At 46.4% G+C, this 287,674-nt stretch overlaps 5 protein-coding genes across 7 annotated transcripts; 3 read left to right on the top strand and 2 right to left on the bottom strand.

Annotated features, from left to right (window-relative positions):
- The first annotated feature begins 114,444 nt into the window (after window positions 1-114,444).
- On the top strand, window positions 114,445-149,945 carry XIRP1 (xin actin binding repeat containing 1). 2 transcript variants are annotated; one of them, XM_066556682.1, is made up of 7 exons: window positions 114,445-114,578; window positions 115,827-115,881; window positions 117,213-117,626; window positions 118,377-118,458; window positions 138,763-138,917; window positions 140,618-140,671; window positions 142,257-149,945. In XM_066556682.1, exons 1-7 carry the CDS (start codon window positions 114,451-114,453, stop codon window positions 149,943-149,945), a joined length of 8,577 nt encoding a protein of 2,858 aa, XP_066412779.1. In that variant the 5' UTR covers window positions 114,445-114,450. The 2 variants fall into 2 exon arrangements, with proteins under 2 accessions (XP_066412779.1, XP_066412863.1); XM_066556766.1 differs by lacking the exons at window positions 114,445-114,578; window positions 115,827-115,881; window positions 117,213-117,626; window positions 118,377-118,458; window positions 138,763-138,917 and adding an exon at window positions 138,964-138,993.
- Window positions 149,946-164,075: 14,130 nt separating this feature from the next.
- On the top strand, window positions 164,076-175,098 carry LOC136556325 (solute carrier family 22 member 13-like). Its single transcript, XM_066549471.1, has 10 exons — window positions 164,076-164,447; window positions 166,195-166,298; window positions 166,736-166,890; window positions 166,994-167,162; window positions 167,594-167,714; window positions 168,291-168,385; window positions 168,885-169,099; window positions 173,119-173,227; window positions 173,343-173,553; window positions 175,087-175,098. Exons 1-10 carry the CDS (start codon window positions 164,076-164,078, stop codon window positions 175,096-175,098), a joined length of 1,563 nt encoding a protein of 520 aa, XP_066405568.1.
- A 645-nt stretch (window positions 175,099-175,743) lies between these two features.
- Window positions 175,744-183,975, top strand: LOC136556318 (solute carrier family 22 member 13-like). Its single transcript, XM_066549459.1, has 10 exons — window positions 175,744-176,115; window positions 177,862-177,965; window positions 178,402-178,556; window positions 178,660-178,828; window positions 179,882-180,002; window positions 180,577-180,671; window positions 181,174-181,388; window positions 182,161-182,269; window positions 182,998-183,208; window positions 183,952-183,975. The coding sequence occupies exons 1-10, from the start codon at window positions 175,744-175,746 to the stop codon at window positions 183,973-183,975; spliced, it is 1,575 nt and encodes a 524-aa protein (XP_066405556.1).
- Window positions 183,976-191,737: 7,762 nt separating this feature from the next.
- Window positions 191,738-197,665, bottom strand: LOC136560594 (solute carrier family 22 member 13-like). Its single transcript, XM_066556562.1, has 10 exons — window positions 197,294-197,665; window positions 196,196-196,299; window positions 195,704-195,858; window positions 195,201-195,369; window positions 194,660-194,780; window positions 193,991-194,085; window positions 193,470-193,684; window positions 192,908-193,016; window positions 192,571-192,781; window positions 191,738-191,833 (listed from the first exon to the last, which is right to left on the bottom strand). The coding sequence occupies exons 1-10, from the start codon at window positions 197,663-197,665 to the stop codon at window positions 191,738-191,740; spliced, it is 1,647 nt and encodes a 548-aa protein (XP_066412659.1).
- A 1,334-nt stretch (window positions 197,666-198,999) lies between these two features.
- Window positions 199,000-287,098, bottom strand: OXSR1 (oxidative stress responsive kinase 1). Of its 2 annotated transcripts, XM_066550735.1 has the most exons (18): window positions 286,888-287,098; window positions 267,835-267,947; window positions 258,305-258,413; window positions 247,519-247,660; window positions 232,880-232,935; window positions 223,707-223,816; window positions 220,227-220,328; window positions 217,538-217,671; window positions 215,663-215,711; window positions 213,037-213,102; window positions 212,680-212,802; window positions 208,091-208,126; window positions 206,295-206,471; window positions 204,742-204,818; window positions 203,836-203,888; window positions 203,446-203,514; window positions 202,506-202,570; window positions 199,000-201,662 (listed from the first exon to the last, which is right to left on the bottom strand). In XM_066550735.1, the coding sequence occupies exons 1-18, from the start codon at window positions 286,955-286,957 to the stop codon at window positions 201,588-201,590; spliced, it is 1,626 nt and encodes a 541-aa protein (XP_066406832.1). In that variant the 5' UTR covers window positions 286,958-287,098; the 3' UTR covers window positions 199,000-201,587. The 2 variants fall into 2 exon arrangements, with proteins under 2 accessions (XP_066406832.1, XP_066406840.1); XM_066550743.1 differs by lacking the exon at window positions 267,835-267,947.
- Between the last annotated feature and the right edge of the window lie 576 nt (window positions 287,099-287,674).

Here is a 287,674-nt window from a genome sequence, read left to right as displayed (position 1 = left end):
AAAGTCAACAGTGGGGAGCTTTGGGGCTGACCCCACTGGGAGCTACGTGCACAAAAAGCACTGAGCTGGAAAAGGGCAAATTTTGAGCTCAAATTGTCAAAACTGGGCACCGCAACTGAGCTCAGCTTCACACAGAAAGCATCAAGATGTTTATTACCATTTCAACCCAAACTTGTTGGGTTTTGCCCTGTATCTTTATTCTTTTTTTTTTTTTTTCAGGACAAATTCTTTTCTTCCTCACAGTTTGTGAGCACGAGGAGGCTCCAGATGTGTTTTGTCCAGTCTGTCTCATCCTTCTTATCAAGTCTCACACAGAAATAAGTGCATTTTTTCCAGTGGTGTGTAATTCCATCATCATCCCCAGTAGAAGATGTGAAATGCCAGGGGTTGAAAACGTCTCTCACATCTTTATGTCCCACTAAGGGCTGGACCATACCTGTGAAACCTCTGCTGAGAAGTGCCTTAAATTTTGCTTTCTGTAGAAGTAATGGAGGAGGACAGCAAGGATGTGCAGTATTAAGCTGAGGTTATGGAAGGCTCCCACATGGGAATAGACTGAATGGCTTTGAATTCTTCCCCTGAAAGGAAAGAATTCTCTGAGGATATGATATTAGAGGTTGTAAAACCATGAATAAAAAGGGAAATATTAATATTAAACAGTTGTTCATTATTTCCCATTCCAGAGGATCCAGGAGCACGCCGAAAATTTGCAGTTAAGCACATTTTAGGTACAAAAGTTAAGCACATTTTCCCAGTTCACATAGTCCATCCACAGAACTCATCACTGCAGGATGGTGGCTAGGCCAAAAGGCTGTTTGGAAATTAACAAAAAATGCTGGATATATTGACCAGTAGGTACCAAAAAAACCTCAGTCTGGCAGCAGCCCTCAATTTCAGGAATCCTCCACTGCAGATGACAACAGAGGGTGGCTTTTGAGGGAGCCTGGAGGGGGGACAGGGTGGGCTCTGAGGGCATCCCCACCCTGCAGGTCCCATTCCCCTGCTCAGCCCGTGCTGACTGCAGCTCAGAGTGCACTTTTGCGAGGATCCCTGGAGCAGCAGAAGTTGGTACTAAAGTTCAGCTGTAACAGGAGCTTTGTTTAGCAGTGCTGGGACCAGAAGGTCAGCAGCAGCTGCTCTGCCAGGCTTTAACCCTTTGCTCACCTCCACGCGCTCGCCGTGCGGTTTCCTGTTCCCCAGGCAGAGGGAAGAGCCTTCTTTTGTTTTGTTAGCCCCATTACCCATCAATTTTAGCTCTGTGACAACACCGTGAGGCCAGCCTGCCTGCAGCTCTGTCAGGCTGGAATACAGTAGCCAGCAGCAGTTTTTTCCCTGCTTTTTCTCAAGCAACCCCAGTGGCACCAGGAAATTTTGCAGCTCGGATGTTTGCAAAGCGCTGTTCAAACGGTGGAGCTTCTCCAGAGCCACGGGGCAGCACCACTGCCAGGATGTTTAAATCAGAATAAATCAAAAGTGCTCAAATGAGGTCCCACTTTGCAGGAGATCTGTGATGCAGAGGGTTCAGCTGCTGTTTCCCAGTGCAGATCCCACCTAGTTTGGATTTTCCTCAGCATCTGCAGGGCTGGGGAGTGCATGTGTTAACCTGACAGAAGCAGAGAGGGTTCAGAGGTGACCATAAGCAAGCAGAGGAATCTCCAGGAGGCCATGATGTGGAGTGCACAGTGGACATCCAGGAGTCCTGTGGCTGCCAGACCCCATTCTGCACCGGGGCACTATCCTGGTTGCACCAGACAACACGGTGGGCACGAGACCCTTCTTCAGCTCACCTATCCTTTTAAGCTGTTCTTGTCCTTCTTGAAGGACAGCCACATCTCTGATGCCTGTTGGGGATGGCTACAGCTTGGAAAAACCCCCAAACTGTGCCTGGGAAATCCCAGTAGGGCCATCTAGCAGCAGGGACACTCTTGCGCCCGTGCTCAGGACCTGCATCATTCACCAGCCAAGAAGCAGCTGATGCACCCACATACCCTGGCTGCTCTCAGCCCTAAAGATCAACCCCCAGACCACCAGCATTTGCATTTTCTGCAGCTCCTGAGCAACCATGAGCTGCCCCAGCCCAGCCAAAGCCTCAGCTCAGCCCCCGCAGCCCTGCTCCCTGCAGGGCAGCGCCGTCTCCAGCCCTGGCAGCACGCCACGTCCTGTACACACAGCCAAGGCATCTCAGAGGAGATAAAACCTCAGCTTCCCAAGCACTCACCCACCCTGCCAGGCCCAGAGCCACGTGCCTCCCCGCTGAGCTGCTCTCTGGGTCAGCTCCTCTCATATCACAGCTCTTCAGCAGCCCCTGCCTGGCCATTCAGCTACAGCCCCTGGAGTTGTGGCTTTAAATTGTACCCCTGTGTAATGCTGATAGCCCTTGCTTCCCCAGGCTCCTGGCTGAACAGTCATGGCACTTTGAGCAGAAACCTCAAAGAATTCCAGTTTACTTAGAAATTCAGCCCCCCCTCACACACACCCCCTTTCATCAGTGTTTGCTGGTGTGAAGCTTCTCTGTAGCTTTGCCATTTCGTGCAAGGCTGAATCAGTGCATCATAATGCTGGCCATGTCACACACAGGGTGTCTCATGTCACAACCTGGCAGTACTCACTGTCATCTCGTGATGCAGCTCTGGGACAACTGTGCTTTTTCATAAAATGCTGCAGGACTCTTTGTGCCCACTCAGAACTGGCTTGAGGGACTTGGGCAGTTCTGAATCACCAGCAGATGCTGCTTGGCATCATTCCCCAGGGGCTGGTGGAGAACATGCCATGCTCAGCTGGTCACTGTGTGGAGGCTGCTTCCCAAGGTCACCAGCAACCACATGAGGAAAAGGCTTTTTTGTACCAGGATGCTTCAGCACTTTCCTTTCTGCCTAGATTTCTACCATGAGCATTTATCAGGCCAGACTTCCATGCCATCAGTGAATTAGAAGAAAGAGGTACAGGAGAGCCTGTTCAAGGGAACAGCCCCAAATAAGCATTGCTGCCAGTCTGGAGGAGCTCAAGCAGCGTGGTACAGCCACAGATGTGAGGTCCATGTGCACCTGTGTCACTATAGGACACAAAATAATACCCAGCTCTCTCAAGGTAAAAAGAGAATTTTTAATTTCTGACTCCAACATTTATAGATTTCCAAAAGTGACAGTGGATTGGAGGGTGACAGTGCCACCTCTCCAATGACACTGGACAAACCAAGAGTCCATCAAATTTCTCCTCCTCCATAAAAGAATGCAAAACAATAATTATTTACATAAAGTGTGTGAGAAAGTTCGTTACAAGAATGTAAACAGCAGAAGGCTTAGAAAAACTAAAAAAATCAGGGTGACACACCTACATCCCAGAAAATCTCCATCTGCCCACAGATGAATGTAAGGAAAAAGCTTTTTATGAAGGCATGGAGGGGAAGTGGGATCATGTGAAGTGTGATGTCCTCCACCAGCTCCACCACGAGTCGCTGTGGGAGTGGGAATTCAAGCTCTGACACTTCACAACACACCAGACCAAACTCTCCACAGAGGTGAACAGCATTCAGCTGCACCAGAGTTATGTTTGGGGCCAGTTTTGATGTGCCATCCATGGAGGGCAGCAGGAGAAGACAGATGTTCTCACCTGGTTTGAACCAGAGCGAGCAGTGCTGGCAATCCCTGGCGCGTCATCGACGGCCAAGCCAAGAAACCTGATCAGTGCTGGGGCTCCAGCTGCTGCTGCTCCATAAAACCTGCTCCATTCACCTGCTCATATAACCCAGTTCCATGGGGGAACAGCCTCCCTGCCATCCCCAGGGATCAGCTCTGGCCTGATGGATGAGGCTGGGCAGCCCTGGCATTGTAGGTAATACAGTCAGCAGTGGTTTCCCTCTGCTCAGGGTTGGTAGCACGCTTCTGGCTCTTACAGGAGGAGTTTGGAGCCTTGGAACTGTCTTCTCCTTCACTGCTCAGTGGTCAGTAAATCCACTGGGAGGTGCAAGCCACGAGAAGGTGCAGCCACAACTTTCTGCATGGGCACTCAAGACTGGCTCTTGTAACAATGTGAGTTGGGATGGGAATGCAGCCAGGGCTGAATGCAAGGATCTTTCTCTCACTGTCCTCTAGAAACAGACAAGGAGACACAAACACCATTTGCAAAAGCAAGAGTGACTTTTCAAGAAAATTTCAAGGACAATATTTATCAAGACCCAAGCAAAAATCCCCTACATTACTAAATAGCTCTTATTAATGACAGTCCCTATCAGGACAAAGCTTGATCCCTTTGGATGCTTGGGGTAAGCAGCAAAAGACTCAGGATCAAATGGAGGTAGATTTCTATCCCACTCTCACCTTTTCTTTCTTCCTTTTCCCCGAAATTCACAGGAATGTTTCCACAAGCAGCAACATAAAAGGGAATATGATACAGCAATATCCTGTGGAGAGGCAGCTGTAAGTCAATTATGAGCTACCTTTAAGCCAAGAAAAAGTCTCTGAATTTAAGAGGAGAGACACCAATGAAGTCCTACTGGGACAGACTCTACAAATAAAAGAAAGAACATTTTTGCACCGTTTCTTTTGAAAAGCACAGGAGAGCAGCTCTGGGCAGCAATAAAGTTTTCCCTGTGATCCACCAGGGGACTCAAAGACTCCAGAGGAAATGTACCCTCCTCTAATAAATGACAAAGGAACAGCATTCCCCCTTTCCTCGCTGGTTGCAGTGAAGTCAAAGCAGATGCAGTGACCCACAGCAAGCCAGGGTTTGGCCACTCCATGACCCAGACTCTTCCAGGAGCTCCAGGAAGCTGTTCCCCAGCAGAACCTTCAGCTGGTCCATTTGGTACAGGTTCTTCTCCTGCCCCCACAGCAGCCTGGATTAAACAATATCAAGGACATCTGCTGTCTGCTGTTCTTTTTCTTTCATCCCTCCCCCAGGCAGGGAGCAGGCTGGCAGCAGCTCCAGCTCCCTTGCATTGTTTTGGATCTCCCTCAGGCTAAGAGGTGGAGAGGAGCCCTGCAGGTCACATCCAACAGTTCCTTTTAGCAGAGTAATTGTAAATATTTGGGACCAAAGCCTTCTGGATCTACTCAAACCTGGCTTTTGCCAGTGCAGAAAAAAGACACGCATGCCAGGGAGTGTTTTGTTTAACTCTGTGTCCTGGCTCTTTCCTGGCTTTCCAGGTACCCAGAGGGATGGGAGGTGACCTCAGGCCAAGCAAAGTCAGTCTGTGGCCTTTCCCACTGGAGGCAGTGGGTAGGATCAAGCCTGGAGCCCCACAGTGTCCAAGCATGTGACAAGTACCATAAATGCATTTGCCTTCTTATGAGCAGTTTCAATGGACATTTCACTTTCCTGCCTCTGGTGCAGAGTCCAAGCCTCATTCCAGAACTCTGAAAGAGTTCTCCAGCCCAACCCCCAAAATTCCTAAAGGGTTGGCACCAAGAAAGAGACCCCACATCCCCCTGCCCCCAAACTAAACTGTGACTCTTGGATTCCTGCACACCACTTGCAAATAGCAAAAAAATTGAAAAAATAAATAAAAATCCTCCCTTCTAAGAAGAAGATGTGGTTGCAGCTCTTCTCCATGACAGGTGAGCTGTCAAGGTACTGGTTTGGGTAATAAAATTGGCTTTCCTTAGCCTGGATCCAGCCTTGCACCCTCAGCAGATGCCACTCCTTCCAACCAGGTAAGTTAAGGCAGCAGAGAGAGGGAGTAGATCCCTGTGCATGTGCCATATCCCTTTGACAACAGCTTTAACACTCCCAATAACTTCTTGCTTTGCCTTTTTCTCTGTAAGATGTGCCTTGTGCCTTGTCTGGCCCCTGTCTCCCTTGTTTCCCTGTCCCTGCAGCATCAAAAGGCATCCCCATAAGTGCTGGCAGTGCAGCAAGAGTGCTGCTTGTTGCAGGGCAATTGATTCCACTGTCACTGAGGCAGACAGCATCACTGGGGACTGAAATAACTTCAAACCAGCTTAATTGATTAAGCAAAGCAGCTGAAATGGATATCAGGACCGTGTATGGGGCACAAGTATGAAAGGCAAAGAGCATGGCAAAGCACATGACTGCCAGCCCCCAGCTGTGCTGAAGGGAGAGGAATGACAGGAAAACAGGGAACTTTTTTTCCTCATTTCATTCAATCTCAGCTTCAGAGAGCTGGAGAATAATTTGGGTTGTCAGGGACCTCTGGAGGTCTGCAGAGCAGAGCCCTGATCAAAGCAGGTCTGGGTTCAAGGTCATCTCCAGTTGTTCAGGGCCTTGCTCCACTGAGTTTTGATTCTCTCTGAAGATGCAGACTGCTCACTCTCCCTGGGCTTCTCTTCTAGTGCTTCAGTGCTCTCATGACAAAGATGCCCTTTCTTATGCCCAAAATGAATTTCCCCTGATGCAGCTGGTGTCCATTTCATCACCCTTTGTTAAAGGTGTCTTCTCAATACCCCTCCTTTAAACACAGCAAAAAGCTTTGCCCCTTTTGCCTTCTCCTGAGCTAAACATTCCCTTTGACCCAGAGTTAAACACTTTAAGTGAGAAAAGCAGCAGCAATGAGTGCTGGATTTTGGTGGGAGGGGTTGATGTCACCTCCCCTTCCAGCCTCTCTTCACACTTTGCTTTCCAGCTGAAATTGTTCAGCAATTTGCAGTTTGAACGTGTAACTGTGCTTCTGATGACCAAAAGTCACATTTCTCATCGAACTGAATACTTACTAGAAAAAATGTACCCAAGGAAAATCACCAGAAATTGGGTTCCTTTGAAAAATTTTGCCCCTTCTCAGCATCCTCCCCCTCAGCTCTCTTGGGTGTTAAATATTAAAGTAAGGAGTTGCTGGCTTTGATACAGAAGTAGTAATTCTCTGCCTGAGGTATTTCCTTTCCTGGCTCTCCTCCCTTTCAACTTGGAGTGATTTTTTTTATTTTTTTTTTTTTTTAATTCTGTAGTATTTGCCTATTTCCAACACCTCCCCCACGTGGCATGATGTCAAACCAGCAGCGAGCAGGCCAGCAGGGATGTGTGTTGCCATTATCCCCAGGGCCAGAGTGGAAGTTTTTAAGGCACAGTTGATAAAATCGTCCTTCTGCAGGCCAATTGCTCAGCACAAGTCCCTCCTGCAGGAATGTCACCGTGTGCTTCCCTCAGCAAGGCAACCAGGAGGCTCCTGCTGGTACCAGCAGGTGGTTGGAGGGGCAGCCACCACAGTGGCTCTCTGGCTGGCTTCCCTGGTGTGCAGGTGAGCACAACTGTTGCTGTGTGTCTGGCAAGGAAATGCAAGACCACGGCCAAAAGTGGGGAGCCCCTCCAAGTGTGTTTGGAAGGGTCACCTCTGTCAGAGCCAGCACAGTTTCCAGTTGTCCCACACCCTGCCCAGCTCTTGGCCTCTCTGCAGTCCTGTGAGGGAGTAAGGTCTGCAGGCCAGTTTGAAATTTCCCCCTTGGAATTTGTTTTTCGTATACAAACTCCCTCTTCTTATTACTTTTGTCCCATATCAAAGGCTAAGAGAACAGCAGTGCCTTGTCTGCCTGAGAAATGAGACAGAGGCACATGTGAAACAAATGATCCCAGAATCATTTCCTTAACCCACTAACACATAAATGAAAGCACTTCAGTTTCCTCTTTTTTTCAAAGAAACCAAATCCTTTCCTGCCCCAGCTCAACCCAAGTGTTATTAAATCAGCCATCAGAAGATGACCAGACTCAAGGAACCAGATTAGAGGGATACCCACAGAGGAGGTGTGGGTCCCCACATTTGTTACAGTCCTAAGCTTCAACTGGCTCCAAGGAGATAAAAATGTGCATTTCTGGGCTCTGCTCCCAGACCTGGGACCTGATCTCTTCCTGTCCCCAGCCACCCAAAACTTTGTGTGCAGCTCTCACCACATCAGAACAGCCCTTACACCCAGTAAGGCAGAATGTACACACTCCTGCTTGAAAAACTTCCAGTAACATGCATCAAAAACTGCTTTAGGGAGGGAACTGAGCTCCCTAAGACTCTGAACATGGTCATGGGAGGCAGGCTTCAGGAAGATGCATGAGCTATGAGGTGCCCTACACCACTTTCCCTTAATGCTGGGGACAATGGTGATCTATTTATTTCATTATAGACCTTTGCTGTGTTTTAAGCTGCTGCTAATTAGAAATGTCTGCTTCAATTGCCACTGTAACACTGATTTAGTTTCATGTAATTTTAAGTGGACTGAAATGTTTCCATCTGTAATATTTCTCTCCTGCTTGCCTGCAAACAAGAAAGATAAATGCTGATCAACCTGACAGATAAGCCAGACACAACTAAAGTGAATTATTTAGATCAACTAACATTTATCAGGCAGTCATTGCATATTCCCCTATTCCTGGAGTGTAGCTTTCCTGGACTACAAAAAAAGAGTGTATGTCTTGATTGCAGAAACCTGAAATACATTTCTTGCCATAGGGATTATTACATGCCTTTGCAAAACAAAGATTTATATCTTTAAAAAAGCCCTGTTGCCACATATTTTCTAGCCAAATCTCACCGTGCAATGGAAAATCATCTGTATTTTCAGCCAGCTTCATCAGCTTCTTCTTGATCTGAGACCCTGACCCACAAGTCACAGTCTGGCTGAGTGGACATGCAGTGCCCTCAGCAAAAATGCATTTCCACACCCAGCTGGACATCTTTCTTTCTTTTATGGCATAAACAACCCTGGGCAGAGTTTATCTTGCAAAGAAGACCCTTAATGTAGGCAGCTATGTGCCCCTGCCTGCACATGAGCTAAATGTCCAAGTTCCCAGAGCTGTGAGCAGAGCCTTGGTTTGGTTGCTCAGTGGACACCTGACACATCTCAAGATTGTCACCTACCTGTGCACAGATGGCAAGTGCAAGCAAGGGCCTTTGGGGACCCTTCTGGGGCAGAGTTGGAATCCATACCAGGCTCCTGAGACCATCTCAAAGACACAAAGGCAGTGGGAGGGGAGTGGTGACCCTCCCCAGTCCAGCCCCGTGAACAGAGGGAGCGATTCACGTGCTCAGCAGGTGCCTGTCCACTCTGAAAAAAGCTGATTTTCCATTCTGATTTTCCCTCCCAGCTCCCCTGGCTCTATTGAATGACTCCTCACCAGCCACACCGGTGGAGAGCCTAGACCTGATTGGAGGCCCAGCATTAGATGCCAAATTCTTCTCATCTTAATTTCACCCAGAATTGCCTCTTGTGTGCACTGGGCCAGGTCACATCGCCCTCAAGTGGAGAATGATCACAACAAGCAGCCCCACTCAGAGATCACCCAGAGGTTGTTTTCTTTTCAGGACACTGAAAAAAAGCAAGGATCTACCCAGTCCTGCAGGACAATGTGTGCTGTGAAAAGGCTGAGTTGCAAGAAGACAAAGATTTCAAAAGACAGACCAAAAAAGCTACAATGGAAGAGGCCATAATTCATCCTGTCGAGCCCCCACAATAACTCAGCCACCTTGTACAGTTCCATTATGATAGCATCTCACCCAACTCAACATCAAACAAAAGGTGGTAGCAAAGCCAAGACTATAATTCAGCTCTCCTGGATACCCACAGTGTGCATTAATCACCAGGGAAAAGTGTTTGCTTTATGGCCTGACTCAGTGTCCAGCCAGCATGCTGAGGGAGGTTGGGCCCCTCTGCTGAAATATGCAGGGTCTTGTAAAAAGAAATCAAAATAGGAGATCAAACTGAACTGATGTGAGCAGCCTGACTTCTGGCAGCTTCTAGCACCAGGGTGCTTGGCTTTGAAACCTTACTATTGTTCTTGGTTGGATTTTCTCCAAGTTATGACAAAAACAAAAACAAACAAAATCAAAGCAGTGATGTAAGAACAAGAGCTCTTTTATATGGAAATGTACTGACTGTGCCCACTTAGGTCTAGAGAGAAAAATGTGAACCTACAGCTGAAGGTACAGTTCTTGGCAGCCTGAAGGAATGGCTGGTGGTAGTGACAGGTGATTATCTCCAGTTTGGAGGCTTTGCCAGTACTCTGTGTGCTCTGTGTACTTGCTGGGAGGGAGAAGAATGCTGGAAACAAAATGTTATGAATCCTTCACCTGGCTCTGGAAGGAGCATTCCAGCAGCAGCAGCAGCAGCTGACCTCACAGGAAATGCAAAGCTGGGATCGCTCCCAGGAATGGGACCTTCCTTGCTTACATACTGTCCTCTTTCAACTCGTGTTTTTAACCCCTTCTTATCTCCTGTGTGGGTGGACCTGTTGCTTGAGATTCTCCTTCTCCTTATCTCTATTCTCTTCCTCAAAGTCTGCTCCTTCAGTCACTCTCCCAATTAATCCTGTAAACTTGATCTTCAGCCTGTAGGAATGGTTGAGCTCTCCAATCACACTGAGGGGCACAGATCTGTCCCAGGTTATTACAAACTGTTCTGCTCGCCTTGGATGTACCAAGAAAATGGTTGGGGTCAAAATAAAGTGGCTTCTGAAACAAATCTTATCCTCTCAGACTTACAACAAGCATGTTCCCACTGCAGCATAGCCTGTGCCTAACCTTTTCCCAGACTCCCCTCCTAATCTCAGCCTGGAGCAGCATGTGTGCAGCCCATTTTACAGCACAAGGACCTAATTACATTTTCCAGCTGTGCAGCAGACTCCTGCAAAGCAAAATAAAGCCTGACAGTGTACATTTCTTAGCTACCACTCTTGGCCCTCTTGGAGCAGTCCATGACTCTCAGACTTACAAGTGGGCTGAAGGATGCCTGCACCCTTACACTTTTACCAGGAGAACTCATCCTCTTTCATCCCTGCTGTTTTTATGCATCAGGCCATCCCTTTCCACCCAGCTCCACTTAACATCTCCTCAGTTTGCTAATTGCCCTCTGGAAAGCACAAAAATGAACCCATGCTCTGCTGAACCACATCAGCTTTGGCAGCAGATGATGGGGTTTGTCCTCCCTTCCCTGCTCCTCCATCTCCAGCAAGCCATTCCTCTGGGAAGGCACCAGCTCCTGCCAGTGTGGAGAGGAGCATGGGCACAAAAAGGGAATCCAGCAAGGTATGGTTGGTCCAGGAACCAAAGCAGCTGCTCTGAGGGTGCTGGATAGCAAGAGGGTCACCACAACAGTGTCACCACAACAGCCAAGGCACAGCACGGTGGAGAAGTGAAGAAGGAGTTTAAATGCAAGGGAGAAGAGAAGCAATGCTCTCCAAGAATCCCTTGCTCATCAAAACCAAAAGCAATCTCAATGAGAAATGCATTCCCCAGGCAGCCACAGTGAGTCTGTTTAAGGGAGGTTCATATTCTATCCCCTGCAAACTTTCATGGAGCATTTCATGGCGTGTAAGGCATCATCTAACTTTATCTCCCCTCTACAACAGGCTGTGAGCCAACCCCTTTTGGAGCTTGACAATGTAGATTTGGAAATAGTTCTCCACTGAAAAGGAGGGGACACTGCTGCAGGCTGTGGCCAAGAGCTGCAGGTACCAAGGCAGCACAGCCAGAGGTACCTCATGGTCCCTCCCTGCAGGATGCTGGGGGTTAAGGGTGTGCCCCCAGATAATGCTGAATCTTCAGATCACTCTGCAAACCAACCTCTTTGGCAGCAGAGAAGCCTGGATGAAGGTAGAGCTGAGCTGCAGGGCTCTCTGAATGGGAGCCAGCCCAAGCATGCTGGGCATCACAGCTCTGGCCCAGCTTTGCTCAGCAAACAGAGTGGAGTCAGGACAATATGGATCTGTCGTGACCAGACCAATCTACAAATGATTACCTGGAAGGGCTTTAGACACCCTGTTTGAACCTAACCCTTTTATGGACATCTTAGGGAAATGTAGCATGAGTTAGCCTGGCCAGTAGGTAGAGCCTGAGAGTGTCAAAGGTGTGAAGTGTTTGGGGCTTTTCCTGGGGAAAAGGCTACGAGGAACAGCTTGAGTGTCATGCAGCCAGGAAACAATTTTTTCTTTATTCAGATTAAGACAAAATGGTGTGATTGTAGCCATCTGTTTCAGCTAGATGAGGATATTTTTAATTATTTCTTAAGAAGTAAAAGAGGGATCTGATGGCCCAATTGCATTCCTGTCCCCAAGCTGGCATTCATACAATGTCCTCCACCAGCAGATGCCACAGCCTTGCATGAAATTTAGTCACAACACTTATGCCAAATTTCTAGTAGTCAATTTCCCTATTATCCTTTAAGAAAAAACAAACCAAAACCAGACAAAACAACACTATAATTCCCTTTTGATTGTAAGCTTATATATTTCCTTGTTTTACATTGGGTTTATTTCCATTTATGTTAACATTTGCCTACAGCTCCTATCAGTTCCACAAGTAACTTTCCCATGCCATATCTGCCTTGCTTTATCCTTTGTTTGCCCATTGTAGTAACTGATTACATTGTTGAGCAAAATTTCCTTTAATCTGTCACCATGAAAGCCTAATCATTTTGGGGTAGGCTGCTTGAATTATTGTGAATGATGATCTCATGTGTGTGAACCAATGGAAAAGAGGTAAATAGAGGAGAATTCTGAGCACCCTGAGGATGCTGAGACTGTACAGACTCATGTTGCTATGGGACACGAAAGAACACAAGCTCACACTGAAGAAAAAAGGGAAGTTTATTTTCTGACTCCAACATTTTCCAAAAGTGACAGTGGATTGGAGGTGACAGTGCCACCTCTCCAATGACACTGGACAAACCAACAGTCCATCAAATTTCTCCCTCTCCATAAAAGAATGCAAAACAATAAGTTATTTACAGAAAGTGTGAGAAAGTTCACTACAAGAATGGAAACATCAGAAAGCTTAAAAAATCTTAAAAAACCAAAGTAACAGACTCAGGATACTTTTGAGTTTGGATGTGCTAGTGACATAACTTTGAGAAAACTCGTGGTTTATGGATTCTATATGAAACTTGCTTTTTGCCCTAAAAGAGGGAAGCCAACAGGGTGGCTTTCCTCTGCCACCTGCAGCCTGCAGTGCCTGCCCTCCTTCAGGTGCCAGAATTTTCTTTTCCAGTGTCAGAGGGTTGAGCTCCCACCCTGGGTGGGCTCAGGCTTGGATCCCACACGGATCACAGTGACAACCCCCTCACTGCACAAACCCTCTCCCCCTGCCAGCCACTACAGCCAAACCAACTGCAACTTTTCCTCCCCCAATTTCCAGTCCCCTCCTGAGAGAGCCATCAGGGCCACCCAGGCAGGATTCCCTGGCTTTCCACAGAAGTCCCTGGGATGCTGTAGGTGTGAGCTCAGCAGCAGAGCAGCCTTGCTGACTCACAGGCCCCGGGATGGCTCCAGATGAGTCACCAGGCTGAGTCACACACTGCTGCATCTGCACTGCGTATTTATGGCAGCTTTGCATCAGCCCTGGTAGCAGGGAGGGGAAATTGTTTGTGTGGAGTAACCATGGAGAGGGAGGAAATGCTGAGGAGGACCCAGAGGTAGGGATGAGGAAAAACCAACAGGGGAAAGCATATTCCACCTCCACAGCCCTGGGGGACAAAAGGAAATGTTTGTACCCTCTCTTTCCCATGATGTCCCTAACTGGGAGAAGTGGAAGTGCTGTAAGAAGTATCCTTGCAGGGTCTGGAGCCCCTGCAAATCCCACAGGGAATGTGTTGGCACAGTGGATTTGGCTCGGATGAGCTTCTCCCAAGGGAACAGCTTTAAGCACATGCATCCAAGGTGCCAGGCAGGGTCCCCTCACCAGGCCTTTCCTCTCACCCTGCACACTCTGTGATCATTTGGCTCAAAAATCAAAATGAAGTGATGGCTGAGGGCAGACCCCACAACCCCACTGCCCTGCTCTTGCTGATGGTTTGTGAGATCAAGGGTCAAGAAAGCAGGAAAAGCAATGGCTGTGCCACTTAGGTCCTACCAGCTGCGGTCACCTCACATCACTTAGGTCCTACTGCAGATACCTCACACTGTCTTCTTCCCTCTCTCAGCATGGCTTCTACCATCCAGAGAACATTCACAAGGAAATTAAAAAATAAAAAATTAAAAAAAATAATTCCATCAGCTTATTCTTTAAAGAAAGGTGAGATGCCTTTTTCCAGGAATACTTCACACCACAGGACTTTTAATAGGCAGTAAAGGATTATGATTTTATTATTGTGTTTTCATAAATGGTTAATCAGCCAATAGATACAGCCACCAATAAATGTTCCCACAGATGTGGGTTTAACATCTGTTAGAGATAGCATTTGTATCTGCACTATCACTTTGCTCTGTATCAAACCGGTGGATTAGTCATAGGCATGGTCAGTTTTTCACTTTTGTTATTGGTCTTCAGACCAGAAACCACTTTAAGCACTGGGTTTTACAAGGTTGCACATTCTGGTTAAACCTGAACATTATTTATTTGTCTACCTGCATTGTAGAAACAACATCTATCCCTTCAAACAAGGGGAGGGGGCTGATTGTGACACAAATCCCATGAGATGGGGCAGAAAATATTCCTGCTAAATATTCCTGCTTCTGCACGGGTTGTACCATGAATGTTCACAAGAAATAGAAATAAAGTCTTTTTCACTGCAATACAGAGCTCAGCTTCTCCTTTCATTCACAGCAAAAGTCAGCTTAAAGTGTTTTTTTGGCAACGATAGGGTGGATTTTGTGGTTTTCTTTTTTTTTTGTTTGTTTTTTTAAAATCACTTAAACTCAAGAAAGCAGCAAAAGCAAGTGAACATGTTTATAGACTGATTTGTAAGGCAGAAAAAGTTGTACTTTGCACTGCTGAGAACCAATGTGCACACAATGGGTAAACACACAATGAGAACAAGCAAGTTCAATTTTCTTTCCAAACAAACTAGACAAGAGAAAGATTATTCCCTCCTTGGCACTGCCTCTATGAAGTTTACTGCTGAAACTGCTCCACCTTCCCTCTGTGGTGTGTTTACCTTAGATTGCACATAAAAATTTGATATGCCAAGGTAAAAATAGCTGCACATTCTATCAGACAGGAGATAAAGCTTCTTTTCACGTCATTTTATTTAAATGTGCTGGTACTTTTCAAACTCCCTTGTGCTGGAACCAGTTTCCAGCCAGTCCATACAGCAGCAGCTCAGTCCCTCCAGGCAAGGAGTGAGATGTGCTGGTGGTTACCAGCTGCAGAGGTAAAAAATGCACCCACAGTGCAGAGAGTGAGTGCTGAAAGCAATTAAAGACATTTAGCAGCTCCCTGAATAGTGAGACCTCTTTCCAACCAAGCTCTGTCTCAATTCCCATGTGGGAGGTTCCTTGCTGCTGCTGGCTAAAACTGTTTCTTCTAACACAAAACCACCTATGTAAGTGTTTCACAGCCTCACCAGGCACTCAAAATCCACAAGCTAGTAAAAACTGCCCAAGGTTACTCTCCACAGCCTAGATCCTGGCAGGAGAAGTATTTTTTTTTTAGTTGCTTTCCCAGAAAAAGTACCCTGACATGACTGGCTCTCAGGTTCCTCAGGGTACAGAAAACCTGTTGGAGGCTCCTTCTGAGAGCCAGAAAGCCAGGAGCAAACTCTGTCTGATGAGCACTAAGAAAGGCAGGGATTAACTTGATTTTTTGGCAGAAGTGAATTTACAGCTTGTCTACATGATGATGCTATTTCAAACAAGAGGAGAACGTGAATTAAAGGCACGGTGGTTGTGCCAGAATGGCTCTGTTCATGCACTCAATTTTCCTTTAAAAATCCATCCTTTCTGGGAGGGCCTGGGACAGAACAGCTGTGCCAGGCAGGTCTGTCGTGACATCAAAGCCTCAGGGACACACGTGTGGAGCACAGGCAATGACTTGTCCTGAGCCTGGGAACTCTGCTGGCAGCATGGCAACGTTGAGGGTCCAAGGTTGAGTGGGAGAGCCAAAATTCCTGCATGTCCTGAGCTGTGCCTGCCAAGGGAGACCGCCCTGGGCAGGGAGAAGCTGGGGTGGTGTTCTGCCAGCCTGACATCAGAGGAGGGAGATGAACTGATTAAACCACTTGGGAACTGAAGCAGTAGTGCTTTTACATTGGACCAATGTCACAGACACATTTTATGAAAAATCCTTTCCTTAGGATTTTTTCTCCTGAGAAGCTGAGAGGCCTCAGGAACACAATGTAAACAATGGTTATCTGCTGCTGTGGAATGCAACAGGTGCATCTGTGATTGGTCTCATGGGGTTGTTTCTAATTAATTAATGGCCAATCACAGGTCCAGCTGTCTCAGACTGCCTGGTCAGTCACAAGATTTTATTATCACTCCATTCTTTCCTTTCCTTGCAAGCCTTCTGAGGAAATCCTTTCTTCTATTCTTTTAGTATAGTGTAAATATAATATATATCATAAAAAAATAAATCAAGCATCTAAACATGGAGTCAGATCCTCATCTCTTCCCTCTTCCTGGGACCCCTGTGAACACCACCACAGACCAATACAAGTACATTTTTCATTTCTCGGTCTCTAAACCTCTCTGGAGCAAGAGAACACATCTGGAATGCTGGGCAAAACTTTTGGGTTCTTCACATGGGGCACCCCAAGCCCTCCTTGCCCATGGTGAGCTCCTGCTGCCCCAGTCTCAGGTGTGCCTGTCAGATGGAGCTGTGAGGTGCTTTTCCAGGCCACATGTGAATATCTTCATGAAAACAAGTTACCATCTCATCCCCTTAAAGTTTTTTTGAGGTTCTGCTGTGGTTCTTCTCACCCAAAGCAGACGTTCAGAACAGATCAGGGGAACCCTTCCTGCAAGGAGAGATTTCTCTCTGCCATCCTGCTGCTCAGCCTGAAAGAGCATGATCCCCCCTCACCAACAGACAACCAAGGGCAGAGAAAATGTATCTCAGCTAGAGGGATGTTGGGGGCTCAGCAGATATCTGAAAAACAGCCTCTAAAGCAGACCTTCAGGCCCTATATCTGTGATAAAGAAATCTGTGTGGTGTGTTTCAAGTCCAGCTCCAGCTATCAGCTTCTGAAAATTAAGTGTATTTGGATTCAGGTTGGGATGAAAAACAGATTTAGGTCAGAACCTGAATTCCTTAATGTGTATCTCACTCTGGACTTCATTTCCCATTTCTTAAAAAGTGTGCTTTGCTTGTGACTGGAGATTGAGAAAAACACACAAAATAAAGTGAAAATTTTCCTCAAACACTAATGTTTGTTGAGATCTGGCAGAAAAATAGAAGACAGGTTTTATTTTGTCAACTGTACATAAACACAGGCATTTCATAAACAGGGAATTGATTCAATTGTTTCCAGAGGTATGAGAGTGAGGGAGAGAGCTGAGATTTAGCTATTAAAGACAATCTCAGGAGAGGGAGGGAATTAGTCTCCAGTTGAGCCAGATATTTCCCTCTCAAAAAATAAATGAATCAAAGTCATGCTCAGTCAGCCAAATTATCCAAGCAGCTGCCAGCATCCCTGCTTTCTGGGGTTTATGTGATTTTGAGAGAGGAGTGCTGCATTCTCTCTAAACAGAGCATCCTGAAGGGAGTCAGCATTGCACAGTCCCAGTTTGGGGATTTTTAAATAAGACAAAGCTGGTGAGTCTTAGAGCCACTCCATGCTCCAGATTTGATTTGCAGCTTGCTGTCCAGCCCCCTTTGGACTCAGTTGTGCCTGTGTGGGTCACTCCCAAAGCCACTGTGATCCCTGGGAGCAGCTCTGCAGTGCCTCCCACTTTGCCATAGGGGGGTCCCACCCCTTGGCTCCCCACTTTGCTTTTGTCTGCTCTGCTCTGGTTCACACAAAGTGGGCCAAGATGCCCCTCACAGGCTCACAGGGCCACAGAATGGTTTGTGTTGGAAGGGACATTTAAAGGCCACCTAGTCCAACCCCCTGCCATCAGCAGGGTCACCTTCAGCTAGGGCAGGTTGCTCAGCCCCATCAAAATCTTGAATTTTTTCAGGGATGGAGCATCCACCACCTCTCACAGCCAAGCAGTTCCTGTGCCTCACCACCTTCACTGTAACATTTTTCTACTTTATATTTAATCTGAATCTCCTTTTGTTTAAGACTATTACCCCTTGTCCTACTGCTAGAGGCCCTACTAAAAAATCTGTCCCCATCAAAATTAAGTCACTTAACTAGCTCTGGGAAGGGTGCTGCCCCACACAGCTCCTTAATCCCCTCCCATTATGTAGCAGCCACAGCAGCAAGGGCACAGATCAGCATCTGCTACACGACCTCAGCTCCCAGCTTCCCTCAGAATCTCCAGCTGGTCCCAGGCAGAGCAGCCAAGAGCTGGTTTTTCACAGCCTGGTCCCTGGAAATGTGTAACTGGCTCGAAACACTTCCCTCTCCTTCCCAAAGCTGTCACACACACTGTGGCTGCTGAGGTGAGCCAAGGGCTTGGCAGCTGCAGAGGTTCTGTGTGTCCCCTTGGCAGGAGCAGATCCTGCTGAACAGCTGATGTAAGGGGATGTGAGCTGTGTTTAGCATTCCAGAGAGAGCAGAGATGGGATGGGATGGGATGGGATGGGATGGGATGGGATGGGATGGGATGGGATGGGATGGGATGGGATGGGATGGGATGGGATGGGATGGGGTGGGAGCTGAGCTCAGTGTTGGAGGCCTTTTCCTGAAGCCCCCACTTTGCAGTGACTCCCAGGAGTACAGCAGGGCACAGAAGTGTCACTCACTGGGGACATTCCCACCTACAAAAGCCACCTCCAAGCACCACCCACACCTCACAAAGGCTGTGGAGCCCAAATTTCCCCTCGCAGCATGACAGCATCCCCTGGCTGCCTTCCCCTGCTCCCTGACTCACAGCCTGAGCTCAGCGCCGGGCAGGGGGCCAGGGAGGAGTCACATTTAACTCTCAGCTCCCCAGAAACCTCCCTCAGGAGGGATCTCTGCTCAAGGACGGCGTGGAGCAGCTCCAGGAGCCAACCCTGCAGGAAAAGGCAGCTGGGAGAGGGGAGAAGCCTGGCTGGGAGCCCTCTCCTGCTCCCTGGGCTCTCACTGATCCTGTGAGTGATCCTGGGGATGTCACAGGGACCGCCACCCCTGGGATGTCACAGGGACAGCCACGGCCACCCCTGGTGTTGGAACCCAGGACATCCCTCTGGCTGTCCTGGATGGCTCCAGCCCCTGCCAGGGGGCTCAGAGACCTTGGCACAGAGCCCAAGACCCCTGTGCCTTTGATTTGGACCCATGGAAAAAATTACCAACCTTATGTGAGGATGTGCAAGCCACAAAAGTTTAAGTAGAATGATAGTTAGTTTGTTACAAGATAGAAAAGTAGAATTTTGAGTTTTTAGAATGGGGGCTCAGGGTCCCAAGATGGAGGAATTTGGGCATGCCTTGTCCTTCTTTCTCCTTCTTCCTAGCCTCCATCTTCTGGGTGATGGTGGCACTTTTGGATTGGTTTAGAGTAAGTATTGGATTGGTTTAGAGACACACTGTCTAACATAGGTGATAGGGATTGGAAAATTATTGTAAATAAAGCACATGTACTTTTTCGTATAAAAAGATAACACAGCCTCTGAAGGTGGGCAGTGTGCATCTGTCTGACCTGCTGAATGGACCTCAGCAGGCCAGGGAAAGAATGTTATAGAAAACAGCAAATAAACAACCTTGAGAACCAGAAGAGAAGAATCCTGACTCCTTCTTCGACTGCTGGGCTGGGAAAAGAGACTCTCTGACACATCTCAGGGTCATCCTGACCACAGAGACCCCCGAGACTCCAGGGATATCACAGGAACTGCCACAGCCACCCCTGGGGATGTCACAGGGCTGTCACAGCCAGCCCTGGCTCCAGGTGAGCCCGGGGAGGGGCTCAGCCAGCAGAGCCCCTACAGAGGGGGAACCAGCCGGAATCCATCACTGGCAGCAGCCCTGGACGGCTCAGGCAGAGCAGCCTCTCCTCTCCTGGCAGTGCCAGGGCTGTGGGCAGAAGGGCACTGGGGTTTGCCTGGCACAGCTCAGGCCCTGCCCTCCATCACCAGAGGTGGATGGGAGCAATTCCCCTCTGGAATGAGTGCAGGAGGATGGAGCTCTCCCAGCATCCCTTTCCTTATTCTGGTGCTTCCCCGCAGCTTTTACAAAAAGCAGAACTGGGCAGTGAGAGCTGACAAACATCTGGCTGAAAAAGATTGTTGGTGAATACCTCTTTTTGGGTGAATATTTTATTTTTGGGTGACTATTTTATTTTTTCATAACTGGCATTTCTGCACAGGTGCATGGACTTTTTTAAAAATACACCTGCAACAGGAGGGGCTCTTCTTTGTAGCAGCCTGAGCCCTTGGAGGAAAACTTTCCCTGTGAGAAAAACTCCCACTTCTGGAGAATCTGCTCAGAGCATTTGGTCCTAGGATTTGTGCTTTGAGAATATTTCTGTGAGCCCTGGACTTAGTGTTCACCTGCTGATGGTCAGATCCCAGTGCAAACATCTGGATCCACGTTGATGTCTGAGTCAGCATGGGGAAGGTTTAGACCTGTTCAAATTAAAATTTAAAAAAAAAAAAGAGTGAGAGAGGGAGATCAAGAAAAAAAAAGGGTTTTTATTAAAAGTTGGCTAAAAATGGATTGCCATCAAAACCAGAATGGAAAATATGATCCAAACTGAGGGAGACACTTTTGGTCAAGAAGGATCCTGACCTTCCTGGGCAACCAAAGAGACCCAGACTCGAAACCTGGCATGAGACTCACACATGGAGTGAGAAATGCAGAAGCTTACAAGTCATGCCATATAAATAGGGAGGTCTCAGAGCATCTCAGCACAGGTCCTGATGAGATGTGAACAGGCTCACAGGTTGTGGAAGACAGCATATGGCCTAGCCACTTGCAGTAGCAGGGCTGCACTGAGCCAAGAAGGTGGCTTCTGGTCTGGTGGCTCTTTAGTGTGACAAATGGTGTCACTGAGTCCTTCAGCTGGATGCCATCTGCCCACCCCGCCTGCAAAGCTGGTCCAGAGCTTTTCAGCAGAGATGCTAAAAAGGTTGGATTTAGGAAAAGGTTCTTCACTCAGAGGGAGGTGGGGCACTGAACAGGCTGCCCAGGGAATGGGCACAGCCCCAAGGCTGCCAGAGCTCCAGGAGTGTTTGGACAATGCTCCCAGGCACAGGGTGGGATTTTTGGGATGTCCTGTGCAGCGCCAGGAGCTGGATTCAATGATCCCCGTGGGTCCCTTCCAAATCATATTCTGTGATTCTGTGCTGAAAAACTGTAATTCTAGCATTGACCCCTGGAGGTATATCCATGGACAACTGGGCAGGATTTATCTCTCTCTCTGCTCTCAAATGAAACAAGTGCAGGGACACTCTGGGCTTCTGCCTGCCCCTCTGCTCCTGGCACTGCACAGCCTGCTGCTGGTTTTGAGCCAGACACAAAGAAATCACTACATTGGAGCAGTTCCAGGGTCAAGAACTCCCCTCACAGCTGTGACCACAAGCAGGTGCTCCAGAGGAGAGCGAGAGGCTCTCTCACAGCTTTTGCTTTGCCCTCATCCTCACATCTGCTGGCTGCATTCACTGCTGTCTCTCAAAACACACATGATTACACAAGACAAACTTTGAGTTTGGTTCCTGTGGCTGAACGTGGCCACAGTCCCTAACAGGGCCTGTGGGATCAGCCACAGCACTGATGTCTGTAATGTTTAATTAGGGAATAACTTGCCCTTGGCAAGCCAGCTCCTGTCTGCAGGAGAGGGGCCATGAAGAATCACCGCCCAGCCATTTCCTCCCGCTCTCAGGTTCCTTCAGAAGTCCAGCTGTGCAAAGTACAATTTCCCAAGCTGGGAGTAGCCAGGGGCACTCACCATCAACAGCCTTGACCTAGAGAGGTTTCTCCAGAGCCACCTGGGATGCTCAAAAACCTCCTTCTACTGCTTTGCATCTGACAGCAGCTCATAAATCAGCCGGCAGTGGCTGCAGCCCCTTTGAGGATCCAGTCCCGTTTGTGTTTGTGATGAAGGCTCAGGTGAGGAGGGCCCGGGGGAGGCAGCTCAGGATGCAGCTGCTGCCTCCAGGGGCATCCAGGGCTCCCAGCCTCACACGTGGGACTCACCTGGCAGTCAGGGCAGTGATTTCACCAGGGCTGAACCAGCCGTGGGTTGTGCACTTGGCTGTAGTCACATTTCCCTTCCCAGAGAAAAGCAAGGCACAATTCTTCCCAAGGATTTCTGAGATTCACATTCTCTGAACCTCAGAGAAAGGAAAATCACAATTCTTATCTCATTTGCTGTGCCTGTGTTGTGCAAAAGTGGAATGCAATATGGAGATTGTTTACCCACAGTGTTGGTGTTTTGTTCCTTGGCCTATCAGGGCCAGGTGTGTGTTGGTGACAGTCACGAGATTCTGTGCAGTGTGTGCAGAGTTGAGTGCTTGGCAGACTCAGTTTAGATGTAATATAATATAGTATAGACTATTATAGTATAATAAAGTGATTAATTAGCCCTCTGACATGGATGGAGTCCTCCTCATCATTCCTCCTTCCTCGGGGCCCTCACAGCGCAGCCACCCCTGGCTGCTCACTCAGCCCCTTCCAGCGTCCCCCGCAGCTGCAGCCGCGCCAGGCAGTGCTGCCACTGCCTCCTCCCTGCCAGCACAGCTTCACCTGCTCATCTCACATGGCTTTTTCTGCTCCTTCCCCAGCCACCCAACCTCTCTGTTTCATCTGCAACATTGGGAGGCCATTTTTTTAATGGTTTTTAACTTTTTTCGATGTTTGAAATTGGGATCAGCGCTGCAAAGTAGAGCTGAGTTCACCACCATCCCTCTTTTCCCAAATCTCTCTTCAGGAATATAGTTTTATCCAAATCTCTTGATTTTCATACTATGGAGAGAATCACAGACTAAACTGTGCTGGACCAGTTATTTCTTTCTTTGAGTAAATTGAAGAATTTATTTGTAGAGCTAAAAGTAAAATAAAATTAAATAAAATAAAATGGAACAAAAAGGAATAAAATAAAATAAAATAAAATAAAATAAAATAAAATAAAATAAAATATAAAATAAAATAAAATATAAAATGAAATGGAAAAAACAAAATAAAATATAAAATAAAATATAAAATAAAATATAAAATAAAATATAAAATAAAATTGAATAAAATAAAATAAAATAAAATAAAATAAAATAAAATAAAATAAAATAAAATAAAATAAAATAAAATAAAAATATGCAGTAGCTAAAAGAATAAAATTCTGAATCTCACCAGTATCAGATCCCAGTGGAGGTGTTTTCACCTAGAAGAAATGCATTGCATATAGACTCAGAGCTGTATTGTCCCTGTGAAGATCATGGGAATTTTGCCATTTATTTCTGTATAAAAAATAAAATGCTGAATACTGAGCAAGAATCTGGTTGGCTCCTGAATGAAACACTCTGCAAAGGGAAACCATCCCAGGTTTTCTGTCCAATGACTGCAGCCTCCACTGAGTCTCACTCAGGCTATGTGGGTTTGGAAAAGTCCATTGTGTTGGGAATTCATGGTTTGGATGTGGGCTGGCAGCGTCATTGCATCCACTCATCTGCTGCTGGTGACAGGACATGGCACCATGGGATGCCAAAAAGATTGTTGGGGGACTTTCTTCTCCGTGTCCATGCTCCATGGGGAAGTGCCTTTGGAATCTTTTCATTGCATATGGGAACACTGGAGAGAGGGAGGAGAAATGGAAATCCAAAGAGCCCATGGAAGACACCAGAACAGTGTCTGGCCCTGCTCACTTTCCAGGCTGAAATTGTTCTGCTCTGTATAGAACTGATAGTTCTACCCCTTTGCTCACCTGACAGCCCAGGGGAAGATGACCTTGAGGCATTAATGCTCAGAGTGTGCAACCAGAACTGCAGAAATCAGTGAGAAACCAAGACTCTACAACCTCTGGGCCACCAGATCCTTGATCCCCACCCAGTCGATAGAAAAAAGCATTTGTTGAATAGTTGAATAGTTAAACAGTGATCCCTTCTGACACAGGGGTGCTTGCACTAGCAGTCAGTCTGAATTGCTCTTTTCTGAACATCAGTGACATTGAAAACATCTCAAATACAGTTTTAAACCTCAATTTGTGGGTCCCTTCCAGCTGAGCACACCCTGTGATTCTGTGATCTCCTGTTATCTCTTCACTGATCGACAGTTTCAACACATAAAAGTTCTGCTAAAACCTGAACTTCTACTTCCCCTCCATCCACCTCCAGCTCATGATTTATGTGCTGGGAGAGCAAGTAGAAGCTGATCTTCAAGGAGCAAAGAGTTTGTTGCACAACACACCTCCAGACCTGCCAGGAGCTCTGTTTGACAATTGCAACAACTTCATAATCCTTATTCTCTGCAAGCACTGAGTTCTTGTGCAAGGGACCATGGGGTCCAGGTGAAACTTTCTCCCATGTTCAGAAATGATCAGTTCTTGAAGTGAAAGTCTGAGCCCAGATTGTGCCACTTACTCATATATGTTGATATATAGCAGCAGTGGAACAGTAAATAACAGATTTCCATTCCTGCTTTTCCTCCTCTTGGAATTTAAGCTGAAACACAAAATCTTTCAACTTTTGTTGTCCTTCTCCAAAAGGAGAAGGGAAACCCTCTTTTTTAAGCAGCTCATTTGCAGAGGAGTGCTAAACAAGATGAAACAGAGTCTCTGCCAAAGGAGTGGAACAAAGATTTCACATTTGCTCTGCAAAAAGCTCCCTGTTCCTTGCTCAGCCCCCTTTTGTTATGGGATCAGTGGGAGACATAGTTCAATTCCAGCCACGAGTGACCTGACTAATGTTGATATCTCACAGCATCCTTCAGAGCAGCAAATACATTTGCACCCTCAGGGATTAGCTCCACTGCACAACCTTTCTATAAACACCCTTATCTTATGCAAGTAAGCACTGGGGATTACCCTTGGCAACCCCACCCTGCTTTGTGTCCCATTTTCAGCTTTCCTCAGGCTTAAAATGACCCTTCCCTTCAAACATTTTCCTGTGGATGAAGTGCTATGGAAGCCACAGTAGTGGCTGCCTGGATAACTCTCTTTTCCCAATAGGCACTGCAGGACCCTTTCACCAATAATGTGATGTTCTTCATATCAGGTCAACTGTCCCAAGAGACCAGGAGCTCATATGCTCTTGTTGAAAACAGACTAGGGGTGAAAAGACAGGAGGAAATTCAGTCTGAGCAAAGTTTAGGGGAGCAAAAAAAATTCAGTGAAAAAGAAGAACCAGGGAAAGAAACAGTCCTAGAAGGCAGCACAATTCAGCTGCTTGTTTGACAAGAGTGACAAGAGTCAGAGAAAATGAAGTGGTTTTGCAGTGATTAAATACTAAAAATAATAATAAAAAACTGATGGCTTGAGGCAAAAGGGGATGAGGAGATGAATGGAACTGAATAGATGAAAAGGATGGCTGAAGCAGAAGTTTCTGGGAAGGAAGCTATCTTATGAACAGGCTAGAACTTAGAAAGGAAAACCCCATTGCAGGAGAAACACACCAAGAGCAAGATTTTTTCCTTGGCCCTTGTTCCCAGTAAGGGAGTTCTGAGACATTGTGCCATTTCTACATAGGCAGCTGGGATTGCTGAGATTTCACATCACTTGCATACTTGGAATTCCTGGTGAAGGAAGAAAGTGAGGCTGAGGTCCCTTGGTAGTTCCCTGTCACCTTCCAAGTTGCTGGCAGATCCTGCATTGCCACCAGACCTTTCTCCCAGCTCTAGGAGTATTTATTTTCTTTATTTTTTAATTTATTTATTTGTCTTTATTTTCTTATATAGGTAGATAAGCAACCCATTCCCAATAAATGATGGAGCTCATGCAATTGAGGACCATGACACCTACTGGCATCAGTGGCTGCCTGTGGCCCCTGGGATATTGCATGGAAAAGGGGAAAATGCATGAAATCTGAGAGGGAACTGGAGACTGCTGTGATCTGTACCCCAAATCCTAAGGCATGACAGATCTGGGGCATTAATAGCTCTGACAACTTCCTCACCAACACTTCTACTAATTTGTGTGTGATTTTGGTAACAAGAAGAAGCAGAGGGGGAGCCCTTGATGAAATAATCAATGGAAACCACAGTGGGGACATCTTTATAGGCTGTAAGATCCATGGAAGCCACAAGCAATTAATTTACAACAAAAAACACCTTTAAGAAACCATTTTTAAGTCATTCTAGAAAAGCATAACCCAGCAGGAGCTGCACTTTTCGTGAAATTTTGTAACCCAGTCCAAGGGAGCCCATTTTATACTTTATAGCCCTTATGTTCAATTTTTAATTATTAGCTTTTCCCCCTTGTAAATTTAAATCCACTTCCATTACACTGAGGGGACAATAGTGAAACCCTCCTGCAGCTAATTTAACACCTTTAAATTCCCATGGAAGGTAGCCAAAGATTTTCTATCCTGATGGACAGTAAAGTGCCTACCTTAGTTTAGGGAAGGCAAGTTCAAATCCTGCTATGGCCATAGTTATTAAAAGAGACTGTTGGTTAACTTTTTGTTGTTTTTTAATCAAGATGGCTAAAGAATAATCCTTGTTCCTTAAGATAAAATGAAATAAGTAGCAGCTTGTCCAAAGTACTTCATCTTCCCCAAAGATCATCAGGGAAAACAATAGCTTGATGCCATGGAAATGCACACACCTTCAGATAAAATGGGATGTTTATCTGTTCCTTCTTATGAACCAAACTGTGACCTATAAAGCAGCCTGATGCACTGACAGCAAACATCCTTCCACACCAGAAGATACCTTTTCAACACAAACTTCTACTATCTTGGTTGAGAAGGCCTCAATGCTTAATGCACACTATCCTGTACATTTAATAAACGTGAATAAGTCAAATCTCAGCTATATCTGGAAGGAGACATACTACCAATTTAACAGGTCACAAGTTGGTTCATAAAAATTAAAACAATTTTATTTTCTTTTGATATTCCCATGCATCCTCAGGTTGTGTCTGGGTTCATGTGGGTGCCTTGAGTGTGCTGAGGGCACATGCATTTCCCAGAATCAGGGATTGTCTAAAAATAAGTTATCAGCAGCTATTTTTTTCCCTTTCTCAGTTTCCTTCTCAGTTTCTGATTACATTCTGAGAATTTAGCACACACAGATTCTGGAAAAAAATACCAAAACCTTTTTACCAAATAATTTTGATGAGTAATTCCTAGATAAAGTTCCCCAACGCCACTTCACTGTTGGGTCAGTTACCAGGATTATTCAGTCTGAATATTGGCTTTATTAAGATCTTGTAATTTGTCATTACTTGGGTGGTCATGTAGAAATCTACTTGCACAATTTCCTCTGCAAGTGGCATCTCAGTCTGGGAGGGAAGAGAAGTCTATATCTATTTATATGTACATAAAAAGACAGATTGAAACCCCTGAATCTGTTGCATCCAAGCAGAGACACACCAGTTGTCCTTTATTGCAGGCACATCCAAGAAAGATGCACAAATGAGAAAGTGACCAGATCTGTGTGCAAAATCCTTCATTAGGCCAATGAAAAATGCTGAAATGAGCAAATGAGCTGCCTCAATAAATCATCTCAGAGCCTGGGGAAGGGTTTCCTAATTTTGTGGATTTTTCTAACAGTTTTGGTCTAATAAAACAATTTTGGTCTTATAGAAATTAACATCTCACCCTACAAGAGTTCCTTCTCTTGTTTCTCTAGACCACCAGTGGTCCAAAACCACCAGATGAGATGCACCAGCTCTCCAGAAACAAGGTGTGACTCAGACTGCTGGAAACACTCCACTTCCTGAATTCAGACCACTTGTAACAGGAGGTTTTACCCACTACAGAGGCCACTTCTCATCCTTGGTTCAAATCACCTTTAATTCTGATTATTGGTCAGGCTTTTTACATTTATGCATACATAAAGCTTAGTGAAAAACTCTTGTCCAAAAGTGGTCCAAAATGCACGTTTATGATACAAAGGTGGCTCGTGATGGTTTTTACTTGATCTTAAGTACAGTAGGTGGCTTTATTTCCTGACTTTGTGCACACTGTTATAATGCACAGCTACTCCACCACCAGCTCATTAGCCCGTTGTAAAAAATCTCAGAGATAATTTAAGGATGAATATAGTGAGGGGGAAAAAAAAAAAAGCTTTGCATGTGAAAGGGAAAATAGTGGGAGGAGGGTAAAATCACCAGGGTGAAGTACAACATGTTCAGCAGACTCCTGTCCCTTGGCTGCCTGCCCGATGACTTTCCCGAGCGGAGCTCTCCTAGCAACCGCTCCCCAGCCGCTTGAATTTTTATGCATCGCTATGTCGGCGGTGATGTCACAGTTTCCATAGCTACTATCAGTTGGAGGAACGATGACACTTGTGCTGCTCAGTAACTGAGAGGGGGAGAAAAAAAAAAATATAAAGGAAAAAAAAGAAAAATTGTCCTGGCTGAAATATTCCACGGAACTCTGGGAGCGCGCGGCCGAGCGTTTTGCTGATGGAGCCTCTCGCTCCTCGCGCTTTGGGCAGGCACACCACAGCTGCTGCAATATTCATCCTCCCCTAAGTGCTTCATTGTAGAAATTAAATATTGTTATTAATTAAACTCCCCCATCCCACAGGCTGCCCAGCCCTGTCTGGTCGGAGCACGCTTGTGAGAAGAGAGCAGGCAATCCATTTGTCATGCGGTGACAACTTCTGGCATCGGGAATGGAGTGTTTCAATAAGAGAAGGCTTTGATCCTATTCATAACAGAGTATTTAAATAATTGCTAACCAGCAGAGACTTCAGGCATTATCCCAGGGAGTGTTGCATTATTGCAAAAGGTTAAACTGAGCCATTGGTGCTCAGGAAGAAAAAAAAAAATAAAATAGGAGGGCTCAAGAAATTTGGTCAAGGGATTAAGTTTGAAGGCATGGTTTTGCTGATGTGAAATAGAGCAGAGACCAGGAGATGGTCTGGACACAATGTTCCCTGAGAATGAGCCTGGAACATGGCACAGAGGAAAAAACACAGCGCTTGCAATCTCACAGCCAATTGTTTGGATTGCAGCAAACCCCATGCTCAAGTCAGGGAGATTTTGACAGTACTTTGAATTTTATTCAAGTACAAAATACTGAATATTCCCCACAATGACAATGTTGTTCTCCTCCACATTACCAAACCTTGCTCATTGTTTTGGGGGGCTTCACACATATTAAGTAATTAAATGCTAATAATAAACCTCTCAGGCACTGACAGCAAAACTTTGAAAGAGAGGGGGCTCCCTTTTTACTCAGTCAAACCACATCTTTCCCACTAGGGTTATTCTTAGCATGGTCTATCAAAAAATCCTCCAGAAACAATCCTGGGAAAAATAATCCTAAGAATAAATAATCATGAGAAATAACGTTTTGGCCAGTTTTGGACAATGTGTGGTTCTCATGTGGGATGTTGAAGGCATGAAATAAACTGGGGATCTTCCCTGTGGTTTGTGTTTGTAACTCTTTGGGATATGCCTGTGAAGGGAGTGAGCTGATCAGCACATGCTCTTCCCCAGCTTCACAATGCAAATCACTTCCCCCAGGGATCATGACCTCCCTGGTGCTGTGACCACCTCTGCAGGTCTGTCTCACAGTTCTTCATGCACCTGGGACCACCAGCAATTCCCAGAGATTAAGATAACCACAGATTCAATTTAGGCACTTACAGGTAAGTGTCTGGCATCTAAATGCTCCTTGCAGTGGAAAAAGAGCCAGTTAATACAGCTGAGAGTCCTGGGTGAGGTTCCCAGGGTAGACACCTGCCTTTGGTCAAACCATCTCTAAGGTCATCTGATGTAAGCTGAGATTCAGCTTCCAGCCACAAGAACCCCATGTAACTTCTTCACATTCAGGTGGGATGCCATCATCAGGTATTTCAAATTTCTCCAGAATCTTTTTTCCTAGTTCTCCACATGCTTGTAGACATCTTCATGCAGATTTCATGGCCTCTGAGCTGCTTTCCAATTGTGTTTTCTATGATAACTGTGACCAGATTTAGTTCTCGTGTGTTGTTATGCATTGTCCCTTCAGGTGCCCTACACATCCTCTCTGGTCTCCAGCTGCTGCTCCAAAACATCACAGGTCTCCTGTAAAGCCTTTTTTCTCATCCCCCATCCCTTGTGGCTTTCCCTATGCTGTTCCCACGCTCAAGAGCTTTCCACAGAGATTTCCAGAACAGAGGCCATGCCCTTGGTCCCTAATTCACTGCTCACCATCCAGGCTTTGCTGCAGTGCCTGAGCAGCCTCAGTGATGCTGCTCCACCTGTGTAAGATACCCCCATGTGTCCTTTAGCCCTGTGTCCACCCTCCAACCAGCTGTGCACAGCACCAGCCTCCCTCTGCCAGCCTGGGGACAGACAGACACCTTCCAGACAGCTCAGAGGAGAAGGAAGATGTAAATTGCACCCACCAGTATCAGAGGTGCTGAAACAACCACGTTCAGCCAGATGAGTCGTTTCACCCTTGTAACACCGTCCCTCTGAGCAGTGAGCTGGGAAATCAGGACATGAATTCTCACCGTGTCACCCTTGCTTGCTTTATTTGAGATCCCTCACAGGCCAAGGCAGCGCTAGGTGGGTGATCTCAGACAACTGCACACTTGGCAAGGGCACTGTGATTCCACAACCTACAGGAGTCACAGATCCACATATCATTCCCCTGAATGGTGGGACAATGCCTACACTCACCTCTGAGCCTTTCACACAGGCACTGGTGCTTTATTTCCCAGGAGAAAATTAGATTTGCTAGCAACAGTGTGCCTGCTTCCAAGTAATGCTGGATATGCTATTTTCAGGCATGATTCAGAGTAACCTACAGCAGCAGCTCAGGGGTTTTTTTGGCACGTGTTTTGCAACAGCACAGTAAAGTTTTTAATGTGCCATCATTTCATTTCAGTTGCTAACACAGATGTCTGTTGAAAGATAATGTTGCACATTACAATCTTTCAGGCACCAGCACAAGGCCACTTTCTCCGAAAGGCAAGTCCTTGGCAGGATTAATCCCTGAAACTCCCTCTGAAAATGTGTGGGAGCATTTCTCACAGTCCTGATGCCTGCCTAGATAAGAGCAGGCTTGTTAAAAGTGTGAATGTACACATCTGTACTGTACACAGGCAATTTTTTTGAGGAATCTCTGTAATTGCACTCTCCATGCTACAATCTGCACGTGGGAATGACTCCCTGCATATTCACTTTGGTCATTTGCAGAGGTCCTTATGAGGAACATATGTAGAACTGTGATTGCTTTTGTGATCCAGAGACGTGACCAGCAAATGCAATCACCAGAGAGTCCAAGGCTCATTCAGGAGGAATTAACCATTGATGGAGGATGTGAATGAAGGAAAAAACCCAACAAAGTGAGCATGTGCACCTTCAGGCTTTAATGCCCAGCCCAGCCTGGCTTAGGGATGGGGAAGAAAGTCTTCCTCTGGCTTGGTGCCCCATAGAGGGCCATCAAATGGCCCCTGCACGTTACTCTGAAGCCTGACATTGTGATTTCTCTTGCCACCAGCCATCTCCTCTGTCCTCATGCATAGAAACAACAACAGAGAGCTGTGGGCAGCAGAAGCAGCTGGAGAAAATTCATCCTGGAGCTGATGACTGCAGAAGGGAAGCCACAGGAGATAGCTAGTGAGGTTCAAGCGCCCCTCTTAGGGTCTGTGTGCAGATGCCTCCCCCTCAAAGGCACAGTGTGTCTGGCAAGTGTTCATGCCCATCTCCCTACCCTGATTCTCCATCACCTTTCACCACAGCTGTAATGTGCTCCCAGCTCTTGGTCTCCTCCATCAATGCACAGAGGAGGACTCTACCCGGATCCCTCAGGCATCTTTTCTCCCCTGGGGTGTCATTTTCTCTGGGTCTGGATTGAAGGCACTTGAGCCAGTAATTAGTGTTCACACTCAGGTGTTTATTATTTCTTATCAGTGAAACAGTCTCACTACTGTTCTGCAGCTTTTTATTAGAAGGCACAAAATGGCCAACAATCTCTTGTTCCAAGGTCTTTTAAGACTAAACTATCCAATTAAGAACTGACACCTGGATTATTTTCCCTTTTAACCCAATCACTGATCCCCTAGAGCTGCAATGGGGACTTTTCTGTCCAATTACAAAATGCCACCCAAACCCATGGAGAAGGAGGAAGAAGAAGCATGAAGCAGAAACCCAGGGTGACACCCTGTGCCCTCCATCTTGCTTCCATCCACAACATACTAAAAATCCCAAAACCTCAATTTCTCACCAAGTGACACACCTGCACTGCTCTCTATAATCTATTTCACACTTTTGTGGATTCCAATCTAGGAAACTTTCTCCATGAATGAGGGTCAAGGTCAGTGCTCCCATGGGGGCCAGGGCACCCCAGAGCAGACAGAGAAATATTCCCAGTGCCCTGGGTTTCCATAATGGGGCAGGCCCTTGTCCGAGCCCAGAGTGAGAACAGCAGTGAGACACTCCTGGGTGAGAAACCACCCTGGACCTCCCCATCATTCTCACTCCGTGCCCTCCCCGGGTGCCTCCAGCTATCCCACCCTGCAGCCCAGCCTCTCCACGGGCTGTGAGACAGCATTTCCCAGTGGAACGGCATTTCCCAGTGGAACGGCATTTCCCCGCGGTGCTGGGCATCCCGAGCCTGCGGGCGGATTCGCGGCGGGAGCGCTCCCGGCGCTGCGCGGGGCTGGCACCGAGCGCTCCGGAGCCGCCCTGGTGGAAGCGCTGCTCGCTCACGGGCCTGGCTCCCATTGTCCCCTGGTGATGAATGGGGCATCAGCCGCCGCAATACTCTATTTGTTTTAGAGGTCAGTGTCACACTGAAGGGTATTCTTCACACACCCAAGCGGGGCTTGGTGCTGACGTGACCGGAGTGGTAAGTGCACGCCGAGCCCCCGGCAGCTCCCATTGTCCCGAGTGGAAACAGAGCTCTTTTGAAGACCTTGCCCATAAATTATCTGGCACCCCCCGTCCCCCGTGCTCCCCCCACTCTCTGCCAGCTCCCCACTCACGCTCTGATTCAAACACTGACTCAGGGGTGATGGGTTTGTGCCATTGCTGCTGTCTGGGGCCACAGCTTTTTTCCTGAGGCAGCACCTGACGTGAGCCCCCAGCCCTAGAGCGAGGATATCATCAGCTGGGCAGTGAAACTCTTCCTTTGTGTCTCTTTTCTCCCCCTCCTACATCCAAGCATCATCTAGTCTGATCTGACAGCCCACAGAGGAATGAATACACAGTGCAGGGGCAGGGAGCAGTTGCTGGGAAGTCAGCATCAAACAGGACAGGAGATCATCATTTTGCCTGGCTTTTGAAAAAAAGGCTGTTCAGATGTTTCTTTCTTTTCCTTTTGCTTGTGTTTTTGAGATTCCCACAGGAGCTGCAGTCTGGTATTTCCAGACAGGACACACAAGGGACTGGCTTGTACAGGTATGTTTAAATCCCCACCTCTCTCCCTTCACAGGCACAGGGAGGACCTACATGCTGAGCTTCACCTGTCTAGCCAAATTTTAAAGAGGTTCTTCTTTCCCCAATCTTTGTCTGTCCTGGCTTCAAGGGAATCACTGACCAGGAGCCATGTAAAGCAGAGAAGGGGAGGTTGCAGAAATAAACTCAGTTTTCCTCCTCATTTGGCCTGAATGTGACAAAGCAGGCACACAAAATGGAGGCAGAGGTCAATATTTTTGAGGACAAAGTTAAGACATAAAGCTTTCCAGTTGCCAGACCCACATTTCTTTGTTTAATTTTAAGGTGATGCAATGCCAGATCCAGATGCCCATGATGCCTGGGCAGGAATGCCTCCAGATGGAGAAGACTCCAGTAGGCTTAAACCTGATTGCAGTACATATTTATTAATGTTGACCATGTCAATCAATTGTCATGGCTCTGGTGTGCAGAAAGTCATGAGCCTTTGCAGTCAGACAGGTTAGAGCCAATGAATTTCCCTGGATCTATCTGTATATCCCATCCTTGGAGAAGAAATGACCTTGATTGCCAGCAGGACATCCATGGTTCCAGAACATCTTCCCCATTTGGCACAGCACACCAGAGTTGCTGGAGCTTTCTGCTCCTTTGCACAGAAACATTTGCTGCCATGTTTCTTATTGAGAGTCAGGAATTTGTGACCTTTTGCAGTGCAAAGATCTGGAGATTACTTACCAAAACTAAGATAGTCTATAAACTCCCAAACTGCTGCATGTGCATTGCTGATAGAGAAGAGCAGAGAGGCACCTCTCAGTCCAGCCTGATAGGATCTGTGGTTGGGGAGGGAGTGTGTGTCTTGCACAGCAGATACCCAGTGTGGGGACCATGAAAAGCCTTTTTTCTTTTCTCTCTGAGTGGCTTTTGTTGCTTCATATGAGTCTTTCTGTCAAAACAACCTGGCCTGGTGGAAGTGTGATTAGATATGGCACCTACCCCAGTGAAGATATCTGCACGAGGGGTACAGGCTGTGGTGGGAAGGGGAGGGTATGTGCTAATCCTTCCATTGCTGGTCTCCTTTCTGAGGCCTCAAGGCTGGCAGACAGCATGGAGTAATCAAATCCATTTCACAATCCAGTCCTTTCTCCGTGCCTGGCTTTTCCAGAAGCAGTAAAATGTCAATGAAAGTACAATCACGGCTTTTCTCTACTACAAGAATTGGGGGCATCAGAGTGGAAGGAACAGAAGATTTGTTCAAAACAAGCAGCAAAAAGTTCTTCAACCTGTGCAGAGCTGGGCTGCAGGTCAGCCAAACCCATGCAGTCAGCATAACCCTGTTCAACTAAGGAAGTAGTTCATGATACATCACAGCAATTTATTTAAATTGGGGAATTCTCATCCCCCAGGACTAATTCCAGGAGATGGGACATGTCCTTGGGTCCATGCTCTTGGTGGCTTTAGCTAGAATGCACCAAAAAATGAAAATTAAATCACTCCAGATAGTCTGTGTTGACAACATCAAAGAAACACATGAAACAGGGAGAGAGGAGCAGGTAATTAAACAGATAAATAAAGAGCTCATGGCCCACTGAGGCTCACGGGAACAATTCCATCCAGAGTCAGTAAAGGGATGTAGGTGATCACAACTTCCCCAGATGATGTGGAGACAGAATGAATTTCCAGTGCTGTGCACTGCTCAGAAGGCAAATATTGGGTGTGTAAAAAGGGGGAAGACATGACAAGTTGTACAACAGTGGGCATTGCCTTACCTGCACATGAGCAGGACAGGTCTGGGAACCCAGGAGATCAGGGAAAAGCTCCAGTGATAAGGAATCTGGAAAACACTCAGAAATCTCAACCCCTTTCATTTATCCAGGACAGTAAAAAGTCACTTGAGTGTCCCTTCTGTTTCTGTGTGGGGCTGCAGGTGAGCACCAGAGAAAGAGTTGGCAGTAGCCAGAGGTTAGAGAGATGTGTCAGGCAGCATTTGCCTAAGTGTAGCAAACACATCTCAGTTTAGCTAGCCCTGGTATTGCCAACAGATCCCCAGCCAAGAGTGAGATTCCTCCCAGCCTAAAGCAAACAGGTGAAACAAGGAAGATGAAAACCACAACAAAGTGGTTTTTTTCCCCCCTTTGAATCAGAAGGGACTCTCAGGCAATCAGTTCAGCTGTGGACATCTACACTGTAAAGACCCAGATTTAGGTAAGATGGAGCCCACCAATTCAGGCTAGAAAGGATGTACACACCTTCTGATGGCAAAGGTAATGAACCATTGCAACAACCTATCTGTGGATACATGAATTCTCCATCATCCAGGGGTTTTAAATGAAGACTGAGCATGTTCTTATAGAAAATGCTGTAGTTCAATCAGATGATGAAAACCAGACACAGAGTGGCCCTGGACTATAAACCTTTTCCCTGTGTTGTGTGGAGGTCTGCAAAGAGCCATCTTTTCCAGTCTTAAAAAGATTTTGAATCAATGTCACAAAGAACTACTAAATATTTCATCAGTTCAAGATCTACAGATCATGTTTGGTATTCAAATACACCTTGCACAAGGCCACTTGGAAAATTAGTATTTTCAGCCTCTCACACACTCCTTTTCCTTTTCTAAATAAGAAAGCAAAGCAAGCAAACAAGAGGACTACACTGCATAACTATGGCTTGGGTCTTTGCTAGAGTTGAAATTATTTGTGTCTTGTCAAAGATGCAGCAAAAAAAAAGTAGCAGTGATCTTGTAATAGCTGACATGAAAAAAGCATTTGGTTCTGTCGGGTTTTTCCTGTGGTGCTTTGTTTTCAAAAGTTGCCTTGTTTGAAAGAGGGAAGCAGTTTGGCCACAAAATGCAACTGTCACCTCTTGCAGCCCCAAGACTTAGAGCTAAAAACATCATGGGAAGAGGGGGAAGGGAAAGGATAGCATAGCCTGATCTTGAAAAGTGGTCTATTTAAATTCTCCTCCAAAACCACAGGGGAAGGGGGCAGCCATCTCCATCCCAACAGCCAGAATTGTGCAGAAATGCTCTTTGCACAAAGGACTCTTCTCATTTCTGCAGTGTCCTCTCGTGGGAATCACATCCACACTGTGCCTTGATGCAGATTGTCTGCTAAATTTTTTACTTAGAAAGTGCCAGTTAATTGCACTTTTGGCTTTCTTCTCATTTCTGCAGTGTCCTCTCATGGGAATCACATCCACACTGTGCCTGGATGCGGATTATCTGCTAATTTTTTTTACTTAACAAGTGCCAGTTAATTGCACCTCTGGCTTTCAAGGAAGTATCTCAATAAGCATTTCCTCTCTGCCAGCATGGCTCGTCCCACAGGTGTCCCTTCAGCCTCTCCTCTTGGAACTGCTCCACTGTGCTGGTGGCTCAAAGCCCACTGGAGACGGGACTGGGACCTGCCACATGCTGTGCAGGGAGGAAAGAGGAGCTGACACACACTCCAGCTTTAACAACAAAACTGTCCTCTCCTCCCAAGTTTATTTGTATTTTTCTGAGGTCAAAACCCTAACATCTTCAGATAAAGCAAGCTCAGAGGGCTCTGTAGTGTAGCATCAACTCCTGGCTTACAGATGATGTGATTGCATGTAAGAATCGTGCTTGGCTCACCACATTTTTCTTGCAAACATAACAACAACATGATGGTGAGGAGTGACCACAGTTGGATCCAGAGCAGCAATGCTGTGGTGAACAGTCCTGGGTGCAGTTATCTTTTGAGTCACCCTTCCTGTCAATATTTATAGAGAAATAAAAGGCTCTGGCTGGAAATGAAGAAGGTTATTTTACTGGAACAACAGGCACATTTTGGCTGCTAAAATCATCCACAAAGCCTTTAAAAAGTGATCACAGGCTGTGAATTTATCACTGGACATGGTGACTTAGAAACAACCTCCACAGCTTGAAACACTGAAATGTGGATAGAAGGCTTTTTTTCCCCACATTAGTGGGGAAACCTCACTCAAGAGGAGCAGTCAGTCCTGCACCACATTTGTTCTCAGTTGCTGGTCCATCACTTGCTTTCCAAGGTATGACTTTCCATGCAGGTTTCAGACAAGACTAGCAGACCTGAAAGCTGGCTCAAAACTTGAACACCATGGAATCATAGAACCCAATGATCTGGGTCAAGGGACCTTCAATATCGCCCTGTTCCAACCCCTCTGCCATGGGCAGGGACACCTTCCACTAGACCAGGTTGCTCAGAGCCCCATCCAACCTGGCCTGGAACACTTCCAGGGATCATGTATAATCTATCTCTTTTCCTCATGTCAAGGGGTTCAGGTAGCCCTGAACAGGGAAGAGGGAGCTGTGAAGAGGCCTGGCTGTGACCTTGCATCTTTTCTGCACTGATTTCACACCTTGCCTGGCAGGTTCTTCTAAGGTGGTTTCTCAGAGACTTCTTTCAGGACAGTTTCACTTTGTCTGACTGTACAAACCTTTTGCACTCAGGAGTTCCACGCAGAAACAAGGGTATAAGATAATAAAAGATGAATATTCTACCATGCCATTGTGAGAGACCAAAGTGAACAGAAGAATACAAATAACTCCTCCAAAGTTATTAAGTGGAGAACACGCCTCTCTAACCAAGTAATCAGGAGAAGAGCAAAATATGGGGTTCTTGCTATTTCTGGCTTGATCTGTGGCAGTAAATTAGGCAGAGCCAGGAAATGTTCCCTGCCAGTGGAACTTGATGAGCCATACTTTTAGATCATCAGCACAATCCCTGGCTGGTTTATGCTCATGCAAACAAGCACTGTCCCAAACAATTCCTGGAAAGACCCATTTCCAACAGTCAGCTGTGAACTCCCTTTTCTTCGAATGCTAACTGGGATTACTAAAATAAAAATGGGATGTTCCAGGCTGGTAAACTTTGCTATCTGGGTTTGACTCAATAGTACAGGCCAGCTGCTAAGATCTTTTGGTTTCTTGCCCAGATCCATCCCCTCATGCCAGGAGTGAAGAAAGCACAAGACCCAGGTGATTCTGGAGCCTCTCACACCAAGGGAATTCCCTCCAGAAGATGGGTATGGGTTGTGCCCTCAGCATCATTTTAGGGTCAGGAAAAAACAGAGCAGGACAGAACATCTTCCCCCAAGGTCTAGTAAATAGTGTGAGCAAGGCCTGGGAGCTGTTCAGCTCATCAAATATGGGCAGCTGTGGGCTCAGTGGAATTGCTCACATACAATGGTAGATGTCCAGGGGCACAAACACCACGTTGGTTCCAGAGGAACCACCCCAAGTGATGGAGAAGCTGCTCAGTGTTGGATCCCAAGCAGAGCCAATGCACTGGAAATCTCTTAGCACTCATCTGTTTGTGCAGTTGTAGCTCTAAAAAACACAGGAATTTAAACCCTTCCAGTTACCAGCTTGATTCCTTTTGTGCATAAATATCCTCATTTATGGAAAAAAAAAATTTAAAAAAAATTGATGGTTTGTTTATTCCTGGAATAAATCTGTACTGGTATAACCAGTATTGCATAAGGGGGTGTTACTGGCAAAACAAGAGCATTATAATTAAACCAGCATATCAGAAAAACTATAGAAACAAAACAAAACAAAAGAAAACAAAACAAAAACCCAAAAAACAAATAAAACAAACAAAAAAACCCAAAACAAAACAAAAAAAGCCCACACCATGCTCATCAGCTGTGGAAGCAAGAAAGAGCAGCTGCTCTCTGTTCTCATAACCAGAGTGGAATGAATCATGGCACTCAACCTGGATTTGCATCTAATTCAACTCTCCTTCTCTTCTCTCCCGTGGCTGGGTTGAAGCTCACCCTGCTCCTACACAGTGAGAACGTTTTAGCTTCACCCTGCAATTCCTCAGTCTAGCAGTAAACTTCCCACTACTACAGAGGGCTTTAATATGTTTTTTAAATGACAAGCAAAGCTCTGCAGAGCAGCAGCAGCAGCAGCATGGCATCTGCAAGCAGCCAGTCTTATCCCTCCAGCTCATTTTTCAGCTCTAGTATGTTTCTTGGCAAAATCAACTCAGCAAATGTCCAGATTTATAGAGTTCAGCCACACAGCAACCTTTTCTAGGGCTGCATGAACAGCTATTATTTAAAGCCTTTTACTGTGTTCGTAGAAAGGAACAAAGTGCACTTTCCCATTAAAGATTTAGAGCATTTTTGTGGCAAAGCACATGTCACCCTGAAGGACATCTTGGCTCTTGCATATAGATGCATCCTGTGCAACTTCTACTGCAGGATCAGTGGTTTGATTCCTGGCAGTGGGAATTGTTGGGAATTCTTCTGATCTTACCATTAGGTTGTAGGACAAGATCTTTCTCAGGGGATTAGGAAATGTCTCCCAAACTGGCATAAAAGGGTGTTTTATTCTGCACTGTGCAGAGCAAAGCAAAAGCACAAGAAATACCTTGGGGACACGAAACAATTCCCCATGTTAATGCAGTGCTCTTCCCAAGGACCTAGAGATCAACAGCAAAGCACAGACAGACATTTTTGGGCACATATAGTTAGGAGGCATGAATGTGCTGTCACTTCTTCAGCAGTGTACACCCTCAGCTGAAGGGCACTGCTTCCCACCCCTGAGACCTGTGTGCATCTTTAACAACATCTCCTGGATTCTCCTGGCTGAACAACCCTTCACCAAGGTCAGCCCGAGGCAAATGGGAAGAAATGCAGCTGAGCTGACCTTGCCTAGGAAGAGAGGAAAATGGAACAATTCTGCTTTTTTGGGACTTTAACCAGAGCTTGAGCCTGCAAACTTCAGCTCACCTGGCCTTGAAGAGCCTGTCAAGGTGGGCTCAGGGGGAGGATCCAGGGGTGGACTCTGTACTTGGCAGAGCCAGCATCCCCCTTTAGGAGCACAGCTGACTTAACCTGGGAAAGAGAAAGGAGATGAGAATGGTTTTGGGCAAGAATAGGTCCTGCTCATCCCTGTGTTTTACTCCTCTCTGTGTACAAGCATCGCTGTGGTCTCTCCATTCCAGAGGAAGTTGCTGGCAAAGGGAAAACCTTCCCTGCAGTCTGCTTCCTCCCAAGGCACAGATAGAAGCAAACCACACCCCCCCACCCCGCTCTTTATGCCTTCCACCTCTCATTGCACAGCATTTCCTATGACAGCTTGATGGGAAGGAGGGGGGGATGTTTTTGTAGGGCTTTTTCCTTGAAGGCAGCTCAATCCCTGTTTATCTGCATCCCCTGGGCTTTGCTGCACACAGTGCTAATGGAATGCTTCCACCAGGAGCTCATTCCCAGCTCTGCACAGCGGGGCAGCAGGAGCAGGCACTGGGACAGCACCTTGACTCCTCTGACCTTTAATCCATGCCTGGGTGGGAGGATGGAGGGGAGAGCTCTGCTCTGCTATGAACAGACTCCCTGCCATGCCAGCAGTGATGCCAGCAGGAGAGCTTTAGTGATTTAAATGATGTAGGTGATGGAGAACAGCTTGATTAATTCGTGTGAATTGTAACTCCTTAGGGCTCCATTCATCTGGAATGATCTGTGGTCCTGTCTGCTGGCAGAAGTCACAAAAAGTGCCCAGCTCTGGCTGCAGGTGATGCACCAGTCACCCCTCTCCAGGACACAGAGCACAGAGAGCTGTTTTGTGGCTACACTGGAGTGGTGAGCTCCACCAGACTCCTCTCCAGGGAAGGGGCTGCACTCTAGGGATGTCTAAGGCCAGCTGGATCCTTCCAGGGTGAATGGTTTTACAGAAACGCTGCTGATTCTATCTGAAAAATCAGCTGGCAGCATGTTCATCCTGTGTGAGGACATCTGGCTGAGGCTGAGCCCTGGGCCAGACACAGCTTTGACACAGTGGCTGATGGGATCATCGAGTTTGGTCTCATTGCTCCCGCACTGGATGGAAGAGTTTGGCCACAGACCCCAAGTGAAACACGTGGATGAAGGATGGGGCTGTTTGGTGGCAGCTGCTCTGGGTGAAGAAGCCAAGGTGTCACACACAGACCGTCACCTCTATCTACCCTACCCTCACCTCTATGAATGGAGCCCTAAGTAGTTACAATTCACATCAATTAATCAAGCTGTTCTCCATCAAAAGCTCTATCCAAAAGCTGCTCGGCCTTTTGGTTATATGGAGCAGCAGGGTCTTCATCCTCCTTAACTTAAATATCTCAGCAGCAGCAAAAGGAGCACTGGGCACGTCCTGGTCTGAGTCCAGCTGCTGAATCCAGCATGTCCCTTGTGTCACCTGCAGCATGAGGAAGATGTGGCTCTTGCTGGCAGCACTGCTGAAGACAAAGCCAAGCCCTGGAGAAGGCCGGTGCCTTGGTGGCAGGTGGAACTAGGACTCCTGCTCCCTGGCGCACACAGACAGGGTGAAGCTGTCCCACAGCAGCCCCGCTGCCGGGTCTGTACCTGCCGGGGCTGTGGGCCCCACCTGTCCCCGCAGGGAGCAGTGGTGGCAGTGCGGGACGCTGGGTCGCAGTGCCACCGTGTGGGCTCTGCCAGCTCCCAGAGCACCGAGACAGCGACCTGGGCTGCTCCGACCTGGATCTGGGTGCCTCCAGCTGCTGACTGATGGACCAGGAAAACAAAGATCCCAAGCTGCCATCCCAGCCTCCCTGAGGACGCGGTGCCCGTTGGCTGGGATCGCTTTTTCATCCAAGTCCTGCATGTCAAGGTCAAACATTTGCTTTTCTTGCAGGTTTCTTTAGGCAGTCCTTGAGGCAGGACCCTCATCAAGCTCTCCCAAAATGTTACCACCCTTCTGCACTCGCTGGGCTTGTTGTCTGAGGGGCAAAGGCCCTTCAGCACCTTCCTGCAGCTGTAGGTCAGCTGTAGGAAGCTGTACTGCTGTAGAGCTGGGCTAAAAAGCAGCTCAAACCCCCTCATTCCCATCAGTGTTTGGGACTCTTCTGTCACCACCCCATCTGCATAAACCCCATGCATGCTCTCGGGCAAAAACACCCTTCCCTTGTGTATTTTAATAGTAGCCAAGTAAAACCATGTGGCAATGCCTTCGAGCTGCTGTGCTGCAACTTAAGGGACCTTCATGAGAGACTGGGAGCAGTTTTGCTCCCAAACCTCCCAACCCTGTGCACATGCCTGGTGCAATCCTGCTGCAAAGCTCAGCGCCTCTGGATGGGCCCCAAACACTCCTCAGAGCTGACACCCATCTTTAAAGCCACCACAAGACCTGGGTGTGCAGCAGCTGGGGATCAAAGCAGCAAAATTTAACAAAACAGAACTGAGCAAAAGAGATTAATTTTTTTAGGGTTTTTTTGGTGGTAAAGAATTACTCTACACTGATCTTTGCCTTTGTAATGGATGGCTCTTCCCTTCTTCTTAGCCCCCACTGTCAGACCAGGGTAGGGTACAGGTTGCAGACAGGCTGCAGGGTACCCTGGTCTGCAGCTTATCAAGGAGCTGTGTTCCCTCTCTGGAGCCACAGCAATGTCAAATTGTCCAGCTGCTCCCTAAGATAGCAGGAAGCCTTCAGCCTTGGTGACAGTGCCCTTGGTGGAGGGAAATGAGAGAAGGTTCCTGCTCCTGGGCAGGAGGGTCTGCTCTTGGATCTCCTGCCACTCCACTCAGCAGCTCTCTCTGAGCCTGTCATCAGCAGGATTTTGCTGGAGGGAGTCTCTGGAGACAGGAGCAGCACTCCCCATGCCACAGAGCTGAGTCACCAGCAGGATTCCCAGCCAGGGCCTTCCAGGGGACACGGAGCTTTCCTTCCCCAGGGCTTCCAAGTGTGTCAGCTTCTTGGAGACTCTCAGGCCTGGAGCTTCCCCAGGAATTTCCCAAGGAGCCTGGCTGGGCTGGGACTCAGCACCTCCAGGTGATACTGACAGCAGAAGAGGCTCTGCAGCCCCCCCAAACACCACCTGCCCTCATTGCCACTGGCACCTGAACAGCCCCAGTGCCACCATCAGTGAGGAAGGAGACAGCAGAGGCAGCTTTTACCTCCAACCCATCCCACTCCTGCAAGAATCAAATGAAAGTTGTGTGCTCCATGGCTGGCACAGCTTCTGTCTGAGCTGCACCACTGGGAGATGGCCCCTGGAAGTTCTGCAGGGCACAGCTCCAGCTGTGGGGTGTCTCTGGCCAGGGGCCACAGGAAAGTTGTTCTGGCCTTTCAGAGCTGCCTGGTGCTGACCCTCCCTTGTCATGGACAAGCTGGGCAGCCCCCAGGGACCCTGTGGAGGAGTGGAGAAGTGGAATAGGGGATGTGTCAGCAGTTACTTCACTTTCTCACTGCAGAACAGGCCGGTGAGTGACAAGAATGAGCACTTCTTGGAAGTTTTGACCCAGTGTGAGGTGGGGCAGAAAGTGGAGGGCAGGAGGACACTGAACTGGGAAATTGAGGGCTTATGCTAATATTGGTGGAGTGTCCAGACCGGTGACCCCATGAAACTCAGGGTTAAGGGGTTTCTCTTGTGGCTGGCTGTCCAACATGCCTGGGGCTACCAGCATCAAACACAGCACTCAGAACAGCTCCCCTGTGCCCATTTTCTCATGTTTTGGCATCCATCAGAAAATTCCCCACTAGGGAACGTAGTAGGGTGTTTTTTAAATCATGAAAAAGTATATTGTGGTTACAATAACCATGACTTAAGACCTCAGCTCTCCCCCCCTGGGGCCCTGTGGTGAGCAGCCCCCCCAGCTGCCTTGCAAAGTTGTGTCATATAAAGTGAGCTCTCATGAGCAAAGAGGTGGCCTTGAGGTTCTTGTGGCCAAGTTAAACTCAGCAGCTGCCAAAGCCCTTGGCATGCACAGCTACAGGTGAGTCTGCCCTGCAGCAAGCCCAGAGAGCTCTCCTGGAGAGCAAGCTGGCCAAGCGTGGGATGTGGCAGAAGGCAGAGCACAGACACAAACTGCACCAGTCCAGCAGGAATGAGAGCAGACTTCACTTGACATTTGCATCCATTCAGTTCTTTCCCAGTAACTGCTCCTGGAGAGCTCCACTCACAGACCAGAGCTCTGTGGCTTTTTCCCCTTGTTCTCTCTGCCCTGGAGCTCTGTCCTTCTCTCACCCGCTCGCAACATGCAGCATCAGGACTTCTTCCTTGTTGGAAAGGGTCACAGCCTGAAAATGGATCCAAAATCACTTTCCCCACACCTTCTGGCAGCAGCTCTAACAAGTCATCATTTAAACCTGCCCATCCTTATAGTCCTTGCTACCTAGCCCTTAATCAGGCTGAACAGCAGCTCCCATCTGTTGCAATATGACACAAAATGAGCAGCATTCACACATTGAGAGGTTTAAGGTAAAAAAGGTGTGTTTATTTTTGGATTTTTATATTTATAGAATTTTAAAAGTGACTATGGATTGGAGGATGAAATTGCCACTTTTCTAACCACGCTGGTCAAACTAACAGTCTATCAATTCTCTCTTCTTCTAGAAAGGAATGCAAAACAATTATTTACATGAAAAGTGCGTGAGAAAGTCCATTACAAAAATGTAAACATCAGAAGGCTGAGAAGAACTTTAGAAGAACAGGACAACACCCATCTTCACCCCAAGACTACCTCTCCAACTTTTCCTGCCCATTTCCCTACCTTGTGTCCACCTTATCTGCTCAAGCTGGGAGTGTTGCAAGGGTTACTGACAGCTGTAGCTGGGTAGAACTCACCAGCACTGAGTTCAGCTGCTTCTTCTGCAAAAAAATATGGGTGAATAATCATTTTCAAGTTACTGTCTTGTTATCACATTTACAGCAGGCCAATAAACTTCAGAGTGAAGCACAAATAGGCTTGAAAGTTTTTACAGGCTTCTCCAGGCATCCCCCACTCTGGCTCCTGTATGTCACCTCCTACTGCTGGGGACAGGGCTGTAGGGAGGTTTTCCACCAGTTTGGATGGCATTTCCCTAAGGAACAGAGCAGTTGCACTGAATTAGAGCTGTGCAAGAAAGTACTGCTGCAATAACACCTTTAAAATCCCCTCTCTCTGGGACCTCCTGAGAGATTATTCCATGTTTTGTGGTGACTTGCAGGCCAGGACTAAGGAGGCATCACACATGGTTGGATCCACTGGCCCTGCAACCATCCAGGACTCCTGACATCCCTGTCTCCCTCTAGCAGCACAGACAACAGCCCTGATGCAGTATTTTATTAGTAGAAAGGAAATACACCTCCAGAAAGCTTCAAAAAGCCTAAGGATTTAAGATGCTAAAGAAACCATAATTCATAGGCAACAAATGCTGGCAGACTGAGTGCCAGAAGTGCCATCTAACAAGAGAGTGATGGAGCAACTGCTCCCATCCCTCATCTCCAGCACCCAGGGGCTGCTGTGTGCTCTAATTGAAAATATGAGTGTAGAGGAGTCTTCTCTGTACAACCTTCTCAAGAAAAGGCCTATTAAGTTTAATAGATCTCAAGTGCTCCCAAAATCTATAAACAATGAGTCCTCAGGGAGCAGGGGGAGAAAAGGTCCTTTAAAGCATTGATCACTGGAACTGTAAACCACAAAACACAAATCGTGAGTGCATTATTTAATTTCATTCAACTATTTGGTAGAAGGAGACGAAGGAGACTTCACGGAAGACTTGTGCCCACAAACGTGGTTTTCCCAACAGTATCAGACAGTGTGAGAAAAATTTATCTATCACTTCTGTCTCTGTTGTGTGCTGTATCAGGAACAGCACAAACCAGTTGTCCTGGTTTGGAAAGACAGAAGTCTGCTAAGGAAGGCAGGAGCCTCCCCTGAAATGGAAAATGTAAACCCCCTTCCTCAGAATTGCCATAAATTTTAAATTAAGGGGTTCTCAGGAGAAAATATGGGAGCAGGGATAACAGTTCTTTAATAGGGAAGAAAATAAAAGGATAAAATAAACAATGCAGTAAGCTAGAACACTGACAGAGTCAGAACTCAACCTGACACCCTGTGGGTCAGGGTGTGGGCAGCAGTCCCATTGGAATTGTGGCTCAGCCCTCCTGCAGTGTCAGGGGTGGCTCTGCTGGAGCAGGGATCCTGTAGAAAGGTGCAGTCTCTTCCTCTGAAGATCCAATGGAAGAGGCAACTGTTCCTCTGGGGAATCCAGTGGAAAAGCTGTGCTGGTGTTCCAGAATCTCAGATTGTATCCGGGTAGGAATTCTTCGCTCCTCCCTCTGTGTGGAGCATCTCCCAATGGGATGCTGGAGTTCTTATCAGTCATGCAGTGACAATCAATATATGTTATCAGCAGATGCCCCCCTGGAGGGAGCATTGGGTGTGGAAGAGATAAGGAAAACTGCCCACTTAACAGAAGACAACTGCCATACAGATGGCAAATGAAATGCAATTTGCTTGGTAATCCAGTGCTGAATTTTCCCTAACTGCATCCCCACATCCTCGTGTCATGGCCTGAGAGTTGAATCCTCCAGGGGATGGACTTTTGCACTCCCTGTGGATACTGCAAACCTGAGAGTGTCCCAGGAGCTCTGCAGCCCTTGCTTAAAGCTCCCACAAAGTGCTAATTTTAGGGATGTGCCAAGGTTAGGGATGATGCTGTGAGTAGCAGTCATGGTTTGATGCTGGCGCAATGCCAATGCCCCCATGAGGATACCTTCTCCCTGGCGTCTGCTGTGAGATGTGACCAGGAATAAGCAAAGCAGGCCCCCACTTAGAAATAAAGAAAACTTTATTAACTACACTAGAACTATATATAAAAAGAGACACACAGGAAAAATGAAAACCTTCCAAATACATTTCCCCCTCCCCCCACCAAATTTCCAATACATCCATCCCCCAAATCACCAACTCTCGGTCCATCACCACCCTTTATATAATCAATCCTCAGTTCATCAAGAGGAGAGGAGTCCTTCTTGTGCCATAGGCCTCCCCTGGAAACACAGTCGAAGCCTTGTGTGTTTCCATGTCACTCGTGGCACCGCCCGGAGTACATCTGCCGTCGTGACCTCTTCCTTTTCATGTCCAGCGCTCTCACCACTGAACATGGACCAGAGCTGCTTCTAGGGTCATCTTTTAAGGATGCTTTGTCCTGCTCCAAAAAAAGCGCAGTCTCACCTTTGGGACACCTGTCGCCACAGTGTCTCCTTTGGGACACCTGTCCCTCCCAAATTTCACCCCCTGGGGCCGAGGAGTACCAACACTGAACCCTTTTGGCTCTGAGCCATTGCCTCCCCCTGGATGCAGTCTCTGTCACAGGAAACATGGTTTTGTCCATGGCTATAACAAGAAGAGTCCAGTGAAGGCCACTCCATCATCTCTTCCCACCTAAGATTCTTCTCTACTCTTCCGACATCTCTCACTTCCCCAAACCTTCACACTTGCCCATTTCCTTCTTCCATTTCATCTCTATCTCTCTTCTAGGAAAGGTTAATGTTCTGCAAAGTTTTTATTGTCCAAAAACGGGTTAAAAGCTCAGGCTCTGCCTGTCCAAAACTCCCACAAGCGGCCGGACACCTTCTCGCTGCACCCTCCCCCCCTCCTCTTCCAGACGGGCTCTGCTGCCAGAACATGATATCAAATTTCAAGGTGGCACAGGCTACAGGCTCGTTCTCTCTCTCTCTCTCTCTCTCTCACTCACTCTCTCTCTCTCTCTCTCTCTCTCTCTCTCTCTCTCTCTCTCTCTCTCTCTCTCTCTCTTTCTCTCTCTTTCTCTGTCTCCTGGAGGGGGCTGCCCAATGCCTCCTGGTGCTTCTCTCTCTTCCACCCTCAGGCTCAGGCCTACCTCTCCCGGCCGCATGGCTTCCCTGAGGTCTGACCTGCTTCCCTCACGGAAACCCAAGAGGGCTTCCCACGCGAGTGCTCTGCTTTTAACCCCTGTGTTCTCAGAGGCGTATCCATTGTCCCCAGTGGCCACACCAGGTGCCAATATTCAAATCTGAGCACCCATTGGTGCGACCACAGCATCCCAAAAAACTCACTTCCTCTGAAACCACGACAGTAGCAGTGGTCAGAGATGAGCAGGTTGAAAATGCTGAGCTACCCATAGTGTGGAATCCAGACCAGCACATGACATATGCAACCCTCATGCATCCAGGGGTTTTGCTTTCCTCCAGAGGTTGCATCATAAATGAGGTTGTTCCAGGATGTGAGTTTTGCTCGAGCTGTAGCTCCCTTCAAGGACAACTGAGGGGTGCTCTGGGTTGCATGATGGAAGAGTTAATGGAGCTGCTCTGTAGAGGTGGTTCAAAAGAATCCTTTTCCTTGCCTCATTTGGGAAAATGAGCATTTGTTCTACTTTAAATTTCCCATTAGTTAAAACAAAATCTTATTTAATTCACAGGACAGTGTTCACAACTCTTCAGTGGGAGGGCAGAAAGTGCACCGATAAAATTGATAACAAATGGGCTGTGTTGCAAGTGTTACCACATGGATTGTGATCCTGTGATTCTGTGATTCCTGCTCTCCATAGCTCTGCCAGCACATGGATACCCACAGATCAACCTCAGGGGCTCACACCTTGGGCAAAGGTGCTTTTCACTTTGCCTGACACAGGTGAGAGGGAGTTTTCACAGCTGGAACCAGGAGTGGGTGAGCAAGCAGAATGGCAGGAACACCATGACTTGGGAGAAGACAGCTCTCCTCAGCCTTTTATACTGGGACATTTTCACTAGCATGGGCAGCCATTCCTTTTATTGACTGGGAAGCCAAAGCTAAATCAGTCCTTGGGAGTCCCCCTGCATTATTAAAACACTGCAGGCTGCTGTTTGAAGCAGGAGATTGATGCAAAGGCTAAAATCAAAGGGTGGGAAAATGAAGAATAGTGGGAAATTGCCATATTAAAAGACTTTTAAAATAAATAGGTGCTGAAACATGAAGTGTAACACTGTAAGGGAGGTGCCAGTGTCACCTTGGCAGAGCAGGCTGGGCAGGGAGAGCTCTGCCTGGGGCAAGTCAGGTACCAGCTGCAGACTCTCCTCACTCCTCCCAGCAGCAGGAACCACACAGGGCTGCTGCCTCCAGCCCTGGTGCCATAGTGCTGGGCACAGCATGGATGGAAAACAAATGGCAAGATCATTTATTCTGAAAAGACCTCCCAGTCTAAACGCCCGGAGACACAACAGGGAAGAAATTCCTTGGCTGAGCTGTAATCCTGTGCACAGGATCTGGCCACACAAATGCACTCCATGTGGCAGTGCTGCTTCTGAAAATGATGGATGTCACATCCTCTCCTTTGCAACACACCAGAAACAAAGCTCAGGTGGGTTTCTGAGCTGGGCAATCTGTGCCTGCTGCCCAGGCAGGAGCTGTACCTGAGCAGATGTGCTCCTGCCATCCCTCACTGTCAGACCACAGGGAGCAGAGCTGTGGCTGAAGTGCATTTCAAGAAGACTTTGCAGCTTGTCCCCAAGGCCCTCCCTCATGATTTTGTGGCTTTTTGGGGTGGGACATCATTGTTCCTCCCAGAAAGGCGTTTCACATCTCTGAGCTCACAGATGTACCATATATTTGTTCGGTGAGCAAAGGCTTCAGCTTCCCAAGGCCACAACTGTGTTGGACACAGGCAGCTGGCAGGGAGGGGCAGAGGGCTGTGTGAAATATGGCCATGGTGGGAAACAGTCTTCACCAGAGCAAACCCAGAAAGGCTTCTCAGGCACCCAGGCAGGGCTGAGCATTTTTAGAGCCTGGGGACCTCACACCAAGACCCTGCTCTGAGGCCACAGCTCCAACATCTTCCACAGGAGGAAAAACCTCTTGGGTTTTCACCATCTTGCCCTCAGTTCCTTTAAAAGTCTATGGAAAGGGGATTTCCAAAGAACTGATCATGTTCCTGTGTTATCACATATTGTAGCCAGTGTGCAGCACTACTTTTTTTTTTGACCTGTGCTGGAACTTGTAGTTATTTCCCTTGTATTTCTTCCAAATTTTCATTCTAAAATCCCTTCACTGAAAAGACTGGAATCTGTTAGTCTGGCAAGGTTATGAAGGAGAGCAATCCTCTCCTTCATAAGCATCCTTGCCCTGGTGCAGCTGCTTGGACCATCACCAGGAATATGTCCCTGTCTATTTGGACCATGAGGGAACGTGATCTTTCATGTTGTAGGAGATTTACATGTGGCATTTTCTCTACAGCAACATAACAAAACCCCACCCAAAGTCTCAAAGCCTCCAGGAAGCTCAGATACAAATTTTACAGCTTGGGACCTATTTTTGTTTGGCTTTGTTTTTAAAAACCCTTTATTTTTCTCCCTTTGATGATTTTCCCTGCTGTTGAGGGCAGATGAAAAGCCATCAGAGACAGCACTTTGTGGCCTGGAATTGCTCTCCAGTGCCCTGGTCCAGCTCTGCACCCCATCCAGACCCCAGCTGTGTGCTGGGAGGAGGCAGGGAGTGCCATGTCCCCTTCCCCAGGCCACAGTGCTGAGGTGAAATGTGTCCTCACACCTGGATGATCAGGGGATCACAACTGCACTTAACCTGCACTCTGGATGCCACCACTCCAAATGGGAAAGCAGGAGGGAAATTATGGCATTTGCAGGAGGAAAGTATCCTTTACCCTGGCAGAGTAGCACAGGTCTGAGCTCATTTTCAAAATATGCAAGACACAGAGAAAACCTTCAGGCCCAACCTGTGTCAACAGAGCTCTCCAGAGAGGAAAAGCCTCAGTGTGAGGGTGTTGTGACAGCACTTCACAGGAGTTAGGCCAGCAGTGTGTCCTAAAGCCATCCCACCTGCAGTTAGCCCTGGTTCAGCACCCCCTGGGGCTGTGCAGGCTGGGGTGTAGGGGTGTGGGCAGCCAGCAGGACATGCACACCTGCCTCAAGCTGCTTCCTCCCCATTTTGCACCTCCTGGCACAGGAACATTGTCATAGGGAGAGCAGCTAATTTGTCACAGATGAAAGACAACAGAGAGGTATCCTCTTCTATCTCCTCCTCCCTGAGGATCCTCAGAGACTGGGACTGTCTGCTGAGAAAAGGAGCTGCTCCCTCGCTGTCTGAATGAGAGCATCCCCAGGAGAAAAAGAGTTGGGGAGCCCAGATATCTGACACTTAGTATGACCTGGCCATTCCCCTGTGGCCTAGACACCAAGAAGGCTCTTTGAGCCATGGAGCTGGTGTCCACAGGTGTCTATTCTCAAGTGACAGGGTCATAAAAATTATTCACAGGGATTTGTCAACGGTCTGTGAAATCTCAAACAAGCCCAAACCTTGGAGACCTGACGGCTTCATGCAATTTCCCTCCTTTCACAGAACCACTAGGATTAGCTCAGCAGTCAGGCTGAACCAAATCAGAGCTCTGCCTGGGCTCTATGCAAGCACAACTGTAGAGCAAGTGTCACAAAGTGCCATAAATGCACCCATAAAGTAGAACCATCTATCTAAACCCATGCACACACACCCAGAAAAGATTTTTTTCCCCTGACATTGTATCTGCACATCATCAGCATTTGGCTTATGACATTATTTCTGTTATCAGAATCTCACTTGTAAAGTAATTTGTCTGATCATTGGGTTTCTGTGCAGAATAAAAATGCAACCTGGGGAAATGAGAGGAAGGAGGCAAAATGTTTTCCAAGTGATCTCAGTGGCTGGTTTTTTTTTTTTTTTTTTTTCCCAAACTCAGTAATGTGTACTGCTAGGGAGAAACCTTCAAGAGCACATGAAAACATTACTGAAGGCTGGAATGATGTCTAGTATCCAACCCAATAATTCTCCTCCCAGTAATTTCTTTAAGCCTCATACTTGGAGTTCAGTAGGTCATAAATTTTGCCTGCTCTGAAGTTAACTGGATCCACAAGATGCAAATGTATTACTCATACACTGGTTAATTTGTATGCTCATTGCTTTCCAACCTCTCCACAAATTGATTTTTAGATTCCTTATTTAAGCCAGGAAAATATTTCCTGCCTCGTCCCTCGGAAGGTCACAGCACAAAGTGGTGCTGTGCTGGCTGCCACAGGGAAGCACAAAGTCAAGCAGAGGGCTGGAGAACAAGTTTCCCCATCTCAGGCTCTGGCAGAAGTCAGTCAAGATGCAAACTGCACCTGGCAGATGCCTGTTTGGAGTGGTGCTGGGGCAGGGAAGCAGAACTGCAGGGGTGGCTGGGCAGGAGGGAGGCAAGGCAGTGAAACAGCTGAGCAGCACAGGCCTGGCTGAGAGGGTGCAAGCTGGCAGCTCCAGGTGCCTCCTTCCCTCTCACTTCCATCTCTCTGGGTTCATCTGCCACCTTGAACCCCACTGGTGCCTTCTGTCCTCTCTCTTAGGGGGACAGAATTGGTATATCTTAGGGATATACCGATTTTTTAACCCATCTGAAGGGTGTTGTGCAGGCTGTCAATGTCCTTGCAGGCATCCCGCTGCCTCCATAAGTTGTCCAAAGTCCCCCTCTGCACATTTAGGAGGTGGCTTGAGATGCTGCCAGGCACTGGGGTGAGATGTCAGTGCTTCTCTTAGGCAGGGACTGGCACCCAGGACCACGGTGTGACCATGGGGTCAGCTCCAGGGCCGCCAGCTTCCAGTGCCTCTCCATGAAAAGCTGTCAGCACCTGGAAACGGGCAAGTCCAGCAACTTGGAAGCCAGGCTGGAACATGGCTCCATTCCAGGCCTAACCTCCCTGGCTCCTACTGGTGCTTTGGGATGAATAACCTTCCCCTGGAAGCAGGAGATTGTAACAAAAGGGCACAAAGGTGCAGAGTATTGTGGTGTTTGTGAGGGTCCCCAGGACGAGGTGGGAGATGAGAATCTGACTCCATGTTCTCAGAAGGCTGATATATTATATATTATATTATATTATATTATATTATATTATATTATATTATATTATATTATATTATATTATATTGTATTATATTATATCATATCATATATCATATCATATCATATCATGCTATACTAAAACTATACTAAAGAAAGAGAAAGGATACATCAGAAGGCTAGAAAAGAATGATAATGAAAGCTCATGACTGACTCCTCAGAGTCCAACACAGCTGATGGTGATTGGTCATTAATTAAAAGCAATTCAAATGGAACCAATCAAACATTCACCTGTTGGTAAACAATGTCCAAGCCACATTCCAAAGCAGCAAACAGAGGAGCAGCAATCAGATAATTCTTGTTTTCATTCCTCTCTGAGGCTTCTCAGCTTCCCAGGAGAAAATCCTGGGCAAAGAGTATCTTCAGACTTAATAGAGTGAGTCCTTAGCAGAGATTCACCTCTGATTTGCATCAGAAAGCTCTTCTGCCTGTCCCTGTGTGTTCCCATTAAAGAAGTTCCTCAAATACTTTAAGGAGTGAATTTCACCTTCTCACAGGCTCTCATTACATTCCTCCCTCACCCTCTCCAGGCTGTCACATCCATGTCTTGGTCTCTGCTTTTGCTTTCTTTTTTTCATCTGATTACATTTTGACAGTGATTCTGCAGCCTTTATGTACTGGCTCCTGCTCTGTTTGTATTCCAGGAAACATTTACTGCCTGTCTGGCTTGCCAGCACTGGGATTGCTCACCCTCCCTTGGGAACAATGAGAAATGATGTGTCAGAACTCACCCGCTTCCCAGCACTCCCTGCTTACTACGAGGACCCCATGGGCAAGAGAACAAATAGATTACTACAATTTATATCTCTCTGGATAATGTCTTGCAGCTTATCTTCCCAACTGGGATATTGTTCACTCTGTTGGGCCCCTTTCAGCTAAGGAATTGTGTGGCAGTGGCATCCACAGTGGTGAAAAATTGCTGGCCCGACAGCAGCAGCATTATGGGAAAACCAAGATTTCCCCCATTTTTTTATCCTCAGAGATGCTTGTTATAATGTGGTGGAAATTAGGGCTTGGCAGGAAAAGGTTTCTGGGTCCCATTAAAACTTTTTATTATTTCCAAAGGTTCCCCATTCTTCAGTGAGACAAAGCCCAGAACTTCCACTCTTTAAGATGGAAATGAAATTATCCCAGCACAGTGACAGGTTGCTTCTGCCCCACTCTGGGATGCTGGGGCTCAAGTCCCTGTTGCTGATATGTCCAGGGCAAATGGTGAATGGACCAGGGTGGCTTTTGGTTGTCCTGAAGTGGCTCTGCCTCTTAAACTGCCTGCTGGAGGTGCTTCATTTTGCATTCAAATGTCCTTTTGAAACCATGACTTGATGCTGGGATTTCCACATCCCTTGGCACTGAAGTTTTGGAAAAAATATAACCTGCTCAGTGATATGCAGATCTAGCAAGGTCCTGCCTGTCCCTAAAATAATTTCCAAGATTGCATAAATTTGTAGTTGGACTCAATGTTCTTAAAAGTCTTTCCCAGCCTAAATGATTCTATGGATAAATGTTTCTAAATCTCATGAAAAGTGATTTATGACCATCATAATTTTCTGCAGAAAATAGATTTGCCTGGAAAATTCTCAACCCACTCTAGCAACAGTATAGCACAGAAGCACAGCATGTATTGAGTGATTAGCAAAGTCCTCCTCCCCTTCATCTTTTACCTGCTGTCTTTATTTTCCAAAATCTTCCTAAAAACTAAATCAACAATCACTGTCAGGGTCCCCTTCACCTCTCAAAATACCTTCAAGGTCACCAAGCAACCATATCATCATGTTCTGCCCTAGGCCACCATCATGGTGGCCTCAGGTGATGGCACAAGCCAGGTGGCCTCAGCTCTTTTCATCTCAGACCCCAGCTGGGTCTTTGGCTTTTGCTGCCTCCATGGTAAGTGGATTTGGGAGTTCTTTGACTGAGGACTTTTTAATTAAACCCTTTGTGCTCTGCCCTGCCAAGATGGGTAGTTTGAAGGAAATGGTGAGGAAGGAGGTGGCTCTTCATGCCCGCAGAAACCTCTGTTCCTTGTTTAGCCTGCCAATTCCATCAAGAAATTCCACTGGGAGAGCTCAGACTCCCATTGTTACTCAGCCTGCCCTCAGTGAACACCAACACCCTCTGCACCTCCCAGCCAGCACAGCACAACCCATCCCTCCCCACACTCACCTGGAAAGGCCTGAGCATCCTTGTCTGAAGGCTCCTGATGCAGTCAGTTGGCTGGAAATCCTCATTTGGTATTCCCCTCCCTGCTCCCTTGGGCAGCCTGCCAGGCCCACAGCCCTGTGTGGTATTTTCAGGGTCCCCTGTGGCAGGAAGGAAATGATTAACCTGACTTTATGTTCTTAGAAAGTTAATTTATTATTATATTATATTATATTATATTATATTATATTATATTATATTATATTATATTATATTTATTATAGAATGCTATATTAAAACTATTCTAAAGAATAGAGAAAGTATACTTACATAAAGTTTAACAAAATACTAATGAAAAACTTGTGGCTTCTTCCAGAGTCCCGACACAGCTTGACCATGATTGGTCATTAAGTAAAAACAATTCACATGTTGGATAAACTATCTCTAAACTACATTCCAGAGCAGCAAAACACAGGAGAAGCAAATCAGATAATTATTGTTTTCATTTTTCTCTGGGGCTTCTCAGTCTCCCAGGAGAAGAAATCCTGGCAAAGGGATTTTTCAGAAGATATGACAGTGACAGCCCTGTGTGTCCCTGAAGGGCAGGACTGACATGAGGAACCCTCTCTCCCACAAAAGCCATCTCCTCTGGCAATCTCATTCACTCTGCCCAATCAATCCCAACCCCATTCCCATCAAGGAGGCCTCATTAATCCTGGCAGGATGTAGAGGGAGGTTTGTGGTCCTGATGATTTTCCCGTTGGAACAGGAGCGAGACCACCAAGCCTTGCCCAGTGACCACCCAGATGGAAATAACTGGAAATAACCTTTGGCCAGTGTTGGCCCGGGTGTTGGACATGGTGCTGCTGAATAGAGGGGTTGAAGCTGTCTGGAAGTGAGGATGCAAGGAGACTGTGGGGAATTGTTTAGGAGAGCTCTGAGAAATATTGGTTGAGTGCTTCCATTTAATTATTCACTTTGCTTAATTTGCTCTTGGACAAGATGAATCGTTCATTGACTGTGCAGTCTGGAAGCAAGTCCTTCCTGACTAAACAGGCTCAGCATTAAATGGTAAAATAAATGAAGGCCAAGCAAAGAAAACTCCTCTTCTCTGATTGATCACGTAAGGGCAAGATTCTTTTAGGGAAGCCAGAGCTGATAGAAATATAAACACAAATTCTACCACTTGGCAGAAAAGCTTTCTCCAGTTTTTCCTTTAATAGATTTTTTCCAGGTAATTTTGTTTTTTCAGAAAACACTGCACTGACAGTGTTGTCAATGTCACTGCAGATGATGTTACCTGGAGGTCTGGGTGGCTGAGTAGAACCAGCAGAGCCAATCTAAAAATGCTGGGATTTATTTTGGCTGGGGTGTCAGGAGGCATGGTGGGAACCACCTTTACCTGCTTCAAAAACCTGGAAAGCAGAATTTTCAGACTGTCTTCAGAAACTCTTTCAGAATTTTCCTCCTGTCTTCATAGTCTTCATAAGCTCTGCTTACAGAGAAGCAGCACTACTGTGGGGCACCTCACTGGCACTTCCACCTCAGGGGCCTGTCTGAGGACAGGAGGAATCACTTTCTGCTTCATCTCAATGACCTTGGCTGCAACCACACAGCTGCAAATTTCTGGTCCTGTCAGCCCTGTTTTGGGACTCCCCTCCCAGATCAGGCACTGGCCACCCACTGGCAGGACATGGGCAAGTTGGTTCCCCTTTCTGCTGTGTTCTATGGAGTTATGAAATATTTCAGGGCATTTGTTAAATAGCTGCAGGTATTTATGGGCTCTCCAGCCCAGCAGGATCCCCCTCTACATTTGGCTTCAAAGCAGTAATTCTATAAATAATGGACGGGTGGATTTACACAGGAGCAAAGCAGCAACATCTTCAGCCCTTGATTTTTAACCACTGACTACCAACAAAGACTTCTGGCAAACTGGAATTATTCATTTACTAACCTCAACCCTTGAACTAAATGACTGGCAATCATAACTCCAGTGTGAAATCATTCAACCCTCATTTTCAGGTTTTTAAAATAAACAGGACCAAGCTTCACACAATACAGATGTGAAAATTCTTCCAACACAAATGTCTGAGCCCAGCACATGCTACATTAATTTTATTTTCCTTCTTTCATCCTGATTAAACTGTCCACTAGTAATTCTTTGCCTCTGGCCAAATGCAAACACAACTCTGCCACTAATAGGAATTGAGTATGTCTGCATAAAAATACAATTAAAGTAACAGTACACTTCACATTTCATGCCACTCAAATTCTCAAGTAGGTCTGTTATTACAGGATTTCTCATGCATTGTTAGAATTTTTTTGCATTACACTCTAAGCAACCAATTTTCTTCTCGGGTCAATCAGCATTAAATATAATGTCATGCCTTATCTTGGCTTGAAATAATAACAATAAAAAAATCCCATCCCAGATGTTTAAGATGTTTTTTCCTCTTCTGAGAAGGGTTAAGAGATTTGAAAGATTTTCCCACCCAGCATTTCAAGAGACCTATGGATTTTTACATTTTCTGACAAAACCCAGAATGACCCAGACAGTTACACACTAAGGGAGCTCTGATGAGGGGAGTGAAGGCTGATTTTCAAATCACTGCTCTGAGCAAGACAGAGAGGAGGTTTGATCCCAGCATCTGTGACTGGAGAGGAGACTGCTTTCAGCACTGACCCAGTTATCACACCACAAGAAGGGAAAGGGATGAGCCTTTTCCTCCAGCTTTAATTCCAACTCTGTTCCCAAAGCCAGTTGGACTTGGGAGCCAAAGCTTTGGCTTTGAAAATGATCATTTCCTAATGAAAAAAAGGGCTGTTCAGAAAACTCCTAGCCAGCAGTACTGGCATCTGAACTGGGCCTGGTAACACCAGCACAGCCAACCAAGGGTCAGGCCTGTCCTTCAAAGAAAACTTCTCCATCCACCAGGGAGGAGAGTTCAGCCTTCAGAGCTATTCTTCCTGAGCCAGTCACTCTTACTCAGCATTCCCTGGTGCCTTTCCATCACAAAACCATTTGCACCCTACTAAAGTGCTGCCACTTGGGCTGGGGACAGCCCTGCACTCACACTTTGCAGCAGGGACAGGTTGATGTATTGTGGACAGAGCAGAAAAAGCTGCATTTATTAGGGTTTGGGAAGGTCTTTCTTGTAAGAGCCTTTCAGACATGACATTGAACAGCTGTGAAGGAAGAGAAAGAGCTGGAAAACCAAGAAAAGGCTGGTTCAATGAGCTGAGTTGTAAGAAATCTTTGGCTCATGTGCATGAGGTTAAAGGCCACAACCTCTGCAATGTTTATGTCAGCCCGGTGTTGTTGAAACACTTGTGGAAAATTGTAGGTTTATCTGTACTGGGTGCATTGAAAAAAAAGCCTTAATGTAGCAACTCATCTCACAACTCCCTCTAAACAACCTCTGAACCTCATTCTATAGCCAATTAATTCAATTGCTTCTTTTATATCTGCTGGAACCAAACTTGAGCAAAAAAAGCTCAGCCACCCTTTTTATCGCCTGCCAGCGCACAGCAGTCATCAGAGAAGGTTCCAGTAGGTCATAATTCAGTCAATATTTTACTTTACAAAACACATGAAAACCCTTTGACATCAAAAGCAGTAGATTTACAGATGCTGGGCATTTACAGATATGGCTGTTCTGCCAAACTATGAGCATGATCACTAGTTCAGATTAAACGTCTGGTTTTGCCTCAGAGTGGAAATTGGCACTCGCCCATCGGTTCCCCAAATTCAATTCAACAGCTCCTACAGATTGCAACCACATTTCCTCTCTGGCTGGCCTGTACCAGGGTTAGGGGTACAGATACAGGGGTCAGATTCCTGCCAGCCCTCAGCATCACCCAGAGCTGTGTCTGGTCCTGAGCTGCTTCACAAATGCATTTGTCTGTAAGTTCACATGTCATGGAGTAATCCAGCAGGATGCCTTAACTGGAAGCAGATATACAATTGTCTGTCCTCATGTCCCCAAGGACAGACCCCCTGTCCCAGACTGCAAGACAATGTGTATTCTATTCCCATCTGTCAGAGGTGGGGCAGTTATCCTCTGTTCATTGGGCAGGTTTTTTTCTTTATCTCTGCCACAGCCAATCCTCCCTCCAGGAGATCTCTGCTGTCCATGGCCACTGAGTGTCCCTGCAGGGCTGATCCAATCCCATCATCCCATGGGAGATGCTCCGCCCAGGGGAGGAGCCAAGCATTCCTACCCGGATACAACCTGAGATTTTGGGACAGCAGAGCAACTTTTCCACTGGATTTCCCAGAGGAACAGCAGCTGCCTCTCCCACTGGATCTTCAGAGGAAGAGACTGCACCTTTCTACAGGATCCCTGCTCCAGCAGAACCACCCCTGACACTGCAGGAGGGCTGAGCCGCAGTTCCAATGGGACTGCTGCCAGCACCCTGACCCACGGGGTGTCAGGTTGGGTTCTGACTCTGTCAGTGTTGTTTTAGTTTACTGTGTTCTTTATTTTATCTTTTTATTTTCTTCCCTAATAACAAACTGTTATTCCTGCTCCCATATTTTTGCCTGAGAGCCCCTTAATTTCAAATTTATAACAATTTGGACGGAGGGGGTTTGCAGTTTCCATTTCAGGGGAGGCTCCTGCCTTCCTTAGCAGACTCCTGTCTTTCCAAACTGAGACACCCCTGCCGGTGTCTGGTGGTGGTGGGGAAGGCTCAAGGGATCAGGACAATTGAGAAATATTTCTCAGCACATCAGGAGCTTTTTCTCAGTGCATTTTTCAGAATGACAGTGAATAGGGTGGGGAGGGATATGGATGGCCCGTCTAGCACAGCCCTTTACTTATTGCATTTCCATTAAGGCATGCAATCAAAGAGTTTTAATTTTATGGTGTCTGCATTGGGGACAAAAAAGCTTTTCATTTCCCCTTCTCCATTGATATTTTGTCTGTGAACCAAGCATTAACAAGTAGGTTTTGCTGAAGATGCATCCACCAGTAAATTGCTCTGCTACAATGTGGGACTAGAGAGGATGGATTTCAATTTGCAGGACTCCTGGCTTCTGTTTCAAAATCTGCATTAACTCCTGAGTTGACCCTTGGCCTATCATGAGCTGAAATCTTATCTTATTGAAGTAGCAAGGAAGAGAGTGCCAGTCTCATTAGACCCTTTCTGAAGTCATTTACTTTGGGTTCTGCCTGCAATATTTCTCTTAAATCTCTATTTTCATTACATTAAATTTGTCTTGAGAGGGAAGAGCTCCTTTAATTCCTCACTTGGCCCAGTGCCACTGGGCTTCCTTCCCTCAAGAAGGACAGGGGATATTCCAGGTCTTTGTCCTGCTCTTCAGCAGTCTCACCTGCCAGCTTTGTGTGGGGAATGATCTCAGAAGATGCAGCTCTGTCAGTGGCAGCCCAGCATCACTCTTTGCCCACCCAGGTTTTTAATGATGCTTCTTTGAGCCTGACTTCTTTTCTGCATGGAAGCAGGATCCACCTTTTAGTGGTGGATTGGTACCACTACACCCCAAAATACCCTTTTGGATGCCTGCCCCTGGCACCAATGAAGAAAGGCAGGATGCTTCTCCTCCAAACACTCAAAAGGAACAGAAAATCTTGCTCCACCAACCCCTGCAAAGCTAAAAGTCTCATGTTTCACCTGCAGGTGCTACCCCAACCAAATCCTCTCTGCCACCACTTTTATGAGAGCTGAGATGCTGTTCTCCAGAGATGCTGCTGGTGAGTGTTGGGAAGGATGAAAGTTTGACAAGAAAGTCTCACAGATATGTGTGCTTGGCAGAAAGATTTTTGAATGTACAACATGAAGAAGGGATAGAGATGGAAGCAAGTTTTGATATAGAAGAATAATAGATATGTAAATTGAGCTGAGCCAGTCTTAGTGGATAATTAAGAAGGCAAAGGGTGTTTTAGTTAGAAGGGGTTTTTATGGCTTAGAGCAAAGGATAAACCCACCTCAAACAAGAAGATGTTTTTACCAAGCACAAAGATAGCACAGGCAAACAAGCCTGCCAATGTTGCAAAGTAGAAAAAAGGTCTCAGAATTTTCCACTGTAAGAAAACTGAAAAACAGCTTCTAGCTTAAACTGTAATGTACTAACTTTTAGTGATTGGAGACTAGTAACATGAATATAGTAATTATAGTAGTTATGATTGTTGCCCTGTTTTTTCAAGTTTTTCTAAGCCTTCTGATGTTTACATTCTTATAACGAACTTTCTCACGCACTTTATGTAAATAACTTATTGTTTCACATTCTTTTATAGAAGAGAAAAAATTTGGTGGACTGTTAATTTGTCCACTGTCATTGCAGAGGTGGCACTGTCACCCTCCAACCCACTGCCACTTTTAGAAATCTATAAATGTTAAAGTCAGAAATGAAACGCCCTCTTTTTTACTTTAGAGAGTTGTGTGTCCGTGTTGTTTTATGTCCTATAGCGACATATGATAGGCTATAGATAATAGTTAAGGTAGGGATTGGTTCTTCTGCATTAAGATGCTCAGCAAAGGAAAGTATAGAATGCATTGTAACCAAAACCAAAGGGTCTCCAGGCTTGTCTGCAGCTGGAGCTGACAGCTGTGGGCACAGGCTCTGTTGCCCACGCCCCTGGGCTGCTGTCACATCTGGGATGCAATAAACTGCATTTGGAAGAGCTGCCTGGAGTCCTGCATCTCTCATTACAGCTCTTACAGGTGAGGTGCAGATCTGCTCTGCCTGGTGTTCAGTGGCTCACAAGGGCTTGTGCAATGCTGCTACAGGATTTATCCCACACCAGGTTTGTTCTCAAAGTCCTTCAGCCTCACCAAGCAGGTGACTTCATGCCTTCATGCCTCTCCTAAACTTCATGCATGCATTTCCTAGGATGTTATTCCTAGACACCCTCTGTCTTTATTGTTGCCCAGGACCCAGCCAACCCACCAGAAGAGCCCCTACACCCCTTGAGAACCTAGGAACAGGGGAAGGAGCCAATGGGATCTGACAGCTTTTTGAGGGAAGCTTCTTGTGTCTCCCTAGACCAGGGAATGCCCCCCCAGGGTCTCCACAATTCCCCATTTTTTATATTATTAAGAAAGCTTCTCTGAAGGATCAACTGAATCAACACAAAATTACAAAAACAATCAAAAGCACTCATAAGACAATTTTTCAAAATGCAAACAATTCTGAGTTCCCAATGTCCCAACAGATTTCTTGGAGTGTCTTAGAGCTGGCAGGAGGGATGCAGGGTGTTCTTAGCACAGTTTATCAGGAAACTGAGTCAGGAGAAGGTTCCTTCAGCTGGGATTGGTTCTCTGCCACCTGAGGCAGTGTTGCTGGCTGTTAATTGGCTCTGTACGAGGTAGTGTAGGTAGTGGTGTGTCTGCTGGAACCTCCAAATAGAAATCATTAACTTCAAGAAAAAGATGGTTACTTTAGGGAAACTTTCCTTTCATTCCCAACCCACCAGAAGAGCCCCTCCACCCCTTGAGAACCTCCCAGTCCTTTAACAATCAGCTCAAAGCAGGAGGCACCGCTGAAAGCCCAGCAATGGCAGCACGGTGCCGGCGTGTTGGGACCCGGACATTCCTCTGGCTGCCCTGGGTGATTCAAGCCCCTGGCAGGGGGCTCAGAGACCTTGGCACTGAGTCAAAAACACCTTTGATTTTAGCCCATGGAAACAATTACCAACTTTGTGTAAAGATTTACAAGCCACAAGAGTTTGAGTAGAATGATAGTTAATTTGTCACAGGGTGAAAAAATAGAATCTTGGGGTTTTAGAATGGGGGTTCAAGAGGCAAGATGGAGGAATCTTGGGCATGTCCTGTCCTCCTTCTTCTTGTCCTCCATCTTCTGCTGTGATGGTGGCACTTCTGGATTGGTTTAGGATAGAGACAGACTGTCTAACATAGGTGATAGGTATTGGAAAATTATTGTAAATAAAGTACACAATTGTACTTTATTGTATTTATTGTAGATAAAGTATAAAAAGCTAACACCAGCCCAAGGGCGGGCAGTGTGCCTCAACCCGACCTGCCGGACAGATCTCAGCAGGTCAGAGAAAGAATGTAATAGATAAGAGAAAATAAACAACCTTGAAAAGCAGAACTGAGGAATCTCGACTTCTTCTTCGGTCTCAGGGCTGGGAAAGAAAAAGACTTTCTAACACCTCAGGGATCATCTCAACCACAGAAAACTGAGACTGGCGGAGCAGATGTGCCGGGAGGCAGCGGGGCAGGGGGCCCTGGCAGAGGAGGGGATGGCAGCTGGAACACAGACGGCCTCTCCACAGCCTCTGCCGGGGACGGGGCAGCCCCTTCCAGGCTGTCGGTGCTGCCGCTGCACGCTCGCATCCTCGTTAATAACACCCAGTGCAGGTGATGGATGGGCAGCACTCAGGGATGAACCACAGCCAGCTGCCTGCAGCTGCCCTGAAAAAACAATATTTAGCCAAAAGCCCAGTGGGTTTTTTCCCCATCCTGCCAGGTTTGGAAGTACAAGGGACATCTTCGATTCCCTCACTTAGATGAAGTTATTTGTGCTTCCCGTGGGGTGATGTTGTGCTCTGGATGGCAGAGAGGGATGCAGCTGGATCTCTTTGTGCCAGAAAACAAGGAATAGCTTCTCCTGAGTGGATGTGCTTCTGTTACCTGTCAGAACCCAGGACATTGCTCTGGCTGCCCTGGATGGCTCAAGACCCTGGCAAGGGGCTCAGAGACCTTGGCACGGAGTCAAAAACACCTGTGCCTTTGATTTTAACCCTTGGAAACAATTACCAACTCTGTGTGAGGATTTACAAGCCACAAGGGTTTGAGTAGAATGATAGTTAATTTGTCACAGGGTGAAAAGGTAGAATTTTGGGGGTTTTAGAATGGGGGTTCAAGAGGCAAGATGGAGGAATCTGGGCATGTCCTGTCCTTCTCCTTCTTCTTGTCCTCCATCTTCTGCTGTGATGGTGGCACTTCTGGATTGGTTTAGAGTAGAGACAAACTGTCTAACATAGGTGATAGGTATTGGAAAATTATTATAAATAAAGTACATGTAGGTTTTAGTATAAAAAGCCGACACCACCCCAAGGGTGGTCAGAGGGCCTCAACCTGATCTGCCAGACAGATCTCAGCAGGTTGGAGAAAAGAATGTCATAGATAAGAGAAAATAAACAACCTTGAAAACCAGAGCTGAGGAATCTCGACTTCTTCGAGCGCAGGGCTGAGAAAAAAGACTCTTTAATACCTGGGGAGCCATTCCAGCCGCACAAAACCCAAGAGTTACCAAGGTGTTTTGCCTCTCAGCACACAAAAACATTGCTTAACTGGGAAAATAACCCCAATTTAAATATTGCCATTTCAAGATGTTTGCACCTCTGACCAGAAAATAAAAGCAAACCAAGCAACTAAACCCATACAGACACACAAACTGGAAGATGCAGGCATGAAAATGATAGAAAATGAAATCTATAAAGGCCTCCTTGGTCTCAACCAAGTGTGCTGTACCATGGGTGAGCATCATCCTCCAATGTGTCTTCTAAACAGGGATGTTTTTAAAGTTCACAGTTTCACACAGGAACTGGATGTGATGCCAATATCATGTCAAATTGAAAAGATTCATTGAAACAGCTTTAAAAGTTTATTTGCTTCTCTGAAACAACTCTGAGGATATGCAGAGTTATTTCTGATGTGAGAGTATCATGGATTCAAGTAAATATAGTCCTGCTATCAATAAATAAAGAAATAAATAAAAAATAAACACCACAAGTGCATCAAAGCTCCCCTAAAATAAGATATTTTAGAGGAAATGGGCTAGATCTTCCAGTGGTGTAAATGAGTGTCTGCCCACTGAAGCAAACCAGCCTGTGCTGATTCACCTTAGCCAAGCACCTGGCTTCAATTTCAATATATTTTATATATGAGAGTGGCAGACACTGAAAATAGCTGCCTGTCTTTAACAAGGGGTTGTCATTGACCTGAGCAGGTGGGAATTAGCCAAACAGTGCTGCAGAGCTCCTACCAGAGACAGGCACAGTCACACACAGTTCCTGGCATCAGCTGGGGTGTTTTGTCATGCTGGGGCTTGGGTGGGAGCCCTGGAAGGTTTATAAAAGCAAATGGATGTGAGTGGCATTGGGAATGCCATGATATAAATCACCTTCCTAGCTGATTTAATTGCTGCTGAGTGTCTACTTTCTCTCTATATGCCCACAGCCCCTTACCAAGGGGCTATGACAACCTTAGCACCTCCTCTGTGGGGTAAGAAATGATGGAGATAAGGACATGAATTATGAATTCCAGAGCTGGAAACAACTCCCTCATGTCAGGGTAATTGTAGGACCCTTTGGGGAAGGAGACAGTCTGTCCACTCTGAAGTTTGGGAAACTGAGGCAGTGATGTTATATCTTGCAGGTTCATCCACCAGAAACTATTCCTTTCAATTCCCTTTTCTGCCAAGAAAAGTTATTCCTTTTCATGTCATCCCTGCCAGACCTTGAGGGAGAGGCCAAGGGGTCATGATCACATGGGGTTTGATTTCAGGGGAACATAGGATAAAAACCCAAGATTTGTATTTGATTCCTTCATTTGTGACTGATTTTCAAACCTTTGGAGTTGTATTTTCAGGCTTCTCCCACAGAGAGCAAAGCTGTGAGTTTTCTTAAAATATATATTGCACAAAGTAATGAAACAGATAGTCCTCGAAAATCTCAAGGCTCCAGGAGGTGGGGATTGAAAAAAGAGAGGAACACTCCTTTCTTACTGCTCTCTGAAAGCTCACAATGTAACCTCACATCCACCAAAACAAGCAGCCCTGCAGCACACACTCCACCACTCCATCTGAGGGATGGGGATGATGCTGGAGGCTCAGTGCTCTCCCTAAACCCAGCTGGCAGCTTTGGGACACTCACTTTGTCCAGGCAGATCCTCCCAAGGGTGACAGCTTTAGTGACAGCCTGCACTGGGTCAATCCCTTTCTTCTTTCCTCTTGCACCTGTGTGGGATCACACACCCACACCCACCTCTCCAGTGCAGCATTGTGCAGAGAGTGAGCTAAAATCAGCTAAAATTAGCTGGGTGGATTTCATGGCACACAGCTTCCCTCTGCTTTCGAGTGCTCGGCTCCCTGCTAAATTTAAATCAAAGGCAAGTGGTAAACAAAGGTTTGGTGTGCTCTGCTCTGACAGAAATAGGCACTGCAGCTATTTTTATCCTGCAGACTACACACAATGTGTGTCCAAGTTACAAGCAGCAGCAATAAAAATATCCCAAAGACAGACGAGATGCCACTGTGAGCAGAGAAACCACTCTGCTCTCTGAATACCAGCAAGGCAGCCTTATCTAGACCCTAATTTCCCCCTTTGAGGCTCATCACACAAAAGCCTCACAGGAAGGAGATGAGGTTGCATGTCACGCTTTGCGTGTTTGGGGTGGTTTTTCCCCCCCTCAGGTTTTGTATTTTAGCTTAAACTGAATGGTGCACTGGAAATATCAGAGCATCTTGATCACAGGCTGGATGCACAAGGACTATTTCAGCTCTGTCCAGTGCTGACACACATGAGATGCTCATGAAGAAAGAAGTTTTACCTTTCAGGTGACTTTCAGGAGAGGCTCTGAGGCTCTGCTGCTCCAAGGCAAAGGCAGGAAGTGGTGTTTATAGCACTCTTAGGGTTGATAATATTTATTCTGCTAACCCTGGAGTGGCTGCCTGTAGGAGCCAAAATGAGGGATGAAGGACTCCAGGCAGCTCTTCCAAATGCAGTTTATTGCATCCCAGGTGTTACAGCAGCCCAGGGTGGTGGGTGACAGAGCTGTGCCCACAGCTGTCAGCTCCAGCTGCAGGCAGCCCTGCAGACACTTTGGTTTTGGTTACAATGCATTCTATACTTTCCTTTGCTGAGCATCTTAATACAGAAGAACCAATCTATACCTTAACTATTACCTATAGCCTGTCATAACTACTATAATTACCATATTCATGTTACTATTCTCCAATCACTAAAAGTTAGTACATTACAGTTTAAGCTAGAAGTTGTTTTTCAGTTTTCTTGCAGTGGAAAATTCTGAGACCTTTTTTCCACTTGCCACATCGGCAGGCTTGTTTGCCTGTGCTATCTTTGTGCTTGGTAAAAACATCTTCTTGTTTGGGGTGGGTTTATCCTTTGCTCTAAGCCATAAAAACCCCTTCTAACTCACACACCCTTTGCCTCCTTGGTTATCCAGTGAGACTGGCTCTGCAATTCTTTTCTTCTGTATCAAAACCTGCTTCCATCTCTTTTCCTTCATCACACTCTACATCCAAGAATCTTTCTGCCAAGCACACAAATCTGTGAGACTTTCTTGTCAAACTGTCATCCTTCCCAACAGCTGCCCTTGCGGGACATCGCAGGCAGTGCTGAGCAGGACAGAGTGCACTTACCTGGCGAGTCATACACAGTCACCAGGGCACCTGTGACAGGAATGGACACTGGATTCAGACCCTCTGGAAGAGGGTACAGAGCATTGATCAACTGGCCAGGACTTCCCATCCTCAGTCTGCCCTCCTGCCTCAGTCCCCACAAGGTTTTAATGTCATGTCTAGGTCAGGCACATCCCTGGCCTTCAGCAGGGCTCTGTGGAGCATTGCAAAGGGCCCAGACCAGACAGTGCTGCGTACAGATTCTTAATTTTCTTCCTAGTAGCTGGTATAGGGCTGTGGTTTTGATTTAGGATGAGAATGACTTTGATAACACAATGATGTTTTGGTTGTTGCTAAGCTGTGCTCACCCTAAATCACAGACTGCCCAGTGGCTCATCCTCTGCCAGTGAGGAGGTGCACAAGAAGCTGGGGAGGAGCATGGCCAGAACACTGACCTGAATTCTTGAATGGACCAGAGGGACATTCCATGCCACAGAACATCCTGCTCAGTGCATAAACTGGGGGCAGCTGGCTGGGGGACCCTGATTGCTGCTCAGGGTCAGGCTGGCACCAGGCACTGGGTGGTGGGAAATTGTGTTGTGCACGATTTGTCTTTCTTGGGTTTTATTTCTCTCTCTCTTTTTGTTGTCTGCCTTCTCACTATGATTATAATTATTATATTTTATTGTTGTCACGTTTTATTTTGTTTCAATTATTAACCAGTCTTATACCAACACATGGATTTCACCTGGTTTTGCTCCAATTCTTCTCCCCCCACCAGCAGTGGGGAATGTGAGCAAGCAGCTGTGGGGTATTAAGCTGCCAGCTGGAACCAAATCTCAGCACCACCTTGATTTGGACCTGCCTCAGGAGCCAGTGCTCAGGCAGCTGTGCCCAGGCAGCAAGCCCACAACAGAGCAGAGATGGCTTCTCCCTTTCTCAGCCCTTTCTTCCCACTCTGGAGACCAGCCCTGTGCCTGCCAGGGGGGAGAGCAGGCAGTGATGGAGTGGTTGCCACATCTGGCAGCAGCTGGGAGGGCAGTGCCCCACAGCTGGCACACTGGGCACAGCTCAGAGCTTGGGAAAGGAGAGACCTGGGCCACCCACCAGCCCTGGCTTCTCCCTTGGCTCTCATTTATCACCAGTACAGGCACACCAGGGCCCTTTTATTTTATGCAGCAAATCATTAAGAAGAAAGGAGGGAGAAAAAAAAAAAAACCTTTTAGTAACAACTGTAAAAAAAAAAAAAAAGGGAGCAGGGGGGAGGCAAGCATGCAACCACAGACAGATAAATGGAGTCTGGCTACAGAAGGCTGGAAGTTCAGCTGGGAAAGGGGACCATAAGGCGGGTGAGGCTTAACAAAAACCCCCTGGTGCAGGGCTGGTCTGGAGCCAGCAAAGAGACCCAGTCTCTTCCTGGGGCCCAGCATCAGTGATCACAGACACAGGTGAGCCTTTCAATCAAGTTTGTGTGACCCTTCAAAGGAGACCTGAGCTCATCAAGACCTGCAGAAGGCACACAGGGAGGAGACAGAGTGACCCTCTGAGGATGGCTGGGCCAGCATCACTGTGAGGCATTTGGAGGGGCTTGGCTTGCTGCACCAGGCTTAAGGTAGGGCTGTGGGAACTTGTGTGAGTTTGTGGGGTACCAAAGAAATATATCCAGCACCAGAAGATTCTCAGCCATCTGCAGCTCAGAGCTACTTATCTTGTTCACCCTCCCCAAGATTTAGCAAAGTCAATGCCCTGAGAAGGGTTTGCTGGGTTGGCTTTTACAACATCCACCTCCTTGGGACTGAAGGTTGGGGTAGGCAACTGCCAGAATCTGTCATTACCCTCTTCCCTGCTCCTTGCCAGCTTTATTTAATACAATTTTTTATTCCTCAGTGTAAAAGCTTGCCTAACTAGTCATTAACCTCAGTCACAGGACACAACCATTAAACATTATTGTGGCTGTAACATGGTACATTACTTGCAAGCATTTCCTCCAGCAAGGGAGAAAAAAGAGACCTGCAGTAAGGTCAGGATTCTCCTGCACATGTATTAAATCAGCATCTGGCACCACAGACCTGTTGCAAGGAGTGTGTTTGAATGGAAAGGACATTTTATGGGAAGAGTACATCTTTCTTAATTAAACACACAAGTGAGGAAACCCATCTTCAGTTTCATCTCAGAGAACAGCCCAGGCATCCAGAACCCATACTCAGCTCTCCCCCTGACACCACAGCCCACTGCCATGTGGGTGATAGGTCCTTGTGGAGACACTGTCCCTAACCTGCTCAAAACCTTCTCTGTACCCACAGCCTTTCCTGGGCTCTGGAAATAGCAGCTTCTACAGGAATCAGTTTTGTCAATGGGACCTAGAGGGGTCCTCTGTGCCACACACTGATGGACAAAAAACTGCTTTGAAGCTTACAGTAGACACAGCTTTTGCTGCCCAGCAGCCCTGCAAAGCCTCTGGGCTGGATCTCAGTCCTGAAACACAAAGAGAGGGAGGAGTGGTCACCACAACCATTCCTTCATGCCTTGTGCCAGCTGATGCAGCAATCAGCTGTCTGGGAACGTCCTACATTATCCAGGGAGCCTTCCTGAGAGGAAGACAAACCTCCTGTGGCTCTGTGCAGGAGGGAGCACAGCACGTGACCTCCTGAAGTGAAACCTCTGTGGATGCAGCCCCGGGCTGACGGGGAGCGCTTGCGATGGGTCCTGCCCGTTCCCATCCGTCAGAGCACCCAGCGAGACATGACTGATGTGAGTGGAGCTGACAGAGGCTGAAGACCACTTCCCCATCTGGGGATGTGCCACCAGGCTAGGGGGGAAAGGCTGCCTTTTCCCACGTGGGGGCTGTTCCATCCAGCAGCTCCCTCTTGGCAGCGCAGGGATCCTACAGCTGCAGCACCTGCCTCACAGGCTTGGTACGAGCTCATCCAAGAGCACATCCTAAATTGGAAGTGGCATGACATGAATGGTCCCCTCCTCCAAAGCAGGCTGGGGATCCCCTGGTGCTCCTTGTCACACATGGATGCCCACCAGGGAACACAGCCTGTGACTGACAGGGTTTAATGAAGACCTTTGATGTTCGAGGGAAGCGATGGCTGCTCGGCAAGGTTGGCTGAGCCAGAAGAAAGGGGCAGGCCAAGGCTGGCCAAGCTGAGCCTGCTGTGCTGGCAGGGCCCCATCTGGAGCACTTAAGGGCTGTCTGGTCAGAGCCAGGCAGGTTGGAGGTGGGCAGTTTTGGGGGGTGGTTTCACATTGAACACTGGCTGCCTCCCTGAGTCACCGTCCCCGTCACTCACCACTGCCTGCAGGTCAAAGCCTGGAGTCCTCTCTCCTTCTTGCACCCCAAGGCTGAACTCAAACCTGCTTTACAGACAGAAAAATGGAAATGTCAGTGTGTAACCAGGGAAGCTGTTAACAAATAAGAAATCTCATCAAGAAAGACCTGTGTTGGGAAGGATGAAAGTTTGACAAGAAAGTCTCACAGATATGTATGCTTAGCAGAAAGATTTTTAAATGTAGAGTCTGATGAAGGAATAGAGATGGAAGCAAGTTTTGAGATAGAAGAAAATAATTGCTGAGCCAGTCTTACTGGCTAACCAAGAAGGCAAAGGGTGTGTTGGTTAGAAGGGGTTTTTATGGCTTAGAGCAAAGGATAAACCCACCTCAAACAAGAAGATGTTTTTACCAAGCACAAAGATAGCACAGGCAAACAAGCCTGCCGATGTGGCAAGTGGAAAAAAGGTCTCAGAATTTTCCACTGCAAGAAAACTGAAAAACAACTTCTAGCTTAAACTGTAATGTACTGACTTTTAGTGACTGGAGAATGGTAACATGAATATGGTAATTATAGTAGTTATGATAGGCTATAGATAATAGTTAAGGTATAGATTGGTTCTACTGTATTAAGATGCTCAGCAAAGGAAAGTATAGAATGCATTGTAACCAAAACCAAAGGGTCTGCAGGGCTGCCTGCAGCTGGAGCTGACAGCTGTGGGCACAGCTCTGTCACCCACACCTTGGGCTGCTGTAACACCTGGGATGCAATAAACTGCATTTGGAAGAGCTGCCTGGGGTCCTGCATCCCTCATTTCAACTCTTACAGACCTGGGAATTCCAGTTAATGACCCCATAGTTTCAGCCTCTCACTGGGGTCATTGGCATGGTGAGGGAAGCACTCATCTTTCTGCAGTCCCAAAATATGACTCTGTCCAGTGAAATGAAACAGCATCACCCATCCCGGTGGCTGAGCACCCTCCATGCAGGTGTCCAGGACAGTGTCAATGCTCCCACACACATGACCCATCCCTGGAAATGTTTAAGGCTGGGTTTGTTGTGGCCTTGGGCAAACTGATTTAATGGTTGTCATCCTTGCCCATGCTGGAAGGGTTGGAACTAGTCTTTAAGGTACCTTCCAACCCAAGTCACTCTAGGATTCTATGATATTATTCCATGATTCTATGAGTTGAGGCTCTTACACAACTGGAGCAGCCTCGGTGGAAAAATGAAGAAAAACCCTTGTTTTGCCCAGGGAGTTTTCCTGGAGATGAGAGGGTAATGAAAAATTCCTTTAAACAACAGGGAATTTTGCTTCCTTAGAGCGTGAAGACCAAGTCCATTCAGAAGTTTGAATTAGTAGCTGTAGAAACAGCCATCTGGATGTTTCAGAAGTATGTCATTTTTCTCTACCATAAATATTTTTTTGACAAGAACAAAGGAAAATTAACAAAAGACACAACAGCAATTTTTTGTCCAACTCTGGTGGTGACATATTTCAAATTTTTCCCCTGACAGAGTGTGTTTTAGCTACTAATTGCATTCCCATGTCCTTCCTAAGTGCCTTTTTTTTTGTTCACCCGTGATACAAAGGCAGAAGATTAAGGTAGAAGACCAGCCCAGTTTTACCATGATGGCCAACTCTACAGGCACTGCACATCAGCAGAACAGGATCTTCTCAGAAACAGCATTATTTGCAAACAGATAAATATTTTCAGCAAGAGGAGCTGAGACAAGTTTGACCAGGATTCCAGGTGTGACCTGGAATCAAGGCCTGTGGTCAAGCCAGTGATTGTGGGTTTGCATGTCCAGGAAAGGAAGGAGAGGACAGATGGAGATTTGTGACGTAGTGAGCTTTGTTGTTTCCTAAAAGGTTTTCCCAAGGTTTTCTGCCCACGTCCACCACATGGACAGAATACAAGCAAGACCCAGCCCCACCAAACTGCAAAGGACCTTGACTTTCCCTGTAAAACCCTGCACTACTCCAGTGAAGAGTTCATTTCTCACTCAGAAGGAGGTTAAAATATCCTGGTGTGGTTCAGGCAGTGTCTGAGCACCCTTTTCTGTACAGGTTGTGGAGGAAAGTGGTCACTGCTCACACCAGTCCTGTGGAGGAGGAAGGTTGGGGTTTTCCTGAGTCAAACTTATGGTCCAGAGACTGCCTGTGTTTAGGAGAATGACATGGACATCAGCCTGCTCCACGGGAAAGGGCTGAATGCTGCAGAGTCAGGGAATTCCTCTGTTCCTGTCACCAACCTCATGGGGTGGAAGAAGGCTCTGATGAAATTTGTCTTGTAATTTCTGCTTTGGGAAGTCATTTCAGGGTAGCACTGCATTAAAAACACCTCTGAGACCTTTCTGGAGTCTTTATTGCAATTTAGGAAGAGTTTTGGTCCAGTTCCCTGGGGGAGTGAGGTTTCTGTGACTCTAGTACCTGTCTGTGCACATCTCAGACACGGCTTTTCCAAAAACTTCCAAAACCCTTGAGCAATTTTGGCCATTTGACCAGCAGACCACAAAGACGTGAGGTTGCCACCAGCTCATGAATGCAGGTGGGCAGGGAGGGGAGGGAGGCACAAGAAGCAACACAAGCCCAGAGGCACCAGCAAAGAGCAGAGAAGCCTCGTGGGTGAGAGACAAATGCTCTGGGGATGTTCCATGGTGCCCCATGAAAGGTGGGATACTCTCTCCACAAGGCAAAAAACCCACACGAGACCTGAATAAACATCTTCTTTGCTAAGGAAGAGAGAACCTGGCTGGCTGCTCATGATGGTTTGGTTCTGAGTCCTTCAGGCTGGCCCCACAGGCTGATGCAGGAGCTCTGCCCTCCTCCCTGCACAGGACAAGTGATTCATGTCAGGAGAGGGGAAATGCAAGAGCAGAGCAGAAATGAATCACCCTCCGCCGCAGGTCACTGAATTCATCCTCCCTCCAGGAGGCAAGTGCTTTTGCACACTAATTAGATAGTTCATCCTAATGGCAGCTGCATGATCTTTTTCCTTCCTTCTTTACAACTTTCAGCAAAATGGCATAAAACCCGATGGGTGTTTAAAAGGAAAAGAAGCAGTGTTACCCTGGAACAGGCCCCATATGGCTGAGACAGGGCAGTTGCAAAATCCCACAGCGTGCTTGCTACAGGGGTTGTCTACACTGTAGTGCTCTTCTCTGCTCACTGCCTCCTCTGCCCTAGTTCCCAGACTTTGGGGTATAATTATAGAAAAACAGCCACTGAAGCTGGTTTAAAAAAGATGGTCTTTTTCCATGGGAAAAAAAAAATCCACTCTGAACAAAATAACAAAAAAAAATCTTGGCAATGTGTTAATTTCTCTTTTTTTTTCTTTTCTTTTTTTTTTTTTGAGATAAAGAGAACAGAAAATGTTCTATCTTCCTCCCCCTCCCTGCCCACCTGTTTCTGGGAGAAAGTGAGGAAGAGAGAGAAGGGAAAAACCCTATGTTTTTAAGCTTGTTGTTTTCAAAAGTATTAAAACATTTCTACCAAAGCTGACATTTTCTAAGAAAATTCTCATTTTACCTGAAAACCCCCTTTGAATTCAGGAAAGCACAACTGCTTGTCAGAACAAAAAGAAGAAGAAGATTAAAAAGGCTGGTTTTTAACTTTCCTCCCTAAAGCTATTGCAAGGTGGCACTGAAAACACAGACACTTCTGGGTGAGGAGCCTTAGAATGCAGATTGTGCAGCCTGGGAGGTGAGGAGTATTTTCCCTATGGACAAGATCTGCTGAAACTTTACTATCATGGTGAGATTTCTGTATAGGGGCTGGCAAGGCTTGGTCTTCATGATTTCAACCACATTTTGTTAAATTAAGCACAGGATTTGGGGCAGAGTCAAGGTTCTCATGACTGAGCCTCAGTCTAGGAGGTTGCAGAGCCAGCAGGGTCCATCCAGAAGCTCTCAGGGGATGCAGAGGCTGCAGGACCTCACTCCTGCTGAAAGACAGCAAGAAATGCCCAGGTGTAAATGTGGCGGAAGGAAGGCAGATATGGCCCCACAGGGATGAAGAACACCTTTATTTCCCTGAATAAAGGATGTGTGAACAGCACTGTATGACCCAAACAAAGCTTTGAGACCCCTTCAAGGAGGGTTCAATGCTGCAGAAGGGATCAGTCACCTCAGATTGGGGTCAGTTCACTGCTGGGTGCCAATCCATCCCCTACCAAGAAGAGCCATGGGCTGCAGTGCCTGGCTCTTTCTGTGCCATCTCCACCCTTCCCTTCCCAGCAGAAGACTGAGGATTCTTGCTGGTACCACCCCTCATGGAGGAGATCTCAGACCACCCCTGGGCTGCATTTGCATTTCCAAGTGATGAATTTATTGTGGGATAAATAGAGCAGTGCAGGGAGCTGGAGGCCAAATCTCTCATGCAGGAGCCAGAAGAGGCTCATGAGGCCAGAAGGGCATCTCTCATGCCCTTGCAGAAGAGGACACAGCCTTTCCCCACACCTTCAGCTGGACACAGGTGAGTGTCCAACCCTAAACCCACCACCACCAAACCCTCCTGCTTGGAGGTCCTGTCCCCTCCATCCAGGTGTGAGCTAGGAGGACAAGAGCCTTGCAGTGAAAACAAGGCTTCCCCCAGCAGCTCCCACACTTGGAAGCACTGTCTCACCCCCAGAGCTTGAGTCCTGCCCTGCCTTGATAGATGATTTTCATTAACATTGCCCTGCCGACCTGCTGTGCCGGTGACACAGCGTGAGAACTCGCAGAGGGGTAGATGACAAGTGATGAAATGCTGCTGGTCAGGCCAGAGAAAAGCTTTTTTGGGGCTGCCCAGTGCTGTCCTGTGCGTGCTTGGGTGGGATTAATACCAGACAGTCCACAGAGCAGTCTCTGATGGGACAGGGAGGGGTGACCCTGCTCCAGCTCCGGCTGTGTCCTGCCTCCACCCTTCCCTGGCTGATCTGATGCCTCTTCTTCACCGTGGGGATTGTCTGTAAATCCCCTGGGGACAATTAACGCCCTGCTGCCTGTGCATGCCCTGCATTTCTAATGTCCTTCTGCCCTCCACAGACAGAGGATGTGCTGCTGCCTCTGGGTCACTTGGAGGGATTGTTGTTCCCTGAGGAATGAAGTGGTTTACAGCATTTGATTTGGTTTATTCTCGGGTTTGTATCACCAATTCATCCCATTCCAATGAGAACAATCAGCCATTGGAATAATCTCCCCAGGGAAGAGTTGGATTCCCCAGTGCTGGACACATTTAAGATTCAGCTGGGCTTTTACTAAGAAAGGTTGAACCATCTCAACATTTAACTCCCTTCCAACCTGGTATTCTGTGATTCTATTAAATCATCCTCTTAGGAATAAAGCAGTAGGTAAAACACTGCATCAAAATTTACTTTTTTCTTTTTTCTTTTTCTTTTTTTTTTTTACTTTTTTTTTTCACAAGGGAGTGCCAAGGAAAGCTTACGTTCATGTACAAAAAATTTTTGGCCGATACATTTGGAAGTCAAAAGAACCTTACCAAGAAGGTGCAGAGAATGTCAGAGGAATGTCATTTTAAGAAATGTCAGAGCCTGTGAGGTCACAAAAGGCCCCTGAGCCACACCAAGGCACACAGGAGGCATAAAGGAAATGCAGCAGCAAAACCCCAGCGTGTTTTACAACACCCTCTTCAATTGCTTAGCACCCATGTCTGACTTTTCACACCTGAGCCCTCCAGCTGCACGGGAGGAAAAAGCCTTTCAGTGGGATTACAGCTCCCAAAAAGGCTGATTATCACACATCCCCAGGCTTTGATCCAGACCTTCCCCAGCCTCTCAGGGGACAGGCTCCCTCAAGAGCCATCTCTCCCCTGATGGGCACTTGCACGTGTCAGTGTCTGGTGTCACCAACACGACTGTGCACGCCCTGCTGGCTCCCTAAGCATGAGCTCCAGCAATCCCAGCACAAAGGCAGGAAACAAATCCATTTGGGAATGTGCACCTGGATTGAACAGGAGCTGTGCTGATCACAGGAGTGACCCCTGCTCCATCCATGGTGACAACTCCCACTTCCCCCCACAGAGAGCCATCCCAAAACTTAAAAGGATAAAGCTCCTCATTCCCTGGGAAGTTTTGTTTCTGAAACTTCCAAAAGTGGCATCAGTTCATGTAACACCCAGATTTTTTTTCCATTTCTCTGCTACAGCAGTATCTTGGCAGCATAGCAAAGAGCCCCGCTGGAAAAGCAAAAGGAGAGAAACGGGAGTAAAAAAAGGGCTGGTGGTCGGGCAGGAGGGTCTGACATTTTTCCCTGATCCAGAAAACTCAGATTCCCTATGCCCTTGTTAGGAGGCTGGAGGCTGCTGTTTAGCCAGAGCTGTCAGGCAGCAGGGCTGGCAGGAGATGGATGAGCTGTGCTGTGGCTCTGCAGAAGGTGCTGTGGAGCCAGGCTGCCCTGAGGAGCAGCTTGGGGAAAAGGCAGCAGGAGAAGGCTGAGGCAGGGCTGAAATGCCAGGGAAGGGACTGTCTGACACAGCATGGGGCTCCTCAAACAGCCAGGGACAGCAGAGCTCTGGGATATCTTCAGGCTGAGCTGACAGCTTGGCTCTGGGGGGTGATGGACCAGCCCTTGGTGCCTCAGGACCTTGATCCTGTCTCCTGCAAGGTGCTGATGGGCCCTTGGTTGCAGTCCCCAGCCACCCATTTGGGCTGTTTGAAGAGAAGGGAGATGTGTCCTCCAGCCTGTCCCAGCAGGACCCCACCATGCTGCCTGCTGCCAAACCTTCATCCCAACCTCCAGCATCTCAAACCCCACCATGCTGCCTGCTGCCAAACCTTCATCCCAACCTCCAGCATCTCAAACCCCACCACTGCCTGCTGCCAAACCTTCATCCCAACCTCCAGCATCTCAAACCCCACCACTGCCTGCTGCCAAACCTTCATCCCAACCTCCAGCATCTCAAACCCCACCACTGCCTGCTGCCAAACCTTCATCCCAACCTCCAGCATCTCAAACCCCACCACTGCCTGCTGCCAAACCTTCATCCCAACCTCCAGCATCTCAAACCCCACCACTGCCTGCTGCCAAACCTTCATCCCAACCTCCAGCATCTCAAACCCCACCATGCTGCCTGCTGCCAAACCTTCATCCCAAACTCCAGCATCTCAAACCCCACCACTGCCTGCTGCCAAACCTTCATCCCAAACTCCAGCATCTCTAGGCAAACCCACAAGACAAAGATGCTGAAAGTTCTGCTTTATTTTTTAGAGTGTAACATTAATTACAAATTTACTTTGACATTCACTGCACTCCTAGTGTCGAGGATGTGATTTCCCCCTGCCCTGGATTTGGGTACAATTCTGCCACTGCTCTGATGCAAATCTGGAGGTTTTCTTTATTGCTTCCCTGTGATCACTCTCAAGACATCTGACCCTGCCTTTCTCAGCTCTGCAATGATGCTCTTGTCACACTGCTGCTCTTTGCAGGACATCTGCAGCTGCCCTGATGCACGCCCCAAGGAGTCAGTGATCCGTGTCAGTGTAATTGTGCTCCATGAATTGTCACTGAAGTGCCTGGGCTCTTTTGTGTGGCTGTTTCTGAAGCAGGCTTGACTTTGTTTACACCAGATGTTCAGAGGCTTTGCCCTGTCAGTGTCCCCAGTCTGCTCTGGCCAGGAGAAGACCTCCTGCATGGACACTTCCTAGGTGGGAGAGCCAGTGCTAACAGAAGTGGGCTTTGGGAAATAAGAAAAATATTTGCCTCTTTTGTATTCAGAGCACACACACAGCCCCTTCCCACCCCCCAGGACCTCCTGCTGCAGAGAGAGCCCTCAGTCCACATCTGAGGCAGCCTAAAAAGCTGCAGCTGTGCTCCTGCACCAGGTCCTCTGCTGGAACATTGGTGGGGTAGTCATTCCAGCTGAGAAGTGAGAGAAATCTCTGGCTGACACCTGCCCTGGGATTTGGGAGATTTTTTTTTCTCTGATGTGCCAAAGATTCCCTGTCATTTAACCCCTCAGCTCCTGGTCTGTAACAGAAGTATTGGTGAGCCCATCCCTGTCTGCCTGGAGAGCTGTGTGAGATGCTGAGGCAGCAGCAGAAGGAGACAGCCCATGCCCAAGACTTTGGTCCTGCAATGGTTTCTGGTGGTAAAATTCAGCCCCAAACTGCTCAGAGGTGGTCCAGCCTTGGCTTGATCTCATCTGATCCCTGCAGCATGGTTTGATGGCATTTTCTGTTTGGCCTCTCACAAACACAGGGCTCCTACCAGATGTTTTTAGCTGGGAAGCTGCATTTCCATGGGGGTGGGATATGCGGTCCCTCAGTTTCACAGTCAGGATTTTGCTGAACAAGGAGACCATGTAAATAAAAGGGGCTAAGAGCAGTTGTGCAGCCAGATGGCACAACACAGGCCTACAAACCAAGCCCTCTTCTCCTCTCCAAACCCTCACCAGGGTGGCCTCAGCCATGCTGACAGCTGGGGCTGGTCCCTGCCCCATGCCAGCCCTTGAAGAGTCCCCAGGCCCTCTCTGGGAGAGGAGGACGCTGTGCCAAGGAGCTTGATGACAATTTGACAGTATGGCCCATTGTGGAGGCCTGGTGCCTGCCTTAGTGCAGAATTATGAATGTTTTCTCCGAGATTTGGGGCTCCCCATTGGTGCCTGTCCTCTCATGACACAGAGCTCTTCAGGTGGGCACACCCAAGCATGAACCAAGTTTTGGGGTCCACCTTTGAACCCCCTTTGTGGGCCTGCATAGAATTCCTGCATCATGGAGCAGCAGGATGCAAACCTTTTACCCTGACCCTGTGCAATGCAAAGGGGTGGTGAATCCCCACTGATTTGGTATCCCACTCCCAGCAGGTTAAGACTGCAGGACCAGAGGCTGTCACACACAGTCCAGGAGCTTTTTTTTATCCATAAAACCCTGACTCCCACCTCAGCTCTGCTCCGCAGCTCCAGTTCTCTGCTGCTTTGCATCTTCTCTCCTTTCTGCTTGAGAGGTGTTATTTTTCCCTGCTCAGGGTATCCAGGATGGGGTCTGCAGGGGTTATTCAAGATACCCAGGATGTACAGTCAGTGTACAAATTGCCTGACTCGCAGAATCACAGAATGCTTTGGGTTTAAAAAAGGCATCTTAAAGATCATCTCGTTCTCAGCCCCTGCCATGGGCAGGGACACCTTCTACCAGGCCAGGCTGCTCAAATGTGTGCAAACTTCCCCAAAATGCACCTCCTCTCTCAGGGTCATGGCATGTGCACTTTGCTGTTCATTCCACTCATCCAGACACTGTTTTTTCCAGCAGAATCCTGGATGAACGTGGCCAGGAAAATCCAACTGCAGCAAAACCTAAACAGAGACAGGCACCTCTTGGAGTGCTTTACAACCCATTTGCTCAGCTCAGAGGGGCACGAGCTGCAGCACAGCAAAGAACAGGGATCTTGATGTCTCTCTTGGATCAGATACAGACAGTAGCCTGTCTGCTTACAGAGAGCACTTTCTTTGATTAAAAGCTTATAAATATTCATCCCTTTCCTCCCCTGCCATCCCTCCCAAATCCCCAGAGACAAAGCTTAGACAAGCAAAACTGGTTCATTTGTGATGTACTCCAGTGCATTGCTCCAAAACACTTGGAATGCTTCCAGATAACAGTGTGTGGCTACAGGGGCTATGGATCACCAAGGAAAGGGCCAACACTTTGCATTCACTTAAAACAGGGCTCAGGTCATAAAGGACATGCTCATTATTGGTGGTGGGTGTTGGGAAGCAAAGTATAAAGTGTACACAGATCCTTATCCCCAGCTAATTCCTCAGTAAATTGGCAGAGACACATCACTGCCTGCAGAGCAGGAGACAGAGAGGAATTGGATGTTGAGGACAGCTCAGTTTCCCAGGAATACAGATGTGCCATCAGCTGATGAAAACTACAGTGAGGAGCAAGGGGAGAAGATGTATCAGTGGTGAAGGCTGTCTCCTTTTAAGGCAAGGAAAATTAAACTCTCACCAGGAAAGAGCAGATCCAAACAGATGCAGTGATCCTGGTGAAACACAGACTGCCAAACCCAGCCACTGTCACCCAAGAGCAGATCACAGCAGCCAAGGGCTTATTCAGCACAGAGATATTGCTGGACAAAACCAGTCCTGGTGTGGAAATATGGAATAGATACAAGACTCTGCTGTCTCAACACAGATTTAAGCCACATCCTGCAGGGAAAGTCCCTTGAGGGCACTAGACTGTGGATGGAGAGGAGCTTCCCATCTCTGCATGGAAGCCTGTCCAGTAGTTATCTCTGAAGCTGCTATAAACCTGCTATAAAGTGTTTTTCCACTTCTTGACTTCCAGAGTACAGAGCAATTATTTCCTGGGCAAGGGCTGCCTTCAGCCTGTATTGGTCAGGGGGTCCAGAAGTCAAATAATCAAATAATTAGTGAAAGATCAAATAATTATTAGTAAAATAATTATTAGGATAATACTTGATATATAAATAGTACTAGTATATATCAGTTATAATAATTTATAAGTATAATTATTATTTCTTACAATTATTACATCCAAGTATCAGGATCTTCCTGCATTGTGGGAATGTGGTGCTGGGACTCCAGGCTTGGTCTGTGCTCAGAGTGAGCAGCAGCCTGTTATCCATGTGCTTCTGCAACCCAGCAGCCCCCAGCTCTGCCCAGCACTGAGCTGGATGCAGCCCCACCAGAATCACAGGGCTCAGCAGCCCAGAGACAAACCTCCATCCCATGATCTCAGTGCTGCTTAGGTTCAATTAAACCTGTGTCGCTGCCTGGCCCTGCAGAAAACAATCCCTTGTGCCTTTCCTTGAGTGCTCAGTCTAGAGACTGACAGCAGAAGTGGGTGGAAGATGAAGTATTGCAAATTTCCAGCAATTTTCCAGCTTTGTGGGGGCTGTTGGGCAAACAAGAAGGCAGCAGCTTCGTGGCTGGGTTTCGGCTGGCACAAGCTCTGTAAAGCCCATACCATGGGCCATTTCTCTGCTGAGCTCAGATTTGCTTGGCAAGTCCCTGTGGTGGGTCCTGAGGGAGCCCAGGGTTGCTCTCTGATCCTCAGCTGGGTCCCAGCCAGGCCCTGCCAAGACATCCCTGGTGTGGGGTCAAGCCTTGTCTCAAAAACAGCTCAGCTGATCAAAGCAGTGGAGCAGGAAAAAAAAAAAAAACAATGGAAAACCGAGGATCCTCCTCATTGGATGGAAAATCCCTCCCCAAGGACAGTATCCAAACACACAGGTGATACTGGAGAGCACAAAGGCACCACACACATGGCAAAGGGACTCTGGTCCTCAGTTTGCAGAGATCCAGGCTCTGGGGTAAGAGCAGGAAGGTTTTCTTAAAAAAAAATAAAATAAAAAAAGAAAAAAGAAAAAAGAAAAAAAAAAAAAGAAAAAAGAAAAAAGAAACCCTACCCTTTTAGAGAGCTTCCCAAGGAAATGGGATGCTTGCAGTGATACCACATAAATAATCCCTTTTTCCAGAGCCCTTTGCCCACATGAGCTGAAAGAGTTCTCAAGGACAGCAACAGCCCCATGAAATACATGGCCATGCCATCATTTTGGGATTTAAAATGATAAGGGGGAAAAACATGAACTTTTTTTTTTTTTATTTTGCTACTGCCACTGTTCACTGTTCCAAACCTTTTTTTTCACATTTACTTCTCCTTCCTGTGTGGGGTTAGTCAGATTTCAGCACTTTTAGACCTCTGGTAGCTTCTCTCCATAGGGGTGTCCTGCAGCACAGACCTCAGGACTCCTGGAGATGCTCTTGCATGTTTCAGGGACTCAAGGGTGGCACAGATTTTCTGTAACAGGGAGAGAGTCAGGTACAGTGGGAAATTTGTGCTTTTTATTTCCTCTGTGTACCCCAGGTTAACAGGCTGGCAAACTCCTTTACTCCTTTGCAGGACTCTCCTTGATGTCACAGGATAAAATCTTGGAGCAACTCAAAGAGAAGCACTCAAGGCCCCTCTAGGGCTGCCAAACTGGCTACAGTTAAACCTCATGCTTAACTTCATCTTCAAGGTCCTCAGTTCAGCAGGAGATAACAACGAAAATCCTTCAGTAAATCTGGCAGGGAAAAAGCAGATTTGGGGGGGTGGGAAATGCTGTATCATCTCCTAGCTAACATATTTTTTTCTTTTTTGTGTAGTCTATGTGTGCACATATATAGGTGTGCATGTATATGTGTGTATATATATATATACACATTATATATATATATATACACATTATATATATATATAATGTCATATTCAAGGCTATATATATAACATATATATATATATGTTATATATATAACATATATATAACATAACATATATATATAACATATATATATAACATAACATATATATATAACATAACATATATATATAACATATTATATATGAATATAACATATATATATATATGTTACATTCAAGGCTGTTAGGCAGGTCACATTAGTTCATATGAGTAATTTGCACAGCTTTGCTTAACAGAAAATATTGTGTCCATGCACAAGCTTTAAAAAAAAAAACCAACATAGCTTTAGACAGGCAAAAATTAATCTTGAATGGGGACAATTTGCTGAAATATTCTATAAAAGGTCCCAGATGTATTTTTGCACTTGTTTGCTGTTTTGCAAGACCCTGGCTATGGTCCTTTTGTGTTCAAAAGGTTCAGACTTCACAAATAGTGTGGTTTAATGCATGATTGTTAATGAACTTATTCAGGATTTAAACCAGCACCAGAATCTGACCCACTGCATCTATATGCAAATACACTCTCAAAAGTACTGTGCAGAAAGTGACCTGCTTCCACTAATGCCCAGATAATGAGGAAATGAGGATTTATGCCACCAGATACACTCCCCCCTTGGAGCACATCTTCTGAGACACTCAGTCAAGGAATTGCTGCAGCCCAGCCTCCAGAGGGAAGCCTGATCATTAAAAAATGACATTTCTGCACCGTGTGATGAATGACAATTGGGCTGGCAGCTCAGCTTTCATCCAGGCTGAGGATTCATCCCACCAGAGCACTGATGTCAAGAGAAACAATCCCTTCCATTTAGAGTTTGGGCCAGGCTTCAAATACAGGGACTGAGGACAAGAGCGTGGTTTCCTGGGAGTCCCAGGCTCTGTTGCAGCACATCCTCAAAAGCCTTCCACAAACACATCCCACAGCTTAACTCCTTTTAACTCCAAATTCCAAACCACACACCACTGTCCCTTTGCACCCAAACCAAGACTCTTGAAGGAGGACACTGGGGGTCAGGGTGTCTTGCTCAAAATCTGTGTGTCCCTCACACCAGGTGTGACATATCCAGAAGGGCAGTGGTTTGATGTCACTGACATATTTTATGAAAATCCTCTCACTAGGATTTTTCTCCTGAGAAGCCGAGAAGCCTCAGAAAAGAAATGTAAACAATAATTATCTGATGGCTGTGGAATGTGGTCTGGAGATGGTTTACCAACAGGTGCATCTTTGATTGGTCTCATGTGGATTGTTTCTACTTGATGACCAATCACAGGTCCAGCTGTGTCAGGACTCTGGTCAGTCACAAGATGTTATTATTCATTCTTTGCTAGCCTTCTGATGAAATCCTTTCTTCTATTCTTTCAGTATAGTTTTAGTATATAATTTTCTTTTAATATAATATATATCATAAAATAATCAGCCTTCTGAAACATGGAGTCAAGATTCTCATCTCTTCCTTCATCCTGGGGACCCACAAACACCACCACAGTTTGATGTAGATCCCAGCTATGAAACACAGCCATTCCCCAAACCCAGATTGCTTAGGAGATGAAGACAAGTTTATCCTTCACAGGGGAAAAAGTTGGGGCACTGTTGTGTTGGTGTTTCCCTTCAGTGGCAGGGCTCCTACAGCTGATGAGTTGGGAACCAGGGTGGGACAGGTGTCACCCAGTCAAAGACATCTGGGCTGATTTTGTCTTTCTGAGCACCCCACACAGGACTCCCACTGGAGACAATGGGGAAAAAGAGATCCCTGCAAAGATCCCCCCACTTTCTACTGCTTTGGTGCCCATTTTATATGAGAAGAGTCACACTCTGGGATGGACTTTCACATCAAAAGGGCTGAGGGCACCAAATGCAATGCTGACCTTGTACCTACCCCAGAGGTGACCTGCACATCCCACCTCAGGCTCTGAGCTCTGGAGGTCCTTGTCCCATTTTGGAGGCCAGTCTAAACTCCCCACCAAAACCAACAACCAGCTCATTCTCCTCTTGTGTTTCACCACAGCTGGGGCCCACCAAACTTGATTTTCATCCCAGCAATTCCTCCTCATTATCCTGCACATAGAACAGAGCTGCCCCCAGACACTCCAAATGCTGAGACGTCATGACCAGCCTGGTGCCACATCCTAGGCAGGACCATTCCATCCCTCTAAAGAAGAAGACACATGAAAGTGTGAGGAAAGGGGAAAATCCAGCTGTGGTAATTCTGGAATGCCTGCAAAAAAACCCTGACAGCAATGTAATTGGATTATTTGAGACATTCTTAACCAGTTTTTTCTGCTTTCCTGCAGAAAAAGGTGCCAGATCCCATCACATTTGACAGTGTGCAGAGCAAGTTCTGCATGGTCCCAGGAAATTTCTTTATTGTCAGTGCATTGCAGACCCCTTTGGAGATTTCTGGCATGCTTAATTCAGCCAAAGAGTGATATATTGAAGAGTTCTACAGTTTTTAATTGCTGGTCACCTGGAAAAAAAAAACAAACACCTGTAGCCACCAAAGCTCTCAGTCACTTTGAAATGGAGAGTTTTCCCTTTGCACAATCTTCCAAGTGTGGCATGTGGCCTAATTCTATAATTACAAAATAGATCTGAGTTGCTTCAAAGGAGCTGTTGTGTTCCAGCAGGTACATAACAAGTTTGCAGTGTCAGCTAACTGCACTGTTGTATAAGGGTTCAGAATGACTTCTGAAACCAGCAGACAGATTTTCTAAGTATCAAACATATCTTATGTTGTTTGGGGAATTTTTTATTTATACCTCATTATGAAGGTAACTTGTGCTTTCTCCATCCATTCCAGAGAGGATCTAAATGTTAATGCTGTGCAGAAAGTGCTGGTCTTGATACTGAGCTGGTGCACATCATCTCTATTGACCTCAGTGGTTAATTTTAGACACCAGCAAAATCCAAATAAAGCTTGTAGTCAATGGCTCAGAGCCCAGGTTCACCAGAGCTGTGGTGGCACCATCAAATGGGAATTACAGTGGTTTAAGCAGCTACTGCCAGCTGTTGTCCATCTTGAGTCAGGCTGGTTTGAGCTCATGTCTTCAGCCTCTCTGGTGGGAATGATGTGGGAGCACCCAGCTGAAGGGAACATCTGGTCTGTCACAGCAGCTCAGCCATACCCAGCTGTGACCTTACACCTCTCACCCAACATGGGGACATGGGAATAAAGGTGGGGTTTTGTTGGGGAAGATGAAACAGGAAAGCCTTATAGATATGATTGCCTGGCAAAAGATTTTGAGAATATGGAAACTATAAGCGAGATTGAAAGGAAATCAAGCTTTGAGATCCCTCAGTTACTGAACAACTGGAAAACAATGGTGTGGCCAGCTGAAGGTAATCCCCTTTTGATGAAACAACACCCTCTGCTTGCAGACAGGCCCAAGGGTCAGAGCAGACCCTGCCAGCTTGGCAGAAGGGGCCCAAAGAGGAGTTTTCAGGGTTTAAAATGTAACACAGGATGGTAATGTAATGATTCTTATAGGCTGTATGTAAATGCTATAGGATTTGTATATTGTACTAGATTGGTTAGTGAGAATTAGAATATTCAACACAGAAGAAGATTTATTGTCTTGTAACGGGAACCTCGCACTCTTACCCCTTTTTACTCTCTTACCCTCTCATCCTCTCTCCCCCTCTCTTCTCTCAGCCCTGCTCTGAGCTGTGTCTGGCAGCTCCCAGCAGGGCCCTGCACCCAGGCCCTTGGCAATAAATCCCAAGTTCCACGGCCTGGCCTCAGAGATCTCTCATCTCCGTCCGTCCTGACTGTCCTACCCCCGTCAGTCCTACAAGGTTTCACAAAGAACCTCTTGCTGTTCACCTCTCTCATGGGTGAGACTCTTGGGAGCTCTGGGTCTCACAGTTATGAAAAAACCGGTTTTTTATAAAGACTGCCAGGCCCAGGGTCACTCAGAACATGGGCACCACTCCATCATGCAGCCTCAAGGATAAATGGCCAGAGTGGATCAAAGTCATGCAGAAGGCCCTGGGAGGAGTCACAGTACTTACAAGATGGGATGAGGGACAGCCTCCCCATTTTCTGTCTGGCTGTCCACACACAGGAAGTTCCCTATCCAGCAGGTGCCAGGGCATTACATTCAAAGGAACTCAAATTCCTTCTTAAACCTGAATTCCTTTTCTCCCCTGTGATCTGGCCCACTCAATGCACATCCAACCCCATTAGCCCCCATCTCTTAATGCCCCACAGGCATTTTGTTGAGAGAGAATTCCCTGCTACAGCTGCTGCCTGTCCTGGCAGTAAAGGAAGGTGAAATCAGGAATCACCCCATCCACCTCCTCAAAGCTGCTGTGATGTGAAGCCAGCACATGGGGGAGGACCCTCTGACCCAGGGCACACTTTTGCACTTTGTTATCAGCTATTCACCCTCCAGAGAGCTGCAACTTTGTAAACTCAGCTCAGCCTTTCAGGAAGAGATTTCTAATTTTATCCAGGCCATTCATACATCCTTAATTTGCAAAAAAAAAAAAAAAAAAAAAAAAAAAGAGAGAGAGAGGAAGAAAAAAGAAGCTGTTGCAGGGTTATTATGTTATTATTAACTATTGTATTGGCCAAAGGGCCAAGGCAGAATGAACTCCAGGCTTCCAGGCTTGGCTGACTCCCTCTTTGGTAGAGAGCAATTGCACAGACAGCAGACACATTGCTGGTTTGCTTCCCAAGCATTTCTGCTCCTGAGTGAGGATGTCTGAAAGCCAAAGCAGGAGAACCTTCACTGCACAGGTGTAGCTGTGTTGTCCAGGCTCTACTTCAGCCAACTGGATTTGGAAACCTCGGCCAGCCTGGAAACTTTGGCTCAGCCTTGCTCCCCTTCCACACGTTTATAACACCCTTGCCCTGCAAAAATGAGTGGGAAAAGTCCCCACTGACCTCACTCAGGCTCTGAGATCAGATCTCAGACGCAGGGAGGAGTGGATTTTTACCATCAGCTTGTGAGGATCTTGTGTCCCCACTCCCCTCTGAGCACTCTCTGAGAGCTCAGTTCCTTGCACTACAGAAGGACAAATTCAAACTACTCCATCAAGCACACAGGATAATCCTGGCCCTTGGTATGAGGCCAAGGAAGCAATGTTTTAGTCTTCCCCAGCACTGCTTGCCAGGGCAGAGATGTAGAATTCCCAAACCTGGATACCTAGAGCCAGCCAGGAGAGGATCTCCAGCCATACCCTCAAATCCAGCTATGCCATTAGTCAGCGTGCCTGTGACAGGCTAGCAAGAGGTGATTAATGACAAGTGTTCAGCTGTGAGAAGTCTTTTTAATAAAACAGCCAGAGTAACAAATAATAGCAGAAAGAAAAGTCAAGGAAGCCACATCCTTATTAGCTGATTCAAGAGAACCTGAATAATCTTAACCAGAAATATTGCAAGGGTTGTTACCTTTTTTCTGAAGTCTCCCAAAAAAACCCTAGCTATTCTTATGCCCATTTTTGTGGGATTTGCCACTTGCTGCATACTTTTGACTTTGATGAGATGGAGGTTTCATCTAGATTGAGCTTTTAAAATATAATAAATGCTCTGAGAGAGCCTACAATGTAATATTTAAAATGCACTGATACATGGGCACAACAATTTAAAATTAAGATATTAAAGATATCTTTATTTCTTCATAATAAAGAAAATTTATAAATTATCTTTATTATGAAGAAATTCATGTAGACCTCCCTTGATTTTATGTATTTTTGTAATTCAGGTTGCTCTCAGCTGATTATCACACTTTAGGTAATTTGTGTCTATTTATTGTAAACATAAAACCCAATATAATTATAAGTTATTCTCTCCATGCAGCTGCAAGAGTTTTTGATGATTTTTTTTTTTTTGATAGTGCTGCTTTTCCCCAAATTCACCCTAGAAAAATGTTCATGGTAATCCCATTGCTCCACCTGCTCTTGCTTGCATCAAGAGAAGTATAATATTTAAAATGCACTGATACATGGGCACAACAATTTATCTTGAAGAAATTCATGTAGACCTCCCTTGATTTTAAGTATTTTTGTAATTCAGGTTGCTCTCAGCTGATTATCACACTTTAGGTAATTTTTGTCTATTTATTGTAAACATAAAACCCAATACAATTGTAAATTATTCTTTCCATACAGCTACATGAGTTTGTGATGAAATTTTTTTTGATAGTGCTGCTTTTCCCCAAATTCACCCTAGAAAAATGTTCTTGGTAATCCCATTGCTCCACCTGCTCTTGCTTGCATCAAGAGAAGACCTACACAGCACCCAGATTTATGTCTGTGGGAATCCTTCACCACAGACATAAATCAGTTTGCATCCCACATCCCATCCCAGAACTTCCTACCAAACCCTGGCCAAGGGAGAGGGGACACAAATCAGGTCCTGGAAAAACACACCCTGGAGATGTGAGTGTGCAAAGCTGTGGGGCCTGGGGACTTCCATGGTAACTCTGTGTATAAACAGCACCAAACAGCTTGAAGTAGCTGCTTTCCTTGCAAGGCTGATGAACAAAGTATCTCTGTAGCTTGGCCAAGACAGCAAGCTCCAGCCAAATGTAAATAGCCCGCGGGGCTTTTTGGCACTTTGCACTCTATTTTGCATACAGCTGGTAATGTTTTAAAGGCCAGGCCCAGCCAAGGGTAATGCTTCCAAGAACAGAGCAGGAAACACTTTGTGTACAGAAAAGAGTCCCAGGAGAAATCAGTGCAATCTTAAGGCCTTTTGTGTTTCTTTCTCCCTCCCCAAATCAATCAAATCATTTTTTTTATGTTCAAAATTTCCAGAGCTCCAGGTAGATGCAGCCGCCTGGCTCCGCGCTCTGGATGCTCGGTGGGAAAGGGAATATTTTGGCTCCTGCAGGCACATAAACACTTGCTGTGTGTAGGCAAGTCCTCCTGGGCACATCCACGACTTCTTTCAGGGCAGAATTTCTGGATCTGACTGGCAGGAGTGCCCAGTATGAGAGACAGCATCAAGGGAGGAGCAAGGTTGTGATAAGCATCTGGTGACACTCCTTGAGTCTGCCACAGTAACAACACAAAGGAAATACCACAGGATTTCCAATTATCTGGATATATCACTCAGCATTTTGGTAAAAAGTAGCAGGACCCACGACTTAGGATGGGTTGGTGTGATAGAGTGAGGCAGTCACTGCTAAAATGCTACCAAATCCCTGCTGTCCAGGGGCTTATCCTTGCAGGTGGGATGGGATTTCCCTCTTGATAGAACTCTGAGGAACTGGGACTGCATTATTTTGTTTGTCTAGAACCACTATGTAGGGCACGGAAAGGACAAATCTGGCATGGAAAGCACAAATCTGCCTCTCCTGCAGCCTCTTCTGTATTCAGAGGGCTGGAGAGGGGATGCAGGTGAATTGGACAGAACAGAACCACACTGAGCATCAAGGCTGAAACAGGCAGTCATGAGGATTAATATTGCAGCAGAAATTTTGTTATAATGTGTTTGAAATCCCAGTGTACCAGCATATACATTTTGCCCACCTGGTCCTCTCTTTTCAGGCTTGTTGTGCATGAGCACATTTGAACATCAGGAGCATCATGTCCTAGAGGGAGACTGTCCTTCTGTTAGCTGTCCCAGTCACTTGATTATTCAGGGTTGAGAGATGAGTGCTGGCTGAATTAGCAGCAGCCATCAAAGCTGGCAGCAAAAGGAAATATATGTCAATAACTCAGAAAAGGGAAGCAGAGACAACTTGGAGAAGAGTCATTGCTACACCCACATGAAGTGAAATCCAAAGCCCTGTTTATCAGAATTTAGTGTCCTTAACTTTGCACCTTACAGATGTCTGTCCTTCCACAGGTAATCCATCTGTGCAAAGCCAACCCACTGCCCTGCAGACAGGGCTGGAGCACAATGGCAGGGTCACACTGCACAGGGACCCCAGGGGACAGATGGGGGCTGTGTGCTGCTGTCACATGGCACAAAGGGCTGAGCTTTCATGTCTTTGTGCTGCTGCTGCACATGGAGGGCCAGCCAGGGAACAGAGAAATGGGGGGAAACAGAGAGCTGGGATCTATAATGAAAAGCATGGATTTGACCCCTCTGGCTGGGGACATGGCCAAAATCTCATTGTTGGCTTTAGAGATGACAGAATTGTGCCCTCTCCCCTCTGTTATTTTCCCTCTGAGCAGATTTGACATATGGATGTTGGACCTTCCACAGGATGCAGAAACTCTGGTACTGCCAGATCTCAAGGAACCAAACTGTCCTTGGCCATGGGGACACAATGATGCACAAATATTCAATTAATCCTTTCCTTCCACAGCAGGGACCCATGGGATGCACCAATTATGGCTCCAGATCTCATCAGGTGCTGAGCAGGTCCTGTCCCAAACTGCTGAGAGAGGCTGGGCTCAGCCCCAGCAAGGGCCTGCAGAGCCACTTGGCTTTTTTCTAGCTCCCTTTCTCTCTCAACAATATCTGTCTTATTCCATAGCATTTCTAAACCAGCATTTCTTGTCTCAAAGTTTACATATGGATGCATACTGTGCAGGCCTTCTGTCAGACCCTAAGAACTCTCTAAAAATCCCTTTCCCACATTGCACCTATAGGGAGCCAGCATAAAGCTCAGTTCTCCCTTACTGATGCCAGAAGAATTTTTGCCTGGGAGCTCCAGTGCTGCCCAGCACAAGCTGCAATGTCAGAATTCATCCCTTTGCTGGTCTCAGGGAATGGAGGTGGGGTGGCCTTGCAAGACAAGCAAGCACAAACAGCTAAAAAAGCAAGATAAATATGGGACATAAATATGTGATGGTACAGGAGGCGGTGCCATAAACTTATTTTATTGCCACTTGTCTGCAAAGGCCAACATAACTCACTCCCTTTGCCTCACTCTGTCATTCCTGAATAATGAGATGGCCCAAACACAAGCCAAGAAATTCTTCTTCACACCCTGCACCTGGGTAAGGAAAGAAAGGAATGGGGATTTTTAACAATGATCAATGCCCTGCTCTCCATATCCTGCATACCTGATGTGGTTTGTGCTGATTATCACTACAACCTGGTCATTCCTGTTAGCTCCTCTCCAGCTGCCCCCTGACTTAGCCCCTCTCTCAGGAGTCCTTCAGGGGTGAGCCAAGTGCAGCAGAGCCCAGATTCTGCAGGCAGAGGGTCACAGAGTCTCATTCACAGCTCTCAGCCAGGTCTGTGCAAAGACAGCCAGCACAGTGGCAATACCTGTCCTGGGGCTGAATGAACCTGTCCTGCCTCTCTCTGGGGCTTTTGGCTCACCACAAGCTGTACAGGAGTGCTCACAGAGCCAGGCTGTGCCCAGAGGTGCTGACAAGGGCTTGACCTGTGCCTCCAGCAGGAGCAGAGAATCTGCCTCGTGGTTTTAGAGGGTTGCAAACACTGTGCTAGTCATACTGGCAGATGAGAAATTAATATTTACTATACTTTGGCCGAAAATCATCTCCTTCCTACCTGCCCCAGAGGACTGTGAATGCAGGTGGTGTTCTCCTCCCTGCCTGCCCTGGCCAGCCACATCCCCACAGCCTGCTCCAGCCCCTGCATAAACCAGGAAATGTCACAGGCATGTGTAGGATCAGCTGTGCCAGAGCCAGAGGGGACAGAGATGGATGAGGTTTGCCCATATGCAAAGGCACAGAGAGGCTCTTGGTGCCTGTGGTGGGGCTGCTCTCCCCAGCCCATTGCTGTCTGTGCACAGGGATGTGTGGGGATGCCAGAGCCCACATCCATCCCCAGGGAAAGCAGAGAGGGAACAGCTCTGCCCTGTGCTTGCAGCCTCAAGGCGGGAGGAGGAGTCAGAGCCAGAGCCACTCACCCTCTGCCAAAGGGCACAGCAGGAACAGGACAGGGAACGGGGTCAGCAAAGGGAGCAGGGCCTTTTTCCAGAGCCCACAGGGAAAATTGCTGTAATGCCATGCACGGGATTGATGTGCAGGAGTCTCAGGATCTCTGCTGCTCAGAGTGACTCTGAGATATGCACAAGCCTCTTTTCCCAGCCCAGCAGTTGAAGAAGGAGTCAGGATTCTTCTGTTCTGGTTCTCAAGGCTCTTTATTTGCTGTTATCTATAACATTCTTTCTCCTGACCCACCGAGGTCTGTCTGGCAGATTGGGTTGAGGCACACTGGTTGCCCTCAGGGCAGTGTTATCTTTTTATACTAAAAACTACATGTACAATATTTACAATTACTTCCCAATACCTATCACCTATGTTAGACAGTGAGTTTCTACCTTAAACCAATCCAAAAGTGCCAACATCACCCAGAAGATGGAGGCTAGGAAGAAGAAAGAAGAAAGACAAGGCACACCCAAATTCCTCCATCTTGGGACCCCAAACCCCCATTCTAAAACTCCAAAAATTTACTTTTCACCCCATGACAGACTAGCCATTATTCTACTTAAACTTTCATGGCTTGTAATTCCTCATATAAGGTTGGTAATTTTTTCCATGGGTCCAAATCAAAGGTACAGGGGTCTTGGGCTCTGTGCCAAGGTCTCTGAGCCCCCTGGCAGGGGCTGGAGCCATCCAGGACAGCCAGAGGAATTTCCTGGGTTCCAACACAGGAGGTGCCTGCTGGATGAGGCACAGGCAGAGAGCTCTAATCCTCTCTCCTCCTGTTACAGTCTTTGTGCAGGCAATCCTTGCTGCCTTCCCATGAGTGGGGGACAGCAGCATTTCCCCAGCTTGCTCAGGCTGCACCCCCTCCTCTATCTGGGCTGAGAGCTGGAAGCTGTAAATCAAGGTGTCCACTGGAGGTTGTAAGGGGATAAAACATCCTCAGTAAAATTTCTCTGACAAGTAGTCACAGCTGAGATATCACTTGATGAATGGCAGCAGAATTCCCTGTGCAAGGTGATGGATTCTCCGTGCCTGGGAGCAGACTCAGCTCTGGTGGGGCTGGCAGGGCTTTAGGACATCTGTCACTCCAGCAGGTGCATGTGAGGGTGTACCCAGACATACACACCCCTGGGATGTCCCCCCACACCCCTCAGCAGGAGCAGCACAGGCAGATTTTCTCTGCCAGTCACCCCCAGCTAGGGAGAGCTGACTTTGTCATTAAGCCATCAAACATAGAACCATTAGTTTTGCTCCTGTCTGGAGTACTTTTCTCTGCTCCACTTCATGGTCCATGTAGATTAAAAAAAAAAAAAAAAAAAAGAAATAGGTAATTGCCTCATCTATCAAGGGTGGTTTCTCCAGAGCAGAGCCAACAAGAATCAAAATCAAAATGGGCGCCTCAAAATGGTTTGGTCTTTTAGATTGTTTTATAACAGATTGAAAAAGTGTTAAAAAGTGGAGATACATGGACCATGACACCCACACCAGGTACCAGGACCTGGGGCTCACACTTTACCAGATTATGTGCCTAGAACTGGACCCAACACCACGGCTGAGCTCTGCTGTGCTGGGAAGGTTCCCAGGGGCGAGTTCAAGAGATACAGGAGAATGTTCATGTCCTGATTAAAACCAAGAACCCCAAGGGTTATTTTCAGGATGGTGGGAATGTCCTTGGTCTCATGGAACCAACTCCAGCCAAATCAGGATGTACAGCCACCCTGCAATAAATCCTCATCCCCATTTATGACATGATTATAAATATTATAGCAGGAACTGTAACAGAGAAAATATTCCCAGATATGGCTTGGAAAAAAAGAATCAGAACAGGGCTTTCCATTTCTTTTTTGCTTTCCTGGAGATAGCAGGGATTTCAATAGATCTAGTGCTACATCTCTGAGATACTCTGATACTCTGCCTGCTGAGCAAGAGTCCTAAGAATTATTTAGGCTGAAAAGAAGGGAGATTGTCATAAGCATCTTCTCAGAACTAAAGAATCACATTTTAACTTCAAAACCACTTACAGTAGCTCAAAAATAAAACACAGGTGCCTAAATTCACCCAGCTGGAGCACATATTGGGTGGGGTTTACTTTGTCTGTCTTCTACCTTCACATTTTTTTCTCTGACACCTTCATGTGCCTCAATGTCCTGACTTTTTATCTTCCCTCTGGGGACATGTTCCTGGCACTGCCTGCACAGAGAGGTCCCACTAAGAGCCAGCTCTCCCTAAAAAACAATATCATGGCCCTGATCCATTCATGACACCAATATGCCCACGTTGCTCTGATCAGACCCAACAAAGAATTGCTTCATACATTGGGGAAGAAGATTTCTGAGACCTGAATCCCATTTTTCAGCTCAAGACTTCAGTGCTCAGCAGATGTGCTTGATGGAACAGGAATTTAGACAAAAACACCTTCTTCTCACTAAAAAATAAGTATTTTATTCTTGGGAAAGGTCCAGTGTCATTTTGTGCCTGGCTGTGGGTGATGCATAACTCAAGCACACTGAGAAACCAGTCTGGTTTGCACCAAGGGACAAAAATGTGCATTACAGCTGAGGACTTTCCAGCCATAGTTCCTTGCTGCCAGGCCCAGCCACAGAAGCTTGTTCAACTGAGAAGGAGAATGATAGAGCAGCTTTGATGAGTGTCTGGCATCCAGTCAGGGTCAACACACTGCAACAGGGATGCTCCAGATACAACCTGCACTCAGCACAAGTCTGCAATAAACACCACTGCAAGGCAATGCCTCTGATTTCAGTGAGAGTCTTCTCAAAAACAGCAAAAAAACAATTAAAATCCAGAGATGCATTAAGATATCCTCAGACTAAGGTGAACTTGGATCAGGTCCTGTTTTAGGTTCTACTGGCTGGAGCAGAGACCCAGGCTGTGCTGTGGGATGTCCAGATGTCCCAGGTGAGGCACTTCTGAAAGTCACTGAGTGCCATGAGCTGCTAAGCAGCATCTGGGAGCTACAAAAAGTTACCAAGCCTCCTAAACTCTCTTCTTTCTTCCTTTTCTGGATGATGAGAAACTTTTTGGAGGACTGAACCGACCTTGTACTTCCCTCCCTGATCCTTCCACTCTCACTGTGCCCTTCCCTGGGTTTGGTACCAATCCACAGTGACAGCACATCAGTTAAGTGAGGGGAAAGGTGACATTTCCTAAGCACTGAGACTTTCTGAGGTTTGATAGAGATGACAAACTTCATCAGGATGAAGATCTGGGCTTTCTTGTGCATGACCCTAAAACAGGAAGCACAAGACACTCACATCTTTGGCAGAGGGGACACCAAGGGGAAATTGTTAGTCCCCAAGTCCCCAGATAGTCCCCACTGGTGTGACCACCACCTCCCTGGTGAGCACCAGGGTCTGCTGAGGGGGCTGGGATGTGTGAACATCTCAGACAGGGGCCAGCACTCAGGAGGATCTCAGCTGTGCTTCCCAGCAGATGATGCTCAAGAATTACCTTCTCCAGACAGACACTGAGTTGGAGCTGTAATCCAAAATCTGTCATGCTACAGAAACACACACAAGCCTCTCATGTGGCTCTTAACCTTTAGCACTTTGGCTTTATCTTCACAGTGACTTGCCTTGCTGCTAATACAGATTAGATTAACACTGAACATGATGGAGTCTAACCATGCCAGGCAGCTGGAGAGCTGCTCTGGTGATGTTTAAACCAACCAGCACATTTTGGGGGGGATGTTGGTTTTGGTTTAGTGTGGAGGACAGGGCCAACCCAATGCAATGGGAATAAGGGGGACCTGGCAGTTTCCAGGCATCTTTGCCTATATCTGTATTTTTTCCATGCATTTATATGCTCTTAAAACCTGCAGCCAAAGTGGGAAATTCCTAGAAATACCTCTTCCCTTTTAAAGTCCTCTCTGTCTCCAGGGTCACATCATCAGCTGGAGCACATGGAGCTACACTGAGGAGCTCTGCCATGAGGGTGGGGAGGCTTTGGGACAGGGTGCCCAGAGAAGCTGTGGCTGCCCCATTCCTGGAAGTGTCCAAGGCCGGGTTGGATGGGGCTGGAGCACCCTTGGGTAGTGCAAGGTGTCCCTTTCCATAGGCTGAGACTGGAATTAGATGATGTTTGAAGTCCCTTCCCACCCAAACTATTCCCTGATTCTGTGATTTCATTGCAGATGCAGCTTGGAGTCCTTGTGATGTCAGAGATTGGTGTGGGACGTTTAAATTGTGCAGACTGGACACCAAAGAGGGAGAGTAATTATTCCTGTGGGGCATTGGAAATGTCCTGGGCTCTCTGATGGGATCTGTCTATCCTACATTAGGTCAAACCACCTGATGAATTTGAGCAGTTGCTGCTTTCACAAGGGGTGACTGCAGTAATGAACCAGCCTTGCAGGCTCAGCTGCCACTTCCCAGCTGGTGGAAGGGCTTGGCAGAGATGGGCAGCTTTAAGAGTCTGGGGATTTGTCTGAAGCAACATCTGAAAATCCTTCAGTGCTTTCCTTGGGCTTTGGGCACTACAGGCAAGGTCCAGGCTGGCACTGCTGCACTGAATTTTGCATTGTTCTGATGTCTGGCTACATTCTGCTTTGAATAAGTGCCCATGAAAAATGCAGCCCTGATCATATGTTGGAGTCATTTAGGTGTTGGCCAGGGGACAGAGGATTAGGACTGGCCTTAGAAGTGCTACTTTTTTATCCTTCTTACTCTCCCTGTGCCAGGTGGCCTTGGTAAACTCACTCAACACTGCTTTTGCAGCATCTCACTCACAAGAGGAGCACTGCCCTACTCCATCTTTCCAAAATTTATCCTCTTTCAGTGTTAGGCTTTATTATTGATGATATTTTTCCTGTGTTCAGGTAAAATACTAAATACTAAAAGGTGTGAGGAGCCTCTTCTCTTTGGGTTTAGAACTTCTTGCATGCTCAGGGATTGGTGTAATTTAAATTAAAAAGGGGGTGGGAGGAGAATTCCAGCCTAATTACACATTACAATGGTGTTGTGCTGCTTCTGGGAGAGCAGCCAGGCATTTGGAAAGAGGTTCAGCTCCCAGCAGGAGTGAACTGACAGGACAAAGGAGAGAAGGCTGGAGAGTAATCAGACATAAAATACAACCAGAGGAGGGTGGCCCAGCTTCAGCCAGGAGCTGGCAATATTGCCCACACCAGGGCAGCATGGACACAGCAGGCACGTGGCCAGCCTCAGAGGTAAATCTGGGTCACAGGGGTTTGAATCCAGGTGCCCTGGGCTGAGCCTTCACCCCGCTGATATCCTGGCACCAGGAGCACCCTCGAGTCACAGCTGAGCCTCTCACCTGCCATGGGACACCTCAGAGGTTGTTTCAGTCATCCCAACAACGTTCCTGAGAGCTCTGCTCCCTTTGGAACATCTCAGAGGTTGTTTCAGTCATCCCAACACAGTTCCTCAGAGTTCTGCTCCCTTTGGAACACCCCAGAGGTTGTTTCAGTCATCCCAACACAGTTCCTGAGAGCTCTGCTCCCTTTGGAACATCTCAGAGGTTGTTTCAGTCATCCCAACACAGTTCCTCAGAGTTCTGCTCCCTTTGGAACATCTCAGAGGTTGTTTCAGTCATCCCAACACAGTTCCTCAGAGTTCTGCTCCCTTTGGAACACCTCAGAGGTTGTTTCAGTCATCCCAACACAGTTCCAAAGAGTTTTGCTCCCTCTGGAACACCTTGGAGTGCCTTTCCAAGTACCATCCTGACAGTGCCCAAGACCTCTGGTTCCTCTCTCATTGATGCAGCAGCTCTGCGTGTTCTGGCAGAACCTCACCCATTTCCAAGATGCTGTTAAAATTATCTCCAAGCTTATTCCTTGTGGTGGTGGTGTTTGCAGGGGTTTCAGGATGAGGGAAGAGATGAGAATCTTGACTCCATGTTTCAGAAGGTTGATTTATTATTTTATTATATATATTATATTAAAAGAAAATTATATATTAAAACTATACTAAAGAATAGAAGAAAATTATTCTATAAGAAGGCTTGAAAGGAGTAGAAAGGAAAGGAATGATAATAAAATTTTGTGACTGCTCACAGCTTTGACACAGGTGGCTGTCATTGGTCATCAAGTAAAAACAATTTCACATGTTGGGTAAATAATTCTCTAAATCACATTCTAAAGCAGCAAAACGTGGAGAAGCTGAAGCTCCTCAGCTTCTCAAGAGGAAAGATCTTAGCAAAAAGATTTTTCAGAAAGTATGTCTGTGACAGTCTCTCTTGCACAAATTCCCAGGGCAGAAATAGGACTACAGGAGCACCTTCCCCACATTTTCCCTACATCCACAAGGTTTCCCTGGCTGGGACCAGCTGCTGAGGATGGTTTATAGGCACTGAACTCGTGTCCCTTGCAGGTCTGGATTTTCTGGGCATACCAAGCACAGAAGAGGGGTGTCCTGGCAGCTGTGTCTGGAAGCTCTGCTTAAGTGCCGGTGAAGGGCCAGATGGATCCAGCCCTGAAGACTTGAGTGCCCTATTTAGTGGGGCTGCGGTGAGATCTTGTGTGCAAGCTGTCTCAGTATTCTCCAGCCCTGGTTTGGAGCACTCCATCCAGGCTGGATCTCCAGATCCATTCAGCCCAGCCAAAAGACTGCAGGAACAAGCCTGGAGAGCTGAGCAGTGAGGAGCCAACCCATTTCACCAGCCCTTCAGAGAGTAACAATCCTTTCCAGCCCACAAGCCTGTGAGCAGAAGAGGGGAAAGGCTCCAGATTTCATCCTTAATTCTCAAAGTTATTCACACTACCCCTGTTAGCCAGCATTAGGAGGGACGATGTTCCCTTATATGGTGAAGAAGTATTGGGGAATATCTGCAATACATTGTCACATCTGTGCTCAGCTGAGCCTGGCAGCACATCCTTGGGAGTTGTAAGAGGTTGGAAGAGCCAAGAGCTGAGGAGCAAAATGCCTCCACCCTGCTGTGAAATGAGGGTGAGCAGATATGGGTGGAAACACTGCAAAATGGGTCACGGTGAGCAACGCTGCTCCCTGGGTCTGTGCTCTCTGGTCTGGGAGGTTTTCCTGTGCAAGTCTGGAGCCCAGTGGGAAAAGGCAACTCACAAATGTGAAAAAAACAATAGGAAAACACTGCAGGGCCAACTCCTGGAGAAGTCACTAAAATGGGGCGCGTAGATCTTCAAAGAACCCAGAAGGAAACTGGTCCTTACCTAAACAAATAGATGCAGGTTCCCCTAATGAAATCCTTCAGCTTCCTCTTGTCTGATATGAAGGTCAAGGTTTGAAATTGTGGAGGCTAAGGAGGAAGAAGGAGGGTTCAGACAACTTCTCCAAGGAAAAATGGACAAGACCTTTGGGGAGATCCTCCCAAGAGGTAGCATTAGGGATATAAAGAGGGAGATGTTGCCACTTTTCTCTGCCGATGGAGAACTTTGGAGTTTTAAATACCAACACCTCATGCACGAGACACATCTGAAGGGTTGCCCAGGCAGTTTTTGCCTGATTATTGACAAAGCTCTTCACCACATTGATTTCCCACACCCAGATGTCCAACCCTCTTTCAGAAAGGATCAGCTACTCAGTGGAAGGCTTTAGGTTTTGCAGGACCCTTGCATGCACATTAAAGACACCCAAGCGTGGTTCTAAGTGCAGTCCATGAGTCTGAGAGTCCACTGGGACAGCAGAGAGGAATGTTCTGTTTGGGTCACTTGTAGCTGGCTGAAAGAGACACACACAGTCTCAGAGCCCAGCAATGCTGCTCAGAAGCCCCCTCACCACCTCTGGCCCCAAGGATCTATGGATGCTCTGGAAATCTGAGCCTGTGTCAAGCTCCATATTTGAAAAACCAGAGGCACTCTGATTTTCAAATGTGCCAAGCACTTTCAGTTCCTTTTTCTCCTAATGGCCTTTGTGTGCTTTTCTTAAAAGTAGAACACTTGAAAAAACCCTTTAACATGTAACTAGTGTTTGGGGAACATCCTGTTCCAGAGCACAGCTCTGCACATCAGAAAATGGTCTGATTTGCAGGAAAGACCTTTCCTCCCATAGAGCAGTTTTTGAAAGATAGGCATCTTAAAAGTATCTGGATTCAATAGTCTTTAAATAAAAACTAATACCAGGCAGTAAACCATCCAATGTCACCCAGCACAAAAGCCCACCACCTCCACATGCTGGAAATTATGCAGCCCCAGCAAATCCTAAAGCCCTGCTGTAGTGATGAAAATACCCCAGCACTCTGATTTTCTCCTGCAGGTTGTATGAGGAGATGTGTCTGGAGGCACACTCTGTGCCTTCTCCAGGTCACTTTGTCCCTTTCTGCCAGCTCTGTAGCAAAAACATCCCAGTCCAAACACCTGGAGGGAAAACTGCTTTCCCAGTGTTGGGACAAGGGTGCAGAAGGAAAGTTGGGTGCTGGCTAATTAGGCTTTATTTGTGAGCCAATAATTATGTGCAGCTGCAGCAGTCATGGCTGCAATGAGGGATGCATTCCTATTTCATGGACGTGCCTCAGCTCTGTGATTCTCTAGGAGCAGCCTTGAAGGATGATGGAGGAGGGAGAGCAGACCCCAAGCCCCAGGAGTGAGCTAGCACAGGAAGGGAATCCTGAGACTGCCTGTATACACCCCCTGTCCCACAGCCTGGGCTTTCAGGCTCTTGTTCAGACTCCAGCCATGGAGCTCTTGGGCACAGCAGCAAATAAAAAGTTCCTTTCCGTGCCAGTGCCATGGTGTGTGTGGGGCTCGGGGGTCCTGTGCTCTCCATCCCCTGAGCATGGTGACAACCTTCTCAGGAAAACAGCACTGGGGAGGAAATGGCCTGGGTTAAATGGATTCAGGCAGGTTCCCCAGCCTCTGGGGGGGATTTCTCACCTCTTCTGCCTCCTCCTTGGTGGGGGGATGTCAGATGTGTGATGTGCTCCCTGCTCACCCTTTGCTGCCACACCCAGTGGGGCTGTGAGCACAAAATCCATTCCCTCTCCTTTCAAAGGCTCCCAACTCTTGTTTTTAAACCAAATTTCCCCTGGATCTGTCAGTTCTGTTACAGTCAGAGAGGATGCCAGCAATGATGCCCTGACATGTCTGTGTTTCTCACAGTGAATAATCAAAACCAATGACACATCTCAGTGCTGAGATCCTCTGAGACATCCTCTGAAAATCCACCAGATCCTGAAGTGGAACAATCCCTGCTTCTCACACATAAATATGATTTAATTTGCTCTGTGTGAGGCTCTGAGCATGCTGCAAGGATGGAGCTCCCCTCAGCTGAGGGCCTTGCAAACACAATACAGGGACAAGTTCCCTGCTCCAAGGACCTTCATCCAACCTTCCACAGCTGATGGGGTGAAGGCAAGAGAAAATCCTGCTGGAGAAACGCTCCCAAAAAATGAGGTGGAAGCGCCCTCTTGTGCTCTTGGAGGAGGCTGCGTGGGATCGTTTTCAAAAAATAGGGGTGTGCAGGTTCTCTTCGGATCGTTTTGCAGAGGCAGGAAACACCTTGGCTACCTGAGGTTCAGAAGGTGGAGGACAGGGAGTGCTCCCAGTGCGACACCGTGTGATGGAAGCAAAGCTCCATCTCTTACTGGAAACGTAGTGGGGAAAAAACGTGCAGAGGTAGAATGGAAATGGGTTCTGTCACAACATCAAGACAGCCAGCGAGGAGCCCACCACACTCAGGCAGAGAATGTGGGCAGGAAAATGCCAGATGGGGGACAGCAGTGAGGGGATTTGTGAAAACAAACTGCACAGAATGTAAAAATAAACTACAATTATGTTTTCAGAGTATTTTTGCCTTCTAAATCCTTCCCAGAGTGGGATATGGTGGGAGGCTGGCTCAGGGCATCTGCCAAGGAGGATTTTATGCCCTGAACCAACTAAGCTGCTCTGGTACCTCCCACTCCCCACTCTCTGCTTGGTGTAATGCTCCTTCAAGTACAGGGAGAGCAGGGAGGTGTGGAACACTGATGGGCAGGGGAAAGGCCCTGAGCCAGGCTCTGCCTTGTCCCTGGACCCCTTTGCAAGCAGGATTCTTGAGCATCAGCGGAGGAGCCATGAGCTGGGCTCTGTCCCCTGTGCTCACTCAGTGAGATGCATCAGGTGGGTGCAGATCTCCATGCAAAGGCAGAGGCAAACCCTGGGCAGGTGGTCCAGGACAACCCCCACAGTGAAAAATCTATTTGGAAAAGACCTGCCTGGAAATAACACTTTGATACCCCCCAAAAACCTGCTATTTTCAATTGTCTGCCTTCTTGAACAGACAAACTTCCCAAATGCACTTTGGGGCACCCTTGGCTATTTAACAATGGGCCCTCTGAAGGGGGAGCAGAGAACAGCAGTCCCTTGAGGTGAAAAAACTGTAACAACCCAACACTGATTATGGAAAACATGTGCAAATCTCATGACAAACTCCCTGTTTAGAGTATTTGCCTCTGCAGGCATGAAGACAAGACAGGGAACAGGGCTGTAAAGAGAGAAACAAAGCTCAGAAATGCAAAGAGGTCACAAGCAAGGAGAAGGGAGAATGAATCAGGGCTTTGAGCCTCTGCAGTTGGGGGCTTATTCACAGCCTCTGTCCACAGGTAACTCTGAGTTTCCCGTGCTGACAGCAGAAATATGTGGTTGAGCAGAAAGAAAACCCAACCTGTAGGAGCCTCGGGGGGTAGGATGGTTGGGACAGATGGAGATGAGAGATCTCTGAAGCCAGGGCTTGGAATTTGGGGTTTATTGCAAAGGGCCTGGGTGCAGGGCCCTGCTGGGAGCTGCCAGACACAGCTCAGAGCAGGCTGAGAGAAGGGAGAGGGAGAGAGGATGAGAAGGTAAGAGAGGCAAGAGAGCAAAAGCATAAGAGAGTAAAAGAGTAAGAGAGTGAAATTCCCATTACAATACAATAAATCTTCTTCTGTGTTGAATATTCTAATTCTCACTAACCAATCTAGTACAAGATACAAATCCTATAGCATTTACATACAGCCTATAAGAATCATTACATTACCATACTGTGTTACATTTTAAACCCTAAAAACTCCTCTTTGGGCCCATTCTGCCAAGCTGGCAGGGTCTGCTCTGACCCTTGGTCCTGTCTGCAAGCAGAGGGTGTTGTTCCATCAAAAGGGGATCACCTTCAGCTGGCCACACCATTGTTTTCCAGTTGTTCAGTAACTGAGGTATCTCAAAGCTTGCTTTCATTTCAATCTCACTTATAGTTTCCATATTCTCAAAATCTTTTGCCAGGCAATCATATTGATAAGGCTTCCCTGTTTCATCTTCCCCAACACCAACCTTCCCCCTGCTGTGTGTGCTCTGGGCTCTCTGACCCCTCTCCATCAACAGCCCACATGGCCCAGGGGGTTTTTGCCTTGTCAGAAGCACAGCAAGCTCCAGGGCAGAGGCTGCACAGCCTGCCAGCACACTGCCCCATGTGTCCCCACTGGCTGCAGGCAGACACTCTCTCCTGGTGGGGACATGCCCAGGCTCTGTGTTTGGCAGCTGTGGGATGCACAAGGCAGCCCCCAAATCCCTCAGTGCACCATTTCCTGTAGCCAGAGAGCACTTTGTGTATTTTGAGTTAATGGGCTGGGTGGTTTCAAGCTTCACAAATCTATTTACAGAAAAAAAGAAGAGCTGGAAGCAATCTCTTATTTTTACCTTTTCTGCCTTCCAGAGACTCGCAGAAGCATGCCACTGTTAATAATAACAATAATAATAATAATAATAATAATGCTGAATAAATCTCACTTGAAGCCTACTTTGATATGCAAATGCTCCCTCCTTATTTGCATCTTTCCAAAGATTCATGTAGATATGAAACCAGATCTGTTCCTTAACAGTTGCATAAGGTTGGCATGTGAAGACCTTCAAGATAATTACATAGGATTCAGGAATACAGCTCCTCAGTGAGGACTTGCAGGCATTAAAGTGAAATAAAACTGATACCCACCCAGTTCATCTATAATCTGCAAGCCCTTGCAGCCCACTGCAAAAAACCCAAACATCTGCCCCTTTCAACCTTACAGTTCCATCTGATGCCTGATCTTGAAGATCAAATTAGCCTGGATGGAAAAAAAAAAAAATAAAAAGCTGATTTTTAGGCCAACATGAGCAGTTTGAAGTGCTGCCACATGGAGGACTGATGCAATTTTGCCCCATTCCCCATCCCCTGGCCCAAACCCCTTTCCTAACCAGGAGGGAGGGAACTGAGCCCGAGGAGTGAGGGAGGGAGGCAGTGGCAGCTGCCAGGTGTCCCGGCCAGCTGGAGGGAGGTGAGGATGGAGCAGGGCTGTGAGCTGGGCCCTGGGGAGGTGCCCCAGCATCCCTGGCTGCTGACACAGCCCCTGTGCTCCAGATGCACCAGGGCAGAGCCCAGCTGGCAGCAGTGGAGCAGCACAATTTTCCCTCCTCCTGAGACCAGGGGAGCCGCGTTTGCTGCCGGGGTTTCAGCAGCAGGGCAGTGATGCAGGGCTTGAGCTGCTCCTTCCTGGGCTCCCAGCCCACTCTGCTGAGCCTGGAGCGGGGAGCAGCTCCCTCTCTCCCAGATACACCATCACTCACATTCCCCAGGCAGATCTTCACAGATTTCTCACCTCCCTCCTGCAAGGCTCGTGGTCAGGGCTGGCAGGCAGCAGCCACTCAGCCAGATCTCCCAGAGCTGCTCCCTTTCCTCTGAGTCTGCATTTTCAGGTACAAGAGTTGAGGCTGCCAAGAGTTCCTAGTGCAAAAAATACACCAAACCTTTGCACTCTTTTCAAACAACCCAAAAATACACTGCAAACTGCGCGCAAGGGCGTGTTTACCAGGGATGCTGAGAGGCTGCTGTTGCCTTTCCCCTTCCTTTAGCATCAATCAGGGCAGTGTGTGTGCTCCAGGCCCTTAAACAAAACAGGGATAAGCTTCATATTGTGTGGTTTGTGCCCCATATTTGCCCAAAGAGTACAAAAGCACAGGGTATGCACACTGTGCAGTTTGCAGACACACACACACAGAGCCCCCATGGTGTCTTAGAGGCAGCCAGGAAATATTTCCTCCTCACAAGAAATGTATTTTTGCTGGTTTTAATTTCCAGAGCTTCCCAGGGGGGAAATAAAAAAAGATACTTTTCAATGAGAAGCTGAAGCCTGAACAATCTGTGGTTTCTCATTTTGCTGAGTGGAAAGAGGGTGGAAGGAACATCCACCTCCAACCACTTTCATAAAACCATCACAGGCAATCCCCCCCTTTTTCACAGGGAAAAGCCTGTGAAATAAAAACATGATCAGCCTGAAGGGACACTGAAGCCCCATGCAGTCAGAGCATGATGGTTTATACACTAAAGATTGAAAAAATGAGGTTTTCCCTTGAGAAAAAGCAGTGCCTGGGATGAGCAGAGCACCCAGCATAGGAGAGTCACCCAGCTTTTAGCTGTGTGGGCTTATTGTATACAAAATTAAAGGTAGCTCTAGTTCTGCCTTCCTTTCCTTCTTTCCTTCCTTACTTCCACATAAACAGGCAGTTTCTCTGCTGTGATAAGTGAGGGAGGACTTAGGGGATGTTATCTGTACCAATGGAAAGGTATGGGAGAAATTAAGGGGATTTTGGGGACAGCCATTTGAGTTTGAGAGCAGCTCAGGAAAGTGTGGGGAGTTGATCTGTTGCCCTGTTCTTTTAAAGTTCTTCTAAGTTTTCTGATGTTTATATTTTTGTAATGGAGTTTCTCATGCACTTTTCATATAAATAATGATTGTTTTGCATTCCTTTCTGCAGGAAGAGAGTATTGATGAACTGTTAGTTTGACCAGCGTGGTTAGAAAGGTAGCAATTTCATCCTCCAATCCGTGGTCACTTTTAAAATTCTATAAATATCGAGATCCAGAAATAAATGCACCTTTTTTTTGCCTTAGACATCTCAGCATGTGAGGTTTGTTCATTTTGTGTCGTGTTGGGACATTGATCCACAGACATGGATGCAGCAGTGGATCCTGCTGTGTGGGGATGCTCCCCTTCCCAACATCAGCATGGGACATCCATGGTCAGTCAGTGGATCCAGGAGCAGAGGATTCAGCTCAGGACTCCCCCAGATGGAGACAGCCATGGGGGTGGGCACAGAACCCACCTGGGAGGATGAGTTTTGGGCTTTAAAGGATGGTTAAAACCCAAAGCAGAGTTTAAGCAGCAGCATTTTGGGGAGATGAGTCATGTTCTAAGTTCCAAGTTCATGTTCTAAGAAGGGGAGCTCACACCCCTGGGGTTAAGTTGCACCACAAGAGGTGGTGAGCACTGAGAGGAGCCCATCAAGGTGCAGCCTCTGGCCATGGTGGAGATGACTGACCTGCATCTGCCTGGAAGGAGCACTAGAGAGGTGGGGATTGGCCTCTTCTCTCAGGTACAGGGAGAGGATGAGAGGAAATGGCCTCAGGCTGCACCTGGGGAGGTTGTGGTTGGAACAATTTCTTTACCTAAAGGATAATCAGGATTATCCCAGGCTGCCCTGGGAAGTGGTGGGGTCACCATCCCTGAAGTGATTTAAAAGGAGTGTAGATGTGACATTTGGAGACACATTTTAGTGATGGACTTGGCAGTTCTGGGTTGGTGGCTGGATTTGCTGCTCTCAAGGTCTTTTCCAACCTAAATGATTCTCTAATTCTCTTTCATTCAGAGGGGGAGGCTCTGCTGTGACAAAGAGAGACATCACCAGGTACTGCTCAAGGCCAGCTCTGCTCCTCAGGGAGGTGGAGGCTCTGTGAGTGCAGCCCCACACCATCAAAACCATCAAACACCAAAACCATCAGACACCAAAACCATCAAACACCAAAACCATCAAATATCAAAACCATCAAATACCAAAACCATCAAACACCAAAACCATCAAACACCAAAACCATCGAATACCAAAACCATCAGACACCAAAACCATCAGACACCAAAACCATCAAACACCAAAACCATCAAATATCAAAACCATCAAATACCAAAACCATCAAACACCAAAACCATCAAACACCAAAACCATCGAATACCAAAACCATCAGACACCAAAACCATCAAACACCAAAACCATCGAATACCAAAACCATCAGACACCAAACCATCGAATACCAAAACCATCAGACACCAAAACAATCAGACACCAAAACCAGCAGACACCAAAACCAGCAGACACCAAACAGACCTGCTGCTGTCCCACAGCTTGGTCCTGTGCACCACACAGGAGACAGTCAAATTTGGGCAGCATTTCAGGGTGTTATCTACTCACAAACCCTGTCAGGTCCTACAGGCTGTGCCAGGGCTGTTCTCAAAACCAGACACTAAAACTCTAAACTAGGGTCACCAGAAGCCTTCCCTTTCAGAGTTCCATTTCTTACAGAATGAACTTTATTTCACACACCCTGTGGTGGTGAGTGGATCTATCACTGATGTCCTGAGAGCCACATCTTGGCTCCACTGAAGTCCAAGATTTGCTGCTTTTCACCTACTGAGGCCAAAGTTGGAGCTGGAGTTGGCCTGGGATGTCCTCATACCCCGAGCCCTACATCCTTGGCCATCTCTGCAACTCAACCACCACCTGAACTTGAGAGCATGAAGTCCAAAAAAATTCAAACTTTGTATCTTTTCATTTCCTTGGGGAAGCCAGAGGCTTCTTGAAGGGGAAGTTGCCATCACAAAACCCAGCAGCTACAAAGTTACCCCCCAAAAAATCCATGCTTTCCACCTCGCATGAAAGAAAATCAGAAGAAAAACTTGGCAATCAGGGAATATTCAAAGGGAATGTGCATTCATGAAGGCTCTTGCAGCAGTTTTCCTGTGCTTCCCACAGACAGGAAATTTGTGTTCCTACAAATGTTGGGGTGGAAACTGGAGCCCCACAGTCCCGGGGGGCACAGGGTGAGCACACGTGGGGTCCCTCCCCAGCACGTGCCAGGGCTGTGGAAGCTCATTCAAATGGACCAAGAAATGTGCCAGCTGCAAATGCAAAGACAGGCCTTTTCAAATAAGCCCCATTAGTTCCACATGTGCATTTGATAGATAATTTTTTTTTTCTGGGTTACATAACATGAAACCAATAATTATGGAAATGAGTGTGAGGATCCAGATAGTCTCCAGAAGAGGAAGGCAGAGACAGGGAGAGTGAACAAGATCAGAGACTTTGCAGGAATTTTTTTCCTCCCTTAATGCAGCCATCCTTAGGAAACTGCTGGTGCAGAGCCCCACTCAGCAGAGCAAAGGAGAGGAATTGGCTCTGGGAGCTTCATCTCCCTGGAGCTGCACAGGGCCTTCAGCTGCAGGATTAAAATCTGGCTGTGCAGTCACATATCCAGCCCTGAGGCCACACAGGCAAATGGCTCTCCTCACCCCCAAAAAATGTGGAGAATGTTCTGGGAGGAGTGCAAAATCTGATTCTTCCCTCAACTGCTTGTCCTTAGTTTGCTGTGAATTCCTTGGTTGGGGATCAGATCTGGAGGAAACAAACATCACAATCAATATTTTTCAGAAAACCATTGATGCATCAATCTGTTTGTAACAAATAGAAGATCTCTATTCACACCCAAACTGATTTACTCTCTCATGCTTGCTCACTCCCCACCACCCCACTCACACTCCTCCGAAAAACAGAGTACAAATCTGTGTGCAGCAAAGCTGGGCACATGGGGAGGAAAGAAAGAGGAACACACAGGTTTTTAGTGGGAATACAGCTATCAAAACAACATTATACAATTAAGGGGGAAAAAAGTAAAAAAAAAAAAAAAAGAAAAGAAAAAATAGGGAAAAAAAGTAGAGGTGATTATGTAAACTGCTGTCTCTGTCTCGTCAGCACAAATCTCTTGTGGGCTTAGGTCAGTCTGTTTGACACAGCTAGAAATAGTTCTGTGTTAACCATTAGCAGCTCCCAGTTCAAAGTTCCCTGTGAGCTGCCTCTGTTCCCTGCCAGCATTCCCTGTGTCTGCTTCAGGTGAGATGCAGGCAGCCCTGCCCAGCCCTGTCCATGTCCATGCTGGAGAGCTCAGCATGAGGCACCAAACCTCCCCTTCCATCCTGGATGCTCCCCACAGAGAATCTGACTACAGCAAACAAAACTGTTGGGAAGGATGAAAGTTTGACAAGAAAGTCTCACAGATATGTATGATTGGCAGAAAGATTTTTGAATGCAGAGTCTGATGAAGTAATAGAGATGGAAGCAAGTTTTGATATTGAATTTTTGATATTGAAGTTTTTTGATATTGATATTTGATATTGAAGTTTTGAATTGCTGAGCCGGTCTTACTGGCTAACCAAGGAGGCAAAGGGTATGTGAGTTAGAAGGGGTTTTTATGACTTAGAGCAAAGGATAAACCCACCCCAAACAAGAAGATGTTTTTACCAAGCAGAAAGACAGCACAGGCAAACAAAGCCTGCCAATGTTGCAAGTAGAAAAAATGTCTCAGAATTTTCCACTGCAAGAAAATTGAAAAACAACTTCTAGCTTAAACTGTAATGTACTAACTTTTAGTGATTGGAGAATGGTAACATGAATATGGTAATTATAGTAGTTATGATAGGCTATAGATAATAGTTAAGGTATAGATTGGTTCTTCTGTATTAAGATGCTCAGCAAAGGAAAGTATAGAATGCATTGTAACCAAAACCAAAGGGTCTGCAGGGCTGCCTGCAGCTGGAGCTGACAGCTGTGGGCACAGCTCTGTCACCCACACCCTGGGCTGCTGTAACACCTGGGATGCAATAAACTGCATTTGGAAGAGCTGCCTGGAGTCCTGCATCCCTCATTTTGGCTTTTACACAAAACCAAAAAGCAGAGTTTGCTGTTCTTAGTGTAGGGGTCAGGAGATGTCCTGGGCAGGCAGTGAGGCCTCAGAGTGCCTGGAATAAAACTCCAGCCCCTACCCTGGAAGAGTCCTGGGATGCACTCACAGGACAAGGAAGGGTGGGTGGTTCTAACAGGCAAAGGTGTGATCCAAAGGAGGAGCATGGAAGTGGCATCACCTGCTGCCTGTGGGAGCACCTGGAGGACTTTTATCACCCTTCTCATATTCTGCAGGGAAATTCCCATTTTTTGAGGGAAAAGGGTGGGATTTGGCTGTTTGTCACTAGAGGAGTGAAAAGGAAGCTTGGATTCTTAAAACCTCTCAGCTGCCTTTTCTGTCCAGGTGTCATCAGGATAGAGACACAGAGGAGTAACATGGTTGTTCCCACCTTTCTGCTGGAAACAGAGGAGGTATTTGAGGCTGGCTGCTCTTTCTATCTCAGCCACCAGTTTTTAATTAGAGTTAAGGACATCTGGAAAGGCCCTTCCAATGCTGAACTGTTTGCTTGCCTTGGAGAACAGGAGCAGAGCAGCCAGAACACAATCTGTGTCCCAGATACGTCAATGGTTGCTGGAAAGAGAATTTGGGGACCACAGAGGTGCTGAATGATCTTCACAGCACCTCCTTACCCCTTGTCCTCCACCTGAGGGAACTGCTGAAGCTCAAAAATCACATCCCAGCAAAGCTTCCAGTTTCTTCAATGCATCTCTTCCAACTTCTCACAAAGCAAGACACAATCCCCAGAAGTCTTCAAGGGTGATTATTTCCCTTCCTTGGTGTTGGCAGAAAAGTTGTTTTGGGGACTGGTGCATCCATCCCTCCACCCTCTAACTATTCCCCCATGGCCTTGATTTGCTACCTGGAGGCAAATCAGTGTGATTCAGGCCCCTCTTCCTAGTAACATCTCAGCATCAGGAATTCCTTCCCATCTTCCCACAGATCCTTGCCAGCAGAGCAAACCCAGAGCGCTGCTGATGGCGAAGGCTGAAATCTCTGTGGGATCAGCAAAGCCCCCAGCAGAGAGAGTAGCTGAGGAATCAGCCTGAGGCTCTGTAATCCTGGCAAAAGCAGTTCCAAAGCACACTTTATCTAGTGAGGGAGCCTCAGAGCTGTGCAGGGAATTGTTTCATGCAGCCCTTTTATGGAGAGAGGGGCTGGAGAGCAGTAGTCCCCAAAATAATTCATGAGCCTTTTAGCAGCCTCTATTACTCACTATTGGAAGGACTGGAGTGCTCATTGTTTCATTCTGGCAGCCAAATCCTCATCCACTAAAATAAATAACTATCAAGGATGCATCCCAGCTCCAGAGCTTTGAATTGCCCACAAAAATTAAAATCCTTTCATCCTCCATCAGGTTTGTCTCTTGATAATCCAGCAGCTGCCACAGGCACTGGAATTTTCCCATTACCATGCAGGGCATCCTGCACAATCCTCCAAGAAAAATTGTCCATTAGTTCAGGGATACCCTGGGAGAATGCCTGGCACAAACCTGAGCTTGTACAAAGCCAGGGCTCAGCTCCAGGCTGGTCCCAGGAACTGCTGAAAGGAACACAACTGACACCATGACCAGAGTCCACCACGTGGAACCAAACTTGTGTCTACCCACAGGACACAGAATTAAAACCATTAATGCTTCTCAGCTGTCTTAGATGCTGAAATAAAAGCTCAGTAAGGAGGTTTGTTCCAGTAAGAGCTGAATCAGAGCAGATGGAGAAGTGCAAGCTATTATTTCATACAGCAGTGACAGGGACACTCCAGTTGTTTATCCAGATCTCTGCCTTGCCCTGACTCATTGGCTTCCCATCTCAAAGGTTTCTTGCTTAGCTTAGTCATTTCTGGGTAAATTATCTTCCAACTTTTGATGTCAAATGTAGCTTTTCTTGTTCATTATAAACCAACACAGTGATTTGCTCTTATTTGTGCATTGGCTTTGCTGCTTGGTCAACTTTCCAACGTGAGCAGAATAAATCCCAGGGAGAACTTTGCAGTAACCCAGTTATTGTTAGGTGAAAATCAGCTCTTTTTGTGCCACAGTACTTTTTGAGAGGAAGAGGAGGCTATTTTTGCCAGACTCTGACTTTAATCAAACTTAGATTTTGGCTAAATCAAATCTCCTCAGACAGCCCTGCCCTCTGTTTCCACTAATGGTGAATTATTTCAATTCATTTCATCTGGACCCTGGCCTGCCTTTCCTTTTTGCCAGGAGGAGCAATGTGTTCCCTGGAGCTATTAACACCCCAGAGAGAAACCCTCTCCTGCAGCTCCTGCAGAACCTCCCCAGCAAAGCCACGAGCCCAGGGGAGCACAAATTGAACTGAAAACATTCTCTGGTTTGGAGTGTGGGTGTGTGACCTGTGCCAGAAGCATCCATTTAAAAAATCCCCTTATTACTGTGGAGCTCACTCTGAGACAAGGTGGGGACACAGATTCCAGCAGCTTCCCACCTAAATCAGACTCCAGCTTTGGGCTGTGGGTGCCCAGCCAGGTCTGAACTTACCTGGTGATTTTATGGGGAGGAATGAGACCTCAATAATTGGCAAAAAGCTGACAGGAGGAGGGAGGAGGCTTCATCTCCTCCACTCCTCAGTGTCAGCTCTCCAATTCAACACCATCCCCATTGGCACATCAGCTTTTAATATTTAATTGCAGCTCTGCCAAGGGACTTTGCCTCCTCTCGTGCACACGGGGAGAGGAAGGAGGCAGCAGCGTGGTGCTGGAGTGCCCCAAGGAGAATATCAAATGGCAGATCTCAGGCAGAGGGAAGAGCTCTAGCATGTAAGTGATTTTACACAAAAACCCCTCCCAGATCACAGGAGATGGAATGAATTAATATCAGAAAAATCCTGTAAACCCTTAGCAATTGAGGGGGGTGCTGTGCTGGCTGTGGGAACTGTTCAGGGTGGGCTGAGAAGGGTATTTTCATCTGCTGCCTGTATTTAAGGGAAAGGAGGGATAGGGAATAATTCTCCCTAACAGGCTCATTTTGCCACAGAGTAAATCCCTGGTGGGCCCTTAACCTGGAATTGTTTAATGTTAGACACCACCACAAAAATGGGGAATAACCCCTTAACTGTGGGAGGTGGGAGCCTGTGATCTGACAGATCTGCCTCTTCTCACCATGGGAAATGACCTGGAAAACAAAAAAAAAAAAACAAAAAAAAAAAAAAAACAAAAACAAAAAAAAAAAAAATAGAAAATTTTAAAGCAACTAGTGAGAGGTGTATTTCCCTCCCTCTGGTCTTTATTTCAGATGTCTTAACAGGCATGAGAAAGGAAGCAGATATTCACAAGTTGCTGAATGACATTCTTATCCCCCTAAAAATCTGTCCCTTTTGAGTGCCTCTGGAAGTGGACACCCAAACATGGCTGGACAATGACTGGACACTGAATAAATAATATTCAGGCCAGATCCATGGAAATTGCTGATGAAACATTTTTTTTACAAGCAACGTGGCTTTTAGAACAAATACTTTCAAAATGTAAATACAAGTACTTAATAATCCTGTAGTTCAAATGTCTGTGTCAGTAATTAAAAAGCAATTACATATAACTTGTAGGTCCCCAGAGCTCTGTCTACATACAGAAAATGAACCCCAGATGACCTAATGTACTTCCAAGTGTCAGATCAGTCACTGCAAATACAATGCCTGAGACTTCTGCTGCACATTTTTGAAGTCTGGAAAACAAGAACATTGTTGGAAGAAGAGGCCAAAGGGTACTTAAATCTCCAGTAACTGTCTGAATCCAGAGCTAGTTCAGGTCTGTGTGACACTGGAAACATCAGAAAATTTTAACTGAAGATGCATATGCAAATTACATTAAACAACTTTTAAATTATTTAAAGTTAATTTTCTTCACGTCTTTTCTTCCTTCACATCTCTCACTGTCATAGAGATGCACTTGGGGCTCTAAGAGAATGAGATAAGTGGTAGACAGAGTAGAAAAGACCAATTCCCTGCATTAAGTGTGATTTGATTTAACTTGTGTCTGCTTTAACCCCATTTTGGTTTTCAAAACTGCGTTTCAGTGACGAGGTTTGAAGAGCAGATGAAGATGAAGACAGCATTTGTTCCACAGCCCTTTGCTGATGCCCTGAGTGGAGATGGACACACCAATTTTTGGCCTCTTTTCCCTGAGCCTTCCCATCCAGCACCACAACCTTTGCTCTCTTGTTTCAGTGCCAGCAGACAGAAAACATGGAAAAAGCTGAGAGGCTGAGGCCAGCTCAGTCCTTCCCCTCCCTGTGCCCTTCTCCAAGGAGCAATCCAGAGCTCAGGGCAGTTCTCCTGAGGAAAGCTGTGTCTGTCTCAGAGCTGGTGGCCAGGTGGGTGGTGTTTAACCTGTATTTGAAGTTCACCTCAGATCTGGGGGGTTCCAGGGAGGACCCTCCCTCTCCACCTCTGTAACAAACAAACCTCACTCAGATAAGATCTTTCCCAAGCACAGCACCCCAAATTGTCAGGTCTCAAGTGAGAGGTGTGTGTTTTCTGTCACGAGTGCTCCTCTCTGTTTTATATTTCCAGTGCATTATTGTGTCTTAGAAGACAAATCCTGATTTAAAACCCAGACACACTCAGCAATCTTCACTAAATAAAATGACACAGAGGAATTTGCCCTTGACCCCGAGGCCTGGAGCATTCCCTGGTGGACAATTAAAGTTTTTAATCTTGGTAGTTTGTAAGGTGCCACAAGGGAAAGGAGCAAATGCTGGAGAGATGAGCTGGTGGGGAGGAAAGAGGGGTATGGGCACTGCATCCCCTCCTGGTTTCTCTCAACTGTCTCTTAACAAAAGGCTCCAGGGAGAATCACATTTCAGCCCAAGCCTCTTGAGGGCTGATTTCTGTTCTTGTTACAGCCCATAAGTGAGATCAGACCCAAACTCTGCCAAGCATGAGACAAGATTAGGAACAGAACCCCAAGTACATCTCCCTCCATGTAAGAGTGACAGAGCAGCTGTCAAATCTGTCTCTTGAACTTCCTCATGGGACAGTTTAGTTCCAAATATCCCAAAATTGGTTCATTTCCACTGCAAATAGCCATCTCTCTGACAGGGTCTTTGGAGAAAGCTGAGAGTGCTTTCCCCAGAGCACAGAAGAGAAGGAAGGTGGTTTATTCTGCAAAGGTCTCACTCACCACTGGTGTTATAACAGGTCAGGTACTGACTTGATAAATCCCTTTACATGAGGTTAAAGCTGAATAAATCGACCTCCTGGAAAGCCTGACTTCAGCTCCAAGCTATAAATCAGCAAAGTGCAATAATACACCTCGTTCAGGCAATGTAAACCCCCTACACATCCCCCACCAGTGGGGACATGGATGCTCCAGGGACACCTCTGCATGGAGCTTGGGAGGAGAGGGCTCACAATCGCTCTGGCAGTACAGCCCTCAGCTAAAACCAGTCCTCTTTGGCAGATTTCTCACCTCTCTGTCACTCTTCAAGCTTCCCTTTGGAGTCTGTTGGCTTTGATATTTTCCAGAGGGTGAGGGAAGGCAGAACAAGCCTGTCCACAATATGCAAAAATATACTCAGGCTGAAAAGGGACTCAGGTGCCATCTCCTGTCTTCCCTGCAGGTACCAGCGCATCCTGAATGGTGAAAAAAACATGAGCAAGCAAGAACATCCCAAGGTGAGAGCCAAGGGCTCAGGGCTGTTGGTGTGGGTTGTCCTCACAGCATAAAGCTGCAGTTCTTGGCAATGAGAGACAAACAAAAACCCAACATTTTCTGCAATAACCAGTGTTGTTCTGAGAAACCCCAGGACAGGTCAGACCCAATTGCCTCTTAGTATGTACAGAGGGACTGACATACATAGGATGCTCCAGGATGGAAATTTCATGTATGATATTCAGGTTGCTTTGAAGTGAAAAAATTGTGGAGGTAGAGGTTAACAAAGACAATCAAGAAGTGAAGGACCTGGCAGAGGATTTAGTGGTGGCTTGGAAGTCATGAAGGCACCCAGAGAGCCACACTGGGCTGGCAGGGACGACTCTGGGGCATCTCTGCCCTCCTCCTCCACCAGCTGGAGGTTTATTGATGTTGCCCTCTGCATCTCAAATTAGGTGCTTGTGTCATTTCTGCCATTCTACTCCACCATTCTAGCACTTTCTTGGTGTTTTTTTACTGTAATGGGACTTTGACACCAAGTTCATGGGTAGATTTTGCATTTAGGGGTCTGCAGTTCAGGATCTTAAATGGAATTCCCCCCAGCCAGAAGCTGTGATTACTGTTCTCCCATCATGGCAAAGTGACAGCTCCCATCTGCCAGTGTTCCTCATATTTTGATTGCAAACTCACTGGCATAATCTGCAGTTCTCAGCTCTGTGTTTGCTCATTTGACCCTGATTTGTGATAAGGGGCCCCTTACAACCTGGAACAAAAAAGATAACACACCAGAAGCCAGATATTCTGGACTTTATCCAGCTTTTCTGCCAAAAATGGGGTTGATTCCTACTGACCACAGAAAGATGAATTCCATCTAATCAAACAAAAGGCAGAATCTGAAAATTTTTATTTTCGGTCCAGGTTTCTAAGAAGAAACTGGAGATTTCTTATTAAATGATAGAGAGGGGGGTTTTCTCCTGTTTGGAAACACATTTTCATAGAATAGGAGGATGGAGATGGGAATAAAGCAATGATCCAAGAGAGGAGACAACCACGGGCCATATTTTTTCGACTCCAAGGCTTTCTTGCATGTTCATGGACAAGTCAGGAGGGTTCACCAGAAACAGGCAAGCCAGAAACATCAGCACTTCAAAAACAAGCTATTGTGTCCTTAACATTTATTTCAGAGACCATAGAAAGTAGAGGGGATACTCTTTCATCCCACAAAGTTAGAAAATCAACAGATGTGATGCTTGAAGTAGAAGAGCAGGAAAGAAAAAATTCACATGGTTTATTATTGAAATTATATAAGAATCTGTTTTGATATTTTGGTTTTGTTGGGTTTGGGTTTTTTTAGTTCATGGAAGCAAGATATCCATCCCAGAACAATGCCACTCCAGTGGGGAAAAACTGTGCCTTACCTCGAAGTCATCCCTGTGATATGTGCTCAAGCAAGCCCATGGAGGGTGCTCCCATCCCTAAGATTGGTGCTCCAGCAAGGAATTTCAGAGGGCTCCTGACCAGCTGTGACACCCCTAAAACCACCCCACTCTGTAAGAGCTCACCCTGTGCTCCACTGGAGGCACCATCTCCCAAAGGCCCCGTGAGGAAGAGGGAGGCTGATCACACCAGCATCCTGACCACAATCCAGCCCCTGAGCCTGGAGACCAAACCCCACAGAGATCCAGCCTTCCTTTCCCCTCTCCAGAGCATCCAGAGGAAGGCACGATGGAGTCCTGCCACCACCACAGGGAAGGAGTCTGCTGCAAAGGTCAGTAGGTGCTCTTCTTCAAAAAGCTCTGGAAATACTTTTTATCCTTGTAATTCCTGGATTTTCTGGTGGTGTTTCATCACCCACTGATGTGAATCCCTATGCACAAGTTTCCATGTAGATGTTTATGTCTAGTGCCACCCAGCCCTGGGTGATTCGATGGCACCAGGGGCAGGGGTCAGATGTTCAACAAACTGTTCCTCATGGTGATCCTCTTCCTGGAGGGAAGGAGTTGGTAGGAATGGGCAGCCTGGAGAGAGACCTACATCCAGAAAACATGGGAAAGTCTATCAACCATGTTGATATCATCTGGAATATTAATTATGGATGAGACCTTATCAGAATTTATCTTGTTCATCTCTTTGCTGTATGGTATCAGCCCCCACGAGGGACTGGTCCTTCACTGGGAGAGCAGCAAAGGGCAGCTCCCATCACTACTGGGTTTGATGCACAAAAATCATTGTGGGAGCTGGTAAGGGAAATGGATGGATAATCCTGTCTCAGAAATCAAAAACAGGTAGAGAAAATACCACTTAGCTCTGGAAATGAGGTGGAGCATCAAAAAACTGTGAAGCACAGCCCTTGGAGAGAACAGAGCAAAGCCAAGGCTGGGTCCTGCAGGGAAAAAAAATCCACCTTTGGCTCTGGAAAGTCTCTGGTGCTGTCACTTTCCCCTCACTGGGTCTTTGTGCAGTTCTTCTCCTCTATTTATGGGAATTTACCTGTTTCCCTGCTGTTGCTCCCATACAGGAAGGGAAGCAGTCCCAGGACAGGCAGGGGATCATCTCCGCGGTGCCGGATACAGCTGATGACTCAGCCACGGGCAGAAGCTGTGAGTTGGATTTATTTTGGTTTCCAGGCATCATTGCTACCCTGTTTCCACCTCTATAGATGCAGCTGGGAAGGCTCTGCTTGGTCCTTACACGGAGCTGTGTTTCCCACAGAACCCCACAGCAGACACTGAGCAGGCGATGCTGCCTGGGGACATGGGGGTCTTGCCAGGGCTGGACACTCAGGAATGTGGCCAAGGATAGGGAGCACAGAGAGCAGACAAGCCCTTGACTGCAGCCCTGATCAGTCCCACCACACAGAGCTGGCAAATCCCAGCACAGCCGGGATCTGGGCCAGTGATGAGTCCACAGAGCCATGCTGGCTCTCCCTGTGCTGTTATCCCAGCAGTTAAAAATAGCTGCTATTAAATACCGAGGAAGAAATACATCCATGTTTAGTTTGGGATGAGTAATATCTCCCTGCACCTCAGCCTTGAGGAGAGGAAGAGGGAGAGGTTCCTTTGTACCTAACTAAGGAGCCTTGGCTGGGCTCCTTTTTGAATTTGGCAGCAGTGGTGTATCAGAGAGAGTCATCCTTGGCTTAAGATAGGGCATGTAAGTGATCCCTAATGTTATGATATCATCAGGACTAAAGCAGGTCAGGGATATTTCAAGGCAAGAGGCATTTGTCAAGAGTGAAAAATCCAAGCTTTGCATGGGAAAGAATAGAATTTTACCAAACTTTGCTGTTTGACTTGGTGCTGAAAAAAACCGTTCTCCAAAAAATCCCATAATGACTGGATTAGAGACCACTGGACCATCCCAGGATTTTTGGCCCTGGATCAGGAATCCAAGGTCCCCTTAAACCAAGTATTTAGGATTTGTTCTTTTTTTTTTTTTTCCCATTTATTTCTTGCCTTTCACACAAGAAGGGGGAAAAGGATCACACACTGCCTGGATTTGAGACCCTGTATTTAATTACCCAGCTGCATGGGAAAAGAAGTCTCTTAGAGGAGCACAAAAATGATGTTTTCCACAGCATTGCTGGGTTTCCACAGCATTGCTGGGATTTTTTTTTAGTATCAGAGCACATGATGTCACCAGTCTATCTAGCTCAACACTGTCACAGTTTTGTGTGCCTTTTCCAGCACCAGGAATGTCTTTTCCCTGGCTGGCCAGGGGTGAATCATGGCCTATCTTAGAGCCTTACACCACGCCCCAACCCCTGACTCAAAGGCCTTGTAATAGCCATGGCTTCATTGGAAGGGCTTTGTGTGAGGTCCTTCTGGGGAGGCAATTCCATCCAGGGAGCTGGGAATGCCACAGCTCCCACTGAGGTGGGTGCTGGATTTGCTTCGAGACAGGAGCTGTAATGCTTCCTAAAAAAGTCCAGGAGCCAGCTGTCCCAAATCTCTCAGGGACCAGACACATCCAAGGCTGTACCTGTGCTGTGCTCTGTCATTCCCATGGAGACAGAGAGATGTTGGTGCTCCATGAGCCCCAGCAGTGACCAGGGCAGATCTTCAATGGGATCCTTCTCATCCCCCACAGGGACAGCCCCACTGCCCTTCCTGAGGGGTGAGGAGGTGTCTTGGTTTGGAAAGACAGGTGTCTTCTAAGGAAGGCAGGAGCCTCCCCTGAAATGGAGAATGTAAACCCTCCCCACCCCTCCCAATTGCAATAACTTTTAAATTAAGGGGCTCTCAGGCAAAGATATGAGAGCAGGAATAATAGATCTTTAATAGGGAAGACAATAAAAGGATAAAATAAACAATGCAGTGCACTAGAACAACCCTGACAGAGTCAGAACCCAACCTGACACCCTGTGGGTCAGGGTGTTGGCAGCAGTCCCATTGGAATTGTGGCTCAGCCCTCCTGCAGTGTCAGGGGTGGCTCTGCTGGAGCAGGGATCCTGGAGAAAGGTGCAGTCTCTTCCTCTGAAGATCCAGTGGAAGAAGAGGCAGCTGCTGTTCCTCTGGGGAATCCAGTGGAGAAGCTGTGCTGGTGTTCCAGCATCTCCAGATTATATCCAGGTAGGAATGCTTGGCTCCTCCCTCTGGGCTCACATCTCCCAATGGGATGCTGTAGTTCTTATCAGCCATGCAGTGACATTCCCTAGCTGTTATCAGCAGATGTCCCCTCCTGAGGGAGAAGTGATTGTGGAAGAGATAAGGCAAACTGCCCACATGACAAAAGACAGCTGCCATACAGAAGGTGATAGAATACATCTTGCCTTGCAACATGGAACACGAGGGGACATCCCCAACTTGGGATGGGGAAAGCAGTGTCAAGTTTGAAGCCACACAATAGCACAAGCTAAGCAGAGACCACAGTTCTCAGGGGCTGGGGTGTCTGATATGGAGGGCAACAGCTTGGCAGTGTTCAAGACAGCTCTGCTGACTGGAGTTGGGTTTATCAGCAAACACACGTCAGTGTGGAGCTGAATAACTGCACAAAAAGTCAAAGCACCAGCGGCTGCATCTCTTTGCAGGCACAGCACAGTCACACCTGAGACACTGCTGCAGGGCTGAGCATTGCTCCAGGGGATGGCTTTTACACCCCTTAGAAAATACATTCCCAGGCAGCCAAACCAGCTGGGCTGTGGGCCCCTGGTCACACTGGTGATATCAGATGATCTGGAGGAAGCTGCCACCAAGGATGTCACCAAGTCACTGATTAAAGAAGTCCAAGTGGCTGTAGTCTGCAATAATGAGATTAAACTGAGCACTGGAAGACTTACACAGCAGAACAAAATTCTTCCTAGGAAGGAATACAGCAAATCAAGGAACCATTTTTCCCAAAGGGAAATAGTTGAAAGCTTGAGTCCTTTAACATTCAAAAGGAGAATGCACCAGCTAATTTATTGCAGGTGGAATCTTCTGAGTACTCTGGATTTAAAAATCAACAACTTCTAGATGGATTTTGGCAATTAGAGAGAGGCAATTGTGGCCAAGGAAGAGAGGAGAGGGACCTGCACACAGGTTTGTGTGTGTGTGTGTATTAACACTGCTCCATCATCCAGGGCTTCCAGCTGAAGGGCACACGGGGGTGTTCCCTCAGTGCAGAGCAAAGATGAAACAGGAGCCTGAGGTGACGACAAATTACAGAGCATCCAGGCAGCCTCAAACCCACCTGCAAGCCCCTCCTCCCCATTTCTTTTCTATTCTATTCTATTCTATTCTATTCTATTCTATTCTATTCTATTCTATTCTATTCATTTCAACCTCTACACGAGGGGAATTTTCAAAGCAAGGAGAGGAGGCGAAGGAGAGGGCAGGAAACAGTGGTGTCCCCCATCCTGCAGGCAGGAACACTCGGGTTTGGTTCAAGGGTTTGCTTGACAGAATCACAGAATTACAGAATCACAGAATCACAGAATCATAGGTTGGAAGAGACCTCTAAGATCACTGAGTCCAACCTATGCCCTAACCCCCCAACTAGACTATAGCACCAAGTGCCATGTCCAGTCTTTTTTTAAACACATCCAGACATGGTGACTCTACCACCTCCCTGAGAAGAGCATTCCAGTACTTTATTATTCTTTTGTGAATTTTTTTTCCTAATATCCAACCAATACCTTCCCTGATGTAGCTTGAGACTCTGTCCTCTTGTTCTGTCAGTGCTGCCTGGTGGAAGAGACCAACCCCACCTGTCTGCAACCTCCCTTCAGGAAGGTGTAGAGAGCAATAAGGTCACCCTCAGGACTTTAGCTGGTCAGAGTGACCCCAAGAAACGTTAGAAAGTCTCTTTTCTCAGCCCAGCAGTCAAAGAAGGAGTCAGAACTCTTCAGTTCTCGGTCTCAAGGTTGTTTATTGTTTTTTATCTATAAAATTCTTTCTCTGGACTGCCAAGGTCCACTCAGCAGGTCAGACACAGGTACTCTGATGCCCTCAGGGCAGTGTTATCTTTTTATACTAAAAATTATGTGTACATTATTTACAGTTACTTTCCAATACCTATCACCTGTGTTAGACAGTGAGCTTCTACTCTAAACTAATCTCAAAGTGCCAACATCACAGCAGAAGATGGAGGCCAAGAAGAAGTAGGAGAAAGGCTGGACACGCCCAAATCCCTCCATCTTGCCTCCTGAAGCCCCATTCTAAAAACCAAAAAAAATCTATTTTTTCACCCCGTGATAAACTAATTAGTATTCTACTTATACTTTTGTGGCTTGCAGATCTTCATATAAGGTTGGTAATTTGCTCCATGGGTCATAATCAAAACCACAGGCACCTTGGGCTCTGTACCAGCATCTTTGAGCCCCCTGGCAGGGGTCTTGGCAATCCAGGACAGCCAGAGGGATGCCCTGAATTCCGACAGGCCGCCTCTAAGCCTTCTCTTCTCCAGGCTAAACAACCCCAGCTCTCAAACGGGGAGGCTCCATCCCCTGCTGGCTGCAGCCCCGCTCGTTCTCTACGAGGGGGTGCGGTGCCATCTAGCGACAGCGGCACCGACTCCCCTCCATCCCAAACCCGGGCTCCGCAGGGATGCTCCAGGCTCCGCAGGGATGCTCAGGGCTCCACAAGGATGCTCGGGGCTCCACAAGGATGATCCGGGCCCTGTAAGGATGCTCAGGGCTCCACAAGGATGCTCCGGGCTCCACAGGGATGCTCGAGGCTCCACAAGGATGCTCGGGGCTCCACAAGGATGATCCGGGCCCTGTAAGGATGCTCAGGGCCCCGTAAGGATGCTCGGGGCTCCTCAAGGATGCTCGGGGCTCCGCGTCCCAGCCCCGGCGCTGGGGCAGTGCCGCCCTTCCTGTCGCGGTGACTGACCCGGGGCTCTGCAGCCTTCATTCCGCCCTCTGCACCGTGCTGCTCAGCAGATGGGCTCGGGAGAACATGGCCAGTGAACTGGAAAGGTCTGAAATGTTCCCTGAAAGGCGGGGGGGGGGAATGCTGATTTAAGATAAAAGGCTGTGCTCACGCCGGAGTTCAAGGAAGCTCCGGCACTTGCCATGGTAGAGGCTCGTACAGTCAAAATAATCCTTAAAAGCTCATTTCCCTTCCAGCAGTTGCTTTTCATGGGCATGAGAAGCAGGAGATGAATGTCAGGGCTCATGTAAGTGGCCAGTCTGTCCAGCCCTCCCTGCTTTGTGCCTCTGCAACTCGGGCAGGAGGGAAATTTGGGGTGTTTAAGCACGAGATCCATCTTGCACCCCGACTCAAGCACCTCACATCACAGAAAGAAGGAGCAGCAGGACGTGCCACCCATCCCCTGTCACCTCTCCCAGCCCCTGTGACCGATTAGGGGAGCTGGGATCACAGGCATTTTTTGGGGAGGCTGCCATGGGAGCACACAGGGATTCCTGGAGGGCAGGGGGGGGATCAGCGTCTGCTGCTCAGCCCGGCTGAGATCTGCCAGCAGTCAAAGCAGACAGGTTTGTGCCTCCTAATTGGCTTTTCCTGCAAGCCCCAGTCTCTGCTTTCACTCAATCTAACCTGAAGAGCCTTTCCCTTGCTGAGACCCTCCTGCCCTCTCCCTTGGGCTTCCAGCAAGAGCCACCCCATGGCAGCCAAGGGCTCAGGGCAGCCCTCTGCTCCAGACCCTGGGGCTGCTCATCTCTCCCCTCACACACTCTGTGCCTCTCAGAGCACCCCAGTGCCTCTGTGATTTATTTTTTTTTTCTCATTTCCTGCCTTCTAATTAGTTGCTGTCTTTCAGACAGGATGACAAAACCCTTTCCCCAGGAGCTGTGCAGAGCTGCCAGGTAGCTCAGATCTCTCAGGACTGCAGGGGCACTGAGGGGACACACATGGAGGTCACAGCCCACAGCAGAGCAGGTCCTTCACCCAGGGATGGAGAGGGACAGCAGGAGTGTGACAGCCAGCCTTGTGTGCAGACACAACCCACAGATGTGGCAGATGAGAACAGAACTCCACACAAATGCACACACACCCCCTCCCTGTGCGCTCCTGCCAGGCACAGGCAGCCCATGACACACAAATACCCACTGCCATCTGCTGACTGAGCTGATTTACTCTGCCCTTGGCCTCCTGCATTTGTGTCCCTCCATGCACATGGAATAAATAAGATATCTCAGCTCCCAGTGTACTGCTGTGTTTGCAGGCACCACTGCCACCCCCTTGGTGCTACCTGAGCAGGTGTGTGCTTGCTGACAGCCCCTGCCATGCCCAGCCCTCTGCCCCAACACCTGGCTGGCCATCCAGGACCTGCTATCACCCTCCTGGCAGCTGCTTTTCTGACCCTCATTTATGGAGGAAACCAACAAAGAGTGCAGAGACCACATCAGAAGGAGGGGTGATGATCTCCAGAGGCACTGGGTGTGACACAGACAGAGGAGAATAGCAGCTCATGGCCCTGCAGGATGGTTAAAGAAACTGGGCCGTGGCAGAGAGGAGCTGGGCCCTTCCAGGAGCCTCATGAAAACAGATGTTCATCTGCAGCTGGACAGGTTGTGATGGAGGTGATGCCACGTGATGTTGGCAAGGAAACCACACCTCATGCTGAGCTGAAGCCTGGGTGATGTGTGGTGTCCTCTCCTGATACCTGCAGACCCACAGGGAAAAGAGAGGGGCAGCAGCCCCTCCAAGCACCCCTGGCAAAGGAAAAAGTCCAGCAGAACTACTCAGGAGAAGTGCATGAAAAAACTTAAACCTCTCAGTGCTTAAAGTGGGCTTATAAATGAGGGAAAGGAACCTTTTATGTGGGGATATAGTGAGAGGACACGGGGGGATTATTTAAAACTAAAAGAGGAGAGATTAGATTAGATGTTAAGGGAAAAAAGCCTTTATTCAGAGGGTAGTGAGGCATTGAAATGGGCTGCCCAGAGAAGTTGTAGATGCCCCCATCCCTGGAAGTGCTCATGGCCAGATTGGGTGGGGCCTTGAGCAACGTGGTCTAGTGGAAGGTGTCTCTGTCCAGGCAGGGGGTTGGGAACTGGATGGTTTTAAATGTCCCTGCCAACCCAAACCACTCTGGGATTCTGAGAAACTACAAAATCAGCTTCAGTTGCTTGGCCCTTTGCAACAAAGAGCACGGAGTGTTTTATCTCAGGTGATGGGGACTTGTGCTAGTGGCACAGCCAACCCACATCTTCCATTGCCATGGGGTGGTGTTTTCAAACATAAACTCTCTAAAGGTGTCAGAAAAGCAAACCAAGGAGAGAACAGCAGGGCCTGGTTCAATATTACTGGGTACATCAGTCAGATTGTATCCCAGCCTGCCAAAGCTGGGCTCTGAAAACCACCCCCAGAGCCTTTGGTTATGTTTGTATTTGGGAATTGGCTTGGCCAGGCATCATCACCAGCTCTGGCACGCAGTTTTACTCACCATTAACATGAAAATAATAGCCTTTGCCCTGAACTTTGAGGGCACTGAGAGTCCTCCAGGTTTGGGTGCTTTTATTATTATTATCCCTCTCCAAACACTTCCCAGAGCAGCCACCTGTGACCCCACATTGCTGCAGTGACAGGAGCAATTCCCAGCTTGCCATAAAGCAGGTAGAGTAGCTGTCCTTCTTTAGTCACTTTCCCAAAGAATTTTTTTTTCTTGCTTGCTTCTAAAAGACTGGAACTGATGAGGAAATAGGGAACCAGAAATTGTAGGTAATACCTCTCAGCTTCCCAGCATTTCTCTTCCAACTTTGGCTGTGGCCAGAGGTGGCAGGGGGGCCTGGATGTGAGGCTCACAGCCTGAGGACATGACAGTGAGTCAGGGAAATGCCTCTTCCCCATTGCAGCACTGCCTGGCTGCATCCCCATCCCCGGCCAGGTTACACCAGGGGTATTTTGAATGAATAAATTCTGAAAATAAGCCAGGGCCCCAGCCTTTCCCAGCCCCTGCTCAGAATTGCTGGGACTCATGATTGACTCAGCCTGGTGGAAGAGCCATTTCACTGTTCCCTAAAAATAGCCCAAGTAGTTCATCCTCTCAACATAGCCCAGCACCCTGAGATAAAACCAGCTGCCAGAGACCACTGGGAGGCAGTGAACAGGACTGAGGGTGTGGGGTGTGGAGCAGGGCTCCTTTTGGGATACACAAAAGGACTTCACACAGATTTTCCACTGGGGCTGTCTGAGACACGACTCAGCTGTTGGGACTACAGAGACCTCCCTGTAAGTAATTGTGGGGTAGGTTAGAATGGGGTGAAGTGTTGCATGAATATGAACCTTAGACTGATCCTAAAATGCAGGGCAGAGGAGGATGCTTAGTGCTTCATGCTATCAAAGCGGTGTTGGAGCTCATGGAAAGCCTGGATTTTATTCTGCTGGCCTGGATCTTGGTAAATCCTGCTCTGTGCTGCAAGTGTGCTCCACGTAGGGTGGCTTTGGTTTGGTTCATGACCGTGGTTTAGGGCACCTGGGTGCATTCTAGACAGAAACAGAGCATTGTAACTGTGTGCTTTTCTTATAAATACTGAAAAAAATTCTTAAAATACTGAAAATCTCAGCTTTGAAGCTTAAATTCATGGGGACAGATCTTAGTGTCTACTGTCTCCCAAAAAAAAAAATTGTTATTTATGATCACCTTGAGCACAAATAGAAGAAAGAATCTGTATGGGATCCACATGCTGGGGGTGAAGGGGACACCTTCCAGACCCAAATCCTGTTCAGGACTGGTAATGGGTAGGCAGCAAAGTGTGGACTGTTCAGAAGGAAATGAGCTTTGCTTCATTTTACATCTCTGGGGAACAGGAGACAGGGAGGATTAGTTAAGGAGGGAATTTCTTTCCCTCTTTCTTCAATCCCTGTCTCCAGAGAGGGTTGAAAAATGTATTTGTGACCCTAAGCCAAGCAATGTGCTTCAGGAGCCTGTGGGGTCAGCAGCATTAATGTGGCCTTACCCCAGTCCCTGTTTGTGCTCACATGTGTGGAAGGACACTCCAAAAACCCGTGTCACTCTAAGGTGGAGCAGAAATGTGCCCCTGTGTGTGCACATGTGTGTCTCCCACCTGATTATCCATCTGCCTCTGGCTCTAGGGGCTGTCCCGTGGTCACCAGGAGAGCCAGGACTTCAGGTCCAGCCCTGGGAATGCCCCTCAGTCACCATGGGAAGGGCCTGACCTCAGCTGAAAGCAGCATTATTTTATTATTTTCAGCTCATGCATTTGTCAATGGCCAATATTTCCTTCTGAGATTCATGTGCAGCTGAAGGCTGTGAGAAGAACAGAAATTCTGTAGCTTTCCCCAGTTCCCTCCAGGTCTCCAATCTTTGTATCAAAAAAACAAAACAAAAAAAAACAACGAACAAAACATTAAGTACCTTCAGACTTTTGTTAGAAAAAATGGATTTAGGGAAAGAAAGGTGGTGTTGTCTTCCTTTCCCTATGCCTCAGGTACAGATATCACCTTGTGAGAAGAGGCAAAATATAAAAAATCCATACTCTTGCTCAGGTAAAGTGGTAAATTATTCACTAGTGGCAATTAAGGGATTCAGCATGGGTGGAAATCTGTAGGAACATCTTGCAAAGGCTGTTTTCAGCCCTTGAATAGACTCAGTATTTTACAGCATACAAAAGCTTCCTTTTGGGGGAAAACCAGGCAAGGATGCCCAAAACCTGTTACAAAAAGGGAGAAAATCCCTCTTTAGCACTGGTGAAAGTCCCAGGACTGGCTCTGAAGAGAGTAATAGGAATCTTTCCTTGAAGTGCTGTGCCTTACTGGTATCTTAGACTTTCAAGCCAACCATTTCTCTCCTCTTCCATATTCTCACTGGCAATTTGCCTCACTCAGAACCAAATGGAAATTCCTGGGAATCTCAGTAGCTACAAGTGGGTTTGGGGTTTTCTCTTTAAAAGATACTGCCCAACTGGTTTGGGGTGTGACTCTTTCATCCAAAACAGCATGAAGTTTTCTTGGCTGCCAGCAATGCAGAGCTGACAGCAGCATGGAAACACCAGGACAGGAATAGAAAGGCAAAGCAGGGCCCTGCAGCTCCTCAGGGCACGTGGCATCCCTGCCATGCCCCCACATAAACACCATGGCATGGCAGAGAAATGCTGGGAGATGCAGCAGGAGCCTGACCCCAGCCGGGCTCTGCATCCCAGGCAGGACGTGGGGCTGGGGATGCTCACGGATGCCTGCACACACATTCCCAGGGGATCTTTTCAGAGGGGTGAGAGAGGGCTTCCCTTAAAAGGTCTGGTATTTGTGGCATGCCAAGAAGCCCTCTCCCCAGGCTGAGGCTATTCCAGTGGGAGCTGGGCGCTGCTTTTCCTGGGGAAGGGGCTTTAGAGGGAGGGGAGCTGCTGTCATGAATGCTCATCCTGAACTCCGGGCTGGAGGGGCTGAGGTGCTGCAGTGCAGGAGGGAACAGATCCTGGGAGACGCGTTAGGGATAAAAGTCGTGTGTTAATGTTGGGTTGGACATGATATACACACACATGATCAGGGTCTAAGAAGAAAAAGTTTTTATTTTGTTCTCCAGCTTATATACTCTTAACAAAGAGCATGATCTTAAGTTATTAACTACATCACAATAACTTATTATATTTACTGGTGCAAAGCAATTAGAGTCAATATAATCAGTAAAAGTTTTACAGAAATTTAATAAAGCATCTACTCATTCATCTACACATGTCCTTGTCTACTATTTAATCTACACATCTAATTATATTATATTATATTATATTATATTATATTATATTATATTATATTATATTATATTATATTATATTATATTATATTATATTATATTATATTATTATCATTATATTATATCTTATATTTTTATTTTATTATATTATATATTATATTTTATATTTTATATTCATATTTTATATTATAAAATACATGATATTATATAATAACTTCAGATCATGCTCTTAACAAAGAGCATGATCTTAAGTTATTAACTACTTCACAATAACATATTTATTGGTGCAAAGCAAGTAGAGTCAATATAATCAGTAAAAGTTTTACAGAAATTTAATAAAGCATCTACTTATTCATCTACACATCTACTTATCTACTATTTAATCTACACATCTACTTATATTATATTATATAAAACTTTATATTATATTCTATTTTTATATTTCTATTTTATCATATTATATTTTATATATTTATTATAATATATTTTATATTATATAATAACATTTATATTTTATATTATATTTTATATTATATAATAACATTATATTATATAATAACTTAAGATCACAGTCTTAACAAAGAGCATGATATTAAGTTATTAACTACTTCACAATAACTTATATTTATTGGTGCAAAGCAATTAGCATCAATATAATTAGTAAAAGTTTTACAGAAATTTAATAAAGCATCTACTTATTAATCTACACATCTACTTATCTACTATTTAATCTATACATATACTTATGCACGTAGTCTAGCTTACAAAAATTTTCATGTATCTTTTCTAATCTATTTCTATGCTAACAGCCTTTTCTCCTTTGCTATACATACACTGTAAAATCATCAATTGTTATTTCTCCTATTAACTCAGCTTTGCTTGCATGGCAAGCCCCTCCACACCAGTGCTGATGATGGGATAGAGGAGACAGAGGAGTGGGGAAATGGAGCAGGGGTGTTTGTCACCACTGCAGTGAAAAACCCCTCTGTGAATAGCAGATAAAGTCACTGGAGGGTGCCAGAACGAGCAGGGCGTGACCCGCGATGTGTCAGGGGCAGTGACACACAGGGGACAGTCACTAAACACCCCCTGGGCCTTGATTAACCCTTTATTGACTCAGAGTGTGGTGGTGTTCGCAGGGGTCCCAGGACGAGGGAAGAGATGAGAATCTTGACTCCACGTTTCAGAAGGATGATTTATTATTTTGTGATATGTATTAGATTAAAAGAAAATTATATATTAAAACTATACTAAAGAATAGAAGAAAAGGTTTATCAGAAGGCTAGCAAAGACAAGAAAGGAATGATAATAAAATCCTGTGACTGCTCACAGCCTCGACACAGGTGGCTGTCATTGGTCATCAAGTAAAAACAATTTCACAAGCTGGTTAAACAATCCTCCAAATCACATTCCAAAGCAGCAAAACCTGGAGAAGCTGAAGCTTCTCAGCTTCTCAGGAGAAAAGATCCCAATGAAAGGATTTTTCATAAAATATGGCTGTGACAGCAGAGGGACACAGAGAACGAGGCAATGCCCGGGGCATTGTTGGGGCTGCACCCACCTTGGTACCGAGCCTGGGGGTGATGCTGGGTCCCTCCCTCAGGAAGGACAAGCCCGCAGCAGTTGGCCCACGCGGGAAGGCCACGTCCCCAGGCAGCAATGCCACTCGCAGCTGTCTCTCAGCAGAGCTTCTTGGCATTTTTTTGGTGCCCAGAATAGAGTCCTCCACATTCCTGGATTTTTGCAAAGCCCAGAAATAGCCCCGAGCTGCCTTGGGGCAGATACTCAGCTCTGCCTGAGGCTAAATTTTCCCAGCTCTTCTCAGAAGCTCTCTAAATTACCTGAGGGATCATGATGCTGCTCCTGTAAAGGACATTCCAGCTGATACCAAAGAGCCAAAAACATTTTCAGAAGTGAACAAAGATCACGAACCTCCAGTTTGGAGGTGCTGGAAATTGCAAAGAGATCTGATTTTGAAAATCAAGGGCAGGAAACAAGATGTTCCTCAATAAATGTTTTTTTTCCTTCACCCCCTTCCACCCTCTCAGATGTGCAAATGCAACTTTACACGTGTGCAAAACGTTAATTATTTTACTATAATTAGTGGACAATGCCTAAAAGCATGAAATGATAATTTTAATCTTATTTCCTCTTCAACACAGCTGGTCTTTAGTTCCATTATTTTATTTTACCTCTTTGTCTAGCACCTTCCTCTGTTTCTGGCGCTTTTCTTTTCAGCCCATTTCCCACCCCAGAAATCACCTATTAACTCTGTGTACCAGAGCTCCCATAATAATTGCAAGATATGGCTTGCAGACAGGGCAAAATCTCTCTTAAACCCTTTCAAAAGGGAATAATTGCTATTTATTTGATATGTGTTAGTCATTACATTTATGTTCTATACCAGCAGGGCTCCCCACCTCCAAATCAGGGATCTATTGTAAGTGACAGTGGACAAATTTATTTGAAAGGGCAAGGTGTGCTCATGAAAGTTTGGAAACAGGAAAAAAAAAGCCTTGTTAGGTTGTATGATTTTTATTAATCATCCAGCTGCAATCAGTGCTGTTCTTATATCTGAGTTGGTAGGTGAGCATGAGGAAATCTCAGTAATTTACTTTTGAAGGTCAATCCTTGAATGTATAGTTATAACAGGTACTCTTGGACCAAACCAGTAAAAAAGCACATGAATTCTATGTCAAAAGAACATGTTTACAATGGCCACTCTGCCACAGAATGGGCCAATCCACGGCAGAAAGAAAAAGCTTGAATTTCAAACACTCACAGTCCTTTGTAGGACTGAAAATGAGAGAAAGTACTGTGGTTTGAAAAAAGAACAAAGTGTGATCACAGGGGGCAGCACCCGTGAGGGTGAGCAGAGTGTTTTAGAGTATGACTTTTCCTCAGTCTTTGCTAGATTCTAAAATCCCATCCATGCTCCCTGTTGCACCTTTGTCCCACCATTTTTCCACCCTTCCTTCAGAATAAAACAGATGCTATTTTAACATTCTCTAAAGACTCATGAATGGGTCATGAGGGCAATGAGGAACAGATAGAGATTCTCTCCTACCCAAATCCTTTCTGTCCCAGAACTACCCTTCCCTGCCCACCCATCACTGAAGCATCCCAGAACCACTCACCTTTTCAGCAGCCTCCAAACTGGGGCAGCAGGGAGCCTGCCCTGCTTCCCACACCTCCCTCAGAATGTGTCCCCTCTGGCAGAGCTTGCCTGTGGACCGGGGCTGCTGGCAGAGGGGTTAGGGCAGAGATCTAAACCTTTCCCTGCTGGCTGAGCACCCCCCTGGCTCCTGGATTAAGCAGCAGCACTGGTTTCCCAGCCAGCTTTTATGGGTGCTCACCCATCTGTGCAAATTCCCCCAGCCCAGCCATGGAGCTGGGCTGGTATTTAGGAGTCACTTTGGTCAGGAAATTGATTCTCGGGGAGAAAAACTGGGAGGAGGATGGGACAGATGTGATTCTGCACATGCAGCTGCCACCTCCAAGGGCAGAGGCACTCAGAAATGGGGTCCCCATCTGCAGGGATGTGCTTCCAGCTTTGGGACAGGTCAGTGAGGTGCTAATGTTTCACTGGGATGAACAGCAGGGACAAGCAGGTGGCACTGGGGACATGTCCAGTCACACAGGGGTGTCACACACTCCTGGCTCAGGAGGCTGAGCTGGTAGTAACTGTCTGATGGGGGTAACCCATGGCTGATCCCAGGCAGGGGGGAATACCAGCCCCAAATTCCCAGGAAGCAACCAGCCCAGACAGCCACAAAGCAGCACTTCCTTGTCAGTTCACCTCCATCCTCTAGGAAGAGAAAGTTGCTTTCACAATCTGAGGAAATCACTTGTTTTTCTGCCCTGACTGCCCCAGTGCTGAGGAGCTCCAGGGACAGGAGTCCCTTTGCTCCCACTGGCCTCTGAGAATTGGGGTTGGGTCCTGCACCATGGGATGCATCAAATATCTCGTGGTACTGGAGGCATGGCATAGCCAAGGCATGAGACCAACAGCACATCCGTGCTCCATGGCACAGGACAGGCCAGGCCCAGCAGCCAACAAGGCAAACCCAAAATTGACCTGCAGAGCAATAAATCAGCAGACACCGAGCAGGGGGTGGAGGACACCGGATTCAGGAGGAGATGCTCTCTGCAGCACTGCTCCCATCAGTGAGCAATGAAAAGGGACAGAACCCAGGCAGAACTTGCCCCAAAGGCCCATCCCTTTCCCTCTGACTTCTACAAGCCCTGTGCAAGCCCCCATCTGCTCCCAGGCCCCGTTACACAAGCCCAGCTCCCACAGTGCCGTGGGGCGCGCGCGGCGGCGGCAGAAAGGGCTTTGCTTAGCAGCTGTGTTTGCTCAGGGTGGCTGATTTTGGGAGCACAGCTGATGACATGTGGTTGGCCAGGCGACCCAGGAGACTGGTGCTGAGCTTGCAGCTTCCTTTTTTAATAGGTGACTCAGGCGCTCGGTAGCTCACTGGGGTTGGTGGTGGGAGCCGGGCTGTGAAGGAGTGCCAGCAGCCGCGGTGGTGGACACCAACAGGTGGGTAGCGTTGTTTGTTCATTGGATAAAGTGGTTTAAATAGAAAGTAGAGTGAGACAGAGCTGCCCTGTTACTGCTGAGATGGGGTTTTCTCAGGGGAGGGAGGGGGCAGGGGTTTTGTTGGTGATTTGTTTTCCACTTGTTAGGAGCTGGCTGCCAGGTGTAAGATGATTCTGGTTCAAGAGACCTGCAATATTATCTCCAGCAGGAGACAAAGCAGTTGAGTGATTTATGGGCAATAATTGGAGAGGAAGTGAGTGAACTTTCAGATGAATATTTATGAATCTTTTCCCCCCATTGCCTTGCCTACTCCCCCTGTGATTAGAAATATCAGTGAGTACAAAGGAATACAAGGAATTATTTTTCCCTGTTGCAAGTTTCCTCCCTGCCTGCCCTGGGGTGTGACTTACAGGGCAGAGAGGCTGTAAACCAAGCCCAACCTGCACATACATGGCACATGGGAAGAGCTCAAGAAGCCCAACAGCTGCTCCTTATGGGCATGCAAACATTGCAGCCCCTGACACAAAATGTGCAGATTCATCCGGCGCCAGACAGTGACACGAAGGACATTTCGCCGACAAACGCCAGCAGGGAAGAGCATTCCCTGTATCCTTCATTTGGACAGCAGCGCCGTCGGCCACGCTGCCAGCCGCCGTGTGGGACAGGAGGAGGGGGGCTTCAGGAGATCTTTTCCTCCTATTTTAGCTCACAGGGGATGCTTTAATGCCTGAGGTATCGCGTTTAACACCCCTGGGGCCGCAGTGGCGCAGTCAATCAGCGCGGCGCGGGATGCATCGCTCAGCGCCGGGGCGGATGCCGAGCGCGCCAGCGGAGCCCTTTGCTCAGCGAGGCAGAAATGGGGAGCCCAGCCCTGGTTTCAGAGCTGGCTTGTAGGAGTGTCGGGGGTAGGATGGTCAGGATGGATGGAGATGAGAGATCTCTGAAGCCAGGTCGTGGAACTTGGGATTTATTGCAAAGGGCCTGGGTGCAGGGCCCTGCTGGGAGCTGCCAGCCACAGCTCAGAGCAGGCTGAGAGAGGGAGAGCGAGATAAAGAGAGTGGTAAAGAGGATGAGAGAGCGAGGTTCCCGTTACAATACCATAAATAATCTTCTGTGTTGAATATTCTAATTCTCACTAACCAATCTAGTACAAAATACAAATCCTATAGCATTTACATACAGCCTATAAGAATCATTATATTACCATACTGCCTTACATTTTAAACCCTATAAACTCCTCTTTGGACCCCTTCTGCCAAGCTGGCAGGGTCTGCTCTGACCCTTGGGCCTGTCTGCAAGCAGAGGGTGTTGTTCCATCAAAAGGGGATCACCTTCAGCTGGCCACACCATTGTTTTCCAGTTGTTCAGTAACTGAGGGATCTCAGAGCTTGCTTTCATTTCAATATCACTTATAGTTTCCATATTCTCAAAATCTTTTGCCAGACAATCATATTTATAAGGCTTTCCTGTTTCATCTTCCCCAACACTGGCTTCCACCTCAAACACAGCAAATATCACCCTAAGCCTGAGTGCATAGTGACCTTTAGCTGTGCTTCAGCATCTCCGGCCGGGGAGCTCCCCGCTCCCTCCCAGGGGATGCCGTGGAGCCACACCTTGCTCCCAGCTCCTGGCATGTCCTCGGTGCTGCTCGAATGTCACTGTCCGGGCACATGTGACAGATCAGCCCTCTCATTAGCAGAACGAACTGTTGTTCTTCTGTTGCTCTTATCTATAATTAGCGATTTAGAGGGAGGCAGCAGCCTGTTTCGTCAGGCAGAGACCAGATTTTTGTGCAAGCGCAGAGCCAGCACAGAAGGTTTGGAGCAGCCCTTCTCCAAGGCAGGAGGCTTTGTGAGAAGTGATAAGCAAACACAGGGCTGTGCACAGCCTGTGCACTGAAAAAAAAAAATCAAAAATTAGAAGGGAAGAAGAAAACAAAAAGGAAAAAAAGGAAGCAATAAGGGGATGCCTTAACAAAAGCCTTGTATCTAATTATATCTGTCATTAAAACAAGCCCTGTGGCTTATCATCCATCCAAGCTAAGGGGTGAAGGAACGGGCAACACTGACACTGTGCTATTTCCCTCTGCCTGAACTGCAAATCTTCCTTCAGCTGCATTATTTGTTCATGGCTGGAGGGGCATGTTGCTTTTCTTTGTGCAGTATGTGAACCTACAGGCCTATAGGTCAGTACAAATTATATCATCTCAGCAGTAATGCCCATAGCCTGCGGTGGGAGGAGACCAGTAAACACCACCAGCCCAGCTCATGGACACAGGGATGCTTTTGCTAAGCTCTTCTCACCAAAATGGTCAAGCACAGGAGCAATTCTTTCAGCCCTGCCTTGCCATGAGGTGCTCCCACCTCCTAGATGTGGTTTTCAGGACAGCCAAGGGCTTGTGTTCATTTTCCCAGCCAGAAAGGCTGAAAATGTGTGCTTGGTTTCCTTTCTACTTTGAAGGCTCACTGTGCCCAGTTCTCCCCATTGCTCTCACTGCAGGACTTAGCCAAATCCCATTACCATGCAAAGAAGAAATTTGCTGCTTGTCAGACTGATTGGACTCCTTTTTGTCTTTCCAGTAGGTAATTCAGCAATGTAGGATAAAAGAAAGACATTCCCAGACAAGATTTTTCAAATTCCTCAAAAAGGAATTTCAGATTCCCCAAAGGTTTCTGAAGTTAGTTCAGTACCTGCTGCAAGGACCCTCCTGAGTCCCTAGGACAAAGGGGAACAGTTTTAGACTAAAAGAGGAGAGATTGAAATTAGAAATCAGGAAAAACTTCTTTACTGTGAGGGTACTGAGAATGGGTTGCCCAAAGAAGTTGTGGATGTCCCATTCCTGGAAGTGTTCAAGGCCACTTGGACAGGGCTCAGAGCAACCTGATTTAGTGAGTGGCATCCCTGCCCACGGCAGGGGGGCTGGAATGAGATGTTCTCCAAAGTTCCCTCCAACACAAACCATTCTATGATTTCCTGGATGCTGTTCATCTCAAAAATCCAGGATACAGTCAGAGTTTGGGGTGTCTTGAGCAGCCTGGGGGAAAATGGTGCAGCCAGAGGGTGGTCGCAAACTCACAGCCTATCTCAGGATGCACCAGCTCTGCCCCAGCCTTGCCACTGTCTGCAGTGGCTGTAGACAGATAATTCCCTTTGACTCAGTGTTTAAGCTGTGGACAGCAGAAATCAGGGAGAGAGGTGCCATATTTAGATGGAGATATCAGGAAAAAAAAACCAAAACATTAAGGAAATACCTTCTGTTTCCTCCCTTGTTGTCCTAGTGACCTCCAGCAGCTAAATCTGTATTGCATCCCACTGCTTCCCCATGTATCCAGCCTTGGTTCTGCATCAAAAAGCCTGCACACCTGCAGGAGCCGCTGGAATAAAGGACAACAGAAATCTTGAGGTTTGGGACCTTCCAGCAGCACAGCTGGCAGGGTCTGACAACTCACTGAGGTCCCTCTGCTCTTACCATCATGGCTTTTTGGTGCATGTTTGTGCTTATAGGAACTAGTATTTCGTTTGAAGCACATTTTTAGTGCATGGAGTTGCTTCCTATCAAATTGAAATAAAAACAGAGTAAGTTTCTTTCAATATTTTAGAGAAAAACCTGAACATCTGAACTTAAAATTCAGAACACAAAGAAGAAGAGTCATTATGTTTGTTGTTTTCCAATTCTCATGATTTGGGGGCTGAGGTTTTAGGGCAAAGAATGCTGGAACGGCTGCAGTGCTTCTAGTGTGCACATATTAAAAAGTACATCAGCCCTTTCCTGCCTGTGCAATAGCTGGATTTGTGGAGAGAGAGCCCATTGTTCAAAGCAAAAGCATTGCAAATACCTCACTAAATCCAAATGCAGCAGCACAAGCCCTGCAGAGAACGGGAGAACCTTCTGGTGTTTTTACAGTGGGAACAGAGAAATTACAGCCCTGACTAACCTGGAGGGCTGAGAGGCACCCTAGAGGTGTAAAGTTCTATATATTGTGTATGTCTGTGATGGAGGTGGAGATAACCATCCTCACACCTGGCAGATTAATGCAAAAAGAAAGTTCTTGGCTACATTTTGGAGTTACTTCTTTCTTTGAAAACTGAAAGAACTCAGTTTTCAAAGGGGGGACCCTATGGAAGCTGGTGCAGCTCAAAATATCATATCTCTAAATTCAGAGCAGGGTTTGAAGGCTCTACCAAGGGCTCCCTGGTACATACTGTGGCAGGTCTCACCCTTTTAACCTCTCCTGAAGTGAGCTCCCAGGGGAGAGGCAAAGAGCAGTGGATGTAATTGCTTGTGAGGCACACCCATAGGAAAGTGGTGTGGCCACAGATCAAAAAATGTTGAAATTCCTCAAGTTGGATGTGTGTAGCTCCTCCATGTCCTCTGACTGGCTCGTGTTTGGTGATGGCCTTGCCCAGGGAAGCAGGAATGGGGACATCAGGTCACTGCCAAAGTGTCACTCTCATCCAGGCTCAACCACCCACCTCAGCCACCAAGGAGATGGGAATGTATAGAATATTAATCCCGATGTTTCTGGGTATGTCATGCCTGGCTTCATCTAGCCCTCACTACTAAACCAAAGGCAGCAGCTGTGGCATTTTCACCCCAGAGATACCTTTGGCCGGCTGGATGCTGCAGCTGGGCACTTGGAACAAATCCAGGCAAAGTAGGAACTCAGTTTACCTCTGGTGGAAAAGGTTCAGGCGACAGTGAAGAGAAAAGAGCGGGTTCTATCGTAGCGTCTTAATCCAGAGTTTTATTTCAGGGTGGTAGACCCCTGAATGTGGAAACAGCTCACAATAGAACTCCGGGCCGCATGGTCTCGTGTCCTTTTAAGCCCTGGGGACAGGGGGAGGGGAAGGGACAGGTGAGGGCCAACCAGGTGTGAGGAGGGGAAGGGTCAAGGGATATAGATGCTAGGACAGACCAATGAGCCCGGACCTGAGGGGCATCTTTTGAACTTCTGCCAACCACACGACGCCCTTGCTGGAATGTTAAGATTGACTGACAAGCTCTTAGGCAGGAGGGCAAAAGGGGGATGGGAAAGGTTGGCACACCTGAGGGGGTTGGGATAGGTGAAACAGGAAATCACACTGCAACAGGAATGTCCATGTTTTTTCCCTGAACAGAAAGGGTGTGATGTTAAGTTTTGGGGACCAGGGCGGGGGCTGTGGGGTGCCTCAGTGTGCAGTGCCAGGAGCCCAGCAGAGCCTGTGGGAAGCTGCTGGCCCTGCCCTCCTGCCCGTGGCTCACCGCACACCTCTGTCCCTGTTTCAGATGATCGGGCACGGTCGCTTTTAGACCCATCAGGCAGCACCAGCCTCACACTTCAGCAAGGACGAGGGAGGTGCTCTACACTCTCTGTGAAGGAGCTGTCGGCTCTGTATCTCTCGCAGACAGCTGCTGCTGCCAGCACCAGCCTCGCACAGCCGGTAAGGACCGGGTCCTCCCCGCCCCGCCACCAGCGGCATCCCAGCAATGTCCGCTCTGGCAAGTGGCTGTCAGAGGGTGACAGAGAACCTGTCTGCTTTTGTAAATCTGAAGAAACACCACGTTCGGTTTCTCAAAAGTGACTATTTTCCCCTTGCTGCTTGGAAATGTAAGAAAAATGTGTACAAACACATGCATATACTGCATACTTATTAAATTCCACACACGAAGCACACACACACACACAGCCCTACATCCACTAGCCCGTACACTTTACTCATAATAAGATTCCCCCTTTATTTGCACATTTATATGCACATACAACCATGGAGGGGGAAATAACCTCCATGTATGTACACTACATATGGGAATGGGGATAGCATGGACACATCTGGGTTGCTCTGTACTGGTTATTTATTTATTTATACATATTTATTGTACATATGTACAATACACATATTGTATTTGCTGGGAATGTCCTGACGAAGGCAGGAATGATGAATTTGATTTTATGTTTTTAGAAGGCTAATTTATTACTTTATTATATTATAGAATACTAAACTATATTATACTAAAGAATAAAGAAAGGATACTTACTCAATGCTAAAAAGATAATGAAAACTCCTGACTCTTTCCAGAGTCCTGACATAGCTTGGCCCTGATTGGCCAATGAGTTAAAAAAACTCACACCAGAATTTAATGAAACAATCACCTGTGGGTAAACAATCTCCAAACACATTCCACATGAGCAAAACACAGGAGGAGCAAATGAGATAAGAATTGTTTTCTTTTTCTCTGAGGATTCTCAGCTTCCCAGGAGAAAAATCCTGGGCAAAGGGATTTTATTAGAGAATGTAAATGCCACAGACACACACACACACATATATATATATATAAATATATATATGTCCATATATGCCACATTCAAGCATAACTTTGCAGTGCAACCTGTGCTTCTCTGTTTATATCCCTTAGTCTGGGATCCAGGGATTTAATCCCCTACTCCAGGCTGATCATTGGGCCACAGGATAATACAGGTTATAAGGGTTATGAGGCATATTTTTCCCATTTTCCCAGTTCCACTGGTGATCCAGGAGTGACATGGGATGGGATTTCATATCTGGACCCTTCCTGCTGGCACATTCAGGTATCCCCACACTCTGAACCTTTTATGGGGCCCCTGTTCAGAGATGCAGTCTCTTGAGTGTTACCAGGGAAAGGTCCAGATGAAGCAGAATCCGTTGAAAATAAGTGGAGACCCAATTTAGAAAATTACAGCTGGTTAGACAACCAAGAAATTTTTTTTAAATTTCAAAGCAATAAATTACTCAATTCTAATGCAATTACAAATGTAGGTCAGTTTCATTTTTAAAAATATTTAAGTATAAGGAAAAATAAAGGCTAAATCAAACTTTGGAGAAATCAATGCTAGTTTTGTTTTTCACCCAACTTAAAAAAAAATATCTTTGGGGTTTTGCTTGTTGGCTGAGACATTAGGAAACATATATATGATCAACGTGGAATAAGACTGCTTTCTCAGCTGTACAGAACTGCCAATGAACCAAAGGAGAAAATCACACCTGCATGGTTTTCAGTTCTCTGTAATTGATATACACATTATTACACATAAGTATATAAAAATATACATGCAGATGTGTCTTGCTGTGTAGTTTAATGGCATTTCTCCTCATATCTTTTCCAGAGTACTGTGAAGGACAACTCCATTCACTCTCCCCACAGAGAGAAAAAAAGCAAGGTAGGAAATGTTTAAGATAAGCACTGTTATCTAACCAAATATTTGTGGCCTGTGAGTGTGATCTAAATACCCACACAAGGCAGCCAGGAGCACTTACATACTGAATATAGCTATCAGCTGCTCAGCTGCCCTTCCCCACATTCAGAAGTTATTCACAGATTTAAAAAAAAAACAACAGACAAACCCCTTATTTTGAAAAGTGCATTCCAAGTACATTGGCTCATGCAAAAGATTTGCATTTTTTCACTCGCTGCAAAACATGCTGATTTTGGTGTTCTGAGTGTGGGTTTCTTTTACTAATGTTCAAAACTTATTTTTAGCCAGAACAATCTGTGTGTAACAGAGTGAAATAACACCGTGCACCATTGCTTTGAGCAACAACTAATAATATTCCAGGCATAACTCTGCAGACGTAACTGCACAGGCATGCCAAGGGTCAGCAGATCTGTTTACTGAAAGGAAAGCCACCAGGATTGCTGTCTCTTTTAGACAATGATTAAAGGCTTCAGCTACCTTCCCTGTGGATAAATGCCCAGGCAGTGCAGGTTGCAGGTATTCAGTTCAGTGTTTGGTGCTCAGGATGCACAAACTGAGGAGAAAAATTGCAGGAATGGAGGCTCAGAGGGAGACTGAACAAGCACAGCCCACTCTGTTCACTTCTGTACCAACGCTGCTGTGAATTTGAGATGAGCTCAGTCTGACTAAGTACAAACAGGTCTAACTTTCCTGGCCCCCAGCTATAGGTGTTACCCCACCCTCTGGTCCCTCAGCCTTGCTTTTACTCCTCAGGCAGCATAAATCATGAGGCCTGCTGATTCCAGCAAACCTTAGTTAGCCTCGTGCCTGTGCAAGTCTGCAAGTCAGAAGAGCTTTATTTAAGTCTCCAACTGTGTAAATGTGCATCTACTCTTGTGGAAATGGGGCACACTTCTGAGCGCAACAGAAGAAATCATTAATGAGATGAACATCCTTCCCCAAGCCCTCCCTCCTGAGCAGTGAGGAGGGGCACCCCACAGTGCTACCAAAAGCTCATCATGTTACCTCACTAGCCAATCTCATCAGCTCAGTTTGGCACTTTGGTTCCTTCTCCCCATTTTCTTCCTGAGACCTCTTCACAAATAGCTCCCTGGCTTTCTCCTGGACCCAGATCTTTTGTTCCCTGCAGATCCTCAGCCGGGGACACAGCAGTTCTGGACACTGGCCAGCAGGAGGGAGAAGTTAACTTTTCCCTGACTTTTCTAAGTCAGCCTTATCCTTCTTGTGGTCACTCTCTCTTGGTTACATAGCCCAAATTGGGCACCTCTGTTGTGCTCTAGCTGGGCTGAATCCTGGGAATTATAGACTAACCACCTCACCTGGATTAGAGACCTCGCTTTGCTGTGGAACCAGGGCTAACACCAAGCCGGGCGCGTGTGCAGTGATGTGATGTTTTGGAGTGCTGTGTGCTACTGAACCAAAGGTATGGAGCTAACTGGGAGCATGGATTTCCCCTGTTGGCTTTTCCCTTTGCCCTATTCACTCCATTAACAGCCACGGGGATGGGAGGTGAGAGGTGATGCTGACGTTTAAAACTGTTTCCCCAAAGATGTCAGAGGCTCAGAAATCATCTAAAGTTGCCATCCAGAAAATGGAAGATGACTTGCCTCCCCCTCCAGCCGTTGGCTCAGTCCAGGTCGTTGCTCCAGGGGCTCAGGATCTCAATGCCCTCCCTGTGCCTCCTCCAAAGCAAGCCTTCTCCAAGTTCTACCAGCAGCGCCAGGTGAACGAGCTGAAGAGGCTCTACAGGCACATGCACCCCGAGCTCAGGAAGAACCTGGAAGAAGCTGTGACTGAGGACCTGGCAGAAATGCTTAACACCGAGGATCCCAATGCACAGGCCTCCGTGAACCTGGATAAAGTTCTCCCGGGAGAGGTTCAGTCCATGCGCTGGATTTTTGAGAACTGGGCACTTGACTCCATTGGGGACCATCAAGCCACGAAGAAGCTGACAGAAGAAGAGATCATTCCCACTGGGGATGTGAAAAGCACTTCCCTGAGGTTTGAAAGCCAGTCCATAAATGGATACAACCTGTCAACATCAGCCAAGGTGTTGGAAACAGACCTTGCCAGAGGGGATGTCCGCACTGCCCGGTGGCTCTTTGAAACCCAACCACTGGATGCATTAAATAAACTGTATTCAGATGAAACTGAGGTGCAGGAGGCAGTTCTCAGGGAGCCTGTCCAGGGAGGTGATGTGAAAGGCGCCAAACAGCTCTTTGAAGCACAGTCCTTGGATGCCATAGGACGCTGCTCCTCAGTGGAGGAGAAGAGCATCCTACAGCTCAAGTCAGAAATCCAGGAGCTGAAAGGCGATGTTAAGAAGACTGTCAGGCTCTTCCAAACAGAGCCCCTCTGTGCCATCAGAGACAAAAGTGGGACTATCCATGAAATCAAGTCCGTCTGCCGAGAAGAAATTCAGACCAATGCGGTCCGGACAGCTCGCTGGCTCTTTGAGACCCAGCCCCTGGATACCATCAACAAGGACACTTCCAAAGTGCAGATAATCCGTGGGATTTCACTGGAAGAAATTGGAAGGCCAGATGTCAGTGGAGCAAGGTGGATATTTGAAACTCAGCCTCTGGATGCCATCAGAGAAATCACAGTTGAGGAACAGGACTTCCAGGCTTCGACAGATTTTGTCACAGGCGCGGATGTCACTAAACAACGATTGCTCTTTGAGACCCAGACTCTTGACTCCCTGAAAGGAGAAGCTTCAGAAAGTGTTGTAGCCAAAGAGCAAGTCATTGGAGGTGATGTGAAGTCTACACTCTGGCTCTTCGAAACGCAGCCAATGGAAACCCTGAAAGACAATTTTGAGGTGGGACGTTTGAAGAAAGTAGAGCTTTCAGCAGAGGAGAAGGGAGATGTGAAGCAAAGAAAACATGTCTTTGAGACCTGTCCCCTTGGCAGTATCTCCAAGGCATTTGAGGAAGAAATTCCAGCCACCAGCATGGAAGAGGTAGTGAAAGGGGATGTGAAATCTTTCAAGACCCTGTTTGAGACTCTTCCCTTAGACAGCATTAAGCAGGCTGATGCTGAGCCCGCCACCAAAGAAGAGGAGGAGAAGATTCCAGCTGGCAACGTCAAAGCCAACCAAATCCTGTTTGAGACAACACCCCTGTATGCCATCAAGGATAGCTTTGGCAATTTCCACGAAGTCACCTCTGTAAGCAGAGAGCAGATCATCAGCGGTGACGTCAAGAACTACAAGTGGATGTTTGAAACCAGGCCCCTGGACCAGTTTGATGAAAGCATCAAGAAAGTGGATATAATACGGGGGATCACAAAGCAAGAGGTGGTGGCTGGTGATGTCAGGACAGCCAAGTGGCTCTTTGAAACTCAGCCCATGGATGTCATTCATCTCCAAGCCACGGAAGGGGAGAAGCATCCCTCGGTGAAGAGGGAGATCTCCCAGAAGGGGGATGTGAAGACCTGCCGGTGGCTGTTTGAGACCCAGCCCATGCACACCCTGTACGAGAAGGCTGAGAGGAAGCAGGAGGAGGATGGCAGCGTGCCCCAAGCTGACGTGAAGTCCTACACGTGGATGTTTGAGACTCAGCCCCTGGACTCCCTGAAAGGCCAGGAGGAGCAGTATTTGCAAGTCAGCAAGGCCTACAGTCAGGAGGAATTGCAGGGAGTGGATGTCAAAACTGTCCGGCACCTGTTTGAGACTGAACCCTTGGGCAGCAGCGCTGTCAGCGAAGCTGACAGGAAAAAAACCATGCGGTATTCCAGCCGTGTGGAGTTCCAGTCTGGGGAAGTGTCCAGAGTGAAAGAGTTCTTTGAAGCCAAGCCCTTGGACACAGCCACAAAGCCAAAATCCCAGAAGGATGCTGGAACAATTGAAGCTGGGTCTGTGCACAAGTTCACGTGGCTCTTTGAGAACTACCCCATGGACACCCTGAAGGACAACTCTGAGGGCATCCAGGAAATTCCTCCTGAAAAGGATGCCAAGGGGGGAGATGTTGGGGGAAAAAGGTTTGTATTTGAGACCTATTCCCTTGACCAAATCCATGACAAAGTGGATGAGACAGAACTCCAGAAGATCCAGAAAGACACCATGAGCAAAGCTAACGTCAAGTCCTGCACAATGCTCTTTGAAAGCCAACCTTTATACGCTATCCAGGACAAAGAGGGGGGATACCATGAGGTCACTTCAGTGCAGAAAGAAGAAATCATGAAAGGTGACATGAAAGGTGCCCGGTGGTTGTTTGAAACTAAGCCCCTGGATCAGATCAAGAAGGAAGAAGAGGTGTTTGTGATTAGGGCTGTCACCCAAGAGGACATCAAGAAGGGAGATGTCCAGACTGCACGGTGGAGGTTTGAGACAGAGCCTCTTGACTCCTTCTCAGGGGGAAAGCTGTCTGTGCCCAGAACAGTGGATGATGTGCAGAAGGGAGACGTTCAGTCCAACAAGCAGCTCTTTGAGTCCCAGCAAGTGGGCCAGAAGAAGTACGTGAGGATGGTGAGCGTCAGTGACGTGCAGCGGGGTGATGTGAGGACATCCACTTGGCTCTTTGAGAACCATCCCGTGGACTCCCTGTACGGGGACGCAGAGAGAAGCTCATCCATGAGCACAGTGCAGAGAGAGGACAGCCAGAAAGGGGATGTAAAACGCTGCACCTGGTTGTTTGAAACCCAGCCCATGGACACCCTTAAGGACACAGAGGTGACGGCCAGCGCTGGGGCCCAAGAAGAGATCCCTCGTGCAGATGTGAAAAGCACAACGTGGCTCTTTGAGAGCACGCCCCTAGATAAATTTGGTGCTTCTGAAGGTAGCATAGAAATAGAACAGAAAGAAAGAACCATGAAGGAGACTTTAGAGACTCTCTGCACATGCCAGGCTATCAAGCATGATGGGATCCTCATTGAAGCTAATGATATGGAGAGTGTGAAGATGGTGAAGTACCAGCTCAGCAGCCCAGGAGCACCAGAGATCCTGAAAGAGGAGATTGTGGGAGGCCACTTGCAAAGGATTATGCTGCAGCTCCTGCACAGGACCAATGTGGAAGCACAGAGCATGCTGGTGGAGGAGGACAGAGAGGGCAAGATCAAAGTAAGCCCATTGCAACTGCTGGACCAGAGTGAAGCTGTTAAAGGCAAAGAGGACTTGAGCGGAGATGTAGCCAAGGCCTTGCAGGGTCTCCTCAGTCAAGATGCTTCCATCAAAAAGGGGATGGTCCTACAAGAGACAAAGTCAGGATCACTGAAGATGACTCTCTACTCCCTCCAGTTCCATTCTGTCCAGCAGAAAGTCGTCAAGGGGGATGTGAAGTCAACAATTGGGAACTTGTTGGCTTCTTCTCAGGAGCAGAAAGCAGCAGCCACCATCAAGCGCGAGGACAACGAGAAGGGAAATGTCCAACTTTTTGCGAGCTGCATTGAGAAGGGAGACCTCAGCTATCTGAAGAATCTCCAGCAGGAGTCAGAGATACAATCCCTCATCTCTTCCCAAGCAGAGGAGGAGGCGGCAGATGAGAGCGGCCCGCGGGTTGTGCAGGGGGCTAACATACATGTCTTGACAAATAAAGAACAAATGGAGAAAGTAATTGCAGGAGGCGAGCCAGGGGCTATGGAGGGAGCAAAAAAGGGATTTGTATGTGAAAGCGTGGGCAGAGAGGGTGTGTTAGAGAGAGAGGCTGTGCATGCAGCAGGTGTGGCAGGCACCACTGTGCAATGTCTTGGGAAGCCCCTGCCCACAGCAATGGGAAAGGAAGAAGTTCTGTCCGGAGGGCTTAAGGTGACTACAAAGTCAATCCAAAGGGTTGCAGATGCCAGCAAGAAGGCAGAGAAAGAAGATGCCACCACTGCCCCTTTGAAGGAACCAAGATCTATGATACAAGGCACATTTCCAACACAAGTGACAGCTCAGAGGGCAGAAGTGGATGGCAAACAGCAGAGTGTGGTGCCTGGCGAAGCCAGCCAGACTCAGACAGAAGAAAAGGCTCTGGGGACTGATCTCCAGGCTGCAATGCAAAGCCTGAGGCTGGCAACAGCAGAAGCAAAAAACATTCAGCACCACGTTCAGAGCAAGTTCCAGAGGAACAGGGAGGAGGTCCACACAGCCTGCAGGCAGCAGACAGTCAGCTCACAGGGGACCATGACCCTTCAATCGACCGTACACCAGCAGGACTCCTCATCCACCAAGCAGGAGAGCAGCAGCACTGCCACCAGGACCACCACCACTAGAGTCCAGGAGGCATCCAAGACCCACACAAGCATGTCCCAGAAGAGCATAGCATCACACAAAAAGGTCAGTGCTTCTGAGGAAGTACAGGGACGACAACTATTGAGCCAGGAAATCCAAGTTGTGCCCAGTAGAGATTTTAGCATTAAGGATGGCCTTTATACTGCCACACCCGTGAAAACCTATGTAAACCCTTGTGTTGAGTCTGATTACAAAGAGCAATCAGAGCAAGAAGAAAGAGATGTTGGTGTCAGAGGGGATGTGCAGACAGCTATCAGAGCACTGCAAAGTGCCGCCACAGAACAGCGCCTGGTAGAAAAGGAGGATGTTGTCCGAGGTAATTTAAAAGCCACACTTCAGTCGCTGGAAAAGTCTAATGTTAATGTCTCCAGAGGGGATTTTAAAGCTGCTATGATATACAGAAATGCAGGGCAGTCCTATTCTGTGTGTAAAAAGAAAAATGAGACTCAACTCGCTAGTAAGGAGACTGCTGTAGTGGCTTCAGGGTCACAGGCTGATAATGACTTTCCTCCTCCTCCCTCAGTTGCTGTGATGAAAGCAGAGCATTGCCCACCCTCAACTAAAGCAGCAAGAGAAGGTGCCCTTCCATTACCCACCAGCAAAGATGAAGCCCCAGGATGTTCTGCACTACTCCAGACCCCTCTTCCTTCTCTCCCTTCTCTGTCCTGTAAACCCAGTGACCAGAGTCCTGCAGAGAAGCCCAGGACTCCTCCAAAACCAGAAACTACTGTCTCACCCAAGAAAAAACCTGTTCCCCCTCCAAAACCTGAGCACCTCTTACATGAGCCTCATTCTGCCTCTGCAAATTACAGCACAAGCAGATCAACAAAACCCATTCCTCCACCCCTGCCTCCAAAACCCTCAGGCCTGAGGGATATCAACAAGCCAAGGCCTTCCCCCATAGAGCTGGGATTAAGCTGCATGGAAGTTCTTGAACAATCAGGCTATGAGGAGGTTCAAACAAAATGCTGCAATTCAGAGACATCTGTGAAGAAGTCTGTCACAGTTCAGGGTATAAACCCTGAGAGAAAGATGCCAAAATACACTGCCAAAACCCCTCTCCAAATAGCAGAAGAAAGGTACAAGGCCAGCAAAGCAGGACAAGGAAAAGTAGAACCAGACAGTGCTAAGACCTCAAAGCCAATGAAAAATGGAGTGGTTGGTTTTGAAGTCAAGCAGGGAATGATGAGTGATAAAGCAGCTGCTCCAAGGAGATGCCCAGGCGAGGTGACTCAAAGGCAGACAGAGCTGTGCCGAGAGGAGAAGGGGTGCTCCTCGCTGTCACCTCCAGCCTGCCCTGGCAGAGCACAGGCACAGGATGTGCCGGGACAAACTGAGCCAAGCACCTCCTCTGTGGGTCACAACAGCCCTCCAAAAAGAGGAGATGGCACTGCACAAAATGCCTCATCCAAGGTGGAAAGGGAAAGTGTGTCTAATTCTTATGGATCGTGGGATAGTCAGAGAGTCGTGCAGCAGGTGCATGAGAGGAGGCAAACGTCTCATTCAATGTCCTTCCATCAGCAGTCAATGAACTCCTCCTTTGAGGAGCACCAGCAGGGAAACAGCAGGCAACTGAAATGTCCTGACAGGGAGGCAGAGACACCTGCCCAGGAGAAGCCAGTGGTTGTTATGAGAGAAAAAAAAATGAGAGAAACAGAAGATGAGCGTCGGAAAAGGTTGTCAGTACACAAGGAGGAGATCATGAAAGGCAATGTCAAGGAGGCTATGGAGATCTTTGAGAACCTCAGGAGACAGGAGCAGCTGCAAGAGATCTTGACCCGAGTGAGGGAGTTTGAGGAGGAGACAAGCAAAGTGGATGTGAAAGCTCTCAAGAGCTTCTTTGAGAAGGTCCCTGAGTGGGTTGTGCAGCAGAAGGCCAAGCACCAGGACAAGGCTGGGGCAAAGGGGGACGCTGACAGTGTCTCCTCAGTGGATCTGGTTTTTGAGGACCTGGAGCGAGCAAGTGCTGAGATTCTGCACCTGAAGGAGCAGACACTCGCCCGCATCCAGGACATCGAGGAGGCCATCAAGAAAGCTATTTATTCCGTTTCCAATCTCAAGTCTGAGTCAGACATTGCTGGGCTCTCAGGGCTGTTCAAGGAGTCTCTGGGGAGCACCCAAAGCTCCGTGAGCAGCAGCAATATCCGTAAGATCAGCATTGTTTCAAGCAAAGCCAGGCAAGAGGAAGTCATGCTGGAGACAGGGGAAGCAGCATCTGTGGAAAGTGCAAAGGTGGCAGAAAAGACAGAGGCAGCCAGGGCAGAGCTGGAGGTCCCCCGCCTTGTTCAGTCCCGAGTCAGCTCTCCCTCCTCACCTTCCTACATCTCCATCGAGTCTGCTGCCAGGAAACCAGCAGAATCACCCAGGACAGCACATTCCCCCCGGGATGGCCCCTCACCAGACTGTCTTGACTCTCCAGGAAAGAGGGAGGCTTCTGCTCAGAACAGCTTCAGCTCCTATAACCACCCCTCAGCAGGGTCTGCTGGGCACGACACGAAACCCTCAGAGAAGAGATCAGACCCTGTCCAAACAAAAGCTGGGCTGAGCTCCATGAAACAGCACACACTTGGCAACGCCAACCATCCAACCAGTGACAAAGAGAAGGGTTCTCTGGACACCTCCAAGGACAGCTGCCACTGTGGGATGAAAGGCAGCTTTTCAGAATACCGCTCCCTGAACACCCCCAGCCCACAAAATCCACGGAGGCAGAAAAGCATCTTGGAGCTGCAGACAGGGCCTGACGGGTCCAAGCTCTACGGAGCCACCCGGACTGTCATGGAGCAGTATGAGGAAATGGACCAGTTTGGAAACAAAATCATCACTTCCTCCACCACAGTCACCAAGCAATCCGAGACACAAACGTCCTCCAAGCGTGATGTGGGGTCTCACCCCCAGTATGAGGTCTCTGCCTCACCTGTGTTTCACAGGTACTTGAAGAGCCCAGGTGAAGACTTCCACACCAATGGGAGTTTTCAGGAGCCAGGAGTGGTCTTTGTCACCTTTGGCAACTCCAAGCCAAAGAAATAGGAGATTCTGCAGAACAAGAGAGAACTGTATAAGACAAAAGAGAAAGGCCACAATAAACATTTCTCCTGTTTTATCCACATTACATACAGGGATTTACCTGCACCCTAAGGACTTCTCAGGGTCATCGTCTTGGTGTTTGCACACAGACAGGACAAGTGCAGCCTGCCTTGACACTGGAGAACAGCCCTCACCTGGCCAACCCAACAGACTTGGTGCTGCACCACAACCCAGAGTCCTGGCACTGTTAGAAGCACAAGGGGAAAATCCATCCATGGGCACCTTAGGGTACTTCCCCCTAGAATGTTTGGTGAGGGTGGGTGGAGGTGTTGGATCGGGCTTCTCTGAACTACTGCCGAAGGAAGGATCAATTAAAGAACAATCAATCTGGTCACTGGCAAACAAACACTTTTATGGTACCTTCTTTTTCTAAGAAGGGCATCCTCCACACACACACATATATATATACACACAAGCTCATATTGATGGGTGGGTTGGATAGGTTTTCTCTTAGACAGTAAGAAAAGAAAAGGAAAAAAAATATTGAGTTGTTGTCACTCTTGGACTTGGGGGAGTTATTTATCAGTTTGTTTTTCAGTTCCTGGAAAGTGTTTGATGATACTGGAAATTGTAAAGCTAAGACCTACAGCTACTATCAATGCCATTCCCCCAAAAAAAGATGCTATAAATGATTCTTGAGCCAGAATGGTTACTGCTTTCTTTTCTTTATTTCTAGAATTGTAATTTATTATTCAGTATACACAAACCCTTTAGTTTAGATTTTCCATGCTTTCCTACATGTTTACTGTTTAAATTCATTTTGAGACTTTGTAAAGGAATTTTTCTTATTATGACTTTGTTTTGTACATTCTCAACACAAGATTTTAGATCTTTTGTGGCTTTTTTTTTTTAACTTCTATTGCTGCGTTCTGACGGTAAACTTTACCTCTAAAAATACTTTGGTCTGGTTGAGTTTCTTTTGTTCAGTGCTTCTTTCTTCTGAAAATACCTGGAAATCATCTCTCGATGGACCAGTTTGAATCACATATTGAGAGCACTCTGAGTCACTGAAGGGATTTGTTGTACATCTGCTTTATGCTGTGTGTGGATCATCAGCCCTGCAGCAAAGAGTGTTCATACTCTGATCTGAAAAATGAGTCCAGGGTGATACAGACCCCCCAGTCCAGGACTCTGGGTAGGATTGGTACACAGGAAAGGTCTGGACACTTGTGTGTATCCCTTTCCCCATGGAGAAGGCAGCTGAGGTGTTGGACCCCCACCAGCCTTATGAGGAGGAGAAGCTCTTCCTCACTGCTGTGCCTCAACTCACCCCACACTGAGCTCAGGGGTGGGAAGGTGGCAAGGAGTTCTCTCCAGGTGTGGGGGGAATGTGAGGAGCCCATGGAGGGACCGGATTGTTTCTCACAGAATGACAGCATACCCCGAGTTGGAGGGGATCCTCAAGGACCACTGAGTCCAGCTTCAGACCCTGCACAAGAAATCCCCAAAAATCCCATCATGTAGTGAGAGCATTGTCCAAACACTTCTCGAGCTCAGGCTGGTGCTGTGATCACTTCCCTGGGCACCTGTTCCAGTGCCCAGCTGGAAACAGGGAAAGAACCTTTTCCTGACATCCAAGATAAATCTGGGGAAAGAACATTTTCCTGACATCCAAAATAAATCTCCCCTGATGCAATTTCAGGCCATTCCCTCAGTTCCTGTCACTGGTCACACAGAGGGGAGATCAGTGTCTGCCCCTCCTCATCACAAGGAAGTTATAACTGCAATGAAGTCTCCCTTCAGTCTCTTCTGCTCCAGGCTGAACTGACCAAAAGTGTCTGTGACGGTGTTCGCAGGGGTCCGAGGATGAGGGAAGAGATGAGAATGTTGACTCCATGTTTCAGAAGGCTTGATTTATTATTTTATGATACATATTATATTAAAACAATACTAAAAGAATAGAAGAAAGGATTTCATCAGAAGGCTAGCTAAGAATAGAAAAATAATTATAAAAAAGGCTGGTGACTGACTGACACAGTCTGGACAGCCAGACTGTGATTGGCCATTAATTAGAAACAACCACATGAGACCAATCACAGATCCACCTGTTGCATTCCACAGCAGCAGATAACCATTGTTTACATTTTGTTCCTGAGGCCTCTCAGCTTCTCGGGAGGAAAAATCCTAAGGAAAGGATTTTTCATAAAAGAGGTCTGTGACAAGTGTCCTCAGCTGCTCCTCACACAGCTTCTCCTCGAGGCCCTTCACCTTCTTTGTTGCCCTCCTTTGGACATTCTCTAATAGTTTCATGTCCTTCTTGTATTGTGGTGACCACAATACAATAAGGTGACCACAATAAAACTGCCCACAGGACTCCAAGTGAGGCTGTGGAGCTGTGTCCCACAGCCTGGCTCAGACTTAGACTGCCAGCCTCTGGGTCTGACTGGAGCTCTTCTGACTGATCTACAGTCAGACACCTCGTCCCTCAGTCCATCAGCTTATCTGAGAATCAGACACTAATCTCATTTAAAAAAATAAATTGTTACAGTTAATGTTTGTCCTTTTTCCTCTGAGGAAAAAGAGCCCACAGTAATGGATTAGGAGCAGAACACTGGAGAGGAAGGGACAGTTCAGAGTCTCCCACTCCACATCTCTAAGCCCGTAGTTAGGTTTTAAATAGCAGCTGTCATCTTGCATTATGAACACCTTGTTTGAGGTGTTCCAGATCACATTGGAGTTCTGCTTCCTCCCCAGAAAAGAGGCTATGCATACCAGAATGCACTGATTTACACCTAGAACCCTGTGAATTTGAAAGACATGCCAAAAGAAGAACAGGGACATCATTTTCAGTTCCACACTGAAGGCTGAGCTGGAAGAGCAGATCATCATAAACTGAGCAGATCTATTTTCAGGCAATCAGAAAACAATAACTACTTAGACCTTCCTAATTCCTTTAGTAGGACCAGTTGTAAAAATAAGGGAGACTTAGTTATCTGGAGATCATCTTTTTTCAACACTCCTTTCTTCTTCCTGTTTGTTTCCATCTCAGCTTCCATCACTCATTTGTTTCATTTCTCTTGAAGGACAGCTGTGGAGCAATTTTAGTAAGCTGCAAACAGGTTATTTGGGTAATGAAAATTACTCCACATAAACTCAAATAAATCCTGATATCCCGCACTACCACTGCTTAAAAATGCCAATCCTATTGTTTGTGTTTCTGGTTTTACAGGATTTCTAAATGTCTCAAAGAGCCATTTATGAGGCTAAAATAATTTAAGACATGTTTCTTTCATGGTATTTCCATCAGCTAGGAACTGAAATATGATGAGGAGACAGATGCTGCATTATTTCAGCACCATACATGGCTCCTTGAGACACTGAAAGAGCTGGAGAGAAAAAATAAATGCAAAGATTTAAAACTCAAACATAAGCTGGAGGATCAGTTCACATTCCCTGCTCTTCAGACTCTGCAATAATAAACCAGCAGAGCACATACAAACTTTCAGATCCCAAATGAGCTGTCACAGATTTTCTGTGATTTTGGGGTACAAGACATGACATTGTTCACTGTTCTTTGCCCTGGTGGGTCTCTGCATTCTTACACAGCAGATATTTTCAAAAGTAAGCAGGATGGGAGAGTTATCTGGACCAGGAGGCAGAGGACAGTTGGTATTGTCAGAACTGTACCTCCTTGAGGGGTCAGAGGACAAGTTCAGCTCCAGGTTTGGCTCTTTTGCAGCAGTGGACAGGAAACAGGCTTCATTTGAAATGCCCACCAAAGGCACTGCCCTTCCCAGCTCTGTCAGTCACTGGCCTCCCTGAGAGCACTCAGCCTTCAGTCTGAAGGATTCCTGCTCACCATGGAATCACAGAATCATTAAGGCTGGGAAAGCTCCCTAAGACCATGGAGTCCAACCATTTAATGTGCCACTAAATCCTGTCCCCAGGTGCCACATCTACACACCTTTCAAATCCCTCCAGGCATGGTGGCTCCACCACTGCCCTGCACAGCCTGTTCTGATGCCTGACAAACCTTTCTGTGACCAACACCCAATCTAAACCTCCCCTGGCACAACTTGAGGCCATTTTCCTTTGGTCCTATCACTTTCTACTTGGGAGAAGAGACAACCCCCACCAGGCTGCACACTCCTGTCAGGGAGCTGAAGAGGGGGAGAAGGTGCCCCTTGAGCCTCCCCAGCTCCCTCAGCTGCTCCTCACAAGCCCTGTGCTCCTGACCCTTCCCCAGCTTCTCCCCTTATCAATAACACAGGCATTTTCAGGCTGACCTCCACTGCTATATAAAGGTTTTAATTCACACAAGGGAAAAAAAGGCAACAACTGATAAGCCATAATCCAGCTGTAACTTTCAGCACTGCAGTAATCAGCAGTGTGCTGGAAGAGCCTTCCAGGAACACCCTGTAAATGCTTTCCACAGAAGCCTTAGGATAATTTCCTTTCCCACAGTGCCATTCAATTGCCTCTAATCACCCCTCTATCTTCCAGACCATTGACAAGTACCCCTCTGAAGAGCAGGAGTGTTTGCCACGTGTCAGACAAGGACCATTGAGAATAAACCCCCCTGTGAAAGAGACCAGTATCCCCTATAAAAGGTTACCCCACTTTGGAAGGACACTCCAGGAGTTCAGACATCCATTCCCAGTTCAGAGGAGAGATCCTGCTTGTTGGCTAAACAGCTCTGCTTCCTTCTTTGCTCATGATTAAAGCAAAGCATATTTTTTCTTACATAACACAGACATGTTAAGTTGCTCTTCTCTGCCAGGGCACAGATCTTGTGCTGGGTGAGAGCTCATCACCAGCAGAGGAAGTTCTGCAGTCACATTGGTGAAATTCACCTTGCAAGCAGATCTGTTTTGTACAACTACATGGGCCTGTTTCAGGGTAGATGTTTTAGATTCTTTAGAATCTTTAGATTCCCTTAACTGGACCTCCACTGAGAACAGTGGGAGTTTAGACACCCATTATTTCTGTATTCACTTACACACCTATGGTCTGCTCTCTGCAAAGGACTGGAAGAGCAGAGGGGTGCTGGGATCATTTCAGACTGAAGGAAAGACAGGGATTTTGTTTACATGTTTCCTTCTAGAAGGAAGAAAGAAACCTCAAGATGTTAAACTCATCTTCTTGAAAGTGCTGTCACAGGAAAATAAAGATGATTCGGCCTTAATGGTATGTTCAGACAAATGGAAGTTAAAAAGTTAAGAAGTTAAAAATTGGTTCTCCAGGTGTCTGTTGCAAGTAAAAGACAAGGTTTTGTTCATGTCCACTCATCTCTTGAGATACAGAAACATCTTTCCTGTTTCATAGAAACACAGAGCCAGAGAATGTTTTAGGTTGGAAGGGATCTTAAAGATCATCTAATTTCAAAGCCCTGCCATGGGCAGGGACACTTTCCAGTGGATCAGGTTGCTCAGGGTCCATCCAATCTGGCCTTGAACATTCCCAGGGAAGGGGCACCCACAGCTTCTCTGGATGCCAACTTGTTTACTCTGGTCACAGCTCAAATCTGGCCATCAGCCACTCCACAAGAGGGCAGAAAGTGAACTTGCCTTTTCTCTGAGCTGAAAATCCTGCAAACCAGGGTAGGAACATATGGGGGGGAGGGGGAAGAAGAATCAGAGAGCCCCAGCAAAACCGTGGCAAATAAGCTCCCTACAAAGAGGCAGAGTTGTCCCAATGTGAGGGAGTGTCAGTATGTGGCATTCACATTCTCTGATAAAACCCCTTCACCCAGGCTTTTTCTCCTGGGAAGCTGAGAAGCCTCAGAAAAAAGGAAAACAATTCTTATCTCATTTGTTTCTCCTGTGTTGTGCTCATGTGGAATGTGTTTGGAGATTGTTTACCCACAGGTGATTGTTTCATTGGATTCTGCTGTGAGTTGTTTTCACTCTTTGGCCAATCAGGGCCAAGCTGTGTCAGGACTCTGGAAAGAGTCAGGAGTTTTCATTATTATCTTTTTAGCATTCAGTAAGTATCCTTTCTGTATTCTTTAGTATAGTTTAGTATAGCATTCTTTAATATAATACAGTATTATAAAGTAATAAATTAGCCTTCTGAGGACATGGAGTCAGATTCATCATTCCTGCTTTTGTCAGGACATTCCCTGCAAATACAATATCAGTACTTAGAGCATTGATCTGTCAGAGTTAGGCTGGGCCCAGCTGTGTTCCTTCTGGGGTTTTGGAATTTCAGATTAACCCACCAGCTGAGCCTCTGCTTTGCACCACAGTGAGGGGTGCACAGAGACATCCCCACTGCCACCTGCCTGCTCTGGCTCACTTGACCATGATGGAGCTATTTCTACAGCTGGGCTGATAGCCAAAATATTTTTTTTCCCCTCTTTCTCTCTCCACTACTGTGGCTGGTGCTGGAAATGAGTTTCAGAGAGATTCTCTGGGCTTCTCACATAAAGAGGTGTTTGGGGAATCAGGCTGTGGCACACAACACAATCCAGAGAGTAAACACAGGGGAGTAAACCACCAGATCCATGGAGCTGTGGAAGGTTTACACTGAAATGAGCTGCCTTTCCAGGGCTTAGACCATGTCTGTGTGAGCAGCCATGAGATACCAGTGATTCCAGGAGTTTTTGAGTCAGAGCAACATTTCTCACCTCCCTCAAGGTTTTTAAATAATTCAACTGAATGAATCATTTACTCCCAATCAAACAAACATACTTTTTCTCATCAGAGATATGAGGGTGTAATGTCTTTCTGTTCTGACTGAAAATCAACACTGACCCATCCAAGATGACAGGCAATTTGAGGCAGACAGGAATCTCAACTCTCCCAACAGATCTCCAAGAGAACAACAAGAAAACTCAACGCAAGCAGGAGATTCAGTAAATTACCTTGCAGATGCACTTCCAGCTGGTCATGATTCAGTTATTTAACCTCTCTCCTTCCTCAGCCCATGCTGAAAGAAATGTGTGCCTCCTGCCTGAAGCCTGTCTACCCCATGGAGCGTGTGGGCACTGACAAGCTCTGTGTGCACCGCTCGTGTTTCTGCTGCCGCGTCTGCGGGAGGAAGCTGAGGTGAGTGGTCAGAGCATTTATTTCTAAGGGATGCCCAGGAAGTTCCCATCAAATTTGTCCAAGGGTAATTCTGACAGAGCAGGACTCGGGAAATGAGGAAAAGGGCCAGGCAGTTTCCCTGATTCCATCAGCCTCTGCATCAGTGGAGGCTGAAGTCTGCCCACCTCAAGCCTGCAGATGCCTCTGGATCAGGAATCTGCATGGCTGGTGGTGCAAGGGTGAGCTGGAACTACAATAAATGTTCACAGTTTGGGAATACTGACAGGAGATGTAGTTGGAGGAGTTCATTTGGGTGCCTCCTATGTTCGTAGAATCATTAAGGTTGGAAAAGGCCTCTAAGATCATTGAGTCCAGCTGTTGTTCTAGTATTTCTCTAGAATCCCATAATGATATTATCAGACTTCTCAAGTCCATACCTCTTCGGTGTAGTCTCATGGCTGTAGATCTTCACTGACTCCTTCTTCTGCATGCTGTTCTCTCTCAGACCAGGGCTCCTCCAAGGCTCTCCCTGACTCACTAACCCGCCCCCTTTTATCCCAGTTATCTCCATTGGTCACAGCTGCAGCCCAATTAAGGACATCACAGCTGCAGCCCATCAAGGACAACCGGGACCTCTGGGGAAAAGCCTCTATACAGATATTTAAATACAAAACATTTCCTCTACTATATCCAACCATTTACCCAGCACTGTCCAGCACCAAATCACATTCCCAAGCTTTACATCAAGCCAGGTAGGTTGGAAGGCACCTCTGGAAGCTTCCACCCAGTCTTCCCAGGCCCAAGGAAGGCAGGAGCTCAGGAACATGGCCAGGAGAGGTGTAAATGGCTTCAAAGCTGGAGGTTACACAATCTCAGTTGGGGCCCCCTTTGAACATCTGAACACCAGTGAAAATGGCTTTTCTTGCATCTCATCACAATTCCCTGTGCCACAACTTGTTCCCATTGTCTCTCATCCTGTCACTGCCCCTCTCCAAGAGCACTCCTGCCCTGTCTTTTCTATAACCTCCCACAAAATAGACACACACACCCATGAGCTTTTCTCTCCTAACCTTCTCCTGGCTAACCCAGCTCTCAGCCTCTCCTCAGGTCACACAGGTCCCTCACCACTTTAGTGGCTTTTTGCTGGATTCCTTCCAGTACAGCAATTTTTTTTGCTGTGAGGAGCCCAAAACTGGATGAAGTACTCCACATGGAATCCTACAAAAGTCAAATATAGAGGAACATTCACTTCTCTTTGCCATGCAGCTCAGGACCATTGGCTTCCCTATCCCCAGGGCACAAAGCTGACTTGTTTTAGCTTCTCAGTGGCTGAGACAGCCACTCCTGTGAGGCTGCTTGAAATCCTGCTGCCCCCAGCTCTGCAGACCCTTCCTCCCATCGTGCAGTTGTATCATGGGAGCCCTGGGCACTTTTACCCATAAGGTTCACTCTGTGCATACAGGGGCAGAGATGAAGTGCTGGTGTGTAGCCTGGCTTGTAAATGAGAAGGGGATTGCACACAACCTGGGCTACAGCCCCCAGAGGTATTGCAAGGAAATGTTTAATTTTTCACGTTGTTTTGGTGTCTGAAAGAAAAATCAAACATATTCTGTGAAAGCCAACACTACTTTTGAAAGGTTTCTTTCTTCAACCCCCTCCCTCCCTTCCCCAGTGAGAAATTGCTTTGCTGAAAGCCTGTCCATCAGTGCCACAGCTCCCCTCCCTCACAGCCACTGACAGCTGTGCCAATCTGTGTTTTCCAGCTTGCAAAACTATGCTGCCCTCCACGGGGTGGTTTACTGCCAAGTCCACTACAAGCTGATGGCTGGGGCTGGAAGCAGAGGTGAGATGGAAAGGTTGGAGCACCACCAGGTTCAGCATGGACCACAGCCCCAGGACTGGTGTAACAGGGCCAAAAAGATTGAAACAAGAGAGAAACCCACATCCTTCAATGCACAGTGTGACCTGCAACTGGCTGAGCACAGGAACAGCAGGGCTGCCCTCAGAGGGAACAAGCTCAGAACAGTCTGGCCACCTTCAGAATCAGCCTTGGCTCTAGGTGGGAAAGCTGGAAATGGAGTGTGCTCCTGGAAAAAGCCTGCACTGAGCCTGCAATCCTACCAGGCTGCAGGCAGGATGGTGCTCAGGGGTCAGGAGGGAGCAGTGGAGAAGGGAAGATTCTTACCTGGAATCACCTACACCAAGGAAAGAGAGCAGGGGTGTCCCTGGCCCAAGGACAGAGAGCAGAGAGGCCCTGGAGACACTGGGGATGGGGATGTGCCTGATGGGAAGCAGGGTGGGAAGGTGTCCCAGAGAGTGGCTGCAATCCAGCAGGGCCAAGCCCAGTTGAAGACAGGACCTGCCTGTGCCTCCCTGCCTCCCTTCCTGGAGCCTGTGAAAGCCCTGCCTGGTGCCTCACTTGCTCCCCACCCCACACACCAAAGCACTAAACCCAGCCCCAGGATGTACCTGGGGGGCACAGGGGGCTGCACTCTGGCTGCCACAGAGGTGCCAGTGACACAAAACAAGGTCTGTGGCTCACTGAGCACACCCAGTGAAGGAGGCACAATCACAGATGACAAACCTGAGCAGATCACAGCCACCCCAGGTACTGCGGGGACCAAGCATCACCTTGGAGAGGGAATGAACAGCACACAGGCCACTCATGTGCCAGGAGAGCCCAAAACCAGAAACACCACAAATACAGAGCTAAAATATACAGCTGAGGATGTTGATTCCCCTGAAGATGAAGCTGAAGAAGCCCATTCCCCCTCTGGAGTTCTGAGGACCTCTTCTGTATCTCCTGGTTCCCTCGAGCCAGAAGGGCCAGGTGTGTCACCTGAGATCTCTGAAATGTTAAATAAGAAATCAAAGGGAAACACCAGAGAATTCCCTGGCAAACAGATGCCATTAACTTTGGGGGAAGCTCTGCAGCCATCCAGCAGAAGTGATTTGCCTGGAATTGAGAGCAAAGGGGCAGAATTTGAGAAGACAAAAGAAGAGAAGCCAGTAACTATGTCAGCTTCTCTGGAAGAGCCCAGTCCTGAGCATACATCTCAGGAAAATGAAGCTGAAAAGAGCAGAGTCTCTTCAGCTGGTTGCCCAGACAGGACAGATGATCACAATGTGTCCTCTTTACAGGAAACAGAACCCAAGGACACATGTGGCCCACTGAAAAGTGACACCCATGAGGGTATTTGGAGACATGATACCAAATCACCTGACAAGGATTTTCTAATATCAATAGACACACCTCTGAAAGGAACTTGTGCCCCTTGCCCCTCACAGGATGAAGTCAACAAGCCCAAGTCAAAGGAATCCAGGGAAGTTCTTGGTGAAAACACCTTGCACATTTCTGAGCAACCAGACAAGACATCAGAATATTCCAAACCAAATACATCCTTGGACAAATGCAGAGCCCATCCAGTAGGTGAAGAAAAAGTGGATCTGAAACTTCCAGGGGAAAGCACTGGGCCTGTGTCACAGGCTGGAGCCCAGAGCAAGGAGGCCAGAAGCAGCCAAGCCTGTAGAGAGACACCAGGTAAAGGTTTCAGGCTTGGGAAAAACCCCTTCATTACCCTTTTTGGCTCTGAAGACAAAGGCAGAACTCCCAGGAAAGAAACAATAACCCAGAGGAAACCCACAAAACCCCAATCAGCCCTGGCCACTTTGTTTGGTCACTCCTCAGAGAAGAAGCAGAGTCCACCAGAAAAACCTGCAGGATCCTCAGAACCAGCAAATATTGATGGCAGGGCAGAAAAGGCCCAGGGGCTCCTCAGCTCCTCCAGCCAAGCAAAGCAAAATGCCTCCAAGAATGATCAGCTGCCACAGCCTGGAAAGGTGGAGGTGTTCCCTAAACACACCCAGGAGGGCTCTGGAGGATCCTCAGGCTCTGCTGAGGGCAAGGAGGATGATGTCCTGTTGTCAGCTCCCCTGTCACATGATGATAAACCTGAGAGAACTGAACTTGACATTCATGACCAAGAGTCTTTAAATAGTCAGGTTTGGCAGCAACACGACAGCTCTTGGCCCCCTCTCATGCCAGCACAGGAGAGTCAGAAAGAATCTGCAGGAAGCTCAAGCCATGGAACAAACCCTCTGCAGATTCTGGAGGAATTGTGTCTTGTGCCTGCAGCTGACAACAGCAAAAAACTCACCAGGGAAGGGAATCACCATGATGCTCATCTGCCAGGAGCCCAGAACCTCTTGGGCTTGGATGTCCAGGACACAGGGGCACAGGATGGGATATTTTTTTCATCAGGCAATTCAGAAGAGTTACCCAAGGATGCTGAGCTTCAGTTTGGCAACATGGATTTTCTGGGGGGCAGTAACTTGTTGTTTTCTGGACAACAAGATTTCCCCAGTGTAGCAAATGAAACTCCAAATTCAGATTTGCAAAGCTCAGAGGCAGAAACTCCACCTTTCTTTGATCCAAATCCTTTTGATTTTTTCCAGGAAATATCATCAGAAACAAACACTTCAGTAGAGCTCTGGGACACCTCCAGCCTCTCACTTCTTGATGGGCAGGATGAGATTAATGTGAGAGACCTGGAAGGGATTCAGGGCTGTGAACTCCTGCTGCAGGTGGACCCACAACGCCAGGCTCCAAAGGCAGCAGAAGAAATGTTTGGGATGGGGCTCAGTGCTGAAGGCTCCACAAAAAAGCATCTCCCTGCACAGGATGGCAATTGTCCCTCAACAGACATGTTCAGCAGCTGTGCTTCTGAAACCTCTAATCAGGGTGTCCAAGATCATTTTCATGTTGATTCCACCAAAACTGACCGGGAGGCTTCTGAAAAAATGAACAGGAGCAGAAAAACATCAGGAGACAAAGATGATTATGACAGTCTGTCTTCTGAAGACTTGGAGATGTTAAATTATGACCTTTCAGAGAAGGAGTTCTTCATATAGGTGAAAAGAAAAAAAAAACCACAGGGAGAGCTGTGTGGGATTTTTAATCTTTTAAAAACAGCACAAGTTTGCTGATATGGGAGCAAAAGTGATTCTTCAAATCAGGTGTACAATGATAAGCAATGAAAAGTGAAATGAGTTTGCCAAGGTCAGAAGGGGGCAGAGGAGGGAAATGAACCCTGATGTCTTGAAGTCTTGGGGTGTGGGGACGTTGCTAAATCTGCTCTCCCTGTGCCCCTGCACTCTGCTCCTCCCTGAGTGCCCTTTGCATAAATATTACATACCATAAATGCTATAGGAGTTAACAATTATACTCATGATAAACAAGCTCAAGAGAAACCCCAAAGGGTCAAAGCATGAACACGTGCACACTCAAAAGGGCCATAAAGCACATCAGTTCACATGTTTTAATCAGCTGTCTGTAAAAAAAAAAAAAGGTAGAGGTGTTAAAATGATTAATTTTTAAAATAGAACAAAATGAAATTATATAAACAAAATGAAATGAAATGAAATGAAATGAAATGAAATGAAATGAAATGAATAAAATAAAATAAAATAAAATAAAATAAAATAAAATAAAATAAAATAAAATAAAATAAAATAAAATAAAATATACCCCAACAATCTCCCTGCCTCACCAGTGCCAAAAGGAGGAATGGGAGGGGACACCATGAGCCACACACAACAGGGTGAGCCTGAAGACTTGAGCTTGTTGCAGAGAACAAGAGGACAGGGACAAAATGTCTCTGCCAGAGCAGATCTCCTTGGCCAATCATCCCACCAAAAGGCCAGAGATGCATTTAGGGCAAAAGGAATCTCTGGAAGTCGTGTAGCTCAGCCTCCTGCTCAGGGAATGTCTCTGAATAGCAGCAAGTCCACTCATCCAAGGATGTGGACGCAGAGCTGAGCGATGTTTGGCTGGGTGGTGTGTGCAGATGATAAATGCACAGCACTGGTGTGATTTTACACAACTTTGAGTAACATTTACTCCTCTCTTCCTTTACTCTGAACAGCACAAACCAGTGGGATCTCACTCTCCCACTCCAGCTTGGGGGTGATGCTTTAAAATCCAATATCCTTCTCCTTTACTGACTCTTACAAGCACAACAGAGCTATTCCCACTCCTGAAACACCAATCCAGGTTGTGTGACCCAGGAGTGACTTTGTTTGGGGCCCAGATATACCATGGGCACTGAGAGTGAAAGACAAAGCACTGGAGAGCAGATTTGAAATGAGCAGGTTACTGATGTGTTCATGGCTCTGCAAAAAGCAGCCAGGGGCTCTGGTAAAACCAACTTTTGCCAAACGACACAGAAAATGTCACACACTGAGGGCAATCCAGCTAGCCAGTTTGCCAGGAATAAAGACACAAGCCACTCAGGGAGTCCAGCCAGGAAGCAGCTCAGATGTGCAGCAGAAACCAGGTCAATCTGCTTTTCAAGTGACATCAGAACCTCAGGCAAAGCCAAGCTGGTGTCATTTCCCAAATCCTGTGTGCTCTGAATGTCTCTGGGTGTAACCTGCTCTTTTCCCTGAGGGTACTCTCTAAGCCACGTCTATTTTAGGATTATCCCAAGAAACCGTAGTTTAGATCTACTTTTATGACTAACCAGTGTTTCTACAAATGAAAACAGAGAGCTTGGGACACAGCTCTCAAGAGCAAGTCTATTGGACTACCAGACATATTTCCTGCCCCAGAGGGGAAGTGCTCTTCTGCTTCTCTTCCATATTCTCTCACATATCTCTGTCTCCAGGATGCTCTCTGTAGTCATTAAACCACTAATGGGAGCAGCAAATTTACTCTGTTTGCATCCCCACCCCCAGCAAAATTAACCCTCATTTGCAGAATCCCAGCTTCACGCCTCAGACACAAACCTTGAGCTGCAGCTCAGCCGCCTTCAGGAGGCCTTGTGACACTTGTCAGGCTGGAGAAGGACAAGATGTCACTGTACCATCCCCAAGAGTGACAGTGCTCTGGCACCTTTGATCTCTTCTCCAGAGCAGGGAGGGAATGGCTGGTGACAAAGTGCAGCCTGGAGCACTGCACTGTATCATCAGAATGGACTGGTGTGCCAGTGCAGGTGCTCATTTTATCACACTGGATTAGGGCTTTAGTGCTCACACAGTTTAAACATTAATATTTGCCTATTTAAGCCACAGGCACCGGCGCAGCCTGGCCACAGAGGTGCTCGCCATGGCTGAGTTTGGGGATCTTTTAAGGGCTCTGGGGGAGTTTGGGCTCTATCAGAAACTGCTGATCCTGCTCCTCTCCCTGCCACTACTTCTCAACCCTTTCCAAATGGTTGGCCAAGTGTTCATGGTGGTGGAAGTGCCTCACCACTGTGACACCAGCTGGATCCTCGCCGTCGGCCCCAACCTGACGCAGGAAGAGCAGCTGAACCTCACCCTGCCCCGGGGCCCCGACGGGCACTTTGAGCAGTGCTCCATGTTCTCCCCGGTGGACTGGGACCTGGATTCCATCCTGGCCTATGGACTGAACCACACTGAGAAGTGCAGCAGTGGCTGGGTGTACCCCTCAGAGCAGCCACCGTCCCTGCTGACCGAGGTCTGTACCTGCTGCTGGATCTGCTGGGATGTGGAAAGGAGGGATGGGAATATCCTGGCCTGTGCTTTGCTCAGCCAGTGACAGCTGTGCTGCAGAAGAGCTGTGGCTGTGACTTTCAAAATAATGTCTTTAGTCAAAAGTCAAAAGCCTTATTCACTTCCCTCTATAGTTATCCGGTTTTCTTTAGACAAAAATTCTTCAGCGTTCTTCACTTCCCTCTGTGGTTCTCCAGCTTTCTTTAGTCACAACTTCTTCAGCCTTATTCCCTTCCCTCTATGGTTATCCAGCTTACTTTAATCAAAGTTCTTCAGCCTTATTCCCTTCCCTCTATGGTTATCCAGCTTACTTTCTGCAACTCTAAAATATCTGAATTATCAGTGGTTCCAGTAATTTCTCCACTGTAAATGTCTGGATCTGCAGATTCCGGGGATCCATTTTCAGTTTAATGTTGGGCACTTTTGTTGACATTTCACCTGGGTACAAAACAAGAGAATTGCAATAGGCCAATATTAACCATGACCACAAGCCTCATTGCCTTCTGGCATTGCCTTCTGGGAGGGGGTGGAATATCCTGGCCTGTGCTTTGGCCAGCCAGTGCCAGCTGTGCTGCAGTCAGGCTGAGATTTACTGCAGGGTTTTGCCTCCATCACACAGATGGATTCCCTGGGAGCTCGTTGCATCAAGGACATGGTGAAGATGCCTGGGGAGAGCACAGGCAGGGACTGTGGGGGTGTGAGTCCAGGACATTTCTGCCCACCATCCATCCCCTTTCCACTATCCAGACCTTTGACTTCATGATGGATCTGCCTGGAGGGATCTTTTGGCCATCCCTGCCACAGTAGCCCCTGTTCTTCTGCCTGCTTCTACTCACACCATCTCCTCTGTGAAAGACATTCACCTTCCAAGTGCTTGCATTGATATTTCTTGGGCCTCCAGGAACCTTCAGGGCTGCAACAAGACATGCCAGGGCCTTGCAGTTGAGCAAAAGCCTTGTTTATCAGCAGCTCAATTTCTCCATTCTGCCTCATCTCCCACCTTTCTAGTTTACATGGTAGTGGTCTGTCAAAGGTTGTACTTGATGTTCTTGGAGGTCTTTCCCAACCTAAATGATTCCATGATTCTGTGATTCTCCCTCTGTGGACCTTTTCTCCTTTCTCACTTTCCCTCAGTCCTCCTCCCTCCTTTCCTACCTGCCAGCTCCAGCACTTTCTCACAAGTACCTTCCATGGAGCTGGGACACAGGAGAAAGTCCAGCCTCTGGCATTTGCAGAAGCTCCTTGGTGTCCCTGGAGCACCAAGTCCATTTCAGACAAGGCTTCCCTGCAGGTGTCAGCAGCTGCATCCCTTGCCATTCCTCCTTTATCAGTAAAAAGCACTGCTCTCCTCCTCTTTCCACCCTGCCCTGCCTTTTCAGCCAGACAAGAAAGCTGATACAGCTCTCACCCCAAGGCCACACTTTAAATAAAAGCTGACAACCAGAATGCTCCCTCAGGGACCTTTGGGCTGCAGGGGAATCCTGCAGATGCCAGCACCCAGCAGAGGGGCACCAGCCCCACCACTGATTTGTGCCCTAAGTGCTCACCATGAAGGGCTCAAGCCCTCCTGAGGGCTTCTCTGCTCCCAGGGGCTGGAGCAAGAGCTCAGGCACACAAATCCTGCATCCACCACCAACCAGAAAGGCTGCCCAAGCCCAGAGAGCGGCTGGAGTCTGTCAAAACCAACAGCTTCTGTCTTTTCCTTCCTCCAGTTTGACCTGGTGTGTGACAGGGCGGTCCTCAATGACATCTCCCAGTCCATCTACATGGCTGGGCTTCTCATTGGAGCCATGATCTTTGGGATGCTAAGTGACAGGTGAGGAAACACAGCTCCTTCCCAGAGACTCTGCCCAGCACCCAGGGACAGCCCAGATCAGGGGGCAGACTGTCCATGCACTGAACCTTCACAGGATGCAATCCCCTTGCCTGAGATTGGGCATCTGGGCCCCACCTGAGAGGTCTGGAAATGTCTGAGGGTTGAAAAGAGAGGCAGATACAGCCTTGTGGGGGGTTCCTCACAAATCACAAGTTTAGCCCCTGCTGGTGTCTCAGGCTTTGCCAGAACCATGATGTGTCAACACTGGAGACACTGATTTTTCTGCACATTGTTTCTTGGGCTGTAAAGAAGAGCTATGTTCACATGGATGTCAAATCTCCTCTGGTTTCCAAATCACTTTGCATCCCTCCTGTGCTCTTCCCTCTCCCCCTGGGGTCTCTCCAGGTACTGACTGAGTCTTCCCTCTCCTTCCACAGGATTGGCAGGCGGCCAGTCTTTCTCATCTGCATCCTCCTGCAGGGCGTGTTTGGCCTGGCAACTGCCTTTGTGCCCCATTTCTATGTGTTCATGGCCTTCAGGTGTGTCGTGGGAGCTGCAGTGTCAGGAATTATGATTGCAGTCGTGTCCCTGGGTGAGTGGGACGCCCTTGCCCTGAGGGAGCAGACTTGGCCTCACAAGACACAATAACAAAAGAGAGCCCAAAACAAAGCCTGAACCTTTGTTTTTCCTCTTAGCTACAGAATGGGTTGGTGTCTCCCACCGGACAAAGGCGCTGCTCGTCACTCACACGGCTGCCGCCATCGGTGACATGTTGGTGGCTGGTTTGACTTATGGGATTCGCCACTGGAGGCTGCTGGAGATTGCAGGATCTGCTCCTATGTTTGCCCTTTTCTTCTACATCTGGTAAGGAGGAGCAGGGCAGTTGTTCTGTAAGACACAGCCCTGATGTGAGGGTGTGAGTGAGGAGGAGGCGGCAGCTCAGAACCAAGCTGGGTCTTTCCCATTGGAGTGCAGGTGCTGGAGGAGCTGCTGCAGAGCTCAGCACATCTCCCTGGGCACTGCACTGCTGACAGCAGCAGCTGCTCTGCTTCAGGTCTCCAAATGTGGCCTTTGGAGCCTTAATTTAGGTACTTAGACCCATTGATCCCATGGGCCATTCACTTTAGAGCTGGACTTGATGATCCTTGTGGGTCCCTTCCAAGGCTGAAGGTTCTGTGGTTCTGGGATCTGGTCCTGTGGTGATTCCAAGGCTTGCTGGACATGGTCCCAGAGAAAGGGGCTGTGGGGGAGCTCAGCAGGACACAGCAGCATGTGCTGGCCTCCTCTCCTGGCAGGGTGCTCCCAGAGTCAGCTCGCTGGCTGGTGACCAAGGGCAGAATCGAGGAAGCCAAGAAGGTGCTGCAGAAGGCGGCAGCCACCAACAAGCGCAGCCTCCCACCAGAGCTCCTGGAGCAGGTACTGGGGGTCCTGGCCTCAGACACTGCCCTGGGCCTGGCAGCAGCCCCTGGAGCTCAGCTCATGCCAGAAACATCTCTGCATTCCCACTGGGGCTGGGCTGGCCATGGGCTGTGGGGGACTCCAGCTCCAGCTGAGTTCCACAGGGACGCGGTCAGCGAAGAGGCCCAGCCTCTGCTGAGGCTCAGCCTGGAGCTTTCTGGGGTTCCCCCTGGGGGTGTGGGAAGGGTTGAAATGCTTCCCTCGCTTTTCTCCTCTGAGGATTCCAGGAGTGTGACTGATCAGCACAGAGTCTCTCTCTTTAGTCTCTGGGTTTCCAGGCAGAAATGCCTGAAGGGGAGTTCCCTCCTTGCCCACCCCAAAGTTCCTCCACTGGGCCAATGTTCATCCTGAGCAACCTCTCAGTCACCATCCCCTGTGCTGGGCACCCTGAGGGCAGTGGGGCTGCCCTCCCTGCCAGAGCACTGGGGTCACAGACCTGCCCCACTGAGGCTTCCCATGGTCTGCAGGTGGGAAAGGAGCTGGACATGGGTTTCCTTTTCCTGCTCTGACTCTTTGTCTTTCTGTGTTTTGAAGTTGAAGCCTGAGAAAGAGGTCAAGTCTGGAAGTTTCCTGGATCTCTTCAGGACAAAGAACCTGCTGAAGGTGACTTTAATCATGTCATGTGTCTGGTAAGATATACGCTCCTCCCCTCTGTTAAAACTACTAGTGAAAGAGAAGACGTTGATGGTTGACAAGAACTGTACATTAATGTGATTTTTCTGGTAATACACACGTGAATGTCTTGACCTGCTGTCATTCTACCTCGACATACAGGACCAGATTTACCATGTCTGGGCATGGGAAGATGATGATTATCCATGATACTGTCGGTTGTGTTAGAAAGGCTTGAGTAATTTCAGCTTTGGCAATCCCTGGGCCCTGGAGGAGTTTTGTGCTTATCTAGAAGCTTTGGGTTCAGTCTAGAATCTGCTCTCCATGTGGGGACCCATTCTGCTTTATCTCCTGCAACTATGTCCCACACAACTTTCAAAGGTGATGACTAGAACCAAAACAGAGATTGCTGGGAATTTAAGTAATTTGCATGCGTTCTAACTTTTCTAATTTTAGGTTATAAACCCCCAGAAAACATCTGGTGACATGTTCTATCCTGCTTTACTTGAATCTCAGGTTTGCAGACAGCATTGTCTACTATGGGCTGAGCCTCAGCGTGACGGATTTTGGTCTGGACATCTACCTGACACAGCTGGCCTTTGGGGCAGTGGAGCTTCCAGCTCGAATTTCCTGCATTTTCCTGCTGGAGTGGTTTGGGAGGAAGAAAGTGCAGGGCATTCTCCTGCTGCTGGCTGGCCTGATATGCCTCATCCTCACCGGCATCCCTGAAGGTGAACCTTCCCAGCCTGTCAGCAGAGCTGGGCAGTGCCCTGCACATCCCTACCCTTGCTCAGAGCCATCCTCCCACCCTGCCAGACCCACGCTCACTTCCACAGGCTCAGCTGCTCCCTCTGTCACAGCCCCCAAGCTGCCTCATCCCCAGCATTCTGGCTTCTCCTCACCTTGGATTCCTTCTCCCTCAGGGCTGTGCTGGTTCTCCCACAGCTCCTGGCCCTTGGCAGGCAGGGTCCATAGGCCACCACCCACCCACTAAGACACCACCACCCCCTGGCAGAAAGCTACAGCAGAAGTGCTTTAAAAGCTACCATGTCTCCCTTTCTTAGATGAAGAGAAAAGGCAAATGCCCACTCCCCCTCATCAGTTTGCATCAGTTTGTGCCCCAGTCCATACCCCACCCTACCTACTGTGCCAGGGCTGTGAGTGAGACTGCAGGTAACAGTGGGGCTTTGTCAGGCCGGGCGTTGTTCAGAGAGTTGCGACCTTCCCAAAGAAGTGTCTTGAAAAAGACACCTCAGGGTTACAGGCACGTCTGTGCTCACGCTGAGTGATTTCAGATCTTTTGTGATCCAGGAAATGCAGAAGGAGAAATGGAGTCTTTGTGTAGGGTTCCAAGGAGTGTCTTTATTGAGCTTCTTCCCCAAAAGAATCCAGGGATGAAGAGACTTTCAGGCAGGGAAAGCAGGGATTTATATTTGGATTTTGAGGGGCAGGGCAGAACACCATGGCCAATGGGATGAGGGCACAGGGGTGGAGCAAGGAGCAAGGGGCAATGGGATACACTGAATCTGCATGTCACAGCAAGGCATGGTGGGAGAAACCTTTTTCCTCACCCTAAAAAGGGTGATTATTGATTGAGATAACCCTCCAGGGGGGCATCATGGGCTCCTCCCCTGCTGGCTCAATGGCCTCCAGAACTCCCCCTTCTTTATTTTATAAAAAGGCTTGCAGGAGGAGGTGAGTAAATGGTACAGGGAGGAGGTTATGCAAAGAAGGGAAAATACTGGGAAGGAGAAAGTCAGAGGAGGGGACATGATACAAAGGTAAGTATGAAGGTAAGTATGATTCTGGGGAAACAACTTGTTTAATCTGTGTCTTGTCTGGTACTTTGCGTCGTCTGTTATCTGGTGACAGGAAGGTTGACTTGGCATTGTAGTTGATGATGCCATCTTCCTCTCCAGGTGCTGTTCCTCTGGTCTTCTGGTAGACCTGTATTTGTCTCAGTAGAACTTTTGTTATTTTCCATGGAGGCAGTGTTTGCTGTGCCTAAGTAAGGTTTTTGGTTGTTTTGGGAGCCATCTTGGGCCTGATGATGTTGAGACACAGGCATAGCTTCTCCCCAAGATAATCAATACGAAAGGTCCAGATATTTGCTGGGTTTCAGGATCCTTAATCAGCACCAGCGGTTTCTCTTCAAGCTTAGCTCTGCCCAAATTTCAGAAATGCTGGGGTATGGGGGGGTTTGGCTCTGAGAAGGAACAATTTAGAAAATTAATAACATAAAGAGCCTTACAGAGCCTCTCAATGGGAGCTATAATCTCTGTTCCTCCCCACTGCTGATTGAGGACCCATTTAAGGGTGCCATGAGTCCTTTCTACAATTGATTGCCCTGTGGGAGACTGTGGTATGCCTGTGCTGTGCTTTACGCCCCATAGGTTAAAGAACTCTTAGCTTGTTGGAGACATAAGCAGGGCCATTATCAGTCTTGATGCTTTCTGGGACTCCCAGGGTTGCGAGCACCAGGAGGAAGTGCCTGATGTTGAACGCTACGTTTAGCGTTCTCTCCTGCGTGTGCTGAGGCAAACACCACACCAGAAAAGGTATCTACAGATACATGAATGTATTTTAACCTCCCAAAAGATGGGAAGTGGGTCACATCGGTCTGCAACAATGGCAACTCTCAAGGTCTCTGGGGTTGATCCTGGAGCTGGAAGGATGGAATTTGGTAGGCTTGACAATTTCAGCAAGTGGCTACCACAGCTCTTGCTTGCTCTCAGGACGGGTGAAACATGCTCATGAGAGCTGGGATGTTTTGATGATAGAAAGCATGTGACAGCTTTGCCTAGGTGAAGATGTCAGGAACGCTGGCAGTTTTAGCAGAAATGGCTAGTGTGTCTGCCTTCTTGTTTCCCTCCATGATGGCACCTGGGAGGTCAGTGTGTGACCTCGCATGCATTATGTGGTATGGTTGCTTTCTGTGGGAGATGAGATATATTAATTTAGGAAGCATGCAGTACAAATTTTGTTTGAGACCTCTTTTAAAAAAGAATGTTCTGCCCTCATAGCTACTCTGACTACGTAGGCCAAATCTGTTACCAAATTAAAAGGTTCTTGGAATTTCTCAAAAGCTCTGATGACGGCAGCTAATTCTGCAATTTGTAGGGATCCTTCCACCATTTGGACATCAGACTCCCACTTCTGTGTCCTGGGATCCCTCCAAGTCATTACTGACTTGTGGGATCCTTCTAAGTTGTCAGTAAAAACCATTGGAGCTTTGAGAGGTGTTCTACTTTGCATTAGTTTAGGGACCAGACTGACAACCAAACTGAACAGTTTGTGTTTTGGAAGATGCATAGAAATCTGGCCCATGTAGCTATCTAGGGTGAACTGGAGGCTCTCACTGATCCCCAGTTGTCAATGGGAGGTGAATGCATATGAACTCATACCCCACAAGAGTGCAGAGGGGAGTCCTAGACTTTTTGATTAGATTTGCCCTAATTACTTGAGGAGTGGTATTGGTCTTGGTAGATTGATTATGGGGATTTAAGGTTATAAATCTCTTAAGATTCCCCATAGAAAACTTAAATTTCCCCACTACATGGGCACCCACAACTTGGAAAAAGACGTCTCTTTGAGGAGGGCTCAGCTTAGGGCAACTGAGATTGCTGACCATCCTCCAACTTCTATCCCACACCCAGCAGCAAAAGAGAGAAAGAAAGGCAAAAGACCCCAACACAAACTCACAACCTTTTCTTTGGGCTAGCAATGACCGCTGGGCCAATGAAAACCTGCTGGATAGGTGGTCAGCCCATTGACCGGCCTCCAGCATCTTCTTTGAGGTCTTCAGAGGGTCCCAGTGGCCCCTCGGAGAGCCCTCGCCAAAACGCAGGGGGTTCTCCTTGGAGAAGTGGCTGCACCAACAGCGACTTTTGTCCTGCAGCAGGAGGCTGCAGGAGACTCATCTTCAGAGACCTCTTTGCAGAGGCCTCACATTGGGCACCACTACTCACAGCGGGCATTGTTCAGAGTGCCACAAACTTCCCAAAGAAGTGTCTTGAAAAAGACACCACAGGGGCATAGGCACGGCTGTGCTCACGCTGAGTGATTTCAGATCTTTTGTGATCCAGAAAATGCAGAAGGAGAAATGGGGTCTTTGTGTAGGGTTCCAAGGAGAGTCTTTATTGAGCTTCTTCCCCAAAAGAATCCAGGGATGAAGAGACTTCCAGGCAGGGAAAGCAGGGATTTATATTTGGATTTTGAGGGGCAGGGCAGAACACCAGGGCCAATCGGATGAGGGCACAGGGGTGGAGCAAGGGGGAAGGGCCAATGGGATACACTGAATCTGCATGTCACAGGAAGGCATGCTGGATGAAGCCTTTTTCCTCACCCTTACTGAGATGGTTATAGCTTGAGGGGTTTTCCCTCCAGGGGAGTGTTGTGGACTTTTTCCCTGTAAGCCCATCAGACTCCACAAGGTATCCCAATGCTTTCCAGGTCAGGGACATGGCACTTGCAACTAAGCACTCCCCAAACACCTGTGCTGGCTCAGCAGCTCACTTCAATTGCACATCTAGAAATGCCCAAGGCCTCAGGAGGAATCTGGGTCCTCTTTACCAGAGGGTATTTTCCAGGTAAGGGTATGCTGGGCATCATTTCCAATGGGTTAGATGGTAACTTTGCTTAGCAAGTCTATCAGAAAGGGCTGTCCCAAGAAGTCCCACTGCAAAGAGTTCTGGTCCCAAGTGAACAATCCCCTGCAGGTTACAGTGGTCATTTCTCCTCCTCTCCTCAGAGCAGCCTGTGGTAATCACTGTCCTGGCCACCATTGGCAAGTTCACAGCCACGGCCGCTTTCTCCACCTCCTACGTCTACACTGCTGAGCTCTTCCCCACCATCCTCAGGTGAGATGTCCCCACACATCAGAGCTTCCTTCTGCCATGGCTGGAGGTGGCCACAGGGCCACATTCAGTGCAGGAGTGTTGACCCCTGCCCTCCCTGTGCCCCTCTCTCCCGCAGGCAGACGGGCGTGGGGCTGTGCTCGACCATGGCGAGGGTGGCTGGGATCCTGGCCCCGCTGATCATTCCCCTGGCCCAGTACCACCGGGCCATCCCCAAAGCCATCTTTGGGAGCATCCCTGTGCTGGTGGCCCTGTTCTGCATCCTGCTGCCCGAGACCCGCGGCGTTGACCTGGCAGATGACACAGGGAACCAACAACCACTAGATGAGGTGGGTACAGGGAACTCTGAATTTAAGGGAAAAAAAATACCCAAAACAGCATTTTTAAGGCAAGGAAATTATCAGAATCAGGGATGAATACAGTCTTGTCTTCTCATCTTTCCTTCTTATCTTCAGGAACAGAAAACTGAAGTCTCTCTCTGAGACACCAGAGATGATGACAGAGACTTGGAGAAGGATGTCTGCAGATGCTCAGAGAGCAAGCAATGACTGGACAGGCACCACTAACAGCCAAGTCTGAGTCCATCATTCTTGAAGCAGACCAGGGAGGCATTGCTGCCTGGAAACTGGTCTTTCAGATGATGGACACAATATCCATGGTCACAGGGAGAGGAGATCTATGTCACTCTGCCTTTGAAACAGATGCACTTCCAAGTGTCCCTGAAACCCAGTTTGGTCATGCCTGGCTGGCCTGCCAGCTGTGTTCCCCAGTCCTTTGCAAGCTGGTACCCGTGGAACCATCCCTGTCGTGTTTTACAGCAATAAAGAATCACCTGTAGAGTGGCTGTACTGGGCAAAAGCAGGTGCTGGGTTTGTCCCTCCTGCTCTCAATCCCTTGGGTCGTTGGGCTGCACCTCAGCCCAAGCCTCCACGTTTGATCAGGATGTCACTGCACCCCTGTCACACACGTATTTAGCTTTTCTTTCCATGTGGTGTTGAAGTTGAGTTTCTACATGAATAAAAAAATTATGCTCTGAGTTTGATAAGAGACACTTGTAATGCAATATGTGAATAATAAATGGTGTTGACTTTTTTTTTTCCTACTGTTTCACAGTTGGCCTTTGTAACTGCTCTTGGCTCTGGAGTGTGCTCCTGGAAAAAGCCTGCACTGAGCCTGCAAACCTACCAGGCTGCAGGCAGGATGGTGCTCAGGGGTCAGGAGGGAGCAGTGGAGAAGGGAAGATTCTTACCTGGAATCACCTACACCAAGCAAAGAGAGCAGGGGTGTCCCTGGCCCAAGGACAGAGAGCAGAGAGGCCCTGGAGACACTGGGGATGGGGATGTGCCTGATGGGAAGCAGGGTGGGAAGGTGTCCCAGAGAGTGGCTGCAATCCAGCAGGGCCAAGCCCAGCTGAAGACAGGACCTGCCTGTGCCTCCCTGCCTCCCTTCCTGGAGCCTGTGAAAGCCCTGCCTGGTGCCTCACTTGCTCCCCACCCCACACACCAAAGCACTAAACCCAGCCCCAGGATGTACCTGGGGGGCACAGGGGGCTGCACTCTGGCTGCCACAGAGGTGCCAGTGACACAAAACAAGGTCTGTGGCTCACTGAGCACACCCAGTGAAGGAGGCACAATCACAGATGACAAACCTGAGCAGATCACAGCCAGCTAGCCAGTTTGCCAGGAATAAAGACACAAGCCACTCAGGGAGTCCAGCCAGGAAGCAGCTCAGATGTGCAGCAGAAACCAGGTCAATCTGCTTTTCAAGTGACATCAGAACCTCAGGCAAAGCCAAGCTGGTGTCATTTCCCAAATCCTGTGTGCTCTGAATGTCTCTGGGTGTAACCTGCTCTTTTCCCTGAGGGTACTCTCTAAGCCACGTCTATTTTAGGATTATCCCAAGAAACTGTAGTTTAGATCTACTTTTATGATTAACCAGTGTTTCTACAAATGAAAACAGAGAGCTTGGGACACAGCTCTCAAGAGCAAGTCTATTGGACTACCAGACATATTTCCTGCCCCAGAGGGGAAGTGTTCTTCTGCTTCTCTTCCATATTCTCTCACATATCTCTGTCTCCAGGATGCTCTCTGTAGTCATTAAACCACTAATGGGAGCAGCAAATTTACTCTGTTTGCATCCCCACCCCCAGCAAAATTAACCCTCATTTGCAGAATCCCAGCTTCACGCCTCAGACACAAAACTTGAGCTGCAGCTCAGCCGCCTTCAGGAGGCCTTGTGACACTTGTCAGGCTGGAGAAGGACAAGATGTCACTATACCATCCCCAAGAGTGACAGTGCTCTGGCACCTTTGATCTCTTCTCCAGAGCAGGGAGGGAATGGCTGGTGACAAAGTGCAGCCTGGAGCACTGCACTGTATCATCAGAATGGACTGGTGTGCCAGTGCAGGTGCTCATTTTATCACACTGGATTAGGGCTTTAGTGCTCACACAGTTTAAACATTAATATTTGCCTATTTAAGCCACAGGCACCGGCGCAGCCTGGCCACAGAGGTGCTCGCCATGGCTGAGTTTGGGGATCTTTTAAGGGCTCTGGGGGAGTTTGGGCTCTATCAGAAACTGCTGATCCTGCTCCTCTCCCTGCCACTACTTCTCAACCCTTTCCAAATGGTTGGCCAAGTGTTCATGGTGGTGGAAGTGCCTCACCACTGTGACACCAGCTGGATCCTCGCCGTCGGCCCCAACCTGACGCAGGAAGAGCAGCTGAACCTCACCCTGCCCCGGGGCCCCGACGGGCACTTTGAGCAGTGCTCCATGTTCTCCCCGGTGGACTGGGACCTGGATTCCATCCTGGCCTATGGACTGAACCACACTGAGAAGTGCAGCAGTGGCTGGGTGTACCCCTCAGAGCAGCCACCGTCCCTGCTGACCGAGGTCTGTACCTGCTGCTGGATCTGCTGGGATGTGGAAAGGAGGGATGGGAATATCCTGGCCTGTGCTTTGCTCAGCCAGTGACAGCTGTGCTGCAGAAGAGCTGTGGCTGTGACTTTCAAAATAATGTCTTTAGTCAAAAGTCAAAAGCCTTATTCACTTCCCTCTATAGTTATCCGGTTTTCTTTAGACAAAAATTCTTCAGCGTTCTTCACTTCCCTCTGTGGTTCTCCAGCTTTCTTTAGTCACAACTTCTTCAGCCTTATTCCCTTCCCTCTATGGATATCCAGCTTACTTTAGTCAAAGTTCTTCAGCCTTATTCCCTTCCCTCTATGGTTATCCAGCTTACTTTCTGCAACTCTAAAATATCTGAATTATCAGTGGTTCCAGTAATTTCTCCACTGTAAATGTCTGGATCTGCAGATTCCGGGGATCCATTTTCAGTTTAATGTTGGGCACTTTTGTTGACATTTCACCTGGGTACAAAACAAGAGAATTGCAATAGGCCAATATTAACCATGACCACAAGCCTCATTGCCTTCTGGCATTGCCTTCTGGGAGGGGGTGGAATATCCTGGCCTGTGCTTTGGCCAGCCAGTGCCAGCTGTGCTGCAGTCAGGCTGAGATTTACTGCAGGGTTTTGCCTCCATCACACAGATGGATTCCCTGGGAGCTCGTTGCATCAAGGACATGGTGAAGATGCCTGGGGAGAGCACAGGCAGGGACTGTGGGGGTGTGAGTCCAGGACATTTCTGCCCACCATCCATCCCCTTTCCACTATCCAGACCTTTGACTTCATGATGGATCTGCCTGGAGGGATCTTTTGGCCATCCCTGCCACAGTAGCCCCTGTTCTTCTGCCTGCTTCTACTCACACCATCTCCTCTGTGAAAGACATTCACCTTCCAAGTGCTTGCATTGATATTTCTTGGGCCTCCAGGAACCTTCAGGGCTGCAACAAGACATGCCAGGGCCTTGCAGTTGAGCAAAAGCCTTGTTTATCAGCAGCTCAATTTCTCCATTCTGCCTCATCTCCCACCTTCTAGTTTACGTGGTAGCAGTCTTTGAAAAGTTGTACTTGATGTTCTTGGAGTTCTTTCCCAACCTAAATGGTTCCATGATTCTGTGATTCTCCCTCTGTGGACCTTTTCTCCTTTCTCACTTTCCCTCAGTCCTCCTCCCTCCTTTCCTACCTGCCAGCTCCAGCACTTTCTCACAAGTACCTTCCATGGAGCTGGGACACAGGAGAAAGTCCAACCTCTGGCATTTGCAGAAGCTCCTTGGTGTCCCTGGAGCACCAAGTCCATTTCAGACAAGGCTTCCCTGCAGGTGTCAGCAGCTGCATCCCTTGCCATTCCTCCTTTATCAGTAAAAAGCACTGCTCTCCTCCTCTTTCCACCCTGCCCTGCCTTTTCAGCCAGACAAGAAAGCTGATACAGCTCTCACCCCAAGGCCACACTTTAAATAAAAGCTGACAACCAGAATGCTCCCTCAGGGACCTTTGGGCTGCAGGGGAATCCTGCAGATGCCAGCACCCAGCAGAGGGGCACCAGCCCCACCACTGATTTGTGCCCTAAGTGCTCACCATGAAGGGCTCAAGCCCTCCTGAGGGCTTCTCTGCTCCCAGGGGCTGGAGTAAGAGCTCAGGCACACAAATCCTGCATCCACCACCAACCAGAAAGGCTGCCCAAGCCCAGAGAGCGGCTGGAGTCTGTCAAAACCAACAGCTTCTGTCTTTTCCTTCCTCCAGTTTGACCTGGTGTGTGACAGGGCGGTCCTCAATGACATCTCCCAGTCCATCTACATGGCTGGGCTTCTCATTGGAGCCATGATCTTTGGGATGCTAAGTGACAGGTGAGGAAACACAGCTCCTTCCCAGAGACTCTGCCCAGCACCCAGGGACAGCCCAGATCAGGGGGCAGACTGTCCATGCACTGAACCTTCACAGGATGCAATCCCCTTGCCTGAGATTGGGCATCTGGGCCCACCTGAGAGGTCTGGAAATGTCTGAGGGTTGAAAAGAGAGGCAGATACAGCCTTGTGGGGGGTTCCTCACAAATCACAAGTTGAGCCCCTGCTGGTGTCTCAGGCTTTGCCAGAACCATGATGTGTCAACACTGGAGACACTGATTTTTCTGCACATTGTTTCTTGGGCTGTAAAGAAGAGCTATGTTCACATGGATGTCAAATCTCCTCTGGTTTCCAAATCACTTTGCATCCCTCCTGTGCTCTTCCCTCTCCCCCTGGGGTCTCTCCAGGTACTGACTGGGTCTTCCCTCTCCTTCCACAGGATTGGCAGGCGGCCAGTCTTTCTCATCTGCATCCTCCTGCAGGGCGTGTTTGGCCTGGCAACTGCCTTTGTGCCCCATTTCTATGTGTTCATGGCCTTCAGGTGTGTCGTGGGAGCTGCAGTGTCAGGAATTATGATTGCAGTCGTGTCCCTGGGTGAGTGGGACTCCCTTGCCCTGAGGGAGCAGACTTGGCCTCACAAGACACAATAACAAAAGAGAGACCAAAACAAAGCCTGAACCTTTGTTTTTCCTCTTAGCTACAGAATGGGTTGGTGTCTCCCACCGGACAAAGGCGCTGCTCGTCACTCACACGGCTTTTGCCATCGGGCAGATGTCAGTGGCTGGTTTGAGTTATGGGATTCGCCACTGGAGGCTGCTGGAGATTGCAGGATCTGCTCCTATGTTTGCCCTGTTCTTCTACATCTGGTAAGGAGAAGTGCAGAGCTTCTGGAAGACACAATCCCAGGGCTTTAGCCTTTCACAGTGACCCCGAGATGTGTTGGAAAGTCTCTCTTCCCAGCCTGGCGGTTGAAGGAGTCAGAGCTCTTCAGTTCTCGGTCTCACCGTTGTTTATTGTTTCTTATCTATAAAATTCTTTCTCCTGGCCTGCAGAGGTCTGTCCAGCAGGTCAGACAGAGGCACTCTGTCTGCCCCCGGGGCTGTGTTATCTTTTTATATTAAAAACTACGTGTACAATGTTTACAATTACTTCCCAATACCTATCACCTACGTTAGACAGTGAGCTTCTCCTCTAAACCAATCTAAAAGTGCTAACACCATAGCAGAAGATGGAGGCCAAGAAGAAGGAGAAAGGCTGGACATGCTCAGCTTCCTCCACCTTGCCCCCTGAACCCCCATTCTAAAAACCACAAAAATCTATTTATCCACCCCGTGACAAACTAATTATTATTCTACTTATACTTTTGTGGTTTGCAGATCTTCATATAAGGTTGGTAACTTGCTCCATGGGTCATAATCAAAGTCACAGGCATCTTAGGCTCTGTGCCAGGGTCTCTGAGACCCCTGGCAGGGGTCTTGGCAATCCAGGAGAGACAGAGAGATGTTCTGAATTCTGACAACACAGCCCTGATGTGAGGGTGTGAGTGAGGAGGAGGTAGCAGCTCAGAACCAAGCTGGGTCTTTCCCATTGGAGTGCAGGTGCTGGAGGAGCTGCTGCAGAGCTCAGCACATCTCCCTGGGCACTGCACTGCTGACAGCAGCAGCTGCTCTGCTTCAGGTCTCCAAATGTGGCCTTTGGAGCCTAAATTTAGGGTACTTAGACCCATTGATCTCATGGGCCATTCCCTTTAGAGCTGGGCTTGATGATCCTTGTGGGTCCCTTCCAAGGCTGAAGGTTCTGTGGTTCTGGGATCTGGTCCTGTGGTGATTCCAAGGCTTGCTGGACATGGTCCCAGAGAAAGGGGCTGTGGGGGAGCTCAGCAGGACACAGCAGCATGTGCTGGCCTCCTCTCCTGGCAGGGTGCTCCCAGAGTCAGCTCGCTGGCTGGTGACCAAGGGCAGAATCGAGGAAGCCAAGAAGGTGCTGCAGAAGGCGGCAGCCACCAACAAGCGCAGCCTCCCACCAGAGCTCCTGGAGCAGGTACTGGGGGTCCTGGCCTCAGACACTGCCCTGGGCCTGGCAGCAGCCCCTGGAGCTCAGCTCATGCCAGAAACATCTCTGCATTCCCACTGGGGCTGGGCTGGCCATGGGCTGTGGGGGACTCCAGCTCCAGCTGAGTTCCACAGGGACGAGGTCAGCGAAGAGGCCCAGCCTCTGCTGAGGCTCAGCCTGGAGCTTTCTGGGGTCCCCCTGGGGCTGTGGGAAGGGTTGAAATGCTTCCCTGGCTTTTCTCCTCTGAGGATTCCAGGAGTGTGACTGATCAGCACAGAGTCTCTCTCTTTAGTCTCTGGGTTTCCTGGCAGAAATGCCTGAAGGGGAGTTCCCTCCTTGCCCACCCCAAAGTTCCTCCACTGGGCCAATGTTCATCCTGAGCAACCTCTCAGTCACCATCCCCTGTGCTGGGCACCCTGAGGGCAGTGGGCTGCCCTCCCTGCCAGAGCACTGGGGTCACAGACCTGCCCCACTGAGGCTTCCCATGGTCTGCAGGTGGGAAAGGAGCTGGACATGGGTTTCCTTTTCCTGCTCTGACTCTTTGTCTTTCTGTGTTTTGAAGTTGAAGCCTGAGAAAGAGGTCAAGTCTGGAAGTTTCCTGGATCTCTTCAGGACAAAGAACCTGCTGAAGGTGACTTTAATCATGTCATGTGTCTGGTAAGATATACCCTCCTCCCCTCTGTTAAAACTACTAGTGAAAGAGAAGACGTTGATGGTTGACAACTGTACATTAATGTGATTTTTCTGGTAATACACACGTGAATGTCTTGACCTGCTGTCATTCTATACTCCAAATACATGGTAAATACAGATTTATCATGTCTGGGCATGGGAAGATGATGATTATCCATGATACTGTGGGTTGTGTTAGAAAGGCTTGAGTAATTCCAGCTTTGGCAATCCCTGGGCCCTGGAGGAGTTTTCTGCTTATCTAGAAGCTTTGGCTTCAGTCTAGAATCTGCTCTCCATGTGGGGAGCCATTCTGCTTAAACTCCTGCAACTATGTCCCACATAACTTTCAAAGGTGCTGACTAGAACCAAAACAGAGATTGCTGGGAATTTAAGTAATTTGCATGCGTTCTAACCTTTCTAATTTTAGGTTATAAACCCCCAGAAAACATCTGGTGACATGTTCTATCCTGCTTTACTTGAATCTCAGGTTTGCAGACAGCATTGTCTACTATGGGCTGAGCCTCAGCGTGACAGATTTTGGTCTGGACATCTACCTGACACAGCTGGCCTTTGGGGCAGTGGAGCTTCCAGCTCGAATTTCCTGCATTTTCCTGCTGGAGTGGTTTGGGAGGAAGAAAGTGCAGGGCATTCTCCTGCTGCTGGCTGGCCTGATATGCCTCATCCTCACCGGCATCCCTGAAGGTGAACCTTCCCAGCCTGTCAGCAGAGCTGGGCAGTGCCCTGCACATCCCTACCCTTGCTCAGAGCCATCCTCCCACCCTGCCAGACCCACGCCCACTTCCACAGGCTCAGCTGCTCCCTCTGTCACAGCCCCCAAGCTGCTTCATCCCCAGCATTCTGGCTTCTCCTCACCTTGGATTCCTTCTCCCTCAGGGCTGTGCTGGTTCTCCCACAGCTCCTGGCCCTTGGCAGGCAGGGTCCATAGGCCACCACCCACCCACTAAGACACCACCACCCCCTGGCAGAAAGCTACAGCAGAAGTGCTTTAAAAGCTACCATGTCTCCCTTTCTTAGATGAAGAGAAAAGGCAAATGCCCACTCCCCCTCATCAGTTTGCATCAGTTTTTGCCTCAGTCCATACCCCACCCTACCTACTGTGCCAGGGCTGTGAGTGAGACTGTAGGTAACAGTGGAGCTTCCCAATGCTTTCCAGGTCAGGGACATGGCACTTGCAACTAAGCACTGCCCAAACACCTGTGCTGGCTCAGCAGCTAACTTCAATTGCACATCTAGAAAATGCCCAAGGCCTCAGGAGAAATCTGGGTTCTCTTTGCCAGAGGGTATGTCCCAGGTAAGGGTATGCTGGGCATCATTTCCAATGGGTTAGATGGTAACTTTGCTTAGCAAGTCTATTAGAAAGGGCTGTCCCAAGAAGTCCCACTGCAAAGAGTTCTGGTCCCAAGTGAACCATCCCCCTGCAGGTTACAGTGGTTGTTTTTCCTCTTCCCCTCAGAGCAGCCTGTGGTAATCACTGTCCTGGCCATCATTGGCAAGTTCACAGCCACGGCCGCTTTCTCCACCTCCTACGTCTACGCCGCTGAGCTCTTCCCCACCATCCTCAGGTGAGATGTCCCCACACATCAGAGCTTCCTTCTGCCATGGCTGGAGGTGGCCACAGGGCCACATTCAGTGCAGGAGTGTTGACCCCTTGTAGGAGCGTCAGGGGGTAGGACGGTTGGGGTGGATGGAGACAAGAGATCTCTGAGGCCAGGTCTTGGAACTCGGGGTTTATTGCAAAGGGCCTGGGTGCAGGGCCCTGCTGGGAGCTGCCAGACACAGCTCAGAGCAGGACTGAGAGAAGAGAGGGGTAGAGAGGATGAGAGGGTAAGAGAGTAAAAGGGTAAGAGTGTGAGGTTCCCGTTACAATGCCATAAATCTTCTTCTGTGCTGAATATTCTAATTCTCACTAACCAATCTAGTACAAGATACAAATCCTATAGCATTTACATACAGCCTGTAAGAATCATTACATTACCATACTGCCTTACATTTTAAACCCTAAAAACTCCTCTTTGGGCCCCTTCTGCCAAGCTGGCAGGGTCTGCTCTGACCCTTGGTCCTGTCTGCAAGCAGAGGGTGTTGTTTCATCAAAAGGGGATCACCTTCAGCTGGCCACACCATTGTTTTCCAGTTGTTCAGTAACTGAGGTATCTCAAAGCACGCTTTCCTTTCAATCTCACTTATAGTTTCCATATTCTCAAAATCTTTTGCCAGGCAATCATATTTATAAGGCTTTCCTGTTTCATCTTCCCCAACACCCCTGCCCTCCCTGTGCCCCTCTCTCCCGCAGGCAGACGGGCGTGGGGCTGTGCTCGACCATGGCGAGGGTGGCCGGGATCCTGGCCCCGCTGATCATTCCCCTGGCCCAGTACCACCGGGCCATCCCCAAAGCCATCTTTGGGAGCATCCCCGTGCTGGTGGCCCTGTTCTGCATCCTGCTGCCCGAGACCCGCGGCGTTGACCTGGCAGATGACACAGGGAACCAACAACCACTAGATGAGGTGGGTACAGGGAACTCTGAATTTAAGGGAAAAAAAATACCCAAAACAGCATTTTTAAGGCAAGGAAATTATCAGAATCAGGGATGAATACAGTCTCGTCTTCTCATCTTTCCTTCTTATCTTCAGGAACAGAAAACTGAAGTCTCTCTCTGAGACACCAGAGATGATGACAGAGACTTGGAGAAGGATGTCTGCAGATGCTCAGAGAGCAAGCAATGACTGGACAGGCACCACTAACAGTCTAGTCTTAGTCCATCATTCTTGAAGCAGACCAGGGAGGCATTGCTGCCTGGAAACTGGTCTTTCAGATGATGAACACAATATCCATGGTCACAGGGAGAGGAGATCTATGTCACTCTGCCTTTGAAACAGATGCACTTCCAAGTGTCCCTGAAACCCAGTTTGGTCATGCCTGGCTGGCCTGCCAGCTGTGTTCCCCAGTCCTTTGCAAGCTGGTACCCATGGAACCATCCCTGTCGTGTTTTACAGCAATAAAGAATCACTGTTGCAGTAAAGACACATGTTTCTTCATCCACCATAGCCAATCCTTAACCTTCACAGCTCATATTCATATGGTTTTCTAAAGGCATCCTGTTTAATTCTAATTGGTTAGTAACTTATTGCAACTCACTTCATTGGTTTGTTGTTGCTCATGTCCATGCATGATAAAGGCTTACTTCTTTACAGATGTTTCCTTTTTTTCTTCACTGATTCTCATGAGTTCAGACTTCTTATTTTCACAGGTGTCAGATGGTTCTCACAGGTAAAGGCTGCCAGGCTAATTCTCAGAGAGACCTGTCAGGCCAGCTGTTAGCTGTACCCAGCAGAAGCAGTAGGCCTGAACTATGATTTTACAAGGCCTTTCTTTTGTAAGGTTTTACCCAAATGCAACAAATCACCAGTAGAGTGGCTGTACTGGGCAAAAGCGGGCGCTGGGTTTGTCCCTCCTGCTCTCAATCCCTTGGGTCGTCGGGCTGCACCTCAGCCCAAGCCTCCACGTTTGATCAGGATGTCACTGCACCCCTGTCACACACAGCTTTTCTTATTTAGCTTTTCTTTCCATGTGGTGTTGAAGTTAAGTTTCTACATGAATAATATAAATTATGCTCTGAGTTTGATAAGAGACACTTGTAATGCAATATGTGAATAATAAATGGTGTTGACTTTTTTTTTTCCTACTGTTTCACAGTTGGCCTTTGTAACTGCTCTTGGCTCTGGAGTGTTTTCTACACAGAAGTTGTAAGTCTGTAATTTAACATGCAGATGGAAATGAGCTTTGTTTCCATCAGACACAAACAATGCAAAAACAGAGTGTTAAAGCAGAGTGGCTGACTTCAATAAGGACTTTTTTCTTTTTTCAGTCTTCCAATGAACAATCTGCATTTATTTTCTCTACTAGCAGCTGTAGAAGTTTTCTGAATTGCATGGGAATGCTGCAATTTGATGCCAAATTGTGTGGGCATTTGGGCAGTTTTCCTCAGTCATGGTGAGCCTTTCACAGTGACCTTCAGTTGGCTGCTGCCAGCTCAGTCATGACATTTTAGTGTCATCTAGAGTCATGCAAAAGGAAGAGAAGGGTGGGCTCCTGTCCTCTGCTAATTTGTTTGCCAGCATAGGATGTATTTCAGTGCCCTCTGATGAATCCGTCTCCTCAAGCACATGACTACTCTCAAAGAAGGAGAAGGCTGCTCACTCAGATGTGCTGCACCCTTTGGTTTCCAGCCTCTTTGTGCTCTAGTAAATGGTGTTTTGAGGGCTGGGGTGTCCCAAGACCAGGCCACATGTGCCTGGAGCTGATATTCATTTTTTGCTTTGGCTTTGGTGCACAAACCACCCCAGTCATGTGGAACTTGGCCATGTCTGGAGATGGGATCGGGAGTTTGCAAGATCTGGGCTTTGGCACTAGAGGGAAAGGAACTGGGGAAGGGGCTGGAGCACCTGGAGCCACTGAGGGAGCTGGGGCAGCTCAGCCTGGAGCAAAGGAGGCTCACGGGGGACCTTCTCACTCTTTTCAAATCCCTGACAGGAGGATGCAGCCAGGAGGGGGTCAGTCTCTTCTCCCAAGTAACAAATAACAGGACAAGTGGAAATGGTCCCAAGTTGCACCACGGGAGGTTTAAATTGGATAATAGGGAAAATTTCTTCCCCACAGGGTTGTCCAAGACTGGAACAGGCTTTCCAGACCTCTGGTGGAGTCACCATCCTTGGGGGGGGGTATCTAAAGACACACAGGTGTGTCATTTAGGGATGTGCTTTCATGGTGGATCTGGGATGATGGCTGGAGCCAGTGGTCTTAGAGGTCTTTTCCACCCTAAATGAACCAATGATTCTATGGCTTCTTGCACAGTCAGGAGAGCAGCTTCAATGCTCATCTCCTCACCTCCTCAGCCATTCCCTGCTGGGTCCCTTTTTGCAAGGTTTGCTCTTCTCATGCACCTGGGGCTTCCCAGCATGGGGTCAGGTGAAAGGAGAGGGTGATGTCCTCTAGGTAAAGGGAAAGATCCAGAATGCTGACACCTCTGTCCCACAGCCAGGATTTCAGCACAGTTTGTTGGTGTCACTGACACTGAAAATGTGCTGATTATCTCAGTGGTCCCTGTGGGGCTGCTCTGACAACAGGAGCTGTTTTGGCCCTGCTTCTGTGTCTGGGGGTGATTTTATGATGATACTCCACTCCTGATCATCTCCTTTACATTCAGAAATGGCTCCTGTACTTTAAGGTTGGTCTGGGGGATTGCTGGGAGCCCTGGAGGCTCCTGAATGGGCTTTGTTCAAAGACTCATCCAGGATGTGCTGTGTGCAATGCAGACTGGATGTCACTTTGCTGCTGTCTTGGTTTAGAGACAAATTTAGGAGAAAACACCTTGGAATTAATGTTTCCTGCAGAGAAGGGCTTCAGTAATGCCTTTTGCCAATGAGAGAAATGAATACCAGTAGGTGAAAGTGAAAAAAAAACCCTGTTTATTAACAAATCAAGGTTCCCACGGGGCACAGAAAAAGATTGAATAAATGCTAGATATTTATTTTCAGAACCTTACCCTGCAACCAACAAAAAATCTCAAAATGCCCAGGGAAGAAATAAGCAGGCTGGGAGGGCAAAAATGGCAGTGGCCCCTTTGTCTCAGGGAAGAGAAAAAAAAAAAAAAGAGTTAACGTAGCAGCCAGATGGGAACCTGCTGAACCTCTGGCATTGGTCTCCTCCTCACAGCAGATGAAGTTGGTGGATTTTGGTGTCCTTTGTCTTGTTGGTTCAGCTTTTTTTTCTGAGGTCTCAGCTCAGAACAGCTCCCACCAGCCCCCTGCAGGTCCTGGTCCATCTCACTGATAGTCTGATTTCAGACCAAAACCCAAGCCAAAAGTGTTCAAGAAAAAAAACCTGGAGGATTGATGCAGCAGATCAGGGGAAAAGGTGGGGAAAGAAAAAAATAAACTTCTTGCTTAAGCTACCAAAAAAAAAAAAAAAAAGTTAGTTAAGCAACAAAGTAGCTGCCAATGACCATGGCAGAGCACTGAGCAGGCCTGGGAGCGAGCCTTAAATCACAATGCAAGATCTGGCTGGGGCATGCATTCTATTGCCATCTGTCAGAGCTGGGGCAGTTCTCTGCTGTTCATGGGGCAGTTTTTTCTTTCTCTCTCCCCCAGCCAATCCTCCCTGCAGGAGATCTCTGCTGTCCATGGCCACTGAGTGTCCCTGCAGGGCTGATCCAATCCCAGCATCCCATGGGGAGATGCTCCGCCCAGGGGCGGAGCCAAGCATTCCTACCTGGATCCAATCTGAGGTGCTGGGACAGCCCAGCAGCCTTTGCCCAGTGCATTGCCAGAGGAGCAGCTTTCTGCTGCCCTGCATGGCCAGAGGGAGCCCAGGCCCATCTCCAGCAGCCCTGGAGCTGCAGAGGAAAACTCCCCCCTTGTGCAGGATCCCTGCTCCAGCAGAGCCACAGCTGGCACTGCAGGAGGGCTGAGCCCCCATGGGATGGGGCTGTGCCACCCCCTGACACACAGGGGACAGGGACTGCTCTCACTCTGGCAGTGGTTTGTTTTCTATTACTGCATTTTTATTTTTATTTTCCTAGTAAAGAGCTGTTATTCCTACTCCCATCTCTTTTCCTGAGAGCCCCTTAATTTCAAGAGTATAATAATTCAGAGGGAGGGTGTTTACATTTTCTATTTCAAGGGAGGCTCCTGCCTTCCTCAGCAGACACCTGCCTTTCCAAACCAAGTCTTTGAACAAAGCCCTCACCGGGGCTCCCAGGCTCCTGATCCCCCCCCCCGCCCCAGATCCATCTTAAAGGTACAATGTTTTATGCCATTTCTGGGCATACAACAGACAGGAAATAGAGCATCATCATAATATCACCCCAGGACAGTTGCTTGGCTAGCTTGGTTTATTCTTAGTTTAAGCAAGAAAGTTTTTTTCCCCTTTTCCTGGCCTGAAGGGACTGCAGCAGCAATCCTTTGGTGACTTTTTGGGTTTTATTCTTTAATTATTCACCTTGGTTTTGGCCTAAGATCTGACAATTGCCAGGAGCCAATCAGGCAGGAGCTGCTCTGCCTGGCCTGAGACCTCAGGAAAAGTTGAACCAACAAGAAAAAAGACACCAAAATCCACCAGCTTCATTTGCTGTGAGGAGGAGACCAATGTCAGAGTTTCCACAGGTTCCCATCTGTTTTGCCCAGGCTGCTGCATGAGCTTTTTTTCTTTCCCTGAGACAAAAAAGCTGGTGCCATTTTGTTCCCCCTGCCACTCAGCTGGTCTGTTTGTTTCTTTCCCTGGCATTCTGGGGTTTTTGTTTTGCTGTAGGGTTTGTGCATGTGTGTGTGTGTGTTGGGGGTAAGTTTCTGATGGCTCAATATCTAGCATTTGTTCAATTTTTTTCCTTTGCCATGTGGGCACTTTGTCAATAAACAGTTGGGTTTTTTTTTACTTTCACCCACTGGTATCCATTTTCTCATTGACAGGAAAAGGAATTACTGAAGCCTTTTCTTTAGCAGAAACACTAATTCCAGAGCATTTTCTCCTAAATTTGTCTCTAAAATGAGAAAACCTCCTCTTCCCAGATAAACCTCTCTACCCCCATTTTGTCCTCATCACCTTGTTGACTTTTTGGCTCCCATCCCTCAATATGGAATCATCCTCTTTGCCTTGGTTTTTCCTTAGGTCCCATTTTACCCTTTGCCCATGGCCTCACAATCATGAGAGCCCAGAACTCCCCACTGTGTGCATGCAGAAGTGTATTTGCATTCCCACAGGTTTATGTTTGCATTCCCACATGTTGTTCCAGCACCCCTGGCTCCACTTTGTGCTGTCACCTCTGCTCATTACAGTGCAAGGCCAGGTGTGGGCTGGCTAGGAGTGACATTGAGGCGCTGCACAAACATTGGACATCCTCCCACTTGTGCTGAGCTGGGCAAAACGTGAGTCAAGCTGTTCAGGTGCTCTTCAAGTGCAGGGGCATTCAAACTCACAAGATTCAGTGATCCAGAGAAGAGCAGATAAAATACAATACAGAGCTGTTGGAGTGAGTCCAGAGGAGGCCACAAAGATGATTAGGGGGATTGAAGAACCTCTCCTATGAAGAAAGTTTGGATTGTTCTGCCTGAAGAAGAGAAGGCTCCAGGGAGAGACCTCAGAGCCCCTTTCATTGCCTAAAGGGGCTCCAGGAGAGCTGGAGAGGGACCTGGGACAAGAGAATGGAGTGGCAGGACAAGGTGGAATGGCTTAAAACTGACAGAGGGGAGATGTAGATTAGATGTTAGAAAAATTCTTCCCTGTGAGGGTGGTGATGCCCTGGCACAGGGTGCCCAGAGGAGCTGTGGTTGCCTGTCCTAGGGTGGCTTTATGATGCTTGTATCCCCAGTTGTCTGTTCTGTTTATGCTGGACATTAAGTTCTGCACCTTTAGACTTGTTCAGAGAGCAAAGGGGAGGAGAAGAAGAGCACAGTTTGTTATCAGAAATTGCATTTGCTCCCCCACATCCTTCTCCTGGACTGTGTTGTCTGCAGCACGGACAGTGGGAGAGAGCTCTCTGTCATGAACATATTTTATGAAAAATCCTTTTGCTAGGATTTTTTCTCCTGAGAAGCTGAGAGGCCTCAGAAACAAAATGTAAACAATGATTATCTGCTGCTGTGGAATGCAACAGGTGCATCTTTGATTGGTCCATGTTGGTTGTTTCTAAGTAATGTCCAATCACAGTCAGCTGGCTCGGACTCTCTGAGAGTCACAAGCTTTTGTTATTCACTCCTTTCTATTCCTTTCAAGCCTTCTGATGAAATCCTCTATTCTTTTAGCATAGTTTTAGTATATAATTTTCTTTTAATATAATATATATCATAAAATAATAAATCAGCCTTCTGAAACATGGAGTCAAGATTCTCATCTCTTCCCTCGCCCTGCGAACATGACCACAGCTCTCTTTTGCTTTTAGTTAGTTTTTAGCTAGCTGAGGCAGAAATGTTCCTCAGGCTGTGTTTTTTCTTTTTCTTGGAGCTCTTCTGCCCTTCTCTGGACTGAAAACCCAGAAGAGCACTGGGAGCTCACACCTGTGGCCCACAGGGGCCCAGGATGTGGCATTTCCAGCACAGGAGGGACTGATAAGAGACTGAGTGAACCAAGTTACCCCCCACGACAAGGACTTTCTGAATTTGCCATCTCTTCAGAACAGCAGGAGGTTTTATTGTTTAAAATTATTCATTTTTTGTGCTTGTGAATACTTTACTTGTTAAAAAAACAGGTTTTTTTCCACTTTTCTCCAAGGAAATCTTTTCCTGAACCAGTTGTGGGAGAGGCCACTTGGGTCTGCTTTCTAGAGGGACCCCTTTGGAAGTTTCATCCCAAATTTGTCCTAAACCAGGACACTGCCCCATCCCTGGAAGTGCCCAAGGCCAAGTTGGATGTGGCTTGGAGCAACCTGGGATAGTGGAAGGTGTCCCTGCATGTGGCAAGGAGGGATTGGAATGAGATGATCTTTAAGGTCCCTTCCCACCCAAACCACTCCAAGATTCCATGAAATGGATCTTCAGCCCACTGAAGGCACAAATGAGCTGGAAGCAGAAGTACATCAGCTGTGCTTGGATGCCTTTATTTATGAAATGAGCTAAAACAGAGAGTCTCAGAGTACAATTTCCAAAATGGTTCCTCCAATAACTGTACATTTGTCTCCAAGCTCTCCCCTCAGCCTTTACCCTCAATGGCCTGTTTTCCACAAAAGCCTGAAGGAGGCACTCCCCAGCCTTTTCCAAGGAAAGGACAAAGGACTGAACCCCTTTGTTCTCAGGGTACTGAAGATGAGCACCACAGCTCTGAAATCCTCTGAAAAGCAGTGCCAAAAAGCAGAGAAAACTGCACCACAGCCAGTCCCTCCTGGCAGGACAATGTCACATGGCACTGATTTTATCCAAAACTCTGTCTTGATCAAACTGAACATCCATGAGGTACTTTGGTCCATGGAAAACATGTAGGCATGACAATGGAGAGAAGAAATACTGTGGTTTAACATTTCTTGACACTACCAGAAAAAAACCTTTGAGCTGTACAGTCAAAGAGGAAGAACCACCACGTGCAGCTCCCAGGCTTCTTCTGTACCCATCCAGTGGGAAAAGAAAGATGGATTGAGGGGCCTGAGATAATACGAAAGGAAGCACAGGAAAACCACTTTTTTTCGTCACAGTATAAGACAAAAGCAGTCCTAAATCTTTTAAATACAAAATGGATCCAGCAAAAAGGGAATAGATTAGAACAGAGTAGAAAAGACTTGACATTTCCCAGAAAAATTTGTACTTTTTTCTAGGAGACCAACTGCCACAACATCCCTCAGTTTCCTGGAATGGACAGATCAATTTGGTCCCACACTGCAGCCCAACAGTACCATTTTCCATGCCCAAAGCATCATGACAGGCATCAATTCAAAGCCACCAGCACTGAAGGGAAAATTCTGCTGCCTGTTAGACATCCTTGCTCCCTGCATGCTGTTTCTCCCATCACTATTTTTTTTTCTCAGCTGAGTATCTCAAATTAAAAAAAAAAAAAAAGGAGTGTTTTTATGACAGAATGGGATGATCTTGCTAGACAGTCATGATAAATCACTCCTTGCAAGTGTGAGATTATTTTCAGTGCTGCATCTGCTCCAGCTCTCCTGTTAGTGAGCCCAGTTCTCTCTTGCAAGTTTATTCAATGCTCTAGTGGGTGTCTCACTGGACAAAGTTTACAGTCTCACCTTCCTGGAGACATAACAGGAAAAACGAAGAGGAAGTGTCTCCATTCTAATTCTTGATTTCTTTCCTTTTTCCCCTCAAGTAAAAAGCACCTAATTTTCTCTGGTGAGAGCACTGCTGGACACCAGCAACAGCCTGCAGTGCCTGAGGACAAGCTACAGAGGGAGATACAGGAAGGCAAAAAAGACAAGGAAACCCAAGAACTGGCAGTGATGGCCCAAGCAAAGGTGGTGTCCTGTGGAGGAGAGACCCTGCCTGTCCTCAGTGCCCACACAGCACTGGGCTGCCTTTATCCACAGCCACCTGCAGAGCCAGCTAGAAGTACGTGGTCTTCGTGCTCTCATTGTCTTGGCCAGCACCTTTTCCTTTCACCTGCCCATTCTGAGAGCTGCTGGTGGCATTTTCGCAAACCTGGTGAAAGGGAAAAGGGTGTAAAAGCAAGGAAAGGTGTGCAATGAGCTGATGGCAGCTGTCCCTGAGACAAGCAGCCTTCAGCAACTTGGATCCCACTCCTGACTGTTCCTGTGGACACCCTTCCCCCAGCAAGACAACAGAAGTATTGAGGTGCAATTCCAGCTGGTCCCATGGGGAATGAGGGCTGGGAGCTATGAGAGGGTGAAAGCCAGAGGATGGGGCTGCAAGGCACCAGTGCTTCCCTGAGGAGGGCAGAGGGAGGAAAGCTGAGCACTGGCTGTTGTATCCCATGGACAGGAATGAAGGGATGTGTCACCCTGATTTTTTAAGATTTTCTAAGCCTTCCGATGTTTACATTCTTGTAACGAACTTTCTCAAACACCTTACATAAATAACTTATTGTTTTGCATTCTTTTGTGGAGAAGGAGAAATTTGATGGACTATTGGTTTGTCCAGTGTCATTGGAGAGGTGGCACTGTCACCCTCCAATCCTCTGTCACTTTTGGAAAACTATAAATGTTGGAGTCTGAAAATAAACCTCCCTTTTTCTTCACCTTGAGAGCAGCGGTGTGTGCGTCGTGTTGTTTCATGTCCTATAGCAACATGGATGACTTCCACATGCATTCCATTCCCTCCCACGTCTGTAATTCCTAAAGAAACTCCCAGCACATCCCAGGGGCTCCCCCAGCGCTGGCTGCCCACATCCCCACCCCAGAGGCAGCACCAGGACCCACCTGAGCTGGAGGGTGGCCGTCCCCTGTGTCATCTGCCAGGTCGGTGCCGCAGGTCTCGGGCAGCAGGATGCAGAGCAGCCCCCCCAGCACGGGGGCACTGCCAAAGATGGCCATGGGGATGGCCTGGTGGTGCTGGCCCAGCAGCCGGACCAGCGGGGCCAGGATCCCGGCCACCCGCGCCGACACGGAGCACAGCCCCACGCCCGTCTGCCTGCGGGACAGAGGGAGCTGTGGGCGGGGGTCAGCACACCCAGGCCACCACGGGGATGAGCCATGGGGACAACTCCTGCCCCACTACCATCACTGCTGGTCACCCCAAAGTGTGGGGAGAGCTCACCTGACGACCGTGGGGAAGAGCTCGGCAGCGTAGACGTAGGAGGTGGAGAAGGAGGCTGAGGCAGCAAACTTGCCAATGGTGGCCAGGACGGTGGTTGCCACGGGCTGGTCTGAGGGGAGGAGGAGAGATGGCTGCTGTGGGATGAGGGAGGGCTCAGCACCACTCATGGGTGGCGACTGGGGATTGCAGGGACAACTGTGTCACCTGCAGGGAGCCATGGCCTCCGACTGTCTGAGCATGGGCCAGGCTGCTCTGGCCTGGCAGCCACTTTCACTGCACTCTGCATCCATCATCTCACCTCCCCAGGGGTTAATTTTCCCAGAGCACAGCTCTGTTGACAAGGGGCCCACTGGGCTCAGCTCTGCCCTCTGCTACTGATATCAACAAGAAAAGTTTTGGTTTGTGCCCTGTGGGTTCAGGCAGGCCTGTGTGGCCAGGGTCAGCTGAGGCCCAGAGGGATCTGAACCACCCTGGCTGGGAGGACAGAACAGCAAGGGAAGGGTTGGGGCTCTGTGCCTCCCTCCCAGAGGATGTCCTCTCCGTGTGGGATGAGGTCATTCACCTTCAGGGATGCCAGTGATGATCAGACACACCAGGCCACTCAGCACCAGGAGAACAGCCTGCGTTTTCCTCCTCCCGAACCTCTGCAGGGTGAAGATACAAGCAAAACGGGCTGGGATTTCCACTGCTCCAAAGGCCAGCTGAGTCAGGTAGATGTCCAGGCCAAAATTTGTCACGTTCAGACTCAGCCCGTAGTAGACAAAGCTGTTCACAAACCTGAAAGCCAGGCAGGGTGGCACTGAGCAGGTGTCAGCCATGAGGAAATGCAGCACTGATCTCCAATGACAACATTTTGACCAAGCCACAGCATTTCACAGGAGATGTAAAACCAGAGGAATACCACAGGCCTGGCAAAGCTGGAAATGCTGTAACCTTTCCCACAAAGCATCTTAAACAGCCAGAAGCAGAAACACCCATCAAATAACACTCAAAAGCCATATGACGAATTTCTTAATGACTAATTCAATCCCTTCCTTTCTTTCACCTAGAAGTTTGGGAAGAATGGACCAGGGAATGTCTTACCAGGCACATGACATGATTAGAGTCACCTTCCGCAGGTGCTTCTTCCGAAAGAGATCCAGGAAACTTCCAGACTTGACCTCTTTCTCAGGCTTCAACTTCAAAACACAGAAAGACAAAGAGTCAGAGCAGGAAAAGGAAACCCATGTCCAGCTCCTTTCCCACCTGCAGACCATGGGAAGCCTCAGTGGGGCAGGTCTGTGACCCCAGTGCTCTGGCAGGGAGGGCACCCCACTGCCCTCAGGGTGCCCAGCACAGGGGATGGTGACTGAGAGGTTGCTCAGGATGAACATTGCCCCAATGGAGGAACTTTGGGGTGGGCAAGGAGGGAACTCCCCTTCAGGCATTTCTGCCTGGAAACCCAGAGACTAAAGAGAGAGACTCTGTGCTGATCAGTCACACTCCTGGAATCCTCAGAGGAGAAAAGCCAGGGAAGCATTTCAACCCTTCCCACAGCCCCAGGGGGACCCCAGAAAGCTCCAGGCTGAGCCTCAGCAGAGGCTGGGCCTCTTCGCTGACCTCGTCCCTGTGGAACTCAGCTGGAGCTGGAGTCCCCCACAGCCCATGGCCAGCCCAGCCCCAGTGGGAATGCAGAGATGTTTCTGGCATGAGCTGAGCTCCAGGGGCTGCTGCCAGGCCCAGGGCAGTGTCTGAGGCCAGGACCCCCAGTACCTGCTCCAGGAGCTCTGGTGGGAGGCTGCGCTTGTTGGTGGCTGCCGCCTTCTGCAGCACCTTCTTGGCTTCCTCGATTCTGCCCTTGGTCACCAGCCAGCGAGCTGACTCTGGGAGCACCCTGCCAGGAGAGGAGGCCAGCACATGCTGCTGTGTCCTGCTGAGCTCCCCCACAGCCCCTTTCTCTGGGACCATGTCCAGCAAGCCTTGGAATCACCACAGGACCAGATCCCAGAACCACAGAACCTTCAGCCTTGGAAGAGACCCACAAGGATCATCAAGCCCAGCTCTAAAGTGAATGGCCCATGAGATCAATGGGTCTAAGTACCCTAAATTTAGGCTCCAAAGGCCACATTTGGAGACCTGAAGCAAAGCACAGCAGTGCAGTGCCCAGGGAGATGTGCTGAGCTCTGCAGCAGCTCCTCCAGCATCTGCACTCCAACGGGAAAGACCCAGCTTGGTTCTGAGCTGCTGCCTCCTCCTCACTCACACCCTCACACTGCTGTCACATCTGCAGGAGCTCTGTCCACATCCTACTTACCCCATGCAGAAGAAAAAGGCAAATATAGGAACAGATCCTGCAATTTCCAGCAGCCTCCAGTTACGAATCCCGTAACTCAAACCAGCCAAAATCATCTGCCCGATGGCAAAGCAGCAGTGAGAAGTGAGCACTGCATTGGGCCGGGAGGATACACCGATCCATTCTGTAGCTGAAAGAAAGAAGGAAGGCTCACAGGCATCCAAATTATTTCCCCTGAGGCAAACAGGTGTTTCCCTGGAGAAGAATTGTTCTGGAGGTGAGGATTAGGCTGACCTCCTGTTCTGGAACACTCTCCCCTTGCCCTCCTCTGAGCACTGGCTGGAGAGGGATGCTCCCCAAGGCTCTGACTGAGGGCTGAGAAGTTGCCAAAGTACCAAAGGACAGTGAAGATCAAGACCTGTCCTCGCCACGGCGTTTTTCTAGTCAAACACGGATATTTTGATTTCCTTTAAAACTTATCTAGTACATCTTGAGATGCCCCAGGGCAAGAGCAGCCTACTCACCTAAGGCCAGTAATGTCATGGTGATCCCTGACACGGAGGCCCCCACCACACACCTGAAGGCCATGTACACATAGAAATGGGGCACAAAGGCAATTCCCAGGCCAAACAAGCCCTGGAGGAAGACGGAGATCAGAACAACCGGGCGGCGGCCGATCCTGGGGAGAAACAGGGAAGACACAATCGGTGTCTGGAGAGACCCCATGGAGATGGCAAGGAGCCCAGCAGGTTAGACAGTGATTTTCATCACCCTGATAAGGCTCAGAGTAGACTGTGGGGTGACAAGGGAAGCACTGTGCACACATGCTGTGTCTCTCTCCCTTCCCCTCCCTGTGTGGCCATGTCCTCATGAGACTCGAGGACTTTGGTCAGGGTCCCTGCAGTGAGAAGTGGTAACAAAATGCACAGGGTGCACAGTCCAGACAGGCTCACACCACCTGGTCTGTGCTGTGCTGGCTTTGCACAGACCCTGGGCAGGGGCTTGTGGCTCCTCACCTGTCACTGAGAGGCCCAAAGATCATGGATCCCAGGAGCAGCCCTGCCATGTAGATGGCCTGGGCAATGTCATTGAGGTCCTTCCTGTCACACACCAGGTCAAACTGGAGAAAGGAGAAAGAGATGCTTTAGTATCCCCCCTTCCAAGGATGTGAATCACCACAGTATGCACAGGGCACACAAGGCAGAGGTGGGACAAGCCCTTGGGACACTCAGTGGGGTCCCTCTCCCATGCACTGGGACCTGCAGGAGTCCCCCTCGTCCAGCCCAGCCAACCAGGGGAGCCTCCTGGTCAGCAAATTTGGTTTTAGGTGGGCCTGGGGACAGAAGCAGCAGCTTGCTTCCTGCCAACCACCTGAGCTCCCAGAGAAGAAAAGATGCAATGCTGATTCCTGGGACAAGCAGTTTCTGTTAAAGAGATGTCCTGCAATTGCCAGCACCCAGAGGGCATCAATGGAAGGAGTGACATAGGAAGGATCATAGAACCATAAAATGGTTTGGGTGGGAAGGGACATTAAAGATCATATAATTTGAACTCTCTTGCCATGGGCAGGGCACCTTACACTAGATCAGATAGATCAGAGCCCCATCCAACCTGGCCTTGAACATTTGCAGGGATGGGACAGCCACAGCTTCTCTGGGCAACCTGTGCTAGGGCTTTACCACCCTAACAGTGAAGAATTTCTTCCTAACATTTAATCTAAACCTACTCTCCTTTATCTTAATTTAGCATCTTTCTCAGCTAACAATTGTGATGTTGGGGGTTAGACTAGATGACTTTTAAAGGACCTTTCTGAGCCAAACCGTTCCATGATATTAAATTGGAAAGGTTACGCCCTGGATGCAGAGGGATGGGGAATCCCAGGGGCAGGAGGTCCCTCCAGGAGTGATTCATCTCCCACTGGCACCTCTGTCACAGCCTGCACCCTCTCCAGGACCACACCTGGGGCCTGCATGGTGAAGCCAAGGTCCCCAGCCCACACCTGCTGTAAATCCCAACTGCACCATGGCCAGGCACCAGCTCTGGGGGAGCTGTGGCCATTTGGGTGCCCCATCCCTCCCTTCCACAGCCCAGCAGATCCAGCAGCAGGTACAGACCTCGGTCAGCAGGGACGGTGGCTGCTCTGAGGGGTACACCCAGCCACTGCTGCACTTCTCAGTGTGGTTCAGTCCATAGGCCAGAATGGAATCCAGGTCCCAGTCCACCGGGGAGAACATGGAGCACTGCTCAAAGTGCCCGTCGGGGCCCCGGGGCAGGGTGAGGTTCAGCTGCTCTTCCTGCGTCAGGTTGGGGCCGACGGCGAGGATCCAGCTGGTGTCACAGTGGTGAGGCACAGAGGGGACCATGAAAAGCTGGCAAAACTGGTGGAAAGCCACACTGAGGCAGGGGATCACAGAGAGCAGCACCAGGCATTTCTGGAATCGCCCAAAATCACCAACTGCTTTCAAAATTTCCCCAACACCTGACATTGGTGGCTGTGTCTGGGACAGGACAGTGCTGGGACAGACTTCCCAGAGGGCTGGAATTAATGTTTAAACCTCAGATAAGCTCTGCAGTTATAGGCAGCCACTGGAAGCACACCATGTAATATATTAATCATCCCTGTGCCACCCACAAACATCCAGTGCTGGCTGGAGCAGAAGGACCCCCTGCTTCAGGGAACCTGGGCCAGCTCCTCTGCCAGGGCCAGGTGGCATGGACAGGGAACAGACTCTTCTCCACAGTGACTATAACAGCTGCAATTGCATTTGAACCACTCAGGAAAGCCAGGTTCAGAGGGGGCAACATGAGACCAGAGTGATGCAGAGCTGGGAACAGCGCAGAGTAAAGGCAATTATGTTAATGGATGGGTAGAACCAGAGATGAGGAAGGACAGCCAGTTCATTGTGAGTCCAGGGGATGGAGCTGCCATTCCCTTCATCTTTTGCAGCTTCCCTGTGCAACACAAGCCAGGCACAGGATGTTCCCCCTTTCCACCAGTTCTGGGCCACCCTGCAGCTGCTGGGAGCTAAATGCAGAAAGGACTTGGGGAAAGGGTAAAGGGATGGAGAAATTTGACACGGGGCAATGGTGCTTGAGTCCAAAATGCCTAAAATGATCATCGAGAACACAAATCCAGCACTGCTCAGCCCATCCCTCATGTAGGTAAAGCATTTGCCTGGGGTCCCTTTGAGATGAGATGTCCATGAGGTGCCCAAAAGCCACCTGGATACTCCTGCTGCCCACAGATCCATGAGAAGGGCATTGTGAAGCATGCTGGAAAAACACCATGGATGCCCCACTGGGGCTGACCAGGGCACCCACTAAGAACAATTATTGTGGAGGATGGAGTGCAATTCATGCTCTCACCACTTGTCAAGGTACAAATCCTCCCACTTTCACACTGGTCTGTGTCATCCTGAGGCATTCCTGGACATGGGAAGCTCATTCCCAGTTGCACAGGGCATGCAGAGCTTGGAGCAAACCTCTTGGATACAGACAAGCTCTCAGGGCACCATGCTGAGTGCCCTCCTGGCTCCATTTCTGCACACAGCTCCTGCAGAGATGCGTTCATGGAATGGTTTGGGTAGGAAGGCACCTTAAAATTAATCCAGTTCCATTCCTGCCACGGGCAGGGACACCTCCCACCAGACCGCATTACTCAGAGCCCCATCCAGCCTGGACTTGATCTCCCTTTCCCTACAGAGTTTTCCTGGGGGCTGTCAAACCTCCCATCACGCCAAACAAATGCCCCAGGGGCTGCAGACATCACTCAGACAAACCAACCAACCCAGTGACAAGCAAACCACACATCACACACCTGGCAATGGACAATTTGTTCTTTATTGATTAAAAATTAGACACATGCAGTAAAATACAAAGTCCAAAAAAGGAAAAAAAGCCTGACTATTTTACATCTTTCATTATAATCTACAATACACCAAAGTTGTGAAGAGGATCCGTTTTCATTAACAGAGCATTGTCCTTAAAAGTAGGAACTAACTTAAAATTACCACCTGCTTCCAGGTTCAGATCAGAAATTTGCACAAAAACCAAATTCTTAATGACACTGGAAAACAATTATGAACAGCATTGGCACTTACTGGAACAACATCAGAAAAGACAGTTGTCTAGCACTGTAATAGCCCAAGTAAATATTCTGGATCCCTACCCAAAAGATCTGGAGATCCATAGAGCAAAACCCATCAGCTTCTTCCTCGTTTATTTTCTCCATTAAAGAACTACGGAACCTTGGGTTAGCGTGAGCTCAAGCTCTCTAAGTCCTGGCTTTGGGAAAATGGGGAATAACAATAAATAGATGCTGCATTGTTCCATTTGAGCAGTTTGAGTCCTAACCTTCCTCAGCACCAGTACACAAATGAATGAGGAGGTCCCCAGGGCATGCAGGCAGAGGGAAAATAATACTGTACCACAACTACCTTGTCTGTGTATCCTAAAGGCTCCCAACACATCCACACTGAGCACAGGGTGATGGGAAAATCAAGGTGCCAGCCTGCTCTTCCCAAGCCAACAAGCTCAATGGGGGACACTGTAGGGAGTGCTTTGTGTCAGGCAACAGGGAATGGTGCCAACACACACCTGCCAACCCAGCCACCACCAACTCCCTGCTATCGGGCACTTGCTTCCTGGGCTCAGCACCCCAGGATGATCTCACTCCCAAATTCTCATCTTCCTCCCCCTCCCCTTCACACTCATCAGCCATGGGGCTGCAAACAGCCCATGGGGACACACCCAATATCCACCCAGAGGCTACAAGCAACAGGGGCGGTAAAAAAAGAACATGCACAATTCAGGAAGCTTCCACAGCTGCTCATAGAGAACAAGATATAAATACAGATTGTTCATCTGAAGACTTGGAAATTAAAAAAAAGAAAAAAAAAAGAAAAAAAAGAAACAGAACAAAAGTCCTAATTGAACCTAGTCATTCCGCTCTGTTTCTGCATTGTTTGTGTCTGATGGAAACAAAGCTCGTTTCCATCTGCATGTTAAATTACAGACTTACAACTTCTGTGTAGAAAACACTCCAGAGCCAAGAGCAGTTACAAAGGCCAACTGTGAAACAGTAGGAAAAAAAAAAGTCAACACCATTTATTATTCACATATTGCATTACAAGTGTCTCTTATCAAACTCAGAGCATAATTTATATTATTCATGTAGAAACTCAACTTCAACACCACATGGAAAGAAAAGCTAAATACGTGTGTGACAGGGGTGCAGTGACATCCTGATCAAACGTGGAGGCTTGGGCTGAGGTGCAGCCCGACGACCCAAGGGATTGAGAGCAGGAGGGACAAACCCAGCGCCCGCTTTTGCCCAGTACAGCCACTCTACAGGTGATTCTTTATTGCTGTAAAACACGACAGGGATGGTTCCACAGGTACCAGCTTGCAAAGGACTGGGGAACACAGCTGGCAGGCCAGCCAGGCATGACCAAACTGGGTTTCAGGGACACTTGGAAGTGCATCTGTTTCAAAGGCAGAGTGACATAGATCTCCTCTCCCTGTGACCATGGATATTGTGTTCATCATCTGAAAGACCAGTTTCCAGGCAGCAATGCCTCCCTGGTCTGCTTCAAGAACAGACTATGCCTAAGATGCAGAATGAAAGCAGCAGGAAGGACTGCTGAATGTAAATTAAAAGGTTCAGCCCTCATGCCATGCCTGGCACTCATGTGGAGAGAACCAAAATGATAAAGAAAAAAGAAAAAAATTAAGGCAGTTTACATAGGGAAGCTGACTTCTAACACCTCAAAGTCAAGGAACTTCTCCAAAACACAAACAAAAGGGAGAGAAGCTCTCCCTCCTGTGGGTTAAGACTCTGCTTGCTTTCTCAGGTGCAAGCATTCAAACCAGCAGTTTTAAAACACACAGCCAAAGAGAAGCAGATTTCTCAGCACTCCAGGTGACCCAAACAACATGTACATTGGTGTTTCAGATAGAAGGAGAAGCAGGTAAAGAACCAAAATAAAGAAAAAAATCCGTTCAGTATTAAAACTTGTGCAAAAACAGCAAGTGAAAAAAAAATGAAACCACATGTAAGCAAACACTTAGGCAAGATCATCAGAGCAGTGGAACCCCCTGCTTCGTACTCAGTAGTATTTTTCTTTAAAGTAAGGCAATAATAAAATGAACATGCAGGCAATGACGTGTTGGGTCTGCATGTTTGAGATGACAGATACAAAAACATGAGAGTTGTTTACAAAAGGTGTAAACGTCATCGGTAATTTCAGGAAGGTTTGTGATCCTATTAAGGAAAATGTTAAAGCTTCTAGGAAGGGGGCTGTAGTTCAATTCTTTGGCAGTAGTGGTTTTTTTTTTTTAGGCTAACAGAAGCATTACGAATATGCACATGTGGGTTCTCTGTTGGGAAACATCTCCTGGGACCAATGTTTAGCTGATGCTGAGCTGTGCAAATCCTATAAGTTTGCCATCATCCGGAATTTCGGAGCCATCGACACCAGATGCCTGAAACAGGGAAGAGAGATCCAAATAGCAACACACATGCTCTACCTTCCAGCAGAAACCACAAGCAGGTGTATCAGACAGGCTGGGGGCAGGAAGCAGCCACAGGACAGCTTTGCACTGTATCCAGCAGCTTGCACTACCTAAAGTTAAAATTGAGTGCTTTTGTATTTTTGCCTTTTTTTTTTTTTTTAAAGTATGAAGGGCTGGGAATGAAGTTTTGCCAATGTCTGCTCCAACTAGACATTATATGTGCAATAACTGGGGTAAAACAAGTGAAAACTCCTTACAGGAAGAGTAAATAAGAGCACTTAATGCTTCACTCCCCATAACCTGGTTAAGCCTTCGCTTTGCCACTGTAACTCCCCCTGGATTTCACCACCTCTGAAAGATTCACCTGCTCTACTCCCAGTTTTGGCTCTTTTCTTTGGCTCACCACACTTATTTTCCTTTTTTCTTCTTTATTTCCCCATTTCCCCCTCAGGAACAATGTATCTGGACCCTCCCTCATTCTCTTCCTCCAAAAAAGGAGTCTGTGGCAATTCTTGACCCATCCACCTGCCTTGAAATATTTCTGCAGGTGCACATTCCAAGCCCCAAAAATACCCCTCTGCAACATTTACATATATTAATTAGCAGATCATCTCATGCTTATTTATCCCAGGTGCTGCTCAGACGATACAAGCAGGGAGCCTGCAGTGCCTACAGTTACACAACCAGTGAGAAGCTTTGGGAAAGAAGGGAGGATTTAGAGTGCATACATCAGATGCCTGCAGTAAACATCTACATGCAATGCCTTCTCCTTGCAAGGGACAACTGGATCAATTAGGGAACAGGAATAAATACCAGTCTGAAAGTGATGGATCTGTTTGCCTGGGGCTCTTCCACAATTTTCTGCAAATTAGCTGCAACTGAAATCACACAGACACAAAGAAAATGGGCAAATATTAGGACAGGCTGGAGAAAAACATCCTAAACTCATTAGTCCTCTTTCTATTACTTGAGAAGCTTTGAATTTTTACACTGATAACGAAAGGTTTAGGTCTCAATTAGACTCAGTCTACTTAAACCTAAAGCTTTGAACTGTGAAAATGCTGTTATTGTTACCACATTACTCCTTCAGAGGTAGTTATTTTTCCCAGGATGTGATGAGATCAATAGTAATAAATGGCCAACTGCATCTGGAAATCCAGGTAATTTTGCACTAGCAGCTGTTCCTGTGTACAAGGAGCAGCTTTGCTTGCTGCAGTTGGAATACACAGGCAGTGCTGACAGTTTAAAAGTCCCACCTGCTGCACAGGAGGATACATTTATTTAGCAAACTGCTGTTTGAGGCAGCTGTTCCCCCATACAACTCGTGCTGCTGCCCCAGGGCACGTGCAACTCACACTTCCTTCCCCAGCCCTAATTAAACCCAAAAAGCCTGGCTAATTCCAGTCCCAGAGCTCTCTTGCACAGGACCTGTGAGCAGGACAGGCTTGTGCAGCAGTTTGATGATGCATCTCTGTCAGATGATAGTGATTTGGCTAATGCATCAATTAGACTTCATTCTGCATTACAAGGAACATTTGTTTCACAATGTTACCAAGTAAATCATCTTCTTGTGAACTGGGGGTTGCCTACATGTTGGCACAGAACTGTCACCAGAGTTGACAGCAGTTGTGCAGGGCCACTGGGGTAGAGACAAGGCCAGTGGAAATTTCCCTATCACCCACTAATCAAGTCATTTTTAACATGCAAAAAATGACTGAAATGGTTAGAGCAGAAAAAAATAATTTGTAATTACCTATTACCAGATCTCTGCCATCAACAAGACCTGCTGAAATGAGCTCCTGAGACACACCATCTGCAGTATCTGTTGGGGAAAAACCCAAGAGCCATCATTACAGAGCAGAAATTGTCCAGTTGGTGAAGGCACCACACAGAAACCTAAAGGAGCTTGTACAATCCAAACAGCAGAAGTGCCCTTTTCAAAAGACAGATATCAGAGTGCACACCAGGTGCTGTGAATTCACTGAAGGGCTGCACTTGAGCCAAATCCATGAGTTTTACAGCAGTGCTCCAAGCCCAACCACAGCAAGCCTTTAGGAAGGCACTGTGGACAGACACTCACACAACAGCACAACACCAAACACAAAACTTCCCCTTCATACACTGGAATTTCCCACCAGCTCACCTTTCCCTGGGGTGAATTCAAACCGAATATCATGGAGCTCTTTATTTGAATTCCTGTGGAAAGAAGAGAATTTTATATAAAAGAGACCATTTCATGGCATGATAAGTGGCCAAAAGAGAGTGCTGTCATTGAATAATCAGCCTGTGAATTCATTGCATTCTACCCCCTCAAGGGCAGAAACTCAGCACTCTGCTGTGCGTGTGGAAGCAGCTCTGGGGCCTCCCAGCCTGACAGAGCATGGGGCAGCCCAGGATAGGTGAGTGCCACCTCTGCTACAAGACCATACTGTTCCACTGTCTCAACAACTCAGATCCCTCAGCAGAGATATCCTTGGAGCACATTTCAGAGGAGGGAAGTGCTCACAGGTTGCAGATGCACACACATTATGGAAGTGATGCTCAGAATCCTACCAACAACCAGGATGCCTCCAGAGATGGGAGGGAGGTTCTTTTAATGAGAAACAGCAGTGTGTGTAATGAGCATAGAAAGATTCTTTTTTCTGCCTGTTTCCAGTGACACAGACCAGAATCCACTCCCTGAGCTGGGTAAAAGCTCTTCACTCTCAGAACTGGCTGAAGTCTGAAGTTATGCATGAAGATTAACCTGGACCAGCACAAGGCCAGAACCCCTGGATCCCTGAATCCTTTTAGGGAACCCAGCTAGTTCCTCTTTCCCACTCCATTAGAGTTTAGCAATGCTTACACAAATATCAAAACCTCTTTCAATACAGGTTTTGCCAAACCAAAGTGGATGTGATAAATTGCTTTTCCAGGTCTCAGTTTCAGAAGAGCAGATGAAATCCAAGCTGACACACTTAACCACCACCCTATTAATTAAAGGCACAGAAGAGTGCCAGTGGGGCTCTCTATAAAGGCTGATGTTAACAGAACAGTTTTGTGTCCTTACCTTAACCTTAATACAAGGTTGATGGGGACTCTCACATCTTCCTGTACCGGAGCTGCAGCAGGGGCTGTAGGTGGGGCCTGCAATAGGATTACATCATTTTAAGGCAGGTTAACAATATCTTGCTCTGGTTTTAAAACTAGAGATAACCTTGATCAATGTAGAGTTGATACAACTAAGAGTTTGACTCATCATTGGAATCATGGCACTGCAATGAGAAAGATAACAGATCAATGAACCAGGAAAACTCCACACTTAAACAGGAAGCTCTCTGCAATTGCCTTGGAAAGAGTAAAAGCTGCACAACTTTGAGAAATGCCAATATGGCAGGAGACTTCAGAAGTGCTAAATATAAAAACATTACTTGCTTTACATTAAAACTTAAGGGTTTTGGATATTCATGACAGCTTCAAGACCTCCTGTGTTTTAATCCCAGCCCCAAACATCTGATTTAAAAACCTGATACAACTGTATCAGGAAAAAATTGAATTGGCAGATTAGCATGTACTGTCAGTTACCTTTTTTTTCTCCATAAAATCAAAGGCTTTAAGAGTGTCTAGCAGCAATTTTATAGCTGCTAATTCAATTCTAAATTACTTCTGTAACTATTGCAACATGTAATCAAATCATTTCATATTGGTTAGCAGCAGATATCCAGTAGGGAGGATCCAGGAGTTGCCTTGCACTTGTTACAGCACTTGTGATATTTCCAGTACAGAGCTAAGTGTTATTCAATCTCCACCACAAAAACCCAAATAAAATGGAGAGAGAGGGGTCAGTCACCTGCACTGCCCATGCTGAGGCAAGGGTTTTACACCTGCAGGAACAAGACAGACACAACACCAGGCTGATAATTTAAGCATAGAAGTCTTGACCAAGTTTTTTTCATCTAGACCACTTGTTTTTTCACAAGAGAAAAGGAAAATAACACTTTGTTTAAAACAGGCTTTTTATCCAAGGTGCTTTTGGCCCAGCAATGCAGCTCAGGGCTTCTGATCACAACCTGGTTTCTGTTCAAGCTGAAAACCACCAGGTCAGTGAAAACAAACAAGGGTTCATGGAGAAGCCCAGAGCTCTGCAAAACAGTAACCAGTGAGGAACAAGAACCAGAGGAGAGCCACAAAGAAGAACACACTGACACAGAGCTGTGAGGAAGAACCTATGTAGAGCTATAAAAAAGAGCACATGGACACTAAGAGCTATAGAGAAGAACACACTGACACAAGTTCATGAAGTTCAGCTTAGGACAAGCTACCAATAAATAAGATATTGGGCACTAGTGTCAGATATTCTATTAGTGCATGTCCCAAGTGCCACTGACACCAACACTGCTCCAGCCTTCATTGCTGCTGATGTTTCAACTGCTGCATAAAATTCAAGGATTAAATACTGGCCTTTTTAAAAGAGATGTGAAGGGGCTTGATTTAAGTATCAAAGCCATTTTAATGTTGCAAATAATATGTCAAACTTCCACTGTTTCAGATTGTTCTGGCAAATCTGGAATTGAACAGCCAAGGGCAAACCTGAAAGCTGGCAGGAGGGGTGTCTGCTCTTACCTGGGCTGCTGCTGGGGCTGCTGCTGCTGGGGCTGGGGCTGCTGGAGGAGCCTGGCTGGGTGGAGGTACAGCAGTTGGAGGTTGTGCAGGTGCTTGTCCTGCAGCCTGAGGTAGTTCAGTAGGTGCCTGTGCTGGAGCATTGAGTGAAGGACCTGGAGGCTCAGCTGATGGAAAGAGCTGCAAGTAAAAAGGAGTTTTAGTGAGAAAAGGAACTCAAGAGTTCTGATTCAAGCACCAGCTTTCCCAGAAATGCTTGTCTGCCACATAAATCACTTGGAGAAGTTCAGTGCTAAGGGTATTTCCAGGCTTCCAGGACATTAATGCTGATCCCAAGTTGGTGTTCAGGGGTTTAATACATCCTTATGTCCAGAGACCCCATTCTGTCCTGACATTTGCAAGTTCTACTCACCAGTAAACCAAGATACCAGCATGGCTGCAGATCTTGGACAAAAATTACACCCTGTGGCAAGGCTGCATGTACACAGATATATCCAGCTGGGATGAGAGCACCCTATCCTTCAGTCTCCCTCTTTCCTGGAATCTGAGTCCTACTGGTATTTTCAAGTAGCCATGCCCTCAGAGCAGAGGAGCCCTGCTTTGACTTGTAGTCCCTTTCAGAGAACAAGCCCAGCAAAGCAGTGAGATAACTACTGACAACTGAGCCTTTCACCAAGCAAATGTCAGAGTAATCTGAGTGTCAATGGAAAGTGAATTTAGAGCTCTTCAAATCACACTAGAGAAGATTTAGGACTTAAAGTCTCTTGCAAAAAACAAACCCAACCAAGCAAACAAAAACAAATCCATATGAAATTAATTGGAGGGTGGGGAAAATGAGCTAAATGGAAATTTAATATCTTTTTTACCTCTTGTTATTCAGTACAGAGAAACCAATTTTGGCACAGGAGCCAAAGAACTGTCAGCTTGATGGCACTTCAATGTGCCCTCCAGCTTACTCTGGCAGGTTGTAGGAAATATAAATCACCTTCAATGCTGGAAACCTGGGCAAGAGACTTCCAATGGGAAAATTCATCCCAAAGGGATTCTGGTTTTCAGCTTTTCTTTTTTAAATTTAGAATTTATGTCAAATTACAGTGCCAGAACTGTAGTCTTCTCATAATCTCCCTTTATAAACACTTCTTGGAAACAAATAAAGGAAGAACAGGACAGCTCAACCCAAGACTAATTTCTAAGAGACAGCTCTGTTATCTTTCAACACAGGTAGGGAAAAGACAGACACTGCACAGTCTCTGGCAGATAAGCTGTCCCCATCACTGAAAGATGAGACATAGCAATATTCCTAATGTAAGAAACAGTTCAGAACTGAAGAAAGATGATAAATTGCAACTGAAGCTGTGTTTGCTATCAAATACTACTAACAGAATTCTTTCACAGTTCTGAGCACAGGTTCCAAACCACAGAATTAGACAATACAAACCAGACATCCTAAAGTTGTGTTCTGTTGGGTTTATGCAGTTTGGAGGGTTTTTTTTAAGGCGGAAATGAGAAGATACTTGTTTTGCTCAGATTATTACTGTGACCAATTAATTACCTTGAAACAAACAGACTTTTGCCACAGCAAGCTGACAAGACACACAACAAACTTACCTCAAGAAGAGCTCTTGGCACTACACAGCCAAGGATTCCTTTTATAGGGAGCTCTTCAAAGAGAGCTCAGCTAGATACTGGCTTCTACTTCACACAATATTGCTTTCAAAGGTTAATAAAGCATGTTCCTTGAAACAACAGCAATAATTAGGAGTCATCTTTTCAAGTTGCCATTTGCAATTATAACTTACCTCGGAGTTCTGTACAGGTTCTTTCACTCTGGGAGACTAAAAAACAGAGAAAAAGATGTCATTGCCTAGACCACAGTGAAGCTTACTGACTAGGAGGACTTGTCAGAACTATACTGAACATGAGAAACCTACCTAATTGTTTGAAGTTACAAATGTGTATTAAGATGCATGATAAAAGGCTCACCAGACAATTTGTTGTCACATAGTACCACTCAGAAACACAGCCACATTTCAGACCCTGCAGCCATTATTTCCACAGTGGCACACAGTACCCTAAGTTGCTATCACTGTTACTCATTAGCAAAATCCAGGACTCTTGAAGATCACTCAGATTGGATCAAATTACTTAAGCATCGAGATGGGAAAATCTATTTTAAGCTACTCAAGTCTGGCAGAAAAAGATAAACACAGATCTGCCTGGAAGAATTCTGCTAGGAAACAAGTTCCCTTCACTTACTTAGGGAGATAGTTTCCAAACCAACTTGCTTAAAACATACAGAACCTTTACAGGGTGGGAGGGAGGAATCAGCCTTGCTTGTGCTGCTTTTTTGAAGGAAATCCCTGGCCTGCTCCCCCTGCCTTGGACCCTGCATCTGCTGTGGTCTTTGTGAGAGAAAGCAGAGAACCGACAGGTGGGTGCACACTCAGCAGTGAAATGAAGAGACCAGGGAACAACGGGGAAAGTGCAGGCAAAGCAACGTGACCAGCTCTTGCTTATCAGTAAAACAAAGATAGCACTGCACCAGCTGTTTCACATGAGCAGGGGAGATTGCCAAGTATTCCTGGAAAGCCCTGCAATTAGGAGAGCCTGCAACTTTGACTTCCAACAAGTCCACTTAGTGGAGATGGGTGGGATGGTTTGGTCCATGCTGGGAATGAAAAACCCTGTTCCTTCTCTACATAATGGTCCAACAGGTTGCTGTTTGGATAATACAAGCAGGACAGCAGAACATTAAGGCTCATCAGGTCCCTACTCTGATAGAATTTCTCCACTAAGAGAGGCCACTACCCTAATGAGTGCAGATCAGAGCAATTGTAACATATGACTCAAAGGCTTCTTGTGAGAAAAAGTTAAGAAATCTTACTCTCAGAACAGCAAGTTTCAAAAATGCCTCTGGACAGGGGGAGAAGGAACAGTTCCCTCAGCATGACTGTGTGTAGGCAGTGTCAGGGAAAAAGTCACACAGTCAGAAAGGTAAAGCCTGAAATCCATCTCAGTGTGCTCAGCCTTCACTTGACAGTTACCAGGTGGGATGAAAAACATGGCATTGCTCCCAGAGAAACAGCCCTGCTCCACATTGCTGCAGTGCTTTTCCAGGAACAAAGCTCATATCCAAGAGTACCTGGATACCTCAAGGAATTACATAAAAGAAAAGATCAGTGTGCTAAGCACTGTCCAGATGAGTATGGAAACACTGGCCCTGCCCCTCAGCTGACAACTGATCCAGATGAATGACCAACAGAAGTGGTGAGAGCCAGCTGAGTATGAGCCAGCAAGTGCCCAGGTGGCCAAGAAGGCCAATGGCACCTGGCCTGGATCAGGAACAGTCTGGCCAGCAGGAGCAGGGCAGGGACTGTCCCTTGTACTCAGCACTGCTGAGGCACCCTGAGTGCTGTGTTCAGCTTTGGGCCCCTCACTACCAGAAGGACATAGAAGGGCTGGAACAAGTCCAGAGAAGGGCAACAGAGCTGGGAATGGCCCTGGAGCCCCAGGAGCAGCTGAGAGAGGTGAGGGGGGGGGCTCAGCCTCGAGGAAAGGAAGCTCAGGGGGGCCCTTCTCACTCTCCACAATTCCCTGACAGGAGGATGCAGCCAGGTGGGGATCAGGCTTTTTCTCAGGTAACAAGTAAAAGAAGAAATGGCTTCAAGTTGCAGCAGGGAAGGTTTGGATTGGATATTAGGAAAGATTTCTTCCCTGGGCACCCTTTCAGTAAAGTGGTAGAATGACCATCTCTGGAGGTGCTCAGAAAATATGAAGAGTTGGCCCTTGGAAACAGGGTCAGTGGTGAGCACAGTGGCTCTGGGCTGCCAGTGGGACTCAACAATCCTGGAGGTCTTTTCCAACCTTAACAATTTTATTATTTGATTAAACACATGGATGGAAAGAAAACAGGACAAACATTAAAAAACATTTACCTAAGGCACAAATAGGATGACTTTGGGGACTAGTTCTAACTATTTTTTGCTTGTGTAATCAAAGATGATGTGAGTAAGCAGTGAAATGTGACCACACAACTCACCACTGCACAGATTTATCGGGTAACAGAAAGTGCACAATTTAAAAGCCCACAGAGCACAACTGCTTTAATTTGAATTCAAGATTTTAAATGCAGAGAGGAAGTTCAGAAGGTTTTTGTATCCAAAAAGTAATGTTGACCCAGCAAGTCACCATATTCAGTGAATTGAGGAGATATGTTTGGCTTTGGGTATAATAAATATTTGCCTGCTTTCAGATGCAGTCCTAGGAAGAGACTTGTAAAATATATGTTTGCACATATTAAATTCACCCTATTTTTTCTGTGAAGTGGAAACAAGTAAAAAATATCAACACTTTCCATTTATGTAGATGATTTTATGCAGATTAATACTTCACTATTTTGGCACATTAAGTCAATCTGCAGGGCCTCCTTTTACTGCAGTAAAATGCAGGTACAGACAGAATCACAGAATCACAAATTGTTTTGGGTTGGAAAGGACCTTCAAAAATCCTCTACTCCACCCCCACTGCAAGGGGCAGGAAGAAAAGGTGCCACCTAGTTAACACAAGTTATTTTACCCAACAACTTGGTTAAAATTGCAGAGGGATTCACAGACAGGTAGAATTTATACCAAGAGTTTGAAATATGACCAAAAACACAAGATAAACACTAATCCTCAATAACACCACTGTATTCATGGCAAAAAAATGGCAGTTTGGATACAAGTCTTAGGATTGCTTGAAAAGGAATCAAATTCAAGTACCCAGGCAGACATGTAGAGGTTCCACAGTGCCCTTCCTGACATCCTGGAACAGGCAGGTGTCCCAGAGTGCTGTGTTACATATGGGGTGCCTCCAAAATGATAATTCACATCTACAGGGAGGTGACTGAATCAAGACCTACTACTCCAAAATCCTTCCTAAAGGTTTGCTGAATGGGAGACCTACAAGTAAGGGCCAAGCACAGCCCAAATGAGAGTGGATCAGGACAGGCAGCAGTACAAGGAAAATATATCAAAGCATCAAGAAAACTCCTCTTGAAAAGGAGCTTGTAAACATGTGTGTCAATCTGCTTTTTCCTGCCTAGGAAGAATGAAACACAAGTAAGTACTGTTCAAAACAAAGTAAACAGTGTTAAGTCATGGCAGCCTGAGCTTTGAAACAAGATACAACAAGTTCTAAATAATCTCTGGAAAAGAATTAGACTCTTTTACAATGTTGCCTCCTAAAATTTGATGGTATTCTAGCCTACAAAAGGAATTTAGAAGAATTCAGCTTATATCTAATAGCTTATTCATCAAAGAATTTCAGTAGTAGCTACCTGGTACCAAGAGATTTTCCTTGATCATGTACAATACAAGGCTGGACACAATAAGCTCTTTAAGAAGTCACAAGAGTTGCTGTCACAAATAATGCATTTACTGTATCAAATGGCTTTTAAAAACTCCAAGCATTTCAGAAGATGCTGAAAAGATGCAAAATCTTGCATTTAATATTCAAGTGTCTATTCAGAACAGCAACAGATGCCAGACTAATGAAAGAGAAATGAGAAGTTGTAAAGGGATAAATGCTTCAAACCAATACTGCTTTTACCCCGTTCACACTGAAAAGCTTCCTCTAAAAATCCTCCACTGTCTCACTAATTCAATTACAGGATGATTAAAACACAGTCCACTTCCAGCCACCTGCTGTAGTGAAAAGAGACCAGGCAAACCATTATAGTCAAAACCCACACAGGTGGCTGCTGGGGGAAGACAAGCTGAAAATTCATTGTAATCTTTCAGCTGATCATCATGCATTATTCCTCTGAGTTGTTGGTGAATATTTACATGTGTTGGGAGAGGGGAAAGTGGTGTTTTCTTGAGGATTTTCAAGCACAAGACTAATCCCTCCTGTGAGTTCAGGGATGCTGTGAGGTTTTCTACCAGGATTAATGGATTCCAGTGTAACTGAGGTGGCAGAACCAGGCCCTGCATGTTTCAGGAATCAGCCATAAGAACAGCCCCTATTGATTTCAGCTCCATCCTGGAGAGGGCAGTAGGATAAAACCTCTCCTGACACTTCCAGAAGAAAGCATCTCAAGCAGTTTCCCTTAAAGTGAACATCCTAGCTGCAGTGTATTAGTATGCTGAGCTGGGAGCAGGCTGTCTGAATTAACATTTCCAATTATACTGAACATTCTTGAATGAGACCAGCTGTGCCCCACCACAATGACAGAAAAGATCAATACAATTTCTTCAACCTTCAGTCTGCTTTCTTTGCTTCAGTTCCCAACTCGAGGGAAGGGATTACAGCTTGCTGTGTATCATGCTTAAGGTATGTGCTCCCCAAATATATTTAGACCTACCACAATTGGACAACAAAACAGACACAGTGGAGTTTGAGGACCCACCCTGAGCTGTGAAATTGCTGCTCTGCCTTCCTCACTTTCCTCATCAAGCTCATCATCACTCCATTCCCAGCCACCATCTTCAGTCTTATGAAGACGCCCACTGGAGCCTGGGACTCTCCGGACCTGCCCAGCACAAGAACACAGAATTTACATCTCAAGCAGTTTCTACAGTTGATTTTAGAAGAAATAGCACAGAACATCTTCAGGTTCCATCACCTGCCATGGTGTATGATTATTTTATTGAAACTAATAGCTCTACCTAGAAAAAGCTGTACTGTGTAGTTATTATCAAAATGTGAATACAAGCACAAAAAATAGTACAACTGTAACAGCAAGAGCCCAGGAGGTTTTCAGTACCTTTTTGGATCGTTCAGTGATTGTTGGTGCTCTCTGCAACATCTTCTCTTGTAAAAACTCTTTATTCTGCAAAGAAAAAAATACCAAACATTTGCATTGCTGAAAATGTCCTTTGATGCCTTCATTGTCTCTGATAAAGTAACTGTTAAGTTGTTTCTAGCAGGAAGTGGTTTACGTGTTTCATCCTACTCCCCCAAGGATATTAACCACTCCCCTACTTTGGGCTGCAGTATGTGATGTTTCATCTCAAATACCTTTTCAGTTAACAGTGGCACTCTCCTTATGCAAAGTGACATGGAATTAACAACTGAGGAGCTGGATATTATTCTGATTTATTTGGAAATATACATATTATACTGCAGTATCTGGTACCCTGCTGAGGCACTTGGCATTCTTCCACTTGCAGCTACTACACCACCTGGATTCAACCTCTTTGCTTTATCTTACTCCTAAATTTATGCCTGTCCAACTGTCAAAGGCAAACCTCAGACAGGTTGGGATGTAGGAATCCCTCTGTGCTGGAGCAAACAGAAACTGGGACAGCAAGATTTAAATTGGCTGAAAAAATGTACAGCATTTATGTTTAGAGAGGAAGTAAATGCAGTGATCATAACAGACTGAATACTGGGGAACTGCTGTGATGTTTATTGCATTACATTTCCTCTTCAGCAAGCTGCTCCAGAGTGGCCAATGTGGGCTCCTGAGAATACAATTTTCTCATTGCTGAAGTGTGGGGCCAAACTTGTGGCAGCAGGGGAAGCAGGGCAGTGCAGGCCAGCATTCTGGCATTTGGCTGGGTATTCCACACTACACCGGTGCAGTTGGAAAGCTCTGCTGTCCCTGCCCACACAGAGCTCCCAGAACTCCCCCAGGCAGGATGGAGAGTCTCAAGACACCCTGTCATTCCTGATAAGTGGCTCCCAGCATTATCAAACCACACTTTTACATAACCTAGATGGTATTTAAATATATGACTCAATATAGATGTATAGAAGCTGCACTCTTCAGCCCTCAAGCTCCAGCTGTCAGTTTGGCAGTGGCTGATGTGTGACAGTAATTTAACCCCAAGTGTGAACTGGCACAGGTTTGCACTCCAGATGCTGGCTGGTTAAGCAGTGCCTCATTTACAATAATGTTAATTTTCTATCACCACCCATGCTAATATGTCTCCAGCAGCTTAATGAAAGCAAGAAGGAGATTTAACACACAATGAAGTGTAACATGAACCAGAACTTGCAGAACCAAATGGAGAAAGGTCAGCAATGTGTAAACCATCTTGTCACTTTGGACACCAAGTGTGCATCCAGCATACAGATGCAGACTAATCAGCTGCCTAAAATCCCACTACAGACAGTGAAACCCCAGTTAATACTGTCAAGAGCCCAGACATCAATTAAACCTGCCCTAAAGCAAACTTCTGCATTTCATCAACTGGATCACCCTCCAGATTTCCCTGGCTCATGAAATTATAAAATCACACAATACCTGGAGTCAGAAGGGACCCACAAGGATTGACTCCAACTCCTGGCCCTGCACAGACACCCCAACAACCCCTCCTGAGAGTGTTGTCCAAATGCTCCTGGAGCTCTGGCAGCCTTGAGGTCGTGGCCTTTTCCTGGGGGGGCTGTTCAGTGTCCCACCATCCTCTGGGGAAAGAACCTTTCCCCAGTATCCAAACAAAACATCCCCTGACACAGCTTCAGGCCATTGCCTCGGGTCCTGTCACTGGTCACCAAAGAGATCAGCACTTGCCCCTGTGCTTCTCCTCATGAAGAGGAAGTGCAGCTCTCCCTGGGGTGCACCTGTAAAGATTCCTGTCAGCTTTAACAGGGCATCCAGCTCCTGTACAGATACCTGGTGAGGCCAAATCCATTTAAGCATCTTAATCTGGGAGTTGAAAACTACTCTGATTAATTGGTGATGCTGCCGTGCTATGCCAAGTTTAATCTGTATTCTGTATAAATCCTGTGCACTTTGATCCCAAAAAAATTAAGCAAACAGAAAACATTCCCCATGCTCATGGAAATGCAAATCCTGCCCTGTGCTACTGCTGTCTGTCTCCCTCAGTAAGACCCTGCACGTTGCAGATGCACTAATCCCCAGGCAGTAATTACATAATGCTTGCTGGCACTTCTCTCCAAGGCTAGAAATGGGAGTTTCCCACTGGTTTGTATCACAGGATCTTCACTTTCCATAAGGCAACACAGGGTGAAATATCTTTAGGTAGCTCTTGCACAGTGGGTCTCATTCAGCCCCTCACACACAGACTGATTGGAGAGTTTACTAAGATCTAAGTCACACTCACTGCAGCAGAGACCTTTGTGGCTGGACAGGCAGCCAGAATGGCACCATTACAAAGGAAGAACAAACCCAAAAGGCACTGAAAGACATTTCAATGCTCAAGAATTCCTAGATAATTTCTGTTAACAACAGCATACACAGGAGATACAGAAGGGGGATGTTATTCTGCTCCTTCACAATGACCCATTCAACTCACTCAGCTCTGCTGGCTCCAAGTGAAAGAGCCCACACTCCTGCCAGTAAAGCTGTCACCCACACCTATCGTGCTTCTGAAAAGTCCTTTCCACAGCCTCTGCACAAATCAGTTTAGGAAGTGTTTTCTTACCTTTGCTTTTGTGAAAAATTTGTGTCTTAGGAGTTCTGCTGCTGTTGGTCTGTCAATAAAAACAGATGTAGAAAAGACAATTATAAATGCTCCCTTTCAACCCAACGGTCTTCCAGGCTGCTGCAGCTTGTTGGCATCTCGTGAGGGCATCAGCTTCTCCTGTATAATTCCCCTAAAATCAATGTATTCCAAGTAAATTTTACACCAGCAATCTTTTAAATTACTCAGTGTATTCTGAACAAGGTTTATTCTGTTCAAAAGCAATGAATAACTTGAGACTGGTGGGGAGAATTTGCTCCCATTTTGATGCTGAACTTGAGACTCTTAGATAACAACAGAATCACAGAAAAAATTTCCTCAAAATGGAAATCACAGAATCATCACTGGAGTGCAGTACTCACCCTGTGCAAGTAACAGTTATTTCAGAGATACCTGATTAAATGTGTGTAATTAGTTCTATTAAACACAGTCAGGATGATCAATCTTGGTCTAAAAGAACATGAACAAGTATAAACTATTTTCCCCTTTAAGTCAGACTTCAGAATAAATACTGAAGAGACATCCCTTAGTTGGTTTAGGAGGAATTTGCTAAAGACTCAAGCCTACATGAGAAAGTGGCAGCTTACAGCATTTTCCACACTGCAAACAGTGCTTAAATAGTAACAGAGTTTAATCAGTGACTTGCAAAGGCCATTCATCACAGGGTTTATTTCATCACAGAGTGCTCCAACAAAAGGCATCCACCTCAGAGCAAGGGAGCCCCTAAAATAATGAAAAAGCAGTTGCACTAAATTCTCTTCCCATGCAATATGCCAACCTCCTGCTCCCACAGTCAGGACAATGCCAGTGGCTGTCAGAAGTGCTTGAGGAGAGCAGGGCTGTGCCACAATTCAGTGATTATGTATAACCTGACCAGCACACATCCTAACCTGCAAGGACAGGATATGATTTAGAAAGGTGAAAAAATGTCATGTTGGGAAAAAAAGAAAACAGCTATCAACTTTTATCAAGCACTCCAGTGGATTCATTATGCATTTCAAGTGTAAAGCTTGTTAGAAGAGAGAGACTCATTGCACAGTGCGTGAGAAGCCTGTGTTCCTGGATCTGACACAAGAGGGAACTGAAAAATGTCTTCATTATTATTATTTTATGAAAGCACTTTTTCCTTTCCAAAATTAAGTCTGCTTACTGAGGAGGAAAAAAAAAACAACCTAAGAGGTATTAAAAAAATGGCACAGCAAACACAGCATCCCCTTGGTAATATTTCCTACGTCACTGAGTAGTCAAGATACTGTTCAAGGAAGGCTGAAAGTGTCATCAGGTCACTTAAGCAATCTGTATTGATGAAAACATGTTGGTAAAATTTGTCAGTGTTTTTCCTGATTTCCCATCCAAACCAAATATTACATATAATTAAACAAGTCAAAACTACACTGAAAGCCTTCTCTGCACTGCTAAATTTTAAAAAGTTTATTTATGTAGTTTTGGAAGTAAACACACATTGCCCAACCTGTAATTTCTGATTTGTAAACACAAAGCAGTTTTGATTGGGAACAAAACATGAACTGAAGTCACCTGCTGGAGGTGGCCAAGGGAGAATGGCCCTACCCAAGCAGTGGACTGGGATGCACTCTCATTAACCCAAATGGAAAATGTGTGCCCTGGCCAGGCACAGTGCCAGACATTTATCCATAAAAATAAGGACAGAGAATTTGTTGCCACACAGCAAGACTGCTGTATTCCTTGTCACTGAAAGGTTGGAGGGGCACAGAGTATTTCAACTTCAAAAAATAGGGACCATAATGATGTTTGTGAGTTAGGGGGTTTTTTGTTTGCTTGTTTATTTTAATTTATTTTGGTGTGATCCATTCTTACCTTTTTTCAGGGTCTTTTTGTAGGCACGATGAAATCATCTTCCTAAATGATTTCCCATATTTCTTCAGCATCTCCTTATCTTGCACACCAGTTTCCAAAGATGGAGGATCATTTTGTAGTGTCAGCATTAAAACCTGAAATAATTATTGCTATTGGCAATGAGATCTTTCTTGGGTTTTGTCAGAGACACATCTTGGGGAAAATGTATTTTAGACAAGCACTTTTATCAAGCATCTGAGTCAACAAGGATGAGTTAACAACAAAGAACCACAATTTAAGTTACTGCTTCCCATCCCATCTCTTGGCCCACACTGCAGTCTGTGGGCCAAACACAAGGCTGGAATGTCTTTTCAGGTCTGTTTTGTGGGATTAAAAGTGCAAGCAGAGCAGAACTTCTACCAGTTTTCCTCATTCAGGATGAGCAGTTGGGCAAAGCTTTTGATTCAATGTACCTCCCTGAGGTATTTCTCAGTTAGAAATCAAATTAAAGACAGAGGAGCAACATAAAAAGATACATGAGTTCACTTCCATGTACCAGTGTGACAGCAGGTGAAGACATTCCTCACACAAGCAGCTATCAAGGCAAACTGGTTCTTTCCCTCACATCACTTAAATATTCTGAAGGAAAGAAGAAAATTACTCATTTCCATTTCCACTTGTCACCTACATACAGATGAATATCTATTTTTAGAAGAGGAAACAGCACATAGCGCATTTAAATAGCTTTCAACAGCTACATTGCTTAGGGCAGCAAAAGCCCATCAATCTAGCTGAAATTACACAGCCCATGACAGAATTCCCTGCTTTCTTCCCCACTCCTTGAAGGGTCACTTAATGCATGAGTAATTTTGCTGCATAACAAAATTAATCTGCAGTGCAATAAAATTATATTCAATAAATAAAATAGAGAAGGCTTCTTGCAGGCTGCATGACTGCAACCCAAACCTCACAGAACTGGGAATTCAATTCTATCTAGCATATGACAGCACTAAGTAGGTGCTGTTGATACTAAATAGGTGATGTTGGTATTCAGAGCTTCATCCTGTGCATTCAAACTACAATAAACTGAAGTAAAATTTGCAGGAGCTGCTGTAAAATGCTACCAATAATCACAGCCCAGAAGGAATATCAATAAAACCAGCAGCACCTAAACCAGCAGCACTTTCCCCTGAACTGCTCTCTGCTCTGCCACAGCCACTGATGTTGTAGGAAATTTAATGGCATTTCTGAACCACTCAGCCTCTCAACAGTCCCTGCACGTAGATGACAATTCTTAAAAGTAATTCTGTTCTGCAAGAGTTAAACCTATGCAAAGTCCATCAATTTGGCATGGATGTGCCTGTTCTGAGTGAGGAGTAGCTGGATTTCCAAAATGCCATTGTGATTGTGGTGTGGGAGGGGATGCACCCAGCCCCTGAAGAAGTGACACCCAACTCCCACAGCACTTCAGCAGGTGAGACTGAAAAAATGGGAGTTTGCCCACAGTGTCACTGAATGGTTTGAGCTGGAAGGGACCTTAAAGCTCATTTAATTCCAATCCCTCTGCCATGCACAGGGACGCCTTCCACTAGCCCAGGCTGCTCCAATACCCACCCAGCCTAGCCTTGAACACCTCCAGGGATGGTGCATCCACAGCTTCTCAACTCATTCCAGTGCCTAACCACCCTCACAGTAAAGAATTCTTTTCTCACATATAATCTAAATCTCTCCTCTTTCAGTTTACAGCCACTCCCCTTTGTCCTATCACTATCTGCCTGTGTGAAACAACACTGTTGCATTGCCAACAATGGAGGGACTTGACACCCACAGGCCTCATGTCCCAGGTCTAACCACGAGCCCTGGGGGTAGAACAGGTCTCCACATGCTCATGTTTGATCTCAAGGACCACACATCCCAGGAGGGGAACCCAGCTGGCTTTAAGAGGATGGGCCAAAAGGGCTTAAAGTTTTGTGATTGAGACAAAGCCTCATCAGATATCACAAAGGAGATGAGCAGCATGCTAGAAGCAGCTCTTGGTCCAAGAGTCACGAAACAGAAAGTTAGTCAAACTTATAAGGTGATCTAAGGTTCAAGATATTTGAAAAAGAATTTTGGTGTGTCATGGTTTAAATAAGAACATTTCTTTCATTTCAACCTTAATAATATACTATTGTTAACAATATAACAGTTTCATACTGATGTGGTACTTTGAACTGGATCAGTGATTGACAGGTTTGTCAGTGTTAAACAAAATTAAACATTCTTTCAGATAACTGGTAACAGGAGAGGTATCAAGAGAATGTCTGACAGGCATTCTCTAGGATTGTCAGTGCAAGAGAAAGAATGGCTGGCCAAGTGTCACTGGGTGCCCATAAGGCATTCTGGATCATTATTTATAACCCTAAAAACATCTGCTGACTTCAGAGGTTTAAAATACAAATCACTTTCCTTAAGAATGGTGAGACTCAGGATCTAAATAAAAACTGCAGGTTCAGATAATGCTGATGAAGGGGCGTATTTTTAAAAAGTGACTCGATACATCCCAGAACATCATGATCCACAAGTGCAGGTTGAAAGGACAAATTCTTCTATGCAATGTGCTAAATTGAGAGGACAAACTCTTCTGTGCAACATGCTAGCCAAATTCTTGAAAACATCCACAGAACACACTGATCCCTTATCTTCCACAAATATCTGGAGATCTGCTCACCTTCATCGGAGGGTATTTATGGTAAGGAGCTGCTCCTGTGGCCAGTTCAATAGCAGTGATCCCAAAGCTCCAGATGTCTGCCTTGAAATCATATCCTCTGACCTGAAAAATATTAGAGGATGTTATCATGTGCCACTTGCTGTCCTTTCACACACCCTTTCCCCATGAATTTGGAAAGACCAGCACTACAGAGATGGAAACAACGCTTTCTCCCTTCTCTCCCCCAGCTCCTCATGCCTTCCAGAAGGTGTTTTAGAAGTCACAGTCTGATGAAAATCATGGCTGTGCACTGTACAACCAGGACTGCTCTGCCATAAACTCCACTGCAGAACATAAAGGAGCACTGGGCTAACCCAGGCTCTGACTTCTACACACAGACACAGAGAATTATTACAAAGTGCAATAAAACTCTCATTGTTAATAGATGGGTTGCTACCCCTTGGGACACCCAGCTCACTACACTTTTAATCAGCCTGACTGCAAATATGCCCCATCCTGGAACTTCACAACACACCAGCCCAGTAAAAGCCCCTCGTTCCTGCCTGCAGACTAATGTTTCCCTCCACTAATTATCAGTAGCTTCTGCACTTGACATTAAACACAGGCTTGTTCAGGAAAATTTATAGCATTTACTTCCCCTCCTGCACAGGAAAAAATATTTCATATGCCAAAGCAGTTACTTCCTCATTATCATTAGGTAATATTTTGGCACTTGCTTTCTCCGCTGCAGGGGAGAGACATTATGTACTAACTTCAAGAGCAGCTCTGAAAATCAAAGCATTTTGGTTGCTTAGGATGGTTTGTGTTTCTTCTAACTACACTATGGAAAAATGAAAATTGGATCAGAGCAGAGCTAACAGGGTACTGTGCTCAGCTAACTTAACAAGCTTCAGAAAGACACTCCTTGTGATGCAGCCAAAAGCATTCCCCAAGCTACCTTAAAGATGATCTTGAATCTTGGCAAACTAACAAAAACCCCTCCTGTACTATTTGTCATGTAATACTAGAGTTGGACTGAAACTTGTTATAGAGACAGGAATTTACATCTTGCACTGATTTCTTCCACTCTGTAAGCACAATTTTCAAGAGCCCTAAAAGTCTGAAATGTTTCTTGAAGTGCCTCAGTTTATGGATACCATGACTTTGAACAGATTTCAAGTCAGTTAAATAAACAAGCAGATATCTAGTAACATTTAAAAGAGCACAGGACAAGAAGAAATGCACTGTAAAGGTGGCGTTTTTTGTCTTCTCACACTATTTTTAGGTTTGGAGAATAACTTTTGGGCATTTCTTAGCTCCATCTTTCATTTATTCTTGCAGCACACCAATACACTGCACATCTCTCCATTTCCTGACAGGATTTTAACAGTTTAGTGTGAGGGGTTTTTTTTCATTATTTCACATAATCCTGCTTGCAAGTGAGGGCTAAAAAGCTCAAAACTGTCTGCAGTAGTTCATCTTGACATCTGTCCAATACATTAGTCACCACCCTGCAGTTAGTTTATATCCCCAACATTTATTTTTCTCATCAACTTCTTTTTTTGCCATAAATCCACCGAGTGACCATATATTAAAAGACAATGTTGAGCAATCAAATATTAACATTCTGAAGGAATTTAATGGTGCTGAAGTAAACCAGATGGAATTGGTGAATAATATCTACATGTCAAGCCCTCTGTCCCTCTTCCCGGCTGGATCCAGTGGCTCAGAGTGACACCTGCTGGAAGGCAGCATGATCATCTCATGGACACTGAAGGATTTCACACCAGCATCATCAGCATCCCATTAAAATACTGCTTTAATTTGATATTTGCAACTGGCTACATGTGCACAGCCTTGGTGCAGGCACTGCAATCTGTAAAAAATTTACCTCCTCCTTTGGAAACACATTTGTGGGGAACCACCCCTCACTTTGTCACTGAAACCTTCATTTCCCATTTTTAGCTCCCTCTTTAAGGCATTTTCCCCTTTTATCCTGGGGACTGCAGCTGCAAAGAGCCTGGAGCAGCACCATTAGATCCTGGCCAGGCTGCTGAGGCCTGGGCACAACACACAGGGCAGAAAAGCAAGGGACAGCTCTGATCTAGCTTCAGAAACACCAAATACTCTATTTTTATTTACTTTTAACTTAGCATTAACTAAAAAAAAAAAATCCAGAAGAATATGACAGTGAAGCAGTTCAGAATTAAGTTTGCAAAGACAATCCTGACTTGGGAAGTGTGGCTTTATCCTGCCCTGTTAGTCCTGCACTCTGAGGAGGCTGCAGCAGTGCTGGAATGCACTGGCCCCTCAGTCCCACCATGGGGAGCCACTGAAAAGGGCAAACATTAAACAAGCCTTTCATCAATAATATATTTAAGGTACTCCAAAATTATCTCCATTCCTCAGGGAGTTTTGGATATTGGAAAAAATGCACTTTAATGCACTTGTGTTTAGCTGCATTTGATTTTAGATACAGAGATGCATGGGGGTCTTATTTAAGATCCTCCCAAGCTTTAAAATATTTTACTGGAAACAACAACAAGGAGAAATGTATCAAGGTGGATTCACTTTAATAAAACAAATCCTTAAATATTTAAAAAAAATTGGAAAGAAAAATGGAAACCCATTTATAGCCAGTTATATTTCTGCTTAGCACACCTGTCAGAAACCCAGGCCTCTGTCAAACTCATCTTAAGGGCATGAGGGATAATTTTCAGAATGTTTATGGCAATGAACATCAATGCCATCAATAGCTACTGCAAATGCCTTGGTAAGACTGTGGTGCAATTTTCTCTGTGAATCTTTCTCAGAAATGGGCAGCAATTTTATATTAAACAAAGTTTCCAGGTGTCCTTCACCAGAAGTCACACAGACAAAGCTTCTGTAGTTTAGTCTAGAAGCAGTGGAGGACAAAAAGTGGCATTTCTCCATGCAAGGGGAAGAAATATGACATCTTTTAGTGAGCCAAAAGAGCAGAGGAAGAAGGGGGAGATGCAAGCATTCCTCAGCATTTAGATACTCACAAACCAAGAGAAGTTAAAAACCTGAATGAAGTCAAATGCATGTTATTATACTGAATTAACTCCCCACTGTGACATGTGACAACTAACTACCCCAAATTGTATGTTTGCAGATGAAGAAGAGCACGTTACTGAGCTGTGCATGGCATATTTACCATGTGTGAAACTATTTATATTCTACCTCACATGCATGCAAAAGGGAGGGGCAGGTTTATCTTCTTTATGCAACAACTGAGCTGTCTCATCCTCACCTTAGGCAGGAGCCTGAAGAGAAGCAATGGGGCAAAAATCTACTGAACATTCAACATTCCCCAGGAAGAGTTTGGCTGCAATAGGCAAGTCAAAGAAAATCCTGTATTTAAGAGAAACCTTAAGGATGTCAAATTATCATCTTAGTTAGAAATAAACATAGTCATTGCTGATAACAGGGAATTCCAGGTGCAGATCAGCTCAGAGGACACTGGGAAAAACAATTCACCTGTTCCATAACTTCTGGTGCCATCCAGCAAGGTGTGCCCACAAAGGTTTTCCTGACTTTATTCCTGGTAATGTCACCACCCGTGGCCAGGAATGCACTAACACCAAAGTCTGCAAAGAAAACAAAAGCAGAATTTATTAAGAACACATCCTGAGCAAACTGAAGGGCTGTCCCTTCTTTCCCCTCATATTCCCAGCCACCCATTAAGTACCAGACCATGCAGTCATGCATGAGGGGTTTCCTAATAAAGGAGGAATGATCAACAGTTAGCTCTGAGTGCTGGTACATGAACTGCCATTCAGCAGTTCACCATTCAATTCCTGGGGACAGCAGAGCTTTCAGCCCCGGCTGGCAGAGAGGAAAATTCCACTTTCCATTACAGCCCACTGGTCACATTAGAGCCTGCCCACAGTCCCCCAGCAGCCCTGCTGCTGTACAAACCTGCCCTGCCAGCCAGAGCTGGATTTACATTTGCATACACACACAACTGCACTGACCCTCAAGCAGCATCCTGTAACATCCACAGCAATCCAGCTGGGTGCAGAAAAAGTCCCTTGAAAGCATTTAACTGTTCTAACTGAGGTATCAGCCCTTTATTCTGGATTTTTTATTACCAGAACATGTTTTATTTGATAATCCTCCATGGCTGAAATGCTCAGTGCTTTAACAGGACCTCAGACTGATGATACTGAACGTGCCAGATACCAGCCTGAGCATCCCAGGGAAGGCTCACAGACACTGATTCACACCCTGCACAGCATCACCCCACCTGAAACACCTTTCACAAACCAGGATGCTGATGGATGCCCTTTGGGCTCACTGGTAGTTGCATTTCTTGGAACAAATCACTCTTTTATGTGAAAACTATGCTGTGACCTCATGTTTTATGCAATTAAGAATGGCATGGAAAACAGAAGCAGCAGCATACAGGGAGAGAATAAAGTATGTTTGTTCAGAGAAGAGCATTACCAAAGATCTGGCAACCAAGTCATTCAAGAGAGGATGGCACTTTGTTTGGAGGAAAAAAAAATAAAAAATCAAGTGACAGAGAAACTGTTAACACAGAACTGCTCCAAACCACACTATTTATGTATTGCTGAATTGCAGCCCTGCAATGGGCCTGTAACTCAATATATAACTCAATTCTCCATAACTTTATCCACACACTTTTTTTTAAACACAGTACAAGCAATCAAAATCTCAGATGCCATTTTTGAGATTGATGACAGACTTGGAGGGCAAATCTCTGAAATTCCAGGGCTATTTAACATAAAACCAGGATGCTATTGATCACAACTGGTTTGAAAATTCTTGAAGCTCTGTTGACAATGTAAAATGTAAAAGCCTTTGCCTCTGTGGCCCAAGGAGACAGAGTTACTCCGTGCTTTAACATCCGTGGCTTAAGGATGTTAAATTGGAGAATTAACTGCAACATAAGATCCCTCTTTACAATGTATAAATCATGGTATTCATATGAGGACTGTCCCAAGTTCCCTCTGCATCACACCAGCAGTGCAGTGAGTCACTTCTCATTAGAATTTCAATATTTGAGGAACACCTCTGAAATTATCACTCAGAAGATGCTGAAAGCTTCCAGCTCACTTCAACAGAGACTTCCAGGAGAGGAACTTAGTGCCCACTGAAGTACTAGACATGGGTAACTGCAAGGTGACATTAAATAAAGCTGCATAGAAATCACAGGGCTAAAATAAGCACTAACAAAAGCCTATCATTAGGATTCAGCTCTTCCAGATGTGCTGACCTGTTTTTTTTCCTGTTCCCAAAGGCATTTTGGCTTCCTGCTATGCTTGGAGTTTTAGCACTCCTACATGGATCACTGTCCCCATCAGTACTGCAATCTGAATCTTCTGGAAACCCACTTTTTGCATAAGTGATTTTTGCTTTGACATCTTCCATGTGAGCACTCACTATTTTTGCTTTTCTCAGAAACTGCAGGAGCTCCCTAAAAGATTCAGAGTAAAGCTGCCTTTCCCTGCTCATTACAGGAAGTCTCCCAAGATCTATTGTTCTAAACACAAGAGCAATCAGAAGTTCTTTTAAATAAGATAATACTAACAGAAACTTGTCCAAGTGCCATCAGCATTTTATTGTGATGTGCTGTATTTGAACTTGCACATATTATCTTACCTCAAGTTTCCATGCAGTCATTTTGAGGGGAAAGGAAATGCCATTCAAAGCAAAAGCATTCCAGCAGTAAAAACACAAGTCCTTCACACAGTATTCACCACATCTTACATCAAACCAGGGTTTATAAATTCCAGATGGAAATCAGGCCCTTACATCTGCCATCTGAAGAAAGCTTAAATGGAATTAAAGTTTATTTCATTACATGGTTGATTTATTTAATGTTTTCCCAATTAATTTCCCTCATTTCCAGTGGGTTAAAACAGGCTCAAACAGCCTGTGCTACTCCCCTGTAAGGAATGACTTTGGGACCATCTTCTCAAATGTCATCTTACTAACTTTATCCAAGCCCCAGCTATTCAGATAAGAATGTGCTTGCTCTCAGGAAATATCTGGAAAGCAATAAAACACAACTCCAACCACAAGTTCAGGTTAAATTCCTTCTTCTGAGCAGTTGGGACCATCTGTGCCTCAGTCTCTCTGCCCTCAAAAAGGTTAAAACACAACTAGGTTATTGCAAATGAATTGAACTCCAGAAAATGGGGAAATCCATGAAATTCAGGATAGCTCTGAAGTGTGTACACATTTGTACTCTTCCTTGGCAGCTCGTGGTTTACATTGGCTCACTAAGGTGATAACTGGCAAGGACTGAATCACCAGAGACAGGGAGGAATTGGGAACGCTTGGAGCAACCACCACTGCTGGGGATCCACCGACTGTCAGCTATCCCAAAGGAGCCCAAAAACTGCAGGCTTCCAGCAATCTGACAGCAAATAACAGTCTCCAGGGTGTCTGGATGGAAGTGGTGGGATTTCTTTTTCTTTTTTTTTTTCCATTTTTCTGAAGCAATGTAAAAAAGATTCATCTGTTGGAGCTGTTTCAGTTATTTAAACCAAAGATTGCTAAAAAAATACCCATAAAGATGTATATTTCCAGACTTTCATATCACAGCAAAACCAATTCAGGATGGGAATTCAATTCTGCTGATGCAGGCTCTGCACAAAATATGGCCAATTTTGTCCCTTCCAGCAGCAATGTGTTGCAAACCACATATCCTACAGGACACTCTACAGTGGCATTGAAGTTGCAGAGTATTGTTTGAAAAAGCATGCCATGAGGCAACAATTCCTGGCACTATGGTATCCAAATTGTCAAACTTAAAAGCTACTCTGGCCACTCTGGAAATGCAGAAATTGAAAAGGAAGACCCAGTACAAACAACTCAGCAACATAAGAGTGCTGTGGCAGGACCACATCACAACAGGCACCACTGCAGGTGTGTGTCTCAGGAAGACACATTTCTACCATATTCTAGATTGTTTCATCCAAATCTAGAAGTCAGCTGTTAAAAATAATCTCTCCTTGGCCCTCTCATGCTGTAACACTACCTTAATCCTAAAAAGCCCAAGTACCTGCTACTACATGTAGCTACCTACAAGGTACATAGAAGGGAAAGAAAGGAAGAATGTGCACTAAGAGCCAGGATGAAGGTCAGCTGATATCAGAGGGGCTCCTACAGAGATTGGCATGCTTGAATCAGACTCTAAAGCAGTTTTCAACTTCAACAGGGGCAGAAAAACAGAATAATTCAATCTTGACTTCAAAATCACTTTGAGTTGTCTTTAAACAAAAAGCATTTCAGAAGACAGCACTAGATGTTATTTTCACTGGTCATCTTCCTTCTTGTTCAGTTGTTCACCATCAGAAAATATCTGCAGTTGTACTGAGTGCTTTCCTGCAAACCTTAAAGCTTTTAGAGCACTGAAGATGAATGAACCTGGCAGCAAGAAGAGGAAGGCAGCGGTAAATAGCAATTTTGTGCTGAGAACGCAGCAGATGGTAGGACACCAGATAAAAGGAAGATTACTGGAGAACAAGAATCAAAGGCTTCTTTCCTTTTAAAGTCTAGATTGATGCACAGTGGTATTGGATCTGTAAATGCACACTTGTCCTCCTGCTTCACAAAGTAACTTCAGGATGACAAATCCCAGGCTGGGTGACACCACCCACTGCCCTCGGAGACGTTCACAAGTGGTTTCAGCAATCAAACAGTGCAACATCTCTTCGGAAACACAGATAGTACCAGTGACACAAAGAAAAAGTTATTTCACAACTCTCTGCTGCAGGAAAGGCCCTAGAAGTCTCCACCAATCATAGAAAAAAATACTTTTGGCCCTTTTTTTGAAAGGCAGAAGAGGCTCCAAGGTGTTCATGATACAACACAGGCTCCTCGAGCGAACCCTTCAATCAACACTCCCCTCCCAAGTTAGATTTGTGCCTTGCCCCTTGTTCAGGCAATTTAATCTCCCAAAGTTAGAGTTTCCTAAGGGAAAGTGGGGAATGACACTGCCTGCATCATAGCTCTATGTTTATGTAGAGCACTATTTTAGTGCCATGAATTAAGAGCAGTCAGGAACACAGCGAACCGGTGACAAGCTGGCATGGATTTGTGGAAAGTTACACAAATTCAGTTACACAAGTTTTGCCTGGCCTTAACTCTCCCCGTTTTATAAATAGATAAAGAGAGAGGGGTTAGGCAATTTGCCCAGGATCAATTAGCAAGTCCTGAACAACTTAGGGAAATCTCAATCTACTTCAACTGCTTGGCAACACAGCCTGCCCAGGCCATGGCTGACACTGCGGGCACTCTTGGGAGTGCATGTTGAGAATTTCTGGGTTTAAATCCTGAAGAGATTCTGTTATTATCTCCAGAACCAAAAAATTCCACACATGGAGGGATGTGTGCCTCTCAGCCTTCAGCAGACACTTGTATCATCACATTCAATCTCAGAGGGGTGGGTGACAGCATTATTTAATATCCCAGTGGGTAAAATCAGGGGAAAACAAAGATATAGCCTGATTTCAGTCTCAGTAGGATGCCCACATCATGCCATGGCTGAAGCGTGGCTCATACTGAGCAAGTCTCATGCATCCTGAAAGAGTTTCTCCTCAACCTCTCCCATTCCTTCCCAGTCTATCAAGATATTCACTTCATTTCACAGTAATTTATAGCTCCTGCATAATTAAATAAACTGACAAATGCAAAGCCTTGCTTACTGTGAGAAGCCATCTCCTGGTTTATGCATCAATACTGATGCCGATGCAGTTTTATGTTGACAGAGTGTTTTTATCCGTGCACTTTTAGACTCCAGGGAGCTGATAAATGCCAGAGCAAAGAGGTTTTATGCTCTGATTAAAAGAAATGAAGTAATTGCCATGGAGAGGCTGGAACACAAAAGAACGTGGCTATCTCCATTTACATTGCAACCACTGTCAGCACAGCCCAGAACAATGGTATCTGGGAAAGAGCCCTGCTCTCTCCAGAAGGCAGATTAATCCAGTGTGAAGGAGAACACTTCAAACTGAGAAAGTGACACTGTGAATTGTAACAGGCTCCAAAAACTTGGTGCCAAGCCACAAGCCCAAGTGCCCCTGGGGAAAAAAAGGGAAATGTTAAGACAGAAGCAAACTGCCTCACTTTAGATCTCGCTGGTCAGCTGGATCTGTTAAAGGCAATTTTCTCCTTGGGTCAGTGGATGCACTTTTGAAAGCCAAAGGAGCGACACAGTTAAAAATAAGAGTCATGAGTAAAAATAAGACTTGGGGAGGAGTTTCAAGCTGGGAAATTTGTGCAAGCTATTAGAGGAATTTTTAGAATTCCCACTTCGAGCAGATGCCCCCGAGCTCACAGATCTCTCCATCTCTTTACCTGCAGCAACCTCATCTCACAGTGCTCCCACACTGGCTTTCCCCATATGCACAAACACCAATTCAGGGTTACAAACAGAACCTGAGAAATGTCTGACACACAGTCATCAAGTTGCTTTTTCTGTTCAGCCTTAGCAGAATTGCACAGCCCAAAATTCACAAAAGAGGCTTTAATTTTCACTGGTTAGAACTGTGTAATAGTGCAGCAAAATTACTGCCATAAATTCCACAGAGTGAAAGTTTCAAGCAGTTAAATTCACTGACACGTTGTGGAGGTACAGTCCTGCAGCAATGTTTCCACCACTCAATCTCAAATGCACCTTTGCTTTTTTCCCCTCAAAGGATCTCCAGACTGAGATGTACATTCCTCATTTACATTTGAGAATTACATTTCATCAGGGACAAGGAACAGGAATTGTGTCAAGCAGGAGGAAATGCACAGGAACACAAGGTCACAAAAGCCAAAGATTGAATAAGACCTTCTCAACAACTGTACACAGGCAGTTTGGATAGAGGAGTGGCAGAAGGGAAGGAGTCATTAGAAAAGAATGGAAGTCTTTCTTCCTTGCTACATGATTTAAATTTTTCATGTCTACCAAACCAGCTCCTTGCAGGGAGGTGCCCCATTCACTCCAGCCCTCAGGCTACATTCCACAGCTGATCAATCTTTTGTTTTTTATCTCGTGGTGTAACTTTCCAGAGAAACTCAAGAGCGTTTGTTTCATGGGAACGAAGTGATGTCAACCAGCCCATAATTGAAGCACTCAACAATCAACAGAATTATTCATAATATGCATTAATATTATTGTCAAAAGCAAGTGCTTTGATCTCGCTGAAACAAATCTCGTTTTATTGGGATTGGTTTGCTTCCAGCATTTTTTCCTCCTCAAAAAATTCCCCAGAAATTCTGCTACTTCATCCTGGGTCAGGAGGCAAGGAAGCTTAAGTGTCAGAAATTCCCACAGAAAAAAAAATCTCATGTTATGACCAGGTCAGGCTCTTCTCTATTATTCATTCATTTATTTTCATTTCTTTCAAGTCATCAGCTGCCTCCACAGAAACTGAAGTGCTTCCTGCCACTGCAGTGAACCCTCTGACCTTGGTTTAGTGGCCCTGCTGTGGCTGATGAAAGGTGGCAGGGTTGGTCCTTCTGCATGTTCAGAGAAAGAATTTGTAAAGAAGAACTTCGCACATCTCTGAGTGCTGCTTTCACAGGATATGCAGAGAGATGAATTTCATCATTGAGGTGTTGCACATATAAACCACGAGTAGTTCAGTCTAGGGAACATGTACAATCACAGGCAAAATAAATCCTCTGAAATGCACAGAGCTAAGACCAGGCAACCTTAAATCTATTTATCAACTGAAAATTGCTCAGCAAAAAAAAATACAGGAATACCTATTGCTAGTGAGCCTTAATACAAAAAAGGCAAGCCCTGACAGCCCTGTGGAAGAGAAACACAAGCAGCTCTCTCTAGGCTGGCAGAAACATTCAGAGTTACAGCTTTTTGCAGCCTCTCCCAAAACAGCATCAAAAGCTTGTGCAATTACAAATCCAACATGTTATATCTTGGTCCTATCATGGAAAAAATGTAGGATTTCACTGCATAAAGTCTGTTCCTTTGAGCATTTTGGAAGCCACTCCCTACCTTCCATCAGCTGCCACGTAACTGAATTATTTACACCTCATTAGAAATGTAACTGCAGGCATTAAGGAAACCAGGAGATTTAAAAAACACAAAGACACTTCAGGTTTTTAAACAGAAATAGGTATTATGTCCTGTAAAAGGGCTTATTGTCCTCTGCAGAGAGGAGAGCTACCTAGAAAAAACTGCATTGCAAGATGTTCTGCTTCCTGGTGGAAAATCTGCACCTTTCATTCCAAGATGCAAAGCCAAGCATAGATATTCCAAAGGAATAAACAATGCTACAGGCACTTCTCCCCCACACAACTGTCACTGCCTTGTCCCTAAACTCCCACCACACTGGCCTGACCACTGCTGGGACTACCAGCAAGACAGGGCACTAAAGAAGAGACCTGCTCAGACACAGATATGGCTGTTCCCAAATAAATATGGGATTGAAAATGTTTCACATGTACAGGGATGTTTGCCAAGCTGGCAGGAGGGGACAGAGCTCTGCTCCCCAGCCAGAGGTGGCACTAGGACTGGAAAGGCACTACAAGATCCATGGGAAGAACACAGTACTGAGGAAAGGAGAAGCGGAGAAAAAATGTACTCAGGATAGGAAAACAGCACACTGGGAAGAGAAGGAAAAACAAATATCACAGGTTCTAAATGTACTCTCCAAAAATCTTGGCTTACTTAATAGTCTGTAATAATAATAATAATCAAAACCACAGAACAGTTTGGGTTGGAAGGGACCTTTAATGGTCATCTTGTCCAACCCCCTGCCATGGGCAGTGACACCTTCAACCACAACAGGTTGCTCAGAGCCCCATTCCATTTTGAATGTTTTCAGGGATGGGGCATAAGTCTTGATTTCTGAAAAGAAGGGTGAAGTCTGTAGGAAATAAAATATCAGGAGAGGATCAGGGGACAAAACACTCCACACAGTACCCTTTTCCACATGGCCTGCCCCCACCCAGGACTGTTTCCAGCAGCTCTGCTGCTGCAGCTCATGTCAGCAGTGACTGCAGCAGACATCTCCAGGCACATGTGTATTAAAGCAACTGTCTGAACAGTTTTGCTTTGCATGACTGCTCCCAAGACTTCCAGCTCACCCTAGTTTGGGCTGGGCCAGGACAGCCACTTAAACACCCTCTCTGCCATCCAGCTCAACTGAAGCAGAGCAGGGAGCATCCACAGGAGCAGTTTGACCAGCTGATCTTTCCTTAAATGACTTTTACCATCAGATATGCCCATTTCCTTCTGATGGATCTGTCCACCCTTCACCAGAGACCTGTGGAAAATCACCTCACATGTCAATGATAAATCAGTGAGGTCTGTGCTCTCCATTTCCAGGCCTACAAACCTGCTGATGCCAAAATCTGACTAGCTTATGCCAAGAACTTTATCTGATCTATTGATTCTGAGGACTTCACAATCAAATGATTTATATCTGCTGATTGTCATTATTCCAAGTAATAGGATTTTAAGATAAGAAGAGGTAATAAACTCTGGGTTGGCTTTTTGTTTTCATTCATGGTTTGTTTATTGTTGGGGGTTTTTGTTTGTTTTATGAACTGTGGGGCTTTAAGAAGCTAACATTTTTATGCAGGTTTCTCTCCTTGATCATTAAACTATTTCCTTGGATATACAGTTATGCCTAAAGTTTACTCAAAGCTACCAGGGAAGTTACCTGCAATTTGCACTGAGCCATCTTCTCCAAGAAGAATATTTCCTGCTTTCACATCCCTGTAGAAAGATAAAGCAACAGTAAGTGGAAGTCATTAAATCTTTACTTCAACCAACAAAAATACATTAAAAGGTAATTATTTCTTATCCTTTGTTTCTTATATTAGTATTTCTTGTCTCAAATCATGCAGAAATAAGGACGTCATTGTAACTTCAGTAGACAGACACTAAGTAGCATTTATATCATTTATATTTTAGGTACTACATACAGAGAAGAAAAATTAAAACTTTGCAGAAGGTACCCTCAAAAGTGCAAGGAAAGGGGTTTGTCCCAGGTTCTTAGAATTAGCTAAAAAGGTGCAAAGTGAACCTAGCACTGGTCAGATACTCATGTGCCCCTTCAGGAGGAGAGACTTCAAGAGACAGTGGGTTGATCTGGTTCTCACTCAGCCCCACATCTCACTGCTCTCCAGCCCTGCAGAAGTTCTTGTGCTTCCTCAGGACATCAGTTTAGCCCCATACACTGGTGAAAATCCAGAGAGCAGAAAAATGTTGTTTGCTTCTGGCTTAATGAGCCTGGTCAGTGAAAAAAAGTCTCCTTGTTATCTTTTTTTTTTTTTTCTTTTAATGAACAAACACACAAGAACATCCAGCATGTGCTATGAATATTTTGTACTTTCCTCTTTCTAGCCAAAAGCTCTGGTTTTCAGGTTAACAGCAACACTTCTCCATTCTTGAGGGGAACACTGCTTTCACTGCAAACACTTTGAAGTTTTCCACTTTATTTTCACAGGCTGCTCCACATGCCAAGCCAAGAGAAGCACTTCACAGCTGACACCCCTGTTCATCAGCACAAGCTGCTAAGCTTGCACTGCCCAGGAACCCACATGGAACAGGAGCAAAAAGAGGAAAACAACCCCAAAACAAGCAGATTTTCCCTCCACTGCCTTTGGCAAATATTCCAAATCCTTTCACATACAGAAAGAAGTCCAAAGCTATTTTTTTCCTCTTCTCCCTAGTGCATCATGAGAACAGAACTGGTGTGATGGCCTGGCCAAAGAGCCCCAGTCAGGCCCTGGAAATCTCCTCCTTCCTGGCTTTGCTATTCTGAAGAGGAGGCTGGGCCACTGCCAGTTACAGGCCAGGATAATTTTAAACACATCCTCTCTAGCACTAGCATTTGTCAGACTCTTCCCAATATCCAGTCTAGGACAGTGGCATGGCAAGGCTTTTCCCACAGCAGAAAAAAACTGTCCATAAGACAGTCCCACTAAAGATGATGAGCAAACTGCAGCTGACAGCACCTTTAGCCTTCAAACTGGTATTTCAAGTCATGCCAAATATACACCTCTTGCTAGCAATGCCTATCCTGGAGCTTAACTCCAATTTGAAGCACAGGTGTGAGAACAAGTACAGGAAAAATTCTTATTTGCTTTAATAATGAAGATGTGTCACAACTTCAGAGTTTCATATAGATCTGATAGCCTCAAAAAGCTGACTTTCCCTTCCAGAAGCATGATTTTTCTTTTCTTCCTGCAACCAGCACCTGGTAGCCATTGCAGACAACACAGCATCAGTGGATGCTCTTAAATATATGAAGGACCTGAAGGGATTAAATGCAGAATTAAGCGGGTGGCTACACTACCCCCCTTAGGATCCATTGACCAAATCCAATATAATTGGTGCTGTTGAGCTAATTGCCACAAGAGATAGAAACCTGACTGAGCCCTGCACTCCCACAAACTGCTCATGGTCCATAAAAAGGGGGGAATGGAAAAGCTCCCTGCCAATATTTAGGTAGAAGGTGCCTTTGGGATCCAGCCCCAGGAGCACACAGAGAGCACAGCACCAAAGCCTGCTGTGTCCTAGCTGAGGAGCTGGCTCACAGGGTGTGAAATGTGCTTGGCACAGGCACAGCCACCTCCAGGAATCCCCCTGCACACCAGCGCTAATTCAGAGGGAACACAGGGTGTTCAGGAAACTCTCCAATCCTACTGGAAATGTTTACCCACAGCTGATTCTCCTGTGACAGCCAGGATGCACGAGGCCCTGCCAGTTCCAGGTCATGGGGAAAGGAATAGGATGCATGAGGTTGCCTGTTGAAGTTATTAATTCTCTTACTGGAGTAAGAGTAATTTCCTTTTCCATCTGTACTCCAAGGCAGCTCAGGATGCTGGAGCATTTCCCCAGCAAGCTGGGCTATGCAGTATTGTGCAGCCTTTCCAAATTTCCCCTCTGGCAGAGCTGCACATGTGGCTCACCAAGCCCCCACAACAGACCACACTCAGCATTAAGGAAGTGCCAGGGAAGATTTTAAGGAAAACTAAGGATGATGTCTCAACTATCACACAGTCCATAATCCAAAACAACTCAGGCAGGTTTCACTGGTGTAGCATCAGCAACCAGAAACCAGCAGGCATTCCCTATCACCAAACCATCCCATCACAGCAGAGAAGCTGGACAGGCTTGGAGTGCATGAAGTAGCAAAACAAGCACTCAGATTGAATCCCATAGAAAAAATGAGCCAAAGGACTCCAGGCCCTTAACCCCCTCAAATCAAGAGGCTTGCTTTCTTTTTAACTTCAGCTTGGATTAATTAAAATTTACATATTTTCTCATTGGAAACAAAAGTCAGTAAACATGATGCTTAAAGCTGGTTCAAGAAATTAATACAAGTTATGGCCACAATATGAAATCCAAGAGGTCAAAACAGCCATTGCCAAGTACCCAAGTCAAACCACAGAATTAGATCACCACTTCATGTGGCACTTCCTCACAGTGACCACTCTCTGCAAAGGCCATCACTCACCCCAGCCTGGCACACTCCACCCCAGAGCAGCAAAACTCTTGGGGCAGCAAGATGTCTGGGGGGTCACTGTTCCACAGAAGCAATTTCCAGCTTTCCCATCCCTACCCCAGTGTAACAGCACTGCAGCAGCATCAGGTGAACACAGAGCAGCCTTAACACTGGGTGAGCACTCACCCCTTCCTTTTAGCATGCACTGGTGTAGTAGCAGCATCTTTGAAGCAGGTTGTCCTCTAAAATCACATTTAAAATTAAGTGCATTTGAAGCAATGGGGCAGGGGAAAGATGATCAGTGCTTTCCTGTTTGTTTTCATCAGGAGATGCTTATAAACTTGTGAGCTGAATGGTGAGAAGTTTGTTACTCCAGGATATAGTTATTACCAAGTGTAACAATTTGAAGGCACTTCCCAATAATGTGGTAATGACCATATCCTGGGCTGGTATACTGGGAATAAACTGTGTGCCTCTGGCATAATTGTTACAGTGGAAACAGGAAGCAGCTTTAGCATAAACAATAATTATATCACATTTTAAATGAAGTTACAGAAGGCTAGAGTAAACTTTCTTGTCAATAGCTTAACAAATGCTACAATACTTCTGGACACTCCTGCTCCACAGCTTCATCTTCCTCTCTTCTAAAGCCTTCAAGAGTCTTTCCACAAAATAAGGACTATGTTTTTATTTACCTTGCACTTCACAACCAGAGTGGGAAGAGAGGCTTGGATTTGCTCCAGTGCAGAGCTGTATTCTCCACATCAGCCTTGAAAGGTTTCACAGGAGGGCAGAAACCCTTCTTAATCTGCATTCCAAACTGGTTTAGCTTCCCAGTTTGACCAGACAAGAGTTACATCACATTAATGCTTCCAGCATGGGGCTGGGCCCCAGGCATGAGGTGCTGTATGAACAAATCTCATCCCAACAACAAAATTACAGCAGAACTCCAGCTATAGGAGATTTGGGAGCACAGGAAGGCAATGAGATGATGCTCCTCAGTTTTAAGTGATGTGTTCCCACACTGCCTTCAATTAATTTTTCAGTGGGGCACAGGGAAACTACATGAACTGTACCCTGGTGGCTGTGATAAAGAGTCCTTAAAATCATGCTAAATGCTCAGATCCACCCTCATCTGTAGCCCTCAATCTTTGGCCTAACCCCATGGTGGTTGTTACAGCCACTGCAACCACAACAGAAGGGACCTGAGCAAAGAGTGTCACCCCAGGAGCTCTGCAGCCCAGCAGGGAGAAGAAAACTGTCACAGGAGAGGGGAAACAGATAAGCCCTGTTTACTCTGCCTGTGCTTCCAACCTGCTGGCATGTGCCTTTAGAGCACAAAGCTGGCTGTAAGCACAGCCGTGAGTCATTTGCCCATTAGATGCAATTTACATCAACTGCAACAATAAATTTTCATGGACTGAACTCTATAGTGCATAATTTGGCACGAGGAAGGAGTGGTTGGTCCTGCCAAGTTTCATTTAAAAAAAGAGAAGGTGCAAGATGCAACAATTACTATTTTCTTTTAATGGTAATGAATAACTCAAAATATTTATGCTGAATGCAACCAATTGCTGGAGTTGACATTGTTCTGAGTAATTTGTAAAATACTTCCAGGACAGTATCTCTACATACAGTTAAACATGAGGCAATCTGTGACATTTTACACCAAATGAGTGCATCAAACATTCTTCTCCCTTCAATAAGATGCTGTTACCTGTGTCACCTCCTCCCTTTGCCTTATAAGCCAAGATATAAAAAGCTGGTGACAGGCAAGAGCTTTACATTTAGAGCTGTAAAATGTAAACTAGGCTTGCAGCATGCAGGCAGATCAGTATTTTTACCCCCTCAAATGTCAGCACGTTCAGTACAGCATAGGAGAAGGCATTCAAGGCAATTGTATTGGAAGTGCTATATATGAGCATGTCCCTGTTCCTGCTCAGAAAAGCTGTGTGCACTAACATTTTCATGCCACAGCATTGAACCTAAAGTCCCAAACTCTTGGGTGAGGTGCAATTGCTGCCTGTTACAGTGCTGTGCTGAACTGCAGAGCCAGCCTCTGAAACATCTCCCAGAGCTTGAAGGTTTTCCAATGGCAGAGAGCTGGCAGAGCAGTTCCATACTCCCTGCTGAGCCCAGCATAAGAGGAGGGAAGAGAGGGCCAAGTCCACAGCTTGCTCCATCCCTGCTCATCCACAGCCCTCTCAGCAGGTCCTCGTGGCCACTGGCAGCCAGGCCCAGCAGCAGCAGCCAGGCTGCCATAAATTCCAGCAGGGGACCAGCCCAGTGACATGTTTTATTGCCCAGGATCAGGCAAGCACAGCAACTGCAGCTTCCCTCTTCTCTGAGCTGCTCTGGCAGCTGCTGGGCTGTGGTAAAAGACCACGGCCTCCACACAGGAGCTGAGCCAGCAGCACAGAGCAACTCACAATTAACTCCTAAACTCACAACAGTGGAAGCATTTTTGAAGCTACACCTTCATGGGAATAATTAAAGGCTTTTGAATTATCATTTTAATGGCTGGAGAAACTTAGATGAATAATCCAATGTTACCAGGAACTTTAAAACATTTTTTCTTTTTTAAGAAGTCTGAAGCAAAGCTTTGAAAGGCAGAAGTGACTGACAGACTGTGGCTTTGCAAACAGAGCCATGTGAAGCCAAAGCCCACTGGAATGGACTGTCAGCTTCCATCACAGAGAGCTTTAAGAGTACAGCAAGTACTTGTTTTCTCCCTACCCTACCCAGAAGATCCAGGCAGATCACTCTGAGTGCACTGACGACCTCTTGGGAGAGATAACTCCATCCTGTCACCTGGCATAGGCAAACAGAAACCACAGTAAGGGCTGCATGAGAAATTAATCTCCCATTGTACTTCATTGTAAAAACATAAAATATCTTTCAGAGGCTCCACAATGCACTCACTAGGTACAACCCCTCTTGATTTTCTGCCCTCCAGTGCTGCAGAAGTGCACTGCTGCTTTAAGTAGAGGGTTTGGGGCCCAAGAAACCATGACTCAAATTTGATTTCTTTTAGGTCAAGTCGCTCTGGCAGCTCAGACAAGGGACAAGACAAGGGACAATTCACTAAAGAAAGCTGCAGATCTGCCTGAAATTCACTGTCATCTTGGTTGTCTGAATAGCTCCAGGGTCTGGGAAGATGCTGAGGCAGTACAGAAAGAGCTGCAGACCCTGGGCTAACTCAGTGCAAGCCTGTTATGAAGTGAGACAGGCAGCAGTGTGTCACATCCCTCACTGTGTCCCTGCCTGTCACACAGGCACCGTTATCGCAGCGCCTGCAATTTTCCTTTATCTCAGCAAATGATGTCCAGCTCACACTTCTCATTCCTGTGCCAGCTTTGTCTCTGAAGCTTTGGTGCTCTCATTAATTCCTTCTCTTCCCACGTGGTTCAAGCCTAACAGAGGATTAAAGGGAGGTGTGGTTCAAGGACGGCTCCTGCCTGCCTTGGACTCCACCTCCCAGCCATGGCCAAGCCTCCAGCCCAGCAGCAGTGCTCAAGGAACCTCAAGTGCACATCAGTGTGGTGCAAGTTGCTCCAGCTAAATCCAAACCCTTCAACAGTTTTCAGACACATCAGCTCCTTCAGCCAGAAAACAATGCTACAAGCACTGGACCTAGGCCTGCCTCCCAACATGGAGATGATCTAACCATATCAATATTCACAGCCCCACTTCTTCCTCCTGCAAATGAGGCCTTTGCTTCACACATTTGCCCCAAAGCACATCACTGCTGTGACATCAGCTCGTGGCAAGGAGGATTTGCCAAACAACCCACGCTTCTAACAACCTTCAGCAGTTAATGCAAGAGAGAAGCTCCATCTCCAACTTCATTTACCACTTGCAAAGTTTCCCCTATTCTGTCAGAACTTCTGTTTCTTTCTCTTGTATAAGGAAAGGTCTCTGCCCAGCAGACTTTAAAATCAAGCTTTCATATGTTGAACAGCAGCTAAAAATGTAACAGGACTGCTTCCACAAATGCATTTATTCAGCCTGTCCATTTCCTGACCTGCTTCCTAAGGACTGCAGTGGGGACAAGGCACAAAGACCCTTTAACACCTGCTGCATGAAAAGCAACACACAGAGTGAGCTGTGGAGTCACAAGGTCTCCTCCTGCCCCTGGAGCCCCAGATATTTTTGGGACACCCTGCCTTAGTCATTGGTAACAGAGGGAAATCATCAAGTTATAACATGGTCATATTTCAGTATTTCATGTCAAATTATTTCATGTGGAAGGAGATGGGTTTGCTTCACGTGGCAACACCAGTGACACCACCATGCTGCAGGATCTCCTGCATGTCAGAATATTATAAATGCAGGTCCACCAGTGAGGGGAGAGAATGATGAATCTGACTCCATGTTCTCAGAAGGCTAATTTATTACTTTATTACACTATATTATATTAAGAAATACTATACTGTACTAAAGAATACAGAAAAGATACTTACAGAAGGCTAAAAAGATAATAATGAAAACTCCTGACTCTTTCCAGAGTCCCAACACAGCTTGGCCCTGATTGGCCAAACAGTGAAAACAACTCACAGCAGAATCCAATGAAACAATCACCTGTGGGTGAACAATCTCCAAACACATTCCACATGAGCACAACACAGGAGAAGCAAATGAGATAAGAATTGTTTTCCTTTTCTCTGAGGTTTCTCAGCTTCCCAGGAGAAAAATCCTGGGCAAAGGGATTTTTTCAGAGAATGTGAATGCCACATCAGAATATGTTCCTAATGCATTCACAAATAGGAATTTCCAAAAAATTACCACATGTACATCACCCCAGTTTGAGTACAAACTGCATCAGGTAGCAGAAGGAACAGGAATGTCAGTGATTCCCACAGCTCCCTGCCATGATGGAAAGATGACAGGCATTCTGGCAAATACACAACCAATTTGGATCAAATTAGGCCACAGAAAAATTGACATAGGGGAGCTGAAAAAGGCAACCAGCATCCTGTTCTGGAGGAGCAGTGAGTCTATCTCTATACACACAAGGTCCAAGGCATTCCCCATGCAGCCAGGAGCTGTTCCCATCTACAAAGCCACCCACAGCTCCTGCTCAGCCATGTCTGCAACATGACACAAGAGGAGAAAGGCAGGACAGCCAGGACTCACAAGAAACCTGTCAAAAAGACTTCCTTCTCCAAAATCTGTAAGGTGACAGTTTTAAGCATGACCAGCATAGGAAGAAGGATCTCTATTTCATCCAGTTATCCCCATAAAATGGAGAAAGCAGTTATAAAATCAGGTATCTATACAAGGGAAACAAGTCCTCACTGCACTCCCAGTCTCACTTGGTGATGCTTTCCAGGCTACCATGAAGGGATGGATTTCTCTGTGGCAATTCTTTGTTTGTTGTCCTAAATGTGTACGGATTTTGTCTAACTTTTGTTTTTGAAAGTATTCACTTAACTTTTTAGTATCAAAGTTTTATTAGAACTCCACAAGGCAAGATATAATTCAATCTAGTAAATATTTAAAAAAAACATTTTCTGATGCAGCCTTATAATATTTTCAAGTGTGTTTAATATCTTACCACAAAAATTTAGCAAGTGGCCCTTTTCTCCTGCTTTAGCATAAGACATGAATGAAAAGACTGCAGTGGTCTGAATAAATGTTTAAAGCACCTCTACATATGCAGCTTTTAGGATCTATGAAGGCCAGAAATTCTGGTGCACCAAACCAGGGAACAATTTCCAAAGTTCTCATTTTGAAGTGAGTTCTATTCACATCATATATCATCACAGCAGAACAGATGAACAAGACAATTTAAACAATTACTCTGCTGCTGGAGAGATGCTGCAAGAGCCTATATTGGGTGACCTAGTCTCAGCAATCTACACCAGATGAAGGCAGTGACATGAGAAAGATGTCACAAACTGTGTTGTACACGTGTGAATGGCACTGGCTTTCTTCAGAGTAACAAGCCCAGAGTTTGTTCCATTTTCACTCAATACATTTAATGCTGTAGGCAGTGAATGATTATTCCCCCTGAAAACACATCAAATTCAAATACTCCTGACAACTTGAGAATTGCTAGAAACCACCATTACCTGAGTGTACAAGTCAGTCATGGATCACTGACCAAAACCTGTCACTGCTGTAGAACCTTTAGGAGATCACCCAACCTCTATTTTCCCACTCTTAATCAATTTTTTCCTGCTTCTCACCTCCATGTAGCAAAGCAGAGAGAAAAACCTAAAAACTCCTCTCTCTTTTATAAAAGGCCTACCTTTGATAAAAGAGTTGTTCTACAAAACAGTTGGGGTTTCCTTTGGACTAACCCAAAGTTACTTTGAGTAACTGCAGAACACCCGGTGACAAAGTTCACAGGTAGCTCCTGGGTGTGAGGGAAAGGACAGGGGGACAAACACCTGACTGCAGCAGCCACACCTTCAGGCATCACCCTGGAGCCCACCTGCACCCCTGTGCTGCAGGGAGTTCCCAAGAGCTGGGGCATCACCTGGAGCTGCTGCAGGGCCCCCAGCACTCCTGTGATTTCTGCAGCAATGAGATTTTACCATCAGAGCTTGAAATCCCAGGTTTTTAGACTTCAGAGCAAAGACTGTCTTTATTCACTTTGAGGCAAACTGTCTCCACAGGAGTTATTGTTTCTGGCTGTCTGCAGCTTTGGGATTACAATCTGGTTTGTATTATCTCTCCGTAACCACAGGGAAGTTTCTTTTTTTTAAACAATGAATTTCTGCATGATGCAGTGGAAGAAACAGCCACCAGGAAAGCATGCTGGTTTGCCAAACCACCACAACAAACCCCAGTTTGACTGTACAGAGACTGGGGGTTCAGTGTCCTTGGGCCCTTGACACTGCACAGCAAGGTGTTTATTTGGGGAACAAATCACCTAGCTCAGTCTAGAGCAGCCTCTTGTCCTCCTTCCTACTGACACACAAAAGATAACATTTCTATTCTTCTGGCTTTTGAGCTATTTACAAATTAAAGCTCTAGAATTTCTATTAACTACCAGCTCTAAAGGTTATTTCTACCCATCCCATACTATAAGAGAGAAGAGAACAAAGTACATCTCTCTGAATAAAAAAATTGCACTTCCCACAGCTAAGCAATAGCCAACTTTCAAATTACTGGTGTCCTGCCTGAAAATCAAACTGGAAAGTAGAGGTGGAAAGGCTCTGCATCCTGTTATCCATTCCTCAATCCTCCCCTACCAAAGTTCACTTCCAAAACACACTCCCCAAAGCAAGATCACAGCACTGCAGAGAGGAGGGCTTGAAGTTCTCCCCCAGTATTCTACAGAAACATCAAAGTACACTATTTCAGAGGCTCACTGGAATCCAGTTTAACCACAATACCTGCCAGCATGGCTATCAATGCAATAATCAGCTACATGAAAATTAAACTTGAATCCTGTAGGACAGCCAAGTTCTGCCAAAATACATCCAACAGCTCCTTCATCTTAAATCAAGAACTTGCAACTGGAGGTGAGCTCCTGCAAAAATCCCACATGCAAGTATTGGTGATGTGTATGTGCAGGTATATAGATTCCCATTTTTCAGAAGTTATTTACTCTCAGTATGGGTAAAGAGGCAAAGAATTAAACTTTGATTCCCTGTCAAAATCATCCTAAGGTCCCCCCCAAAAAATAAAATTAACCTATCCAGCATAAAAGCACAGCAAGAATATTCTTTCCAGGGTCTCTTCAAAGCTACATTCAAACAGCTGTCCCAGCACCCTGCTGCTCACATTCTGATTTTGAAAAGACACCAAAAACACCCCAAACATTTTGTGTGGCAGCACAGGCTGATCTAACTCAGCATATAAAACATGTTGCTGCTCCTCTCACTCTCTAATAAGTGGAGCAGCAAACAAACTAATAGCTGGATTGCTGCCATGCCAATAGTTCAAGTGCATGCAACTCTAAACCACTTCCCAGGCTTTTTTTTTGTTTTTACAAAAAAACAGGGCAGTATCACATTTATTGTGCTGCAATAGGAGAATCTGGTTATATTTAAGCAGTGTATTATTTCACCTGGACTAACTAAAATATTCAGTTACACAACAGCTAATCATGAACAGAAGATAAGCTCAGAGATAAAAATAGGGAGAAAGACAGAGAGACCTTGTAACAGTTAATCAGCATGATTCATTTGTCAGCCTGCCATACCCAGCACCACCTGAAAAAGAAAGCCTTGAAGTTCCCTCCAATAAATCTTTTTAAGCAATAAAACCTCTTGGGTTGGTTTTGCTTTAGTTTTATTTCTAAGTCATTCATCAAACTCCTGCTAATCCCCAAATACACAGAGGAATCAGAGTCTAAATGGGGAACAGGTACAACATACCCTGAGTGTCACCCAGCCCAGATTAGCCTGGCAACGACCCCTGACAGCACTGTCAGTCTTGTTTGATTTCCATAGAGAAATGTGCCCGAGCAGATTCCTGCAGGACAGCCTCACCCAGGGCTTCCCAGTGTGGCCCTCTGTCCCCAGAGCTCTGGCTGCTGCCCAGGCACTTCACTCACTGAACATGAGCCGGCTCACTGGCATTGCAGATCCTCCTTGGGATCACCGCAGGAACCACAACAGGGACAGTAGCAGCTGGCACCAGAGAGGGGACAGGGACAGGGCAGGGAAGGCAGGGAGCTGCCAACTCCCAGATAAGGCTGCCACTGGTGATTTTGGAAGAAGATTGGGACCATTTGTAATCAATTGTTGCTGTGGTATAGAGTGTTCATGAAAATAAAACTGATTTTGTCTTCTCCTTTGTCTTTGCCATAAGGCCTCAGACACTGCTCATCAGCCCTTGCAAGATGAAAGCAAAAAAAAAAAAAACATCACTTTGGGCAATGTGGGAGATTTCAGCATTTATTCCTGAACAATGGTGTCTATTCAAGTTTCAGACTCGCTCTGGCTGTTAATTAGGAAAGTAAACAAGAAAAATTTATAATCTAAGCCTTCACCAGATATTTGGCTTTCTAATCTCCTCTAGAGAATACTGACAAACTCCTCTCCTGTCCAAAGCAGGGATTTGCACTTCCACACCAAGACAGCTCCCCAAACCTTAATTGGAAGTGGCATTAAGTTCAAGGCAGGCGTAGGCAGAGCAAGATTCAGCAGCAGCAAAATTTCATTAAGCCAGTTTTTCACGTGTTAACTTCATTTACCCATTTAAGATTATGCATAATTTAAAAGTATTGAGCAGCTCCACTGACAGAAATATGTTCTCTGATCTCAATGGTGATTTACAGCCCCACTTCTGGTCTACAGTGCCCACAAAATTACATTTGGGACCCAATATTCATGGTTTGGGCTGTGCCACTGGCCTGCCTGTCCAACTTCAGATGTGCTAATTACAGTCATCCACTCATGCTGTGTCTCTAATTTTATCAAGTTGTTTTCTCCAAGGCGTAATATAAGCAGACTTTGGAGATTTAGTGTAACCAGCTGAACATTTTTTCTGCTGGATGGCTGCTTGCTTTGGGCTGGCTGTTCCAGGTCTTAACTAAAGCCCTTCAATTTTGACCCTTCACAGCTGATCCTGCTCTGGCCTAATGTTCACCCCAAGTACAGCTGCCCCACACTACAATACAATATCTGCAGTTCAGCCACCACTTGATGTGCTTTCCTTGAGAGCCAGATACTTTAAGCTGACCCAGGGGACCAAAGTTCAGTTATTTTAAACACTTCCTCTGAGAGCATCCCAGGCATGGCTGCAAGATTTCCACCTGCCTTTCCCATCAGGCATGGCCGGTATTATGACCCCTAGCATGAAGCAAAACGGGAAAACTGTACAGATATTCCTACAGTTGAGGAAAGGTCCCAGCTGCACTACAACTTGAAACTGTGTTTGCCTCAGGAGCACACACACATCTGGATAAAATGGAACACAGCATGATGAACTCCATTAAGGAAACATGTTTCATCCCTCAAAGGCATGACAGCTTGCCTTCTGCCAACAGCCCAAACAGCTTTGCATCACAGGTAGGAAACCACACAACATTCCTTCTGTATCCCACTTCTCCAAATTCCCCAGACTGCTGTGCCCAGCACAATGAGATAATCCAAATCCTTTTCTGTGATAAAATATTACACAGTTTTTGGAGCAGCCCCAAAATATAGGGATGAAACACATGCAGAGGGGCTGATGCATAACCACAACCTTAAGCTGCAGCAATGACACAGCTCTGATTTCTTTGCTGAAGTTTGGGCAAAATGCTTCGATGAGCAGGATGAGAATGGTCACAGCAGGTTTGATCCAGTTCACTTCCAAATGATTCAATATGAATCATATTTTCTTCAGACCAGCAGTTTGAATTTTGTGAACACGGTATTTTTGCTGAGTACAGTAAAAAAAAAAAAAAACCACACTACACACATAAATTTATTATCTCTAATCTTTACCACATTTACTAGTTTTGCTTTTCCACTCCAGCCAGCCAAATGGAGAACCACCTCTCTTCAATACATGAAACATTATGCAGTATCTTCCAAGAAACTGAGATTTACCAGGTTTCTACTGCTTTAACATATATATTTCAATTTCACTAGACCAGAAGACAACTGAATCAGCCAAGCAAACCTACTGCAGGTCACAGATGAACACAGTTCTGTCAATTACTTATGGCAAAGTGAAAACTTACTGGCATGTAATTGGCAAATAAGTTGGTTTATTGCTTTACTCTAAATTCCCAGAGCTGCCTCAAGTCTTATCTCAAAAAACAAAGTTAAGCAACAAGCAACCAGCTATGAAATCAAAACTGTCTCCAATGAAGACAATGATTCTTGTAAAACCAGAATTTTAGTTGAGACTGGAAACCAAAATTTCAGACGTCTTTCAGGGAGAAGAATTCCACCTGAATCATTTCCAACTGTTTCTTTGCTTTTAATCCAAAATAACCTACAAAAGTCAGTCAGTTTGATTGAAACTATGAATACTTCTTGTATTTTCTAATTAAAATAACATTTTGGCAAAAAAATTACCTCTTCTTGTGCAGCTATAAGAGGACAGAAACTTACTCCAGCATAGCAGCAGCAATGCTTAAAATGGCATTGTACCAGAGGAGAGCCAAGCTCACAAAATTCCCAAGAAAGAAGAGGCTGCTCCAGTAGCAGTCTGTGGCTGGGATTGTGTATATTACCCACAAGCAGTATATTCTATTTTCAGCACATATTTAGGATTGCAAATCTCAGTCTTTTTAACACAGAACAGACCAACTTAGCATCTTCTCCTACTGAACTACACAACACCTTGACACCAGGCGAGAGGAAAATGTGATTTAAAAACACATCCCAGACAAATACCAGCATAGAAACCCATGAATTTCAGTGATCTGTCAGATCACAGGCCATTAGTTAACTGAGCTTTGCCTGCAGAAGCAGTTTTTCCATTATTTTTATTTCTTTTCCTTTTTTTTTTAATAAAATTACTCAAATTCAAATTTCATTATGTTGATCTTACAGTTAACCTCAAAAAAAAAGAATCAGAGCTGGAAGGACTTTTTATTAAATTGCTCAACTCTGCCTACAAAGTGCTCTTGGTAATTTGTAGCTCTGCAAGAAACAAAGCCAGTGGAAGTTTTCCAGCTTTCCATCAACTACACTTTGCAGCTGAATGTTGACATTTAGAAAAAGATCCCCTATATTAGAACTTTCAACACCCCAAAATTTACCCAAATTTGGCCTAGTCATTATATGTAGACATAGCATATGGAATACAAACATTTGAATTCTGCATTTTAATAAAGCTCCTACCTTTACTTTTCTCTCTTTATGCCCTCAGCAAGTTATGGGATGGGACTCTGTGCTCAGCTACTCTGTTTCAATAACATTTTATGACATGAGAAAAACATAAAATACCTGTGGATTTGCCCGTTTTTATGCAGGTAGTCCAGTCCCTCCAGCACCTCCTTAAGGATTGTGGCTATACAAGCTTCATCCAGGACACCAGTCTTGTGTTCTCCTTTGGCCACAATGTGCTTGATAATATCCAAAACAGAGCCTAGAAGAGTTAAACACCTTAGTTTAAACTAGAAGAACTGATTCCCAGTTAAATGTAATTTATCATCGTTTAATATACAAGAAATTCACTGATGATGGTCAGGATCAGAGTCAGAAGGTGAAGCTTTTGCTGCAGGAAAGCAGAGGCAACAATGCACCCCTGGGGGCAGAGCCTCAAGGGGGGCTGTAAAACCCCTGTGAACACAAGCAACTGAGAAGTTATTTGAACAAGCCAAAATGTAAAATGTACACACACATGACACTTGGAAGGTTTTTAAGTAGATACTGATGCTACAGCTGGCTTAGTGCTGAGTACTGGAGAAGCTGAAGGGGAAAATGGAAAAAGCAGGGGGCTGCCAGGACTCAAGCTGAAAGTAACAAGCTTGATAAAATTAGGCACTTTCAGCTCCTACAAATTCTGTGCAGAGGAATATCAGGAAAAATCCATCTGTTAAGGGCTGGTACAACCCTAACAGGAAAAAAAAAAAGTGGAAATCATTAACTAGAGAAGAAATGAGGCTGAGTTCTGACAATAAGTCCCTTCTTCACTGTGTACAAAACTGGAATAGCTCAGATCCTTCCCTAGAAGCATGTTTAGTCTCTCTCCCAAGCATGGTGTGAATTACATCATCTTCCATGACAAACCAGGCTTTAGAGAGCAAACCACTTCTTCAAACTGCACCCAGGAATAAACGGAACCAGTGACTCGCACCAGGCCCCTTGTGCAAGGCCCAGCTTCTCACAGGCACTGCCTACTGCCCTCTTTGTATTTGCAGCTGAACTGGAGATACTTCTCAGAACTCTTTATTGCTCCAGCATGGCATGGCTAAGCCTCTTTTCCAAAGCCTGTGCCATGTAGCCCCCTCAAATTTGGGTTTCTATGGTTTAATGGCTGGATAGGGACTAGTAGGGGTTTTACAGCTATGGGCACAAAGCAATGTCAGCAGTACTGGGAAGTTCTTAAAGAATGAGAAAAGCAGGCACAACTGGAGAACATAAATTGCAGCTTTGTTCGTCTTTGAACAGGAAACTTACAGGGAAAGAACATCTCAGTACTAACTAACTAACTCAGCTAGTTTAGAAAAGCTGGCGTCGGTTTTAGAAAATTTTAGAGAAGTTAATTCTTCTTAACTCACAATCAAAAAGGTAAGAGAAAATTATTTTTGGATCTGAAGAACAGAAACTCTCATAAATTTGGCTCATGGGAGAATTAGAAGTTTCACCTTGTAAGTTCCTGAAGCAAGTGAAAAATACAAAAGAGGTTTTTAGTTTGATTTTCTTCTCAAACTTCAGGTTCAGGTAGAAAAAAAACCCTTCCTCTTAAACATTTATTTTATTAACTATCCAAATTGAATTTCTAGGCTAAAACAATTGTGCAGATCAGTTTTCACTTAGAAGAGTGTTTTCCTTTTGGACTCTCCTACGAAAGCAGAAGCTGCAAGGTTTGAATACAAACACCATGTGGAAAGGTTCATTTTGCACAATTCAAACTGCCCAGGAAACAATTACATGGGTGCACAGTGTCCTTTAGCTGGTGCAAAGCAGTAAATGCTGAGCTCATCTAAAAGCTTGCTGCAGCCAGCAGAGCTACTGTTTCTCACTTTCCATCTTCTCTGGCCCACTGGCACCAACTTCACCTGGACACCAAAACATCCAGTAAACCCAGTGGAAATAAATTGAGAGATAAATTGGTTGCCCTGAACAGCACCTTCAGCTTCCTCTTACCAAAAAAAATCTTTGTTTAGTTCAAGATATTTGCAGATGACACAATCTTAACACAGAAGACTCTAACAACAAAAACAGAAAAAAAACCCAGAGGAAAATGAAAAAAAAAATACAGAAACGAAGTTACATAACAGTGCCCCAACATTTTATGCAAACATAGTCAGTGTTCAGCCTTCCCTTACCCCACCCAAGCAGAGAAACACACTCATGTTTAGTGAATTTTGACATGGGTCTTACCCAAAGGTACAACCCAGATGTAACTCAGGTTGTTTTGACATATGTTGGACTTCCTGCATCCGAGCAAGAATATCTTTACTGAAGACAGCTAAGATTTCAGATGTTGGAGATGGACCCCTTCACTGAAATCTCACCTTTATGCTCTGAGAAAAGCATCTTCTGTTGTGTGTCATAAGGACTCACCTGGCCTTCAGCCTGTCATATTTTCACATTTAAAGAGTATGTGCTTATGAACTTTGAGGCTTCTTATTCTGGACAAGAATTTCTGTGACATCAAAAATATTCCAACAAAGAAGCCCCTCCACATCCACTGTTCAGGTTTTTCCTCTGAAATGTGCCTTAATCTGGAGAACAAACTGTCACTTGTTTTAGAAGTCCAGTGAAAATATGTGGTTCTTCACGTACTCATTTTGTCCTCTTTCCACCCACGACTCCGTTAGCAGACTTGGTTCACAAACATTTCCCTTCTCCTGCAAAGGGCTCAGGGAACATGAGGAGGCAGATCATATGGTGCTCAAATTCATTTGGTCAAAAAATCCTCTATTTAGCCAAGTCAGAGGTTGTATTTAACCCTGAAAGGGGGGTGGAGGGTAGACAGACAAGAGGGCATGCACAGAGCCAGCCCTGGTTGTGAAAAGGCTGATTCACACCCAGGCTATATCTGTTCCCAGTCCTGCCTGACACTTTTAAAGCACATTTATTTTAAAACCACTTTCACATTGAGATGTTCATAGAAGTGGGGGAATTTGCCAGTCCTCTGCAGAAAGAAGAACAGCAAAAAGGGATCAGCAAAATGCCCACCATAGGAAACAGCTGAGAAGCAATCCAAGAGCCACCCTTCTGCTGGAAAAAGTGTTCTTAGGATCATCCCCCTTTGTCTGCTCAGGGTTTGGCCACTGGCACCACAGCACCATGAAACTGTGATTTTTCCAACTCACAAATCAATAAGTTTGGGAGTTGGTTCTGACTCACAACTCAACTGCAACTTCATTAAGCACAGCACCAGGGAATACACAGAACAAAGCCAAGCTGCATTTCCCAGCACTGCTCCGTGGAATGTTCCAGCATTCTGGCTCAGGAAGCCTGGCATGGAGCAAGAGAATAACCAAATCCCCAAAGAGAAACCCACAGCCAAGGCAGGAGCTGCTTTGAAAGAAGTCAAGGGAATTTCACTGTCAAGGAAAACACCTCCTGCAGGAAGGCCAGGATTGGTAGCAGCATGAGGCTGAGCAATTCCATGCAAATTTGATACCAGAGGTCTCAGTTAGTGTGTGACACACTCACCAGGGTAAAGCCTCCACTGTCTCAGGATACCGACAAAATCCCACACCACCTCCATTACACTGGACTAAGAGATGAGGGAATCAGAATCTGAAGGGGGAAATGACTGTTCTGCACAGTGGCCTGTTCCCAATCCAGCAATACAATAACTGCTAAAATTAACTGAAAACTAATCCAGCTGAACTGGAACCAGGGCCTTAACCACACCAGAGGATGTGCTTAACAAACTGACCACACTGCTGGGAAACACCAGCATGACTGCACAGACTGCCAGCTTCTGAGCCAGCTTCAAACCAGTTCAGGAGTAACTGGGCAAGAGAGAGCACATCCAGACTCAGCTGGATCTCTGCTTAAATGCAGTTTCACTATGGATTTGTGCTCCATGTGCAAACTCCTCAATCTCACTTTTAGACAGAACCTAGTGGCCAGAGGATGAGATTCACACTGGAAATGAGGTATCTTGCTCTGTATTTACAGTTACAAGATTTTCAAGGAGAAAACAAATCCACTACAATGTCTCCAGAAAAGAAAAAAATACCTTTGACTCCTCCCTAAAATAAAACCTCTATTTTAGATAATGCTGTGAAGCACTCTGGTGTGTATTATACATGGTATTAGGTTTGATTACTACAATTCCCTCTTATTTTTCTCATTAAAAATTCACAAGTAGCAAGTACGTACCCAAAGTACAGGAAGTTGAATCCTAAGTCAGAGAAAGATATAAAAAAGAAATTAAGTTTGGCTGAGGCTGACTGGAAAGCTCTTCCAAGCCCAGAAGGGCCACATACCAAGAAAAGACAAAACAAGACACAGAGAGAAGGGTCAGAACTAGAGTCTAACCATAAATATAAATAATGCTGTCATTAACAAGGATGTTTAAAGAAAGCCGGTGATGAGCAACTGATCTCAAAGCCCAACAGAAGACAAAGGAAAGCAGACAACATTTAGTGATTGATATGGAAAAAATGCAGCTAAAACAAATTCCTGCCCATCAAATCTACACTGTGCAGCACATCAACAGGAAGCCTACAGAGATACTGTGCAATCTGATAAAGCATTTAGCATGACTTGTCATTCATCATCCCAGTGTCTCAGTGTTCTCTGACACCAATGCTCATGGAAATGCACCTCCTAAGTGAAGAGTAAGCTCTCAGTGCACACTGTACAGCAGTTGAGAGGGCAGTGGTTTTCTGCCCAAACTCACAAGTTCCCAGTTTGTTCCAAAAGCTGCTAATGCTGTAGCTCCTAAGGACAGCACGAGTGAGAGGAACCAATACACAGACTTACCCTCAGCTGAGAGAGCCCAACCTGTAACTACTTGTAAGAGAAGGATATTCAGGTTTTGAATATTGACACCAGGCAGCCCACTTGCAATGGACAGTCCTGGATCCCAGCAAAAGCAATCCTGACTTGCACCCCACACATATCCAGTAAAACTGACTCTGTCAACACCATGAATTGTGTGATTTAACAAAGATACCAGTTTATCTATGGTGACAAAATGAGATTAAAGTTCCAGGGTTCATGCACCTCACTGTTGTGCCCCTGCATCACTTACAAAGCCATCCTATAAAATGGGATCACTGCAGTCAGTAACTGGAAATCCAGTTTTCCAGGCAGGGTGGAGACCAAAGAGCCCGGAACTCCTTACACCAGCTTTGCTGCTGAAGACAACTTCTGTGTAATCACACCCTCGGGGCAAGAAGTCCTAATTGTTCCACTGATTCACTTTCAACAGCAAACCACCACAAACACTGAGGCTTCCTGTTCCAAATGCAGAGCACGATTCCTTGACCTCACCTACACCAGCAGGCCTGTGGAATGGCATTTAGGAAGCCTGTTTCTGACGTTGCTCCTCAGCAGAGGAAGAAAACATCCACACTCATCAGTGGCACTGCTTAGGGCTTCAGCACACTGCACTCTGAAGCAGAGAAGGGCATGAAAACCTGAGCAGAAATGAAAGCTTGTTTGGAACAAGATTATAGATGAATGCAGGAATATTCCAGCTGGAATTTTACATGCCCCCAGAGGAACAAAAAAATGTACAACAGAGCTGGTTGCTATGGGAACCATATCTTGCATGTTATATTATAACTTAAGTGACAGAACCAAGATACACTTTAAGTTAAATGCAAAGAAAACTCCTCGTTTAACTTTGTCTGGGAAGCAGAATGGGAAAATTTAATTCTCTAACTTCCAACCTGGAAAAAACAACAACAACAAAAAAAGCAGGTAACAATACCTGCATTGATTGGCCATTTAGAGGCCTGGCACAAACAGGCTGGGAAACAGTGCTGGGGAATCACCAGACAACTTTGTGAGAACCAAAATCTGCCCCAAACCTGACAAACACTGATGCTGAACAGGCTGAACCTTTGAGAAGGGGGAGTTGGCAGATTCTCTGCTGCTTCTTTCAAGACATCTCAGCATTAGCCAGTGGTTTCAGTGAGCCTGGCTGTCATTAGAGCCAAGAATTAAATCTGCACCTTGTCAGTCTCTGGCAAACAGATGAAGAAAATGCATAAGAAGGAAGAACTGTTTGGATTCAGTACTTCTGGGACCGAGGAATACAGATATAGCCAGAGAGTAACAAAGTAAAGGAAACAAGTTACACAAAACAAAGGAAAAGACATTAACCCTGGTTAAACCTCCTCAGAGAGAAAGCTAAGGAAACATCCACTTCTTGCCTCCTTCCCCCCAGGGCATGTGCATGGATGCAGAAGAAATATGGAAAGATTAAGGCAGAAAACAAGATAATACAATAAAGGGAGCAAAACAGCCTATTGCTGTTGTGATCAAGACATTTATAGGAGAGAATCTGAAGACAAACTAATTTTTCATGCTTTTCTTATTACAGTTAGGAGTGGCAATGTACCTACACACATTGCATTCTGCAATCATGTACAATCCCTGCCATCCCCTGCTTCTGACTTATCCCATCCTTAACTGTTTGAAATTAAGTTGTGCTTCTACAAATGAAATCAAAATCCCTCCAGACAAATTAAAAATAGCATATCTCTCTCCTAAGAAAATAATTCAACATAAACACAAAGATTTCTAAGGACCTGTGGTTTATGCTTTGATCATAACTCTCCGTTGGAATTAGGAGGAGCCAGATCAGAGATTAACACAGCAGAAGCAGAACAAGATGTTCTAACTCCCTGGTAGAGAACTAAGATTTGCCTACCTCTTTTGGTCTGGCATTCTGAACTTCAGATCAAAGCTTGAAGTAAGAAGTTGATTAGCTAATCTTAAAAACTTTTGGAAAATAAAAGGTTTAACTATTTCAATACAGCAATGTCCTTAGATTTCATCAGGAGCCTTCAAGAGGGCAGAATATCCAAGAGCCCTGCCTAGAAATGTTTCAGTATTTAAAGGATTTGTACAGTTTAAAAATATTTTGGAGATTTCATCTGCTGTAGGCTAGGACAGAAAAAATTGTTTTGTGATGTGGCAAGTCACCAGGGCCGGCTGTTTCATAGGAGCAACTGTTTTATAGAGTTATCCACAGCCATGGGTCACCTGTGAAATGAGAGCTCTTGCTAAAAGCAGGGAGAATTTAGAAGAGCAAGCAGGTCACAATCAGTAAAAGCACAAGGACAAAAGCACAGCTGCTCCTCTTCCTACTAAAAAGCCACAGGAGGAGTTTGAGAGCAGGACTGGGCTTCAGCAGGCTTTAAAAAGGCACGAGTAAAATTCATGACAGGAGAATGCCAGGGAGGCAAAGAGCAGGTCAGCAGCTGTCTAGAAATAGCCATTGGATTTTAGTCTGGAGTAACACTGGACTCAAAGGCTGGGGTGTCGAGTTCATGCTGCTAAGCTTAGAACCCTACAGAACTTCCAGCATTAGAGAAAAGGGTCTGCAACTTCTAATGAAGGGAACAGAAAGAGCAGGCACTTGACAAACCTGACACAGACACATCACCAGAGCTGAAAGAGGCTGCACACAGTAACTGCACACAGCAGCACCCCTTGTCTCTACCAGCTGCATCTCATCACAGCCACGTTTCTGCCATCAGCAACTCCACACCTGCTTTGGGCTCGGGGCTGCCAGCTCAGAGGGCTCTGAGCAGTGGCTCCCACCAGCCTGGCTGGGCTCTGATGCTCATCAGCTCCCCAGTGCTACCTCCTGGCTGCTGACAACTTTCAAATATAGAAATCTCCCATCAACAGAGCACTTGGGGAGACAAATAGTTCTGTTTCAGTGACAGTGTCAGTCAGGTAATTAAGGACCTTTGAGTGCACCCTCTGGCTGTCAGAGGAGCAAGGCACTGTTAGACAACAGCAATTTGTGGATTTAGAGTATTTTCCCTTAAAGACATTTCTAAAACACTTGCATGTATGACCAGGTTGGGATTTTAACAAAAGACTGCACCCAGAAAATAAATTAAATTGCACTTACAGCAACAACAAAAAAAGCTTGCATTACAGATTGGGCTGTCTTGTGGGCTGTTTGTCAAATTAATAAGATCAGTGTTTGGAGGCTGAAATTAAAACTAGTTTCAGCCTGAAATCACACACCAGCACACACTGACAGAAAAGAGGCAGTAAAATTCTGAACTTTACCCAGAATAAATTATCATGAATAAAAGCCATGATCAAAATACAGAATGGACATTAGAATGTATTTCTTATGTACTTATTGGGATGTACAAATCTTTTTAAACAGCTAAACAAAATGAAATTCTTAGGCTATGCTCTGTTTTGGGTCTGTTTTGGTGCAGTCTTGTGTTTGTTTGTTTGTTTTTGGTTTTGTTTTGGGGGGGCTTTTTCTTTGCTTTTGTTTTCTGGTTTAAAAACCAGCTCAAAGGTTTTTCCTGTTGAGAAACCCAGATCATTATTTTTCCCACTGGATGACAGATGACTGCAAAACGAGCCACTTTATTACTGATAAGAACTAAGCTCGAAGGAATGAGAGGCAGTTTTAGAAGTGTCTCTTGTTACATAAATCACTCAGCCTAAGACCAACTGAAAATAGGCTCATTAAAAGTGAATGAAAAAGCTCCTCAGTCAGAAAGCTCCAATCACAAGTTTCTTCCCCCATCCTTAAGACTGTGCTGTAGAATCTGCCTATGAGAGCCGAGATTCCTGAAGCACAGATATAAAAAAGTATGAAGTGAAAGGTACATAGAAGAAAACAGCTGAAAAATACCTCACAAGGTATCCTCCTGCTTAGAAAGTGAAAGGTCATTCTCCAAGTCTATTTATTTTAGCAATTCCTCCAGCCTTCAAATGATTCCTCTTAAGTGAGAAAATGTAACACTGACTCACAGAAATGTTGGGGAGAGGGAAGAATTACACTCTTACTGGTCTGTCTTCTACTGAGTGACCCTACTCTTCAATATATGTAACAGAGTGAGAAGCAGGAAAGTTTCCTAGCACTCCTTTACTGCAAGTCCCCCACTAAATGCCAGAGCTGCACAAGGGTCAATTATCAGGCTGAAGAACATAAAAGCCCATTCAAAGGGAATAGTAAATGAGAAGCAGGTCATCATTCACACCAGCAAGAGGCTGGTTCTGAAGCAATAATTATTTTTCCAGAATTTTTCCAGTGTAGTTGTTACATCTGTGTTGCCTTGATAATGATGCTCTGACTTATCCCCAGCTTTACACAAAAAAAACCAAAAAAATCCACACAAAATTGAGAACAAACAGAGACAACATTTGGAGGTTCAAGGATGAGCCTGATTGTGACAGAAAACTGCTGTGAAGTGATGGAGGCAGCTGTACATTTTCTTCAGGGGTTGTGTAGTCCTGGAAAAGGCCAAAGCCATTGCTGCTGCCTCTCCAGCACCCCTGAAATGCCATTTCCCCATGTTGTGGAAACTTTCCCATAGATACTCTTTCTGTACACACAGCAACACTGCTTGCTCCAAGCTGGCAGGGGATTCTTTTCCACACACACACAGTCATCCCATCTCTAATGACCTGTTACATGTCCCTCTAAGAAAACAGAGGGTATTGCTTAGTGACACATGAGCACATGAGACATTAAAAACCCTTTAAGACAGACTTAAAGCTGGCATGGAATTTGATTTCTTCCAAGAGAACTGCTAAAATTCTCTAAAGAACACCTTCAAAGAGACATGTTTTATGGTCATTGTTGAGCTCTTGTGCAAAATGCAAATAGGTTTAGCCAGATTTTTCCACATCATCTCCTGGCATTTTGCAGTCCACAAAACTAAGCCAAGAACAGAGAAGCCAGGTTGGATTTTTTTCTAAAGTAAGAAAATAGGTTTTTTTTTTTTTAGTTTTCAATTCCTGTTTGCTGCAGTGCCAGGAAAATGAAGTCTTCCTAAAGACAGGCCCAGGATTTAGCAACAGCACTTTGTGTTAACATCCAGAACTTGAGTCCATTTCTTGTCAACTATAAATTAAACAGGGATCCTGGAAAATATTATGACTTCAAATAAAACATTACTGATACAAAAATTTTCAAACTCACCCTCTCAAAAAAAGTTGTTTCTCCTGTGTCTGAGAGAATAAATCCAGAAGAGGGAGGTTTCCCTGGCTCTGTGTTAACCAGGCAGTGATTTTCAAAAGCCAGTTAGGTGTTACTACTGATGGACATAACATGAGAAGCTATTTCTGAGCTGAATGGGTTGCCATCAAATATTATTCATACAGAATGGCTGGAAAGATGCCTGGTGGGTGCTGGTGACAGTGGCTGAACATGAGCCAGAGTGTGGCCAGATGAGCAAGAAGGCCAATGGCACCTGGCCTGGGTTAGCAACAGGGTGGCAGCAGGGCCAGGGCAGGGATTGTCCCCTCTACTCAGCACTGCTGAGGCCACACCTCAAATCCTGGAGTCACTTTTGGGCCCCCCATGACGAGAAAGACGTTGAGGGGCTGGAGGGTGCCCAGAGAAGGAAACAGAGATGGGGAAGGGTCTGGAGCACCAGGAGAGGCTGAGGGAGCTGGGAAAGGGGCTCAGCCTGGAGAAAAGTGGGATCAGAGGGGACCTTGTGGCTCTGCACAGCTCCTGACAGGAGGGGGCAGCCAGGTGGAGGTCAAGCTCTGCTCCCAGGAACAGGCAGTAGGACAAAAGGAAACTGCCTTGAGTTGCACCAGGGGAGGTTTGGATTGCATATTAGGGAACATTTCTTCATGGAAAGGGTTGTTCAGCATTGGAACAGGCTGTCTGGGAGGTGGTGGAGTCACCAGTCCCCATAGGTGTTTAAAAGACATGTGGATGTGACACTTGGGGACAGGGTGTTAGTGGTAAACTTGGCAGTGCTGGGGTAATCAATAGACTTTCTGATCCTAGAGACCTTTTCCAACCTAAACAATTCTACAATTCTTAATGCATGGGTGGGAACCTTGAGAGGTAAAGAAGGGAGAGGGGAAGGAGGGAGGACAGTTTTTTATGCTGCCTTTAGGGTAAAGCAATTGGACCACTCACCTCCACTAAGTAACTTCATCACCAGCCAAAGCTCATCTTTCACCACAAACGATGTGTAGTAAGATACAATGTTGGGGTGATGGCACTGACTCATGGCTTGAATTTCTTTCTGTAGAGAAAAATACAACATTAGCAGTTGGACACAGTGATAATTACACCTCAGGCACAGAAGTTATCTTCCTCAAGACACAGCAAGGGTGCAAAGAAAAAGGATACCTAGAAGGTAAATGTAGAAAATCCAGAAATACTCTAAAACACTCAGGCTGCACCATACTAGAGCCAAAAGGTATTTTAGGGTGTTCTTCCTGTCTGTATAGAGGAAGAAAAAGTTAACCAAAAAACCCATGGCAAGGACATCAAAATAGTGGCAATCAAAATACCTGCACACAGCTACAACAGAACGTTCCCAAAAATTCACTCTGGTTTGTGACCTAGGAAGTTCATGCTGACTTCTCCTTTCAGTAAAACATTATGCAACAGATGCTTAATCTGTTGAAGACTATCATTTGGATGAGAAAGGGAAATATTGGCCTCTGGGGAAAAAAGGCCTCTTATTCCTAAAGTTTCTTCCCAGCAGGAAAGCAGATGGCTTAGCTCAATTAGGGTGAAGGCACAAAGGACAGCTGTATCCTTTGTCACACTGGAAGAAGAGAGAGATCACTTTGAGATTAGAAAGTCAGTAGCTACTACCAGTCCAGGACAATAGGAAATATGTTCAGATGTTAAATTGTTTTGAGTTTTGACTGTGCTTAGTCTTAAGTTTTGGTTATGGGTTCAGAGCTGAGGTTTTCCAGGTTATGGAGGGAACAACACCACAGAAAACATTGACTGATTTCATTATGCAAGCACAAATCACCACTTTGGACAGAAAGACTCACAGTTTCTTGGCTGTCCATAGACAAAAGCCATCCCCTGAGCCAAGCCTGGCACCCTGCACCGCACCCAGCCGAGCCTTTGTGCTTCAGCCAAGTCCCCCAACCTGACAAATTGTACCTACCCCAGACACTCATCCTCTCACACCCTGAACTTCTGCTCTCAACTGCAGCATTCTTCCACAGGACACACAGGAGGAGGAGAGCAAGGCCCTTCACCCCTGATCCTTCCCTCCCTCTAAGCACAAGACTTCCCTGGGACTGAAGTACAACAAAGAGCTCTGAGAAGAACTCACTCGTGCCCAGGACACCCCAGAAATGCAGCACATTCTCCTCCAGCTCCTGCACAAAGCTGTGCTTGTGGCTGAGCTCAGAGTAAAGCCACTGCTTCCCCTTGGCAAGGCCTGAGCTGGCAATCACAGCTCCAAAGGAACAGGCTTATGTTGATTTATCCACTTAGCACTGCTTTTCAGGGAGTAGGTGCCTTTGAGGAATCCAAAGCAATTGGTTCCTCTTTCTGCTTCCCCAGGAGAGGCACCAACTTTCCAGGAAACTTAACAAGCAGATTAAAGAAGAATCCTTCTAAACAGGAAAGGATATTTGAAGAGGAATAAGCTATTCATCTCCATGTAGCATACTCTTGACTAAAAAACACTCTGTGAAAATAAATACAGCCTAAAACAATATATTTTGCTTACTCTGACAGCTCCAGCTCCCTTCCTTGCAAACTTTCACTTGTGTCAAGTCATTTTTCACAAAGGAAATAAATCAGCAGCTTTGGAGTTTTCTGTGGTTCTCTGTAGTTCTCTCTGACAATTAAAATACACTACACAAGATCAATTGGCACCAGAGGAAACCAAGGTGGAAAGGAGCAAGCAAGGACTGGTAATCCATCCCATCAGCCAGACCTGCCCCAAATCCACCACTCTCAGAAAGTATCTAGAGGAGCTGGCTTTGTATTTTCTCAACTAAACTGTACAAAATATTTTGAAGCAGTTCCCTGGGAGATCAAGAGAGTAATATGAGAAATGTACACAAACATTGCATATTTTATGTATATTTGTGCATGCTACTGGAGTACAGGAGCCAGTGAGACAAAGTCTGGACCAAGTTTACTTAAGATCCTAGACCTAGATTAGACTTTTGCCATTTAAGCAGCCCCATACTACAGAAATTTTCAGGCATTTGATGACAGTTAACATTTTATTATTATTTTCTAAGAACTTCCTCTCTCATTCACTACCATAATCTGCTCCCTGGGCTGGGAAACACAGCTGAAAAAAGTAGCTGAAGTCTGTCATGTGCACCAAAGCATACAGAGGGAAAATAAATAATCACAAGCCTGATCTGTGCAAATAAACACCTCTGTCAGCCAGTGGATGTATAATACAGGCAGATTAATCCATTTCTCTCACAGTGTAGCACAGCTCTGAATAATTAATTGCATCACAGCCCACGATTTTCAGTGTTTTTACATTATTACCAATCAGAAGGAGCAGCACTCATGCAGACTTTCCCTCCCACCCCCAAACCCCCATTTCATTTTCAGCAGTTTTCCAGGCTAATCTCACACTGGCTACATCAAAGCTTGGTTCCTGCTGTCCCCCAAAGAGGGTACCAACATCCTGAAAGCTCAACCCATACAACTGTTTAAAGTGATAGTGGCAAATCACAGGGGCTCTGTGGTTCAAATGCTTCCTGGCACAACTGAACCCAAGCCAATTCTATCATCCACCCACAGCCTGCTGCAGCAGCACCAATGCAGAAGCTGAAGGGCTGGAGCTAAAGCAGGGATCCCACTCAAGCATCACTGGGCAGCTCTGCTCAAAAGCAGAGTAGGAAGGGATAAAATGCAGCAAAAGAGCCATTTTTGTGTGTAGTAAGCTCAGCTTTAATACTATTCCCAAAGCTTTTGGGAGAGTTTGCTGCTCTTCAAACACAACAAAGTCACAGCAGGTAAAGGTTTCCTCTTCCCACCTCCCTGATAAGATTGCTAGCCACAGATAAGAGAGCTACAACTGTGCTTCCCATATTTTCCCCAGCATCAAAACTATATTGGAAGACTGCAAATAAAAATCTCAGTGATTTCCACACCTCTGTAATAATTTATTTGGGTTCTTCTATTCCCCCTCTGCCAACAGCCATGGGTCACTTGATACAGACCCCCAAGCCATCCACAGATGCAGTGGGTGATAAGCAGCCCTTCCACCCAGCACCCCTCACAGTCCATGGCTCCAGTGATGAGAGACAGCCTTCCTGCCAATTCCCATCAATTCCTCTGCTTTCTGCTCAGCTATGGAGAATGAATTCCCGACAAAAACAAGTCTAGACACAGGCAATGGTTTGGAAATGGTTACATGCTCACCCTGGGCGAGATATTAAAAATATCTGGATTGTCAAATACCAAAAGCAAATAGACTGGGATTAGCTCTAAATGCCTCCATGGCTTCCATTAAGAGTTCTGACAAATGTTTTCAGTACCTCTACAGGCAATAAAAGAAACATTTCAAGGCTTGCAAAACAGTCATAAAAGTGCAGTGAAGTATAATCTAGAATCATAAGCAACCTATTAGTCTCCTGTAAGTCAGACATACTTCTGGAGATCAGCTCTTTTGGATGAGGGTTTATTTGCCCAGTGATACACAATTGAAGTTTGAATTAATAGGAGCAGGTAAGGCTGTGGTTTAGCTACCAGCTCAAGTTTCTTAATGGTATTTTCTTTTCACATCACCACCTTTTACTCTGTGTTTATCTGCCCCTGAGGCTTGCTTCAGAGGCACTTGCTCTCAAATACCAGGATAAAAATTATGCTTTATTTAGTTTTACTTCCTACATGTTGACATGAACTCTAGAGAGATAGCAGAGCAGCAGAGTGCTTTCATGTGGCTACTTGCAACTTCAGAGGAGTCCAGAGAGCTGCCAGAGTGGCTACCCTGTTTGAGGGGAATCACAGCCACAGGAGAAATGGGGAGGGAAAGCACAGCTGGAGCAGAAATGAAAGCAGGTCAGATGGGATCACCCCTTGAAAACACCAATGCTTCAACTATGGCTGGCAAAGATCTTATACCATGAGATTTCAGCTGGGAGATAAGGCATTAAAGCTGCTCTTCATCCTTTTAAAGCAGGATTTAGAGTTCCAGTCCTATAGGCAGCCATAACCATTCACATTCTGCTCCAAGAGAAATTTTAACAGTTTAGCTAAAAGGTTGTAAAACTGACAATAATAATTCATTTGCCTTTTGAGGTGGCAACATGACTAAAAATAAAAAACAAACCCAAACATGTTCTTCTATCAAATTTAACTCAAGAGACATTTTTTAAGAAAGTGAGGGAAAAGCACAAAATCAGAGATTCTGATTCAGCTCCCACTCCTTGGATTATCCAGTCCAACTCCTTGCCTTAAGTGGCTACAGGAGCTAAACTGGCATGAGTAAAGAGGGGTTAGATTAGCACTAGAACAACAGTGGAAAAGAACCAATTCTGAAAGGGATAAACCCAGTTCATCCATTAAGTAATCTTCAGTGATGGGAACAAAATAGTGCCATGGCAAGTCATTCAGCAGTTGTCCATTTTAATGGCTACTCTTCAGCCTCATTCAGTCACTCCTTCTTTCAAAATCTTCAGCATGAGTGAAAATGTACTGAAGGAAGCAGGTGTTCCTGAACTGTTGTGTTGCAGCAATTCCTCCATGGCCATTTTTAATTGGTTTCAGCCAAAAAGCAGATGGGTGAGTGGCTGCCTCCTCTCACAGATACAAGCAAGCCAGTTTTACCCACACCCCCAGCTAACCTATCACTGATCCTTACAGCTGTTCAGATCAATACCCAGTGCTTACAGCTCAGCAATGCTTTCAGTGTGGTTAGTGCCCACAGACAGCTGCAAACTCTCTGCAATTCTTTACATGCATCATCTCATGCTCATCCAGTCCAAGAGAAGGAAGACATTGGATGTTCAGGATTTCACCCACCATTAATTCTGATGTTCATAGTGAACTTTACACAAAAAAAAAAACCCAAAACAAAACCTAAACCAGTCCAGTAATTAAGACTTCTGTTGTTGCTGCTTTGATAAACAATACAACCAAGCTGTACCCAGCATAGATTTAGGTCTTAAGCTGCAATCCCAACATGTGAGGAACCTGTAAGTCAGCAGATCAAATAACCATGCAGAAACCACATGTCATTTATCAGATTCCCTGGCACTGACACTTGGGGACTTCTTTTCCCTGGAGCAAGCATGAAGGTCTCAGGCCTGGAAATGGAATTATAATGGCAATTCCCATCAGATGACAGGCATGGATGAAACATCTGTACTACTTCCACAGCAATCTGCTGCTTTGTCCCCAACAACCTTATAGTCTGCTCAAACCACTTGTAGGAAGTGCTCCATCAGATCAAAGGCAGTTCAATATCCTGTCCAAGTCTTCAAAAGAAGGTGTAAAAACCCTATAAAAAGCAGTTACACAATTATCTGCCCAGAGGGTAGACTTCTGACTAAGCCTGGGCAGTTAACAGTTGGCTTATGATTTAAACCAGGGGAGTTCATAATCCCTTTTTTAAATCCTATCTAATTTAACCTTCTCAACTATAGGTTGATTTATTTAATTTCACGCAATGTTTGATCTCCATGCTATTGGCAGCAAGTCCCCTGGGTTATTTCCATGAAATTCTAAAGGACATTTCTGTTGAACTGCAGTTCAATTTGTTCCCTCAGCCTCCTTACCTGCCCTCTGGCCATAGCACTGACAGAGTGGTACCTTCACCCCTTGTGTGCAGCCTGTCAGGCCCAGGGCAATCAGTCTCTGGAGCAGGAAGAATTTGCAATCTTTCTAGGAACAGCAACACCACATCTCCCATGCTCTTTCCTGAGCCTGTCTCCTGTTGAATCATCTTAGGGAATAAACAGGCAGCATTTCCCCCTGGCTGGGAAAGCCCAATGTGAAATATCCCATAGCTTATGTTTCCCTCTCTGCTGTTCAACATTCCTGGTAACTGCTAAGCTGACAACCCACGTCATCTGCTACTCATGGAGAAAAAAGTCTCCATCTGGATGAAAGAAAACTCAGCTTCAATTACATGAAAATGAAGTAGAGTTTGTAGGACAGAGGGGGGATTTAAGACCTTTTAGATCAGTAATTCTTTTAAAACAAGAAAACACTTATACAAGAAAAAAGGTTGGAAGCATGGTTATTGTGAGGCAGATGTTACACCACTGTTTCAAGGATTGGCAACCAGCATCCCACAATGGAAAAGAGAGCAAAACACACAGCTCTGAATGGTGTGCAGCTGTGAAATACAACACATGAGCAAGCAGACTGTTTGCAAACCCACACCAGTGTAGTTGTTAACTACTGTGGGTTGCAAGACAAATGAAAAGTGGAACTTCAGCAATAAATCAAAAAGTAAGACCATTTGTAGACAACACTATATTTGACCAGCTCTCCCTGCACTCCACACCCAGTCACACCCCTGAGCAAGAATCCCCATAAACTACATTGTACTTCTCTGTCAGCTGAATCCCACAGGCAGGCTAGGAAAGATCTGTGAGCATTTGAAAATGTACAGGAAAAAAGATAAAAATGAGGCATGGAAATAAATTCCTGACAAACATCACCTAACTCAGTAGCTGGGTTAGAAGGAGGCACATCTCTGCACAGCATTACTCTGCTGTCTGTATTCTTTACAGCAATTAGCACTTCAGCTGAAGAGCTGAATGCCCTTGACTTGGCCTGCCCATGATTCAACAAAGCTGGCCCTTCCTGCATTTTCCATACTCCATAGCAGCAATAAATAAATTTAGTGCATTAATCTGGAATGTCATAGTATATGCAAAGTGTGCAGATTATTCCTGACCACCCACACGGCTCAAATATATATGAGATAAAAGGATCAAGATCAATACCTTTAATGAGCCAAGTCATAGCACTTACTCTAAGCACAGCATCTCCAAAGCAAGGATGTGATCCCAGATTTCCTGGCCTTGGGACACCTGCTAGGCTTAAAGAAAGCTCAAGGCCACCCATCCATCCAGCTGGTGATAGAGCCACTTACTCTGCATTTTCCACTCCAAATTAACCTTTCTCTTCTCCTCCATCCCAAGAACTCCAAGTGCAAACCATAAGCAGCACAGACACTAAAAGAGCTGTACAAGAACCAAATCACCTTTTTAAGGATGGCAGTATGGTTTGCTGGTCTCCCTACCCTCTCCCAAGCAATGTGAGACTGTTCTACCCTCTTGGCTATGCAGCTTCTGGGAATAAGGAAGCTTGCTTCAACAGAGAAATCTAAGAGTGTGAGGCACTGTAGAAAAATAATTATAAAATATTTTAAGCACAACTTTCCCTTTGCTATCACAGTGCCCAGTGAGTGGGCAGTGCTGTAACCCAATGTCAGCATTCTCCTGATCCCAGGCAGCAAAGCAGAGTTCACCATAAGCTGACTGCTGGGCCCAAATGCCTTCCCAGCAACAGAAGCCCTAGGAAAGCCCCAGTTTGTGATTTTAACTGCACTGGGGGAGAGGAGAAAGCAAGGTAGGGGCATAACATACCCCAGTGTGAACTGATCACATTTCTCTTTGTATTTGCTTCTTGAAACAACTGTAACCTGCAAACACCTACAGTTAACTTTGGAGTTTTTTTGTGGGGAATGCACAATCCTGCAATATGAAGTTTTGGTGCTCAGAAAAGTTAATTAAACTAATTGGGAAAACTGCCATGAAGGGAGACTACAAAACTGCAAAACCCGAGAATATTTATTTTAGGGTAGAAGCAGATAGGGAAACAAGATAAAAAGAAGTAAAGCACATAGAGCTGGGAAATCAGAAACCTCCATTCTTTTGGCTCTTGCACTGAGAAACAACACTGGTGATCCAAGACACTGACAAATTCAGAACAAACCCAGGGAAAACACTTTTTCACACAACACAGCTACCTCAGCAACCTCTGCTCCTGGAAGCTGCCACAGCTCAGACCCATCTTTGTGCCCCTCCACCCCTCCACAACTTTTAAATTCAAGAACACTCAGAGCTGCACACTTAAGCCAGAGAAGGACCCACACCAGATCCAGTCACAAAAGTGGAAGCTCTGGAGAGCTGACAACAGCAATACATTGCAGACCCACCCATAACAGGAAAAATCATTGTGAGGAATGGGTCAGCCAGAGACTTAAAATGTGCAATTCGAAGTACTTATCTAAAATTACACATCAAGTCTCTGCAGTGTCTCTTTCTGAAGCTAATGTTTTTAGTCAGAATTGGCAATTACTCAAAGAATCCCAGTCTCAATTACTACATCCTGACAATGCAGTCAGGAACACCACTGAGGCAGGGTAGTATGGGCAAGCCACACAAAAGGCTTGAAAAGGATACCAAGGGTTGGTGTAAGGACAAAAAGACCAACTGTGAGAAGAGATCTTGAACTCCTACACTAGCATGAGCCATAAGAGGATTTGAACACAGGCCCACACGCAACCCTCCTCAGGAGCACTGGCAGCCTGAATGGGGCCTTTCCTCTTAACCAGGGCAGATTTGCACATACCCATAACAACAAAAATACCATTAGATACTAGATGGAAACTGGAACTGTGGTTCAGGTGATTTGCTGAAGATTGTACAAGTGCAGAGGTAGCAGGACTCCTAAATTCTGTTTCTGTTCTACCTTTTAATTGTAAGCACCAAAACAAATGCCTGAGGTAAACTACAGCAACTGTTGAGGGGGGTCAGAAAGACAAGGCAGGATTATAAAAATCCTAGAGAGGTGCTTCAGAAGAAAAGATGGTACCAGGCTTCATCTCCATAATGCCAGTATTTACTGTGGAAAATTTTGCCCCAGAGAGCTCTCTCATTCTAGTGGAGATACCTCAATGTTCACAGGAATGTCTGTGTCTGCCTTGTTTAAATTCAGGGACCTTCCAGATGTGAGGTGAATGAGAGAACCACTGCACTACAGAGGCACCAGCTCACACACAAAGAGAAGAAAACCAAACCCATCAACACAGGAGCCAGATGAGAAAAGGGAAATTTCAGTTACCACAGCTACTGCAAAATTCAGTTTTTCATTGAGACAACCTTGAGAAAGGAGACACAGAGCAGCAGAAAATTACAGCACTGCAGCTCCAAAGGACTCTGTCTCCTTTCCTGAACTCAGAATTATGGGGATTTCCATATGGCAGCCTGCAATGTCAGTGATCCCTTTAGCTGGCATCAGTACCAGAAAGAGATTAGGAACAACAGCTAATTCATTCAGTTTTTCTCTTTACAGGTGAATGGGAAAAAATGTAAAGAACCGCAGGAAAGGAAAAGAAAGCAAAGCCATTTCCTTCAATTTTAAATGTTCTGAAAGTATGTTCTCTGGATCCCCCCCAAACTTCAGGGCTCTTGTGGGTACAGCAGAGCTTCACACTTGCACATTAACTCAGTTCAAAACAAAGGGATTATACAAAGTGCTGAGCTCTAAACAAACAGTCTGAAGTTTTGCAACAGTTGATCTTTTTAACATTTTAAGTACCATGTCCCATAACCAGGACAACTGAGCTGCCTCTAATGAAGTCAGTCGAGTTCCCTCACCTCCACCTCACTTCAAGAAAGGTTTTAAGGCACTTGGCAAAGAGACCTCTTAGAAATGACTGAAACACAACCCCCCAGACAGTTCTGATTGCATACCAGGAGTTCATCCATGCTCGTCTGACACTTCTCAAGATTGATCCGTTTAATGGCCACCTTCTCCTTCTTCGGAGCGCAGAAAGCTGCCTGGACCACGGCAGTGGCTCCACTCCCTGCGGGGAAAACAGAGAGTTACCAACACTTGATGGACTTCAGCAGGAAGGAAGGGAGGCCAGGCAACACAATTCTGAGTGCCAGCTAGCAAAGACAGCAGAGCCAGGTGAGAACCCAGGGAAAGCACTCCAGGCACTCCCCACTGTGCAGCTCCCTGGGTTGGCTCAGCCACCACATCCAAGTGCTGGGCAAACTGAAGGAAAACAAGTGGATCTTTATGATCCCTTGCAGGGATCATTACAGCTCTGCAGACCAAAAACCCTCCCCAGACTCCAGCTTCCCTACAAAAGAGTGATTCTACTCATGTACTTTTAGAAGGTATGTCACTGAGGTCACAAAGACTTCTAACCTGATGTGTTCACCCCAAGTGCCAAAACAAGCCACTCTTTGCTACCAACACTAATGAGATTTTTCAAATATTTTTATGCACTAACTGCTGTTCTCATCTCTCCTCATTTTATGCAAAGACACGAGGTGGGTTTCATTCAAGTAGGTTCAGCTCCAGCTCTCACAGTGCCTCAGTTTCTGGGTTGAAAACCACAGCCCCAGAAAATTTAAATTCCAATAGGGGAAAAAATACCACATTTTAACATACAGCCCCTTCAAACTGCTACAAGTAGGGAGTTCTGGATTTAAAGTACCCAGCACCATCATATCCTTTGACGTGCAAGGGAGTTTGCAATAGTGAGATTTAAAATCTATTTGATGATAAGTTCCTTTTTGTTGGCTTCCAGAAGCTGTTGCAACATTCACCTCTTGTCAATAGGACACTTTGTTGTTTTACTTTCTCCCTTCTTCATGGTTCCCCACATTTACACACTTCACTGGAAAGGAGTAAATAAACAGTAATAAAATTGGGGTAGAAATGTGGAATATAGCTCAAATGTTCGTATTGCAAATACCTAAAAAGTGTTAATAAAAATAAATAGAAATGAAAACAGCTATTCTGCATTTTGGTGTAATACAACTATTTTAGCAGATTTGCCAAATTTTAACACTATAAAAACTACTTCCAGATTCTGCAATTCAGGTAAAGCACTTTTTTTGCAAGGTTTGTGATTTTTTTTCTCATACATTCACATAAACTGGGAGCAAAAACTTTCATTTTCAAACAAAGGCTGCTGAAGATCCCTACAATCACCATCAAAAGTCTTCTCATACCAAGTTCCAGGTGAGGGAAAGAGCTTGAAACTCAGCCCTGAAAGACAGAGGAAACCTGCTCCATTCAGAGTCACACTGAAATAAACTGAAAAGCCCTGAACTGTGGGACTCTGCTCCTCTAATCTTCAACCAGCACCTGCTACAGTGGGAGCTACAGGACTTTGACTTCACTTTATATGGCATGGCCAGTGCACCCTGGACATCAGCATCAGCTTGCCAGGACTCCCTGTACTCAGGAGTTTACATTTTAATGTCACAAGTGTGCAGAACACAGAATGCTAATGTTGCTAAAGCTTTATTATTTCCCAAAGCAAATGTTTTTTTAAGAAGTTCAAGACTGAGGCCATTTATTACTTGCACACATATTGTTTCTCAGAGATTATTCACAGCACAAGGCAAAACAAAGTTATTAGGAAAAGGACAGCAATAACAACAAGAATATTTACAAGGGGCTTTGAAAACAAAGTTTGAGTGCTGTAAGCAGGTTCTAGAGCAAATAACAGATGATGGAGAGAACTATGCAGATATTTAACAGAAAGTGCTCAGAAAGAGCAAGGAGGGGAGGTTTTGACAGCAGAATTTGGTTAGACTGCCAGGAGCAGGGCTGAAACACACAACATTAAGCACAGGACAAACACCCCAAAAACAAACCTCCATATGCACTCCCTGTAGTCACTGTGCCCAGCAGGTGCAGGAATCCAGCATGAAAGCAGCAGTCCCAGCATAAATTAATTCCCACTTGCTGGGAATCCTGGGTGGCCCTGACCTACTCCTCTTCACCCAGTAACCGCTTCTCTGCATTTGTTTCTGCTGCTTCTTCGATGGGGAAAAAGGAAAAACACAAGGGCTCAAGACAAAGAGAGCAACATACACAGAAGTGGTGACATAAGGCAGAAGTGAGTTTGCACTTCCTAGCATTGCTGGTCTCCCTACAGCAATAGCCTTTTGGAAGTCAGAACAAAAAACAAACACTGTATCCGTTCTTTGGAAAGAGGTAGATCCCAGAAGAAATGTTGCTGCTGACACATTCAAAGTGCCAGTATTATGATTTCTTTCTTTGGATGTCTTAGTGCATAGTAATAGAGGCTGAAAACACAAGCCAGATGCTGGAGGAATATATGACTGTGCACCTCAGAGGACTGTCTTGTCACACAACCCTTTTCACTCCCCAGCTGGATTCTCAGTATGTATTTATACCTCTAAAGCTACCTGTCCCCATAAGCACAGTGTTCAAAGACTCTTTCTGGATATCTCAGACACTCAATAGTGTCAGCATACTCCTGCTTCCCCCCACAGCATGACATCCCAGAATTTCTGTGCCAGTTAAACCTAGTCTGTGCAAGCACAACTGGCAGAGGTCCTTCTTGCAATCCAGATGCAACATCATTACTGTGAACAAAGTCCTTCACAAGATGAAGTGCAGGGATTTAAAGAAGTCACCACACAAAGAATAGCTTTGTGTTTTATTCTTTTAGGATGTTACTACCAGAAACAATAGATGCAGCCTAATTAAAAGCAGGACCACTCAAGCTACAGCTCCTTTCCAGTCCTCGAGTCCAGGGGATCAATGCTCACTGGGACTTCAGGGCAGAAACTGCTTTTCCCTAAGTGCTGGACAATGCCCCAGCCTACAGGGACCCGATCTGTTATGAGTGTATGGCATTATTTGAACAGTAATGAAATCCCAAACTAAATCCTTCTGGGCACATGGCAGGGAATCATCTGAACTCGAGACTCCTCCCATTTAATTCCCTGCTGCTCCTACTTTTCTGGCAGCTCTCTTTAGTTCGATCACCACCTGCTCTCCCCACTCCCCCCTCTCCCGCTAATTCGTCATTTCTTTCAGCTCCTCTGTAGCACTAATTATAGAGAAACAATGAAATCTCAAAAGCGTATCAAGCGGGGATTAAGCCAAGCTGCAGCACGATGTGCCACAAGCAAGCTGCTCTTTGGTGGCAGCAGCAGCTTCTGGGACCAAACAAAGACAGGTTTCCATGCTTCTTTGGAGAGTTCAGAAAACATGGCAACGTGGGCACTTCAGGCTTTGCAGCCACACGGTTTGTTAAATGCCAGGGTGGCAAGAGAAGGAGAGAAGCTGCAGCAAGGATGCTGAACACACTGCTAAGTGAAAACAAGCAGAGGGAGAGATGACACCAACAGAGAGAAAAAGAAAAGCCCATTGAGGAAGTTATGTAAAGTTTAGGAGCAGGTAACAAATATGCGGGCAATGGCGGGAAGAGAAGAGATTTCCTGGGCTGCTATGGACAGGAAAAACCCCAAGGGACGTTTGTGCCAGGGTAGCACAACTTGGACAAACCAACTCTCCCAGCAGTCACAGATCTGCTGCAATCAGAGCCAACTGCAGTCCCGATGCCGTGGGCAGGACAGGGTTAATTAATGTTCCTGTGCTGGGCTCCCACTCACTCCCCACCTCAGGCACTCTGATCAAGGCCAGCGCTGAAGCTCTTCCCTCCGCCTCTCTCAGCCTCTCTCAGCCTCTTTCGGAGAAAATTTGCTCCCTGGTTAATCTCTCCCAACATAAGGGCTTAGCAAAACAATGAAAACCGGGCACAGCCAAATGCTTGCTGCTTTATTCCTGAAAAGCAGGAGATCATTTTGTTGAAGGATGATGAGGAGGAAGGAGACCCCAAATGGGTATTAAGATCTGCTTAATACCCCCTGCTTTTGCCTCTGTAAGGCTCTCAGATATAGTTCCAACCCTTAGGATAGCAGCTGCAAAATTCCTGCATAAGAGGGTCACGACCTACTTTAGAAAACACCGCCTTAAGAGGAAAACATACCCTTTCTAACCCCTGCTTCTTTCATGTTTCTACGATTAAATGGCTCTTTCTGAAATAAAACCAACCTCTGAAAGGACTAAAATAACCCAAATAAAAAAGTCCCCAAGCACTCAGTTACTGAAGCCTGATTTTGCAGGTTATCTCCTCTGGATCCCTGCATCCATGGTCCCTGTACCTTCAGCATCCACAGCTCCAGCCTGAACTCCTTCAGTTGAGACAAACTCCCCATGAAGGCCCAGCATCAGCTTTCAAAGGAGCCTGGATACCATCTCTTCTACAGTTCCACAATTTACATGAAGCTTCCATTTTTGAAAATAAAGACAAACCAGCTGAGATCTCAGCTGAAGTTAATGGAAACCAATTATTTCAAGGCTAATTGGAGGAGTGGAAAGACAGGGGACTGACCAGAGGACACAGCACATCCCTACACACTTTGTCTCCAATTTAACTGAATCTCTGCAGCCACATAAGGACATTTGAGCTCTCCCAGTAAGACTGGGATGAATTGCACCGATGCCTCTTCCCAGGCAAATGGAACTGAAGCCAGAGATCCTCTTGGCAGAGGGATGTGCGTAAGCAATGAACAGTCATGCCAAACGCTCACAAGACCAGCATCAAATCCTGGCTGCGGGATAGGATTCTCCTACCACGTGCAACAGCACTTTGAAGCAGTTACTTGGTAGGAGGACTCACAACACAGTGTTGCCCCAGCTTTAAATTTACTTCAGGCACTCTCAGAGATGTGAAAGTTTCCCTTCTTTGCAACTCAGTTGCTCACAAAGCTGTTACAATCAACAGGCTGTGTTCCATAACAGTCTTGTAGCATCAGTCCTTATCCTACTGCAGTATCAAATCCCCTCTGTAGAGGAAATATACTTTCCCAGGGTCAAATGAACATTACAAACCATTTAGGTTTGAAGGAAACTCTAGTCCATCCTCCTGCAGAAAGCAGGATCAAATCCCAGCTTAGACCAGATTCCTCAGCATTGTAATCAGTCTAGTTTGGATTTTCTTTTACAAGGGATATTTCTACAATCTCTTTGGTTGTTTCTGTGTTTGGCCACCCACCTGATAAACTTTTTTCCCCTTTGCTAACTAAACTGGGAAATCTGATTTTCTCCCAACCTTGGCCTTCCACCATGCACCTCTGTACAATTCATCTTCATCTCCTCTAGAACTTCCCACTGGATAGCTGAGGACAGCAACAACTCTTCTAAGGCTGGGGAAATCCTGCTCTCCACCTGCCCCATAAGCCACATTGCCAAGTCTCCTTCAGCATGGGGCAATGCTCCGCTGAACACCTCCACACAACCCTGCCCAGAGTTCCACCCTCCCCTGCACACACACGACCTCTCTATTTTTAAGCGAGATCTGGAATCCATCCTCCACTATCTGGAGTGCGGTGCCAGAAAGCCGCTCGTGACGCAGGCTCTGTTTATAATTGTGCCCCCGGGTTTTTCTCTTATGAACAATGCACACAAAACACTTCCCTGCAAGGCTGCTCTGGACCAAGCAGTGACTTTCAGCTTCCAGGTACCCCAAAGCCCAGGAAACCTCTCATGCTTTACAAGCCAGGCTGGGTATTCGTGTCTCTGCAGGCTCACTCCATCTCTGGACGCTTCAACTCTTTGAGAGCCTCATGCCAAAGAGCTGTGGGAGCCCTGCTCTGATTACTCATTCCAAGGACAATACAGCAATAAAACAAGAAGCTACAAGATGGGGAATAGAAGTTCTTATGCATTCTTACAGAGCACAAATACACATCTAATTAAACCAGAAATTAAATACTGGATTGCAAATTCAGACCGATTTTGCATTGTTTGGTCCATTTCCTATGAAGGCAAAGTGATGCCTCTATTTTATACCCCTCATGTGAGAAGAATCCTCTTGCAAAGAATTAACTGCTTCTAAAAACAAGCTAGGGAAAAAAAAAAAAAAAAGCCTACTCTCGAATTTCCAGCCAACACAGCAGGGGGTGGGAATACTCCTTTCCCCAAGCAGGACTTGGTAACAAGAGTCCATTGGATGTCAAAGTCTTGCTGGCACAAACCCCACGATTCAGGAAGAGTGAAGTAATGCAATGTTAATGGTCCTTGAATATGTTTTTCAAGCCATCTCCCCACTACATGCCACATTCTTACTACAAAATGGAAGATACCATCTACAATAACAGCTCCAAATAACATTAATAAAACCAAAGGGAATTCATAACAGGACTCTGACATACTCCTAGTATTGCCACAGAGGGGGCAAAAAGTCTGCTTACCTGTGGGGAGGAAAATGTTTTCACAGCAAAGTATCATCTACTGAGCATGGGACTGCAGGAAGAGTGTTAACAATTCTAGGAGTGGAGTTAAAGCCCCTTATCAGCAGGAGGATCACTTGGGTGCTTCTAGCACTGCTCAGAGTGAGCTCAAACAGCAAGCTGGCTCTGAGTACTGCTGTTAGAGACACTGGGAACAGCAGCAAAACCAGAAAGGGAGAATTCAGCTGGGTTTGTTCTCTGGTTGGGAGGCCTGTGGTAAACTGAAGCAGCAGCAGAGCAATAATCCATGGCCAAAACACAAAAAAGTTACAAAAGCGAAGGCGTGAGCACAGCTCCCCTGCCACAGCAACATGGGAGCGCAGACATGCACCTACCCCCAGGAAGCTCCCAGAGCTGCACCAACACAGCCACCCTCACTCCAAGACACCTCTCCATGATTCATTCCCAATACAAATTTACTGACAATAGTATTGCCTATTGAGAGAAGAACCAGGGCTTTACATTTCTTTACAAGCTGAAGGATGACATATCCACAGTACAATTGCCTAGTTTAAGCCCTGGCAGAGGGTTTAAGAGGCCAGATTTAACTTGGTGCACCCTCTCTCAACTCCAGTCATGCAGTGTTTGACCAACAGCAGAGATGGAGAGATACTGTGTAGAGAAGAGGGGGAGAAACACTTGCTAATACAGTGCAGGAAAGAAATAAATCAGAGAAGCATAGGCAAAGGCAGAAAGTGAAAGCAGATTTAACTGGAAAGTTGTGAGGGAGCCAAATTTAAAGCCTATATGGGGGATGGAGGAAAACCAGCCATCCCCACAGACCACATATCACAGCAAAAGTACACACTACATATGAGGACCTGCACTACGTGCCTGCTACAGCCCTGCAGGCAGCTTAAGAGCTGAACTCTCACATTTACAAGGCACTGGCTACCCTCATATTTCTGATGCAAAGGCTTTAGGAACAACAGCTCAACCATGATTTAAATAAATCATTTTAAAACTTTGCATTTCCGTGTGGTCAATGTCAAAATGTCACCCTGCCCTTCAGCCCAGCCCAACTCACATCAGTGCATGCAGCAGGTTCATGTGTGGTTCAGGCTCACCTTGAGCACAGCCCAGTGCAGGGAACACTCAGCTGGGTTCAAGCCAGAGGTGGCTGCAGGTACAGTGAGACACAGGGCATGTGCTGGACAACACCTGAGAAAGGCAAGGATGGGGAGGTAACAAGTCCAGGCAGAGAATTAAGACTTAAATACAAGTGACTTCCATTTCACACCAGCACATCTGATGACTACAGACCTTCTACTGAAGAACTGGAAGAGGAATAGGAAAAAGCAGTTTTCACTCCTGAGTTCCTGTTTGTTTCATTTAAATTGCAGGTGTATAGCTTTGCAAACCTCTCTGATCATTTATTCCAGTATATCCAGAACTCAAGTAGTTTGAGATTCTGTGCAAGTTGTGAGGCCAAAGATTTCAAATAGTACAATACAAGGGATTTCTGTTATTAAGACACCATTATGTGTCTTTCTCAAATATTGAGAGCCTTTGCTCAATTTATGTCAGCATCTGCAGTGTCCAACAGACAACTGATATTCCAGCATTAATCAAGCATGCTCAAAGAATTTCAGAGAATAAGGAGAAGCATATTCTGAAAGTCTGCTGGCCAATTAGAAATACAGCCAAAACATTTGAACAGCACATAAACTTGCTGACAGTGAGTTATTCACCATCTTGACAAGGGCTCTCACAGTTGAGAATACCACTGAAAACCACACACCATGTCCAGAGCTCAGAGGTTTCTGCCCATGTAAGACAATGTATTCCTCAAGATTCCTAGTGCTCCATGTACAGTGGAGAAGGATGATAAGCCAGCAAAGATCACACAGTGCTGCCAGCACTTGTTAAAACATGCTTCCCCTCCAGTGGTCCATCAATACAGAAACACTCAATGCTGCAGACCTGTTGCCCAAGTCTTTAATTCACGTCTCAGACTCAGAGGAAGGAATATAAACCCAAATCCAATCACTTGTAAGAAGTCCAGTATTATTTTCAGAGCCATCAGCCACTGATGGGCAATACCCCAAGCTAGGTACATCTCCCCATGGCCCCACTGAACTCTACACTATAAATAAATAAATGGCATTCATTTCTAAGCTGGAGAGAGGTTAGGTACTGTAATCTAAATGACTCAATGCCAAGGTTTCTGCAGAAAGGAAGGGGAGTCTTATGGAAATCTTCACCCCACCCCACACTGCATTGTTCTCTCACAAATCTTTCAGTATCTCTTAGGCCCTGAACACAGAAAAATGTCGTCTGTTTCCCACCTTCAGCAAACATTCCGGTTGAGAATCCTCACAGACTAAGCAGGGAAGTGACAGGTTTGGAGAGAAAATGGTCAGCCTGTCAATATAAAACAGGCCAGGACTGGAACACAGGGGAGGAATAGTGTTGGCCATGCAAAGCATGTCAGCAAGATATGTGACAAAGTTGTCACCGGGTCACTTTGCTGTTTGAGCTCATCTGCAGCCACCAGCCCGCGCACACGCAGCCAAGGCGAGCCTTCCACTGCCTCCCTGTGAGAGAGCTGCAGCCCCCAGCACCAGACTCCAACCAGAGCAGGACCAGCAAGGAGGACAAAGAGCAGGGGAAAAGCCACTGGCCACAGAAGGTACCAGCAGAGAGGATTGCCAGGGAGGAGCATCAGCCCATCTGACATTGCTCCAAAATTTCCACTGCAAACACCAGAGCACGGGAGAGAGGGTGGCAGAGGGTGCTGCTCTTGGCTCTGTGCCTGACCCCCGCAGCCCTCAGGATATCCCAAATAAGTCCAGACTAGCAGCCATTCCCATCATGCCTTTGATAAAACAGCCTCCAGCTGTCCAAGGTACCCAGGTGATTTGGGGAACACCTCAGAGCCCATTCTCCCCCTGGCAGTAAGTACAGTAAGCTCCAAGGGCCAGTTACACAAGTCCTGCGTGACCTGCCACATTTACTTAAGATGCTATTAGCATGCCTAAATTAGATTTTTAGTTTGAAACCAATTATATTTATTGGATTTTGTGCCAACATCTCTGGCTAATTTAAAGGGCACTGCAGCTATGCAGTGCTAATTCTACACGATGGAAAGCAGGCTCAAACATCTCATTTCCAAACACAGCAACTTTAGTGGAGAAAGTTCATCCTTCCCTTTTAATCACTGTCAGTTGCCTTTATGGTATATGCAGCAATGTAAATATCATGCTGGCTGTCATCAGGTATTACCAAGGCTCAAAACACAGCACTGGTACAGTAGCCAAGCCAGTGTTCTCCTTTCTCCCCTCCCAATTTTTATCTCTGAACTCTGTCTCAAATGTAATTGTCAGCTGTAGAGGATATTTTATTTGGCCATGTTTCCACTTAACAGAACAATCTGTCTGCTTACAGTGCAGATGTTTGATAGTACCGTGGTTATTTTAGGTAAATAAGCTTTTAAGTATCAGATATACCCTCTCTCAAAGGCTATTATCCTTTCTTTTCAGCAAATATCTTGATCTAGTAAAGATTTTCTGCATCTCTTAGTCCGTTCAGCACAAAAGATTAGCCCACTAGTTAAAAATTACATTCTTTAACCAAGAGTAATGAGAACTATCCTGAGCCTTAGGGTCTGGACAAATAACTGAGCTGAGCTTGCCAGTTCATCAGGCTTCTCAGCTGTTCAAATAAGATATGCATTGGTGAGTTGTTCAACAGGAAACCTGCTCATGCTCAAGATGCTTTTTCCAGTGAAGTATAGTTTGCTGCAAGTCAATACCAAGGTATTTATTAGCTGTTAATACCAAGCTATTTATTAGACAGCAATTGGCATCCTCAATGATTATCTTTACTTTAATGAAAGATGGAACTTATGGCTTCACCTTTCAACTTGCTTGCTGCTCCTGGGGGGACCTCACTGTCCTCTAGAACTCTCTGAAAGGAGGCTGTAGCAAGGTGGGAGTCAGTCTCTTCTCCCAGGTAACAAGTGAGAGCGTGAGAGGAAATGGCCTTAAGCTGCACCACGGGAGGTTTATATCAGATATTAGGAAAAGCACCTTCATTGAAAGGGCAGTCAGGCATTGGAACAGGCTGCCCAGGAAAGGGGTGGAATCACCATGCCTGGGAGTGTTCAAAAAACGCTGGATGTGGTACCTGGGGACAGGGTTTAGTGGTGACCACAATGGTGCAGGGTAATTGACTGGACTTGATGATGGGAAAAGTTTTTTCCAATCTGAACGATCCCATGACTCTACGATTTTATAACAACTTCACATGGTGAGAGATAGAAAGGGTCACAAAGTGGCCTAGGAACTAAAGACATAACACATCAAGTTTCCAAAGAACTCCATTTCCATTGGTAAATCTTGAGGAATCACAACCTGGAGACTTTTGTATCAACACCTTTTATGTTTGGAGACAGCACAAATACCAAGGTTCAGCTTTCCTGCACCTTCAGAGGGAACTGTCCTTGCAGACACAGCCTGAACATAAAGCAAGTAGGGTAAGAAAACCACCAAGCCTCAGCCACGTGCTGTGAAAGACAAGGCATTGTTACTTCCCACTGTCGTGGGGAATCCATTAAGCAGCTGTTTCACCCAGCAGTGACAGGGTCACAGGGAGGTTTGAGTGTTTAATAGGACGTGTGTCAGTAATTCCCCCATGTGCCATTTCCAGCACAAGCATTCATTAATTCCGTATAGGGATTATACAGTTTGGCATCAGCCAGAGCAGGGGACTGAACTCCACCACCCTGGGAGTCCTCACTGGCTGTGTCTCAGCAAAGTGACAAGAGCTTTCTGGTTTTGCTCTGAAAATTGACATCATTAAATGCATCTCCGTGGATTTTGCAGGAAAGGTGTTTACTCCACAACAAGAACATGGTCTTGAATTGATGAATTTTCAAGACATCCAGATAACCTAGTACTGTGTTGCCTGCCTGAAGCTGGAGACAGCCTGAAATTCCCAGCTGCAGTTTCAGTGCCCCACTTACCTCAACAGGTATCAGCTCAGAGCACAGCCGAGCCCATAATTTCGCTAAGAAAAATATTCTGTAAGTGCTCTCCATCCCACAGCCATTATTGTGCTCTCTCACTTTTCAAACACCATCATTTTCCAATAGCCTCTGCACTGTTTTCAAGGCTTCCTTTTCAGAAAAGCTGGAATGAACCCCAGAACTTAAGGAAATGGACTTAAAATCCCCTGAAGAGTGAAAATGAACAAGAGCCTAGCTCAGAGAGAATCAAAATTGAAAATGCACAACCTGTCCAACAGTAACTATGGAGCTTTCATCCAATATTTAGTAAACCATCAGTTTTACAAAACATATGTTGAACTGCCCCAAGATGCAATAATCTCACACCCTGCCACAAGTACCTCAACAAAATTCCACATTCACACAGAGTTTTTTTAGACATTTTCCTACCCAACAACACCCTCCCCTGTAATGAACTGTAAAATTTGTCAATTAGCTCTGCTCTAAGGCAAAAGCCAGCTTCAATTCTTCCACACAACAAGCCAGCAGAGGATACTGCTGGACAAGCCACGTGCTCACTCAGATCTCACCAGAAGTGAGGTGGGTACTCAAGGTCAAATTTTCACTCTGCAGTTTTAACTTAATTCAACTCTGTGGATGGATGAAGTGGGAACAGCATCCTCCCACACAGGTTTATTAATAGCAAGGTGCTAGCAATAAGAGTAAAGTTTGTCCTTAAATTACCATTCATGACTATAAAACAGTAAAACTCTGGCAAAACCCAAGGAGAGTTTACTACAGTAAGAGATGATCACTGAAGGATTTCAATTCACACTATTCCTTAACAGCTGCTTGTACCTTTTCTTTCCAGAATGAATTTACATAGGCTCATTTCCTGCCCAAAGGAAATATCCATTGGGAGAATGCTATAAAGTCAGCCTAGCATGGAAAAGTGAAATGAAAGAAAACATTAATTTTGTTTCTCTCCCTCGCCCCAAACTCTCAAGACAAGGCAGTTGGAGCAGAAAATTGAAATCTGGCAAAAAATTAAAACCTCATTCAGAAAAACTTTTTTGTATTCCCTCACAAATGCATTTTAATTTGACTGAGTTATCAGACTTTGAAGGTGTCGTTTCACAAGCATGCAGCACAAGCTGTATAAAACTGTAAGGGATGGGAGGTGAAAGGAAGATTTGCCTAATATGGTAATTTGGTGAGAAAGTGAATCAGTGCTCTGAATTTATTCTGCACTTCATTCACAGATGGGATCTTGAAGCCTTTAAGAGTGGAAGAGAATCATCCCTTGCAGACTTAGCAGTGTGTAGAACCAAAGTGGCCTCAGAAATCCTGGCAAGGCACATTGGACTCCAGTTTGATGGAGGTTGATACATAACCAAATATTTTTTCCAGGATGGAATTTCTCTTCATTACAAGAAAAATCACATTAAACAAGAATTCTGTGTGCAGTGGTGCCCACCAGGAAATAATAATCTTTAAGAACCTCAGGGAGTGGTGAAAGGACTTGGAAAAAAAACTTTGCTGGTTGTTGCAGCTGTTGAGCAGTTGTGAAAAGAAGTACTGGATTTTTCATTTGTGCATTTGTATTACCACAAATCTCTACCTGCTTTTACAGTGTGACAGGACCACCTAATATAGTTAAAACCAAGAAATATGGAGGCTGTGCTGATTAACATGAAAACCCCACTCATGAGCAGTGTTTCAAGGCAAACAACATGCTCAGACAAGTTAAGGCATCAAACTTAGGGCTGACAGAACCCCACACTAAGGTCAGTCCCTTCATTTATGTTCACGCACACGAGGGACACAAGAAATTCTCACTCGGTGCCACTCAGGCACCTGAATCCCTGCTGCCACTCAGCTGCAGTTACACCATTTGCTGAAGTGATCTTGCCTTACTCAAGCCAGACAAGTTGGATTTTGCTCACAGTCTGGCTCCCTTCATTAGTATGTGCATTGTTTTCCTACCAGAGGGAGCCCATCTCTTCTCACACACCAGGAGCCATGAGCTTCTGTTAAGAGCCTGGCCTGCCTGTCAGCCAGGGACCTAGCCCTGTCTCCAAGGCTTTCCCGTGGGCCTGCCAGGAAGAGAGACGCAGTTCCACGTGGTTTTTAGAAACGTCAAGGCTCAACTCCCTTAGGTGAAGTCACAGGAAACTGCAGCAACTTGGAGAGCCAAGTCCTTCATATCTGCATCTCAGTTGTTTGATTCTGAAGGGAAGGCAGGATAATAGGCTGAACTTGTCTGGAAAGCCCCAGCATCCTGATATTTCAAAGATTTTGCAATGCCAAATTCCACTGCTCCAACAGCTATTCTTTTACACCCACAAAGCCCTCAAGTCTGTCTCTCCCTATTAAGAAAGTTTAATAATACCAAATTTACAAGCACTCCATTAGCATGTCCACAGCTAAATTTATGGCTGCAAAGATTTATGATGGATATTGTCCATTTTTGGGGAAATCTTCCAAGAAAATCTGACCAAGACACAGTTTGTTGCAACGCACTAATACAATTAGCAATAAGTGTTATTGCCATCATTTTAAAGAGCTCCATCTTTTATTAAAAGATTACATCTCCAGACTCTGCCTTAGTGGGCATGCTGCTCACACTCAGAAAGAAAAGAGATGCTGCCAAGTTTAAATAGACAAAGGTTCTGGGGAAGAGTTGATTCTCTTCAAGATTTCATCAGCTGCAGAAGCAAGAAGCCTCCTAGGCATGCATTTGTCAGGCAGCATGTACACCCCTCCCTCAGGTGTGCTCAGGAGCACAGCACAGCCACACTCCCCAGCACCAGCCAAGATATTTGCATTAAACTGGAGCTATTTGGATGGATTCTTGAGAAATGGAAGTGTTAAACATTAATGGGTCCAGGTACGTAACAGTACTGGAAGCAACTGCTACATAGAAACCAAGCCCAGGAAAGTGTGAACTCTTCCACATGAAGCACCCTGCGTGTTGTTTTCTTCCTTAATACCCCAGAATAGCTGAAAGCAGCAGGATCAGTCTCTGCTCTCCCCTCCAAGCAGCAGGCAAGGCTAACAACCACATATTCTTCCCAGCCAGCCTCCTTCATCACTGCTTGGCTTTGTAAGCCCTAATTTGGTGCCTTGTGCATTTTATCCTCCTTTCTATCAGGACACAGACAACAGGGGCACTAAAAAAAGGCACGTGCACAACCAAACACCTTTTGCTTCCACTTCCCCAGAGGTGAAAAGTGACTTAGTTCAGCTCTAATTGCAGCAGGGCAATGGTATCAAAGATCTTAAAGAGATGAGATGTGTCAAGTATCCAGAGGAAAGGTAGCCTGGATGCAGGAGTAGCTTGGCTATTCTGTTGCACTCAGGATCACACGAGATATATTTGTCTACATCCAAGCAGCAGGAAAACTGGTACTGAGCATCTCCTACTTCAATTCCCAAGCAGACCAAGTACTATGAATGACCACTCATTTTTTAATTTATCTACAATTGTCCAAAGTTAGTTGTTTTATATTATGTTAAATGTTACATTAAATTAAAGCTTTTCCACCAACTTCATGTGGAAAAAATGAGCACACAAAGAAAGGCTGGTTAATTCATTTGAAGACTGAGTCCTGGGAATACAGTATAGGAATCAATTTTGCTCAGCAAAGCTGGGGGGGAGGAGTGGGAATCCATGAGGAAATGCTAAAACAAAACATATGGCACCAAGACTGAATCCTAAACACTCCATTTAGAGCTCAGGCAGTTCTATTTTGTACAGTGTAACATTTTTCTTGAATGGGTTTTAAATATCAGGCGTGTGAAACTGGCTGCAGCCAGCACAGGCACCGCAGCTAGCAATGAACACCACACTCCAAAAAAAAAAAAAAACAAAAAAAACCCCAAGCCCTGAAGTTATCATTGGACAAGAGCCTCCCATTCCAGCCTGATTTTTATATCCAAAGACCCTGACTGCTCCTGGCCAGCACCTCCAGGCTGCTCTTTTTCAACAGCTGTGATTTCTCTGCTCAAGACTCCTACACAAGCACCAGACAGAGGAGCATGGACATCTTGATAAAATTTGGGAGAGCAGACACCTTAATTCTAAGAAGTTCCTCTCTACCCACAAAAAAAAAAGTTCTCCCACACAGGGCTGGGATAAACACAGATAGAAATCTAATTGTCAGCCCCAAAAGATCAACATTATCACATGCAAAACCCAACTAAAAGCTACTTGAACCACAGTCATTAAAAAAACTAATCATTCCTAAAATGGTGACTTCAGTTTTCAATTTAGCCTTGATTTCTGATGGGATAAGAAACTCCCACCACATCTGTTCATGCAGCCTGCACTGTCCTCATCGCTGCAAAGGAATCTGTCAGGGGAGAGAGGGCACAGGAGCAGAGCCTGGGAGCACTCCCACCACTAATTTATCTCCTGTTTCTGGCATGGGCTGTTTGCAGCAGAGGGGATGCTCCTAAATCAAACAGCCACAGTCAGCACGGCTCCAATCTTTCCAAAAAAGTAGCAAAACGAGAATGACCCAGTTCCAACCAACTTCACTCCTGCTACCAGCATTTCCAAGAGGAATTGTGAGATCCAGGGGAACCTGAATGTGTGAGTATCTGATCAGCACAAGCAGCATGAGGTCGAATTTTTTTCAGGCTTCAAAAAGAAGACTGCAGGAATTTATATGCAATCCACGCTCAGAAGACCAACCACCTTCACAACCACGGCACAGACTAGATTCTGCTTTTTAGATAAAAACTGCAGCATCTCCAGAGGCCCTGTTCACCTGCAGAACTCTTGCTACTCTGGGGGTACATTTCACTGAAATGCTTTTTAAATTGCTTCCTCTACCCCACCTGCATTTTATCCTTTTGTAAAATGAAATCAGATTCTCCTCTGATCAAAGTTCCTCAATTCAGTATATAGCAGAAGTTATTTAAACCTAAGGAGGCTACTCAGCAGTTATTAACACTAACCAAGCATAATCAACAAGGATATTAATCCACACCTTTATAATGGCATGAGTCATCCCCAGTGCTGAGTAATCCTTTTTTATTTATATATAGTATTAGCCAGAATCAGGGGAGCAGTTTTCCAGTACAGGTTCTCTTTGCAGGTAGGAAACTTGCTTTTTCTATTCCTGCACTTGAGTGCTATGGAACCATCCACATCCAATAAAAGCCACATATGGCTATTTTCAGGCAAAAATAGTACAAATTAAAGAACTGGACTACAAATGGATTTCCATTATTCCATGTGAAAAAACAGCTGAGCTGGTAATCTCAAAGTTTACTCTAAATTTTAAGACTAATGTTGGGTTTTTTTCATCAGGAAACAAGTTAAATCCTTTAAAAGCACCGCTACAAGGTTCATCTCTTTCCACATCAGAACGTCTCTTTGTTCAGTGCTGAAGAACCTTTACAGCTCTTCAGTTATAAAGAGAGCTCAAAAAAAAAACCAAAAAAACCCAACCAAAAAACCCTTGAGGTTTACAGGAGACATGAAGCAGGAGGCAAGGCAGTCCAGCTCAGTTAACACAGTGACATTTTGTCCCACAAATCATATACGTGCTAGGAAACTTGCGTCACATCTCCATCCAGGCCGCTGGCAGACACAGCAGTGTTTGAAAGGAGCAAAGGGGGGGCAGGGGACAGGAAAGTTAAAAAGAGAAACCATATGTTTGCAATATACACATCTCAGTGTACGCTCCATCACATGCCAAAATGCCAACACAACCTTTCAGTCAGCAGGCGACATCCAGAAACTCAGCTTGCAGAGGGACGGGGAAGATACAGAAGAAATTCAACACTTTTTTCCCAGATTTCTCCCCGAGTTCTGTCAGTTAACAGGAGACAACACATCTCTGTGTGTCTCCCAGTACCCTGAGGCTGTGGGATGTGCATCTCCAGCAGCAAGTTCTCCCAAGAGCAGAAGTGTATTTACATTCCCTTTTGTTCCATCCCACCCCGCTCCCCAGCTACAAAGAGGCATTTGCTCCTACCCTTGATTAGTCAGGTCCAAATCCTTGCCTTTTGCCACCACAAAACACCCTTCACACAGGCTCTCAAAAGAAAAGGAAGTATTTCCTATGAGAAATTCAGTTCTCTTTCCCCAGGAAACTGGTGGCATGTTCTCCCCCTTCCTCCCCACACCTGTATCTCCTGCTCCTCAGGGAGGCTGAACATCCTCCTCCCCAGGGCACGTTTTCCAGAGGAGATTTAAAGGGTTGGTCTGTAGGATTACATCTTCCCTTGGTCTCCTTCCTAAAGCACTGCTGCTGCCTCTGAGCAAAGGGAGAGGACAAAGCCTGATCCCACAGAGTAAAAGGGATTTCCAGAAGGATTTCCCCCACTCCACAGCTTTAGTTCTTTCCTACTTTTAAACAATGCTAAGAATTTAATCTCTTGAAACAGCATTTTCACAAACTCTCCAACCCTCAACAGAAAACAAGCCTCCCCACGAGGCAGAGATGGAAAGCCTGGGCATGACAGTGCTACGTCATCCAGAAACTTCAAATTAAAGCACTCCACAAAGATTACTCAAAGAATTAACCTCGTTCCTAAAATCCTTTGGCCGGGAGCCTGCCCTGCCACTCTCCTGCTTCATTCCGAGTCTCCGGAGGGCGAGACGGGAGGCACCGACCTTAGAGTCACCTGTGGCACCACCTCTTATGTGTCACACACTCGCCCTAGAGCAATATATCCCTCAAACACACCCCAACAAAATGGTCGAGACAGCCAATAAATCAGTACAGCGGGAGGCCTTTGGTAACTGGGCAGCTTAACGCCAAGAGAGAGTGAAGAAGGAAAAAAAAAATCATTTAATGGAGAGAGCAAGGACTGGGGCCTCGAGCTGAGGACAATGAATGAAAACGCACGGCAGCAGCGAAATCCCAGGGTAAAAGGCTCGCTGGGCGGCTCTACCAAACCCTCCGTGCAGGGACCAAAGCAGCAGCGCGGGGCTCCGAAACTGCTGAGAGGTGCGATGGCCCCAAAATGAACCGGGGTGCCCTAGGAGGAGACAGTCCACGCCAGCTCCGGAGTTCACTCCCGCTGAGCGAACCTCACCCCCAGCACATCCCAGACCGCACCGTGGTGGGAAGCAAAGCCGCCCAAAGCGGATCCTGTCCGAGGATCCGAGGGGACCCAGACCCTGCCCAGAGGAGCGGGCAGAGGCCAGGGAGGAGCCCCCTGCCAGGGGAGCGTCCCCGCCACCACCACAATCCCCGTCTGGGATGGGGCAGACCCACATCCCCTTCCGTGGGCCGCACACGCAGATGAGGAGGGGCAGCAGCCTCAGCAGAGGGGTCCCACAGACCCTCACGCCCCTCAGAGTCCCCCGCAAGGCGGGGGGACAGAGCCTCTCACATCCTCCCTACATACGTGGCTGGAGGGGGGGCGGTCACACCGTCCCAGTCCGTGACGGGGTATGTGCGACGGGACCCCTCCAGCTGAGGGGCACCCCAGACCCTCACACCCCTCAGACAGGGGGGACAGATGCCCCCCTCAGCTGAGGGGCCCGCCAGACCTTCACACAGCTCAGTATGGGGGGACGGACTCTCTCACAGCCTCACATGGCTGAGGGAGGGGGAAGCCACACAGTCCCACTCCTTTGCGCGGTGTGTGACAGGATCCCCCTCAGCTGAAGGGGATCGGACCCCCCCTTTCCTCAGCGGACTCGCACCCCCACATCCGAGGGGCACCCTGCACCCCCACAAACCCCAGTGACCGCTCACCGATGACCTCCTGCAGCTCGTAGTCATCCTTGTTGATGGACCAGGGCAGCGCGCTGGGCTCCTCGGCCATGGCCGCGCCGCGCCCGCCGCCCTCCGCGCCGCGAGGGGGAGCGTCCCCGAGGGGCGAGGGAGCGGAGAGGAGGCGCTGCGGTGTCCCGGCTGTCCCCGAAGCACGGCCGAGTCCGAGCCCCCTCCTCCTCCGCCTCCTCCTCTCCCGCCGCTACCGCCGGCCCAACTCCGGCCACCGCCACCTCCTGCACCTGCCCATGCCCGGAGCGCTAACGTCACCCGCGTGCGCCCCGCCCGCCACGGCGGGGCGCCGCCCGACGCCATCTTGAGCGTGGCGTGGCAACATCCCGCCCGCCACCAGAAGGCGACTACGCCACGGTTTTCTCGGTTATCCCCACCGGCCTCAAGGGACGGGCCGGTAAGGAAGGACTTCAAGGCGAAGGACGGAGGAGGAGCCCCTAAGGAAAGGGCGGGGATGCCACACACAAGATGGCGGCGGCGAGCATCGTCCCCGCCCTCAGGCATAGGGCGGGAGCGGGTGCCGGCTTAAGAGCAATGAGGGTAACGATTGGCTGGCTGCTGCCGGATCCGCTGCTCCTATTGGTCGAGCGGCTGTCAATCCTGTGCTGGCGTTTCCCGGGTCCCTGTGCCGGAGGGGCCGGGCCCCGCTCCTGCCCGCAGGCTCCGGATCCCCTCACGGCAGGAGCGGGGCCCGGCCCGGGCGCTCGAAGGATCGAAGGATGCGCATTCCGTGTTTAAAAATAGCGTGTGGGTGTGA

Source organism: Molothrus aeneus, chromosome 1 (assembly GCF_037042795.1).
Source record: "Molothrus aeneus isolate 106 chromosome 1, BPBGC_Maene_1.0, whole genome shotgun sequence".
NCBI classification, from domain to species: domain Eukaryota; kingdom Metazoa; phylum Chordata; class Aves; order Passeriformes; family Icteridae; genus Molothrus; species Molothrus aeneus.
This window is presented reverse-complemented; position numbering and strand designations above follow the sequence as displayed.

Bases quoted from the DNA above. Each gene is read 5' to 3' on its own strand.
- XIRP1 (XM_066556682.1), top strand. From the start codon at position 114,451: ATGGAAAAAGCTGAGAGGCTGAGGCCAGCTCAGTCCTTCCCCTCCCTG. The intron at 114,579-115,826 runs GTGGGTGGTGTT...TCTTCCCTGCAG, and splicing joins GTCTCAGAGCTGGTGGCCAG to GTACCAGCGCATCCTGAATG. The intron at 140,672-142,256 runs GTAGGAAATGTT...GTTTCCCCAAAG, and splicing joins ACAGAGAGAAAAAAAGCAAG to ATGTCAGAGGCTCAGAAATC.
- LOC136556325 (XM_066549471.1), top strand. From the start codon at position 164,076: ATGGCTGAGTTTGGGGATCTTTTAAGGGCTCTGGGGGAGTTTGGGCTC. The intron at 166,891-166,993 runs GTGAGTGGGACG...TTTTCCTCTTAG, and splicing joins GATTGCAGTCGTGTCCCTGG to CTACAGAATGGGTTGGTGTC. The intron at 167,715-168,290 runs GTACTGGGGGTC...TGTGTTTTGAAG, and splicing joins CACCAGAGCTCCTGGAGCAG to TTGAAGCCTGAGAAAGAGGT.
- LOC136556318 (XM_066549459.1), top strand. From the start codon at position 175,744: ATGGCTGAGTTTGGGGATCTTTTAAGGGCTCTGGGGGAGTTTGGGCTC. The intron at 176,116-177,861 runs GTCTGTACCTGC...TCCTTCCTCCAG, and splicing joins CACCGTCCCTGCTGACCGAG to TTTGACCTGGTGTGTGACAG. The intron at 177,966-178,401 runs GTGAGGAAACAC...CTCCTTCCACAG, and splicing joins TTTGGGATGCTAAGTGACAG to GATTGGCAGGCGGCCAGTCT.
- LOC136560594 (XM_066556562.1), bottom strand. From the start codon at position 197,665: ATGTCAGGTGTTGGGGAAATTTTGAAAGCAGTTGGTGATTTTGGGCGA. The intron at 194,781-195,200 runs GTAAGTAGGATG...CTCTCCTGGCAG, and splicing joins GCCTTTTTCTTCTGCATGGG to GGTGCTCCCAGAGTCAGCTC. The intron at 191,834-192,570 runs GTGGGTCCTGGT...CCCTTTCACCAG, and splicing joins ACGGCCACCCTCCAGCTCAG to GTTTGCGAAAATGCCACCAG.
- OXSR1 (XM_066550735.1), bottom strand. From the start codon at position 286,957: ATGGCCGAGGAGCCCAGCGCGCTGCCCTGGTCCATCAACAAGGATGAC. The intron at 220,329-223,706 runs GTGAATTGTTTT...AATATTTTTCAG, and splicing joins CACCAGAAGTTATGGAACAG to GTCAGAGGATATGATTTCAA. The intron at 201,663-202,505 runs GTATTTATTCCT...TCCCTGTTTCAG, and splicing joins GATCCATCACTTTCAGACTG to GCATCTGGTGTCGATGGCTC.